Source organism: Diorhabda carinulata, chromosome X (assembly GCF_026250575.1).
Source record: "Diorhabda carinulata isolate Delta chromosome X, icDioCari1.1, whole genome shotgun sequence".
NCBI classification, from domain to species: Eukaryota; Metazoa; Arthropoda; class Insecta; order Coleoptera; family Chrysomelidae; genus Diorhabda; species Diorhabda carinulata.
This window is the reverse complement of record NC_079472.1, coordinates 1,954,349-2,185,488: the sequence shown is the minus strand read 5'-3', so window position 1 is coordinate 2,185,488 and position 231,140 is coordinate 1,954,349. Positions and strand designations below refer to the sequence as shown.

The window sequence follows — 231,140 nt, the reverse complement described above, 5'->3', positions numbered from 1 at the left end:
ATGTATAAACAAATTTTGAAAGTAAAAGAGCTTGTTTGGGTATTTATTATAGAGAAGCAAAAGGAATAATTCACCTTTTGAAGGAAATATGAGAAACTGAAACTTTATAACGGAAATAATGAGGTTTATTTCATATTTTTTATTCTCTTAAATCCAAGAGAGATGCATACCTCTTATTTAAAAAATTGAATTTCCCGAAAAAATCTTCTATTATATATATTTTTTTAATAAATTATGAAATGGGATTGAAAAATAAACAAACTTTTATTAAAAATTGTTTATTACACATTTTTTCAATATAAATATTTATAAAAGACATAAATACTTTTTGACATTTACATAAATTTGAGTCTAAAACAATTTTATTATAAAAAAAAACATAATTAAAAAAATACTTTCAAGGTAGCTAAATTTATCAGCGGAAATGTGGCAATACCGCTCAGAATGTACAATATCCGGCGTTCGGTCTACTATGAATCCATTTAATGAAAAGTTATAATAGGGTTAATTAACACTAATACATGTATAAAGTATTTAATGAAAAATGGATAAATAATGATACAAAAATAATAGAAATATAATTATCGTTGTGTATGTGAGTAATTATTTTATTAAAAAACGCTTCTTCTTTTTCAAACTTTTGTGCGCGTCTCTAACATAACCTAAGATTTATTCAAGATATTGTGGCAGTGGTGTAGTGATTTTTATTGATTATTATTAATTTATAAGGTGTAATACTAAAAAAACAAATTGCACGGATGAAAAATTTGGTTAGAAAACGGTAAAATATAAAAGTGAAACGTGTCATTTACGTACAAGGTGGAATAAAAGACATAAATCGAAGTTACGAAAGTTTGTGATGGGAAGTAAAAAAAGGAGATTGAATGAAATGTTCGTGAAAAAATAGGACAAGTACGAGTGAATAAGAAGTTACGATGGGTAAGTTTTGCTAATACACTTTTTTAAAAAATACTACTCCGTTAGGGCTAGTGTATGACTCACGAGTTGATTTATTTATTATAAAGTTGCAACTATTTTAAACTGTTAAAAGTTACATTTAAACATCTTTAATTCTCTTTCGGATGTGAACATATCCCTAGCTGATAGCTTAGCAAAAGAAAACTGATAAGATTGATAGATCAAAGTGCTGGCAGTGGGCGACCGGATATGATATAACTTCATAACTTTGCCCATAACTTTTGTACCATCAAACATAGAGTTTTCTACCAAAGTTCTATCCGATCATGAAGAATTGATTCACAAATCGTGATGATTTCAAAACTCTAGCTCTATTGGTTCCAAAAATAAAACCCTTCAAAGTTTATCTTATTTGCTGTTTCGGATATAACTTCATAACTTTGCCCATAACTTTTGTACCATCAAACATAGAGTTTTCTACCAAAGTTCTATCCGATCATGAAGAATTGATTCACAAATCGTGATAATTTCAAAACTCTAGCTCTATTGGTTCCAAAAATAAAACCCTTCAAAGTTTATCTTATTTGCTGTTTCGGATATAACCTCATAACTTTGCCCATAACTTTTGCACCATCAAACATAGAGCTTTCTACCAAAGTTCTATCCGATAATGAAGAATTGATTCACAAATCGTGAAAATTTCAAAACTCTAGCCCTATTGATTCCAAAAATATAAGCCTTCAAAGTTTGTTTATCTATTTGCTGTTTCAGATATGACATAGCCCCATAACTTTGCCCATAACTAATATCACTAGGTCGAAAAAGGCGTCATATTTGTCTGTGGTGCTCAAAAAATATGTCTTCACTTTGTGAAGACTGTAAAGCTTAATCTTTATTTTTTGATCCGAAATTTGAGGTTATGTCTTTTTATTTAAAATCATTATTTTTAATCTCCTGAAAAGAAGTAACTCAAATTGAATTTGAATATTAACAAATTTCAAATCAGTGCAAAACATATGTACATTTTTCAAAAAATTTTGAGTATTTCCATATAATTTAAAAAAATATTTAAAAACCATTAAAAAAAATTGATAAATTAAATCCATAAAGAAGTAGGCATCCAACCTTCTGCAGAGTTAACAGCAGGCATTAAGTACTCTTTAGATAAAAAGTTTAAGGGTAGTAAAACTAAATGTCCCTGTAAATAAAATCAAAATAAACACTAAAATACAGGTATAATCAAAAATATCAAACCTGTATACTATCCAACATTTTCTCCGCTCTAGAAAATTCATCCACCCACAACGGTTTCTCTTCGTGATTCCTTTTCAAATCCCCGAAAGTTTCCACTGTATTCGTCGGTATAACATGGAATATTTTATCATAAAATTCAGTATTTAAATCAGCAGTTTTGTACCACACTTCCCTATAAAACGATTCCGATACTGGATCTCTAACATCTACATCTTCAAATACTTCATTTTCTTCATCCAGAAGACCGAGATGTTCCTTGAACAGATGTTTTCTCAAACTTCCAGCGAATTTTCCGCATGGAAACGACGACCCGTTCATAATTCCATCTTCAAACGTTTCGTCCTTAAACAAATAAAAATGTCAAGCTGTAAATTAGGATCTCAAGTTGACGGTATGTCTGATTTACTCACTTCTATCAATACAGCTACTTCAGAATCTCTTTTACCAATAAGTGATCTATCGTTGATGTTAGCTGAACCGCATATCACCTTTTTATCATCAACTATCATGAGTTTAGAATGTACGTAGATGAGTTCAGTTATTGGTTCGGAATTTAAAGTCGAATGAGTTCGTAAACCGTAGAAGGTTATGTAATCTGACGGATCTTCTATACCGGCATCTTTTAATCTATTTAAAATGGCGTCTTTACCCCTGAAATTTGATTTTATTAAATTATATACTGAATGGCTTTACAGCAGCTATCCGTAGAAGATATTTTATACAAGACTCTACATCTTATTGCTTCCAAAATACATAGATGCCTCCCAAAAGAGAGGTTTTTTGTGTCCCTATGAGTTGGAACTACTCCTTCAAGGTACTTGAGCCTTTTAGCGAAATGGGCAAGACATTTGTAGAGTGGATGCTTTGCTGTTTCCTCTGTGCCATTCGATGGTATGACTTTTTTGGATTGTCTACCCCTTGGAGTGTTTCTCCATCTGAATCTCTAGCCATTCGTTCAGTTTGTTATTAATAAGGCATCTCCCCGCATATGAAGATATACGGGTGAAAAATATTCTATTCCAATATTCGATGGTCAAATTCAATGAGCTTAACCTCGACAACCACCATATTGTCCAGATATGACTCTAGTGACTATTGTTTGTATTCACACTTTCAGTTTGAGCCCAAAATTTGAATGTGTCACTTTAATTTAACGAATAAAATGAAATTTGGTTGAAAAAAATGATCTCTTGGTCACTAGATAAGACCCCTAGTGAATTAGTAGTAGACAAACGCTTCTTTAAAATTAATTTCTTTTCAATTTTCCAGATTTTTTGATATATATGATATAAAAAATCAAAATTACGATTCCATTATTCATTCAGATGAGGGTACCTGTCCCTCTTCTATCTTTATATTAACGTTAATTGAGAAATAATATTGTTTTTACTCACTTTGATATAGATAGATAATTCCAGTGGGTGATTGCGTGTAAGGAAGTACCAGAAGGACCTCCTACTTCTCCTTCGAATCCCGGCAGTAAAGGCATTACGATGTAAACTCTAAAAACTTCTTTAGCTCTGAAAATAAAAAAGATTATATTGACATTTAACTCTAATATTATTAGTAACGCACTTAGGTTCAGTTATTTATACAGGAAATCAATTTTTTTTATAATTTTAATGTTTTTCTTTCCTTTAAGTATCTACAGCCATTCCAGAACACTCCGTTATATTCATTAACTGCATAATCATAAAGGCAAAGGCCGAGTTACAAGGAAAAAAAGAATAATATATATTGTTACAACATACTTGATGAAGATTTCCATTTTTCTAAACAATTTTTTGATAATATTTACATAAAAAATATTAGATAGGGTTTCAATGGCATATTCTACTATTTTTTCCATACATTCACCAGAATTTTTACTTTATTTTGTTTATATTTTTGTATTCTTAGTTTTCCATTTTTGTTTTTCCTCATTTTACCTAATTGTACGAGGGGTAATTAGAAAATATGGTGATTTTTCTCATAGACGTTTATTTTGAAACAAGTTCGAGCTCGTTCTTGGTTTTTGATATACTATTGTAGTCGCTTTAGTGAAATATATTACTTTGACATGTTTTGTTTAAAATTAGAAAAATTGTAACGAAGAAGACTACAAAATGTTATATTCTGTCTATTGTGTAGTAACTATGAAGACAGTTTATGAACGATTTAATATTGAAAACGAATCTGTTAAGGATGAAGAAATGTCCTTCGTCTTCAAAATTTGATAAAAACGTGCAAAAAATGGAAAAATATGTTTGGAATTATTTATATCATAGCTTTATGAAAAAAAATTAGTTATTTTGGATAAATTCTTGTAATTTTGTTCAATGGAACTGTTTTGTTTTTAATTTTGATAACGAAAATGATCAATTTTTTTAATTTGGTGTTCTCAGAATGATAATTGAATCTTTTTTTCTCTTCTTTATGTTCGAGGATGGTCCCAAAGTACCTGTTAAGGACGAAGAAAGGTCCTTCGTCTTCAAAAACGGATAGAAATAAGTTCAAACAGACAAACATGTTTGGGATTATATATTTCTCAGCTTTTTGTGTTTTCAGAATGATAATTGTGTCTTTTTCTTCTTATTAATGTACGAGGACGGTCCCAAAAGTAATTGTTAAGGACGAGGAAAGGTCCTTCGTTTTCAAAAACGGATAGAAATGTGTTAAAACAGACAAACATGTTTGGGATTATATATTTCTCAGCTTTTTGTGTTTTCAGAATGATAAATGTGTCTTTTTCTTCTTATTAATGTACGAGGACGGTCCCAAAAGTACTTGTTAAGGACGAGGAAAGGTCCTTCGTTTTCAAAAACAGATAGAAATGTGTTAAAACAGACAAACATGTTTGGGATTATATATTTCTCAGCTTTTTGGTGTTCTCAGAATGATAAATGTGTCTTTTTCTTCTTATTAATGTACGAGGACGGTCCCAAAAGTACTTGTTAAGGACGAGGAAAGGTCCTTCGTTTTCAAAAACGGATAGAAATGTGTTAAAACAGACAAACATGTTTGGGATTATATATTTCTCAGCTTTTTGGTGTTCTCAGAATGATAAATGTGTCTTTTTCTTCTTATTAATGTACGAGGACGGTCCCAAAAGTACTTGTTAAGGACGAGGAAAGGTCCTTCGTCTTCAAAAACGGATAAAAATGTGTTAAAACAGACAAACATGTTTGGGATTATATATTTCTCAGCTTTTTGGTGTTCTCAGAATGATAAATGTGTCTTTTTCTTCTTATTAATGTACGAGGACGGTCCCAAAAGTACTTGTTAAGGACGAGGAAAGGTCCTTCGTCTTTAAAAACGGATAAAAATGTGTTAAAACAGACAAACATGTTTGGGATTATATATTTCTAAGCTTTTTGTGTTTTCAGAATGATAATTGTGTCTTTTTCTTCTTATTAATGTACGAAGACGGTCCCAAAAGTACTTGTTAAGGACGAGGAAAGGTCCTTTGTCTTCAAAAACGGATAGAAATGTGTTAAAACTGACAAACATGTTTGGGATTGTATATTTCACAGCTTTTTGGTGTTCTTAGAATGATAATTGTGTCTTTTTCTTCTTATTAATGTACGAGGATGGTCCCAAAAGTAATTGTTAAGGACGAGGAAAGGTCCTTCGTTTTCAAAAACGGATAAAAATGTGTTAAAACAGACAAACATGTTTGGGATTATATATTTCTCAGCTTTTTGTGTTTTCAGAATGATAATTGTGTCTTTTTCTTCTTATTAATGTACGAGGATGGTCCCAAAAGTAATTGTTAAGGACGAGGAAAGGTCCTTCGTTTTCAAAAACGGATAAAAATGTGTTAAAACAGACAAACATGTTTGGGATTATATATTTCTCAGCTTTTTGTGTTTTCAGAATGATAATTGTGTCTTTTTCTTCTTATTAATGTACGAGGATGGTCCCAAAAGTAATTGTTAAGGACGAGGAAAGGTCCTTCGTTTTCAAAAACGGATAAAAATGTGTTAAAACAGACAAACATGTTTGGGATTATATATTTCTCAGCTTTTTGTGTTTTCAGAATGATAATAGTGTCTTTTTCTTCTTATTAATGTACGAGGATGGTCCCAAAAGTAATTGTTAAGGACGAAGAAAGGTCCTTCGTCTTCAAAAACGGATAAAAATGTGTTAAAACAGACAAACATGTTTGGGATTATATATTTCTAAGCTTTTTGTGTTTTCAGAATGATAATTGTGTCTTTTTCTTCTTATTAATGTACGAAGACGGTCCCAAAAGTAATTGTTAAGGACGAGGAAAGGTCCTTCGTCTTCAAAAACGGATAAAAATGTGTCAAAATAGACAAACATGTTTGGGATTATATATTTCTCAGCTTTTTGTGTTTTCAGAATGATAATAGTGTCTTTTTCTTCTTATTAATGTACGAGGATGGTCCCAAAAGTAATTGTTAAGGACGAAGAAAGGTCCTTCGTCTTTAAAAACGGATAAAAATGTGTTAAAACAGACAAACATGTTTGGGATTATATATTTCTAAGCTTTTTGTGTTTTCAGAATGATAATTGTGTCTTTTTCTTCTTATTAATGTACGAAGACGGTCCCAAAAGTACTTGTTAAGGACGAGGAAAGGTCCTTTGTCTTCAAAAACGGATAGAAATGTGTTAAAACTGACAAACATGTTTGGGATTGTATATTTCACAGCTTTTTGGTGTTCTTAGAATGATAATTGTGTCTTTTTCTTCTTATTAATGTACGAGGATGGTCCCAAAAGTAATTGTTAAGGACGAGGAAAGGTCCTTCGTTTTCAAAAACGGATAAAAATGTGTTAAAACAGACAAACATGTTTGGGATTATATATTTCTCAGCTTTTTGTGTTTTCAGAATGATAATTGTGTCTTTTTCTTCTTATTAATGTACGAGGATGGTCCCAAAAGTAATTGTTAAGGACGAGGAAAGGTCCTTCGTTTTCAAAAACGGATAAAAATGTGTTAAAACAGACAAACATGTTTGGGATTATATATTTCTCAGCTTTTTGTGTTTTCAGAATGATAATTGTGTCTTTTTCTTCTTATTAATGTACGAGGATGGTCCCAAAAGTAATTGTTAAGGACGAGGAAAGGTCCTTCGTTTTCAAAAACGGATAAAAATGTGTTAAAACAGACAAACATGTTTGGGATTATATATTTCTCAGCTTTTTGTGTTTTCAGAATGATAATAGTGTCTTTTTCTTCTTATTAATGTACGAGGATGGTCCCAAAAGTAATTGTTAAGGACGAAGAAAGGTCCTTCGTCTTCAAAAACGGATAAAAATGTGTTAAAACAGACAAACATGTTTGGGATTATATATTTCTAAGCTTTTTGTGTTTTCAGAATGATAATTGTGTCTTTTTCTTCTTATTAATGTACGAAGACGGTCCCAAAAGTACTTGTTAAGGACGAGGAAAGGTCCTTTGTCTTCAAAAACGGATAGAAATGTGTTAAAACAGACAAACATGTTTGGGATTATATATTTCTAAGCTTTTTGTGTTTTCAGAATGATAATTGTGTCTTTTTCTTCTTATTAATGTACGAAGACGGTCCCAAAAGTAATTGTTAAGGACGAGGAAAGGTCCTTCGTCTTCAAAAACGGATAAAAATGTGTCAAAATAGACAAACATGTTTGGGATTATATATTTCTCAGCTTTTTGTGTTTTCAGAATGATAATAGTGTCTTTTTCTTCTTATTAATGTACGAGGATGGTCCCAAAAGTAATTGTTAAGGACGAAGAAAGGTCCTTCGTCTTCAAAAACAGATAAAAATGTGTTAAAACAGACAAACATGTTTGGGATTATATATTTCTCAGCTTTTTGGTATTTTCAGAATGATAATTGTGTCTTTTTCTTCTTATTAATGTACGAAGACGGTCCCAAAAGTACTTGTTAAGGACGAGGAAAGGTCCTTTGTCTTCAAAAACGGATAGAAATGTGTTAAAACAGACAAACATGTTTGGGATTGTATATTTCACAGCTTTTTGGTGTTCTTAGAATGATAATTGTGTCTTTTTCTTCTTATTAATGTACGAGGAAGATCCCAAAAGTACTTGTTAAGGACGAGGAAAGATTTTTTGATCCTTTCCTCTATGCGAAAGTTATCTCATAGTTTGTTTACTACGTTCTCATCCTGTATATCAGTTAAACTCTTTTTTATCTCATATTGATTGTTATTCTTCAATTTTTTCTTCTATATCACTAAAAATAATCAATAATTTTATAAATATCTTACTTGTAAGCCCTAATTATTCGTTTATACAATGCTTCTCCGATTTGATTTTTAGTGAAAGGATTATCACAGGATAACGATATGAAAAATTGGTTTTCTATGTATATATAATGTTGAGCTTTAGTTATAGTATCGATGTAAGCTTCGTGTATACTTTGTTCGATAGTATCAGCTTCTAAAAATCCCGCAGACCAACAACTAACACTTCTCAACAACTAAAAATAAAAAAAAATCGCATTTAGACAAAAAACAACCGCCATGTAGATGACCTATTGCTTACCTGACAAGATACTTTGTGAGTTTTGTTAGGAAACTCCACCGGTAAAGTTTTGTAGTTATCGTAACTCTTCGGCAATAAATAATTGTACATATCGTTATTTTTAGCTTTTTCCAATTTCGCCGAGTTCCATCTCTGAATGAAATGCCTAAAATTCCGTACACCAATTATTCGTTTTCCCGGTGTCTTCTTCTCTCTTACCTAGCTGCGTCTCTGGCGGCATCACCCTGTACACACATTCCTATATCGTGCCAAGGCATCCTCGGCGTAGTGCTCCTATCTATGAAATCATCGAACGGCGAATCTAAATTCGTGAAATCTTTCACAATAAAATTGACGTAATCTTTTCCTATCCATAATTTTGCCGAACCGTCCAAAGTATCGATTATTTCTTCGGGAGTTCGAGCGTCGGTTTCGTCTAACTAAAAGTTGAAATCTTCGACGTTTATAACCGTAGCTGTACAGTGGTTTTAAATCGTTTCTATTTGGGGACTTTTGAGTCTTGGAATGGTATCCACAGTTTGAAAACGTCGTTAGAGAAGGGCGGGGGTCTTCAACTGAGTCGGTAATTCATTTATTGTGAGCGTTTGACACGATATGTTTGGGGTGACAAACGTGAGAAACAGTTCGGTTTGTTTGACGGACACCAAATGCAAATATTTCAACTGTTTAAAATGGGTAAAGGCAAATGGAATGTGTGGTACAAAATTTATAAGATTAGAGCATTCATTTTAATTATACGTTACTTTACGAAACTGTATGAAATATATTATAATCAACGTTCCGCCATTTTTTTTCAATTTTGACGACGGATTGAAAATCTCCGCACACGAAATTTTAGTAAAAATGGAGATTTTCTAACATTGTTGGCCGCCATTATCCTTTTTTAGAAAACTATTTAGGGATTCGTAATCAGCGTTCTCGAAAACCCCGGTATATCGAATTTCATTAGAAAATAATGATTTTTTAACAATCCTGGTCTCCATTTTGAATCCGCCATTTTATTTCTTGAAAAACTGTTGATATATTCGTAATCAGCATCTTTAAAAACTCCCGCATACCAAATTTTAGTAGAAAATAATGATTTTTTAACATTCCTGGACTCCATTTTAAATCCGTCATTTTATTTCTTGAAAAACTGTTGATGGATTCGTAATCAGCATCCTTAAAAACTCCCGCATACCAAATTTTAGTAGAAAATAATGATTTTTTAACATTCCTGGACTCCATTTTAAATCCGCCATTTTATTTCTTGAAAAACTGTTGATGGATTCGTAATCAGCATCCTTAAAAACTCCCGCATACCAAATTTTAGTAGAAAATAATGTTTTTTAATATTCCTGGACTCCATTTTAAATCCGCCATTTTATTTCTTGAAAAACTGTTGATGGATTCGTAATCAGCATCCTTAAAAACTCCCGCATACCAAATTTTAGTAGAAAATAATGATTTTTTAACATTCCTGGACGCCATTTTAAATCCGCCATTTTATTTCTTGAAAAACTGTTGATGGATTCGTAATCAGCATCCTTAAAAACTCCCGCATACCAAATTTTGGTAGAAAATAATGTTTTTTAATATTCCTGGACTCCATTTTAAATCCGCCATTTTATTTCTTGAAAAATTGTTGATGGATTCGTAATGAGCATCCTTAAAAACTCCCGCTTACCAAGTTTTCGTAGAAAATAATGATTTTCTAACATTCCTGGACTCCATTTTGAATCCGCCATTTTATTTCTTGAAAAACTGTTGATATATTCGTAATCAGCATCTTTAAAAACTCCCGCATACCAAATTTTAGTAGAAAATAATGATTTTTTAACATTCCTGGACTCCATTTTAAATCCGCCATTTTATTTCTTGAAAAACTGTTGATGGATTCGTAATCAGCATCCTTAAAAACTCCCGCATACCAAATTTTAGTAGAAAATAATGATTTTTTAACATTCCTGGACTCCATTTTAAATCCGCCATTTTATTTCTTGAAAAACTGTTGATGGATTCGTAATCAGCATCCTTAAAAACTCCCGCATACCAAATTTTAGTAGAAAATAATGTTTTTTAATATTCCTGGACTCCATTTTAAATCCGCCATTTTATTTCTTGAAAAACTGTTGATGGATTCGTAATCAGCATCCTTAAAAACTCCCGCATACCAAATTTTAGTAGAAAATAATGATTTTTTAACATTCCTGGACGCCATTTTAAATCCGCCATTTTATTTCTTGAAAAACTGTTGATGGATTCGTAATCAGCATCCTTAAAAACTCCCGCATACCAAATTTTGGTAGAAAATAATGTTTTTTAATATTCCTGGACTCCATTTTAAATCCGCCATTTTATTTCTTGAAAAATTGTTGATGGATTCGTAATGAGCATCCTTAAAAACTCCCGCTTACCAAGTTTTCGTAGAAAATAATGATTTTCTAACATTCCTGGACTCCATTTTGAATCCGCCATTTTATTTCTTGAAAAACTGTTGATGGATTCGTAATCAGCATGCTTAAAAACTCCCGCATACCAAGTTTTAGTAGAAAATAATGATTTTCTAACATTCCTGGACTCCATTTTAAATCGGCCATTTTATTTCTTTAAAAACTGTTGATGGATTCGTAATCAGCATCCTTAAAAACTCCCGCATACCAAATTCTAGTAGAAAATAATGATTTTTTAATAATCCTGGCTTCCATTTTAAATCCGCCATTTAATTTCTTGAAAAACTGTCGATAGATTCGTAATCAGCATCCTTAAAAACTCCCGCATACCAAGTTTTAGTAGAAAATAATGATTTTCTAACATTCCTGGACTCCATTTTAAATCGGCCATTTTATTTCTTTAAAAACTGTTGATGGATTCGTAATCAGCATCCTTAAAAACTCCCGCATACCAAATTCTAGTAGAAAATAATGATTTTTTAATAATCCTGGCTTCCATTTTAAATCCGCCATTTAATTTCTTGAAAAACTGTCGATAGATTCGTAATCAGCATCCTTAAAAACTCCCGCATACCAAGTTTTAGTAGAAAATAATGATTTTCTAACATTCCTGGACTCCATTTTAAATCGGCCATTTTATTTCTTTAAAAACTGTTGATGGATTCGTAATCAGCATCCTTAAAAACTCCCGCATACCAAATTCTAGTAGAAAATAATGATTTTTTAATAATCCTGGCTTCCATTTTAAATCCGCCATTTAATTTCTTGAAAAACTGTCGATAGATTCGTAATCAGCATCCTTAAAAACTCCCGCATACCAAGTTTTAGTAGAAAATAATGATTTTCTAACATTCCTGGACTCCATTTTAAATCGGCCATTTTATTTCTTTAAAAACTGTTGATGGATTCGTAATCAGCATCCTTAAAAACTCCCGCATACCAAATTCTAGTAGAAAATAATGATTTTTTAATAATCCTGGCTTCCATTTTAAATCCGCCATTTAATTTCTTGAAAAACTGTCGATAGATTCGTAATCAGCATCCTTAAAAACTCCCGCATACCAAGTTTTAGTAGAAAATAATGATTTTCTAACATTCCTGGACTCCATTTTAAATCGGCCATTTTATTTCTTTAAAAACTGTTGATGGATTCGTAATCAGCATCCTTAAAACTCCCGCATACCAAATTTTAGTAGAAAATAATGTTTTTTAATATTCCTGGACTTCATTTTAAATCCGCCATTTTATTTCTTGAAAAACTGTTGATGGATTCGTAATCAGCATCCTTAAAAACTCCCGCTTACCAAGTTTTCGTAGAAAATAATGATTTTCTAACATTCCTGGACTCCATTTTGAATCCGCCATTTTATTTCTTGAAAAATTGTTGATGGATTCGTAATCAGCATCCTTAAAAACTCCCGCATACCAAATTCTAGTAGAAAATAATGATTTTTTAATAATCCTGGCTTCCATTTTAAATCCGCCATTTAATTTCTTGAAAAACTGTCGATAGATTCGTAATCAGCATCCTTAAAAACTCCCGCATACCAAATTTTAGTAGAAGATAATGATTTACTAACATTCCTGAACTCCATTTTGAATCCGCCATTTTATTTCTTGAAAAATTGTTGATGGATTCGTAATCAGCATCCTTAAAAACTCCTGTAGACCAAGTTTTAGTAGAAAATAATGATTTTCTAACATTCCTGGACTCCATTTTGAATCCGCCATTTTATTTCTTGAAAAACTGTCGATGGATTTGTAATCAGCAACTTTGAAAACCCCCGTACACCAAATTTTAGTAAAAAATAATGATTTTCTAACATTGTTGGTCGCTATTTTTTGGAAAACTATTGAGGGATTCGTAATCAGCAATCTCGAAAACCCCAGTATATGGAATTTCATTAGAAAATAATGATTGTTTAACAATCCTGATCACAATCTTGAATCCGCCATTTTGTTTTTAAGAAACACTATTAACGGATTCGTAATCAGCGAGCTCTAAAACTCCAGTATATCGAATTTCATTAGAAAATCATGATTTCTCTACGCGGGCTGTCATTTTGGAGGCGCCATTTTGTTTTTTAAAAAACCGTTGACAAATTGATAAACAGTAACCTCTAAAACCCCCCCGTATATCAAATCTCAATTTCTTCCACTTTGGGTTACGTTTGTAAAATTTGGAACAACTGTGCGCCGTGTGATACGGCCTTTACCTTGATGTAGGTCAAATGTTACTAAAGGAAACAAAAAAGAAGAAGAAAACAACCTATAAAACATTAATGATACTGTGAATTGATGAAAATTTGTGAATTATCTGAAAATAAATGTGTTTTAAATGTGATTTAAAAAACGATAGATTTAACAGGAAAAAAAGCCTGTTAATAATACTGTAAACAAGTTATTTCAAACTATATGAAAACCTTAAACGTAATTAATATTTTACCTTAGTTTCAGTTGAATCTCGTTCAGACAAAGTTTCGTGTTCATGAGGAGTGTAAACCAAATTCATCAGTTCTTTTCCTTTAATTTTCAAATTGTCAATAACGCTGTGCACATTTGCATGTTTCCTCTCCAACTGTGGAGTATTCATTTTAACTGGATGTCCGTGTGTTATGGGTATCAACAAATGATCACCTGGTTCTAATTCGGGTAAATCAGGTGTCACTTTAATAACTTCGTTGTCCGGTTCGTCTATATCCAAATTTCGAGTTTGTTTGTAATATGGTACAGGGATGGGGTAGATCGTATCTCCTGTCGGTACATTGGAGGATTTTTTCTTTAACGTCGATGTATTTATACTGGGCGTTACGCTACCTAAATCGGTTAATCTGGAAGCAATATAATGAAGTTTGTTTGAGTTAATTAATTTTTTTTTATTCTTGAAACAATTCGATTTTTTATATTTTAATAGGGTACTTGCATGGTTTAAGAAAAAATTGTTCATATACAACTTTTATTATCATTTTTTTCAATTCTTCGATCATTTATAGAGAAATTATTGAAAATTCAAACATTTTATAGGTAGTTTAAACATTTCAGTAAGGCCGCTTTATTACGAGACGTCATAGGTATAAAATAAACACTGAATACATGATACAAAGTAAATACGATAGTTATTATCTTGGTTATTCTAAAATAATCTTTTTGTGTGTGTTTTGTGTGAAAATACCACGACGAAAACACCTAATCAAGTTTTTTTTGATGAAATTCGAATATACAACGAAAATGGTCTATCATACTAGCGGATTGCGAGCGTCTTCGAAGCGAAGCGAGCGCGAAACGAGATCGCTGCGAATAGCAGTGTGGACGCCATTTTGTACAAACGCCAACCCGTACGAACCGCCTCACTCAAGTGATTTAATGGAAAGAGGATGAGTAAAAACAGAAAAAGTGATGAAAGTGAACCCGAATACAACTTTGCGTTGTTTCTGGTAGAACCAATTCATCCGGACTATAAAATGGATGCCAAAATGGTGCTAAACGAAACACAGTTTGCTCCAAACTATCCAGGATATTTCACAAGTCCGGAGACACCGCGGAATAATTGATTGTAGTCAATTAATTCTTTGAAGCGTGTTAAATATTTGTATCAAAACGTGATAAATCGAAAAAATCGGATTTGGGAGGTTTAAAGCAAGTACCCTTGATGTTTTTAATAGATTTAGAAACCTTGAAAACACACCTGTGTTTATTGTCATCCCATCTACCATAACACAGATCAATTCCTCCTATAAAAGCGTAGGTCTGATCCACAATAACCAATTTTTCGTGATGCGCCCATAAGAATATACCAGTTTTAGCATGATCAGGATGCCTAAGGACCTTAATATTAGACGACGATTCCGTTAATTTTTGTTTGCTATAGTAACTATTCAATCCGAGTGCCATTTCGACTTCTTTGTATAACAAAACGTATATTTTAACACCGCTATCCTATTAAAATAACATAAAGTGAATCAAAAAGGCCATTTGACAAAAAATCGTTCCGAAAATTTTACTTACCGCTTTTCTTTCTAATAATCTCTTGAGTTGCCAGTAATCTCCAAGTATGGCGGGTCTTTTTAAATTGATTTCGGGACTCAACCACCAGTCAGTAATAAAAACTTCTTCCTTGGCGTTTTCTATAGCATCCGCAACAGCGGACATGTAAGAACACCCATCAACAAACCAAGAAGCCGTTACGTTCACTCTTATAGGAGCATAAGATCTGTATCTATTGGGGTACACAAATTCTCGCGCTGAAATATTATCAAATTTTTATATTATATACAGTGAGTTTGTACATAACGCCTTAATTATCTCGGAAACGGCTTGTACGGTATTATGGTGTAATGAACTTTGTTATTTCAAATAGTTCACCCTGTATATTGTCCGCTTTTCGAATATCTCAAGAAATACTCAGAGAACGTGGCGTAGAAGTCGACAAGAAACGTGTAATAGCTTTAATAATGTATATCCTAACCGAAATCCCATAACGAGATTCACTGTCAGTAAATTAGTAAAAAAGTTTAACGAAACTTAGTTTAGTAAAAGATTTATCCAAATCAGGACTTAGAAAAACTGAAAACAAATCTTTAGAAGACGATTTAAGTACTAGACAAATATCCAGGGAGCTTGATATTTCGCAAATTCGTTCCATACAAAGTAACGTTGACGATTTTGATAGACGTGAAGCGTTTACAGACCTAATGATGGAAAAATGTCACAATCAAAACGTTCCAAATTTTTTAAGTAATGAAAACTTAAATCGGCATAATTGTAGATACTGGTCACGTAACAATCCTCGTTGGATGCGTGAATCCCACACCTAATATCCCGAAAAAGTGAATGTTCGGGCTGGAATAAAAGACGACAAAATAATTGGTCCCGTTTTTCACTGAGAGTAACTTAAATGGTCCGGCGTACGAGGACCATTTTTTTTTCAACCTCCGATAAGTTATAAATAAAAAACTATAATTTTATTATCAAAAGATTACGATTACTTTTGGACATAATCAATACCCTCTTCAAAGAAAGTCGCCGCCATTGAACAGACCTTGAAACTTCTGGAAATTCCGTAGACAAAACAGTAATGGTGAATCTGCGGTTTTCTTTAACCATTCTGACAACTCGTTGAACCAGGTCATCTCAAACGAAATCTCACTTCGCAATTCACAATTGGCGGGGGCATCAATAATGGCGTACATGTTTACGTAGCTGTAGCACAACGCCGACTGACTCTTGGTTTTATCGAACGGCCCGCGCGATCATCCGACATGATTCCTTTAGACTATTTCCTGTGGGGACACTTAAAAAACATCGTTTATAAAACAAAACCTGCCAATAATCAGGAATTAAAAGATAGGATTACCACAGAAATAAGAAGAATGATCAGGAATGTTGCAAAATGTATTGAAAACTAATTGGCACTAGATCTAGTTACGAAATTTGTATTATTACGTCATTTAGGACACATATATAGGGTGATCCATTTGAAATAACAAAGTTCATTATTTTTCCGGAAAAATTAAAGATCTGACAACAATGCCTGCCGTATCACCAAGACCCTTACGCATAAAAATTTTTAAAAATCGTATTTCCGAGATAATTTTCACTCTGTATAATAATTTTTCGTTTGTTTTACGAAAATATTTACCAGTAGTGGCAGCGACTTCTTTCAAATTTTCCGTCCATTCTTTACTTTTCCGTTTAGTCCAACATTTGAAAGTGATATTTCTGCATAAACTCTGTACCTGGAAACTATTTTGTACCCCCAAAGCGTATATACCGGATGCTACTTCGAAACCTTGATCGAAAAGTACGACCGCCTTTATACGACCGTTTTTTGGATTGATATAACCGAAATAAGTGTCTTTTACAAAAAACCACCTTTTCACGTATCTCGAACAAATCAAATCGTTACAGAAATATTTCATCCTGCAAATGATTTAATTTAACGATTTTGTTACCTGGGGGTATTCAAATTGTACTTGCCTTACGCAACACACGCAATGATATAAACCGAAACAATTGCAACCGGTTTGACCGGGATTCGTACTTCCCGTTCGTTTTTTTACGTAACCTTCTTTACCTTTTGAACCAAGACCTTCGACGAACGATAAATGAGACACTTCCAAAAATTCTATCTAAAAATACCATAAACTTATTCTATATACAATATTAATTTGTTCCAAGTAGATAGATGAAAATTCTTTGTTTTCAATTAGGATATTAATTGACCCACATCGTATATGTAATTCAAGATAAACAATCATTATAATATTACGAGGGGCGTTCCAAAAATAACTAACTTTATAATATTACGAGGAGCGTTCCAAAAATAACTAGCTGGTTACAATAACGAAAAAAATCTTACATTTTGCGATTGATTCATATTTCGAAATTAGTTAAAATGTTACAGGGACTATTTGAAATATAATTTCTTTCTTATTTCACTGCAATATACTGACATTACAAGTGAAAATTCTTCGTTTTCAATTAGATTTTGAATAATAATTTAATTATTGATTATTAGTTCAATTGGTCCACCCTGTAGATTTAAATATACATATATATATAGGTTGAAAAACTTTCTAGTACTTTCTTGGATATTAGAATTATCGTTTTAAAATTTATTATGGTACAGGGGGTGATTGAAAATTAATTTTAACTCAGTTTCGTAATTTATTCAAAAATGCAATGAAAAACAGGTGAAAACTCATCATTTTCATGTAGAATTTGATAAATCCATTCAATTATTTATTAATACTACTCTGTAACTTTAAATATATGTATATATACAGGGTGATTGATCGATAAAGTTATGTTATTATGTTTAATATTCAAATTATTCACCTTGGAACTTTAAATATGGATATACAAGGTGATTGATTAATCGAAAAAGTTCGTGTACGATGTTAAATGTTCGAATTATCGTGTTAAAATCAATTACTATGGTACAGGGGTTGTTTGAAAATTAATTTTACTTCAGTTTCGTAATTTATTCAAAAATGCAAAGAAAATCTGGTGAAAACTCATCATTTTCATGTAGAATTTGATAAATCCATTCAATTATTTATTAATACTACTCTGTAACTTTAAATATATGTATATATACAGGGTGATTGATCGATAAAGTTATGTTATTATGTTTAATATTCAAATTATTCACCTTGTAACTTTAAATATGGATATACAAGGTGATTGATTAGTCGAAAAAGTTCGTGTACGATGTTAAATGTTCGAATTATCGTGTTAAAATCAATTACTATGGTACAGGGGTTGTTTGAAAATTAATTTTACTTCAGTTTAGTATTTTATTCAAAAATGCAAAGAAAATCTGGTGAAAACTCATCATTTTCATGTAGAATTTGATAAATCCATTCAATTATTTATTAATACTACTCTGTAACTTTAAATATATGTATATATACAGGGTGATTGATCGATAAAGTTATGTTATTATGTTTAATATTCAAATTATTCACCTTGTAACTTTAAATATGGATATACAAGGTGATTGATTAGTCGAAAAAGTTCGTGTACGATGTTAAATGTTCGAATTATCGTGTTAAAATCAATTACTATGGTACAGGGGTTGTTTGAAAATTAATTTTACTTCAGTTTAGTATTTTATTCAAAAATGCAAAGAAAATCTGGTGAAAACTCATCATTTTCATGTAGAATTTGATAAATCCATTCAATTATTTATTAATACTACTCTGTAACTTTAAATATATGTATATATACAGGGTGATTGATCGATAAAGTTATGTTATTATGTTTAATATTCAAATTATTCACCTTGTAACTTTAAATATGGATATACAAGGTGATTGATTAGTCGAAAAAGTTCGTGTACGATGTTAAATGTTCGAATTATCGTGTTAAAATCAATTACTATGGTACAGGGGTTGTTTGAAAATTAATTTTACTTCAGTTTAGTATTTTATTCAAAAATGCAAAGAAAATCTGGTGAAAACTCATCATTTTCATGTAGAATTTGATAAATCCATTCAATTATTTATTAATACTACTCTGTAACTTTAAATATATGTATATATACAGGGTGATTGATCGATAAAGTTATGTTATTATGTTTAATATTCAAATTATTCACCTTGTAACTTTAAATATGGATATACAAGGTGATTGATTAGTCGAAAAAGTTCGTGTACGATGTTAAATGTTCGAATTATCGTGTTAAAATCAATTACTATGGTACAGGGGTTGTTTGAAAATTAATTTTACTTCAGTTTAGTATTTTATTCAAAAATGCAAAGAAAATCTGGTGAAAACTCATCATTTTCATGTAGAATTTGATAAATCCATTCAATTATTTATTAATACTACTCTGTAACTTTAAATATATGTATATATACAGGGTGATTGATCGATAAAGTTATGTTATTATGTTTAATATTCAAATTATTCACCTTGTAACTTTAAATATGGATATACAAGGTGATTGATTAGTCGAAAAAGTTCGTGTACGATGTTAAATGTTCGAATTATCGTGTTAAAATCAATTACTATGGTACAGGGGTTGTTTGAAAATTAATTTTACTTCAGTTTCGTAATTTATTCGAAAATGCAATGAAAATCTGGTGAAAACTCATCATTTTCATGTAGAATTTGATGAATTATTATTAATATTTCTTCATTCACCCTGTAATTTTAAATATATATAGGGTGATTGATCGATAACTTTCGTATCTTCTTTAATATTCCAATTATCCACTTTGTAATATCAAATATAGATATACGAGGTGATTTGTTACTTGACTAAGGCTCAAATACCTTTAAATTATTTAAAAATGTTACAAGGGGCGCTCGAAAATTACATTTTCCCTATCCAAATGTAAAATTGATATCAATTCAATTACTATTAAGTTTCGAATGATCCACTATGTATATTTTACATAATAATCCGTTAGTTGATAGTTTTTATAATATATTGGATGAATGAGTGTTACAGGGATTGATCTAAAATGACTTTTTTTTTTTGTAAAAAATACTTACAGTTGCTGAATGGTTCCTGTAGATCGGTATCGATAGCAAATTATTCAGGTAACTTTCGATTTGTTTCATTCTATTACCAATTCTTTCGTAAGATACTAAAACTTCCGGTTTTTTTGGAAATCTCGGTAACGCCATTTTCCGTTTACCGCTCGTAGTTTTTTTCACGTTCTGTTTGACGGATTTCCTTTTGTTTTTGTGAGTTTTAGTCGGAAAAGGTATATTCAAACCCGTTTTAAATAATACCAATTGTTGGTGGAGGGATTGTAAATGTTTGTACCTCTTTTTTATCTGCCAATTGAAATTTCCGTGTACGAGAGAAATTGTATACCTAGAAAGATATTTTTATTAAAATAAGAGGAAATCTTGGAAAAATTTATATTTTCTACGATTTCGAATTAATTTGGATAAAAATCTAATAAAAACTTTCATCAATTGAAGCAAATAAACGTGATAGGAATAGAATAATTTTCGACTTACAAATTTGGATTGAGCATGTGAGATGTTAAATTCCTTTCATAATCCACTATTATTGCAGATACATCTACGCCTGGTATGAATACGTCTCTATTCATAGACGAAAATTTCTTGTAGTTATGTACAGCGTTAAATCCGATATGTTCGATACCATCTTCTATAACAGTACGAAAACATTAAAAAACTCAACAAAATAAAGCTCTAACCCCAACACAAACGCGGGTACAGTTAAACAAGCCTCCCAGCTTTCCAAAAGGTTCGAGACAAAGCGCCTAAGGGGTTTTTAAGGACATGGACTGCGTCATCGGGTCTGCTCAGATTTCCTTGAAAGGTTAGAAAGGATCTGCTTCGAAAGGAACCTGATTTGAGTCGATGGAAGGCCCTCAACAAAGAAGACTTCCAGCACTGCTTAGATCAATGGAAAAAACTTATGGAAAAGTGTGTGGCGAGGGAAGGGGAGCCTTCAAATGTAGGATAATTTTTATAATGAAACCCTTTTTCGCAACCAGTCTCGTTATTTAATAGCCAGACCTCGTGTGCACGTATCTGTTTCATTTTTGTTAAAAATTCATATTCATTCGACGTATCGTGACCTTACTTGACATTCTTATCAATAACTAAACAATTATAAACAGTCATTAACACTTTAATTTCTTTTTAAATATTTCAAATCGTTTTATTTAATTTCACGATGATAAAGATGTAAATATCATAAAAAAAATATGTGTAAACATCTTTTTCAATCATTAGTCTCTTAATGTAAACAATATTCAAATTTATGTGTAAAATAATGCACTGGATAGTTAAAAGTAAAATTTATCACGAATCGTTATCTATATATTTAGCAAAAACCGTATTGTAAGAAGTTTGGAGCGCTATAATTAAAAACCTATGCGTTATACAAAAAAAAGTTTCGAATAAAAAAGATGGCAAAAATTATCATCTATAAAAATGATCTTAATTATTTTTGTTGTACGATGCGCGGTTTCAGAGATATTCGATAAAACGTGTTTTTCCAAGATGGCGACACCCCTGAACATAACTCAAAATAAAATCCGTTCTTCTCCTAATTGAAACCCAGAATTGTTTTTACTGCATTTTTTTTTTTCAATTTTTCAGCTTTAGAGACCTTCCTGATGCCGTAATTGTCCTTGTTTTGTTAATTTAATAAATATTTTGGTTTTTCAAAAGATTTTTTTTATTTGCCATTATTTAATCTCCATTTTTTTCCCATTTATTACTAATCAACCCTGTACTTTTCGAATTTACCCGTGTTATAAATCAATTTTGAATCAGCTGCCAAGAAACCTCCAGTGGGACAACCTTGATATGAACCATTCATATTTATTCAAGGCTATCTTACTGACTTATTAAAATATATTTTAAAAAAAGGGTTTCAGAAAAAATCTATATCATATCGACACATAATTACTTGTAAAATTAGCTTTACGTGCGTAATTAATATATACAGGGTGATCATATTAATTCGTCAATAGTAATAACCCTTACTTATAATAAACAAACTTAAAAATCATAATTTAGTAAAAAAATTATTTCAAATCACCTTTACAGTAACATTTAAACGTTTTCTAGTGTTATTTTTATCTTCTAAGCTACCAAAATGTGATCTACTAACCTTCAAGTTCTTCATCGGAATGTTCTATAGCCACTGGTCCATCTCCTATGTCTAATATTTTAATAGACCTTGGTACACCCAATATATCATCATAATCTCCGTCTGATCCTAAAGATCCTAAACTTGGTCTATTTATCGACGTTTCGTTGTAATCACCACTCTCTTCAGTTTCGTTTTCATCTTTGTTTTCCATTTTTGTACCGAATCTACGTAGACAATAAAAATTTTAAATATATTCCTCAATAATTCGTATATTGCTTGTTTCTTTTCATTTTTACATCTCCGAGAATTGTTTAGTAATAAAATCTCGGTTCAAACATAACCTCTAAAACACTTTGTTAAAAAACTAACTTCGAATTCCTACTTACTATTACATATAACTCTAGAAGTAAATATTTTCTGTAAGAAATATTCTTATCACTAACTGATAGATAACTAAATACTAGTTATCTCGAAACGAGTATTTACAATGTTATTAACTAATGATAGAAAAGACTATTAGCATCAAGAATGGTATAATTTCCTTTTTCTGCTTAGTAATAATAATTACCTTTGTTTATCGCACGATCACTGTTTAGAAACAATTACGAAATTTCGAATGAATAAACGGTTTTATGAAAAGAACTCGAATTTATTGCTTTCATTTGATTAACTTCCCATTCATTTAATTTCATGTGATTAATATTATATAGACGGCGGAAATACGAATTGATGTTAAACCGCGTAAACGAATGTGAATGACTCACTGGAGAACCACTACTGGAGAACGAGAACATTGTGCAGAAACAAAATTCGCTGGAAATCAACTTGTACAATTTTATCTACCACATCACCTCAATTACAATAAACTAACCTAAAAATAATTGATTCAAGGATATACATTTTAAAAGAGAAATATTCGGAGCTTGCAGTGACATCTACGGGCGATTGCGGTATTTAGAAAACTGACAACGTCGATTTCTAGTAAATATTTGTGTCAGATCCAATAGATGGCGCAAAATATGAAAATAACAGGATTTGTGGTAGTACGGTGTGAAATAATAAGATTTTTCATTATTATTACCAATAAAATTGAGAAAATATTTTCAGTATTTATATTTTTTGTTTGTGTGAAATGAAGATCTATACCTTAGAGCACAATGTATCTATGATCGTTCCTTTTAGAAAATTAGTAATAGGTAATAATATTCGTATTTGCAAAAAAAATAATAAAATTTCTTGCGTTTCAATTAATAATCATTATTTAAATAAATTTTGTGACTGATATTTTTTATTTAACTTAAATTAAGATTAACAATAAACAAAATACGAATCGGGTATTCCAGAGACATCTATGAGCACATTATAGAAACAGTAAAATATTTCTTGTATATCCTTTCGTAGTAGTACTCATCATTCTCGATAGATGGCTAAAATATGTTTATGAAGGATGAAATACAAAATAAAGCTGTTAATTGTTTATTATAATTATGATTGCTTGGAAAAATAATAAACTTTCTTCTCTCCAAGTGCCCATTTTATTAATTTGGTATTTGTGTATTTATTTTTGTAGTAATAATAAATAATGTTGAAACAAATGTTTATTTGTCTTCTTCTTCTTCTTTATCTTTGTGCCTTTTTCTTAATAAGCTTTTTCTTGCCGATAATAAACGCATACTTGCCACACCGAATTGATTTCCAACTGGCGGTTCTTCTTCTTCTTTCTCCATTTTTTTATTTTCTTCTTCGATTTCAACTGAAACATCTATAAATATCTCATGGTCTTTTTTTACGATGTTACTAGATATTTTTTATCGTACCTTTTTGTTCGGTGTCGATTTTTTCTATTTTAGAAATTCTTTCTAAGACTTGTACGAGATGTTTTTCCACTTTAGATATATCGGTAACTTTTTCTATATTCGTCTGGGACAATCTGAGCTTATCTTTTTCCGATTTAGCTAAATATGTTCGAAGTAAATAACCCAAGGTAGCGTCCATTACGTCTTCCCAATTCTATATGACATATATACACGTAAATTGAATTTTTTAAATTATACACGCAGAAAAAAAAAGCGAAATAAACTCACTTGACTTTCTAAATCATCTACAGTTGGACAAAAAACAGATACTAAATTTTCTTTCAAGTTCTCCTCGATATTCATGATTTTTATCAAGTTTCCTATTAAATTTAAAGCGCAAGATAATTTTATTTGACTTTTAACCAATTCCTTATTGGCCTCCGTCAATTTTTCTATAGTACTAATAATTTCTAAATACGTATCGTCCATTAATATTTCCAAATTTGTTAATGGAGTCGGATTTTTCACTTTAAATTTTGATATCAACCGTTTTTGTATTGTCCTGAACTGACCTCCTAATTGATCTAAGCAAAGCTGAAACCATAAATTACATAATAATTAAAATTTACATTAAAATGCAATAAAATAACTTCGAAGTAATATGTTTTCATAGTAAGATATTATGCGTTTATTAAATTGATTATGTACTTGATGTATGTGAAAATTAGTGGCTTAGGTGTCAAGCACAAACGCAAAAGGCGTAGCAACCGCCATCTATCAAACTTTCTGGAACATTGAAAAACTAGAACACACTAGACAACAAACGCTATCAATTTTGTTCATGTATATATGTCGTAAATTATAAAAGTAATAATAGTATTTTGGAAGGTTTAATAAAAAAAAATCAAAGTATTTTAATTTTCGCAACTAAAATGAACAAATTTCGATTTCGTTATGGAAAAAAATAAATATATAAATGACGAAAGGAATTAAAATCGTAACTTACAGAGACATCTATACACGGATGTCAGATTTATGAAGTTAAGAAACCGCTTTTACCGATGGTTTCGATGTAGCTTATTGTCTCCATTAGATGGCGCGTATTATAGTTATAATAAGATTTCTAAGAATTGGTTTATTATACAATTAAAACGAAAATTTACCTCCAATCTACTAGACTGTTCCCTTTTAGAAAAATGTTCTCTTATAATAAAAACAGTTTCCGTGGTAGGTAAAGCGGAGCTATACGTAATTCTGAAATCCTCCACGTTTGTATAATGTTTATGCAACCGTAGAATCATCTGTTCTATGACGTAACTAAGCGCTAAGAACGAATTAGATTGTATTCTATATCTATCAGAAGATTTAGCTACTAATATAGTAACTGGTTCACCAGAAGACGTATTTTTAAAAGCAATGGAACTGGTAACTTTAATATCTTCAACAAATTCTAAAAATCGTATGTTTCAAGATTTGAGTATGATTTAAGAAAATTTTTACCTGGGAATAACGTTAACAGAGGCACGATATTTTGATTGACGTTTAAAATGATTTTATGTTCACCTTCCTTCTGAACTGCACAAGATTCTGCTACCAACTTCAACGGTAGTACAGAATATTTGCAGAAACTTCTCGGAACTCCTAATGAACTTATCACAGTGACGATGACGTTAAAATTTAAACTAGGTACTTCCATATCTTCGTTGAGGTAGGCATGGCACTCGATAGACATTGTTTCTTCGGGATTTACAAAAAATTGATTGTTCGGGTGTATTTTTAACGGTTTTAATGTCGCTACGGTTACTTGGACTTCTTCAAAAGCCATTCGGGGAACGACGTCTATATGTAGAACGCACATTTTCGCATTAGTCGAATCTATTAAATTCGTTTCGTATTTACAACGTACTAAATCTTGATTTATTTGTATTTTTATAGTTATTTCTTTTTCGTTATTTTGATTTGCGAATTTTAAATCTGAAAGTTAAAAAAATCGAAAAAAAAACGTATATTCTTTAAAAGGAACATTACCGTTTCCGTAAGTTTGTTTTATTTGTTCAGTTAGTTTTCCCAACTCTTCTTCAATTTTTTCTATATCCGTTTCCCTTTCCGTTAACGGAGGTGCAACAAATAAACTCGGTTCAGTTCCTAAATAACAACAATCGAGAGCGCCATCTTCCGATAATAACACCAAGGCACCTTTGACTGTACGTAAAAACGCTCTTTTTATACAGACTGGCAAATATTGTAGTTTTGCGCACCATTTTAATGTTGTGTTTTCGTATATTAGCAAATTATTCGTTTCTGATACAATTAAGCAAAATATTTTTTCGTCTGAAAATTTATATAAGAAATATAGTTAGACGACTTAAAAGTAATCTGTAACGCCATCTCTACTTTCAGTTTCGAACACAAAAAATCAAATATTATATCTTATTGCAGGAAACTGTATTTATCCCAATATGAGTTAATTAAAAAATGTAGAGATGGGAACTTAAAAATAACAAATAGAAATTTAATAATTTCCTATGTTTTGTTTAATAGTGGAATCGGATTGTTTTGATTAGACGAAATTAAATTTACACATCGAAAAAAAAACTTACTTATAATATATACCTCAAAGCAAATTGGAGAATATTCCAACTTTTTCATAAAATTCAATCGTCCAGAATCGAACAAACAGAATAGATTACGTTCTCCCAACACGACAATAGAAGCAATTTTATTTACAGGGTCTTCCCTAACTGCTATATCTATAATTGGTTCCCCTAAGAAATAAGACCACGTCGGAAAAATTTTCGTCTTCGAATTTTTTCCAGATTCATTAACATCTCCTGTTTCTGATAAACTGTTGTATCTTAAAAATAATATGAAATTTGTACGTTTTAAAAAATATACCTATCTATATAGTACCTGTAAGAAACGAGTTGCCAATTATCTGTTCCCGTAACGAAACTGTCAGTTTTTTTGACGTACGCCACTGGACTCGGTAATAGGAAATCGGGTAAAAAACAACAAAATGTCGGATTTTCTTGTTCGAAAAAACTTAGCACACCATCTAGCGATTGCACACATATAAAATCGCGATTTTGTGATCCGCCAAATTGCCCCACAGTGAAATTTACCGCCGATCTAGGTAAGTGGTGTTCGTAAAGTAATTCGAATGTATTTTGTGTTCCTATAAAAATATATTCAAAAAATTAACTTTACGCATATCCTAACACCTAACCTATAATATTTATTATTGATAATAAGTTGAAGGGTTGTTACGTGAAGCTATTAAATTTGATAAAATCTAAATATGAAAACTGTAAGTGAAATCAGCACTCGTGTATCATTGTAAATAGATGTTGCAAGATTTATTATTGTCAAAGTTAAGCAGTCGTATGGAAATTCTATGTTGTTAATACAATTAATTATTGTTTAATGAATAATTTAATCTTTTAATAAATATTTGATATAATATACGCTTATACGTTAAAATATCTATGCATTTATCAATTGGTTGAAGCATAGTTTACGTTATTTTATGTCTGAAAAAACTTACAACGTGGCAACAGTGTAAAATATTTGCAATATAGATAGTTTCTGTAAACTTATGTTAAAAGTAGATGAGTTATTTTAAAGAAAGTTATTAGTAAGCTTTGGTAAGTCATAATTTATTTTTCATTAATATGAATACGTGATGAACTTGTACGTACCATGTTCGGTTTGACCTTCTTTAATCTTTAGTAAGTGTACAGATACTCTTCTAGGACTAAGTATAGCTGTTTGATAATTTAGCGATCCACTAAAAATCACTAATTAGTATCGTGATTAAAAGAAAAGTGTTGAAAAAAGTTATAAGTGTATAAATGCAATTAAAACTTACGAAACTAGCCTGCCATATCCCAATTGTAAAATAGGCTTATCAAATATTTTCTCTATAACCAAATCAGTGGGTAACAAACCGCTTATTTCATTATCTTCAATTGTGCATGAAGGTTTAAAAATTCTCAAAACGCCACTTTGACTACCCGTAATAATATAATCACTGTCGCCGTTAAGGCATGTTATTATCATGGAGTTTTGATCGAAATATTCTTCGTCATCGCTTCGGTAAGACCAAAATGATCTAGTTTTAAATAAGGACATCTTCAGACTTATTAATAATATGCTACAACGTAGTGGTTACAATTTTATTGATTCGGTTTTGAATGTAAACAAAGAAAAAATCAATAAGTGCTTTTAGCAAATGTACTAAACAGATAATTATTTTTAAATTGAGAATTGTTTACTTAAAAAGTATAGTAATATTTGGATATTTAGAAATTTACAAGTTCAGAGATATTTTACGTTAATATCTTAATTTATTTTTTCTTTGGGAAAACTTTTAGCAGAAACATAGTTCGAATGTTTTTTCCGTCTCTAATAAGGAAGTTTGTGGTTTAGATCTTTGAAATCTCTATATCTTTATGTAATAATTAAAAGTTCCAATACTCGATGGGTTATAAATGGCTTTATTTATTACCCAGTTTTCAGACATAATTGAATTTCCCGTAATTCACGAATTATCTCGACCATTCCCACAGAAACCGATGAGTTGCTGTTTCCACAGAATCACAGTGCGAGGACCTCATCAGCATTTTACATTAATATAAAAGTACTTTCTCACACATTTTTCAGTTAGTCAGTTGTGGCCATTTACAGTAAATTGTAATCATTTTATAATTAGTTTGTGAAAAATAAAGTTTTTAAAAAGTGTTTTCCAAGTTAATAATTTGAAAGTCACGATTAATGATTTCACTTATACTTTTGATATTAAGATTTTGTTTAGTAACAACAATGGATATTTAGATTTTCTTAAGTGGCTGCAATTGTCACGAACGGTGTCAAAATTGCAATAATTGAAAGAAACATTGAAATATATTTAAAAGTGATATTATAACGGTAAGCGAAAAAGATAATTGTGATCAATCCACTAACTATTCGTTCAAGTTTATTTTTAATGTTTTCTTCAGATTTGGATACGATTATTTAATTAGACACGTTCATCTTAGATGCCATCTACACACCATGGGTATCAAGAACGATCCAGAGTTGGTGTAGGAAGTGTACAGATGAAACTGCAGGTCACTTTATAAGTTCCCAATACGGGGGAGCCTCACAGTTTGTCTAATGACATTAAAAGTTTCAAGGCAAAGCACCTGATTGGGTTCTCCAAAGGATTTCGGGATTTGGTAATGTCAAGTGGGGCACGACAATCTTTTTGGAGGACCTCAACGACCTTTAGTCGCCCACTACGCTACCATGAGAACGTGGGTGTATTGAAATAAAACAAAATAATATTAAAAACAATTTTTAATAGATATTTCATTATTAGAACCATATATTTTAATTAGAATGTATTTCATAGATAATTTACGTTTTCTTAAAACAATTACTATTTACATATAATACAAAATAAAAACATAAAAATGAAGTAGTCGATTTCTATAATATATATATAATATAATCAACTAATATAGTTGAAAGTGACACTAGTAAAAAAATATAAAAAAAGGTGAAATCCGTTCTATGAAAGAAGGTTTTTTCTTTAAATAAAACTCAACAATAATTCTACCCAATCTCATAGAACTGATTTCAATATTAGAGTTGAGAATCTTTCTAAGACGGTACACAATGAATATTTTTTCCCAAACATACACCCAAAGATACCCTAATTTTCATTTAAATTTCTTCTTTTTTCATATAAAATATTAATTTCAAATCAAAACTATTCACTATAATCCTGTATTATGGAATCTCTTATTTTCAGAGGGATGGAAATTGAGAGTATTTTCTGTATTACTACTACAATTATACTTTCCCTTATAAATGATAATAACCTCCAAAAACGGGATAGTAGTTCAAATGTAACATTCCTAACTTTTGTATTTTCATAATATTAATATGTAATTCAAACCAGCAACCATACATCATTTTTTCAAATATCAATAAGGAATATTTTAATTGAAAATTTGTATATAATTATTGGTAGACAGTGATTTAAAAAAATGAAAGGCACACACAGAATAACAACATTATATAACCAGATATTTCAAGAATCTCAATATTATTATGCAAAAACCACAACAAATTATGAAGATAAGTTTTGAGCAATGAGGTGACTCGAATTTTTTTGCAAGTAAACTTTTGGACACATTTCTAGAGATAGAGAAGTTTGTAACAGCATCTTAACATTTTTTTCAACTGTCTTAAATCACTTTGGAGTCTCTCCAAACCTCTAAACAATCTAAAACTTTCCTGGATCATCCAAATCATCCTACAAAACATTCTAAAATTCTCTTATAATATTTTGAAGCTCTTTAGGGCATTATGAAAGTATTTGAGAGCTTGTAAGACTTCGTGACATTTTTCAACTGTCCTTTAAGACTTTGATACCCTTTGGAACAAATTAAAAGTCAATATTGGAGACCGAGAAGCTTTTAGAAGCATCTTGATATTGGTTTAAACTGTTGTAAATGACTTGGAAGCCCTTTGGAAGAAACAACTTTCCAATATCATCTGTAAACTTCTATAGATAAGGAAATTAAACTAGGTACATTGTTGAAAATTGAGAAGTTTTTAAAATCTTCTGTCACTGTCACTTCAAAATCTCTCTGAAGAAACTAAGACTTTCCAGCTTCATAAAGAAACTGATAAAAAAAAATTAACTTCTGGAAAAATGTTTAGAGACTTATAAAAGCACATTCACTTTATTTCAACTGTCTTGAATCACTTGGATGTCCTTTGAAAGCTTCCTGACATTTTTTAACAATCTTAAAACAATTTGAAGTGTCTTAGAACAAACGGAAACTTTTTAATTTATCTGGAAAGGTGAAAAGTAATTGAAAAAAATATTTGAATGTAGTGAAAAATCTATAACATTTTGGAACCTCTTGGAATAGAGAGCTTTTTTGTGACCTATAAATTCTTCAGAAAACTTTTGGCAAATAATCAAAAAATTGTTTTCAGCTGTTAAGAAATTCAATTTAGAAAAACATACAAATTTTGCAAATGAGTTAATATATAAAAAAAATTGTGAAAATGGTTGTAAAAATTATGAATTTCAAATTTGGTCTGTCACATTTTTCCAACAGGAAAAATCTCGATTTATATTTTCCTTTTAGTTATAAAAAATTTTCCTATACTTGGATAAATTACTAAACTTCAACACCCAATACTCTATCGACGACATAATTGTACCTTCCGTCTCCCGTACTATTTTCTTCATCCCCAACGTTTTTATTACAGTCATTTACTTCACCAACAACACTCTGTGACGATTCTTCGTTCATCGGTCTTTTCGTACTATCGACTATCGAATGATGGCACTCGTCTTGAGTTGGGAAAAAAGGTACTATAGAATCAGATCGGGTAAAGAACGCCATTTTTTCTCTGCAAAAAAAAAATATTCGAAATCATCTATTAAACGTTTAGAACATTATAAACTTACTGGAAAGAAATAACGTCTGGTTTTCCATTACCAGCCTTCGATTTTCTCAGTTTGTAAATTTCCTTCGAAACCTTCCTCAACATCTTCTCAATTTTCTTTTCTTCTGCCGTTTTCGCCGTCCTGCAGCTCTCCGCTTGAGCTATCAGATTTTGGAACTGTCGGTCCTCCAACAAATAAGCTGCCAATTCTGTATCACCTGCAACGATAGTTTATTATTGGTCATAAGTGAACTAAATTGCATGTAGAGACATTACTGTTAATACGAGGTTCGCTAATTATATTTTACAGTCTTATTTCCCTATTCTTGATCGACTGCAACAGTGACTGTGGTGGAAAAAGCCTTAGAAGACCTGCATAGGGACCACTAGAAATGAAATTAAACTCAAGAAGATATAGTGACGTTGATAGAACAGATGGTTAAGGCACATTTGGAAGAAAGAAATCAAAGCAAATATACATTTGGTAAGTGGTAAGTCCACCTTCTACTCGCCTCTATCTCCTTAATTTCGATATGGTTGTTCCTTATTCGGCGATTCAGCTCAATAAATAACATTCCTAAAATTAACACAGCGACCTCCTTCGAAATTGTACTTGGAGTGCTTTCGACTGGTATACTGATATCAGATCCTTGCGTGCCTCCTTGGATTTTAGGGCGTTGCCTCATAAAGGTCCAAAACATAGTTTTCCGTAGGTATGTTGGGACGTTCATTCTTCTAAGTACCCGACTTTGCCAGTGCCACTACCAGACAATACTTTCCACCTCTCAGCAGAGATAATTTAATTGGCAACAGCGTCGAGGTTTGAGCGACCCTCACGGAAGCCAATTGTCTATGGACAATTTTTTTTTTCTGAAATTGATTCTTCCATAGATTGTGTGCTCAGGTAACTTCCCTGCTGTGTCTAGCACGCAGTGAGGACGATATGACGAAGGTTTGTCACTTTTGGGCAAGAGAACCAATGTTTCTATGTATTGCGAAAGATATCTTTCCGTTTGGGGTGTACAACCACTATAATAAATTTATAAATGATTTAAATTGTACATACCTTGTTCTTTGGCAGTTTCCAGTCTTTGTTTAAGCTCTCTCAATCTACCCAACTCAGAGTTGAGTTTATCTAAACGTGTATGTTGGGCTTGAAGATCTAATTCCAAGTCTATGGAGGTTCTGGCTGTTGGGGTATGATGATTTTGCGTTTTGGTTGTTGATAAAGCGGCCATAGAACCGGACGGTCGTCTGAAACGTAATGATCGTCGTTCGACGGCGTGTCTTTCGAACGGTTTACTACCTCGACGGTATAAAGGCATAGCGCTGTCGCTATCGCTTCGGTTCAGTTTGCAAATGTATTGATTTTTGGAAACGTGGGCGCTAGGCGAGAAAGTTTGCGACCTAAAATTTAAACAAATCACCATAATCCCGATGCGATATGTTATTAATTATTATATTTACCTTTTTATAGCTCCTCTATCTTCAATTACAGTTCCGGGTTTAGCAGCTTGTAGTCGCATCTGTTTAGCTTGTTCTGGATGGAAAGCGCATTCGGTGTTAGTTTGTTTATCGTAATATTCGGGTTCAACATCTCCTTGTTCCAAAACAACGTCCAATTTTTCATTCGGCCTGAATTCTACAGTGATACCTTCTTCTTCGCATTCTTCATCGTCGTCTTCTAAATCTTCATCGGAATCTTGAGATTCGTACTCTTCGGAATTTTTGAAACAGTCGTAGAGTTCCTCGAAATTAAGATTTATAGTTGGAGGGAATACGGTTTCTTGATTTCGGGTTAAAGTCGATGTTTGGGAGGATATTATCGTGGAATCGTCTGAACTTTCTTCTTTTCCCGTATGTTTATCATCGGATCTTTCACGTAATGAAAGATCGGATTCTTGTTTTAGATGGGTTACCGATGAAGATACATCCTCTTGTAATGAAAGGATATTGTACCATTTTTGGGATACGTTGTGGATATTAAAGTCTGCTAAACTTACTTGGGCACAACCCTAAAATATTAAAAAATATAATTGAGATAAATAATCATCTGTCAGATGGACTTGAAACTTACCACGCACTTATCCTGTTGATCTACTATTCTAGTCCAGACGTTAATTTGTAAAGTTTTCGTAAAAAGTTTATTTGCAGGTACTGGTATACTGAAAGCGTCAGTGAACGTTGCCTTCCTCAAATCTTTCACATATTTTGTACAAAATACCGAAGGATGTGACGATACGGCTGGCAACAACGCAGCTTTGACACAACTGAAATTATAAATAAACTTTAATAAATAACTATTAATAAACTTTTTTGGAACAACAACTAGAACATTCCATAAACTTGCCTAGAACATTCTAAAAGCTCTAGAAACATTAGGAAACTGTTTTTATAATATTGGAACAACTATAAAATTCTCCAAGCTAGCCTTGAAAATTTTAAAAGCTCTAGAAATATTAGTAAACTTCTTTAAAACATTCGAGACGTTTTTGGAACTATTAAAATATTCCACGGACTCGACTACAAGATTCTAAAAGCTCTAGAAACATTATGAAACTTTTTTTATAAGATTGAGACATTTCTAGAACTAGAGCATTCCATAGACCCGCTTAAAACATTCTAAGAGCTGTAGAACATTCCACAAACGCCCCTAGAACATCCTAAAAGCTGTAGAAATATTAATGAACTTTTTTTATGATATTGAGACATTTGTGGAACAACTAACACATTCTACAGACCAGCCTAGAGTATTCTAAAAGCTCTAGAACATTCATAAAAGTCTTTTTTTAATAATAAGACATTTTAAGAACAACCAGAATATTCCACAGAAGCGTCTACAACATTCTAAAAGCTCTAGAAATTTGTTTAATAAAATTGAGACGTTTTTGGAATAACTATAGCATTCTATAGACTCGCTTAGGATATTCTGAAAGGCTCTAGAAAAATTAGAAACCCTATTTTATAATATTGAGACATTTTTGGAACAACTAGAACATTTTACAGAAACAGTGAAAAGCTGGAAATATCTAAGAGCAAATATTGGAGTCTAGATTTAAGGATGTAGGAAACTTTAAAAGGATTTTAGGACCTCCCTCAACATTTTCAATCATATTGAAACAATTTGGTACTTTACAAAGAACTTGAGAAAAAAATTTGTGTTCTAAAATAATTTAAAACAAAATTTTAGAATTTTCCAGTTCAGGTAAAACAAGTATAGACAGTTCCAAATGACCAACAAAAACTATAACTACATTTTCAACACTCTGGAACATTTTGATTGATTTTTTTAATCTGGAAGTGTTGGTGACTTTTTGAAAACATTTTTAAGTTCTATCTGAAACTCTTGAGACTTTTTTGGCCATTCTGCTACTTTCTATGAAATTTTGAAACTATTTAGAACATTTTTAGATTTAATTAAAATAGTTTCTAATACAAAAAAAAATAGAAGAGAGAAATGATGAACCTTCCACAAGATTTTGAGGAATTTCTAGAATAAATCTGGATAATTCCAGATAATCCAGAAAAATTACTAAACTTTTCAAACGTTTACTAGAAAACCTGAATATTTTGTAACATTCTAAAACCTATTTAAAGCGGACGGTCCATTTTGTAATTGCTATAAAAACCATTAAGTGAAAGTAAATAAATATTTTCAGGTTTTTTGTGAAAACTCTGAGACTTTTTGGCCAATCTGTAATATTTCGATCCTTCCTTGGAAATTATGATACCACATTTATGAAACTGTCTAGATATTTTGGGAAAAAAATCAACTAGTGAAACCGTTGAGAAAATTTTGAAACATTTCTGATAAAATAAGAGGAAAAAAAAACATTTTAATACTTTGTTTTATAAAGCTGATTTCACAATTACTTGAATCGTTTTCCGATTGCCAAAAAAAAAAAAAAAAAAAATAGTGGTACTTCAAAACTTCCTAAATATATTAGAAAAGAATGTACTCACACTTCTGAATTATTTGGAATTAACAAAGCACTCAAATTCCTCGCTTTCTCCACCACAATGTTGAGCATACTTTCAGTCGTACTATATTTAAGTTTAATTTGTACTTGGGCGGTTTCCATGTCCACATCCTGGACGAAACCCAACGAAACCCTCTTCCTATTCGACGCTTCGAACACACCCGAATCACCCGCGACCGATTCGTCACTAACCGCCGCCGAAACGGATCTAGTGTTTGTTCCCGAGGAAGATGTCCTTGACAACGCGGCACCTTGCAGCATCTCGTCGTGATCTATCGCCGGCGTCGATTCCGATATAGGAGATAGAGGCGGATCTCCCGAACTTTCGTAGGAATATCTACTCGGCCTACCGAGACCTGAACCTTGCGACATGTTAGTAGCCTCCAAAAGGTCCGTTAGAGGAGATAAACTGGGGAATGAGCTCCTTTGATGGTATTCGGTACTACTAGTAACTTGTGAATTGGGAAGCATCAGTTCCACCAATCGTTCGTGTATCTGTAATTTTTTGTCTCTTTTTACTTGATCGTACGCCGGGGGCGGTACGATATTCGGGAGATTCTCGTACATAGGAGACACGGGAGGTGACACCGAACTCAAAGAACTTCTCGGCGATAAAGACGGTTGAGATCTACTAGGCGACGGAATATGCGTCGTACTATCGCTATTTCTCAATAATCTCTCTACTCGTTTATGCAGATCTGCCATGTCGATTGGTTTGTCCGTGTTGTTGGTACCGGTGCACTGCGGACCGCCGTATATGTCGGTAAAACTCAAACCGGAACTCAAAGATCCTTTACTGCTCGTCGTCGATAACGAACCTAAACTGGAACTACTACTAACCGACAGAGTACTAGCCGATAGAGTTTTTAATTGGGATTCTAGTTGGGTCATTTGTTTTAAACCGTCTTTGAGTTGTTGTAGGAGTAGTTGTTTCTCTTCGTGTAACCTCAATCTGTCAGCTATCGCTCTATTCGATATTTCCAAAGCCCTATTTAAATCTTCTTCTAATTTTTTACATTCTAATTGTATGTCGCTCATTTCTTCTTTAGATCTCATCCTGGGCGTGATACTTCTCAATTCTCTCAATAATTGTTCTTTCTCTTGGAACAACAATAATCTGTCTTTATCAGATTCCACTTGTCCGGGTTGTACTTTTTCCTCCAAATCCGCTAGTTTTTGTTGAATGTGTTGTACCCTCTTCCTAGCTTCGTCGTATTCTAATCGCATTTTCGCCATCTCCGCTAATCTGGTACCTATCGGTACTAATTCGCAAGATAGATCCGTTTGGGAGGCTGTGCTTAATTTCTCTTGAGGTAAACTGAGGGTAGATATGTCAGGGGAACTTTCCGAAAGTTGTAATCTGGTTAAATCGTCTTTTAATTTGGCTAGTGATTGCATCAAATCAGCTTTTTCTTTTTCTCCTGATGACAGGGATTTTTGGATGTTTCTCAATTCCGCCATGATGGCTTGAGCTTCGGATATGTTGTAGCAGGTTCCCTGTTGCAAACTCAACTTCTGCTCCACGCTATAATAAAAATTTTTATTAAATTTATTGACAAAAATATATAATAAAATTCAAAATAAAGATAAATCAGCATATTTAAATGATTTTTTATTGAAAGTATTTGTTGGTTAATTTTTTTTATCCAGTCGATTCCTTAGGAATGGAATCGATGCTAAATTTATATAAAGGTACCAAACATTTTGCTAATTAATTGCCGAGAAATAATTTTGATGTTCAAAAGAATAAAATGTTGATCATAACAAAAAGCAAATTTTTATTCCCGTGAAATGTACTCAAAAAGGGAGATTTTTTTTTGTTTCTAGCTCTGTAAGCAATCACAGCAACTAACATTAGTAACAGATTCAAAATGTCCTTGAAAATATAAATTTTTTATTATTAAAAACCATTTGGGAGGCAGTAACTTTTTTATCTGGTGTATAGTTCTCAAAAAAGTGACAGGATATCTTCTTTTCGCTCTATCAGCAATTACAACAACTCGCATTAGCAACAGATTCTAAATTATTTAAATTTAGCCGTGAAGATGACAAATTTTCTTTCCGAAACATGTTTTTATAATAATTAACTCACAATTAATACTATTTTTTTTAATTTTCAATAAATTTTTGATTTATCACAAAAAAAATTCAACTTACTTTGTAAGGGTTTCTACACCTCTTTGTGTATAAGACATTTCGTTCCTAATTTGTTCTAATTCTGATTTCAGCCTGGAGACCCTATTTTTCGCCAAAGCCACATCAGATTTCAAGAGGTCAGGATCATATTTCGTACTTACGCTACTGCTGGAAGAGCACACTGAAACAATTCAAAATAATTAAAAATTAACAAAACCATAGAAAATAAATAAAAAGCTAAACTCTAATATTGTTCATAATTTTCCCATTTTTCAACAGATATTATTAGTTAATAAGCTAATTTTAGCTGTTCTTCAGTATCCCCTGGTGGTCGAACTTTAAACCCTTGTTTGCACACTTTTAGGCGTGACGGACAACTGCAGATTCTGCGGGTAACCCATAGTACATCAGAAAATATCCTGCCAACCTCAAAAGAATAGTGCTACTTTGCAAAACGGGCCATAAACCTTAAGAAAAACAGTATTCTTTTGGAGGAGTTTATGTATTTTGGAGACAAAACAATGAGATGCAGTCCAGCACAAAATATATTTTTATGTGTAGAAGCAGGACTCCAAAAATAATCTAGTAGACCCAGGAATTCAGTAACTGAACGTATGAAGCTAAATAATCTCCATAAGTTGAAGAAAATAGTTGAACATTATTGATAGTTGAAAAAAGTACTGAGTTCGTCTACTGCTTTCCCTAGTCTTCTCTGGAGTATATGATTTTCAAACTGCCTTCCACAATTTGTTTTTCTTATCTTTCCTTCTGTCTTTTTGCAAACATTGTCACATCTACCTCACTTTTTGTATTTTTATAAATCCTTTGGTGTTTCCTTATAATTATTTTTTTCCATGGCTTGTGTTTATTCCCTCAAATATTTTCTTTCAGTGTCTTCCTTTCCCAAATTTTCAACATGAATTTTTCTACAATTTTTGCTATCCCTGTTTCACTTCCATAAGTCAGATTATTGTTCAAAAACCAAAATTTTTAATTCTTTACATATCTCATTCGATTAACTTCGTCTTTCTACCGTTTTTGTAAAATTTAATTACATCTGGGGCTAGTTTAAATTGGTTTCACATCACATATAGTTTCAATAATTTTTTTGTTGATAATTGTCTTGATAATAAATAATTAATAACTTTTTATATGAAAATAGTGAAAATTTTTTACTTACGGCTAGTCCTGGACGTGGTTAAATTAGTTAAAGCATTGTTGAGATGGTTGTATTCATTCTGGGCTAACAGTAATCTCTGGGATTTAACTTGGTAAATATCTTTTTTGGCCTGAAACAAAAAAAAAATACGTTTAATTGAAGTTTGATTAATCGAAGACATCAAACAAGTGAAGCTAATTCATTATCTTTACAGAATACTGAATAATTACAAAAAAGTTTCCTGTACCGAAGTAAAAGAGTTATACTTGTACATGTTTCTCAGTGTAAAATGGAAAAACTCCGGAAGGTAAGTGATGTTTCATTTTATTGGTTTGGGTCAAGTAGAAATTGAGTTTTCACTTCCTGAACAGTTATTTTGTAAAAAAACGTTTTTTTTTTATTACATATCGTCGCAAACCTCCAAAGCCCAAAATTTGCAAGTAAGACAAATGTTTTTTTAAATAAAGTATAGAAATATTGGCCATATAAATACGTTCAGAAATTATGTATCTAATGGTATCAAAATATTAACAATTAACAATATTTCGTTTGTACACTTGAGTTATTTACTTACTTATTCGTTGTTGTTAACTCAAATTCAAAATTTTTAATTTTGATAATCGTTATTAAAATGATGAATAACAACATTCTTCATATAACTGTTTTACATTAACAACTTATTCTTAACCGCCACTCGCCACTAACCTAACATAACCTAACTTTATTGAATGATTAATACACAGTGAAGTCGATTTTGTATTTAAATATTCCAAAGTAAACTAAAACATTTTTTTACTAAATATCCAATTAGAGTTGCCGCGATCTATAAATTAATAACTTTTATTTGGCCAAATAAAATTAAAAACAATATATATTAAAATTTATTTATTTATATCGATTATAAAAACTACTTACAGGAACTCTAACTCTCGAATATCCGATATTAGTACTAACATCAAACATCACTTCATTACTTTGTCTCAAACTTGCGATATAAGGAGACGGTAAAGTTCTAAACATTCTCACTGGGGCGGCCGTTTGCGATCGTCTTCTCGCTACCGCCCCAGACAAATATTCCGGCGGTAACGTGTGTACGTGCAAAGGTAGAGCAGCCATTTGGCCGGTCGGTATATAGCACAAGGGCCACATCGCAACTGATGATGGCCCAAGTCTTTCTCCCTGTGGGTCTTCTCGGTCGAGTCTTTCGGCCTTGGGCCGTCCTTCGCACCCTACTACGCCCAACACCCGACCCGGGCCATCTCTCAGCACACTATAATTTCCGTGTGCATTCCACAGGTCACGAGCGGGATACATAGGCGGATCGCCAGAGGGTACACAAAAATATTAAACAATCTAGTTTTAAAACAACCAAAAATATTGTTTATATCAAAAATAAAATATATCAAACTATTATTTTTGTTTTCAAAACATTTTATATAAGAAATACATTCCAAGAATGGGAAAGTAAATCAATTATATCTATATAATAAAAATATATTTAGTAAGATTCTATTTGTTAATAATTTATATTTTAAATAAATAAAAAAAACTTCGTATTGAATTTTGTATATGTTCTCAAATATATAATATCACGTATAATTCAACAGAGCCCCTTTGAAATTTAATCTACGGTCGTCTATGCCGGATTCGATGAAACAGAAGAAAAGACGAAGATAGATAGAGACGGAACGTCGTAGAGAGACGAAGAAACAAATTAAAATCTGAAAGAGACAAAACGATATGAGACGATGGCGGCGGGTTCGTAGCCTCCAGCGATACAATACATTGTTTCAGAGCCAACTTGACGGTTCTTCGTTCGCTGGACACATGGCGAGGGTTATAGTTAATTCGACACAGTAAACCAAAATATTGACAATAAATTCATGTGACAAAAGATATTTGAAAAAAAAAAAACGGACTTTATCTGTAGTAAATATTGAAATTGTGAAAAGTAAACATATTTTTATCTATCAATAAATGCGATTAAAAGTGTGTTACGAAAACACATTCCTTAGATAACGATAGCAATGTTTCGGATGACTACATTCGATAGGCTTTGTACTAATTACGATGAGAGAGTATAGCGTGGATATATTTAGAAAGAGCACACGTAAATTCGTAGCACTATAATTATTTGTTTATAGTTTCCAAGAACTGCGAACGGTATTTTAAAAAATTAAGGAAGCTATGAAAGTAAATTGGTTGGATTTATAAGAAAAGGTTTTTTCAGAAGACTATTTTTTGTAACAATCTAAACATTTTTTCGGCGTACTTAAGATAAAAATGTGAATTAAATTTGGGAATTATTTAATTAACGTATAAAAATTTGTTTCTTGCTAATATTTTCATATTTTTTACGCAAAATGCTCAAAAAAAGTAAACAAAATAAAAAGAACATTGAAAAACATCAACTTTTCGATTTTTTCTAACCCTTTCCAAACATTCCCGAAACAAAACAATAATCGTGCGTTCCCCAAAAAGTTACAAATAATTTATATATTTTTTTTCAAATTAAATATCGATTTTGATACTAATCCTAATATTTTTGACGAGTAATTAAAATATGCTGGTAGCTCGACCTTTTTTTCATTTGGTTTTTATTTTGATTTAAATACCTGTCCAATTGACGATTGACGACATCTGAAACATTCTTGACATAACCACGCCGAAGGATTCAAGTATCTGGTCGTTTTGAACGATAGGAGATCTCGAAGCACATACCACAGTACGAAATAAATGGAATATAATACATGGTGTTTAAAATCTGATGTGTCACGTTGAAATTTCTTGCGAAATACACGTAAAAAAATTTTAATATCGGATTTCGTCATTCGCGCCGTTTTTTTAGTACGTTTACGAGTTTCATTATAGTGGCTAAGGTTACGTGGCCGGTAATTTTGAATAAAATTTTTCTATTACTTCATTATGTTTTTATTATATTTTTATTGGGAAAATGTAATAAAAATGAAATGTTAATTTTCACAGTTCAAACATTTTCATAAAGTTCCATTCATATTAATTTTTAATGGGGAAAATACACGTTGCAAAAAATTTAAGGTCATATTGTTTTATAACTGCGAAGCAGTGGCGGATCGATTATTTATAAATTTTTATACTATGAAATCTTCAAAATAAGATGATATTTCTTGAAAATTACTACGTCCAGTAAGAGAAAAAAAAAATAAAAAAACTCAAATTTTTTTGGTCATAAAATTTTGAATAAGTTTTTTCGATTTTGAGTTTGAATACTGAAATTTCATCACTTTTTTACGTAATAAAATCAAAAACTCCTCGATTTGTCTCCGAAAAGTGTACTTTTTTGAAAATTTCAAGAAAAAAAACCTCTCATAACCTAAAAAATATCAATTTTTCGATTTTTTATGACAAAAAATAGGGTGAAACTATTTCCGAGTAAGGTTAGGTTAGTTTTTTTTTTGAAATTGTTCCTTTTTGCATGTTTTTCTTGGACAAAACAGTATGTCATTCTCAAAAAAAAATTTAAGAACACTTTATTGGCCAAAAAAAAATTTTTATTTTCAAGCTGGGGTCTCCCTTAATAAACTGAAAAAATGAAAAAAAATATTGAAAATACCAAATTTTAGATTTTTTACTATATACTGAATAAAATGGACACGCCGTATAAAAATATTTGATTAATCTGTGTAGGGCAATCACACATATTCGACAAATTTTCTGTTCAGACCTAGGGCATTCGACCCTCTAACCCCCTTCCGTCTGCGACCTTGAAAAAAGAAGAAAAATAACCCGCTAGCTAAGCATACGAAATACCAATCTTGACATCCGTATCTCGGCATGCCGTTGCCGCGACGACCATCCGCGCTATCGTATACTACATATACAATGTTTTAGTTAGAGTGTGCTGGATAAGGACGCGAGAGAGGAGACAGAGAGGTAGAGGACGAAACGCAGACGACGAGAGCATTGGAAAGAGATGGATAGATGACGGCGGACGTAAAGCGTTAAGGTGGCGAAAAATTGCACCAAACTTTTCAATTTTCGATAAATATAAGGAAAAGTTATCAACTCAATGAATTAATTTCGTCGATCGGAGAAGGAATTTTATATATAAAAAAAAAATTTTGCCACTAACCAAGATGATTATTCAAGATTTTATATAATTTTTATCGTTTGTAGTAGATTAGTTATACCAAAGATTTTTTCTGGATTATCTATTTTTGGTCACAAAAAATTTATATTTGCGTGATTTCACAAATATGATATTTAATTGTTTTTATTAATTTGATCGTTTCACTTTTTGACCGAAAAAAAAAATGATATATTCTTCCAAAAAAAATGTTCAAGAATGGTTTTCGAGGATGGATCAGGAATTATGGATTTTATTATAGGGCAAAAAAGTGTTCAAATTTTGGTTTTAAAACTTTAAAAATTGAAAATATCAATTTTTCGTTTTATTACGACCAAAAATAGAGTGGATCCATTTTCCAAGCGTTTGCCCTCTTATATACCTCACAGGTGAGAAGTGACGTGCAGTAAAAGTGATAAAAGGCTAATTCTGTATAAAAAAACCGCATTTTCAATTTTGAAATATAAAAAAAATTGATTTCAATAAATTAACAATACATGAAATTTCAGTTAGTGCAATTGGTTCCGGCCCACAGCGTGCGTTGCAACGACTACCTGTGTTACGCCGCACGATCTCAGCAGGCCACCGCATTCCACCGATCGTAAACGATCTTTTACGAACGCGCATTCCTGACATGCCTTTCGCTATTCATTCAATTCATTATGTTGTACTCCATACATGAGCACTTCTTTATAGATATTATACAGTACGCGCCGAAAAACTATCTTTGAAATTTCAATCACAAAATCATTCGGTTCGGGAAGTAAAACATCTTGTTTTCGGATTGATTGTCGAATTTGAATTTATTTGAGTCTGGGTACCTGGGAATTTTTCAGATTCCAAAGTTGTAGGAATGTTAAAATTACGTATCGGGTCTGATTTAGTGCATTCTTTATTTTTTTATCTCGATCTAATATAATAATCTGGAGGTAGTTGTTGAATAATAGAGAAAATGATGGAATTTCATTGTGAATTTTGATTCTGACAAAAAAATATTATTAGGATGCCGGGAATGCCCCTCCATTTCGGAGCAATAAGCTAAGATTAACAACATCGCGGAAGAAAAAAACAATTTATCAAGCACACAAATTAATAAACGAAGTTAGTTTCAATAATCTGACAAACGTACTCGACGAATATCGAACTATTAAGTACCCAGTATCAGTGTACAAACTGCCTTAAATACTAAATCATATCATATACAATAATGACTATAAATAATCATTAAATCAGTAGAAAAAGATATTTGTGGTCATTTATAGGACACTTTGAATCACTTAACTATATGTTTAACCGGTCCTATCACGAGTGGTGAGACAATTCACGTGTGTTTTGCTCTCTTCCTAGTTGGGTATGTGAAAAGACGCAATTGGAAATATTATTCGGGGCTCTAACCGCTCTAAATGAATTAGACAATGAAAGAAATTTGCCCTAAGACGTAATAAGAGTCAACCAAATGATTCAAGAAGTCGTATCGCCAAGATTATATTGCAGAAGATGGTTTTCGAGTGGAGTGGCCTGCGTACAGACCTGACCTAAATCTAATAGAAAATTCATATATATAATTTTGATATACCCTGTATATTATTGTTCTTGGTTATAATTTTAATGGTGAAACCAAATTTCTTGTGCTAACAAAGTGTCTAGGAAATGGCCTGCATACAGACCTGACCTAAATCTAATAGAAAATTCATGGGATGAGCTAAAAGTCAAAAGTTCTATGCACGTAATTATATATTAAATGTTTAAATCGATTCCCCCCGATTTTTCTGAATATTCTGAACCAATTTCTTAACATCCTGTATAATTTTTTTTTTTGGAAAAAATTAAATGAGATACCGTACCTTATAAATTGAAATTCATCGTAAAATCTAAAAAATGTTATAACAAAAATATGTATCAACTTCCGGTCAAACCAGTAGTTTCCTATTCATTTTGATATACCCTGTATATTATTGTTCTTGGTTATAATTTTAATGGTGAAACCAAATTTCTTGCGCTATCAAAGTGTCTAGGAAATTTCCGACAGTAGAAACTCTAAACTGGCCTACGAATGCAATGGACGAAAATCATTTTGACACATAGACGCGTTTATAAATTCTATCTGTTATTTATTTCGTTAAATCTAAATAAAATTAAATCGAAATATCAACAAATAAGTTCGATTAAGAAAGGTATGCCAACAATTTCGACGAATTCCATATTGTTGTTTCGTCCGAAAATAATGGGGCTTCTCAATGCCAAATTGTATGGCTAGGCGCGCACTTAAAATGGTCATCTAATTATGTAAAAGGCCGGGCAAATACTTATCATGCACGGAATAAAAATGTATAAAAAAGAAGAAGAAAAAAAAGACCCGTTTCATTTCGCACCCAAGACAGGGACGGATCCAATCTGACAAGACGTTCGCGGCGAAATTTTCGACTATATCGACTTTTTTTTTAGTTTTTTCTTTTTTTCTTCACGTGATTATATTTTATTTGTTAATTTTTGTGATAAATCTGAACTTTTTCACCTCCAATTTCCATGAATTCGATTTTAATGAAATTTTGACGGCAAATAGGGAATACCTTAAAAAACAGAATTTACCCTACGCGGATGTGTGCTTTTGTCCTAGGGGTGAGTTTCACCCCAACTAGGAGGTGAAAATTTTTATGTTGAAAGTAACCGCGAAAATTGATGGAGGAGCAAATTTTAAGCAAAAAATACCACTTTCGAGCCCTTTAAACGTTGCCCTTTTAAAAAAAGAGTGCTAAAGAAATTTATAAACTTATAGGTTATGAAATTCCTTATAAATCTACGTTTTAATCGACTAATTTGCTTGAAAATTAACGAAAATTAGGCCAAAAAACTAAATATAATCCAAATTTCCTTTTTAATTTAACAAATTTCCAATGTAATTAAAAAAAATTTACCCCATAACACATAATATATAAGGGACGTTTAAGTATAACATTGTACAAATCTTGTAAATAATTTTTTTGTCATAAGGGATAATTTATAGGGGTTGAAAATTTTAAGTACATAATATTCAAGTTGAAAGAGATTGAAAAATGTCAATTTGTTTTGTAAATGTAAATTTAAGGTTGTGATGTGTTCTACGGGGTATTCAAAAAGTTCCATAAAAACTATAACAAATTCCACACCCCGTACAATATAAAAATAAATCAATAATAAAAAACTGTTACGGCCAAAACATTCGAATAGTAGTAAAAATTCTGTAAAATTATTTATTTCGTTAATATCCGTTGAATCTGATACAGGGTTAATCAAAATAGTAATACATTATTTTATCGGTTGTTTCAAATGAATCACCCTGTATTTTATATGTGTTAAGTACTACTTACATACTTTTTTTTATCAAGCATTTCCTATAACTATAAATAATAATTCTTGGAATATTTTTCCCTATAAGATTGTAAATAATTTTAAAATGGTGATTACAATCATTCAAAATTTCAAAGGACTATGGAGACACACTAATAAATCACCCTGTATATTATTTATTATTGTTTTTAAGACATATTAACATGATATTTGTAAATATGGACGCTTGGAACACGTCGATTTGAATCAGCATTTCAAATGCAACCCCCTGTATATTATTTATTTTTTAGAATTTTTGTTGTAAAAAAATTATTTATTAAATTATTTCAAAATTAAAATTTTTGATTGATAAATTTTCATAAAACGTCGAAATGGCATTGTTTTTATTGATATAAAACCGTCCCTGACAACAACCTCGACATTCCTGAGCCGTGGCTCGTGCCCGCATGTACGGACGTTCTCAACACTGACCTCACTTGCCTTTTATACGATGTTGCCAAATTGTTTTTTTTTTCGTAATCAAAATCGATATTAATACAAAAATATACAAATTACGAAATTATATATATAAAAAAAATAAAAGTCAAGAACTTTTATTTGGGTTAAAATTGAAAAAAAATTCGTGGTAATGTTAAACGGCGACGGTTGTACAAGTGGCCACATCTGTGTGTTACTCAGAAAAAAATATTTAATTTTACGACTCGGTAGAAAACACGTATTTTAAACAAAACGTAAAAAAATTGCAACTGGTTCAGTATATTATAATCGATGACTAATTCATTTGGTATTAAGTTTAGTTTATTACTAATTTTTTTCTTCTTCTGATATCACATTTCTGCCTACGCCATCACTTTGTATAACGAGTAGGTAACTGGATTTGTTTACAAACATTTTCGTATCGTGGCGAATACAGAGAAATTCGATTATAACTTGAAAAATAAATTTTGAATTGAATAATAAATTCGATGATTAGAAGATTCAAATTTTGACCCTACACTTTCGAACTGTTCGATGTGACATTAATAGATTACGACACAGTGAAAGCAAATTTATTTATGACGATTAGAAATAAATAAACATTTTACTAATATAATAAACTAATAGATGCTTAACCTATTTGACACAGGAAATTTTCATGTTAATACTGCCCAAAAAAATATTTCGTTAAGAATCAATTTAAAATTTAACATAACCCGGAATTTCCCTCCGATTAGGTACCACAAATGTACAGGGTGACTCATAGTTTCAATATGGTTATTTGCGGGTCAAATGGAAAGGGAAATCAAGTCATTGGCGTGCGGCAATAATATTTGCGAATTGAAAGTGAAGAAAAAAATCGATGATTCATTGGCGTGCGGCTATCTTTAAGGAGCCGAAGATGAAAAAAAAATCTACAAGTCATTGGCGTGCGCCAATATTTGGAGGGTCAAAGGTGGAAAAAAATCGACGAGTCATAGGCGTGCGTCAATGTTTAGATGGTCGAAGATGAAAAAAAATCAACAAGTCATTGGCGTGCAGCAATATTTGGAGGGTCAAAGGTGGAAGAAAATCGACGAGTCATAGGCGTGCGTCAATGTTTAGATGGTCGAAGATGAAAAAAAATCAACAAGTCATTGGCGTGCAGCAATATTTGGAGGGTCGAAGATGAAAAAAAATCGACGAGTCATAGGCGTGCGGCAATAATACTTGCAGATGGAAAGTGAAGAAAAAAATCGACGATTCATTGGCGTGCGGCAATATTTGGAGGGTCAAAGGTGGAAAAAAATCGACGAGTCATTGGCGTGCGCCAATATTTGAAGGGTCAAAGGTGGAAAAAAATCGACGAGTCATAGGCGCGCGTCAATGTTTAGAGGGTCGAAGATGAAAAAAAATCGAAGAGTCATTGGCGTGCAACAATATTTGAAGGGTCAAAGGTGGAAAAAAATCGACGAGTCATAGGCGCGCGTCAATGTTTAGAGGGTCGAAGATGAAAAAAAATCGATGAGTCATTGGCGTGCAGCAATATTTGGAGGGTCGAAGATGAAAAAAAATCGAGAGTCATTGGCGTGCAGCAATATTTGGAGGGTCAAAGGTGGAAAAAAATCAAAGAGTCATAGGCGTGCGGCAATAATACTTGCGGATTAAAAGTGAAGAAAAAAATCGACGATTCATTGGCGTTCTGCAATCTTTAAGGGGTCAAAAGTGAAAAAAAATTGACGAGTAATTGGCGTGCGCCAATGTTTGGAGGGTCAAAGGTGGAAAAAAAATCGACGAGTCATTGGCGTGCGGCAATATTTGGAGGGTCAAAGGTGGAAAAAAATCGACGAGTCATTGGCGTGCGCCAATATTTGGAGGGTCAAAGGTGGAAAAAATCGATGAGTCATAGGCGTGCGGCAATAATATTTGCGGATTAAAAATGAAGAAAAAAATCGACGATTCAATGGCGTGCGGTAATAATAATTGTGAATCGAATCGAAATAATTTTTAACGTTTGAAAGTAGATTTGTCTTGGAGTGGATTTTCGAATATTTTTTAAACATCGTTAACTATGGAAAACCAATAAATTGTAAAAGCGGAATGGCAACGCCGAGTATGTCAGGCGGGGCTAACAGAGAAACGAAAATTTTTGTTATATTTGTCTTTAAATGACGAAAAAAAATTGTTATTGTTACTAAAATAAGAGAAAAATTTTGTTAAAAATTAGAAAAAATATAATTTTTAAATTTTGACTTACTTCTAGAACATCTTGAGCGGTTATGAGGTAGTCTCTTAACATGGCTTCCTGTATGGCTCGCCATTCTTGTCTCGGGTCTTCCAATTGCGTTATTTCTGAAATAAAACATCAAAAATTGTACGCATAAACTAACTATAACCCCACCTGATTTTTCCCTATTATATTATTTGAATATATGCATGAAAAACTTCAACATTAATTACTTTTGTAAAAAATCAGGCGAAGCTATAAATAGAAGTACAACGACAGCAAATTATACCCTGAGAAATGTTCACATGCCGAACACGTATTTTACGAATGCCACTCTATGGATTATAAATCTTCCAGGGTATTAAAAACGACCGTTTTTAGAAACGAATTTCCCTCCTACATTGAATATGATATTAATTTTTTACATTTTATATACTTACGATTGACGTGATCGATATAGTAATGTCCGATATGACCGTCGAATGCTTCTTCCCATCCTAAAGGTAACTCGTTTCCTATACAATCGGCGAAAGTTTGGGGTTTGGTATATCTGGAAAACAAAATGTCGTATTGGCTATTTGAATCGTTAGAAATTGTTATTAAAAACCTTGATTGACGACCAAAACTGCAGCAACTAGCAATATGATCGACAAATTTCACCAAATGGCGAAAGACGACTCTCAGATTGAGGTTAAAACGATAAAAAGACAATTTTCTTTTTAGTTTAGGAACAGAAAATAATCTGAGGGTACTAGTTCTGGTAAATAGGGTGGTTTTTAAATGAAAACCGACACCATGTCTTTGGAACCGGTTCTTCCTTTTCAGTCCATTGTTTTTTCGTTTCGAGCGTGAAATGATGGATCCATAGTTATGAATCGGCTTTACTTTTGTTCCATTTCTGTCCTGTCAACATGTCAACTGTCATTTCAGCGACAGTTGACCGCCATATTTGTTTAGTGTCAACAAGTCTCCCCCAGATTCAGCATTTCGAAATGTAAATGATTGTTAAGTTGATAGAATCAAATTCTTTGAACAAATCTGTCAAATACGCGATGTCTGCTTTGAAATTAATCGAGTTTTCTTTTAAATCAGGATCTTTACTTTCCAGAAACTGTAAAATTCATTTTTCCGACACTGATGATCACTAATTTCGATCTATTTTTACTTTTATATTGGTGAGGAATCAAACAAGTTCGTGCAAGATTGCAAGTACGAGTCTGTACGTTTGAACAACGTTGCGGACGGGACGACGACCGGCGCGGCGTACTGAATATGAAATATTAAAATTTCAACAACAGTCACTTAATTTTTCACTAATTTTCCCCTGTATAATAAATAATTATTATCACATTTGAAATTCTACAATCGAAACCACAACATGACTAATCATTTCCAGATAGGTTAAGCGTATCATAACCTAGTGTAAATTCTTTAGCAATGACATATTTTTTACGCAGTAAATTCGTCCAAAAAAGAAGTGACTTAACACCAAATTGTAAAAAAAAAAACAAAACATAAATACCGCATCAATAAATCAATGTCTCATTTTATTTACGTTTCTTCAATTTACACTTATACAGGGTTTCCCAAAGAAAAATCGACCCCCAGAAACTAGTACTTCCTTTTTGGACATAAGACGTTTTTAAATATCACGTAGAAAGTTTTTGAGACACGCTGTAACACTAGAAACTCGACCAGTGTCGACTCGTTAATAACATATGCACACGCCCCGAGGCGGGAATCTTTTGGTCGTAATCAACGACGCATTCATAGCATCATCATCATCATCATCATCATCATCACCGGCATACAGAACACTCCTTTTCCTCCTTAGGGCCGACTTTCGATACAAATACACGCAAGCAATACCCAGAACCTGAACTGGTTAAATTGTGATAGAAGTAGATAAATGTACAGGTCCGTATTACGGATATTTTCAATTTAATCTAAAAGGATTCAGCGGGATAATTGAATTTTAAAAAAAAAGTATATATTTAAAAAGTTCTACGAAAATTTTTCAACCAATTGAAATTTTGACAAATGACATAAAAAATTAACAATATAGTCAACTCGTTGTCGTGTATCTCCTGTTATTTTGTCCGGATGCGCACTGTCATTTGTCATCGTCTATTTGTCAAGCTGGGTACACACGTTCCGGTATACCGAAAACCGTACAGGTAAACCGGAACGTGTGTATAGGGCCTTATGACTGGATTTATTTGTCTGCGGTTTTTTTTTATTTTAAATGATTCGATGGGCGAATTTTTCAAAATAAATTATATTGACGTGTGTTGAATTAGTTACATAACGAAGTGATATATTTCGATTGATTACTGGTTACAGACCTGAAAAGAGAATAAGTAGAATGAACTCGCATGTTGTTTGTAATTATCGATCGTACTTATTATTTTTAAGAGATAATGATGGCGAACCTCAATTTTTATTTCACATTTAGAATGTCTTGTAGTACCAAATTATAAGCGTATATAAATTTTATTGTTGTTCTGTCGATTATTAATTAATTGCAATTTTCTCTCTGGATTATCGGCGACCTTGACCTTCAGGATAGTTTTATTTTTTATTTTCCACGCGTAGAAAAACCAGTAAAGCTGGGTTGATATTTTTTATCCACCTTAAATGTGTATTTATGTCCTTAAAATGACAGATTGTCCTTCTAAATTGTGAAATTCAATTTATTACACCCTGTATTTTAAATAAAATCGATTGTTTTTGATAGATTTTTATTTTTAGCGTCTTCTTTTCAGTAATAAACGTCATTTTTTATGCAATTTTCAATTTATTGGCATTTTCCCCCATACTATGAAGTTTTATTTATTGTACCCTGTATGCTTAAGAAAATCGATTGTTTTAAACCGATTTTTATTATATGTCGTCTTCTATCCAGTAATAAACGCCATTTTGTTGATTCAATTATCAATTTCTCGTTATTTTCTCCCTTACTAGAAGGTTTTCTTTATTACACCCTGTATATTGAAGAAAATCGATTGTTTTAAACCGATTTTCATCATATAGCGTCTTCTTTTAAGTAATTAACGCCATTTTATTGATTCGATTATCAATTTCTTGTTATTTTCGCCCATATTAGAAGGTTTTCTTTAACACACCCTGTATATTGAAAAAAAAAAACGATTTTTAAACCGATTTTCATCATATAGCGTCTTCTATTAAGTAATTACCGCCATTTTGTTGATTCGATTATCAATTTCTTGTTTTTTTCTGCCCTACTAGGTTTTCTTTATTACACCCTGTATATTGAAAAAAATCGATTGTTTTGAACGGATTTTCATCATATAGCGTCTTTTATCCAGTAATAAACGCCATTTTGTTGATTCGATTATCAATTTCTTATTATTTTCGCCCATACTAGAAGGTTTTCTTTATTACACCCTGTATATTGAAGAAAATCGATTGTTTTAAACCGATTTTCATCATATAGCGTCTTCTTTTAAGTAATTAACGCCATTTTATTGATTCGATTATCAATTTCTTGTTATTTTCGCCCATATTAGAAGGTTTTCTTTAACACACCCTGTATATTAGAAAAAAAAAAACGATTTTTAAACCGATTTTCATCATATAGCGTCTTCTATTAAGTAATTACCGCCATTTTGTTGATTCGATTATCAATTTCTTGTTTTTTTCTGCCCTACTAGGTTTTCTTTATTACACCCTGTATATTGAAAAAAATCGATTGTTTTGAACGGATTTTCATCATATAGCGTCTTTTATCCAGTAATAAACGCCATTTTGTTGATTCGATTATCAATTTCTTATTATTTTCGCCCATACTAGAAGGTTTTCTTTATTACACCCTGTATATTGAAGAAAATCGATTGTTTTAAACCGATTTTCATCATATAGCGTCTTCTTTTAAGTAATTAACGCCATTTTATTGATTCGATTATCAATTTCTTGTTATTTTCGCCCATATTAGAAGGTTTTCTTTAACACACCCTGTATATTAGAAAAAAAAAAACGATTTTTAAACCGATTTTCATCATATAGCGTCTTCTATTAAGTAATTACCGCCATTTTGTTGATTCGATTATCAATTTCTTGTTTTTTTCTGCCCTACTAGGTTTTCTTTATTACACCCTGTATATTGAAAAAAATCGATTGTTTTGAACGGATTTTCATCATATAGCGTCTTTTATCCAGTAATAAACGCCATTTTGTTGATTCGATTATCAATTTCTTATTATTTTCGCCCATACTAGAAGGTTTTCTTTATTACACCCTGTATATTGAAGAAAATCGATTGTTTTAAACCGATTTTCATCATATAGCGTCTTCTTTTAAGTAATTAACGCCATTTTATTGATTCGATTATCAATTTCTTGTTATTTTCGCCCATATTAGAAGGTTTTCTTTAACACACCCTGTATATTAGAAAAAAAAAAACGATTTTTAAACCGATTTTCATCATATAGCGTCTTCTATTAAGTAATTACCGCCATTTTGTTGATTCGATTATCAATTTCTTGTTTTTTTCTGCCCTACTAGGTTTTCTTTATTACACCCTGTATATTGAAAAAAATCGATTGTTTTGAACGGATTTTCATCATATAGCGTCTTTTATCCAGTAATAAACGCCATTTTGTTGATTCGATTATCAATTTCTTATTATTTTCGCCCATACTAGAAGGTTTTCTTTATTACACCCTGTATATTGAAGAAAATCGATTGTTTTAAACCGATTTTCATCATATAGCGTCTTCTTTTAAGTAATTAACGCCATTTTATTGATTCGATTATCAATTTCTTGTTATTTTCGCCCATATTAGAAGGTTGTCTTTAACACACCCTGTATATTGAAAAAAAAAACGATTTTTAAACCGATTTTCATCATATAGCGTCTTCTATTAAGTAATTACCGCCATTTTGTTGATTCGATTATCAATTTCTTGTTTTTTTCTGCCCTACTAGGTTTTCTTTATTACACCCTGTATATTGAAAAAAATCGATTGTTTTGAACGGATTTTCATCATATAGCGTCTTTTATCCAGTAATAAACGCCATTTTGTTGATTCGATTATCAATTTCTTATTATTTTCGCCCATACTAGAAGGTTTTCTTTATCACACCCTGTATATTGAAAAAAAAACGATTTTTAAACCAATTTTCATCATATAGCGTCTTCTATTAAGTAATTAACGCCATTTTGTTGATTCGATTATCAATTTCTTATTATTTTCTCCCTTACTAGAAAGTTTTCTTTATTACACCCTGTATATTGAAGAAAATAGATTGTTTTAAACCGATTTTCATCATATAGCGTCTTCTTTTAAGTACTTAACGCCATTTTATTGATTCGATTATCAATTTCTTGTTAATTTCTCCCGTACTAGAAGGTTTTCTTTATTACACCCTGTATATTGAAGAAAATCGATTGTTTTAAACCGATTTTCATCATATAGCGTCTTCTTTTAATTGATAAACGCCATTTTATTGATTCGATTATCAATTTCTTGTTAATTTCTCCCGTACTAGAAGGTTTTCTTTATTACACCCTGTATATTGAAGAAAATCGATTGTTTTAAACCGATTTTCATCATATAGCGTCTTCTTTTAAGTAATTAACGCCATTTTATTGATTCAATTAACAATTTATTGTCATTTACTCATATACTACATTAATTACACCCTGTATATCGTAGAAAATCGATTGTTTCAAATCGATTCTTCTCACATAGCCTCTTCTATCTAGTGATAAAACGTCATTTTGTTGACTAAATGATCGATTTCTTGTTATTTTCTCCCACACTTTATCACACCCTGTATATTGAAGAAAATCGATTGTCTTAAACCGATTTTTATCATGTAACTTCTTATATTAAATAATTAACGACATTTTGTTGATTCAATTAACAATTAATTATCATTTACTCATATACTATAAGATTTTATAAATTACACCTTGTATAATGAAGAAAATCGATGGTTTTAAACCTATTTTTCTTATTTAGCTTCATCTGTCCAGTAATAATGACATTTGGTTGATTAAATTAGCATTTAATTACTTCCCCCATACTATGTAGTTTTATTTTCAATCTATTTTATTTTCCCTCAACCTTGTATACTAACAAAAAGTAACAACTCGTCTTTCAAATCGAAAACATTCGAAAGATTTCTTTACGTACCGAACGACATAAATTCCTAAATTAAAATATGTGTAACTGAGCAAAACATAGTTTTGTACGAGTTCCAGGAATAGATTTTTGGCACCATAATACGCTAATAAACTGTGGAAATTATACTGAAATACAATAGACGCCAAACAGTCTGGTCTGTTCGAATATCAGAAATATGCAAAATGTCTCGTCTAAATAATCGACAGTCACAACATTTTTTTTTGTTTGTATCGGTTGCAGATGTCGACATTTTCTATATTATTTGGATACTAAGGTTACTACGCCACTGGTATTACTGAAGATAAATTAAAATCAATTAAAAAGGTACTTTTCATGCGGAGTGGTCTGTTTCATTTGCTCGCGATCTAGTAAAGTATAAGCAATGAGATTCTACTTTTATAACATTTGCATGTGAACGGAAGAAATATGTAAATTAGTAAAGATGAGACTATAAAGTTTCTTGAATTAACGTTCAATGTCCGCGATGTAAAAAATTTGTAACAGTCATTAAATTTACGCGGCAATTATATTAGTGCCAAGTTAAAAGTTTTTAGGTTAGGTTTCGAAATATCTATCGATTTAATCATATAGTAACAAATTATCACGATTAGATTAATTAATAATTACAGTACGTTTTAAATTCCTCATTTGAAAAATATTTCTATGATGAACGCGTGGTTCTAAAAAGCCTGACTCATCTTTAATTGTCGTTGTGTTATTAAAGTGGCGATTTGCTTTAGAATTTATTGAGTTTTGTCAAATATGGCGGATCTTATGATTGTATTTACATTGTTGTCAAATTTCCCAATTTTCTGGAAAGCTAACGTGTATTTATATTACGTACTACTATTATTATTTCTATTTATATCATTATAATCATGTTGTGAACGTTATTTAAATAAATAAATAAAAGGAATTTATAATTAGAAAAAAAGTAATATAGAGAAAATATTTCAAACATTCACTTCATGACTCAATGTCTTTTATTATCATCTTGAACTATGGAGTGGGTTGTTAATTCTAAATAAGATTGAATTGAAGATATACATACACAAAGGTGTGACTAATAAATTGTGATTGTGAAATTCCTATCATAACTAATTCGTTTAAATGGAAAAAAAAAATGTATTGTACTTAATTTTCATTAGGATAATAACCTTAAACTATTTTTGAATTTGTAGAAAATTATAAATAGATTAGTCGGAGTTGATTTAATTATTTAAACGACCAGAAATGACTAGTTCATAAAACTAACGGCTTTAGTAGATCTGTAGGTTTAATTATTCGTATAATAATTATAAAAAAATCGCCTACGTTAACTAAATAATATTTTCTCACGTATTTATCAATTATTAAAAAAAAAAACTATTTTTACGAGAAGGTACACTGTGTAGTTGGGTACTATGGATGTGTGAGTAACATTCAATGACCTCACCTTTGGAATTTTGCCGCCGAATCGGTAGTAGGAGGTCTGGAATGTTAATTATCTTTTAAAAAAATCAACTGCTACTAAAATCATATATGCTTACTTTCTCTATTCGTAAACTAAAATATTTTTTAAAAACGTACCAACGTTCTAAAATGACGAAATGTGCAAAATGCAAATTCCACATAGTTCGAAAATTTCACAAGATCCTTAATTTGCATTTCATTTAGTGACGCAAAATATATTCACGGAAAGATTGTAAATATTTTTAGACACTACAATCTAATATTTATCTTTTCGTTTGCGCATATTTTCAACCAGGCGGCGACACAAGTACCACTGTTTTTGAATATTAAATATCCATGAATATCTAAGCAAACACATTCAAATACACCCCTTAACAACAATAATAATATTCACAAAGTTATATCACCGCCCCATTTACTTTTTAAATGTTATTTAAAACGAGGTGAAACCTCTGGTAAGTTTGGAATGTCATCAATTATATTTGTGTCATTTTTTTTAAACCAAAGAAAAAACTAACACATCTAAAAATTCACACAGCCTACTCGACGATAATATTGCTTAAATTGTCGGAAATTGAATTCTAAAAATGTCATTCAACTTTTTAATCCAGTAAAAGAGATAGTGCAATGGAATGCTACTATTCCTACCTGTCTCTGGGGTCAATCCACGTAGTTTTCTTCGAAATGTGATCGATAAAATAAATTTTTCCATCGTAATCTTGTCCAAAATCCCAACCGTCGGGCAATGGGATTTCACCATTTCGTTTTCTCGGCATAATTCACGACTTAATCCATTCAATACACTTTAACTATCACACACAACACTGACTACGCGGCCATGTTGAATACCACATTATCAACTTTACACTGTTGCCGTCTCGTTCTTAACTCGATTCTCCAGATAGACGAACGACACTATAAATGAGAAAAATGTTGTGGTGTGAGGAAGCAACTATTTGAGACGTCGCTTGTCTACGTCTATCATTTTAATTACAACTACTGAATAGCTTCAAGCACTTCTACTCCACGCCAGAATTAATTTATACTAAACTTAACGAACGTCATTTTATTACAAATATATTGTTTTTATTAGAACCAACTACTATAAATGAGATTTTTATTATCAATTTATTGTTAAGATTAAGAAACATCTCTTATAAATAATAAAAAAAGTTAGTTGCATTGTATCATTAGATTTTAATGTCCAAGTTTTTACTAAGATTCCTGAATATCGGCAACGCAGTAGCTATCTTGACGTAAAGACATTCCACCAATGGAGCGCGCTTAGCCTCGAGTAAGGAATGCGACTATTATATTGTACGGAGTTATAGGAATTCACAGTTAGGTATATCAAACGTCGAACCTCATCTAGAAACTTGGGTGCAACTGATAGGTATATAGGATGTCCTATTAACAATTTTTTTTCATCTGACTCAAATTAGTATCGAGAAATTTGTATAAACGTCCATTTTGTTATCTACCTTTTTTCGTTTATGTAATATGTTGAAAAAATTTATAAGGTGACGATAGTTGAAATATTCAATTGATAATAATTTGGTAAATAAATTCATTTCTAATTATTGGTCTGTGTTGTTATTGAATTTTTTTTGATAAGGAAAAAATATCAAACGAAAAGGGTTATAATTGACACATGTTTCCATCCTTGACCCTAATAACAGATTCCAATTACTTTTTTCGAGACTTGCGATTGCGGGGGTATCGTGTGATTCGATTTTTTTGCTTACGAGGGTAGTTTTCAATACACAAATTTTGTCTAATATTATATCTTTTGTAATATAACGTAGTTTTCAAAGTAAGTAAGTTATTTAACCAATTCTATGATTATTTTCTTATCAGACGACGTAAATTAGTTGTCTAAAATATTTTTATTACGATGTAACCCAAGTTGTATCTGCCTCGTCGATTTCTATACATTTCTTACCTGTTACTTTTAAATTTAGTTGTATTTAAACTTGTAGTTAATTTTTTTTTCATACAGTATATTATAAATCAAAATTTTTTATACATTTTTCTGATTAAGTATAATTTGAGAGGTAAATAAATTTCAAAATTTGAAGTAATCTTTCTCGGTTCGTAGAAACAAATATTTGTGACAATCTGTATATAGTGTATGTTCTGCGTGTGAAATAGTACAGGGCATTATTCACGATCCTACTACTAGCCAACAGCAAATTATACGAATTCCATGTGGTAATTTTTATACCAGTTCTGCAGAGGAATTTGAGAAATTCATGGGCAATTTTTAATAAATGCATTTTTTTGTTTCGTCCGTTTAAAAAAAAATAGACGTATCTTGAAGTACCGTTAAGTTTTTAACAAGGTGGGTGAAATAGCCGAACAGTTTGATTCAGTAATAAAAAAGATAAAACTACGAGGTACATTTAAAAAGAAGTAGACATAAATCTAATATTTATTTATTAAATATTTCTTTTTTTATAGTTTATCATTTTTGCTCATATCACTGGTCAGATCTGGGTTTTAAAATTCAATATTGACAACTAATGTACTATTTTAACTAAATAGGTTATTCTTCTTTCTCCTGTTACACTTGGCCTTCACCTATATGTTTGAATTTATCCAGGGAACTAACAAGAATATTTACAGATGAATATGAAAGAAATATATAACTCTAACTCAAAAATGTCCTCATTATTGACGGAGTTTATTCAATGGTAGTGTTATAAAAAGTGTATGAATCATCTTGTAATATTTACGAATCCTTACCTATCTAAAATAAGCTGAATAACCCTGACAGCAGAGACCTTTCTAATTTCAAAGAAGATAAACCTTGATTCCTGATATAACAGTTTAAATCCGTTTATTTATAATATTAATTCCAAATTTTCAATTTCATACATTTTATTTAGAAATACATAATAAAATATACATTTTTATGGTAAGCAATAAACTTTCTCATTATTTTTTACCAATAAAAAAATTTATTACATTTATAAATTAAATAACTGTGTTAATTTAATTTTAGTATCATTAGGACCTGAAACTTTATGCCCAATAACCCTTTTATCAGTGTATATTTCGTAATCGTTACCCCCTTTATCAGTTTTATCACCAAAGAAATGTATTTCATCGAAACCTTCATCTTGTAAGTGTTTTAAACAGTAAGTTTTGTCCCAACCATTAGGAAAAACATCAAAACTTATTTGGCCACCTATACTGTAAGTTAAATCTAAGTCTGGAAATTCCTTTTTCAAAGCTTCTATCATAGTTTTGCGAATACCATGTTCTTCATCATATGTATAAAAAGCTTCTCTTTCTTCTTGGGAACATGATCTCCCTATTGGTGAAATATTCAACATACCGTTTCTGAATTCGACGAATGTCCCTCTTTTAATAGGTAGAGTTATGCTTGAAAGATATTTTAATACGTAGTTTATGAAATTTTGTAACTTATCTTCACCTATAAACTTCTGGATACTTTGTTTTCCAGCTTCTTTACCATTTCTATAATAAACAAGTCCATTTTCGCTGAATACATATTTAAATTTATGTATAACGTCTTCTCCCTTCATTTGTTCAGCTATTTTTTTAAAATCTGATCCACCTACTAATCCTAAATGGCAATGCGGCTTTACCTTTTCTAATAAAAATGTGTATAAATCCGATTCTATAACATTTCTGGGTTTTGTTAAAGTACCATCCACGTCGAATAAACACAAAATTTTTCTTGGCATATTAAAACAAACTTAAAATACCACGTATGCAGAAGTAAATTAAAGATAAAAAATAAATGTACACAATATTTACTCAAGTCTAGATGCTTTATTGGCAAATTCAAATCCAAATATTAGTGAGTCATATTTCATAGTGGTCTGTTTCTTACTTGGTCAATAGTAACATTTTTTGATAATAAATCAAATTTAAGACATTTACACCACAAATAATATTATCTTTATATAAATACATAATTGAATAATGTTAATTTTAATTTAAAAAGTTATTTTTCCTACAAAATTTCCTTATAAATAAGAAATACTTATTAAACCGGCTTTTGGAATCTTACCCACTTACGTAAACGTCAGTGTGGTTGGCATATGACAGTGACACGTAATAAGGTGACAGTAACATGCAAACAATTTACAGCTGTTAAAAATAATAATTCTTTAATACATTATAAATATGGATACTTCTGATAGTGAATACTTCGAAAGTGCAGACGAAGAAATATATCCAGATGATGATCCATCCAAAATTCATGATACTAAAAACGATAAATTGCCAAGCGAGTTTCAACAAGATTTAATAAATTTAAAATTAAATGAAAGTACCAAAAATACAACCTCCAAACAAGATTTAGGTATAGACATTGATATCAATAAGGCTAAAAATAGTAGTGAAACCCCCTTGGAGTCTGAAAAAAATCAAGACAATAACTTTAATATAGAAAATAAGAAAAATAGTAAAGTGATGATTGAAAAATTAGAGTCAGATATTGAGAATAATACTAAATATGATACCCTAAGTGATAAACATGAAGATAATAGAAGTGGGAATGACGATACAGTAAGTAATGTAACTGACATGAAATTTAGTGAAACAAAGGCTTTGAGAAATAGAGATTCTAATTCAAATAGAAATAAAACAATTATAGAAAAAACTGATTCGAATGATGCACAGCAAGTCGTTGGAGAAGCATCTGATGATGAAGAAAATATGTGGGAAAATGACGATTGGGAACCTATCAATGATGATAAAGTGCCTAGTGTTTCTGATGTTGGAATTAAAAATTCAAAACCATTAGAAGAAAAGGACTTACATCTTGGATATAAAGAAGAATTAGCACAAAAAAATGATAATATGTGGGACAATGATGAATGGGAACCCTTGGAAGAAGTCCAGCCACAAAAACAGGATCAATATACAGAACCTTCATGGTCTAATTGGGGAAATTGGGGAGGAATGACTTCGATTATTACTACTGCTACTCAAGGTGTTTCTACATTGACTCAAAGTTTATCTACTGTCATTGAATCAAGTATGGGAATACCAGATCCAAAGGAATTAGCTAAAATAGATAAAGAAAAAGAGTGTATTGTACAGGAAGAAGAAGAAGAAGAAGTTAGTAACATATCTAATGTGGGTATGTAAAATATAATCCATATGTATTTGAACCTATTGAGTTTTAAGAATTGAATTTTATGTGATTGAAGGTTTTGGTTTTGGTAATCTATCGAATTTAGTATCTGGGGTGTCTCATATAACAAAATTTGTGGAAAACACTGGTAGTAAGGTAATAACAGGTGGATTAGATACTTTGGAAACCATAGGCAAAAAAACTATGGAAGTATTGCAAGAAGGCGATCCGGGTTTAAAGCACAAAAGGTCTCTATTAAAATTAGACAAAAAGAAACCCATTCTCTCTCAAGTTCTTCGGGAGGCCAAGGAAAAGGCCGAAGCGGAAAATAAAGTCTTACAACAAACACATTCCAAAAAAAAATTGAATTATGAAACTTTGTTCGATGATTACCATGGGCTTGTTCATTTAGAAGCTCTTGAAATGCTATCAAAGCAATGTGATATTACTTTAGAGGTAATATACTCAAAATTTACGGTTTACTTATGATTAAATCGGTTTTATTATGTTAGACTCTCCAAGAAAATTCGTCGGGTAGTGAACTGCAAGATTTGCAAGAAACTATGGACCAAATTAAAGAATTATGTGAACTACCTGATGAAGATGACGACGAAACTTCGAGTTTCGACGACATCAAAGAAAAACTTCAAACAGCCGTTCAAGAACTAAATGTTAGTATAACATACGGCAAGTTAATTTCTTTATGGGAAGAAACAGAAACTTGGTTGAATAATCTAAAGTTGGAGTTTTGCGGAGAAGAAGAAATATACCAAGAAGCACTTCAGGTAAGTTAGGAAAACTGTCATAAGTCAGTTTGACATAACATAACCTCTAGGAATTATGTTTTATAAAACTCCTCTTCTCTTTTATAAAGTTTTAATTTTGCTTGTACGAGGGCTGCCTACAAAGTAAAACGAAGATTTGACATATAAAAAATAAAGTATAATATACAAGGCCTTTTTATTAAGTAGAAGATATATTAAAACGATCAAAAATCCTCATCCATTCAGAAAGTAAAAGGTTGAAACAAAAAATAATCACTATTTAAATTGAAGTATTTATCATTTATAATACGAGGGCTATCCAGAATTTTTGTTGTTATTGTCAATAACAATTTCTCGATTGTCAATTTTCCTATAGAATTTTTACGGTTTGTAGTTCGAACAAACAACCACGATTATCACATTTACAGGTTCTGGCGCAACTGACGGCGATAGCCGTCGAACAATTCCATAAATGCGGCGAATTATTGATGATAAAAGACCATAGAAGTACGGTGGACGAAGCAGATAGTTTAGTACAGTACGTTCGTCATCTATATTTTTTTTTTTTTCATATTATATTTAACGAAAAATTCATTCGTATAGGTTAACTATGACATTGACGTCTCTTATTGGTTTAGCCGCCGGGAAATTTTCGGAAAAATTGAACGCCAAGTCTTCCCAAACGGGAAATAAGGAATCCATCAATTCTTTGATCACAAACGTTTTCTTTGAGGTAATTTGACTCTCGAACAATATTATTGGAGTAAATACTATCTTATATTGTTTGTTTTTACCCTTTCATGGGGTAAATATAAAATTATGGGCTTCTAAGATTGATTTTTTCGTATTATAGGCTGGAAATAGTAGTTCGTATATACAGGATGCTTTCCAGTTGTTAGTCCCGGTTCTACAAGCAGGTGCGATGCATAACAATTAAAATTAATTATTTAATTTCATATATTTTCATATTAATTTATTTCTTGAAGAAAATTTGTTGTTTTTAATATACTTTTTTGATAATATACAAAATTTTATTGTAAAATATATTAGATATTGTAAATTCTGTGTTTTATTTCATTTAATACCCTTATTTTTCATTTATCTTCGAGGTAAACTAACGAAATTGATCTCAAAATACAGGAGAATACAAAAAATTAAAATTCTAATAATTTTTCTTAATAATAAAAGCAGAAATTGCCCCAATAAACGCTGGTTAAATAATATAGATGTAGTGGATACAAAACATAAGTAAAGAAGAAGAGATTTAGACAAAACGCGATATGTATATACACAAATTTATAAACTTTAACGATCAAACGTGATCAAAGATTACACAAATTGTTAGTTTTTGCCCAACAGTCGACGAATAACGAAAAAATAAAACTTGAAATAATTGAATTCAGAACGGGAACTTAGTGAAATATGCATAACCAACGCCGCTTTTAGCATATTCAAAATCATGATTTCAAATGTTTCCGAATTCATTCGAAGATAATATCTGAATTGGTTTCCACTAAATTTTCGGACAGCCTGTACTCCCACTTCTTTATTTTCAAAAAATCTTCCACAAATTAAAGCTACTGCTTTTTCTGTTTTTCAAATTGAACTTTCATGAATACGAAAACGCACAACGCATAAGTATAAACAACTGTGGAATAAGATGGACAAACGTCGAAACGTCAAATGTCAAAATAAATTTAAGAACAAGATTTGGAACAAAAAAATCTTAGTCAGAGTGTTACACAACAGAACGCGAACCGAGCAGCAAAAATCGAAATAAAGTGGATTGCCGAACGATACCGAGCAGTCAGATGTATATAGCCGAACGCAGTAAATACATGTCAAAATAAAAACAATATGGCTGCTAGGAAGCATGATAATTTAAATTGTTTTTTAGATGGAATGAATAGTTTTATTAAAATTTATTTTACAACTAAATTATGCCTCATTGTCGTTTTATTTTCAAATGTGGAATGAGTAATAACCTAACAACGGAAACAGTTTTCTTTATACGAGTATTAAAACTAAGATTTATATAAAATATTGATGATGTCAGAAACATGTCAAAAACTAATAATACAATCCCCAAGAGTTACGTAAATCTTTGAAAAGTCACTTTTACTTCAAACCGCCTTCGTATTAACATGAAATCCATACAGATATCTATTTCAAACTTCACAAAAAATGAAGATTTGATAATTACTAATTGACGTAAATGCCCTATGGGTAACTTATTACATTTACTGTACTTATCTATTACGTCTAAAATAAACCATTTTGTCGATCTTCATTTAGCGATATTTACAATAAATTTTACAGCGTTTGGGTACAGTCTATTCAAAGGCAGTTCATATTTAACTAATTATTTGGATTGCATTTACCGGTAATGTTCAAAATGCTTTTACATAATCACAATAATGTCCACTTGAAATTCTTACCAGGTGAAAACAGTTATTATAGATGAACAATGTAGCCTAAAGTAAATAAAAACACTTACCAAGTAAAGTTAACATATACGAACTCTACTTTCACTGTAGCGACACAATTTTGATGTTTAAATACTTCTATAACCAAACTATCGACAAAAAAATCGGAAAATACAACTAAACCCGATTTAAGCAAAAAAACTATTAGGAAACACGAGAAACACAACTCAAACAATGCCAACCCAATTTTATACTTGCCACCCGGCGGCCATATTGGTATCATAAACGTCAAAGTTTTGGAGTAACAGGGAAAAAATTCACATTCAAATTACTTTTCAGAAACTATGATCGGATCAGCTTGACAGATTGTTTCATTTGTCTATGGTTTTTTGAACTTAAAAACTATTTATTCCCCTTTAACGAGTATTTACTATTAATTCTGTTGAGCAGCTTCATTATTGAGATTTGCGGTTTTTGTGTTTTAGGGCATATCAGCATAAAAATAAATTTGGAATTTCCATCGAAAATTGAACGCGAAGTTCGGAAATTGTGATTTCGTTCAAGGTTAGGATCGCAATCAGCTGATGAGTGACCTTTCTATTTTTATTGAACAATAAGGTTAGGGTAAGTTTGAGCCTTCTAAACCTCATTGTTTATTAAGAGAGTGTGCTAGCTTCACACGGTACTATAAGTACAATTATTTTTACAAAAAAAAAAATGAAGAAAAATCATCCAAAAAGCAACCACTCTAATCCAAAATGGAGTTAAGAGAATTTTAAAGAGGAAAAAATTACGAAAATAGTTAACTTATATACTTTTCTTATTAGATTGAGTTTACTTATATACTTTCAGTTTTGTTAATTCTCTTTCTAATCAACTAATTTAATACTCACATGAAATAGTACACTTAAATTCAAAAAAACACAATTTAGAACAGTTAAAAGCACTTAATTCTTATCATCCTCACATTTCACAAACCAAATATATCACAAAAAGTTTAAAATTAACCAATAAAAACCACTTATATTCATTTTTCTACAGAAAATTTTTCAAAACAATGTAAACAAACCATTTAGACACTTCCGAACATATTACAGGCAACTAGCAGTACAGTTTTGAAATGCTTTGTATAAAAATATGATATAGGCAACTTATATTACAAATTGTAATTTAAAAATATCAATTTTTGGATTAATAAACAATAAATTGGATCAAAATCACTTGGGATAGCTACAAAAGTAATTAATAAATACTAGATTGTGAAAATTTGAAAGATGCACGTCAATTTTATGTGCTTCTAACCGAATTACCGCCATCTTGACATACAACCAATTGGACATACCCAAGAAACAAACGGGAAATTCAAATATTATGAATGACTTGTAATTGAAAATGATCACTAACTATGAATAAAGAAGTAAATCCAGAATCACCAATTCACTAAAATATTTTATTGATGACTTTAATCTATCAACGTGAACCGTCTATAAAATAGACGGCACCTATTTTGAATATTAAACATACGTAGTATAGGCAACTAACATTACAGATTCAGCAAAGTACAGGCAATCAACGTTAAAAATACAAGGTCATGAACCTATTGAATTGAGTAAACGTAGTATTCTATTGAAAGCTACTTTGATACAATCACAACATAGGTTGTCATTAGTCGCAGGCTTGATACAAATACGAGGTAATTGAAATAATTCATAAGCAATACCTTTATAAATATCTAATGTAACATAAACAATATATATGTTACTGTATATTATCACCTACTTTTGAGTTCGTTAAAAAGCAAACAGAAAAGTTTTTGCAATTATCGTATTCTAATTTTGAAAAAAAAAACAGCGATAATTAGTAGACATATATATTCCATTAAAAGTAACATTCGAGCGATAAGTTCCATATTTAAGTGGTCCCTCATAAACAAAATTTAATTACTATTAGCAAACAATACGTTGAGTAGTTTAAAATGTTGGCTTTACGTTTAATGTTATTCCTAATATTTCAAAGCACGGTTTTATCCTCCCTACAATATAAAGCGGAAGATATACAGGCTGTATCAAAAGTTGTGTTCGATATTGTGAAATATAGGACTGACAAGATTTTAGAGGCCGCCGGAGTCAAAAATCAATGTGCAAAAGATTTGAAGAAGCTATTAAAAGACGCCATATTTTTGAAAAGATGGGCACTAGAAAGTAAGAATAAAAATCCTTCTAAATCATTTTATTTTCGAATATTAAGTCGTATTATGATGCAATAAAGCACTTGTGGATAGTTGCGAGACCTATTAGTTAGGCAATATACAATACTACCACGTATTGCTTTTTGTATACTTCGTTGGATTTACTTTGTATTTTTGAAGTGAAGTTAGCTACGAATTGGAGCAATTATATTGAAAGGACATTCTGAAAACATGATTTGTGTTTATCGCGTTGTTAAAACTTTGGCGCTGTTGCCACGTCAACTCCTCACAAATAAAAAATTTGAATCTTAATTTTAGAAACTTTCATTTGTATTTTCTTCTAGTGTTAGATGCTTCATCAAAAATACCTAGCGGTTTGTTAGCCGGTAATATTTATATGACAGGAAATTATGATCAATGTTTAAATATAAATCATTACTTGAATGAAACCAATATATACGGACAATACTGTACAGTATTTGTTACTCCAGATAGCGATAAGAACGATTTGGATTTTTTTAGTGTAGGAAACGTAAGTAGACGTATCAAATCTTCTTTTTTATATATAAAATCTGACGATTAACTTATTTGACATTTACATATTAACAAACGTCATCAAGCTTCAATGTGTGCAACCCAAATTACAATATAAGGTTTTAATGTATGGAAAATGAAAGTGAAATACACAGGGTATTTGATTTTTTCTGGCGGTACACGTAGACGACTGTTAAGTTTGGAAATTTTGACCAATAATAATTAAGTAATTTATCTGCGATTGCTTTTTAGTTAAAAGGTTACTTGGGATTAAACACAAGCAAACATACGACAGAATTACTCAAACTAATGAAAGTTAATTATGGTTTATGTATCCCGCATACTTGCTCCATAGAAAACTTACAAAATATTTGGGATTACATCGAAAATACTTTTCGTTTGCCTGTACACATGCATTTTACCGATATGATGTGCAGAAGTAGACTAAAAAGCGATTCTTCTTTCGAAATTGACAAATATATCAAGTAAGTTTATTAGAACAGTGAATTGAATTATTTAATTTACTTAATAATACATAAAGATCAACCCTCGTATAATTACACCTCGCTATTTACTGAATACAATAAAATACAATAGTACTACTTCACGTTAGTCTTTTTTTGTCGTGAATGTAGACAGGTACAGTATAGGCAACTAACATTACTAATATGAATAACTCAAATTTTTCTCTTGATATAAAAAGCAATTTAAGTATATTTATATTTTGTTTAAATTCATTTATTTTTTCTTAAATAAAGTCGATTATAATCGCAAATTTATATAGCTTACATTCTTAAATGACTAACAACCAACATTGTGCTTTGTTTATTTCTAGAGCTTTCTTCTTCTTTTACATAATATTACTGTTGATAAGTACGTTGTATGATGTGGTTATTCATCAACATATGAAAAGTAAGTTAACGTTTCAAAATTCAAACAATTTTAAATACATATTTAAATTTTAAGCTAACAAAAACAACTTATGGATATCATTTTCATTATATAGCAATTTTAAAAGACTAATATCAGTTCAAGATGCGTCTGTTGAGGTTAAATATTTAGAATGCATAAGTGGTATTAAAGTTTTGAGCATGGTTTGGATAATATGTGGACATAAAATTATGTTTAGCGTATTTTCTGGAGTTACAAATCTTTTGGATATCTATATGATGGTAGTATTGATGTTTAATTATTTGAAACCCAGTGGTTTTTCATAAAAAAAATGTATTTTAGTGGAGAAGCTCAATTTCACCAAGTTTTGTAGCCAGTGGTGTATACGCGGTGGATACGTTTTTATTTTTAAGTGGATTACTACTTTCGTATGGTATATTAAATTATTATAGTTCACCATATGGGAAGAAAAGAGCCGTGCCGTATCTGGTTATTTACGCTTATAGATTTTTAAGGTAAATTATATTGAAATATAAATTTTCTCGTCGTCGTTATCGCCTCACTTTTTTAACATGCATTTCGATGCTTCGATGTTTTTAAGCATACCCCTTATTTCAATATTTCGATGCTGCAGCCATACGAGAGATAACTCGTAAACGTCTTGGTACCACCCTAGAACATCTACATAGCATATCCTTTATAATTTAATAAATAGCTTTGCCCCCTATTTTTGTACATCTTTTTCAACTTTTTCTGTTAGTGTCATTTTAGTCATTTTCCAATTTTTTTATCAATATTTTTACTATAAAGATTTTTTTACGAGGGTTGCAACTTAAGTTTTGAGATATGGTAACACTGATATGAATATGTCAAATCTGTGTAATAACAATCGACAATGGATATTTCAAGAAGAGCCAAATCCAACAAGAGCTGTTCCCGTACGAAGTACTTTGAAGTAAATGGTCGCCTGTTACCCAGAATTACTGGACATGTCGCCACCATTCCATTTGTTTGCCAGAGGAGTTCGAAAAAATTGGGGAAACCAATCACAGACATGAGTCATTATCCACTGCAAAAATGTGAGCTATAATCTATCAGTTCAAACAAAAACTTTTCTGAACAGTCAAAACTACGAGGTCAGCATTTTTCTACACCTGAAGAAGCAGTTGACACGTAAAATTAAATGTTTTGGTGGTACCTCAATCTGAATGGAAAAGATCTTAATGGAGAATTTTTTGAAAAACAACAAAAAACATATATCCAATTATAAATATTTTTTGTTATTTATCCACCTCAAAACTTTAGTAGCAGCCCTCGTATTTAGGCTGTTTATTATAAAAACAAAGATTTTTAATTCAATTTCAATTATAGGTTGTGTCCAGCCCTTCTTGCCATTATATTATTTCATATAACTATTTTTAAAAATTTAGCAGAAGGACCGATGTGGCCTTTAATGGCTACTAGACTGGCTTACACTTGTTACAAAACCTGGTTCGTAACATTATCCTTCGCAAGTAATTTCTTACAGTTTAACCAACAAGTGAGAGATTTTTTTGTCAATTACTAATCTTTCAATTGAAATAAATGAATTTTTTTTCAGTGTATGCAACATTCTTGGTATTTAGCCGTTGATACGCAACTGTTTCTCATGTCTCCAATTTTGTTAAACATTTTAATCAAGAAACCAATAAAAACTTGTTTATTGTGTATTGTAATTTGTATAGTGACAGCAATTTATACTTTTTTAATAACAATTTATAATCAATATGGAGCAACAATGTTCGAGTAAGTTTTTTTCTATAATAAATGCTTTCATTGACCATGATAAAGAAATAAATATACCATAAAAACAGTATTTTAGAATTTGTAGGGCATCAAAGTTACATTTTTTATAAACACCCTCTATAAATTATATTATGTGTATGATATTGTCATTTTTAGTACTACCTCTCTTTGGGTGGATAATCGTACCCAAATATCCAATTTTTCACGTTTTTCGTCATACAAAACGTTAAACTAAACTTTAAAACGTATATTTTGTCAGCTTTTCTTTGTTTTCCTTCATGGACGGTTGACAAATGACATATGTGATAGATGGGATCATAAATAGAAGTGCAAATCTGTTAGATGATTGAAATGATCATAAATATAAATTCATAGAGCTCTGTAATATATCTATGGATTGTATCATAGGTAGATAGAATCTCAGAACATGGAGTTAATAGCATGGACATTCGCATAGAACATTTGAATTATTGAAGTTGATACATAATTAAGAATATGATAATATGATGTCATTTCTGTGATATATGCTTTTTTGATACTTTCCTATCATTTCCATATATTATTATTAGTATTTTTGGCATTCATTTCGATTTATTATTTGTTATGAAAAAAATATGATTTGTTTTAGGAGTGATTTATCTTATCAGTATAATATTTATCAAGCTACGTCAGTAAGATTGCCGGCTTGGTTAATTGGATTCATTTTTGGTTACTTGATATACAAATATAATGACGTCAATATATCTCCGGTTCGTACAGGCTTATTTTTACTCCATAAACTATTTTTGCAGATAATGTTTTGTTGAAAAAATAACTCTTGATGTCATTGACTAGACTCTTCCTTAATTTATTTTTGAACACACGAAGAAAGTTTGTAGAACGTGAAGTTTGTCTTAGTCATGACACGGAACGTTTTTCATTATATTTGTCATTTTTATACGATTCGTTCGAATCGTGTAGAGGTATTAGACCATAGAATTACTTGTACCAGTACGTTTTACGACTTCAAAAGAATAGAAAAGCGTTTTCAATGATTATATCACAAGTAAATGGTTTTCGATTCTTTACAATCGATTATTTCGAGATCGATTATTCCTTTTTATTTGAAAATCTTCAATATCCACTGGTTAACGTTAGTCATAATAGATGTTTGGATTTTATTGTGGTACGGGTAACTGTATGGTCCAAGTTATAGGTCCACACTTCTTCTTTTTTATAAACTCTATCGTTATATAATGTATGTGTTATAGATAGCCACATTTTTTGCTTGGTTGGTCATATTTACAACAATGATAGGTTTAATATTGGTACACCTTGTTTTTATTAGAGCTAATGAATATATTGGGCTGAATGCGGCACTGTATAATTCGTTAGCTAAACAACTCTGGGCTCTCGCTATGGGATCGACAATATTTCTTTGTACAATAAACAGAAATGGTAAGAAAAAAAAATTTACGAATACAAATTTTTACGATAGAGATGAAAATTTTATTTTACGTGTTCGATTTGTAAATTAAAATTATTTTTTATGTCATAAATATTACGATAAATACGAGTAGTTCACAGTTAATGAAACATGAACGATGTTAACATTGCGGCAGCATAACCCAGACTGACGCGTCCACCTCGATAATGGCGGAATGTGTAGTGGGAGAAATGCGCAGTTGCCTACAATTTATTCCCTTTTCCTGTCGTTTTCACCAAATGATCGGAAGTTAAAAATAAAAACGTACTGTATAATTAGGGAAATTAAACGAGAACAAAATATTTATATTCAATAATTATGAATACTTTGTTCAAATGATAACCCAATATTGTTCTTTCTAATACTAAACGCCGCCATCTTTCTTTTTGTTTATCTATTTTGTAGGTTTGATGAATAGATTTCTGTCGTGGTCGATTTTTAGAATTCTTGTTAAAATTACTTATAGCGCATATTTAACCCACGTGTCGATAATAATCTATTTTATTGGATCTAAACAGCATTCAACTTACTTCAGCATCATCAATAACGTAAGTATATCATACATCAATTTCAGACGAGCGTTTGTGCTCGACTGACGCTGTAAAACACTTGTCGTTACATTGTTGCCACGCGTGAAAAGAAAAACATTACACGGGACCTGTGACAACCATGGCATGATCGCTCGTATAAAAATTATTGACATAATTTATTCATCAGAAGTGTCTGTTAAGTAATCAGAATTTGATTAACTATTCCCATAGGTTTTATTCGTGTAAAATTCCACGTCTTATTCTTCTTTTTTTATATAATTCGGAAAACAGCCATCCCCACTTAATTTTGTGAAATTTGACTCTTATTTTTGATATTTAATGCTTACTTTATTCACTAGTTATTGTAAGAAAATTTAAATAGTACTCAAATGTTTGTATTTGACAATAATTTTTGAGACTTGACAATGATTTTTCACGTTAAATACAGATTTGGACATTTGCCACTTAAATTTTCTAGTTTCAGCATTTGACTATAAATTTTGACATTTGACACCGATTTTTTACTGACTTTATAAAGATTTGTCTTTTTTTGACATTTGCCATCATTAATGTTTTCATTTGACAATAATTTTTGACATTTGACACAGATTTTTCATGTTAAATACTCACTTTATAAAGATTTTTGTTATTTTTTAACATTTGTCACTAATATTTTCTAATTTCATAATTAACTTTTTTTATTCGACAATAATTCTTGACATTTGACAATAATTCTTGACATTTGACAATAATTCTTGACATTTGACAATAATTCTTGACATTTGACACAGATTTTTCATGTTAAATACTGACTTTATAACGATTTTTTTTATTTTTGACATTTATCACTAATATTTTCTAATTTTATCATTAATTTTTTTCATTTTACAATAAATCTTTACATTTGACACCGAATTTTCACGTTAAAATTGAATTGGTGACGATTTTTTTGTTTTTTGACATTTGACACTTATATTTTCTAGTTTCATTAAAAACTGAATTTCTAACGATTTGAACTCATTTTTGACATTGGACACTAATATCTTCTAATTTTCACATTCGACATATTTACTAATATTTACTAATTTTTGTATTTTACAATAATTTTGACACGGATATTATACACTTGATTCTGATTTTTATCAATTGACACACATTTTTGACGTGTATTTTACATGACAGTTTGACATTTGACACCAACGAATTGTTGCTTCTCTTAGGTTACTACCTCTCTACTATTAGTTCCATACCGGTTCCGAGTAAATGCTAAACGTTGCCAAATTTAAATAAAATACGACGAAATCACTTTATCCCATTAGTGTTTCTATATTTATTATATTTTATAGATTCATGGATTTATTGGTGATATAGTATTAACTATTGTAGTTTCTACCATTTGGTGTTTAGCATTTGAATCACCATTCGTAGCAATTGCTAGATATTTATATAAAAAAGGTAAAATATATATAGTTAAGTAACTGTTTCTATAAATTTTCATAAAAATCTTTTTAGAAATGGTAAAAGAAACATTCTATAACGGGGTGATTGAAAAAAAGAAGAAGAATAAAAACAAGAATATAACGTGTGTAAATACATGTAAGAATATACAAGGAAATTATAAAAAAATCGAATGAAGCATATCCTATTTATGAAAGCACAGTTATTTCCCTTTTTTAAATAAAGGCTTACAAATTAAATCTTAAAATATAATTACTTAACCTCAAAATTTTTTTTTGCGTAAAAAATCTTGTATCTAATCCATACACACATTTATATAATATAGGTCTACTTACTGATGAAATAAAATACCTTCAGGCCTAACCTTTCAATGATTAATCACTTTTTACCTGGCACAAATCGTTCACACCAAAAAAACAGAAAATGACAACTACAGTATTCACTAACTGACACTTATAAACTAAAACTGCGCCATGAATTCATGACAGACACTGTAACTCACGCAAAGATCAAAATGAAGGAGCCTCGGTGTTTTTCAAATTTTGGATACGAACTCATCTATGCTTATTCTCCCCTCCATATCTCTAATCTAATCACTGATCCTAACATAACATGCTGTTACGTGGCATTACAATCAACTAAGTAAAATTTCCCCAACTAAGGCGATAATCCGAAGAAATCACGAAGATTCACGAATATTCATTAACGTAATTTTGACATTACGTTTTATTTTTTACTACATATGTTATTCGTAATAATTATGTCCTTAGTTTGTCATTATTTATTCCTTTGATAAGTTTTTTTTTTGATTTTATGTATTGAAAAAAACTATTCGAAAGTATATACATTTTATAGATGTACAACAATAGATATAAAAAATTCTGACTATCTATGTTTAAGCAAAAGCAAAACATTGGTTGATCAGCGATGCCAACTATTTTTAATTGCAAAAAACTAGGTACTATTTTTGAAATGATTCAATTTTTTGAAAAAGTGAAAATAGAACTTATATTAAACATCCACTTCGATTCCTTTATAAAATGATATCTAACATAGACCAATGAATGATGATTCATGAAATATAAACAAAACAATAAGTCTTAATTTTCAAATTTAAAAGCACCCTACGTTCCAGTATAAAATAACTATTGGTGTTGCCTATAATTTCAATTTTTAATATATTATTAATAAAAATCTTTACATTTAATCAATCTCCTTATTATTATCAAAGTCTGGCAACGCAGTTAAAATTTAACTTTTCCTAAATACCTATAGTCACGATTTATAATGGCTGCTATAAATTACTTCTGTATATTTTTTGTTATTAATAAAACACTAATATTGCTTCATGAAAAATATATTTCTAATACTTTTTATAAAGGAAATATAGAAAACGATCGTATTTGACTTATACCATATATTTTTAATTGACAGCCTAAGTCGTTTCTTTGTATGAATCCAAATATTGATTTTATTTATCAAGCAACTGATGTTTTTTGGATAGTTTTGACTGAAGTTCCTAAAATTATTTGAATTTTGTCCACTATATTAATTTTTTCATGAACATATAACAATTTATTAAAACAATGTTTTTCGATGATCGAATATAGGCAACCCAACTTACAGTTACTTGTAAGACTGGTGGCCTAATAGTTTCATACATACTATTCATACTCACTTGAGTTTTGTTTTTTTGGATAACCTCTTCCGAAAATTAGTTTTTCTATTGTGATCATTGGAGATTCGAATGCTAATACCCAGATAAAAGATATGATTATACTAATTGTGAATAATGCGCACCAATTAAAAAACTAAAAGTATTATATACGAAATAGTAAATAAATGAAGTTTTTAGACAAATACCGTTGCACGTCATACAACATTCGCGATTTTGCCGTGTTGCCAAATCGTGAAAATAATCGAATAATTTAGGAAGTTTTATAAACGTGAAAATATTGATAACGTACAACTGGATTTGTATTTCAAATACTTTATTATAAAAACTTACACATATCCAGTCACTGAAATAAAGTTTAGTTTTATCGGATAATACTGAGTGAATAATTGGAAGGGCATGTACAATATACATGCAGTACGATAATTTACTAGTTTGTAGAATTGGTCTAGTTAGAATCCACGAAATTATACCTTGAACAAATATTTTTTCGTTTTATATTCAACTTTGATAAAAAAAACGTCGATTGATTCTTTATATAACGATTTTTTAGTTATTTCTCACCTCCATATCCGTAATAACAGGCATATACGATCCAACTCAATCCTATACACCATATCGGTCTATAAAAACTATAGAATAAGGATTGTATCGTATGGGAATATTTTCCAGTGTAAATAAATTCTTCATATAGGATAGTACAGCCCCCCATTAGGGGTAAAACGATCAACCATGCCATTATGTTAACCATCTGCAATAATTTGTAATGCATTTGAAACCTCCTATAATTTCATTCCATCGTTCAAAATGATTCGCATTGATTCAACATGGAGAATTAAATTCTTATTCAAGGTCAAGGTTTATTTTTCCCTTACAATCTGATTCTAGTGACTAATGATTCAAGTTTCAATGTTATTGTTGAAAAAATATTTTTCCCTTTGGAGCCGCCCCTGGTTTCAATAATTTGTTGCATTTTGCTGTTCACTGTCTGGTTCTATTTTACAGCGTTGCCTATTTGATCAGTTAATGTATCTGCATATTATTTCAAAATACTCTTTTAAATATATTGGTTGCTATATTACTGAAATTATCAAACAAAAAATAAAGCAGAATCATCTGAGGAAATGAATAACTACAGAATTTGTAATTAAAAGTGAAATTTTCAAATAAAAAATATTCTAAAAGACTATTATTTGTTATGGTCAGTTTAAAAAAATGGTTATAATAAATATACGAGTCTGATAGCTACAACACTTATTTTTGAATAAAATGTTATTCAATGTTTTTTCTACTGCTCTTCTTCATGAGATTTGATCGAATATTATAACCTCGTAATGCTACTAATAATCCCTGATGTATTAGTAATAAAGAAATTATTTACATTTGACAGCTTTAATACGTCGAATACCAAGCTATAGAAATCTATAGTCGTTCATAATGTCACCAACAGATGGCCGAAACTAAACCTAAAGAAGCGTTGTTTAAAATCCCATGGGCGTACCTAAGTGAAGTGAAACTTTTTATTGTATTTTTTTTAAATAAAATTAAGTTTTTGAAAATATACATGGTTTTATCTATTTGAGTGATTTATTGTATTATTTTTTATATAAGATTATTTTTTTATGTTCATAAGTATACTTATAAAATATTTTCAGCAAATTCAAATACCTGCGTTTTTGGAAATTTGTTGAAAAGAAATGGTTTATTCTTAGTTTCTCTCAAAAAAATCCCCATCATGATCCCCACTGTGTAGTCTATCGCTCTGGAATGCGTGTCGAAGAGACTAGAAATGAAAAAAATTTTTACCACGAACGTGGCATTTTGTACAAAAATAGAGGCTATTCTACAGGACATCCTGTAAATTAGACGAATAAGACAAATGTTTATAATGGCTGTCATTTTCTTAATAATTTAATTATATGAAGCAATTGCTATAAAAAAATCACTTCGGTGAATTATTGATTCCACGCCACTGGTCTATTAAAATTTGACAGTGTTGCAAGTTTTCCAAGCTTGTTTTCTTATTATTTGTTCAATATTAATAGTAATGATATCTTACTTGTCATAATTATTCCATATAAGTTTCGTTATCAAAGGTAAAAAAATGAAAAATACATTAATCGATAAACAAATCATCATGACCAAATGGAAATTTTTTGGATCCTTAGTTAATAACACCGATAACGATATTAGAAACATGGTACTAAAAACAAACAATTGCATATCAGCTGATAAGTACCAGGTGTGAATCAGACACTGTAAAAAAAATGTAATCGATAAATCCCAAGAAAACACAAAATAGAATTAACGGAAACATGTTATATGAACACTCTGAGGATGAGGAGAGGGCGTATAACAGTAGGGAAGGGTGGAGCACAAATGATTTATTTGTAAAATGTCAATTTTATATACTTTCAATTTAAAACACTAGATGGATCTGACAATATAAATCGAGTTGGGAAAAATAGTAGGTACTGTATTGGTAATTCTGATTGTTGACGTATGGAATGTCAGTAAATTTACTTACAATATCGTCATGATTCACGTAGTTTTGGGTGTAGGTAAAAAACGATAAATAATGTTTTTGACAGGTATCAGTGATAACCTTAATACCTTCAAGCCAAACAGGACCGTCGCCCATAAATTTAAAAATTGTTATCGAAAAGAAAAATAATACGGCGACAGCTGGAGTCAATCTAAAAACAAAAAACAATCACCTGCTTTTTTACTCAATAAACAAGCACTTTTCTTAATAATTAAAGAACTATACAATTTTTTATAATAAAAGCGTCATTTGTTGCTTAAATGAAATAGCAGTACGCCACTGTAGTTATAACATCAATGCATCAATCTACGCCTTACGTCTCAATCAAGAATGGCAGTAATAAGCAGCGATGCCAGGTCTATTTATTTTCCAGTGAACTTTTGTTATTAGAACAATATTTGAGATATTTAATATAATCTGTTAAGTATGTTATCCCAAAAATACAAGGAAATTAAGATAATTCCTAGAAGGATTTTAACCGATAAAGCCTCATTCACCCCCCAACCCCCTTCGAAGTTTTAACAATTTTACGAAATATCTACGAAAATATTGATTATAGTGAAAAAAGTTTCAAACAAAAAATAAAGCTCATAAAAAGCTATAGAAAAAAAGATAATTTGCATTTTTTACGTAAGCCTATCCTTTTAGCTGTTCGAGTCAAAATATATCGGCTTCTGTCGATACATTTTGGGTCATAACAGCCAAAATAATAGGTTTACGTAAAAAATGTATAAAGCCTTTTTTGTAGAACTTTCTATAAACTTTATTTATTATTTGAACCTTTTTTTCATAAAATCAACATTTTCGGAGATATTTAATATATTTGTATGACGTCATGAATTGAAAATCCTTTTAGGGATTATCTTGTCTAATAAAAGACAAGATATGGACGAGATGTGAATGCGTTTACTAATTTTCATTAATTAAATAACATTTTGCCAACTACTTAACTGGTTTACTATTTGACAGTCTACTGAACTTATATTATGAGAACTGGCAACATTGTTGCGGAATGTGCACAAGCGAGCGCCATGATACCTGCGTTCGTGTTTAAGATCGCAATTAATGGGGGCAACGCGCGTAACATGTAAAAAATATTTAATTTTTTTTGTTATATATATGCTCACCTTATATATCTATAAATAATCAATGTTGGAAACGATTTTATTTGTAAAAATAACGGTTTCGATTTTTGTTTCATATAAATGAAAGCTACTAAAAATCCACTCATATAAAAAAACGTGTCTACTGCCAACTGTGAGCCGGTTATATAAAAAATTTTTATATCCTCAATTTTCTGAAAAATTAATGATTATTATCAAGTTTTTAACCAGAAGTAGACAGTAGAAAGAAGCGGGATACTCACGCGAGAGATGACGTCATCATTAATAACGGGATATTTGTTCCAGGCGTTCATTGCATGGCCTGCTAAAATCCAAGCCATGCTGATAGTTTTAATTCCGTTAAACACCTGAATTTGTTCGGTGTGATTTTTTGATGTTTGTATAATTTTTCTGATATTAGAATAAACGGAAAATGCCAAATATATTGGTTGAGCGCATTCTACGAAAATGTTCACTCAAAATTAACGGAAATTGTAAAAAAGAGACTCGAAATTTTACTACCATAAAAAAAAAGAAGTTTCCGGTCACCCCCATGCATTTTTCGAGCACAGTATGAATGTGTATACTTACTTTTATTTCGTCTTTTAATATTCACATCGTACCAAGTGGAAATTACCATCATTGTTAAAATTACAACAAGAAATATACTAAAATTAGAAAAAAAAATGAGTTTTATATCGAAATTTACGAGAAAAGTATCACAATATGTTTTGTTTTCAATTATCTATGGATTGACTTACATCATGGCGATATCTCCAGTAGTAACTATATTTAAATCATCTTTAGTATGACAAGGTGTATTTTGAAATAAAGAAACTTTCAATATCGCGTTGTAATCTTCAGGAGTACAAGCATTTGGCATACAAACAGATAATTTATAAAAATTCTAGAAAAAAAAAACAATTTTTTCAATTACAAACCCTTTTTTAAAAATTTCACAACCACCCGTAGTTGGGTGGTTAATGCGCTGTCTGGTAACCAAAACGATCAGAGTTCAAAACCGTGTTTCGACAACGTAGAAAATGAAAACCTATACGTTAACAACGTTTGACATTTTATTCGACTTATATAATAATATTTTCAACAATATTTGACAATATAAAAGAAAACTAACAACAAATAAATAATTGAATCACTACTAAAACAATTACTAGATTGTCTAGAGAGTAACGTAAACTAAGATAAATAAAATTAAAAAAAGAAGAAGTGAAATCGTTCAGTTTACACCGAACATAGAATTAATGGTGTTATTTTATGACCTCGGTTTATTAATATAAGCACGTCCATGGGTGGATATTGAGGGTTTTATTCAATTACATCAATACTTACGTTACTGTCTGAAGGATCAAATTTCGTTAAATTCATTGGTATTAATAGACTAAGCAGACAATATTTTCCTTTTATATGCCCTCCTGAATATCCATGATTGATATTCAAACATTCGTCGTAATTTCCCCAATCAAAATTTGAAGATACAGACAAGCCGGTCCATGGGAATTTTGATGTCGCATCGAAAACTAAAAAAATTTTGTTTTTTTTTCGTCTCAACTGATATAAATTATTTAGATCCATTTTTTTTAATAAAACACCCTATATATTAATATGTATTTCCATAGAGCTACTCGATGTAGGAAGCTCACAACAAAAGTTTTTCAAAATATGAACAATTTTACTACGAAATAATACTAACACCCCGTATGCTTCTAAATATTGTTAAACTGTAAATATTATTAAGAATACTTTAGATGAAAATTTCCCTTGACAGATTCTAATTCGATACTTTAATTCCATAGATAAACAAAACAACGTAGAAAAAAAATTGTCTTTGGGAGAAAAATAGCCGTGCTTCATCCTCATAATTATATACTTTAGGTACGATGATATTAAAATTCATATTTAGAGAAACATTTTTTTTATAATAAAAACGCCAATTGATGATTTATTATGGAATAAAACTTTAACAGCAAACCGCCAAAACAATTAAAACGTCAATCATAGCACTAAGTACAACACGACTCAAGCAAATGTTTAACGCACTGAGACGTTGCCAGATCTTTTTATTTTTAAGTAAATATATTGATTTGGTATGTTTGCTGTGTACTTATTTTAATGTTATATATATGTTTTAATATTTAATTTGTTTATTACACGTTACTTTAATAATAAGAAAAATAATGAGTACTTATTACTCAGTTATATGCATGAATTACGTATACCACAATATGTTAGTCTTTCTTGGAAAATTATTGATATATTTTTTTTCGTTCAATATTTGGTACGTTATCTGTTTTTTGTTACAAATTTGAAAAAAATGCAATTTATTCACTAATTGTGGCGTATTATATAATCACAAATTTCTACACATTGTTTAACTGGTGAAATAAAAGTATGTGAGCTGGCAACAGTGTTGTGAGTTTCGTTTATGTTCCAAAAGGTCCAAAAAGTCAGAAACATAAATTCGAGATACTATAAATTTTTTATAAAAAAACTTTATTTCAAAACTACCTATTTACTATGAATCAGAGTGGATTAGCCACTTGATTCTTTTGTGATTGATTACTCAATTATAATTTTTAAGTATCAGAAAGTCACCTTCTGTTATTAAAAATTTTAAGGATTCATCCATTGTATCTCTTATCAGTTTTTGTTATCAAATTAGAGAAAAGTGGATACTGCCTTGACTTACTAAATAGTTTCAGATAAATCTATGCAGTATAAATACAAATAAGAGTTGTTTTAGGCTTCGGGATTTCAATAAACGAAAGTTTTTTTTAATTAATATAATTTATTATAGAATACCCGATACCTGATACGAGGTTTAATAAAAACGTATGTTGTACCACTTGTCGTTCTAATTTTCTGTTCTACGACGTAACCTATATGTGAATTTAAGTCCAAAAGGCATCATCATATTGATATTTAAAAAATTTCAAGTCAACTTAAGTTCATAACCTTAATATTACAACTTTTTTTACCATCACACAATTTGCTATATAATAAATTCAGCTAATGGATTTACCGGTATAAAAAATCTCGATAAACTTTTTTTATTTAATTATATCTTTAATGAGAATATTCTGAATACTTACATTTCCACAAGTTATCCTTACTATTGGTCACTAATTCCAACAATTGATCAGAACAAAGAGTATTAACACCAGTGCTGTTTAGATTTTTAAGCACATAATTCTCCCACGACTCATAGTCTTGTAACAATTTTAAATTTAATTGGGACCTCACTAAATTGAAAAAAAATAATAATACAACGAAACACCTCATATTTCACGTGCAATAGTAATAAATTTGTAACGAAGAGTAAGTTCTTTTCCACAATCGACTGGTTATCTATAATTCTCAAGTGGATATAACAACAGATGATCAAAAACAAAAAACATCATTCTACGTTTTCCGTTGGGATACACGAGATTTTTAAATATTTTAGTATTGTATAGGCTCTATCTAGAGATAAATTGGAAATAATATAATTTTTAGTACCTGTAGATAGTTATGAATACAAAATAATTGATATTATAACACTAATTAATTATTAAAACACATCAGATAATGAGAAACTGTTAATCGTGTGTCTAACAACAACGCGACCGGTTATACATCAGCTTTGATCGAATGTCACTTTTTTACCGCGAAAAATATCTAAGCTACAATCACGATTGTCTGTTAAATATTTAAGTTACTAGTGTATTAAATGTTATAATAAAAAGTTAATTATATTTATATTTACTATAACACTTATTGGTATTGAGTAACAGCAGATAAATCGAATTGTTCCTCTAATAAATATCAGGAGCATTACCAGAATCGATTTGACCGCGAACCTTGAATTGAAACAGTCATCAAACCTTGTTAATATGGCGGGTTACTTGAAATCGAACTAGAATTATTCATCTTAAAAAGAAAGTGAATTGAGGTGGTATTATATATTATTATATTATTCAGCATATATTATCCACACAACTCGTATAAACTAATAGTGCGATGTTGCCAGATCAAAAATGTTTACATAGTATACAAGTACATTTTTAAATAAATGGATCATATTTATGAGAAAGTTTTTACTAATTTTCGGCTGTGGGTACTCAAAAAAAATGCAGATTTGTTATAAATTATTTTATTATTAAATAAATTACAAAACATCGTTAACCAATAAAATAAAAATTTTTTTCACACCGTCGGTTGGTCGATAGCTTTCGTAGCACCTTGTTTGAATGAAGGTTTAGATGAAACACCTACAATGAAAAGAAAAGAAAATAAAACACCACTACTAATAATAATTTTAATGTAAATAACGTAATGTTCGTCCCTCAAGACAATATGGCGGTTGGTAGTGACGTCATCCCAAATTGACTTATGTATAGAATAGGTAAACAATAAAACGCGCAAGCGTAGTCTCTACTCCAACAAACTGTGATATGTAATTTGTTATTTAACGCTGCTATATAATTAAATTTGACAGTTGAGCAGAAATAAATGAGGTTAGGTTGAATTTTATACTGTATCAACAACTTTTTAAGGTTGTAGTATAGTTTTGACAGTTGAATATAAATTAATAAGGTTATGTATTACTTCATAAATTGATACTATATTGGCCGATTCTTACAAAAAAATAAAAATTCTTAGAATTAAGTATAAAATGAATACTTACTATGTTTTTTAGTCTTGTTTTGTTTTTTCGGGGCTCCCCCGCCAAAAACGAATTTTTCAATTGTGATCATCGGCGATTCAAACGCCAACGTCCATATGACAGCTACTATGAAAGTTATCATAAAGTATGAGCACCAATTCAAAAACTAAAAACAATTTATAATGAAATGTTAAATCTACACGGCATATTCCATATGTCGAATCACCCTGTATATATACTCACGTTGGTGTAATCGCTGAAGTAATTTCGCGATTTTGATGTAAATGTTCCATGTATAACTACGAGAACATGTAAAAGGTACATGCAATAAGAAAGTTTCGCCGTAATTTGTAACGTTGGTCTGTTAAGAATCCATGCAACTATTCCTAAAAGAATTAACGACAAAAAACGTCCAATCACAAGTTTCTGTTATATATGACCTACCCCCGTATCCGTAGTAACACGAATATACCATCCAGCTCAAACTAATACACCATATTGGTTTATAAAAAGTACTGAAATATGTTTGCGCCGTTTGTGTATGTTTTCCGGTAAAAATATATTCTTCGTAGAGGACAGCATTGGCGGCCATTACGGGCAATATAATACACCACATTAATAAATTAAATAACTACAAAAAATTGATTTCTATACGACGATGTTTTTAGAATAAATGTTAAAAAAGATTTTTCAGGAATGCACATTTTTTTATTTTGTATGAATTTGAATTAAATATTTTATTCTCGTATTTTGATTATAATAACAGTTCAAGGTTAGGTTTTGACGCGTCCTTTAATGCTCCGTTATGTATTGGATTACAAGCTACTACGAGCGATTAAGTGTACACTTTTTGTTTATGAAACTGATATATTATAAACTAATGACACTCTTGTAAATTTGTGAATTAGTTATAAAGTTTGATATTTAACAAATAAAAATATTAATAAAAAGTATGATAATAACAAATTAATCTTATAACACATGCGTCATAAACCGAACTGTAGAGGTCAACGAACCTCTACACTGTCACAATGTGATACAGGGGGAAATCGAAGAATAACCACGTTTTATGAAAGAACAAATGAGAATTGCGAGGATTATTTTTCATAATAAGCATTTCTGTACCTGAGGTTTTGAAATTTTTCCATAAAGAAATGGCTTATCTCTTCTCTCTCTCATAAAAATCCCCATAGTTATGCCCATTGTATAAGTAACTACTTGTGAATGAGTTTCGTAATCACTAAAATATTAATAATATATACAGTGTGTCCCATTATCGAATGAAATAACAATTTTCTTACTTTCTATAATTAGTCCAAATCAATTTCGTCGCTAAAGGTAATAAAGTCCAAAATAAATTGATCAAAAAACAAAGAATCATAACCAATTTGAAATTTTTTGCATTTTTAGCCAACAGAACTGATAGAGGTATTAAAAATAATATGCTAAGAATGTACAATTGCATATCGACAGATAGATACCAAGTATGGGCAATACACTAAAAAAAATAGAGAAGAGAATTAAAATTATTGGAGTAAAGAAATATACAAGTAGTAATAAAAAAGTGGATCATATATTAAACTATAAATAACTTCATAGAGCGAAATTAGAATTACTTTGATAGAGGTTAAAAATGTTAACACATAAGAAAAATGTTAAAAACAGTTTCACCTCAACGAATTCATTATTTTTATCAAAGAGACTTTTGAAAAATGTTAATATTGCAGCTATCCTGTTTAATTTATGATCTACCATTACATACGAGGGGTTTATGATATTTACCATTTCTTTATAATTGGCGTAATTCTGCGTATAAGTAAAGTATGTCCAATAATGATCTTGACAACGGCTCTTTAGAATATTTAAAACTGACGGCCAAATAGGACCTTCCCCCAAAAATTTAAACACTGTTATGGTAAAGAAAAACAGCATTGCGTAAGCTGGTGTCAATCTAAACAAAAACTATTTCTTAATAAATAAGATATTATTCATTTTTTCGCCCTATAAGTTCGATTTTCATCCATATTATTTTTAATACAGCCGAAAGTTCCTAGATTTCAGTATGAAATATTTATGTCAAATACAGGTCTAAAGTTTTTATTTCAGATGATATCATACCTTATAGAGCGGCAAACCACAATACAAAGTATTAATGCTGCAACCAACAATACAAAACATTCAACCGGAAACCAATAATAGAAAATAACAAAGCGGCAACCAACAATACAATACAATCGAACGGAAATGAACAATAGGAAATAATAAAGCGGCAACCAACAATACAATACAATCGAACGGAAATGAACAATAGGAAATAATAAAGCGGCAACCCGCAATACGAAACATTTGAGTAGCAATGATATGATAACTCACCGTAAATATCTATGTATTATCAAAAGCGGTATAGATTTTATTTGTACCGCCATTGGCTTCGTTTTTTGTTTCATATAAGCGAAAGCTATCAAAAATCCACTCATATAAAAAAACGCGTCTACTCCCAGATGAGCTGACGTTAAGTAAAAAGTACTCAATTGTTGATATTTCTAAAAATAGAATATAAGTATCACAGGAACAGAAGAAAACTTGGACTTCGATCACATATGCTCGCCAGCCAAATATTCTGTTAATATGGATGAAAGCTATATCTATTAGAGGCTGAATCATCACAGCAAAAAGATTTAAGTCAAGGTAATGTCGAATGTCATGAGTTTTTCTTCAAAGCTTGATAATCAAAACCAACAAAATAATGTTTCATTGAGATAATATGAAAATTATGATAAAATATTGTTCGAAAACTTCGAAACTTATGAATACCTACCTGATATACGGCTTTAGAGTTAAGAACACTTTCTCCCATACGTAATTGTGTAGTATGACCTGCTATAATCCAAGCCATACTGATAGTTTTAATTCCGTTAAATATTTGAATTTGTTCGGTGTGGTTTTTCGATGTTTGTATAAGTTTCCTCGTGTTAGTATACAGGGAAAATGCCAAAAATAGTGGGTGAGCACTTTCTGTAAATACTTTAATTATTAGCCAAGTATGGTATTTGAGAATATGTTTTCATTATCCGGGATGTTTAAATAGTTATGGTAAATATAAATGTGATATTTATACTCACTTATTTGCTTGTGTTTAATGTAAACATCATAACCAGTTGATGCAGCTATTATTATGAATATTACAGCAATAAAAACACTGTAATCCAATAAAAACAAATAACTATTCACGTTTATAACTAATTATGAACAATTTTTGTATAAAAATTAACGAGTAACTTACAGAAAAACAATATCTCCACCGGAAATTACATTCAAATCATCCCTGGTATGACATGGTGAATGAGTAAATAGAGGTAGCTTTATAGCAGCGTTATAATCACTATAAGTACAACCATTTGGCATACAAACAGATAATAAATAAACACCCTACAAATAAAAATGTTTATAACGTCTAGTTTAAAATTAATGTTTGTGACGACATCTATGTATTACATCAAGAACTAGTCAACGGATGTAGTAACGTTACCGTTAATTGTTGATACTCACATTAATAGGTAGGAGAAAACCGAAAGGGCAATATTTTCCTTTTATATCCCCTCCGGAATATTTATGATGAACGTTTAAGCATTGTTCGTAATTTCCCCAATCAACAATTGTACTAACGGACAAACCACTCCACGGAAATTTCGAAGTGGAGTCAATAACTAAAATTAAAGTAACGGTTGTCAAAAGCAGTGATCGAGTAACAGTAGCGACAAGATTCTTATACTCCTCTCGATATTTGTGTCAAACAATTTTATCATGATGTTATTATTTATATATCGCAGAACGTTTCATTTTGATCTCTATATTATCGATTTAATGAGCAAAGACAATTTTTTGTAATAAAAAAATTGATTATAAATAGAAAATTACATTTTTTGTAGATCTCTTAGTATGACTATTTTAGTAATAGTGACATCTATAGGATGAAGGTCAAAAGTGGAATCACTAAAATAGTAAAATCAGATCTATAATGTTTTAGGGTCGGCTTTGAATTCATTCTAGCAGATGGCATCCGCATCCTCAAATTATCACTATTAAAAAATCTGCGCCTCATTAATTAGAACAGAAATAATATATATTTTTGTTCTATTTCATTATTGTGATTATTATTGTGTTAATTACATAACATTTTCGCCTTTTTAGCACTAATATTGATTGGAAGTTGAACCTAAACAATATTTTTGACTTTGAAAATAATTTTTTATATTACTTACTTTGCCACATGTCATCAGTACCATTGGTGCGCAGTTCTTCCCATTGTTTTAAACAAATATCGGAAACATTAGAATTCTGCAAATTTTCATAAAGCAAATTCTTCAAAACATCGAAATTTTCCAAAATCTCTAAATTATATTGACCAGATACGGAAGAAAACACGTAAAAAAATGAAAAAAATAGAACGAGGTACCTCATGTTTCTTTTTCGCTTGGCCGAATCAAACAAAGATTGAATTCATCAATTATTTATAGATTTTATTCATTTCAAGTGTTTTTTTGATAAAATCTAATTGTATAATTTCATTTGTTAATAGCAATCTTCTATCTTATCTGTTTGATATCGAAATTTGCGATTTGATATTTAACAGATTCATTAGCAAAATAGTGATAATAAAAGTAATGTATGGATATGAATCTCATCGTTATATTATAAAAATCTAAAAGTTTTCTATTCCAATTCACTCTAATTTTTTCAAAAAACATAATGTATAATTTGAAATTTACCTCATTGAATACCACTTTTATTTCAAAATTATTAAAGCCGGACCTGTTGAAGTAATTATTAGAAACGGAAGTTGTCTTTCTAGGACTCACGTTAATCTAACGACATTTGTCACTTCACCGATAGATGGCGCGTAACGCTTTTAACTAAAAAATGATTGATTCTTATTGAGTATTACTTTTTGAGAATTTATTTGTAATCACTTCAAATGGTATTACAAAAGATGATTATTTATTAAACATCTTATATAGTTGTTGTGATTTGTGAAAAGAATTGGTTTATTCTCTAATTAATATGATTATATCAATGATATTCGAATTTTTATCTTTAGTAAACGTATAAAAAGCTAATAAGAAATTATTAAAAACTTTGAAATTTACTTAATAATTTTTTATCACCTTTTTTACGTTCAATTATGTTTCAAGCTTTAATTACATAATTTCATGCTACTGTAAAAAAACTCGTGTCCCAGTGCATATAAGAAGTTGGAAGCTTCAATTATTACCCAAAGATTATAAACACGTTACCTATGTTATCGTAATTATCATTATCATTGTGATTTCAACATGTTTGACCGCTTTGACCTTATTATATAGAGATGGGCAGTATCAGTTATTATAACATATAAAGTTACTACGATATTATGTAATTTATAGTGAGGTAGATAAAGCTTTTAATAATATTAAAACATATTATATAATCTGATTATTATAATTATGAATTATTTAATACAAACTTGCCCACGTAATTTCGTTCAATAACAGATCTAATAAATATTCTTCGGAACGGTACATAGATAAAGGATAGTGGGAACGGTAGTTGCTACCTCTAATGTTTATAATGCGATAGGACGACGAAAGTTTTTCAGGTTATTTAGTTTGTAAGTGTTATTATTCGATTAGTAATCACATTATGAATAAGAAATTGTTTAATCTATTTTTACCAACAACTAGATCATATTCTCACAGTTCCAAAGAACTAGTAGTAAAACATTTAACGGGAGAATATACTGGTATTGCCACAGTGGGGTTAAACAGGCCTCAAAGAAAAAACGCTCTAGGTGTCGATCTTGTTAACAATTTTCATCATGTTTTGGATCAACTGGCTATTAATAATACAACAAGAGTTGTTGTTCTGCATAGTTTGGTTCCAAAAGTGTTTTGTTCAGGTAAATACGTAACGATATTAAAAAATATGTAACGAAAATAACAATTTCAGGAGCCGATTTAAAAGAACGTATAGAAATGTCTTCAAATGAAGTGTACCAATTCGGTTTAAAATTGAGAAATATGGTATATAAAATAATAAACTTACCTATACCAGTCATCACAGCTATCGATGGAGCAGCTATGGGTAAATAATTAATTATCCAAATTTATTGTTTTTATTTATTTATTTTTTTAGGTGGTGGATTAGAAATAGCGTTAGCTTCAGATATTAGAGTAGCCGCAGATACAGCTAAAATGGGTCTTGTAGAAACGAGTTTAGCCATAATGCCCGGAGCGGGTGGTACCCAAACGCTTCCGAGGCTGATAAATCCCTCTCTGGCAAAGGAGTTGATTTACACAGCGGCTGTTTTTCATGGTAAAGAAGCCAAAGAATACGGAATTGTCAATCACGTTGTGGAACATAATGAAAACAATGACGCCGCTTTTGAAAAATCGTTAGCAATAGCTGAAAAAATTCTACCTAATGGACCAGTAGGTGTTAAAATGGCTAAAAAGGCTATTAATAAAGGATTAGAAGTTGATTTAGCGACTGGTTTGTCTATAGAAGAAGCTTGCTATTGTCAACTCCTGCCTACACAAGATAGAATCGAGGCCTTGGTGGCTTTTAAAGAAAAAAGAAGACCGAATTATATTGGATGTTAAAAATAATTATTCTTGCCTAGGTAAACAGTCGACGTGTTTGTTTTGTCCATCACAACCGAGAAGAAGAAGAGATTCATTTTGTCAATTAAAAAAACATTAACTTTTTTGTACATTTATATAAATAAATAAATATATAAAATACATAAATATTTTTGTTGTTTCCATTTCCTTGAAAATGTATACTAAATCCAAATAATATGGCTGATATCTTATAGAGTTTAAAAGTATTAAAGAAGATTTAATAACCTATTTTTATGTAAAAAATGTTCGTGAATTTGTTTAAACATTCAATAAAAACACAAGTAAAACAACAAACTACTAACTATAGTTATACTATACATAATATTTTAGAAAGTGTTGATATTGGACAAGAAATAAAAATAAAGGTTATTAATTTGATTAAGAGTAAATCTGTATTAGGTACAAATAAATGAGTTTTAGGGATGGATAAAATCATTAAGAAAACAAAAAGATAACGTCTTTTTAGATATATCCGACGGGTCTACGGCTAAAAAATTGCAAATTATCATTCCTAACAACATCGTTCCCAAAAATTTGACAACCGGAGCCTCGATAACAACCCAAGGAATATTACAAACATCACCAAAGGGTCAAAAAGAGATAAACGCTAATAAAATTAAAATATTTAATAATTGTATTGTTACGGACGGTTACCCGTTTGCTCCTAGGAAAAAATATCTACCGGATTACGTGCGACAATATTTACATTTTAGACCAAGAACTAATAAATTCTCTTCTGTATTAAGAACGAGAAGTACGGCGCAGTTATGTTTTCATGATTATTTAACCAATAAAGGTTATATTAATGTCCAAACCCCTGTTTTAACTTCGAATGACTGTGAAGGAGCCGGAGAAATATTCAGGGTTGTACCCGAAAGCCAAAATTTACTTAAATCAATGGTTAAACAAGGTAAGTTAATAATTAAACTCTTTGTTTTCAATCTCTCTTAACTTCTTCAAACGTTTAATTTCCTCCTAAACTGCTTTTCATGATTTTGAAATTATATAAAATTGATCAATAGGAGCGTCCTTAAGAGAGCTTCTCCCTTATTTATACAGAATGTCCTCAATTATAAGTTTACAGGTGAACCTATTGAAGAGGCATTTTTTAATAAAAAGTCGTATTTAACTGTATCCGGACAACTTCATTTAGAGGCTGCAGCACACGGTTTAAGCAAAGTTTACAATTTAGGACCTACTTTTAGAGCCGAAAACTCCAAAAGTAGATTACATTTAGCAGAATTTTATATGCTGGAAGCAGAAATAGCATTTATAGAGGAATTAGACGCTCTAACGACAGCTGTTGAAGAATTGGTTAAGGATGTAACGAAATTAGTTGTGGAAAAATGTCAAGACGACCTCGATGTTTGTAGAGAAAATACAATAGACTGTTATCATTGGTTGAATAAAAGTTTTGTAACTTTGGAATATGATGAAGCTGAGGATATTTTGAAAAAGAATAAGGATAAATTTGAAAGGAGTTTTAGAAGAGAAATTGGTATATCAAAAGAACAAGAATTATTTTTGGTGCAACACTGTGGAAACGTTCCTACTTTTATAATAAATTGGCCAAAAGACATCAAACCTTTCTATATGAAGGAATCCGAAGATGATCCATCGAAGGTAATTGACATAATAATAATTTTCAAAATATAATGACTGTTTGTAGGTTCTTGCTTTCGATTTATTGGTACCTGGTGTAGGAGAAATGGTTGGTGGTAGTTTACGCGAGGATAACATTGAAAAATTGAAAAGAAACTTATCAAATGATCAATTAGATTGGTATATCGATTTAAGAAGGTTTGGAGGAGTACCTAGTGCTGGGTACGGATTAGGATTCGAGCGATATTTATTATTTTTAACTGGTATTCAAAATATTAAGGATGTAATACCCTTTCCAAGGTGGCCACATAATTGTAGCATGTGAATAAATAATTTCGATTGATTATTTTATTTACTTATGTGATATTTGAACTACTCAGTATACAATAAATTCATTTTTAAACGTGATAATTTATAAAAATATGTTCTTGGAGAGAAAATGATGAAATATTTTGGAAAGCGAACAATAAAATAAAATTCTAGGAAAGTAGCTTTCTTCACTATAGGTAGATACAAGTTTGTCAGATCATTTGGGACATTTGAACTACTCTAATACAAAATTTTGATTCTAAATTTAAGAATCTGGCGGTTGTGACTATAAATGCCTGAAATGTGTTTATAGAAAGTTGATGAGACATTTGAACTACTCAGCAAACACTAAATTAGGTTATAATTAATTTTGAAGCATGTAGTTCCTAAAAATATGATAAAAAATTGTTTTTAGAGAAAAAATGATGAAATATTTTGAAAAATGGACTATAAAACAAAAATCTAGGAAAATAGTTTGGGATGGGGTAACAATTGAAAACAAAAATTGTCGATTTTGAGTTTTATTAAAAAAAGAATGTACATTTCAAGATAATGCCACTTGCGCGAACTTTTGAGTCTTACATTTTTAATCGTTATTAATTAAATCACCTCTTATAAGTACTTTTCAATTAACCCAAGGTTTTCCATGAAGTCATGTCAAAATATTAAATTCTGTGAAAAAAAAAACAAAATTCCATCCATTGGGCAAAATAAAACTGTTGAACTTAAGTAATGGGCACAACGGTTGGTTAATTAAACCTGGAAGATTGTTCTGAGACATTTGAACTACTTAGATTAATATTAAATCACTATTTCAACATGATTTGATACATTTACAAACTTATTATAAATACCGGATATATACAAGCACCGTAGGTGATAGAAACATGAGCTTGTGAGACGTTTGAACTACTTAGTGTATAAATTATCAGTTTTTATATCACCTGACTCGAAATTGATACTTTCCACTGTGGAAAGATACAAGGAATTGGTAAAGACATTTGAACTACTCAATAATAATTCATATTTTCACATTCTAGTAAGAAACTTTTGACCCATATTTTTATAAAAATATCAAACTACTGTAGATAGAAATTTGATTTATTCGGATTATTTGGTACATTTGACCTACTAAGAATAATGAATATAGAATACGGTTTTCAGTCTTCTTCATTAGAACAAGGATACAGAAGATATATTCGAATACTGATTAAAAATTAATGACATGACCTCTCAAATAAAATTCAATATTATATCAAGTACTTGAAAAGGGAATTCAATATTAGTGGCCGATGACTTGAAGCAAATTACAAACGATATAAAAAAAGTGTCACTTGCACATTAATCACCATGTAGATCGACACTAAAAGTTACTTTCTTTTTCTTTTTGTCCGAACAACCGGAATCCGATAAACTGTCTTCTTCTCTCTTACGTTTTTTAATAACTCCATTATCTTCTATTTCGCAACTGTCGATGACGTTTTCTTGATCTATATTATCGATATCGAGATTCCAATTTTCCATGCTATTCTCATCTTCATCTTTTGATTCTTCTTGGCTTAATGTTTTATCCTCTTGACTTGTTTCCACTCGACTTTCTTGACTGCTCACTTCTTGACTATTTTCTGTTGTTCTATCTTCCTCTTGACTATTTTCCTTTGTTCCATCTTCCTCTTGACTATTTTCCGTTGTTCTATCTTCCTCTTGACTATTATCTGTTTTATCTTCTTCTTGACTATTCTCTGTCTCTGCTTCGTCTTGACTGTTTACTACTTTATCAGTTTCTTCTTCTTGGCTTTCGTTTTCTAAAGATCCATTAAAATCCTCTTCAATCTGTTCTAGAAGTGAAAAATTTCATAAATTAACCAAAATCAAGTCCTAAATCCACCAAACTTACCAACAGCTACATCTTTCACTGTGGTCTCAATTTGAGAAGTATTAGTTTCCATAATTATTTCATCTTGTTTGTTGGAATTTTCCATTTCCTCATTATTTTCCAGGGGATCGTTTATTTTATAGAATTCTAAAAAGATTAATAGAAGAAAAAATAAATTTATCAACATCACCTTGGAATTATAAATAAATTTGATTTTACTGTAAATATAATTAGGACATTTGAACTACTTTATCATCAGTTAAAAACATTATTATAAATATGGCAAGACTATTTAGCATTTGTAGGTAATAGAAACATGAATTTGTGAGGCATTTGAACTACTCTGCACACAAAACCACCTTTTATGAAAATTTGGGCTATAAATACCCGATTTAATGTAAAAACTCATTACTGTACATGTAGATGGAAAGAAACATGATTTCGTGAGACTGTTTAGGACATTTGAACTACTTCATTTCAACTAGATTATTATTATTCACAATTATAAATATGGCAAGACTTATTTAGGACTATAGGTAGTAGAAACATGATTTTGCGAGACTCTGCATACAAAATCACCATTATTGAATATTTGAGCTACAAATTCCTGATTTACCATGAAAATTTCTTCCGGTACATAAAGAAAGAATGAAATATGATTTCTATTCATTTAGGACATTTGAACTACTCAGATTTCAACATTTTAAAAATATGATATTACCTTTTACTAATTGCGTCTCTCTTAATTTATCAATTTCACTTGTTTCCTTAGCATTACTCATAATAAACATTTTTATTTCATCAACAGTTTCTTCCACATTTTCAGTATCCTCGGTGTCTTTATTCTCTATGTAATACTCTGTTTTACTAACATCTTCAGAACTAATACTGATAATTTCTTTAGTATTCGTTATTTCGCAATCCGTATCTTCTTCTTCCTCTTCAATATGTCCGTTTGTATTTAAAATATTTTCAGGAATAACTGAAAATTTAAATAATATTCATCATCAAACAGCGTTTGATCAAAATTATAATAATCACCTTCTTGAGCTCTTCCAATTACTGTTTCGTCATCGTTCGTGATTAGATTAAAACAATTTTTTTCTTCAATCACATCCTCGTTGTCGAAATTATCTATCCTAAGCGGATCTAACGGATCCTCGGACTCAATAAGATCCTCGCCTTCGATATTAACTTCAATTTCTTCTTCTTCTATACCGTTCAATTCTGGAATTTTCATCCTTTCCACGTTTATCACTAAACTATTTGTAAAATTACTTTTCGCAGACCTAGTTTTTGGCGACATTATCGATTCTATAGTTGGAGTTACAACCGAATCTCTTCTTGACCTTGCCACTGGTCTTCTCTTCGCAGACTTAATTGCTCTCGACCTAAGAGCTGGTTTAGGGGTTGTTTTAACAACTGGTTTCATTGGAGGTAATTTGGAAACAAGAGCGGATTTAAGAGGTGGTTTTACCAGGGCAGGTTTTAGAGGAAACGCATTGGGCTTCTTTTTAGTTAGTTTTATTTTAAAATTCGATTTTTTTCTGCTGTCTAGGGAATCGGAACTGTTATCATCGCTGTAATCCCGATATCTGGATCTTCTAGGCGTTGTTTTGATTTCATATTCTACTAATTCATCTTCTTTTTCGCTGTTTTTGTCTGTATAGGGATTAAAAGTCAAATTATCATGGTATCTAGTTTCTTTATAATTTATTTTTTTAGGCATACTACAAATATCTTCCTCCAATTCGTGTATATCTTTAAACCGAACTCTTTTCTGTGGGTTTTTTTTCTCTATTGTCTCGTTCACGTTATTCAATGATGTTCCGAGTCTCTGCAGTCTGACAATGAGAATTTGGTTCATTAATTTCAGATCTTCAGAAACTAATTTTAATTTTCTCAATTGCGGGTCATTCCTTAGAGGTTCAAACCCATTTATATCTGTATTTGTTTGTGTCAAATCTACAAATTCCACAGGAACTTTCCTTTCTGCTTTAGTTCTTGTTCTTTTCAAAGGAGTAGAATGACTAGTAATATTAGACACAAAATCTGATAGTTGTTTTTTCAATTGTGGCTAGAAATTGTTAAAACAATCATTTAAAATGGCATAAAACTTTTTTTTACATAAATAATATTTTTATACTTACGATTGCTGCAATCAACTTATCTTTAACGGAATTCTTGGTTTCTAAATAATACAGGCAATCTGAACACGCGTTGGATATAGAATTTCCAACGATACCACGGTAATCTTTACCAATCGTTTCAAAATGATTCCATTTTAAAACTTTGATAACATCTTCTGAATTACCACATAAATGACAGTTTTCGTGTACTTTTTCCGCTGAACTCGAATGTAAAATATCGTCGTGAGTTCTTTTCATTAAAACGAAACTGTGATAACACAAATGACATACCCTGGGAGGTCTTAAAGTTAAAAGCTACAAATAAAATAGGAAAGCTGCTAATCTAATAATTAATAAATGATATATTAAACAATTTTATATAAATTAATATATACACAAATAAATATACCTTTTCTTCGTTGATATCAGATCCCGTAAATAAGGTTATTATAGTATTCTGAACATTCCGTGTATCCGAAACTACTTTTTTATTCGAACAAAAAAAGCAGTTACCTTTAACTAAGTCCATTTTATTATTATCCTTAAATAAACAATATTACAACTCAACTTAAACAATAAACTTAAATTTCAGATTTTTGTCATCTTGACAATTAGCTTCGAAACAGGTCGATACCGATTTTTTGACAGAATTGACATTTCATCGCCATTAATAGTCACTGATTTGTAAATTTTAAATATCCTCACATACCATTGGTTTCCATTTATCTGGATGTTCAAAAAGTAATTTCGCTCCAGATTTTATTTATCCTTGAATTTAAAGTATTTGAGGTTATTTGATTCGAAAACTTAGGTATAGTCAACAAAATCGGTAATCAAAAGAACGATTATTATTATGATTCCGATTATATAATTTAAGATAATGAATAAATTTAGACTTAAAATATCATTGAATATAAAAATTTGAGTCTTGTAGGTCATTAATTCGGAAAAATTGAACGTAATATATCAGTAGTATCGGTAGTTCAAAAGACCGTTTTCTGTATAATTATCCATAGACGTACCTAATTTATATAAAATGCAAAACAATCAGAAAATTTCGATCAAAATTTTTATTTAAATCTTTTAGGTTATTCGTTCAGAAACAATAAACATAAATTCAAAAACTCCTAAAATCCCCCACAATAACTAGGGATCTCCAGTAACAAATTTCATTATTTATAAACAAATAATTAAATATTTTCAAGTAAATAACAACAAAAATAATAAATTTTAAAATAAATAATTTCATTAGGTAATTCCTTTTTTTAATTCTTTATTTATAAAATATTAAAAACTGCAAGTAACAAATTATTTTCTTCGGATTCTGATTTTTTGAAATCATACATATTGGCATTGAATAATTTCAACATTTTTCTGAATGGTTGAAATGTGCATGATCCATCATGTTATATATCGATGTTTAAAGTTATAAGAATCCCTAAAAATATAATAAGCCAGCCCATTTTTTTCTTTCCTAAATTTGGGGTGAAAACCTCTAGGCTAGGAACCCTGAATAGATCATCTATCAGCTGATTGCGGATCCCAACATAATTATTGTTTCAAATATAACTTCTTGATTGAATTTCAATTTATTTTGTAAATCTTAGATATAAAATTTAAGGTAAAGAGGATTTTGAATGAAGTTTCTATTAATATAGTATTGATATTAAGTTTTTTAGGTTATAGGTTCGGAGAAATTAAATATAAGTCAGTAGTTCAAATAACCGATTCCTATAAGATCATCAATAGGCGTAACTAATTTGATAAAAGAGGTATGTATATAAAAATTTCTTTTTTTATAGAATATAGTTTTCTCCAGGAATTTTAGGCATAAAAGTCAAAAATATCAGTAGTTCAAATGACCGACTTATGTATGTTTAACCATAGGCGTACGTAACTAGTTTAATAAAAGGGGTATGTATGTGAAAGTTTCCCTTCGAATTACTTTTTTTATTATTGAATATTAAGTTTTTTTCCAGAAATTTTAGACTTAAAAGTTAACGGTATAAGTATTTCAAAATGACCGATTTATGTATATCCAGATTAGTTTATGTAAAATAGGGATTTACATACAATTTTGCTTCAAATATTATGTTTTTATTGAATTTTTTTCTATTTAAAAAAGGTGTTTAAATAAAATACAATATATCAAGTTATTTATTAAAAATTTCTCCCAAAATAGCTAATCTTTGTAAAAACGGTTGTGCTTTACAAGATAGTAATTTAAAATTATTTTCCCAAGTAATATTAGCCGGATATTTATTTTCTTTCCTAAACCTTTCTAACATTTCTTGCGGATCAAATTTCTTGGTCTCCTTAGACAATACTTGATCTATAATCTTCGAAAACGACATCTTTTCTTCGTTTTCCCCTGCGGTAGTATTTTCTTCGAAATCTTCTGACCCACCAGTAATTTTCCGACTAACATTATCGTTATCTTCCAATTTGACATAACCAGTAGTTGATTCTGTTGTAATTGTCACTTCTTCATCTAAAATTTCTTCACTTTTTTCTTTTTCTTCTTCAACGTCGGATTCAAGTCTCCTTTTTTGAACCGTTATTCCTTTAAAGAGATCCTTATCTTTCTCCAGATCTTTAAAATTAATCAATTCTCTATTGGATAAACTATGGCAACAATGTAGAGCTGCTGGATCTACGGGGTGAGCTTCTGTGTTAAATATGTAACCTCCTGCATCTATGACACATTCTCCATTCGGAGTTTGGATAATTGTACCAGATTCACCTTGGTTATGAATGAAATTGTCCGGATCAAAAAGAAGATATAGATATTTCGTTGTTTCCGATAGGAAAAAAGATTCCATTCTATCTTCTTTTTTGTGATCCCTAACGTCTTTAATCTGTAAAATTAGTAAGTGAAAATGAAATTTTAAATGGTGTTAAATAGGACTTACTGTGGCATAACCGCATGGAGTTTTTGCACTGTGTTGAATACTCCTCAGAATATCTTCTCCGGCTTGTAAAAGGAATGGATCCTCAGTTGATCTGTAGAGGTACATAATAGATTCAATCAATTCTGGTCTTAATGGGTAACTTTCTTTATTACTACCAGCTTCTGTTTGAGGAATGTAATAAAATTCTGGTGTGAAACCATATTGTTGCCAAACTTGATGGTAATTATGTAAAGTTTGCATTGCACTTGATGTTTCCCCTAAAATTTTCATTTTTTTTTTAAATCATAGATGAATTCTGAAAGAAATTTTATGATTATTACCTATTAGGCTCAAAACTCCTGGCCAATACGCCTCTAATGATTGAAAAACAGGTAAAGTAATCTGTCCTTTCGTCATGGAAACCCACATATACCAATCATCTTTTTTTAGATATTTATCAATAGATTTTTTAGCTTCATAGAACATTTCCATCAATTCGGGCCTCTGTAATAAAATCGATCCTTTAACTAAGTATTCAAAATAAGAATCAACGCCAGATCCTATACCAGCATCCTGCGCAGTCCACTTTCCAGTATCTGTATCTATATGATTACCGAAAAGTCCTAATTGGGATTTGTGGTTAAATAATGAATACAAAGCATTTAAAGCTACCTAAAATGATACATTTCAAAACATTTTTTATCATATTATCAGTGAATTTACCTCTTCATATAAAGGATCTCCTGTTAATCTACTTAGTGTACCAAATTCAACAATAAATGTACCAACTCCAGCAGTACAAGTTACAGTTGTTTCCCCTTTTGGAACTCCACTGTGTAAATTCACCGTACCATAAGGCATTCCGGTTTTAGTATTGAAAGCTACTATCAGTCTTTTAGCTACGTCTTCTGCTAATCTTAGTAAAGGACCATTACATGGCCAACCTGGTTCTAATTTCGCACCTGCTCTAAAAATAAGAGAAATAAACATAACTTGATGATGAAATTAATTCTAAACTTACTTGTGAGACATTAGATGAGCACTCAAAAGGCCTCCGATGATCCTTATATTGGTTTCAAATACAGAAACGTTAATGTTAGCATCAAAATCTTTTTTTGTAGAGAGAATATCGACGACTCTTTGAAATTCAGAATAATTCCCCATAATAGCTAGAGTATCTAAAGCATCTATTAAAGTAAGAGAGTAGCTGAAATGTTTAAATACATGATTAAGTGACAATAAAATCATTTTATCATTACCTTCCATATGTATCAACACCATCGCAACTAATTGGTCTTAATTCATCATAAGGATAAGCAAATTTTAAATAACTATCGTAAGCGTGATAAAACATTTCCCTTACTTCTTCCCTAAAAATTTTATAAAAAATTTTTCATAATTTAAATAGCATATACGTTTACCTTAGTTTAATAATATCATCTTTGGTGTATGTCCTTATTGCCGAAGACGAATTGGCAGTGAACATCAATAAAATAATAACATAATATAACATCTTCTAATATTCCAATAAAATTAAGAAAAAAATAATAAACTCATATCTAAATAGTTAAATAGTTCAAATGTCTCACAGTAGTTCTGTTAATTTCTTATGTGACATAGAACTACGTATAATATTGACAACGTCAAATTATGAACATAAAAAAGAAGAATATTGTCAAAATGAAAAATAATTTAATAGAAAACATGATAACAATATACTATTTTTGAATATTTGAATAAAATTGAAAAAAAAAATTATAACTATGGATTAAATAGGTCAAATATCTGACAGTAGTTTTGTTAATTTCTGATAAAACTACGTATACATATGATAATTTCAAATTGCGAATATAAAAAAGAAGAATTTGTCAAAATGAGTAGTGGATTAATATAAAACATAATAACATAATATAATATCTTTAAATATTTCGATAAAATAGAAAAAAATAATAAATTGATATCTACAGGTTAAAAACTTCGAATGTGAGCTACGTATACATTTGACGTTATATTATCGTTATATTACGAATAAAAAAAAGAAGAATTTGTTAAAATAGAAAATAAATTGATAGAAACCGTGATAACATAATTTCAAATCTTTAAATATTCTGATAAAATTGAGAAAAAAATAATGAATTTATATCTGCAGACTAAATAATTTGTATGACTGACAGTTTTGTGGCATCGAACTACGTTTATAATTGACAATTTTGAATTACGAATATAAAAAAGAAGAAGATTGTTAAAATGAAAAATAAATTATTAGAGAACGTTAAATTAATTTCATTTAAAAAGAAGCGTAATAAAAAATGTGCTAGTAAAATTAAAAACAAACAAATCGGGAATTCCAAAAGACATATACGAAGAAAGCAAACGAAAATAAAATATTACAAAAATTTGAAGAAAAAGAGATTAGAAAAAACCACTCACGATTTGTGTTCCCAAGTACAAGTGATTAATATGGATGATGTCGATTGGATATCTAATAATGGCTCAAAACCCATACCCGCAGAGCTTATCGAATGGCATAGACAAGATCAACTCGCTTATTGGAAAGCGAGAGCAATAACTTTAGAATTAGAAAACAACATGTTGAAAGAACACTTGCGAAATATGTATTCCCAAGTTATTAGAGATGGAGTGTATAACAAAGCAGAAGAAAAACCTGGCAATAATAAAAAGATAAACAAAGAAGATAAATCTCAAATAATGGATGTAACTGAAGCAAATTTACCGGATCCTGATATGAAAAATAGACTTGAAGAAATGAGGCGGATTTACGGCGATGCAGCTGAAAAAATTATGGCTATGGAAACGGCTGTACAACTGAATTATGAGAGACACTTTGAACAAAATAATCCAATTTTTTGGCCTGTACTTCCACTCAGGATGAAGTTTAAATAAGTTTTAGTGATAACTCTCAATTATTTTTTATATAATGTATTATATATAATAAAATTGATTCTGTACAAAGAATATAAAACAAACAAAAGTATATAAATATATAGAAAAAACAACTAATGGGTTATGCCTAATACTTTGAAGTGTTTTCAAACTATTCTTTGTTATTGGATCACTTTGATTGATTTATATTTTCTTTGTAAATACCAACTTGGGAAAAAATCGATTGTTTGGAAATCAATCTTTTAGAAATGAAAATACAATCATTTCTCTAACATTTTATTGAATAATTATGTAAAAATACTAAAATTATCTATTTAAATTTTAAAATAATTATAATTTGGGTATATTTTACTTAGGAAGTTAATTTATTTCTGTATTTATTAAGAGATCGTTAAACAACGAATCTAATGTCCATTCTTCAGCAAATTCTTGTACATCTTTTTCTGGGTACAATTTACTTGTTAAACAAGATAAATCGATGTCTCCCAACATCCATACTTTACTTTCATCAACCTTCAAGCTACTTACTTGACTGTTAATTTCTTTCACAGATTTATCGACGGAAATTCTATAAAAAAATTTAGTTAAAATCATTTTGTAAGTGAATTTTTGTTCTTACGTTGATGCTAGATCCTCAGAAGCATCGTCTATATCTGGAATTATTGGAATATCATCATTAACATCCGTTTTTTTATCGTTTTGAAACCTTTCCCTTGAAATATGAATATTGCACAAATTGAATGAATTAAGTTCACAAATACTTACAGTTCAATTATATTTCTCCCTGTATCTGATCTAAAATTGATTAAATAAGAAAAGAAAATTTATAAGTTGTACATACCTAGTTGTTTTTAAAGGTTCATCACTCCACACTCCCGTTTTTCTTGTTTTAGAACGCACGTCTTCTTTAGGAGAATCCTGTATAATTTCAGTATCTTCTAAATTTTTATTAGAACGTCTGCCTTGCTTGGGTGCAGGCTGAAATACAACTTCTTAATTCTAACTGAATAATAAATTTCTCTTAATACCTTTTTTACTACTAGAAGATCTATATCTTCGTCCCAGTGCATTTTTTATTTAATACAATATCTTTGTTTTTATTGATGTTACTATAACAACAGATATAACCTATCTTTCTTCTTTTACCAACTAATAGTTCGGTCTCTTTCTACTAAGTTCAATAAATATTAAAATTGAAAAAAAGTATATTTTAAATCGTTTGTAGTTTTGAGAGAAATATTTTCAATATAACATCAATTTCTGAGTTTAAAACAACTAGTTGTAACGTCCATAAAGAACGAAAACTTATGACTTTTAAATGTACTAAAAATTGCAACACTGTTCAACATGACAGCGAAAACCAGTCAATGTCTCTAAAATATGTGAACTTAAACATTTTTATAATAAATAATTATGGAACATACTGCAGTAAAAATATTTATTTATAATTAAATTATATTACAATTCATTGTGAACTGATAATTTCGGACCTTTTTTTATAACTCTCCTCAATTTCTTTTTTGGGGGTATTACTTCCACATTATCTCTTTTCAATGGTGCTTTTCTGTAAGGATTTACATAGTTTGGGTCCCTTTCTGTATGATTTAGTTCCTGACCGACTAATTTTAATAAGGTAATAGTATTTTCGTCGAGAAGATATTTCATTTGATAACTAAAAGCTATTCCCCATTGAAAAACCAAATTCCAGTTATTATTACTCTTTAATAGATTACTAGAAATTTCGGGGAATCTTAAAACAAGTTCCGAAAACAAAGCAGTATTTTCTAAGATGTTGGATAAAGCTTCTCTTATTTTTTCTTCTAAAGGAAAATTGGAAACGCCAGGAATAAATGAAGAGGATTCTAACAATACTCTACTGTTTATAATAGTTTCAAAAATTTTTTGAGACATTAAATTTATCGTAGAGTATTGTTTTTTATGATTTGATAACTTTTGGAACTTTTTAATAGCATCTAATTGTTCTCTTCGTTGTTGTTTATATAACTTTTTATCTGTAATTACAGTATTAAGAAAAATAATACAACTTTTGATATAATGTTGATACAAAAGAGGTTTTTAATAATAAAAAAAGGATACACAGTTCTTCCGCCAATAGGGATTCTTCATTTCCTTTTTCAGCTGATGAGACAATATAAAAACCAAAAAATAAAAATAATAAATACCGAAATTTAAGCATAACCTCGATTTAATTCTTCTTTTTTATTATATCATGAGCTATATTCTAAAAGACAGTTGGTCATTCTAAAATTTTACTACTATTAGAATATTTTATATTAAAATTTTAAAAAACTTGTTGAAATTACAAATTTAAGGTTTTAGTATTAATATAAGATTTAAGCTACATTCTTAACATCTACATATTTTTTCCTTTGCATCAAAACAAAGTTATAGTTGATATAGTTAAAGTCAAATAATGATATTTAAAGAAGAAATTGACAACTTCATAAGATCAACTTCAGTTTAGTTACAATAACAAATAAGTCAAAAATGGCTACTGGGCCAAAAATTGCGTTGACTCCTTTAGAGTTGTTAGAAGGTCAAAGAGAACCCCCTTTCCTAAGTAAAATATGGAATCCAGTAATTTGGGGTACCATGGGATTTGTTAGTGTAATTGTAGCTAATTATATGGCTAGGAAACCTGTTTTCAGCGGTAATTATAACCTATAAAATGCAAATAATTACGTAACTTTATTTAAAAATCCCTTTTAGGTGTACAAAAACACATCGGAGCAGTTGTTATTTGTAGTGGAATTGGTAAAGTTGTTGATGATTATCGAAATAAATATTTAGCGGATAAAGACGCCGTTCTTCGTCACTACATTCAATTACATCCCGAAGAATTCCCACCTTTCGGTACGTAATAAATATTCGATTATTTTATAATTTTGATGATTATTTTTCAGAACGCAAACAGTTTAAGGACGTTCTAGAACCATGGTACCCGATTCGTTAATTTTTAGGTTAATCTATAGTGTTTATCATAATTTTGATTAAATTATTTAAATTCTAATGTTTGTTTTTTTCAAATTTAGTGCACAATTTCCCATTTTTTTCCATTTACGGGTTTTAGTAGATCTGCTGCTTAGATATTTTCTATTTCTGATATAAAATATGAATATTAGCCATATTAATCAAAATTTACTTACTGTCGAGTCTCCTATGGACACCTGGGAGATCACCTCTGATATAGGGTTTAAATAAAAACAAAAAAAATTACGGATTATTTTATTATTGATAGTGGGCGAGAAAATACACATATTTATGTAAAGTTCTACCTGTATACACGCAATAAATGAATTAGAATTAATCTAAAAGTGTTGTACATATTCAAGAAAACCTACTAAATATTAACAATACTTATACAATCATTTTCCAAACTTCAAAGTTAAACTTCTCATAATAATTTAACATTAACAAATAAAATTTAGGCCAGTCAATGAACAAACATTAAAATTAAATTGTCTAAAATATAGACAGAGTTGAAAATTTTTTAAAACAAAATAATAGGATGAAACTCATTGGGAAAGGAAGAGAATTTAAGAAAAATAATTTACTGGCGTTTTGAAGATGGTAAATGGAATAGGGTGATTTTTTGAGGGTAAAAAACTGTTTAATTCAATTTGTGGTGAAACTACAAGTTTTATGGAAAAAAGCTGAAGAGAAAAGTTTTCACCAAATTTCGTACGATAAGAAAATTTCTAGGAAAATTACCTACAACTTTTTTCCATATGACTCATACTTTCAACATAAATCGTTTTTCACCCTTAAAACCTCACCCACTTTCATTTCCCGACCTCAGATCGACCGTAAATTATTATTCTCTTCATTTTTTTCATATTCTCCCCCTATTCCGATATGTATTATCCTACTACCATTTGTTTTTTCACTTTTTAATTTGAAAATTTGTTCTTTGGCTAGTCATTAAATGGAAGATTCTTATATTTTTTTTTTGTTAGAAAAATACGTGTGTCAATAATACTTAATATTTCTATTCTACAAGTATAATCAATAAATACGTTAGTCACCCTTATTTCATCACAGACTACAATAACATCTAAAATTTTGCTGCTTCATTTTTTTTTCAATGGTACAAAAATGAAAAAGGAACAAATATACTGACAATATATTAAAAAAACATATTCAATAATATAAATTACACACTCGTGGACCACTTTACCCTGTATATATATTCAGTCAAATCACTCTAAACACTTCATATATTAGAAATGTAGTATATAATGACGTAATACTGAAAAATAACGCTTTTAAACCAATCTACTTCGTTTTTAAACAACAAAATTATACCATCACACGAATGTCATCATTTTCTTTAAAAAATAACAGTAAAAAAGTTTTCACTACACTTAAAACGTGTATATATAACATCTATTGCACGAAATGGATGATTATTTTTTGCAGTGTATCAAAAGCTTAGTTCGCGAGAATTAGTTTGTAACGATATGGAAGATAGAGAGGCATATAAATGAAATTGTACTATTGGACGAGACAAAGCATCGATTTATCACTTTCTATCTCCCTCTACTAGTCAACGAATTCTCATCTTCTGTTTCGCTTTCTCTATGGAACTGCTAATGTTTATCCATAATCAATGATTAACTAAATCGCAATCAATAATTAACGAAATCGATGTGATCCGTGAACACAGAACGAAAATTTTAAAAGTGCGCATCGATTACTCCTTAACTGAATCGGAATTAGATCCAAGAGCATAACTAGAGTAGTTACGGTGTGAACGTCGATGGAAACGGACGTTATATATTTTTGCGTTTTGTGTTCTTAGTTAGGGATAAACAAAATGGTCGTAAAATTATTGATGCAAAGGAAATTACAAAAAAGGGTTATTAATATAATAAGAATATATGGAAATAATAATCGAGATGTGTGAAAATAAAAAATAAATAAAATTGTTTCAAACTACATTCCCTAAGTTGTTTTTCATGAAGAGCGAGTTGGATAAGAAGCCTTAAACTTTAAAATTTCAAAATACGATCAAGTATTTCAATTTTCATAATTTAAAAGATCTTTTTGCAAGGTAAATTCAAAACTTGATAATCACGTTCTTTTATAAATATTACAATTACTTACACTAAAAAAAAATCTATTCAATTGGAGAATTGTTCCTTTTCCATCATACCTAACAGAACGATTAAATTATTTTTAAAATTTGATAAATAAAAGATTTGTACATGAATAGTTGTTGTAACGTTATATTTTGACTTGAAAAAGGACATTAAAACACCTAGGGAATTTATAGATGAGTTGGTTGCAAAAATTCGAAATCCCTTGAAAGTTTTTTATGGATGATAACTGATTATAGTAATACAGTCAAATGATCATGATATGAACAATAGATTCTTCATAAAAGTGGAAAAAGTGAATCGAAATCACAAATACTACAGATGAAGTACTGAATGTAGTATTTTTAGAGTCATTTGAAGAGTTACAACTGGCAGACGTACAAGATTCTTTGTAAAAGTGAAAAAATTGTACCCAAATGATGAATAATGAAGAAAAAGTACTGATTGTAGTATTTTTAGACTCATTTGAGGAGTTACAACTTGTATAAATGAAAAATTCATCATAAAAATGAAAAAAGGGATCACATATTAACAAAAACAACTAATTAAGGTATTTTAGACTGGGTTTCTAAAGGACATCAGCCTTTGGTAATGTTAAACGGGGTACGGCTGGCCTATCATACGGGGCACCCACTATTCTGCTCACCAAGGGGACTGAATTCAAACTAAGAGTTGTTAAAATGGCCTAATAAGTCAAAATACACAGTACAAATACGGTAAAATGGATCAAATATACAGGTACTTCAATTAACAACGATCCTTGGTTTTCCCTTTCGCAAAAGGTGACTGTGTACTCGATCAAGATGTTTATATTATCAAGAGCCATCGTTAATTGAAAAAACTGTTTCAAATATAAAAAATTCCATTTGAATTTTACACCATTCTGTTCCGTCTAAAACGAAAATTTTACGATCGGTCATAACTAACAATTACAATATTGTCTAGTCTCCAAAATACAAAAATAAAATCGGATATTTGAAACATATTCACTAAATCGTTATTTTAACATTTATTTTTATAGTTTTATTTATGATTTTGAATGTATTACGTCAATTCAAGTCCAAAATAACACAACGATTAACCGAAACTTGTTTTTTCAGACTTGGTTACCCTATATTTTATGTAGAGCAGTATATTACTAATATTTACACTTCAACCCACAGTAAATTGTAAATAAGCGAAAAAATTAGGTATTTTTGATTAGAAATGCTGATTGAATTTAATAAAAAAAAATTATTATTCCATGATATATACGAGGATTGTCTTAAAAGTTTCCAAACTCGATATTAAGACTGAAAAAAAGCTGAGACTCTATTGTTATTTGACATTTACGGCTAAATTGTAAAAATTTCGTTCCCCTGTGCTCAACAGTCCCAATAAGATCAAAACCGGTCGATATTTTATTATTGTAAAGTAACGAGGTAGACTTCTATTGCATTCATACTCGTTAAATCAATTTGAGAGTGGAAACTTTAAAAATTGATTAACCACACACCGTATAAATCAGATCCGGTTCATAGTGACTTTTTACTGTATCCTAACCTAAAAATTTGTCCCACAGGACTGATATTTTCATCGAACGAGGTTATTAAACAGAGAAAAACGAAAATTGTTACTGTGAATCATAAAAATCGTTCAGAAACTTCAGAGACAACATTTTTCTGATTGAAAAATTTAATTTTCTTCGAAACATAATATAGTAATCGACCAGATATCACTGCAACATCAATTTTGGCTCGTATATAAAAGAAAAAACGACTAAATTATGAAAATTTCGTTACCCTATGCTGAAGAGTCCCAATAAAATCGAAACCGGTCGATATTTTATCATTGTGAGGAAAACCATCGACATTTTTTATATATTACATATTCAATCAGCATAAAATACGACTCTTATTTATGAGGTAACGGCAATTTATGTTAATTTATCTCGTTATAAAAAAATTATATATATACGAGGAAACTATTGTTGTATTCGACTAAAAATTTATTGAGAAATAATTTTTTTCCATGGAAAAAGTGAAAATATATCAATTATTTTTTCAATTTATCGGTTGTCAAAGTGGAAATTAAATGGCTAACGAGATCCAATTAACATATAATAATAAATAGCACGAAAAAACTATGCAAAGATCGACATATTTCAGATCAACTTCGCTAATGGACGTTACAAGAAACTCGCAAGTCTCTATAATATTTATTATAAAAGAAAATTGATTATTTGGAACGTTTCGGGCTATGCCGGATCTGTAATTTGACTATATTACAAATACTTAGAAAGAAATGAACGAAGACAACGTGAATAAAGTTGAATATTATACACCATGGAAAAAATTACTAGAAAGAAACTTTGATTAGTTCATATGAACCATGTAACTGGTTCAAGACACTCTTTGAGTAGTTCAAATGAACCCACAACTATCCTTATACAACTGAATCATTAGATCGATATTTAATTGGTTCTAATGAACAAAATTAATTGCAACTAACTCTCGAAATCGATCTGCAAATAATTCAAATGAACTACACCGTCTGCATCAAACTGATTCTTGATCTCGATATCTAATTAGTTCAAATGAACCAAACCGTCTGCATCAAACTAACTCAGAATATTCAAGTAGTTCAAATAAACCAAAACAGTCTGCATCAAACTGACTTTTAAAATGTATCGTCAAGTAGTTCAAATGAACCATCCCGTCTGCATCAAACTAACTCAGAATATTCAAGTAGTTCAAATAAACCAAAACAGTCTACATCAAACTGACTTTTAAAATGTATCTTCAAATAGTTCAAATGAACCAAACTCTCGAAATCGATCTATAATTAGTTCAAATGGACCAAACCGTCTGCAACAAATTTAGTTTTTACATTGATCTGCAAGTAGTTCAAATGATCTATACCCTTTGCATCAAACTAACTTAAAATCTTCAAATGAACGGACCTATCCCTATACAACTTACTCAAAAAAAAAAATCGGTCCTCGATTAGTTCAAATGAACCGTCTGAATCAACTGACTGTAAAAATAGATTTTCAAGTAGTTCAAATTAACCAATCGCGCTACATCGATTTGACTTTCAAAATGTATCATCAAGTAGTTCATATGAACCAAATTAACTCAAAATATTCAAGTAGTTCAAATGAACCGAACCGTCTACGTCCAAATACCTCTTGACATTTTGAATTAGTCCGAATGAACCAAATTAATAGCATCCAAACGAGTCAAGGATTTAATTTCCAATTAGTTCGAATGAACTAAATCAAGTTCCTGTCGATTTAACACTATTTAGTTTGGATACTTTTACCGCATTTTCTGCTTGTAGTTTCTTGTAAAGTCTCAAGATACAATAAAAGATTTATATGCATTCAACAACCTAAACATACACTACTACGTGATCTAATCACATCGGAATGTATAACAATTACCACTTAACGACTAAAAAAATAATAATAATAAAATAAGTGAAGAAACGTCATCCTTCTAACGAACGAGGTGCATAAAAAAATTGCTACAAGCACAAAGTGTATATGTATGTATATAAAGTGCTAGTCAAAACGGAATCGGTCGTTTATAAAATGATGTTACTATCACATTAGTTACATTGAAATTAACTATAATCGATTTTTGGTTATAATTATTAGTTATAAAATGAAGGAAACTGTCAAAATCTACTTAATCTCATGTTATAAGGTTAATTTCGAATCAAATAATTCCACAAATTAGTTTGTATAAAGCGTTTCATGATTGACAGCTGAAAGTTATCAAATGTTCCATGATTGACATTGATTGACAGCTGAAAGTTATAAAATGTTGCCATAACTGACACTGACAGAAAAAAATATAAAAAGGTCTATGACTGACATTGACTGACAGCTGAAAGTTATAAAATGTTGCCATAACTGACACTGACAGAAAAAAAATATAAAAAGTTCTATGACTGATTTAGATTGACAGCAAATAATTAAAAATGTTCCATAACCGACATTAAATGTTCCAAGACGGACAATGACTGACGGTTCCATGGCTGACATAAAAAAATTATAAAACGTTCCATAGCTGACATTTGATTGATATCAAAAAATCATAAGTGTCCTACGCCTGACGTTTTTCTTAGCCAACTTCAAGTTATACGCACGTGACATAATTAAAATCTCATAAAATTTAAATTGCAAATCGAAAATAAAAATATCGATCAATTATAAACGACCGACCATCACAAAATGAAAGTGACACTTAATATTATTGCGAAAAAATAAGTTACAACAGTATTATTTCAATATATATATAAATAATTATTGTTAGATTTATTGGTAAGATGTGCAACGGTTAGATGATAAAATCACTGGTATAACCTAACCTATATCATATAAAATAAAATTGTAACCACCACGTTGCAGTCATCGTAATGAGAATTGAATATCATTTTCGACGACATCCCGTATATAGATAGTACATAAACTGTACAAAGGGTGGGTACATCCATCATATTTAAAAAATATAAAAAAAAAAAAATTTGAATAAATGGTATCGATAAATGTACAACTGTCAAATATCTATGTGTGTATATGTGTCAATATATACCAAAGTTTTATATAAATGTACAATTGTCAAATGTCAATATGTACAAATGTTACATATAAATGTCAACTTGTCATATGTCTATATAAATATATGTCAATACATGCCAGGATTGAAGATAAACGCGCATTTGTCAAACGTTTCTGAGTGTATATATGTCAATATGTATTAGTATTGCAGAGAAATATATAACTGTCAACTGTCACTGTGTACATATGTCAATAAAGACGATTAATCATCAAAAACATACAAAAATGTCTAAATTTATTTGTCAATATGTACCAATGTTCCATAAAAATGTAGATTCGTCAATTGTCTCTGAATGTACATAAGTCAATGTGTAATAGTGTACATTTGTCAAATGTCAGTGTGTGTATATATGTCAATATGTGTTGGTATTGCAGATAATGTATAATTGTCAACTGTGACTGTGTATACGTGTCAATATGTATTGGTATTGTAAATAATCTTGTAATTGTCAAATGTCAATATGTATATATGTCTATTTGTATCAGTGTAGAAGGAGAACGATTAATACCGAACATATGAGGATGAGCTGGAGAGACAGAAGAAAGGGAAGGATTAAATGGAAAGGAATAAAATATAAGATACGGGATAGGAATTAATGGAAACATATATGGAAAAGGGATACCAACTATGATGGCACTTTACCCGTTGCACCCTTACCATCCATTCAATGGGTTTACGCAACTATAGCTTAAACTTAAATTAAATAACGAGAGTTAATCAGTTCTTAAAAATCATAATAATACTGTTCGCTATTATCAAAAAAAAATATATGAAATTGAGGTTATCGGCTAAAAATGGCAAGTTAAAAAATAATTATTTTATTAAAAAAAGTGCGATCACATCAAATATTTGATGAAAAATTTCACCTATTTATATATATAGAGCTAACTTCTATATTATTGTGATGTACAGGATGTCCATCCGATAAAGAACGTCTTTCGATAAACACCTTGTATATAACTGTAGGTAAAATATCCTTTTTGATTTTTTTTATTCTAATGCCCTGCATTATGTTTTTCTTTGTACCAATATATAAGAAAAACTGTTGATTTTTTTGTTATTAAATACATAATATAAATCAACAATTTTAATATGTCAAAAAATAGTTGTCTATTCTACAAGTTTTTTTTTTAATTAGATGTTCAAACAACGAATCATAGATACCGAAGAATTACCAATAATAATACTATATATACGAATATAGTACAAATTGGTCAATAATATCAATTGTAATACTGAAGATGATAATCCGAACAGTCGAAACGTTTTCTATGGTCAAATATGGGAAATAAAGTTATACAAATAGTTGAAAATTCAATTATTAGATGTACAAATTTATTAAAGAGAAAACCAGCATCTCTTTTATAATTAAATAAATAAAAATGTACAGTACGTCTCGTTGAATTGGAATTAAGTGGATAATTTTGTTACTATTAATTTTAACAAAAAAATTGATTCTTTATAAAACGTTATACGTGATCTAAAATATAAAATACAATCATCAGATTTGCAATTTTTTTAATAGTATACAAGTTATGTCAAAAAATATGAGTAATTTCGTAATATTATTAATAACAAAATTTTTTATAAAAAACATTATGTGAATACTTAATTTAATGTAGTTTTTTAGTTCTAATCAATTTATTAAAAAGAATTTTTTGATTTTAATGAATAAAAACATACTTTTCGATTTGATGTTCATATTTTTTGACATACCTCGTATACGATTCGAAAAATTTCTTTTCTGATTATTGTATTTTAATTTTTAGAATATTTAGAACGTTTTATAAAGAATTTTTTTTTCCTAAAATTAATAATAAAAAAGTTATCCGTATGGGGAGGGGGTATTTTGTAACATATATTCCATAATTAAATAAATAAAAATATAAAATATGTCCCCTTGAGTTGATACCACGCGAAAAACTTTTTATTAATGTGAAAACAAAAATTAATTTTGATAAAACGTTTTGTATGATAAAATCTTAAAACTGATCATCAGATTTTAAATTATTTTTAATTAATTCTGAGATTTTTGAAAAAAATATGAATTTTATATTTTTAATATAGAATTTTGTTGAAAAAAACAATGATCAGTACTAAAATTCACCTCAAAATATGTTTTTAAATTGAGAAAATAATTTTTTTACTATAATGACACATTTTAGTTCAAAATTAGACAGTTATCAAAAAATGACTAAAATTCTCAAAGTAAATCGATGTATTTAACGTAAATTTAGGTTTCAATTAACTCTTTTTAATAAAAATTTCGAATATTTTAACAAATAATAAAAGTATTTTATTTCTAAGTAAATTTCATGTTTTTTGACATACCTCGTATATGACTGAAAAAATTTGATATCTACCTATTGTGTTTTATATTTTAAAGCAAGCAGAACGTTTTATCAAGAATAACTTTTTTTCTTAAAATTAATAATAGAAAAGATAGATATTGTTTCAAAATTTGGGGACAAATATAAAGTAAATTTCATATTTTTTGACATACCTCGTATGCGACTGAAAAAATTTGATATTTACCTATTGTATATTATATTTTAAAGCAATCAGAACGTTTTATCAAGAATAACTTTTTTTCTTAAAATTAATAATAAAAAAGATAGACATTGTTTCAAAATTTGGGGACAGATATAAAGTAAATTTCATATTTTTTGACATACCTCGTATGCGACTGAAAAAATTTGATATCTACCTATTGTGTATTATATTTTAAAGCAAGCAGAACGTTTTATCAAGAATAATTTTTTCCCTAAACTTAATAATAAAAAAGTTTTCCACATTACATCAACTTCATGGTCACAAGTAAGTGAATCCCTCGATATCTACCATTCAACAAACAATAACAAAAAAAAAGACATTTTTCGCATAAAAAAATAAATTAACAAAAAAAATTCACTTTTACAATATATTAAGTACCTTGTTGCTCTCACCCTTTTCCTTACAACTTATTCCCTACGTGCTCGCTTAGGCCTGACATGATCACCTTCTCCTCTACCTTTCTTACCCACCTGCACCTGTGATTGTGCCGTCAGGTGAAGAGATATGGCTTGCGTATTTAGTTTTTCAGCCAACAACAAATCTTTCAGCTGCTTCATTTTTTGACTGTGAAGGACCACCGTAGGTCTTACATCCTGTGAATGTTCATCTATTGGTACTTCTTTCGAAGTACTAGGTCCTCCGTTGAGTTTTTCTGTGGATTCTTGCGGGGAATTTGAGGGTGAGACATCAGGGTAATCACCACCTGTGTATTTCCAAAAAATATCAATCGAAATATACTGAAAAGTACAATAGTGACCTTACCTACAAATGGTGAACCGTCACCTTGTAACAGATACTCAGGATTTAATATTTTCTCTGAACATGCAGCTGTTAATGCTTCTATACTAGGATGAAAAGGCGATTTATCCTTTTCTCCAGTTTGTTTTGTACTATTTACAACTAGATCGGTATTAGCAGATCCGTTCTCCTTCTCATAATTATTATTATTATTGTTATTAAAATATGAACCATTTTTTTTTAATTTGTCTTCTTCAGACTTATCACAGACAATATTCACCTTTAAAAACATAAAATTATTTCAAGTTAGGTTAAAATTCTATTGAATCTGGTAGTCCACTAGGTTTAGGTCCTTTTTCAATGGTGCTAATAATGATATTGAAAAAAAACTACATTTAGTACAATGAATTTAACATTAGATGCTGTTTCAAGTGTTATTATTTGAAGTAGTACCATGGAAAGGCCTTTGAGACCACCAGATTTATTTATAAATAATTTTTTTTGATATTTTTTTCTAAACAGCCTCAATATTTTTTTAATGTTGTAAAGTAAAGCCATCAATTAAATTTATTACAATTTACTAGCTAAATTGTTATTAATTTGAAATATTTTACCTTGATATTCCTATAATTCTTAAAAAAACTAATACAAAATTGTAATAAATGCTGACAAATATTATTACTTGAAGTAGTGCCATGAAATATCCTCCCAGATCACCAGAATTATTTACAAATCATTTTTTTCTTGATGATTTTTTTAAACGTAATATTTATGAACATTGTTTTAAAAATACCCCAAAAAGTTGATGAATCAAGGGGAAAATTATTCAATTACAGTTAAACAGGTGAAAGATATCGAAAATATACAGAAAGTAGATATTTATTTAAAGTTTAAATAGATTTACCTGAGCCCTAACATCAGCATCGAATTTTGATATTGTAAGGACCAAAGGTTTGGCCCATCCTATATGTAACACCGGGGTAGCACTTCCCTCTTCCCACTGACAAATTCCATCGTAAAATCGAAGCAAATCGGCGAAGCATTTCGACTTTTTCAAAATTGTGTTAGCACTAAAACCGGAACTTTCGGTTTTCATAATTTGAGGTATTAATTCATTCGCGATCTCAAGAAATTCTTTATAAATCTCCTCATCATCCCTCGAATAGTTATATCTAGAATATTTTTCATCATACACAAATGTACGGGGTAAATAGAAACAAAAAACAAATACTTACAATCTTATAACGTCACTAGCATTTGCCCAACTTTCAAATGCTTCCTCGTACATTTTGTTACGATAGAAGTAGCCTCCTTGATAAGTGTAAGGATACACATGTTGATTGTTATAATACGTCCTTGCAGAATAAATAGCTTCTTCAAATAAAGATTTACATGGTACTTTACCTTCAGTAGCAGAAATTTCTTCCAAATCACCCAAATTTCCAATAGCCATTGGATATTTTTTTAAATGTCCTAAAAAGTGATAAAAAATATATCTTCTTCGACGTAAATACATCAATAGTTTACCAAGACCATATAGTAACCACAATAGTTCTTGCTGAAGTAGAGCAACTTCATAAGCATCATGTGTTGAATTCAAAGATGGATCTATAGCTGAAACCAAAGCTGCAACTTCCATATGTCTAGTACAAATAACCGGTTTGTTATTTACATATAACCAAGATCTCGCAGATACACCTTTGCCTATTTCCTGTCCCCTTTTATCCTCGTTTCCTTTACCGTGCCATGTTACTTCTGCCGTTTCGGTACCATTTTCACCGAAAACAACCCAAGCGTGATCCTCGGAAAGCGCTAAATGTACGTCATTATAACCCAAACATTGACAACCAGCTACAACGGCGAAAGCTACCCCGAAACAATCCAATTTACTACCGCTTAAATAGCTGTACAAACTTTGTAAATGTGCTCTGTCTTTATAGTAACTCCTCGTTAACGAATTCCAGATAACATCTGATACTTTCTTGACGAGATCTCTGGTAGCAAACGATTTTGATTTATTTTGTTCTATAGCATTAAACATGATACTTCGAAATTTGTTGTATAAAATTTCGACTGTTTTCAATTCTAAAATCGGTAAATTATTTTGTTCTACTGGTTCGGATATTTGAAGCGCGGTATTAGACCGGCTTGTTAAACAATTTTCGATTACGCCCGCTACAATTGAAAGTAACGCCAGATCAGGCTCTGACGGACTTTCTAATTGATTTTTAAATAGTTGTACCACCGTGTTAATACTTTTTATTGGAAATAAAGCTTTGTCTATATCTCGAAAACCAGCCATGTCGTAATTTACATTTCTTTGTTTTTTTTGACGTTAAATGTATAATAGACGTTTGCGTAACTGTCAACACGTCAACGTCGTATTTGTTTACATAACCAGGATCCACAACTTACCTGAGAATATAATCTCACCCATAGACAAAATAATGCTTGTCAATTATCTCACCTTTTATTTAAATGAAACAATTTTGTTTGGAAAATAGATCGATACATTCCGAATTAGTTTGTGTCGAAATAGTTCTTTCGGCATATTGTTCTAATAATATCCAAATTCTAACAACAGGTAGCTTTGAATAATACAACTAAAAATTAGTTGTCAGAAATTATTAACCTTAAGCATTTTGTAACTCGACTACTTGATATATATATATGGAGTAACTCATTTATAGATTAAAATCGATCGATGTCAATTATCTGACATTTGGTTTAAAATATTTATAGAGAAGTAAGAAAAATCAAAACAAATTTTTAATATCGTTGTAAAAATGAATATATTATGTGGCAGTTTTTTAAAATTTATTTTATAAATAGTGAAGTAGAGTTTTTTGGTGACATAATCATTCGATTCCGTAAAAGATTTATCGATATATTATAGATTTGACGTTTGACTCATATTACTCAATAAAACAAATTTTCGCGGTAAATTCGATGGAAACGTGCTCGTACGAACGTTCTTTGAATAAATGATCACATTGACAATCGTAAAGTAGTCAAAATCTGTTGAATTGCGTGTTTATATTTTCCCTACACTGACACTAGAGAGTGATAACTTTGAATAAAAGATATGAATAAATATTAGGTTAAGTTTAGTAATTTTCCAAATTGTTTTGCGAAGATTGCAGTAAGGATTTTTAGTTGAAAAGGGAAAACAGGTTACAAAATAATAAATAATTTTATAAAAAAAAAACTTTATTTTAAATCTATAGATTATTTTTCCATTAACAAAATACATCAGTCTTAATATATAAATATGCAATAATACAACAATTATACGATATAATTCAAAAAGTTGTATCGACATTAAACAAAAAATATTTTGATACACTTTTTGAATTATACCATATCTATTTAAAAGGCACTTCAAGAATCAACACGATGATTAACAAATATAATTTTCAAAGTAGGAGGAAACTAATAATCAATATAAAATGGACGAAAAATTGGGATCGAAAATTATCAGTATCTGAATCTCCTGATTAATTTACACAATTCAAATAATAATTATATAAAAAAACGTTTACTAGCAGTGTATAAAGTCGAATTTAAATTATCTCATTCCGAAGACGTTAAATTAATTGTTTCAACAGCACCGCCTAAAGGATTATTAATCCTTTCGATAAAAGTCAAGATTTGTTTGATTTTGTCTTCGGTACCTCGTTGATTCATACACAATTGATCCTGTTGCTGTTTTTGATCCTTCAACGATATAGTCAATTGCGAATGCCTGTCTTGCAGCTGCGTTAATTCGGCAGTCAGAGATTTTTTCGTTTCTTCCAACTGCTTTTTTTGTTCCAATTTCTCTGCAATATACGAAGTTCATAAACTGACGTTACCTATAGATGCGAAAAGGGTTATAATCCCCAAATAACCTGAATATCGATAAATTTTTATGAAAACGTGTTTAAATATATAAAACGCTAACCTGCGACTTCTGCCGGTGTCACATAAGACACTGTCATACCAGAAGGCACGTTGAGCGAACCTACAGTCCTCGTTTCTTTCGATATACATTTAGGACATTGCCTTGGTGTATGAGTCAAAGGACGATTATGACAGCTAATGTGAAATACATTAGAACACACTTCACACAATGTAAGTGCTCCTGTAACAAATTATAGAGCACCTCAAATCAGATAAATCACATATTTCATTAGAAGATAATAAACAATTTGAATATACAGTCATTATGTAACATTTCTTCAATTTCAGTACTATTTATAACGTTTGGCAATGTTGTTTAAATACAAATTGATACTAAAGATGGGTGGGTATGCCAAAATCGATTTTTTTTCGGAACGAATATTAAGTAACCGGTTACTAAGTAACGTCGATGTATATTAGCGTTAGCCGCCGCCATCTTTTGTCACAGTTAAAATTTCGATCTAACATTAAGTGCCATATTACAAAAACGACGTTACTGAATCACATAACTGTTATTCCCATCTCTATATGATACGAGAGATAGATTTACTTTTATCTATTGATTTTTAGAAGTTTAAGGTATGCTAATATTATATTATGATGAAAAGTGGAAAAATTATCAATTAGAAGTATTTGTTTGGATAACACTATGATAAATTTCAATTTTTTAACAATTTGTTTCGGCCGATTTTCAACTGTCAAAGTTATCATTTCGATACAAGTTACAGATACTATTACTGAATCGCATAACTGTTATTTCAATCTCTACATCTTACAAGAGATAAAATTTCATTTAATTAATTTTTACAAATTTAAGGGCTAAAGTTTTGTCAGGATAAGAATGAAAAAAATTATAAATTAAAAATATTTTTTGGAAATACACTATATGTTAAATTTCAATTTTTTAACAATTTGCTTCAGCCGATTTTGAGCTGCCAAGGTGACATCGAATAAATCTGTGAATTGATATGAAAGTTAAATAGAGATGCAACGTCGTTCATAAAAAAATTTTTTATCGAACAGATTTGTTTTATACTTACAAAAATACAATAAATAAATAAAAACTGAATTAACTTTTACATAAGCTTAGAAATAATAATAAACAAGATGGCTAACTTTTATTTTTATCTGAAACCGGAAACGCGCTTTATTGAAATGTCAAAAACCGCCATAGATAACATTTATAAGTAGAGTAAAACAATCGTTAAATATATCGATATTTCGATATAATTATCGATATTATTTTTTTTATATTACGTACATATCGAATTGTCAAAGAAACAGTAATTAAATATAATGATATGAGTATCGATTTTTTATATCGATAAACATCATTCAATTCTAATATATTACTAATGAAATAACCATAAAAAAAGTGGAAAGAGAGGAATTTATCGAAACTATATAATACGAGGGTAATAATAATTGTAACGGTATATTGATACCTAAATAAAATTAATAAAAAAAATTAAATAGTGGATAAACAATGGAATAAATAATAAAATTGTATGATCAAATGAAATCTTACCTGGTTGTTTACAAGTAACGCAAGTTTTGTTATCAGGAGACAAACTACCAGAAGGACTGACCCTTTCTATGATAAGACCGCTGGGAAGATTTGGTATAACCGGAAATGGAGCGAATTGTGATTTTGCGGAAACGTTATTGACATTTCCGTTTTGTTCTAATTTGATTGGACTCTTTGGAAGCGTCGCGTAACTAGTCGACGGCGGTGACGTGCGTTCCTGTCTTTTTTTACACGATTGACGAGTTTGCGGCGGCGATAGGGGCGATATGAGAAAAGCGTTACGTTTACGTTTCTGAAAATAAACATTCAAACGTGGAATAATTGTTAATTCATTCGATTAATTCACTCGGAGTCGTAGATCCATAGATTTTGGGAAAAAATATTCATAAATCTTGTCGAAATGCACAACTAAATAAACGCATATAAAAAATAATGATAAAAATAAGCATATACATACGTTGTTGGTCAAAAAATCCCAACCTTTATTTCCATATAAAAATTGCGGATTTGCTGTACTGCGTCTCTTCCTTTCGGCCCTTTTGTTTTGCATTTCTTTCGACATTTCGTGGGTGGTTAAATAAAAGTAATTCAAGAATTTGACTTGAGTCATATCACTTGGTTCGATAGGGTTCTGAGGGTTGTGCTCTGGAGATAAATTCGGTGAAGGGTTTCCAATTGATTCATCCGAATGTGAAGTCGAAGCCGATTTATTATCACTGGAAAAAAACATTTCAACAATTTCCTATTCGGTTTAATGTATAATGAAGATACTAACACATTCTGTTTTCTAGCCCTATTCAATGCATTCGTGAGATTAAATCTTCTCTCTTCCAAACCATTTTTCATCAAATTATTGGTTTTTAAAGATTTTTGATACGCCTTGTATTCATCTCTTAATCGTTCCAATAAATTTTTCTATTAAAAAACGTTTTTTATCACCTTTACACATATTCTTATCAAAAAACAACATACCTGTTCAAGACCTATAGCAACTATATTTTCTTCCTCAATGCAGAGTTGTTTTTGCAGCTCTGCATTCTAGAATGAAAATTGTCGTTCAATAAACAAATTTCACAATTAAATAACAAAAATTTATATATCAAAATAATTAATTTCCAAGATATTGCAATTACTTACATAAGGATCTGATCCTAGTCGGAGCAAGCAATTCTGAGACAAAAGAAATTATATTTAACATTTATTTTACTAAGAAACTAACTAACTACTATCAATATTCTCAAATAAAACGATCAAAATCTTAAATTTATGGAAAAATAACGTAAATAATTATAATACAAAATATAGCATAAATATGGTTAGTTCAATTTTAAAGATTTGATATTTTTGTAGACAAACCGAATTAAAAGCAATTCAAAAAAGTCTCTTGATCGAAAAAAAAATGTATATAACTCTTAGAATAATAAATTTATTTTATAAAAAGTTTGACTTTTCAAAATTCATATACATCATTCATATTCATCACAATGTACAAACAACCGTCTAATTAAATAGTAACGCTATTAATATACATCTTCGATGAAAAAAAAACGGAAATTACAAAAATTTTTATTACATTATTTACCTGATGGTTGCAAATTGCTGTTTTCAGTTGGAGCTGATTATGTTCAATTTCGGATTTTAATTCTTTGGTAACTTCCATACCGTTCATTTCTAATTAAAGCACTTTTCACTTTATAACAAAGTTTTCCTTTCCCCCCGTTATTCTATTTCGCAACGTACTCTTACGCGTACAAATGTGATACTGGATGAACCACTGAATGAAGATTGAACCAGAGACATACGCCAGGTATTGAGCAGGTAGAATTTGCGTTAATTTCGGAACGGTTCTGAACCATAGATAAACTACATTACGTTATTAAGATGTAATTTCATGTTGACGCTCGACGCTGGCTTAGAGCGTCAAATCAAAACTAGAGCATCATATTAAATTAATGCAGTATCAAAACTAAACATTATTCAGATTTTGAAATCAGATATCTTACTTCAGTAACACGTTTATTGACATTTAATAATTAATAATTTATATTTAACACTCACTTTATAGTGTATAGGTTAACAGATTACATATTTTTAGTGTTTTGTGACTTGATTCTGCATTAATTTAAGGTATATATAGTCGAAATGATACCACGTGACCTTATTTAACGCTCTAAATCAGGGTCGAGTGTCAACATTAAATTGCACCTTTAGGATGTAACTTGTAACTTTTCATAGAACTACGTACATACTCAGTGCAAAAAATTACTAAATGTAAACAAACCTCATAAATAGAAAATGGTGAAGCGTCAAGGAAGACTTTAAAATTTAAATCTATATATAATTTTTATTAATCATCTTAATTTATAAATGACAGTAAGTTTTTTTGAATATATATGTCAAATTTTTGTTACAACATATTTAATTTTCATATTATATAAACTGAAATAAAATATATATAATTATAGACAACAAATGATATCCGTTTGAGTAAAACATTGTCCTGGTTACTTCGACATGGAGCTGTAAAAGAAGGTCTTAATATAAAATCAGATGGTTTTATTTCTGTTGTGCAATTGCTTGAGCACAAAAATTTAAATGGGAAATATAATTTAGTTGATATTGAAAGAGTGGTAGAGACTGATTCTAAAAAAAGGTTTAGTTTAAGAAATAATAAAGGTGTTTTAGAAATTTGTTCAAATCAAGGACATTCAATAAATGTAAGTATTAAATTTAGCATTTTTATGTTTTAATTAGAATGAACTAATCCAGGAATGCTCAATATATAGGGAAAAGTTTCGCGTTTAGAGGTTATGTTTTTGATGTCGTGATTTATTTACCTCACAGTTTCAATTAGCTTTTGTGTATTCTGATGATTTGCTTATAAATTTGAAAATATTTAACCACTAGTGGGTTTGTTGTATCTTTTTGTTTTTTTCTCAAGATTGTAGATGATTTGAATTTATCAATTATTGATTACAAAGAAGACGTTAATATAATCCATGGTACTTACTACAGATATTGGAAATTTATCAAAAAACAAGGTTTAAATCGAATGAAAAGAAATCATATACATTTCGCGTTAGATTTACCATATGATGTAACAGTTACCAGTGGTATACGAAAAGATACAGAAATTTTTATTTATATTAACTTGAAGCTCGCTATATCAGATAATTTGAAATTCTATAGATCTGTGAACAATGTTATTTTGAGCCCTGGAGATGAAAATGGTGTAATTTTACCAAAATATTTCCAAAAAGTCGTCGATAAACACTCAAGATTATTGCTATAAAAGCATTAAATCTAATGTAAGTTCTGAATAATACTTTGCATGCATTTATTACTTTTTATAAAAAAAAAACATTCAGATATTAAATTTAATTGAATTCCTTGTTTCGTACGATAATAATTTTTGACTGAGTAGAAGGAAATTACGAGTTTTTAAATAAAAAATGTATTTAACTGTTTTTTTTACTTTTACTTATTATAACAACACTTTTGACAGTTTTTTTCTTGGAAAAATTGCATTATTATAAGCTGACACAATACTACAGCACAAGCATAATGTAGTAACTGAACAGCATCTAAAAGGTTATAATTAGATTAGAAATTAATAAGTAATAATATGAAAAATCTTTTATATAGTAAGTGTAACAGTTGAGATGACTCTATTGACACCAAATTTTTCTAAATTAAGGTTATATTGTTACATTATTTTTTTCTTCGTCTAGCAGACAAAATGGACGATTTAAAAGATATCAAATCGTTGCAAGAACAAGTGATACGTTTCACAAAACATGTACAAGCCCCTTTGGCGCATATTAACAAGTGCAACAGGATTTGTATGGATCTTTTAAACACTTTCCGTAACGTTTATCCATATTGTCATATACATCAATTCGGTTCGTCCATAACAGGACTCTGTTTCTGTGGAAGTGACGTAGATATTTATATATCTGGAATAAGGAAACAGCATCAAGAAGATATCAGACATTTATACAGATTGAAGCACCTTTTAAATAATTCGAATATGTTTCACAATATATTAGTTATCGGTAAGGGTTGTTTTCAGGTTTTAAATCGATTTGTTTTGGTTTTAAAAATTGTTTTTAGGTCAAGCTAAGATCCCGATATTGAAATGTGTCCATACGGCAACGAACACCAATTGTGATATCAATATTAGAAATAAGCTGGGGCTTTGTAACAGTAGATTGATTTCTTATTATTTGAATATCGATGTGAAGTTGAAACAGATGATGTTGATTATAAAATATTGGGCCAAAGTGCATAGAATAACCGGACAGAATCACCTATTTACAAATTACTCGTTTTGTATGATGATTATATTTTATTTACAGGGGTAAGTGATAAATATGAAATTTTTAATATGGATAGAGTTAATCTTGGGTCATAAAGCTTAAAATTTATTATAAATCGAAATTTTATCTATAGGGGGTGTTAGAAAATTACTTTTTATATCTTATGCTGTATTTATTTCTGTTAGTAGTAGTGTTAAAAGTGCCATAAAAGGTCGGGAAATGTTGAGAAGTAAAACGGTGATGAAAATGTGCAAAAGTGGAGATCGAATTGTTTGTCAGATAGTCTGTTAGGACATTGGTATATTTGCAAAACGATATATGAAGAAAGAAACCTGACAATTGGACTATTTTCTTCATCTTGACAACATGTCATACTTCAAATCACTTTTGATTCGATTTTTTTTGGTTGCTAAAACTCTTTCTCTATCTTTACATCAGTTTTATAATAAAAAAAATTGATAATTCTAACCTATAATGGCCCTAGTGATTTAGTGCGTGTAATAAATCATTTAATCCTCAACTTTCATGGGGTTAAATCCGTAGTACTTGAATTATTTTGTGAAAAAAATCCAAATCAATGAAATTTTTTTGTTTTTACTCTATTTCCGAAGGTATTGAGGATCTATTCTTATTTTTTAAGTGAGTTTGGGTTCAAAATTGACAAGCAAACCGTTTGAGACCGTTTAAACGGTATTTATAGGAGAACTTAACCTCAAATCGATAAGAAAATTCGATCATTCTAACCCATAATTGACCTAGTGATTTAGTACGTATAATAAATCATTTAATCCTCAACTTTCATCGGGTTAAATCCGTAGTACTTGAATTATTTTGTGAAAAAAATCCAAATCAATGAAATTTTTTTGTTTTTACTCTATTTCCGAAGGTATTGAGGATCTATTCTTATTTTTTAAGTGAGTTTGGGTTCAAAATTGACAAGCAAACCGTTTGAGACCGTTTAAACGGTATTTATAGGAGAACTTAACCTCAAATCGATAAGAAAATTCGATCATTCTAACCCATAATTGACCTAGTGATTTAGTACGTATAATAAATCATTTAATCCTCAACTTTCATCGGGTTAAATCCGTAGTACTCGAATTATTTTGAGAAAAAAATCCAATTAAATTAAATTTATTTAACCTCAAATCGATAAGAATTGAACCGGTTAAAAACTGATAGTTCAAAGGGGGCTTTAATTTTTTTTATTTTTCCAGGAATCCATACAACTTACCGTCGGTGAAATATTTACAATCCGATCCGGCTTACACGAATCGACAGGATGATTGGAACGGAGGATTTCAGTGTGTAAAAGCGTTTTGCCCGCACGTCAGATCGTCCTCACTTTTAGATCTACTTTCGAATTTCTTTTCGTATTACGCCGAATTCGATTACGGCACTTACGTCATATGCCCTTTTCTGGGTAGACCCGTCAAAAAATCCGATTTCAAAGATCCCGACGGGTTACCTCAAGGTTACGATACCTACAAATCGGTTGTAAAATTAGAAGGAAATCGACCGTTGAAAGTGGACGCCACTATATGCGTTCAAGATCCATTCGAACACACCAGAAATATAACGCCGATTGTATCCGAATCGACGTTGGATATATTCGTGAAATTTTGCAAACACGCCAAAAAATTAACCGAACAAGGCGAAACCGGTTTCCTTTATAAACTGTTCACCCAAACGCCGCCCAACGCCAAAATCCAACTACTCGCCCAAACGAATTTCATACAATTCGGCGTCGAAATGGGCACTAGCATCGATTATATAAGGAGAAACGTCGACGTTAACGACGAATCGAAAGATCTGTGGTTCGATTCGGTGAAAAGATTCGCCCTGATTGCGTTACGCAACTTCTGTAATATGACCGTGACGGAGGAAGGCGTTTCCGGTAATAAGAGACAGAAGATGAACGAACACAGCGACGTGACGAGCGATTTCGGTAACGTGATCGGTTCGTTTAAATGTTCGGCGACGTTGAACGTATGGCATAACCGACCGAAATTGAAACAAGATCGAGGTATCGTCGAACAGGAAACGGAAATAACGAAAAAGATGTTGGAAATGTATAAAAATATCGATAAAGTGAAGATTATCGAATTTTCGATGGTGTTGGAGAGGAGGATCGAACCTGCTCAAGTGATTTTCAGTTTGACGAAAATTAATTGTTACAAGAAAGTTTTTAAGACGTTCGGAAAATTTTTTTCGACTAAGTTCGGTAAATGGTTCGCGATTTACGAAAAAGAATTGAATCGAAACGTCGAATCGAATTAATCGATCGGAAAAATCGATTGATGTACAATTTTCGAAAATAAATGTTTCTGAATTGTGCACGAAAACGTATCGAAAATAATTTCGTTCGATTGAAATTTTATATTTTCCTCGTAACTCGTCGATTTTTCGAGAAATTTGCGTTGGAAGTTTTCTCTTCTTTTTCTCGTCAAAAAACCATCGATTTTGATCATAACAGTCAATCTGTAACGAAAGTACGTGGGTGTCCGCCATCTTAAACTTCAATTGAAGTAACGTCATTTGTCGTGCCCGCCATCTTGGATATCGTCTGTCAATTATCGCGTGTTTTGTGTAAATACGTCATTAGGAGCGGGTTCTATCTGTCAATGATCGCGTGTTGCATCCGCCATCTTGATAATCACCTACAACTATCGTGTATTCTATAATTTCCGGCATTTGTCAACTGTCGTGTATTTTACGCCATAAAGAGCATGGGATGAGCATCTGCAGGAATTATTGTGTATTTTATATCATCTGTCGTTTGCGCCATTTATCAACTGTCATGTATTTTAAATCATAATGAGCGTGGGAAGTTCGCCATTTTGGATTTTAACGGAAATAACGTCGTCCGCCATCTTGAATATCATCTATCAACTATCGTGTGTTCTGTGTCATCTGGTTTCTGTGTCAACTGTCATATGTTCTGTGACATATATCGTTTGTGGACCGTTTTACTTTGAAACTTAGCCAATTTTGTAAATAATAAAAAAACTTTGTATAAAGATTAACATGAGTATCGTCAATTATAATAATAACAAAGATTAGCCATGCTAATAACCTTGAAAATTGGCCGTGATATTAACCTTGAAAATTGGCCATGCTAATATAACCTTGAGGATTGGCCGTGCTAATAACCTTGAAAATTGGCCGTGCTAATTACCTTGAAAATTGGCCGTGCTTATAACCTTGAAGATTTGCCGTGCTTATAACCTTGAAAATTGGCCCTTGTAATGACTGATAATTGAGATGAATCGGTTTATTGGCAAAGTGATAGGGAAATATTCACCCTTAAGATTAGCTAATTCGATAACTAGCGAGACAGGGTTGAAGATTGGCTCTTTTTATTGGATAATTAGCAAGACAAAGTTGATAATTGGCTAATTTTAGTGGATAACATACGGATTAATGTTGAATATTGGCTCATTCTGTACATATCAAGTCGTTCTATTTACAAATTTTATTATAAAGGCAAAATCATAACAATAACGTTGAACATTGGCCCAATTTATAAATAACTGGACAATTATTTGATCAAGATCAACAGGGGTGTCGTTAAAATTGAAGATTGGTTCGCTTTTGCAAAAAGTTCAGTCATTTTGTTAGCAGTAAGGGAAAATTTGTTATAAAGGCAGGCCTATTATCAAAATTCTAACAATAACCTTGAACATTGGCCCATTTAATAAACAGGTGTTTGTCGTTATACCCTCTTGAGGTCTCCTCATGCATATTCCAACGCAAATTCTCTCCCGATGACTTCAAAAGTACCAACATGACGAAAATTGGAATAATTACCAGGGACACGAATAAATTTTATTTGCCATAAATCAAATTAGGGTGGATTGTATTGAAATTTATATTAAGGTATAAGTGCCTCATTCTATTTTTAATAATAAATGTGACATACTGTATATATATATATATTTCTTTGTTTAGCTTTTTAAAACGAAAAATAAATTTATTTAGAGGATTGTTGGAATAAAAAAAATTGTACATATTTAAAAAAAAATGTTTTTCATTTTTTACATTTTGTACTTTTTCTTTCAATTACAATTATTTCCAGCGAATATTTTTCTCAGTCTACATAATATTTTTCGAAATTGTTGTTTTTAGATTATTTTGGTATCAAATATAACAAACATTAAAATTATTTTATCTACAGTGTGTTTCAGTAAGTTTTAACGTTATCCATAGACAAATATAAATAGACAGTTTTTAATTAATACAAATTTTTCAAAATTGAAATATACGTAATAAAAAAAAATTTCGCCTAAATATTACATTCGGGTTTGTCTTGGAGATTTTGGGAATTGAATCCGCACAAGCAACTCTTCCCTCCAATTCCGTTCGGGAGACAGATGTGATCTTTGGGACACTGATTTTTGAAGTACTCGCAAACGTTTGTTAGAGATGGGCAGGATTGAGGTACTGCTACCAATTCGAAAAGTCTATTTCCTGTTCCGCCTAGAGGCACTGGCAACGATGGAAGCCTTTTCAAACTGTATTTTTCCACTCTCTCGATCTTCTTCCTGTAAATTAATCATTTGGGATATTTGGAGGACGGGAGGAATTCGTTGTATAGAACAATCTGGGTGCTGTTGATACAAAAATGAATTCGCGATCCTATTAACTGCGCCAATTACATTTTCGTTATTGAAAATCAATTAGAAACGGAAACTAATAATTTGGTGCGTTATATTTTACTACTAAAGTGAAATTTGGAATTGAATCAGATGTATATTTGATGGAAATACGTTTAACTGAGTCCTATAAAGCCTGCTGTGCCCCCCTTATCTCCTATCGTCTTTGAAATTAGTAGTTCTTTCATTTCAGATTTTTAATTGATGTTAAATCATCCGGCCAGTTGGTAGATTTTTATTATATAATAGTTTTTCTCATCTTATAAGAAAGTTTTCGAAGAAAAGTGACACTTTATTGATGAAAAAGACAGTTAGACAGTTTTCTATGAAAAATTATAATTTGGTATTGAAAAGGATAGTTTTAAAAAAACATATGATAATTTTTCTATTAGTACATAACAATTTTCGAAGAAAAGTGACAGTTTGTTATCGGAAAAAACAATTTTAAAGACAAATGACAGTTTATCACTTCTAACAAGACAGTTTTCGAAGAAAAGTAATAAGTTTTTGATGGAAAAGGCAATTTTTACAGACGAGTGATGGTTTTTTCTTTTAAAAACAGTTTTCTAAGAAAAGTGACAGTGTCTTATCAGAAAAGACAGTTTCAAAAACAAATGACAGTTTAGCTCTTCGCACAATAAAATTTTCAAAGAAAAGTCACAGTTTATTGATGAAAAAGCCAATTTTTAAAGACAAGTGATGGTTTCTTTCACTAAAAATAAAGTTTTATAAGAAAAGTGACAGTTTGTTATTGAAAAAGACAGCTTAAAACACAAATAACAGTTTATCTCCACTAACAAGACAGTTTTCTGAAGAAAAATGACAGTTTATTGAAAAAAAAAATGATTTTTAAAGGCAAATAATAGTTTTTCTCTACTTATAAGAATTTATGACAAATTTAAAGATAAACGACAATTTTCAGAGACAAACAACCTATTGAAATCAGTTTTAGGAGATAAATGATAGTTTGTTGTTGAAAAAGACAGTTTATCTCTTCTCAAAATACAGTTTTAAAATATAAAAGGGAGTTTAATATTGAAAATGACAGATTTAGGAGAAAATTGACAGTTTATATCTTCTTAAAAGACAGTTTTAGAAGATAAACGAGAGTTTGTTATTAATAATGACAGATTTAGAAGAAAAGTGACAGTTTATATCTTCTTAAAAGACAGTTTTAGAAGATAAACGAGAGTTTGTTATTGAAAAGGGCAGATTAAGAAGAAAAGTTACAGTTTATATATTCTTAAAAGACAGTTTTAGAAGATAAAGAGAGTTTATTATTGAAAAGGGCAGATTTAGAAGAAAAGTGACCGTTTATATCTTCTTAAAAGACAGTTTTAGAAGATAAACGAGAGTTTGTTATTGAAAATGACAGATTTAGAAGAAAAGTGACAGTTTATATCTTCCTAAAAGACAGTTTTAGAAGATAAACGTGAGTTTGTTATTGAAAATGACAGATTTAGAAGAAAAATGACCGTTTATATCTTTCTTAAAAGACAGTTTTAGAAGATAAGAGAGTTTGTTATTGAAAAGGGCAGATTAAGAAGAAAAGTGACAGTTTATATATTCTTAATAGACAGTTTTAGAAGATAAAAGATGATTTGTTATTGAAAATGACAGATTTAGAAGAAAAGTGACAGTTTATGTCTTCTTAAAAGACAGTTTTAGAAGATAAACGTGAGTTTGTTATTGAAAATGACAGATTTAGAAGAAAAGTGACCGTTTATATCTTCTTAAAAGACAGTTTTAGAAGATAAACGAGAGTTTGTTATTGAAAATGACAGATTTAGAAGAAAAGTTACAGTTTATATATTCTTAAAAGACAGTTTTAGAAGATAAAGAGAGTTTATTATTGAAAAGGGCAGATTTAGAAGAAAAGTGACCGTTTATATCTTCTTAAAAGACAGTTTTAGAAGATAAACGAGAGTTTGTTATTGAAAATGACAGATTTAGAAGAAAAGTGACAGTTTATATCTTCCTAAAAGACAGTTTTAGAAGATAAACGTGAGTTTGTTATTGAAAATGACAGATTTAGAAGAAAAATGACCGTTTATATCTTTCTTAAAAGACAGTTTTAGAAGATAAGAGAGTTTGTTATTGAAAAGGGCAGATTAAGAAGAAAAGTGACAGTTTATATATTCTTAATAGACAGTTTTAGAAGATAAAAGATGATTTGTTATTGAAAATGACAGATTTAGAAGAAAAGTGACAGTTTATGTCTTCTTAAAAGACAGTTTTAGAAGATAAACGTGAGTTTGTTATTGAAAATGACAGATTTAGAAGAAAAATGACCGTTTATATCTTTCTTAAAAGACAGTTTTAGAAGATAAGAGAGTTTGTTATTGAAAAGGGCAGATTAAGAAGAAAAGTGACAGTTTATATATTCTTAAGACAGTTTTAGAATATAAAAGAGGATTTGTTATTAAAAATGACAGATTTAGAAGAAAAGTGACAGTTTATATCTTGTTAAAAGACAGTTTTAGAAGATAAAGAGTTTGATATTAAAAATGACAGATTTAGAAGAAAAGTGACAGTTAACGATTTGGTAATTTTCATAGGAAAACAATAATTTGTAATGAATGAATATAACAACGATATTCCGCTTATCTTTGGGTCTCTCATTGATTTCAAAAGAAGAAATAGATAACGAAACGTTTAAAAAGCCTCGCAATTACACCCATTTCGCTTTGGTGGTCCTTCGAGCCGTATAAACACCCATTATAGAGGACAAAATAAATATAAACTCACGTGATCCAATCCGACCAATAAATTTCTCTATCGGTAGTAGTAATACCGAACGGATATGTACAATTGACGGCAACGGTGTGCTTCGTCTTTGTATCGATATGGACGCATTCGATTTTTTTGGTACCGGCGTCGGCGTAACACAAATGCTCCGTTTCGAAATCGATCGTCAACGAATTTGGTAGTGAAACGTCGGATCCGCGCATAAATATTTGTCTGTTGGATCCGTCGGCGTTCGCCCATTCTATTTTCGGATCCTTCCTGTTCCAATCGGTCCAGAAGATTTTTCCTCTTTGCGGATGAACTGCTATGCCTCTCGGATTCACCAAATCCGAATCGAATAGCGTACGACGTAATTTCGATTCTATGTTGGCCACTTCGATTCTATCCAAAGTGGAATCGGTCCAGTAAACGTTCCTGGATACCCAATCTATGGATATACCTTCCGGTGAACCTATACCTGGATGGATGTAAAACGTTAATAATTGATTTTGGAGGGGTGTGGTAACTTACCCTCTGTGATGAAATCGTTTTTGTCGGTACCGTTTAACGCCGAACTTCTGATGACTCTTCCGTTTATGTCGCTCCAGTAGATTCTACCTTCGAGGCAATCGACGTCCAAACCGACTGCCGTTTGGTACGCTTTGACTTGTACGGGTTTTCTAAATGAGTTTTTGGACTGATCCAATGGAATTTTTAACGTGGCCATTCCTTGATTTAGGAGAAGGTAGTTACCTTCGTGTTTGGATATTTCTTTGCAGATTGTTCCGTTACCGACATAACCTCGTCTACATTGACAGATGAAGTTTCGTTTGGCGTCTGGAACGTTGGCGAATTGAAAGGAAAATCATTAAATTTGTTATCGGTTAAAAGAGGAAAACTCTCGAAACAAACGATAGTTTCTTTTGGAAAAAGACAGTTTCTATAGATAAATGACAGTATCTTTTATAAAAAGTTTTCGTACAAAAATGATAGTTTTGATATATAAACGACAGTATCTTTTATAGATTGACACAATCTTTTATAAAAAGAAAGTTTTCGTAGACAAACGATAGTTTCGATAGATAAATGACAGTATCTTTTATAGAATGACAGAATCTTTTATAGAATGACAGAATCTTTTATAGATTGACAGTATCTTTTATAGAATGACAGAATCTTTTATAGAATGACAGAATCTTTTATAGATTGACAGTATCTTTTATAGAATGACAGAATCTTTTATAGATTGACAGTATCTTTTATAAAAATACAGTTTTCGTTCAAAAATGATAGTTTTGATAGTTAAATGACAGTACCTTTTATAAAAAGAAAGTTTTCGTAGACAAACGATAGTTTCGATAGATAAATGACAGTATCTTTTATAGAATGACAGAATCTTTTATAGAATGACAGAATCTTTTATAGATTGACAGAATCTTTTATAGATTGACAGTATCTTTTATAGAATGACAGAATCTTTTATAGAATGACAGAATCTTTTATAGATTGACAGAATCTTTTATAGATTGACAGTATCTTTTATAGAATGACAGAATCTTTTATAGATTGACAGAATCTTTTATAGATTGACAGTATCTTTTATAGAATGACAGAATCTTTTATAGAATGACAGAATCTTTTATAGATTGACAGAATCTTTTATAGATTGACAGTATCTTTTATAGAATGACAGAATCTTTTATAGATTGACAGTATCTTTTATAGATTGACAGTATCTTTTATAAAAATACAGTTTTCGTTCAAAAATGATAGTTTTGATAGTTAAATGACAGTATCTTTTATAAAAAGAAAGTTTTGATAGATAAATGACAGTATCTTTTATAAAAAGTTTTCGTACAAAAATGATAGTTTTGATATATAAACGACAGTATCTTTTATAGATTGACACAATCTTTTATAAAAAGAAAGTTTTCGTAGACAAACGATAGTTTCGATAGATAAATGACAGTATCTTTTATAGAATGACAGAATCTTTTATAGAATGACAGAATCTTTTATAGATTGACAGTATCTTTTATAGAATGACAGAATCTTTTATAGAATGACAGAATCTTTTATAGATTGACAGTATCTTTTATAGAATGACAGAATCTTTTATAGATTGACAGTATCTTTTATAAAAATACAGTTTTCGTTCAAAAATGATAGTTTTGATAGTTAAATGACAGTACCTTTTATAAAAAGAAAGTTTTCGTAGACAAACGATAGTTTCGATAGATAAATGACAGTATCTTTTATAGAATGACAGAATCTTTTATAGAATGACAGAATCTTTTATAGATTGACAGAATCTTTTATAGATTGACAGTATCTTTTATAGAATGACAGAATCTTTTATAGAATGACAGAATCTTTTATAGATTGACAGAATCTTTTATAGATTGACAGTATCTTTTATAGAATGACAGAATCTTTTATAGATTGACAGTATCTTTTATAGAATGACAGAATCTTTTATAGATTGACAGAATCTTTTATAGATTGACAGTATCTTTTATAGAATGACAGAATCTTTTATAGATTGACAGAATCTTTTATAGATTGACAGTATCTTTTATAGAATGACAGAATCTTTTATAGATTGACAGAATCTTTTATAGATTGACAGTATCTTTTATAGAATGACAGAATCTTTTATAGAATGACAGAATCTTTTATAGATTGACAGAATCTTTTATAGATTGACAGTATCTTTTATAGAATGACAGAATCTTTTATAGATTGACAGAATCTTTTATAGATTGACAGTATCTTTTATAGAATGACAGAATCTTTTATAGAATGACAGAATCTTTTATAGATTGACAGAATCTTTTATAGATTGACAGTATCTTTTATAGAATGACAGAATCTTTTATAGATTGACAGTATCTTTTATAGATTGACAGTATCTTTTATAAAAATACAGTTTTCGTTCAAAAATGATAGTTTTGATAGTTAAATGACAGTATCTTTTATAAAAAGAAAGTTTTGATAGATAAATGACAGTATCTTTTATAAAAAGAAAGTTTTGATAGTTAAATGTCAGTATCTTTTATAAAAAAAAAGTTTTCATAGACAAATGGAAGTTTTGGTAGATAAATGACAGTATCTTTTATAGAGACACAGGTTTCGTAGAAAAATGACAGTTTTTATAGATAAATGACAATATCTTTTATAGAAAGACAGTTTTCGTAGAAAAATGACAGTTTTAGGGGATAAATGACAGTATTTGCTTGTAAAAAGCAATTTTTAATGACATGTTATCAATTTTTAGAGACAGTTTTTCAAGAAAAATAATAGTTTGTTATTTATAGTGACAGTTTTTAATCCCAAATGAAGGTTTTTATATCAAAAAAATGACAAATGATTATTTTGAAAAAACAATTTTATAGACAGAAGACAGTTTCTTGTTCATAGTGACAAGCGACAGTTTTCGATTGATAAAGACAGTTTTAAATGAAACGAAAGTTTCTTGAACAGTTTTTAAAAAATGAAGTTTACTTAAAAATATGACATTTTTTAATGACAAATGATGTCTTTTGGAAAATGACATCTGATGGTTTTTTTTTGAAGAAAGTTTTAAATCACGAATGAAAATTTTTAATTGCAAATGACAGATGGTTATTTTTTAGCGACAGTTCTCAAAGGAAAATGATTCTATTGAAAAGACAAGTTTGAATGACAAATGATTATTTTTGAGATACATATTTTATAGTTTATAATTTATTTATAGTTTATAATTGAAAATGACAATTCTCAAAGAATAACACCATTTTGTTATGATTAAAAACAGTTTTCATAGACAAATGACAGTTTTTTAAAATAAATGTTGGTTGGTCGTTGAAAAAAACATTTTTGCAAGAAAAATGACAGTTTGACATCGAAAAAGACAATTTTTATAGGAAAATGACAATTTTTCACAGACAAATAACAGTGTATTTAAAAAATGACGGTTTATTTTTGAAAAGTCATTTTTCATAGTCAAATGGTTGGTGGGTAAAAAACAGTTTTGGAGAAAAATTACGGAAAATAACAGATTTCATAGACAAATAACCATTTTCGAATATATTTACCATAGAAAAATGTTAATTGTACTTCAAAAAAGGCAGTTTTCGAAGAAAAGTGACAGTTTGTCATTGAAAAAAAAACGATTCTTATCAAATAATGATAATTTTTTATGGATAAAGACAGTTTTCATAAACAAATGACAGTTTTTCAATAAAAGTTTGGTTGGTGTTTGAAAAAAAAAAAAACATTTTTCGAAGAAAAATGACAGTTTGACATCGAAATAGACGATTTTCATAGAAAAATGAAAATTTTTCATAGACAAATAACAGTGTATTTCAAAAATGACGGTTTATTTTTGAAAAGTCATTTTTCATAGTCAAATGGTTGGTGGGTAAAAAACAGTTTTGGAGAAAAATTACGGAAAATAACAGATTTCATAGACAAATAACCATTTTCGAATATATTTACCATAGAAAAATGTTAATTGTACTTCAAAAAAGGCAGTTTTCGAAGAAAAGTGACAGTTTGTCATTGAAAAAAAAAACGATTCTTATCAAATAATGATAATTTTTTATGGATAAAGACAGTTTTCATAAACAAATGACAGTTTTTCAATAAAAGTTTGGTTGGTGTTTGAAAAAAAAAACATTTTTCGAAGAAAAATGACAGTTTGACATCGAAATAGACGATTTTCATAGAAAAATGAAAATTTTTCATAGACAAATAACAGTATTTTCCAAAAATGACGGTTTATTTTTGAAAAATCAGTTTTCATAGACAAATGGTTGGTAGGTAAAAAACATTTTTGGAGAAAAATGACGGTTTTTCATTGAAAAAGAATTCTCACGAAGTAATAACAGTTTGATATGGATAATGACAGATTTCATAGATAAATAACCATCTTCGAATATACTTACCATAGACAAATGTTAATTGTACTTTAAAAAAGACAGTTTTCGTAGAAAAGTGACAATTTGTCATTGAAAAAAAAAACGATTCTTATCAAATAATGATAATTTTTTATGGATAAAGACAGTTTTCATAAACAAATGACAGTTTTTCAATAAAAGTTTGGTTGGTGTTTGAAAAAAAAAAACATTTTTCGAAGAAAAATGACAGTTTGACATCGAAATAGACGATTTTCATAGAAAAATGAAAATTTTTCATAGACAAATAACAGTATTTTCCAAAAATGACGGTTTATTTTTGAAAAATCAGTTTTCATAGACAAATGGTTGGTAGGTAAAAAACATTTTTGGAGAAAAATGACGGTTTTTCATTGAAAAAGAATTCTCACGAAGTAATAACAGTTTGATATGGATAATGACAGATTTCATAGATAAATAACCATCTTCGAATATACTTACCATAGACAAATGTTAATTGTACTTTAAAAAAGACAGTTTTCGTAGAAAAGTGACAATTTGTCATTGAAGAAAAAAACGATTCTCATCAAATAATGATAATTTTTTACAGACAAAGACAGTTTTCATAAACAAATGACAGTTTTTGAAGTAAGAGTTGGTTGGTGTTTGAAAAAAAAACATTTTTCCAAGAAAAATGACAGTTTGACATCGAAATAGACGATTTTCATAGAAAAATGAAAATTTTTCATAGACAAATAACAGTATTTTCCAAAAATGACGGTTTATTTTTGAAAAATCAGTTTTCATAGACAAATGGTTGGTAGGTAAAAAACATTTTTGGAGAAAAATGACGGTTTTTCATTGAAAAAGAATTCTCACGAAGTAATAACAGTTTGATATGGATAATGACAGATTTCATAGATAAATAACCATCTTCGAATATACTTACCATAGACAAATGTTAATTGTACTTTAAAAAAGACAGTTTTCGTAGAAAAGTGACAATTTGTCATTGAAGAAAAAAACGATTCTCATCAAATAATGATAATTTTTTACAGACAAAGACAGTTTTCATAAACAAATGACAGTTTTTGAAGTAAGAGTTGGTTGGTGTTTGAAAAAAAAACATTTTTCCAAGAAAAATGACAGTTTGACATCGAAATAGACGATTTTCATAGAAAAATGAAAATTTTTCATAGACAAATAACAGTATTTTCCAAAAATGACGGTTTATTTTTGAAAAATCAGTTTTCATAGACAAATGGTTGGTGGGTAAAAAACATTTTTGGAGAAAAATGACGGTTTTTCATTGAAAAAGAATTCTCACGAAGTAATAACAGTTTGATATGGATAACGACAGATTTCATAGATAAATAACCATCTTTGAATATACTTACCATAGACAAATGTTAATTGTACTTTAAAAAAGACAGTTTTCGAAGAAAAGTGACAATTTGTCATTGAAAAAGATGATTCTAATAGAAAAATAATAACTTGTTATGGATAAAGACAGTTGTCATAGTCAAATAACAGTATTTTCCAAAAATGACGGTTTATTTTTGAAAAATCAGTTTTCATAGACAAATGGTTGGTAGGTAAAAAACATTTTTGGAGAAAAATGACGGTTTTTCATTGAAAAAGAATTCTCACGAAGTAATAACAGTTTGATATGGATAATGACAGATTTCATAGATAAATAACCATCTTCGAATATACTTACCATAGACAAATGTTAATTGTACTTTAAAAAAGACAGTTTTCGTAGAAAAGTGACAATTTGTCATTGAAAAAAAAAACGATTCTTATCAAATAATGATAATTTTTTATGGATAAAGACAGTTTTCATAAACAAATGACAGTTTTTCAATAAAAGTTTGGTTGGTGTTTGAAAAAAAAAACATTTTTCGAAGAAAAATGACAGTTTGACATCGAAATAGACGATTTTCATAGAAAAATGAAAATTTTTCATAGACAAATAACAGTATTTTCCAAAAATGACGGTTTATTTTTGAAAAATCAGTTTTCATAGACAAATGGTTGGTAGGTAAAAAACATTTTTGGAGAAAAATGACGGTTTTTCATTGAAAAAGAATTCTCACGAAGTAATAACAGTTTGATATGGATAATGACAGATTTCATAGATAAATAACCATCTTCGAATATACTTACCATAGACAAATGTTAATTGTACTTTAAAAAAGACAGTTTTCGTAGAAAAGTGACAATTTGTCATTGAAAAAAAAAACGATTCTTATCAAATAATGATAATTTTTTATGGATAAAGACAGTTTTCATAAACAAATGACAGTTTTTCAATAAAAGTTTGGTTGGTGTTTGAAAAAAAAAAACATTTTTCGAAGAAAAATGACAGTTTGACATCGAAATAGACGATTTTCATAGAAAAATGAAAATTTTTCATAGACAAATAACAGTATTTTCCAAAAATGACGGTTTATTTTTGAAAAATCAGTTTTCATAGACAAATGGTTGGTAGGTAAAAAACATTTTTGGAGAAAAATGACGGTTTTTCATTGAAAAAGAATTCTCACGAAGTAATAACAGTTTGATATGGATAATGACAGATTTCATAGATAAATAACCATCTTCGAATATACTTACCATAGACAAATGTTAATTGTACTTTAAAAAAGACAGTTTTCGTAGAAAAGTGACAATTTGTCATTGAAGAAAAAAACGATTCTCATCAAATAATGATAATTTTTTACAGACAAAGACAGTTTTCATAAACAAATGACAGTTTTTGAAGTAAGAGTTGGTTGGTGTTTGAAAAAAAAACATTTTTCCAAGAAAAATGACAGTTTGACATCGAAATAGACGATTTTCATAGAAAAATGAAAATTTTTCATAGACAAATAACAGTATTTTCCAAAAATGACGGTTTATTTTTGAAAAATCAGTTTTCATAGACAAATGGTTGGTAGGTAAAAAACATTTTTGGAGAAAAATGACGGTTTTTCATTGAAAAAGAATTCTCACGAAGTAATAACAGTTTGATATGGATAATGACAGATTTCATAGATAAATAACCATCTTCGAATATACTTACCATAGACAAATGTTAATTGTACTTTAAAAAAGACAGTTTTCGTAGAAAAGTGACAATTTGTCATTGAAGAAAAAAACGATTCTCATCAAATAATGATAATTTTTTACAGACAAAGACAGTTTTCATAAACAAATGACAGTTTTTGAAGTAAGAGTTGGTTGGTGTTTGAAAAAAAAACATTTTTCCAAGAAAAATGACAGTTTGACATCGAAATAGACGATTTTCATAGAAAAATGAAAATTTTTCATAGACAAATAACAGTATTTTCCAAAAATGACGGTTTATTTTTGAAAAATCAGTTTTCATAGACAAATGGTTGGTGGGTAAAAAACATTTTTGGAGAAAAATGACGGTTTTTCATTGAAAAAGAATTCTCACGAAGTAATAACAGTTTGATATGGATAACGACAGATTTCATAGATAAATAACCATCTTTGAATATACTTACCATAGACAAATGTTAATTGTACTTTAAAAAAGACAGTTTTCGAAGAAAAGTGACAATTTGTCATTGAAAAAGATGATTCTAATAGAAAAATAATAACTTGTTATGGATAAAGACAGTTGTCATAGTCAAATAACAGTATTTTCCAAAAATGACGGTTTATTTTTGAAAAATCAGTTTTCATAGACAAATGGTTGGTAGGTAAAAAACATTTTTGGAGAAAAATGACGGTTTTTCATTGAAAAAGAATTCTCACGAAGTAATAACAGTTTGATATGGATAATGACAGATTTCATAGATAAATAACCATCTTCGAATATACTTACCATAGACAAATGTTAATTGTACTTTAAAAAAGACAGTTTTCGTAGAAAAGTGACAATTTGTCATTGAAAAAAAAAACGATTCTTATCAAATAATGATAATTTTTTATGGATAAAGACAGTTTTCATAAACAAATGACAGTTTTTCAATAAAAGTTTGGTTGGTGTTTGAAAAAAAAAACATTTTTCGAAGAAAAATGACAGTTTGACATCGAAATAGACGATTTTCATAGAAAAATGAAAATTTTTCATAGACAAATAACAGTATTTTCCAAAAATGACGGTTTATTTTTGAAAAATCAGTTTTCATAGACAAATGGTTGGTAGGTAAAAAACATTTTTGGAGAAAAATGACGGTTTTTCATTGAAAAAGAATTCTCACGAAGTAATAACAGTTTGATATGGATAATGACAGATTTCATAGATAAATAACCATCTTCGAATATACTTACCATAGACAAATGTTAATTGTACTTTAAAAAAGACAGTTTTCGTAGAAAAGTGACAATTTGTCATTGAAGAAAAAAACGATTCTCATCAAATAATGATAATTTTTTACAGACAAAGACAGTTTTCATAAACAAATGACAGTTTTTGAAGTAAGAGTTGGTTGGTGTTTGAAAAAAAAACATTTTTCCAAGAAAAATGACAGTTTGACATCGAAATAGACGATTTTCATAGAAAAATGAAAATTTTTCATAGACAAATAACAGTATTTTCCAAAAATGACGGTTTATTTTTGAAAAATCAGTTTTCATAGACAAATGGTTGGTGGGTAAAAAACATTTTTGGAGAAAAATGACGGTTTTTCATTGAAAAAGAATTCTCACGAAGTAATAACAGTTTGATATGGATAACGACAGATTTCATAGATAAATAACCATCTTTGAATATACTTACCATAGACAAATGTTAATTGTACTTTAAAAAAGACAGTTTTCGAAGAAAAGTGACAATTTGTCATTGAAAAAGATGATTCTAATAGAAAAATAATAACTTGTTATGGATAAAGACAGTTGTCATAGTCAAATAACAGTATTTTCCAAAAATGACGGTTTATTGTTGAAAAATGAGTTTTCATAGATAAATGGTTGGTGGGTAAAAAACATTTTTGGAGAAAAATGACGGTTTTTCATTGAAAAAGAATTCCTTACCATAGACAAATGTTAATTGTACTTTAAAAAAGACAGTTTTCGTAGAAAAGTGACAATTTGTCATTGAAGAAAAAAACGATTCTCATCAAATAATGATAATTTTTTACAGACAAAGACAGTTTTCATAAACAAATGACAGTTTTTGAAGTAAGAGTTGGTTGGTGTTTGAAAAAAAAACATTTTTCCAAGCAAAATGACAGTTTGACATCGAAATAGACGATTTTCATAGAAAAATGAAAATTTTTCATAGACAAATAACAGTATTTTCCAAAAATGACGGTTTATTTTTGAAAAATCAGTTTTCATAGACAAATGGTTGGTGGGTAAAAAACATTTTTGGAGAAAAATGACGGTTTTTCATTGAAAAAGAATTCTCACGAAGTAATAACAGTTTGATATGGATAACGACAGATTTCATAGATAAATAACCATCTTTGAATATACTTACCATAGACAAATGTTAATTGTACTTTAAAAAAGACAGTTTTCGAAGAAAAGTGACAATTTGTCATTGAAAAAGATGATTCTAATAGAAAAATAATAACTTGTTATGGATAAAGACAGTTGTCATAGTCAAATAACAGTATTTTCCAAAAATGACGGTTTATTGTTGAAAAATGAGTTTTCATAGATAAATGGTTGGTGGGTAAAAAACATTTTTGGAGAAAAATGACGGTTTTTCATTGAAAAAGAATTCCTTACCATAGACAAATGTTAATTGTACTTTAAAAAAGACAGTTTTCAAAGAAAAGTGACAATTTGTCATTGAAGAAAAAAACGATTCTCATCAAATAATGATAATTTTTTACAGACAAAGACAGTTTTCATAAACAAATGACAGTTTTTGAAGTAAGAGTTGGTTGGTGTTTGAAAAAAAAACATTTTTCCAAGAAAAATGACAGTTTGACATCGAAATAGACGATTTTCATAGAAAAATGAAAATTTTTCATAGACAAATAACAGTATTTTCCAAAAATGACGGTTTATTTTTGAAAAATCAGTTTTCATAGACAAATGGTTGGTGGGTAAAAAACATTTTTGGAGAAAAATGACGGTTTTTCATTGAAAAAGAATTCTCACGAAGTAATAACAGTTTGATATGGATAACGACAGATTTCATAGATAAATAACCATCTTCGAATATACTTACCATAGACAAATGTTAATTGTACTTTAAAAAAGACAGTTTTCGAAGAAAAGTGACAATTTGTCATTGAAAAAGATGATTCTCATAGAAAAATAATAACTTGTTATGGATAAAGACAGTTGTCATAGTCAAATAACAGTATTTTCCAAAAATGACGGTTTATTGTTGAAAAATGAGTTTTCATAGACAAATGGTTGGTGGGTAAAAAACATTTTTGGAGAAAAATGACGGTTTTTCATTGAAAAAGAATTCTCACGAAGTAATAACAGTTTGTTATGGATAATGACAGATTTCATAGATAAATAACCATCTTCGAATATACTTACCATAGACAAATGTTAATTGTACTTTAAAAAAAGACAGTCTGCGAAGAAAAGTGACTTTTTTCAAAAAAAAACGGAGTAAATTTTCTTTATTCCTGAAAAAACACTTTTGAAAAGTAAAATACATTTTTCATAGACAAACCAAACTTTCTCATTAAAATAGCTCCCATAGAAAAATTACATAACCTCGTCCACATCGACAAATAAAGTTTCGTGTGGTTGACTGCAACGTTGCCAAATTGTATCGAAATAAAATAATATCTTACCAGTTAAACAGGAGGCTTGCGCATGGCACATAGTCGGATCGATATGACAATTCCTTTCGGCGTAACAAGAAAATCCATCTCCGAAGTATCCTTCCTTACAAAAACATTTGTAGGTTAGTTCTTCGTCGACGTATCTACAAGAAGCGTGTTCGCCGCAATTATTCAAAGTGTCGCACCCGATTATTTTTTCCCTACATTCCGTTATGCCGTCTCCGACGTAGCCGGGTTTGCAATGGCAATAATTGATTTGGTAGTCGTCGTCGTAGAGGCATTCGGCGTTTTGAACGCATTTACCACCACCGCAAGATCCGGCTATTTGAACGCACTGTTGCTGGGAATCGCGTTCATAACCTAAAATTTTTCTCGTTTAAGCGTTACATTAACCTCACTTTTTGCAACGCACCTTCCTTACAAATGCATTCATATTTCAACGAAGGCATTACAACGCATTCCTCATTCGGAGTACAATCCTTAGTCGAGGTACAACCTGTAAGGGAAAAATCGAAATTTTGCCGCCAAAATTACGTTATAATATGAAAACCCTCACCGATTATAGAGCAGAAGTATCCGTCGCCGATAAATCCCGGATTACATATACACTGCGATCTTCCCAAGGATTCTACGTACGTACACGTGGCTTGCGGATGGCAGTTGTCTTCTTCCACGCAAGATATTATTTCCGGTTCACAATTATATCCGGTACCTTCGAATTTTTCGTTACAAATACATTCGTATTCGTGTGTTAGATCCGAATAGGTACAAGATGCGTTCGGATGACAATTATTTAGTACGTCGCAAGATCCTGGTAGAAGAAGAACGTTTTAAAAAGTACTAGCTCAACGTATATTACAGTTTGTGTATAGTTTCGAGGGGCTACTATACCAAATATGTAGTGAAACGAACGGTTACAGAAAGACTACAGTGATACCAACTGAAATCAATGGAAAATCACCATAACGACAATGGTGCCAACTAAAATCAATGCCAAATCGCCATGACGACAGTGGTGCCAACTATATTTAATGTAATATCACGAAAACAGCGAGGCTAACTTAATTCAAAGTAAAATCTAGATGAAAACAATGATTTAGAAGAAAATTGGGACGAAAACAGTGATGCCAACAAAATTCAATGTAAAATCGCGATAAAAACAGTGCTACCGACTAAATTTCAACTAAAATCAATATTGCCAACTGAATTTAAGGTAAAATCTAGATGAAAACAATGATTCAGAAGAAAATTGGGACGAAAACAGTGATGCCAACAAAATTCAATGTAAAATCGCGATAAAAACAGTGCTACCGACTAAATTTCAACTAAAATCAATATTGCCAACTGAATTTAAGGTAAAATCTAGATGAAAACAATGATTCAGAAGAAAATTGGGACGAAAACAGTGATGCCAACAAAATTCAATGTAAAATCGCGATAAAAACAGTGCTACCGACTAAATTTCAACTAAAATCAATATTGCCAACTGAATTTAAGGTGAAATCTAGATGAAAACAATGATTCAGAAGAAAATTGGGACGAAAACAGTGATGCCAACAAAATTCAATGTAAAATCGCGATAAAAACAGTGCTACCGACTAAATTTCAACTAAAATCAATATTGCCAACTGAATTTAAGGTAAAATCTAGATGAAAACAATGATTCAGAAGAAAATTGGGACGAAAACAATGATGCCAACAAAATTAAATGTAAAATCGCGATAAAAACAGTGCTACCGACTAAATTTCAACTAAAATCAATATTGCCAACTGAATTTAAGGTAAAATCTAGATGAAAACAATGATTCAGAAGAAAATTGGGACGAAAACAATGATGCCAACAAAATTCAATGTAAAATCGCGATAAAAACAGTGCTACCGACTAAATTTCAACTAAAATCAATATTGCCAACTGAATTTAAGGTAAAATCTAGATGAAAACAATGATTCAGAAGAAAATTGGGACGAAAACAGTGATGTCAACAAAATTAAATGTAAAATCGCGATAAAAACAGTGCTACCGACTAAATTTCAACTAAAATCAATATTGCCAACTGAATTTAAGGTAAAATCTAGATGAAAACAATGATTCAGAAGAAAATTGGGACGAAAACAATGATGCCAACAAAATTAAATGTAAAATCGCGATAAAAACAGTGCTACCGACTAAATTTCAACTAAAATCAATATTGCCAACTGAATTTAAGGTAAAATCTAGATGAAAACAATGATTCAGAAGAAAATTGGGACGAAAACAATGATGCCAACAAAATTCAATGTAAAATCGCGATAAAAACAGTGCTACCGACTAAATTTCAACTAAAATCAATATTGCCAACTGAATTTAAGGTAAAATCTAGATGAAAACAATGATTCAGAAGAAAATTGGGACGAAAACAGTGATGTCAACAAAATTAAATGTAAAATCGCGATAAAAACAGTGCTACCGACTAAATTTCAACTAAAATCAATATTGCCAACTGAATTTAAGGTAAAATCTAGATGAAAACAATGATTCAGAAGAAAATTGGGACGAAAACAATGATGCCAACAAAATTAAATGTAAAATCGCGATAAAAACAGTGCTACCGACTAAATTTCAACTAAAATCAATATTGCCAACTGAATTTAAGGTAAAATCTAGATGAAAACAATGATTCAGAAGAAAATTGGGACGAAAACAGTGATGTCAACAAAATTAAATGTAAAATCGCGATAAAAACAGTGCTACCGACTAAATTTCAACTAAAATCAATATTGCCAACTGAATTTAAGGTAAAATCTAGATGAAAACAATGATTCAGAAGAAAATTGGGACGAAAACAATGATGCCAACAAAATTCAATGTAAAATCGCGATAAAAACAGTGCTACCGACTAAATTTCAACTAAAATCAATATTGCCAACTGAATTTAAGGTAAAATCTAGATGAAAACAATGATTCAGAAGAAAATTGGGACGAAAACAGTGATGTCAACAAAATTAAATGTAAAATCGCGATAAAAACAGTGCTACCGACTAAATTTCAACTAAAATCAATATTGCCAACTGAATTTAAGGTAAAATCTAGATGAAAACAATGATTCAGAAGAAAATTGGGACGAAAACAATGATGCCAACAAAATTAAATGTAAAATCGCGATAAAAACAGTGCTACCGACTAAATTTCAACTAAAATCAATATTGCCAACTGAATTTAAGGTAAAATCTAGATGAAAACAATGATTCAGAAGAAAATTGGGACGAAAACAGTGATGTCAACAAAATTAAATGTAAAATCGCGATAAAAACAGTGCTACCGACTAAATTTCAACTAAAATCAATATTGCCAACTGAATTTAAGGTAAAATCTAGATGAAAACAATGATTCAGAAGAAAATTGGGACGAAAACAGTGATGCCAACAAAATTCAATGTAAAATCTCGATAAAAACAGTGCTACCGACTAAATTTCAACTAAAATCAATATTGCCAACTGAATTTAAGGTAAAATCTAGATGAAAACAATGATTCAGAAGAAAATTGGGACGAAAACAGTGATGCCAACAAAATTCAATGTAAAATCTCGATAAAAACAGTGCTACCGACTAAATTTCAACTAAAATCAATATTGCCAACTGAATTTAAGGTAAAATCTAGATGAAAACAATGATTCAGAAGAAAATTGGGACGAAAACAGTGATGCCAACAAAATTCAATGTAAAATCGCGATAAAAACAGTGCTACCGACTAAATTTCAACTAAAATCAATATTGCCAACTGAATTTAAGGTAAAATCTAGATGAAAACAATGATTCAGAAGAAAATTGGGACGAAAACAATGATGCCAACAAAATTAAATGTAAAATCGCGATAAAAACAGTGCTACCGACTAAATTTCAACTAAAATCAATATTGCCAACTGAATTTAAGGTAAAATCTAGATGAAAACAATGATTCAGAAGAAAATTGGGACGAAAACAGTGATGCCAACAAAATTAAATGTAAAATCGCGATAAAAACAGTGCTACCGACTAAATTTCAACTAAAATCAATATTGCCAACTGAATTTAAGGTAAAATCTAGATGAAAACAATGATTCAGAAGAAAATTGGGACGAAAACAGTGATGCCAACAAAATTCAATGTAAAATCGCGATAAAAACAGTGCTACCGACTAAATTTCAACTAAAATCAATATTGCCAACTGAATTTAAGGTAAAATCTAGATGAAAACAATGATTCAGAAGAAAATTGGGACGAAAACAGTGATGCCAACAAAATTCAATGTAAAATCGCGATAAAAACAGTGCTACCGACTAAATTTCAACTAAAATCAATATTGCCAACTGAATTTAAGGTAAAATCTAGATGAAAACAATGATTCAGAAGAAAATTGGGACGAAAACAGTGATGCCAACAAAATTCAATGTAAAATCTCGATAAAAACAGTGCTACCGACTAAATTTGAACTAAAATCAATATTGCCAACTGAATTTAAGGTAAAATCTAGATGAAAACAATGATTCAGAAGAAAATTGGGACGAAAACAGTGATGCCAACAAAATTCAATGTAAAATCGCGATAAAAACAGTGCTACCGACTAAATTTCAACTAAAATCAATATTGCCAACTGAATTTAAGGTAAAATCTAGATGAAAACAATGATTCAGAAGAAAATTGGGACGAAAACAGTGATGCCAACAAAATTCAATGTAAAATCTCGATAAAAACAGTGCTACCGACTAAATTTCAACTAAAATCAATATTGCCAACTGAATTTAAAGTCACATTTTTTATCGCCCCTCGTAACTTATGAAGAATGAAATCTGTTCCCAATGAAAACATATAAAAAACGCTTCCATTTTGGTTTTTAATAAATCCTAGCATTTTCTGATCACCCTTCGTATATAATAAACGACAAATTTTGTTTTAAACAAAATCAAACGTCTCTCGTAATTAATAACCAATAAAGTTCGTATTTAACGAAATTAATCACTTTTTGATCAATCCTCGTAAATAATGACGGACAAAATGTAAAATAATTTACACTTTTTGATAACCCCTCGTAATTGTGGACATAAAAGAAACGTTTCAATTTCTTCCTAATTAAATCATTAATAATTTTTGATTGTCCCTCGTAATCAATAACCAATTAAGTTCATTTTTAATGAAACTATTCACTTTTTGATCAACTCTCGTAAATAATGAAGGACAGAATGTGTCTTTAATAAAATCATTCACACTTTTTGATCACTCCTCGTAATAAATATTAGACAAAATTTGGTGTCAATAGAATTCCTCACATTTTTTATCATCCCTCGTAGTTAATGAAGAATGAAATTTGAAATTTGTTTTTAATGAAGCTCGAGAAAAATGCGTCCATTTTGTTTTTAATAAATCCTAACATTTTCTGATCATCCCTCGTATATAACAAAGGACAAATTTTGTTTTCAACAAAATAAATCACACTTTTCTATCGTCCCTCGTAATTAATAACCAATAAAGTTCGTATTTAACGTGGACATAAAAGAAGCGCTTCAATTTTTTCCTAATTAAATCATTTATAATTTTTGATCGCCCCTCGTAATCAATAATAGACGGTTTCAATAGAATTCCTCACATTTTCTATCACCCCTCGTAGTTAATAAAAAATGAAACCACAGAAAAAATGCTTTCGTTTTGTTTTCAATGAATCCTAGCATTTCCTAATCGCCCCTCGTAATTAATGATGAACAAAAAAAGCCATAGAACAATATTAAATAAAAAATTATTACATATTATAACCTATAAATAAAATACCTTGAAATGCCTCTGTAGTAGGATAATCAACTTGCCCCGTTGTCACTTCCTGTCTACAATACATCGTCCCTGTTTCTACAACGTATCCTGAAGGACAGTAACAACCACCTTCGGTACATATTTGAAGAATTTCGTTGCTTACACCTTGTTCCGTAGACGTTACAAATTCGGTAGTACCCGATGTATAGGCCGTAGTCGTTTCAATTTCCCTACAAGTATATCCGTCCCCCTCGTATCTAGGATGGCACACGCAATAATACTGACGAGTCGTTTCATTAATGGTACAATAACCGTAGGGGGAACAATTATTTTCAGTACGACAACTACGTTCCGGAAGCGTAGTTGTTACTAGTACCGTACACGTATATCCATCCCCCTCGTAACCAGGTAAACACGAACAAGAATATTTGTTCGTTTCGGCGTCGATAGCGCAGTAACCAAACGGCGAACAGTTGTTTGCTATGTGGCAACTGTGGTCTGGAATCGGGGCACAATACTGACCGTCACCTAAATTTATTGAAAAAAATTCTGATTAGGTCTTAAAAAATATATTCTACTTACCTCTGAATCCCGCCATACACCTACACGTAGCTACACCGTTATTTTCGAAACATTCGGCGTTTTCTTTACAAGTGACGTTCAAACAGGACCTCGCGTTATCGCAAATATGTCCGTTGCCTTCGTATCCCGGATTACATTCACAAGAATAACTCCCAACTAAATTAAAACATTGCGCGTTATAATCGCATTCGTGTTGACCAGTTTGACATTCGTTTATATCCAAACATGTCGTTCTATTTCCGTCGAAAAAACTCTGGTAACCAGGGTTGCAAACACAACGGAAGGAATCGTTGTCTACTACGACGCACGCGCTGTTTTGAGTGCATTGACTACGTCCTTCCTCGCAAGGATCGAAATCTATAAAACAAAAACTAAATATAAATCTCGTACATTATAACACCCTGTATTTAAATAAAATGCACAGATAATCTACATACATACCTCCTAAAGGGATAATTTTATTACTCAAACCAAATCTAATGATCTGTTCTCTGCTTTCGTAATTAATAAAGTTTTTACCAACTTTAAGTTTCCAAGTTTCCCCAAGTGTAATGTTGCCATATTTACAATAATCAAACACGAACGATTGGTCGACTGTGTAAAAGTAAACCATTTCGTTTCCGTTTTTATTTAATACTCTGAAAGTTCTTTGCGATACCATCTGTATTAAACCCGGACCTGTACGAGTGTACTCTTCTTGATATTCATCTATATTAACCTATAAGAAGATTTATAAGTAAATGTAAAATTTTGTTAGAGGAAAATTATTTACCCTAGATTCGTCTGGTAATAAAGGAATTTCGCCCTGTATATCCGATTCTAGACGTAGTTGATCGAAGACATCGAGTCCTAAATATTTTTGCCTTATATTCACTACTTGACTCGTGTTTTGGAATGTAATTTTGGCTGTGTGGTTGAAAACGCCGCCGGTAATTTGGTATCTTTAAAATTAAATAAATCTTCATTATTTTTAAATCGTTTTGATTTTAGAACTATTTTAATAGAAAATCAATCTTTCCTGTTTTATGAAAGTAATTTTTCATCAAAAAAACACGCAAAATCTAGACGATATATAAAAAAAACATATAAAAACGACTAATAAGTAAACACACACTGACCTACACCAAGCTGCTAATCACAATAACGCGCCATTATTGACAGATGTTTTACATTGTTGTCACGTTGTGATTTTTCTCTGATTATAATTGTTACAAACAAAATAAATTAGGATATATAATATCCCTAATTTATTTTGTTTGTAACAATTGTAATAATATTTTAATACGTACATTTTTTTTAATAGTTGCAACGATAAATCTTACAATACCGAGGACGAAGTAGGGAGAAAATTTTAATCTGGCAACATTGCGAATGTTTTAATAAGGATATAAATAAATAGTTTCTTACCCGTTCGGCGCATTTCGAACTGGTTTAGCAAACAAATATCCAATAACCCCGCCTAAAATTTGTAAAGATTGTATATCGTATCCGATGGATTCCGGTATTCTTGAAATTGCCGTATAAGCACGTCCATCCGGCATTACTACGTATGATTGCAAATCCAATCCTTCCAATTTTTCTCCATTTATTTTACCATAAATTTTACCGTTAACTCTTAGCGGTACATCTAAATAGAAACAAATATGTCGTTTTAAAAAAAAGTTATTTTTTATATTTCATAATAATAACCTTTTTTTACACAATGTTTTCCGTTTCCGTAATAATTAGTGTTGCATTCACAACAAAACCCTTCATCGTAATCAATACATTTGCCCTGTATGTGACATAAAGTTTTGGCGCCGGAACACGAAGTTGGAGAATCTTCTTCTGGTCTGCTACCTGAAATATCGATTAAAAAAATCGATTAAAAAATCGATTCTTAATGTCAATTTATCACCTACCAAAGTGAACATCCGGTTCTACTATATCCAATTGATCGATTCTGTAGATAAATTGACCGTCCAGTTCCATATTCGACCATCTAAAAAAAGAAATATAATAATTAAACAAATTAGGAATTTGATGGATAAAAAAAATCATACTCTTTCAAATTTTTAACTTGTTCGGTACCAGATCCAGGTAACGCGAACACTTTTCCTTCCGGAGAGATGATGCCAGCTTGAGCTCTAGCATCTGGTAATCCAGATTCGTCTCCAGTGCCTTGAATCCACTGGATACCGTTCTCGGGGTACAAAAATTCCACGTAGGATTGTTCTCCGTCTGTCGATATCACGACTTGGTATGTGTTTACTTTGTCGGCACCGTTTTTATAGTATCCCACACCTAGAATTCGTATTTTTATATTCCCTTAATTTTTTAAAATTCAACTGACCTTCCCAAGTAACGATCAATAAGCTAGTAGCTTGAAAATCGGCGAAATTCAAAAAGGATTCGTGCACATTTTCCGTTGCTCTTTGTATTAATCCTGGATTTTCTGTTTCGTAATAGAATATTGTTCCTGCCGCGGTTGTATCAACGTTAGAATAAAAAGGGGCTATGATGGGATAATCTAAAGGGAACTCGATGTTTATAAATTGCGGTATTGCCGTTTGAAATGATAAAAATCCGTTTGAATTTACCTTAAAAATAAAATATTCGGTTATTCTGATTTATAATAATAATATCGGCAACATTGTTATTCTGCGAAATAATAGTTCATTCTAACGTGTTGTCAAGTTTACAACAAGTCATAACGAAATAATAATAATATATAATATAGTAAAAGAATAGAATTTATATTTCAAATTTTATACAGCTTATCATTCATATTTAAATATATATTCCTAGTATGCATATTTATATTTTATATAAAATCATTTATAGTTTATGGAATATGTTATCGCAATATGGCAACGTTGTGTCATTCAAATAACTTATTGTGCTAACTTCGGATGTTATAAAAAAATTGCGCCAAGTGATTTTAAGTACCTAAAAACCAAAAAGAAAAGTGTGTTTATTTAGATGTTTGTTAAATACTTCAAACAGAAGACAAAAGTAATAATTTTCGATCAGGTATTATTATATTTACTTACACTCTAACGATATTTCTTCTTTTTTTATTATTAACATCATATCATTTAGTTTTCCAACAATTCTCTTATAGTCTCATTAAAAATTGAGTCATATTGCTAACATTTGAGAAAAATATTAATTTCTCGTATCATTTATTTACAGTTTAATTGGATGGTTACCATCACAATTTATAATTTTAAGTCAACATCTTGCAAACGTTCGTTAAGATTTGTAGTTCAATAACCTTATTTACTGCCACATTCATTACCACTAGATATTATACAAAGCGATTCGTTTACAACAGCGACCAATTTGTAGTTGTTAATAATTTCAAAGTTAGTTATTTATATAATCTATACAAAAAAAAGTCTAACAGTGTAAGTTCTGGTGATTTATTCGTCTACTTATATAACTTTCTGATACTTACAAATATAGAATCGTAGCTATTTCCAAAGAACACAATGGGTTCCCTCAATTTGATTTCTGGACTTGAAACATCGTCTCCTCTGGGTAACTTTATAGCTTCGGGGACGTTGTATGAGTAAAGTAGTCCTTCAGGTAAAGCACTACCACCACCACACAATAGATATAGTATAGTTCCTAACACTAACCTCATTTTTTTTCAAAATTTATACAGCTCCAACATTAATTTTGTTTTAAATTAAAAATGAGTGAGAATCGTAAGAAACAAATTAAGAAACTGGCGTTTATCTTGAATTCGTGTAGTATCATCTATCTCTTGAAGGGTCATGGGTCAAATTAAGAAGTCAACATAGCCGTTTATCTGTGTTTGGGGGAATATAATGCCGCAGATGTACAGTTAGTTACGAAAAAAAATTGTTTCTAAAACGTACAGGGTTGCGACATGAAAAATTAATACGTTCATTGTTTAGTGATCCATTGGTATAATCAATAAAAGACTTGTATCATTTTAAATTATATTTGTAGTTTTAATTTTACAATTTCACTTTTATAATTGATATAATAATATGTACATTAAAATGAATATTCGCTCAACTTTCATACCTATAATTACTTATCAACTCCTTTCATTTTGACTAGCAATACTATATACAGGATGAATCAATCAAAAAATATATCGTCTTAACAAAAATGAGGTTATAAAAGGTTTAATGACAGTCTAGTTATAATACACCGACATATACGTAGCTGCATACGATATATAATAAAATTGCTCGATATAATTAATATGAGTATTAAAAAGCGGAATAAATGAAAAAATAAAATAAGATAATGACGTAACAATGTGAAAAATATGAAGAGTACATAGAAAATAAATAATAATATCAGAAGCAAATTAGTTAATTCAATATAAATATGTGAGAAAATTATCAGATTCAAAGAATAATAATTAAATTAGAATTGTTGTCTAGTTATAATACACCGACAGATGTGTAGCTGCACATTATATATAATAAAAATGCTTGACGTAATAAATGTCGGTATTGTTTCGAAACAAAGGAATAAAAATAGAAGAAGAAAATGACATGACTACTATAAACAATATAGAAATATGTCGAAGACAAGTATTAAAATAACACTAGATAGTAGTAGGTAAATAATAAAACCAAAAAATAGTAAATAAATGAGAAAAAGTAAATAAAGAAGTCAAAAAAAGGGAGAATAATAAATATAATAACGGTAGCTTAAAAACAAAGTTCACGTTATTAAAGACAAGTGTCTATAGCAATAGTTTTGTTTGAATAAATTTTACAGGGTGATTCAACAAACATCCATTATATTTATTTTGATTATTATCGATTCATCCTGGATAATTTCTAATTAAAACAATCTAACTTTAATATAATCACGTTTTTTCTAAATTTTTCAAATACTGGAGAGCCTTTTTCTTCAAATGCTCTGGTGGCCCTTGAGCAAAAGGCGGTTTTGGATTAGTTTTGACATAATAAATACCTCTAGTACTAGAAAACAAAAATAAAATCCTCAATAACCAGCAACAAGTCAAAATATATTTAAAACAAGTTTAAAGGTCAAATGGAGGTCAGAGAATATCTTACCTATGATCGATATCCTCCCCCATAAGAACGTACTCTCGATCTTCCGGCGCACACCAACCTAACATGTAACTAATAAGCGACGGACACGGATACGCCCAAAATCCTCTATCAGTAACAATGGATTCAATAAAATACGGCGTTACCCTCGTATGATCGCAAGCCAAAGTGTCTGAATAAAATTTACGATTAATAATCGTTAATTGTCTGTTTAATAATAAACTCACTAAAAATCGTCGAGCTACTGCAACCTGGTTGACTAGATCCACCATTTATATAAAAATCTACGTGCCCCGTTGGCCCCCATTGTCCTAATACTCCAGCTCCTGTATGTAGAATATCAACGAAATGGGCGTCGGTAGGATCTAAATCTCGCGACGAATTTGAACCCATATAAAGGAAAATAGTTGGATCCAAACCTGGATATATTTATATTTCACATTAAAAATCTAATTATTTGTCAGTACGACATAGTTTTAATGCAATTTTATTGATAATAACTTGTAAATGTTGTCACTTTCACCCATTTGTATAAAAGTACTGTGTTGTTGAGACAATATGTAATATTATTATCATTTAATCACCCGTGCTAAACACATTTTTATCTGTTTATATTCAAGCAAACTTTCTCACAACTATCTGTCATGAAATAAGTATAGGAAGTAGATGACGTAATTCACTTTTACTTTCTAGAACTCCTTTGAATACTCATAATACTACCAAATCATTTGATTACTACGAAATAATTTTTTTTTTCACCCTTACCTGTAATTCTTCCTAGTTTACCGTGTTTGACGGGATCCAAGTAATTCGCAACTACTCCTCCAATATGGGATCCCACGCTGTAACCAATCACGTGAATATCGTCTGCTCGTACTCCCCTCGGATGAGTTGCTAAGTAATCTATAAGCTGCGCCACGCATTTTGCACAAAAACGTGGCGCCCACGCCATTTGCTGGGAAATATAAGTATAACGATAAACACTGTATGTTTTCTAATTAAAAAATGTTTGGAATAAATTGTATGTATCACATTTTTTGGGACATCCTTTATAATGATTTCGTTTATAATGTAAAGTCTGTTATTTGTGAGGCATAACGATCTTTTTGAGATAATTATACGATTTGATTCATTCGAAAGTATAATTGCATAATTTTTTCTATTGAATTGTTTATAAGAACTTGTATATAAATCCTAGATTAGTGAAGGAAATTTTAAAAGCAATTTGCAGTACACAATTTTCTTATCAAGATGACAATCATGGCGATAAATTTACTAACTGTTAAAATTCTAACCTAAAAAGTTGTCTGCGTCTTGGAATGTTAAGAAACTGTTTCACTTGATTCGATACAGGACAGTCTGTAGGATTTTTTAAATGTAACTATAGTTTTAAATAGTTTTAATACATATTATGCAATAATAATGAATATTTATTGGAGTACATTATAAAAAAGCGGTCATTGAACTCTTTATCTCGTAAACCATATGAATTATAAATATATCAATCTAATATCAACAATTTCTATTCAATTTTGTTTATACTAATTATAAAAAAAATTACAGTTCAACTCATTGAGAACCTATTAAATTAGATAAAACACAATGTGATTAGAAATCATCAATAAACTATGATGAAATATATTTTTCATTTCCTGTATTACTAATAAATTTCAACGGATAGTACCTTAAGACATGGTTCTTTTACCAGGGTACCATAATCGACGATAATGATGTTATAATTTCCCCTATAGAAGTAAGCGTCTCTCATATCAGTACTTGGAGCATACATTCTTCCCCCTCCGAAACCATGTATTACAATTTTCGTAGGGTAAGCCCTATTAAATTGACTATTAAATAAAGATTCCACCCTGGTGGTATCTAGTAGTTCTGGGTTTTGTTGGGTTCGCCTAAAAAAGGCAAAAATGTCAATAGAATAAATTGTATCATTTCAAACATCGTGAAAGGCATTTATGAGGTAAAAAAGAAGATTTTAATATAGATGAAATATATGTGGAAAAATGTATGTTAGTATTGAAAACATATTAAGTCCTGTATATTTTTTCATTTTTGGGTACTTTATTAACTGTCAAATATAATTGCATCCCTATTTTTAATAGTTTCAAAACCTATTGGGGCTTCATCCCTATATCTGAAAAGATAAGAAAAGAAGAAGAAAGTTATGAGGATATAAAAAATAAAATAAGACTTGTATAATTTGTACATCAAAAAGATGCTTTGGAATAATATGAAAAAAAAACTTTCACCGAACTTTTTAATATAAAAATATTTAAAATGTTAATAAATTAATTTCTCTGTTGTATTGTTATTTACAACCTATTCAGAGTTTTGTAAACGAGACGAGAATATACAAAAAGGTTACTAAAGTATGTAATACAAGGCTGAAGAGTCAGTTGAATATTTTTGACGGTGTCTGATGAGGTTTTATTGACCAATGAAGCAAAACATTCCAAATAAACTTCGAATCATTCTTTAGAACGATTATTACAAAAAGTAAATTCAAGGTTAAGTTCAGGGTCAATGTAATCCTTTTAATACCTTCAACAAAAACAACTCCGTTTAGAATTTTGAATAGATTTTACAAAAAATACGTTTCTTTTAAAATTATTTTAATACGTTTTGCTAGAATTTTGAAATACGTTGCAGCTACATATTTGAATCAAGGTCAAGTTTAAAATTTCCTTTCAACTAACGAGATCGACGCTACAATCGGAAGACGAAAAAACCCGAATAAATTACATGTTAAATGTTGCCAAATTTATAAAAATGAAATTTAATATCATCATTTTAATTTAGATATTTGTCATGTTAATGATTTTAAGTAATGTTTCGATTATAATATAATATCGTAGCTCTGTGGGTTGCCTAATTTCCATTTTTGAGTCAAGGTAAACGTAAACACAATTTTTTTGTATCTATCTTTTATTGCGAAATATCTGTCGTCCAGGGAAAGTAATAAAAACATGCAACTACGATATTAAAACATGGCAGTAGCTTTTAATTTTAATTTAACATTCAAAACAAATTACTATGTATTTCCATTCTACATGAAAGCACAAGTATATTCCATACAACAGTTATTTTTCATTATAATCAGTGTCACTAAAATTGTATTATGTTTCTGCATCATAACGTTGTTTTATAAAATGGCTACATACTGAAGTGTATGATACAGGGAGGTTCAATAAGACGTTCTAAAGTTATTTTAATTAATTTAAATATGAAAAATTCACGTAAAAGGTTTTAAGATATGCTAAATCGATCTAAAATGTTTAAAAACTTGTTCCATTTCGAGTTATACTTGAAATTAAATTGAATATTATCGATAAACATAATTAGTAATTAATCTTCCTGGATTATAAATATTTTAACCTTGGAAAAAATATAGTTATTATTAAATATAATATTTACCTTGTGTATAAAAAAAATTGTATTTGTTTGTGCGGGCATCTGTATGGTTTTGGTATACAGGAACTGGTGTTGAACAGATCTGATATGGATTCTGGTTCTTTTTTTCTAGTTTTAGATTGTTGTGCATAGATACCTTCAACAAATTAACGCAAAAAAAAACTTTTCAATATTTTATTACACAATTTAAAAATTTGAATACATTTTCTACCGGACTTTTATTAAAATAAGGTCAACCACTATGTGTCGTAATTTCTTACTAATTTAAGATTAATTTCTCGATTAAATACTAGAAATAGAAGAAAAATTGTTTTATTAACATCTTTACTTTTGATTTTTTCAAAAAAATTGACACATTTCGTGACCCAATTCATAAGTAAGACATTTTATTTTTAAGCATTATTTATATTTTCTAAAATACCTCGTATATGAGTGGGGAATGTTAATATTTGACGGTTGCATTATAGATTTCATATTCTTTTCGTAAAATTAATTATAAAAAAGTTGCTACGTTACAAATTTAATAAAAGTGAATTTTAAAATATTTTTTTATTATAAATCTTACCGGTAAATATAATTAATAATAAATAAAGACACACAAACACAAAATTAAATATGCTCAAACATTTATACGACATAATTATTATTTATTTTTCATTTAATTTATGTTTTGAAGCCGTTTTGATCGTCGACGAAACTGATCAAGTCGCGTAAGTGAAAGTGGTGCACCTACAAAGATCTCGGAATTAATACTAACACAGTTTTTAAACTTTTTCTTCGATTGCCTTCACCTTTTCTTACCTGGTAAACCATGTGCATACGCACTCTCACTCTTCGTCGAATTGGATTTTGTAATATTAACGTCATTCAAATACGAGGGACAACCTTCATTTATTATTTAAATAACAATTCACAACAGTACCTCGTAATATATTTTGTATTTAATCAACGCTTCAATTTTTTGTTTGATCATTTCTTATTCCCCTCGTATAGTACCTTGATTATACCTTATAGCCAGTCAGTATCTTCATGCTTTCGAAACATATAATTATCCTGTCTGATTAAAAAGAAATATAATCACCAAAAATGCAACATCCTGTACAGCACACACAAAAATATTTTTAATCAATAAATCATTAGAAATAAGTTTCTTTTAAAAGATATTCTAATTTAAAAATATATAGCGTAAAACTAGAAACAGTTCTTCGAAGTAATAACGGTTGCAGACTTTTTATCTAACAGTGGTTTTTAAAAAGAAGAATCGTTGCTAACTTCTATGAAATTAATTATTCATTGTTGCCAGATTGAGCATTTTGATTGATGTGAATGATTTCGAATGAAATTTTTATTGAAAAAATAGAGTTTTTGTCGTATTTGAAGAATTCTGAGACTAAGTTGTATATTTATTCAATATTGCAATTCCATTTTCCAATAAATGTAGTTAAAAATTTTTCATTTGTTGGTAAAATATTATGGAAAGACGATGTATATCACTCACTTGAAGAAAAGTCGAATAACGATCTGGCAACATTGTCTCTATTATAATTTGACATCTTTCTAAGAATGTTTATAATAAATTTAGAGGTTTTTATATGTACATTGTATACGATATGCTATGCAATATCATTCAACTAGTTATATAAGAGATATTAACTTATTACCACATTTCCCCTGCTTTGACAAAATATATTTATAATGAACAAATTGTAGGTTAATTGGCTGGAATAAAAACTATAATTAATAATTAAGGCGGAGTTTGATAGAATGTTAAGAAAATGTAGATAATCATTTTATACGTTCAACGTACTTAATTTAAATGTTAAAAATGGTTTTCATAGATTTTATACAGTTTCTTAAACAGTGATCACACCTATTAAATTTTACTATTGTCAAAAAATTTAATTTTACTGAAAGTTTTAAGAAAAAAATCATTACAGTTTTGAAAATGCTTCTTAAAGATACCCCATTAATATATTAATACAAATTTTCAAAGAATATGACAACGAAACAAATCTACATATACAAAGTGTTAATTTTTGCATGGGAAAATTACATTTGGTTTTTGGTATTGTCAACAACGGACAGCTGCTTCATTATTTCTTTATATATTTGTGTTTTACATTATAATAGCGAACACTGCGTTAATAATTGAAATCAATATATCTTATAATACTATTACTTGAAATGTAACAAGTTAATATCTAGAAAACATACGACGTGGCAACCATGTAATACTTCTGTCATATTTATTCAATGGTTTAATGAGTACAATGTAATGTGTGTTGCCTATATTGATTCAATTAGCAATTTAATCTTTATTTTTAGAAGATATAACCATGAAACAGGATCTACATATGCATAATATAAATCATTGCTCGTGTGGAATTGATTTTCGGTATTGTCAATAAGGGATGATTGTATCTAAATTTTTTTTACATTTGTCGTTTTTGAATATAATTAGTTATTTTCTTTACATATAAAAGAAAGTATCAAACATAGCGATAAGAACTTTATTAAGGCATCTTTACACTATTTCATTAAATATGAACTTGGAATATATAATTTTATGCAAACGGCAACCATGTAAAACGTTTGTCATAATGTCTTCAAACTTTTATCATATTGACTCGTGATCTTAAAGGATTAATGTAATATGTGTTGCCTATATTGATTAAATAAGCGATAGTAATATAAATAAAAATATAGATGAATTTGTGTGGTTATTGTTAGTAAACATCTTGAAACAATCTTATGGAAATTGATATTTTCAAGTTTTTGTCTAAAAAAACAAGCGTCGGGCAATTTTATTACCATAATAATACATATATGTTATACGTTACTTACTGTTATTGTTCACAGTACAATATTTGACAGTTACCTTGTGTATTTAAGAGCCGTTAAAGAAACATTTTGAATACATAACCTCAATTATATAAAAATTATGGTGATTTAGGTTGAAATTACGAAAAATTATTGCACTAAAAATTTAGGATATTATTTTCAACTGTAATTTTGTATTTAGAACATTCCAAATGCAATTTCAAGCAGTAATATTTCCATTAAGGTTTAAATTTAATGACTGTGTATGAGTATATGACAATTTTTGATTAATTTTTTTAGATTTCTCAATTTTTTGTAGAAATAAAACAAATAAATATTTATTTTCATTTATTGTTCGAAAAAAACCATAAAAACAAAGACAAAATTTACATCCAAATAGTTTACAATATATTATTTTTAAGACGAGCTTAAAATTTATATTGCACATAATTATATACACGAAAAAGAGTATAAATATTGTCAAAAATATTTGTAGGGTGCTGATATACAAAAACAAGTGCAAAAACGATTATGTAAATATAAAAAGTTAGATTATAAAAACAAAACTTGTCGATCTTCATTTATAAATTTATTTCCGTCCATTTTTCGTATTTATAAATATATAAAGTTCATATTTTTATATATTTGAAAAATAAAATGTCATATTTTATAAATATCATTTCATTTTTTTGTAGAGGAGGAATAAATTGGGACAAAATAACTACCAAATTAGAACACACTACCGAAGTTGATTCCACCAAAATTTTTCAAAATCATAAAAATTATATTTATAATATACAAAAGCTTATTTCTCATAATATTTATGAAATTTAATAAAAACATTGAGAAGCAAATAGTTGATGGAAAAGAAATGGAAATTTAGGAAAGTTGAGAAGGCGTTTATAAATTGATAAAACCATAGCTGGAGAGGAAACAAAGCAATAGAGGGGAGCTAAGGGAGTTGTAATGAATCAAAATGTAAAAAAAATCGTTATTCAATTTTATTTTTTTAAAAACTTTCTATGTATTTTCATTTTAAAAAAATAAATAATGTATTTAATGATTAAAGAGAGAAAATACATTGTATTTACCTATACTGAATAGATTGAAAAATAAGCTTCAATTATAAATCAATCACACCCCGTATATATAATCAAACACATCCTGAATTATATGAAAACATAAATTTGAACTATTAAATTTTTGTAGTGGAGGAATAAATTGGGCCAAAATTGTTTCATTTATTAGAACACACTACCAAAGTTTATTCCACCAAAACTTAAAAGAATTATATTTATAATGTGGACAGGCCTATTTTTCAAATATTCTCATGAAATTTAACAAAAAAAATTAGGAAAAAAATAGTAAATCGGAAAATAAAGAAAATTTAGGAACGTTGGAAAATAAAAAAACAATCGATAAAATGATATAGAGACGGGTGGCAAGGGAGCGGTAGGGAATAAAAATTTCGAGAAATTCGTTATTCAAATTTAATTTTTGAAAACAATGGTGTGTATTTTCATTTTTGAGAAATAAATAATGCATATACTATAGTATATAGTATTACTAAAATCGCGATATAACTTTTTTTCATGATAATCAATTTTAATTAAAAATCAATCACTCCCTGTATACATAATAAAACATCCTATATAAAAATTGATATTTAAATTGAAAATGTTTGTAGTGGAGGAATAAATTGGGCCAAAATAATTCCTTTTATTAGAACGCACTACAAAAGTTTATTCCACCAAAACTTGGAAAAAATAATAAGAATTATATTCATAATATATCCAAGCCTATTTTCCAAATATTTTCATGAAATTCAACATAAAAATTTTTAAAACAAATAGTAAATGGAAAAGAAATGAAAAGTAGGAACGTTGAAAACTAATAAAGAATCATTATAATTATATATAAATAGGAAATAAAGGGGTGGTAAAGGTGCGGTAGGGAATCAAAATTTCGAAAAATTCTTCATTGAATTCAATTTTTCCAAAACTATGGTATGTATTTCCATTATTGAGGAATAAATGATGTATATAAAAATTATTTAAAAAATGAGCTTTTGTATTAATTAAATGCCGATATTACATTTTTTGGTATTTCAATCAATTTCAATTATAAATAAATCACACCCCGTATATATAATCGAACACACCCTGTATGTATAAAAACTGAAGTTTAAACTATGAAAATATTATTCAAATTTTCGTAGTGGAGGAATAAATAGGACCAAAATATTGACTCCCAACAGAAGTTCATTCCACCAAAAGTTGAAAAAAAAAATAAAATATACAAGTCTTGAATTACCTAGTTGTTATATAAAAAACATCATATTTTCGTATCAACTAATAATTTATCGTGGTTAAACTGATTCATACCGACTTCGATATGTTTCATATGCACTTCCACGTTCGTTTGAAACACCCTTTGATTAGCCGGACTCAGAGTTCTCTTTATCTGTTCCATTGTACCTTGCAGCACTTGTAATTCGTAAGCGTTACTTTCCACGTCCGACATATTCTTAACCTGCAACAACAAAGCCGTCAAGTCCGTAATTAAATCTAGCACCGACGGATTTTGACACGAATCTTTTTCCGAAGAAATAATCGAATGGTGTTTATGTACGATATCCTTAGCTTCCTCCCTGCATTTTTCTCTCAAATGCGAAGGGGTTAGCATAGCTGCCACGCTCGGTTCAGTCGCGATTTGTTGACAGTACACTTGCATTTCGTCGAGGTACTTCTGTAAATCAAAATTCAATTTTTCCAAATCGACCAAAACTCCCGCGTACCTCCTTTCGAAATCTTCTGTTATTTCTTCGTCGAATGATATCAAATGTTCTGCTTCGGTGTTTAACGATTTCAAAGTTTTTATCTTGGTTTGTTTGACATTTAAAATTTTAGTGACTAGTACCATTCTTTCTAATAATCTAGTGGGAAAACCTCCTATTTTTCCTTCTTCTTGGTGTTGAGAAAACGGGGGGGTGTTGAGCAACGAACCGGAAAGCAAGGGATCTTTTCGAAGTTTCAAATTATTCACTACAGGAGTTTTCACTGGTGAAAACACTACGTTATTCCTCGGTCTAAATTTAGCTTGAAAACTCATTATCGATATAGTTTCAGGTGGTTCGTTTGATAGTACTTCGTAATCAGGTACCGAATGAGTTCCTAAGCCTTGTCTCTCAAATGTTATCCTATAAGTGTTATTTGAAGTATCTACGGCGTCTATGCTTCCAGTAAAGAGACCGTCTTGTGGTTTTCTTAACCTAGCAGTCACTTTAGTACCTATAACTAATTGCATTGGTATTTCAGGGGGTAAATCTTTAAAACTCGTCATATCCGTAGCTTTCCTTTGTTGTAGAGCCCTGATTTTCTTTCTCTTCTTTTCTAATTCCAGTCTTTCTTCATTGAAAAACGCTTGTGAACATCTACGAGGTTTCCCCATCATCCTACGAATTTTCGTCCATTCTACTCTTGTTAATTCTCGTGTTTTCAACTCGGGAAATGATTCTTTTAAACATATGGTAAAATCGTTTTCTCCGTCAAACAAACATCTATCTATGTTACTGTAAAACCATTCGTAGCACACCCATTTATGAGCTTTCGGTAGTTTTAACAAATTCCTCAACCGCAATCCGATTTTTTGTCCTATTTTCCTATCCGGGGAATTTATTGGGGGAGGAGTAGGGTCTTTGTGATACTTGGAATCCTTCGAAGGAGTTTTTTTAGGAGTCACCTTATAATCTGTCTTTTCCACTTTCACTTTAACCGGAGTATTCTTCTTGGATGGAGTAGATTTTGCTTTTTTCGCACTTGGTACTCGATGATGCGGTGTATTTACTATATCATCGTCAAAAAATAAACGATTCTTCTTTCTTATTCTAGCTGGCATTCCTCTGGCGTTTAAAACTTGAGGCGGTTGAGTTGGAGTAGGTTTCGGAGGAGGTTGTGTACCTACTCGCTGTAATCCCAAAGCTGCAGGACCTAAAGTTGGTAGATCTTCATCTATTTCCATGTCGTCGTCTTCCATTACCTCTTGTTTTATTGCTACTTTCTCGTTCGTCATCTTAGATTATAATTTCCACCTGAAATTAATAAATAAACAGCTGGATATTTCTGTAATCAAATATAATTGTTTGTTTAATACTAATAACAACAGAAACACTTTAAAAAATTACTAATACAATGTATTTACAAATATTGATGTGTTACGTACATCAAATCTACTAGAAATATTGTAAGCAATGTAAATACAAATCAAAAACCTTTTAAATGTCTTTTACCATCTTTAAAGACCATTTTCACTTATATAACACTCAAATTTCACCAAATACTCCTATAAATACATTTATACTTACGAACAAGCTGTAAAGAATATTTATTTACGATATTATATTCATATTAACTTCCATATAAATGTAATTCTAATATTTGAAAATTTCAATCATATATAAATAAATATGAATTCATTTTAGCTAAAAAAACATTTATATTAATCCAACAATAAATATATGGCATATATTTCAACCAAAAAATCACCCTTCAATAAAAATTATGTATAATGAACTAACTTTTGTGATGAACTAACAGAAAAAATGTAAAAATATAGGTTATAATTTCAATTTATTTTAATTTCAAACAAACAACTATATCTTCGATATTTTTGTATCATGCTTAAATCAAAAGTTTATCGAATTGAATTAAAAACAGTATTTCATGATTATAAAATGCATAGGAAGATGCAGTAAGCGATGTCATCAAAACACATCTCAAGTTTACATATCAATTGAAACTCATTAAAAAAAGTACTTATAGTTTCCTTAAAGTAATTTAAACGAAATAATATCATCCCGTAACGCGAGTCAACGCCTGTCACACGTGAATTTCGACTGTGGAATCGATAGCAAAAAAATTCAATTTAAAAAATTTTGAATTCGTATCATCATTTTCAAATTCAAACCTACTATGAAACAGAAACAAATGAAATTAACAGATTTAAATGGGGTTTTACCTGTTGAATATAGTAGAAAAAGTTTTTCTGTAGTAGAGTGTTGTCTATAGTAGCACTAATTACTTAATAAACAATCATTTTAATACAAATAAATTATCTTAATTTTTGTAAATAACCATTTTCAGATACAGCAGCCATGTTGACGGTAAAACAAGGCGCGATGCGCATAACCGAACTTGGACATTACTTCAAATTTCTTACCACGAATTTTTCTGAAACATTTCTTCATTCACTCTTTTAAACAAATAGTATAATTAATTTAATATTGGTTTTATAAGTATACTATACAATGGTTATAACTATACACACAATTTAAATTTAAAGATTTTAAAGTAGTTGTTACGCATATTCAGTGTTGCCAGTTTGATGAAAAAAATGGCATTTATTAAAATTGACAGTAGATTGTTGGTTGTTTTTTTGCCACATTTACTTCTTTAATTCTGTTAAATATGTATTATAAGGATTAAAAATTATGTTGTAACTGTTTTTTATAGTTATAACAATTTTTCAAATAATTGAAATTTGAAATTATAATACAGTAACCAGATTAGATATGAAGGTAACGTTAAAAATCAATTATAAAACGTTACAACTGTAAACGAAAAATTTTGCTAAAATGTTAATTATTAAAAAATGTGAACGAACTAGTATAATTATGATAATAGATCATTTATACTTTGAGGATTTTATTGGTTGTATATAATTTTGACAATTAACGTTAAACGAGAAGAGCCTTACTACATGATTGATGACATCTGTCAACAAATGCCCTTATGAAGTGTATAATTTGACAGAGAAAATTTTTTTGGCGGATTTTATTAGTTTTATTGAATTTAATGTGAAATCCAACATTATAGGTGGATTTATTGTATATAAATCTGTTTTCTGAATAAAAAAATATTTCGTTGAATATTTTGATGGCTGGAAAACGATGCGCTACTAGTGAATTGAACCATGACAATTGGGACAGAGAAGAGGTCCCCGAGGAGGCAGGTACATTCCAAAAAGCATCAGACGACTCGTTGAAACAGAGAGTAATAAAAACAGCTCGAAGACGAAATCCTATTTCATCAGTGAGGGTCAACGATGATAATGAAAAGAAAAGTGCCTTCACATCTTTTACGGGTTTTGGAAAGTCGTCTACACCTACGTCTGCTGATTTTTCGTTTTTATCAAAAATAAATACTCCAAACACCCCGCCGAAACAAAATGGAATTGAAGAAAAAGTGGAAAACGATAAAAATGATATTTCTTCCTTGAAGTTTAATAATAATCATTCAATGGATAAATCGAATGATTATTTTTCAAAATTGAAAGGTTTAAATCAAAGTGTCTCTAATTGGATCAAAAAACACGTAGATACAAACCCACTTATAAATCTACAACCAATATTCCGTGATTATGAGAAATATTTCGAAGAACTAGAAAAAGAGAAAATTCTAAAGCCGCCGGATGTTAATAACGCGGATTCAATAGTTTTTAAACCGACAACTAGTGTTCCTGATAGTACTACAGAGAAAAAGCAATCAGATACTGCTGTAACAACTAAAGTTTCCAAGGAAAGTAGCAGTATTACAAGTAAACCTCCATCTACAGCTGGATCTTTTTCATTCGGTGAGTTTATTGTTTCTATCGAGAGCAAATTATTGAAATATGATTTGATTAGTAACAGAATTTGATTTTAATTTAAGTAAACTCCATCTTTTTGCATATTAGGTACAACAACTAAGGAATCCTTGAAAACAACACCGTCATTTTCATTTGGCACAAATACTTCCTCGTCTACAAAAATTTCTGAAACTTCAACCGTCGAAGCAACAAAATCTTCTAATACAACAATACCGTCTTTCATTTTTGGTGCTCAACCAGCTAAATCCACTCCATTTACATTCTCTTCTAACACTACTTCACCTTCAGCGAAAAATACTACAAATTCAACTGTGTCCCAAATTACTTTTGGTGTACCTACAAATAAAGATGCTCCCAAACCAACTTTTACATTCGGAAGTAAGTTTGAAAAAATTGAGGTACAGTACGTTTGAATTTTGCTTGTTACACTAGATAATATGCTGATTTTATTATTATACTGTTGATTTTTATGAAAATTAACGTTGAGTGTTAGTTTATAGACTTTTTTACTTATTATGCAGTATTGGAAAATATTTTATGTTATTAATATGTAGGGGTTAACTCCACAAAAATATTTTTTGTAATTTTATACCCAATTTAAAAAAAGTTGATTTTTTATGTTGTTATAGAATAAGCTCCATTATTAGTTAAATGGTTTGTTCTCTTTTTATGAATCCAACTATAGGTGCTAAAGGATATTTTTGTCGTCGCTCAACTCACAGGAGTTGATAATATGCCAAGTGCAACTTCTGAAATCTGCGTATTTCTTAGGATAACTGTCTATCGTAGTATTAGGGACACAGAAGGCGCAGAATCTCAAATTTTTTACCCCGTAACTTTTGCCAGATAACTTGATTAATAGTTCAGCTACTTTGTGGAAAAATTCCATAACATCCACATGCTCTTCCGCAGTTAATTGATGCTTTGACTTAAACGATCTCAAACATTTCATTGTTTGTAGGGCATTGTATTTTTTCAACAGTCTCAACAAGACCACAATGTATACGCTTAACCTCACTTTCTTACAGTGGTAAACATCAGCTGTTTTGGGGCATTCAAATCCTATGTCTGATGTGGTTAGGGCAACAAAGTAAAATTTCTAATGTTTTACTTCTATTATTTTGAAAAAAAAACCCATTTTTAGGGTGGAAAAACCGAGTTTTCATATATTTGGTCAAACCTGCGGTATATCACTATAAGTATAAAGATAAATATTTTAGTTTCAATTAGAATTTAGTTTGAGTATTGTGGAATTTTTGTAGATTGTGATTAAAATATGTCCCATTATTGTATACGGATTAAATTTTAGAGATGGTTATGTTTCTATTTTAGATGTCAGTAATAAAGAAACTACACAAGCTACAAGTACAACAACCCCTTCGTTTTCTTTTGGATCTTTACCTTCTAATTCGTCCATTTCACAATTTTCTACTTCTTCTCCATTTACGTTTGGAAATGTAGTTAAACCAGTTACAAGTGGAGGTGATAATAAAGAAGAAGTAGGAGGAGGAGAAGAAGAAGAAAGTGAAACACCACCTTCTAATGAATTCACCCCGGTCGTGGAAAAGGATCATGTTTATACCGTCAGGTACAATTATTTGTATCAAAATTGTTTTTTTTTCTTCAAAAAACCTCCGAAAGTCTCGTATTGTCTAGAATTTCATTTTTAGATGTAAAGTATTTGTGAAAAAAGATGACAAATTCGGTGACAGAGGTGTGGGGAGTCTTTATTTGAAACCTATAGCGGATACGGAAAAAATTCAACTTGTAGTTAGAGCCGATACAAACCTCGGTAACGTTCTTCTGAATTTTATATTATCAGAAAACATACCGATGAAGAGGTTAGGGAAAAAAGATGTAATGTTGGTATGTGTGCCGACTCCAGAAGTGAAACCACCACCAGTTCCTGTTTTAATACGAGTAAAATCATCAGAAGAAGCCGATAAACTATTAGAAACCCTGGAAAAATACAAGAAATAGATGATGGTTTCTTTTTAATTTTTTTATTATGTCATTATTAAGATCAATATACAACATTTTTTTGACGTGTTTTATTTATTACCAATCGAAATTTGAATGTTTTCCAAGCAAAATTATATATATATATATATATATATATATATATATATATATATATATATATTTCTATAAAATAACCCAAAAAGTATCGACAATCAATTATTTTTAGAGAAGTTACGGGAAACAAATCGTTTACCCCACGTAGCATAATTTAGAAATTTATCAAAATAAATACCTCATTCATTAATTTAACCAACGTCTTCACATTTTCATTAATTTTTGTGTTATTTGACTTATTTCTTTTTTTAATTTTGACCCAAATGTGTAAAGAATAATGAAGAAATAAAACATTTCAAATACCCCTGTAGATATGATCTTGTTTATATAAGTAAAATAATTACCTTCATAGAAAAGTACTACATATGTTCAGGCCATTATTAGCGTAATTCAGAAGAACAGGTTTACAACACGTTTGTTTAATTCTATGATCAGTTAATGAATTTTTAACGAGTCAACGAAAAATAATTGAAATACATTTTTAGTGTCCATAATAAAATTTTACTTTTAATAATCTGATATTTCGGCTGTTCGAAAAAATAATTAGTTTTAAAAGTTAGAAATTCTTAAGAAATGAGATGATGTAATATACGTGGAAAAAAAAGAAGAGAGAGTGAAGGAAAGTCATTCGTAAAAAAAGATAAGTAAACGTTGTAGAAAGTAATATTTTATTTAATATAAAGATCCATTGCAAGACTGTAAACCTAAAATAAAAATACAAAATAAAGTAATAACCCGAATAAACACTATTTGATGAAATTTGTTGCAATGAATCTTTATTTAACAAACATATTATATTCGAAATTTGCATTCGACTAAAATAAATTCCTAATGAATTTAATATCAACATTAAATGGCGCAGAAAATACCGATTCTTCTACACTATGGTTAATTAATAAATATTCATTAAGTTGAATTGATACTACTTAATACAATTTGATGATTGCTACACTCTGTGTACTCTCCACAGTATCATTACACTGGCAGAGAGGACTCCGAAGGTGTAGTGCATAGAACATACCCTATTTTGTGATATAATGCTCTCAGAAGTGTTTTGAAAAAATAAAATGAAACCAAATTGTCTCAATTCCAAAAAATAGAATTTATTTGAAAAATTCTTATACATTATTATATGTCATATTTACTCAGTGCGTTGGGAAAAACACCAAAACTTTCTGCTAACTTTTGTATTATTAAATAAAATTTCGTGGGAATTTCATAAGGGAAATCTCGAAGTAACTCGCTATTAGATATTTCCACTTGATAATTTTCACTTACTGATATATTTGCACAATTATTATTAGCATCTTCATTATCATTCTTTTCTTCAAGAAAAATCATTGAAAATTGTTTGCCTCTATTGTTCACTTTATAATTTGCTGCAGCATAATTTCTGGTAGTTTTGTTTCTATATTTTCGAGTTTTTGATTTCTTACCCATTTTTTAATTTTCGAATGACAAAACGCACATCTTATTTGAATAATTTCTATGTCTATACGTCATTTTTATACAAGATTTTTCATTTACTAAAATCGAGCTGTAGTTCAATTACTTCAATCTTTTAAAAAGAAGAAGAAACGCACCACATATTTTTTTGTATTGTTTACCATGTGTTATTTTTAAACTTTGTGGCTTAATAATAAGCAATGCCGAAAGTGAAAGTAGAAAAAAAGAAAAAATCACAAAATGGTGTGGTTAAACAAGGTATTCTTTTCAATAAAGACTTCGGTCAACATATTTTAAAGAATCCTATGGTGATAACATCGATGCTGGATAAATCTGGTCTAAGACCTACCGATGTAGTTCTAGAAATAGGTCCAGGAACGGGTAATATGACTGTTAAACTGTTAGAACAAGTTAAACGCGTGATAGCGTGCGAAATAGATACAAGGTTAGTTGCAGAATTACAAAAAAGAGTACAAGGTAATGCATTTAGTATTTAATAACTTATTTTACTATTATAGTCGAAATTCTAGGTACACATTTGCAATCCAAATTAGAAATTCAAGTAGGGGATGTTTTAAAAAGTGATTTACCGTTCTTTAATGTTTGTGTAGCTAACATACCTTATCAAATATCGTCACCATTAGTTTTCAAATTATTGCTGCACAGACCGTTTTTTCGATGTGCTGTACTAATGTTTCAACAAGAATTTGCTCAAAGATTAGTAGCCAAACCCGGCGATAAATTATATTGCCGTTTATCAGTTAATACACAATTATTAGCTAGGGTAGATATGTTGATGAAAGTTGGTAAAAATAACTTTAGGCCTCCGCCTAAAGTTGAGTCTTCAGTAGTTAGGATCGAACCTCGGAATCCGCCGCCTCCAATAAACTACACCGAATGGGATGGTTTAACAAGAATAGCTTTCAATAGGAAGAATAAGACGTTAGGAAGTGCTTTTCGGCAGACTGCAGTTTTGGTTGCTTTAGAAAAAAATTTTAAAGTACATTGCAGTTTAAATAATAAGGTAATAAACATGTTTACCATGTATTTTGATTTTATCACGTATTTGGAGTGATTTTTACAGGGATTACCTGAGGATTTTAATATTAAAGAGAAAGTTGAAGAGATTCTTGTGAAAGTTGAGGCTGATCAAAAACGGGCTAGAACGATGGATATTGATGACTTTATCAGGTATTTAGTTTTGTTATTTATTTGATTTTAGTAGATTTTTTGTTATTTAGGGCTTCAAAGTTGGTAATTTGGATTTATTTATATTAAAATTGTTTCTGGAAAAAATATATTTTCAAAATTCATATTGTTAGTGATAATATTCAGATTGAGCCTATTTTTAAATCAATTTATGCTTTTAATTTGAACAATTAGAGTCTATTTTTAACTAGGATTTTGTTAATTTTTAGTCGAAATGTTGAATATGAATACTCAGAGCCCGTTTTTAATAAGATTTTTTTTTAAATTTTCTTTAAATGGTAAATTTGCTTACTCAGAGCATATTGGAATTTTGTTAATTTTTTATTTAAATGAATTTAGTGAATCAGAGCCTATTTCTAATTAGAACTCTGTTACTTTTTGCTTTAAATGGTGAATTTGAACAGTCCGACCTATTTTTAATTGAAATTCTGCCAATTTGCTCCAGACCTCGAATTTGATCACTCAAAGCCTGTTTCTAACTAGTATTCAGTTAATTTCTGCATTTAGGGTCGAATTTGATGAATCACAGCCTGTTATTAACTGGTATTCTATTAATTTCTGCTTTTGATGTTGAATTTTCTCTCTCATAACCTGTTTTCAATCAGAATTCTGTTATTTTAAGCATCTAACCTTGAATTTGATCACGCAGAGCCTGATTTTAACTACAATTCTGTCAATTTCTGCTTCTAACCAACCTCAAATTTAATCACCCAAGACCTGTTTTTAACTACAATCCAGTTAATTCCGCCTTTAGGATCGAATTTAATCACTTTTTACTTTTTTGATCCATTCTATTTCATTTATTTGTTGAATACAAACATTTAAAATAACAACACATAAATAAATAATCTTTTATTAATAATTAACATTTTTTAATATAATTTCACAGGTTGTTACATGCGTTCAATGTAGAAGGCATACACTTCTCCTAACGGTAACACGAATAATTAATAAGTACAACAAAAAAAACAAAATTAACAATAAAATATTCAATACAAAACAATTTATATAAATATTTATGACAAATAAAATTATATAATATCTCTCAAGTCTTTTTTATTTGGTATTTGGACCTTTAGTTCAGTGGCACAGACGAATAGATCTATAACATTAAAGAAAATAAAAAAAACACTACTACACTTATAACTAAAATACAGTAAAAGTGTTTACTATTTAGTGAATCAATCGAAGCTGATTGGCGCACCGTCTATTTCCAATCACATGACAAAATGCTTATTATGTAGAATTTTCTAAATCTTTCAGCGATAAAATTAATCACAATACTAAGTTCTGGAGCTACCCTGTAAGGGTAGATAGAACAATGTCATCCTGGTATCAGATAAGATACAAGTTGGTTTGGGAATACCAAGACAAGTTAAATGGGCTACTTGTTTTGGTGGATTATTTGGGGCAAGTTTGAAACGATTTTCACCTATTTTTATTTTTGGTGGAATATATTGGACAAATTAACATCCAAGTTTTCGTCTTTTTCCTTTCTTTTTTAAAATATTTGGGACAAATTCATGATTAAATTTTCACCTTATTTATTTTTTGGTGGAATATTTGGCAAAAATTAAAATCCTAATTTTCACCTTTTTTTTTGTGGAATATTTGGGAGAAATTAATATTTAAAATTTGATCTGTTTTCTTTTGAGACAATTTTTACTTGTTTTCTTTTTTGGTGGAATATTTAAGACAAATTAATATCTTAAATTCCACCTTTTTTGGGTGGAATGTTTGGAACTAATTTGGAGACAATTAAACCAATTTTATATACAATTTAGTGTAGAGACGAAACTTACCTAATTTTTCAATCAATTTTTCAAATTTTCTCTCATTTGTTTTGACAAACTTCTAGCAGTCAAACTCGAAACTATTTTATTCTTTCCCTATAACAAGAGATATAACGAGATACACGTGAAATTCGAAAAGAACAATTGAATATACAGTTGACAAACAATTAAAAAATTAATCGTATTTTGTGAAAATTCTTAGAAAACTTTAAACAAAAGACGATAATTTCACGTATTTTTCACAAACTTAACACAAAATCTCGAATCATTTCGTAAAACTTGAAAAAACCACTGTAAACTTATTTTTTATTATAATTAAACATTTCATAATCTGTCAAAAGACTAACATGAACTTAGCTACATTATAAAATAGAAGTAGTGGAGAAGATATTCCTATCTCTTTTTAATATCCTATTGCTTCGAAGCAAGTAAAAAGTGAAGTAGTAGAAGCTTGGCCGTGATTGTGAAAAGACGTATGTAATAAAAAAATTTTATTGTTAGTGTACCAGTAATAACACTTAGAGTGATTATGCCCACAATTAGTGATATAATATGTTGATTTAATATACAAGTTTGTGTATTTTCGTGTTAAATTTGTGAGATCATATAAATCAGTTTATTATCGCTTCATATTAGTGTGTGAGGTTTTCATTGTAAAATTAGTTATGTTAGTGTTTGTGCTACCATCAACGGAAATTTTTCGAGAAGAATTTTAACTGTGAGTTTTTATTTTAATTTTTATTATCATGCACGCCATTGTCTTCCGCCATTATAGTTATAAAAGCGGGAAGGTAACAGCGTTGCCGAGATTCGAGGGTCTACGTCTTTTGATTATACAACCACCAATGAAGCAACTGAATATAGGCAACCCAATATACGTACGAAGTATATTTGGTTGCCGATGTTCATATATCTACTGCAATCAGCTGTTAGTTTTATTTTTGTGTTAGGACAGGGCTGGTCTGTACGTAAACTTAAATTCGTAGTGGCATTTGAAAAATTGTAAAATTTTTTGGATTTTCGTTTAATAAGTGAAATGTATTCTTTTTTATAATGGAATACTGAAAAATTCACTCTCTTCTTAAGCGAAAGAATACTAAAAAGAGATAGGCGTATCTTAACTCTACAAACGGTTATTTTTTTATTTCGCACTATATATAGTGTCGTATACTTACATCGAGTTTTTCGAATTTTTTTCTCAAATCTTTAACGGAAATTGTAATATCCTCTTCGGTATGTATTTCCTCTTTATTTTCCGATTTTCCTAAATTAGTTTGTGAAGCTGATATTTTACCAAGAATGTTGTGCACGATTTTTCTTTTCGCTACTTCTTCGACACCCGGATCGTTCTCTTCTACGAAAAAATATCAAGAAAAAATCTAAAATCGTCTATATAAATTTCTTTTTAAACTAAAATTTAGATTCTGACGTATAGATAACATTATAGTTCTTAAATCTTCAATTTTAAAGAAAAATTTAATGAAATATACAAAAGTTTACGTTTCCACACACAGATAGCGTCAAAGTCGATAAAAAAAATTTAATAAAGAATCTAATTTAGGTTCTGGCATGTAGTTATTAAAAAACTAAAACTTTAATTAATGAAAAATACCATAGATGACATTTCTTAACCTTGAAATTGTTTACCACAAATTTCGTATTTTAATTAAAATTATAGAGATGAGACAATATTAAACTAAAAGTTATTAAATAACTTACCTTCATTTTTTAGCGGAGATTTTTCTTTATCATCCCAACCGTTTTGGTTGCAATCATTTCCGTTCTCTTTGATGTTAATTTCATTCAATTTAATTTCCATTTCATCAACATCTTTGGTCGACGTAGTCTTCGGCATTCTAGAAACGTCCGTAAACACATTATCTTCTACATCGACGATTTTTTCTTGTAAATTCGACTGTTGTTGAGCGTGTTTCCTTTTTTCCAGGGCGTATTTCCTAACGGCAGGTTGCTGGTAAATTTTCGATATTATGGTGTTATCCCTTTTTTTGTGGGAATCCATTTCGTCGATCGATAAGAGATCGTCACTCGAACTGTATATCTTTTAAAAAATGTTTTTTTATATAAAAAATTCTTATCTTCTTATCTCTAAGATAATTTTCTTTTTTAATGATACATAGTCATTTTTTTGGTGAAATATTTGAGGCATTTTTCACCTGTACCCTTTTTTTGGTGGAATATTTAGAACTAGTTTGAGACAATTTTTACTTGTTTTGGTGGAATATTTTGGGACAAATTAAAATCCAAATATTAATTTTTTTTTATTAATAAAATGTTTGAGACAAATGCATGTTTAACCTGATTTTTTTTGGTGAAATATTTGGGACAAATTAATAATTGAAATTTCTGTTTTCTTTTTTGGATGGAGTATTTGGAACTAGTTTGAGCCTGTTTTCTTTGTTTTGATAGGACAATTTTAAGACAATTACCTTTTTGGAGAATTTGGGACAAATTAATAATCAAATTTTCACCTGTTTTCTTTGATCCGGACTATAAATCGAGCTCCTCTCCGAGTAACGATCGTCTTCGGAACTCAACGACATTTTCGCCGTATGAATCATGGTGCCGTTCTTCATTTCGATTGAACTCGAACTGAGTAGATCTTCTTCGGAACTATACACCGTGTATTTTTTGTTTCTATTCGTACTTATACCGTCATCAGAATGATAAGCCTTGTAATCTATAATGTATTCTTCGAAAAACAAAAAATGATAAGATTATTAAACATATCCTAAACGATAATCAATTTATATTAAAAAAATGCAATCTCTAAATTCGTTTAGAAATAACTGTTATTTCCAAATAGAAAATCCCATCTCAATTACTACATTTAATATTGTTTTACAGTTTCCTGTAGAATAAATGACCTAGATTAGTAGTTTAATGCACAGATGGCGTAACTATCACCTTTTTAATTCAATTTTAACAATAACTATCAGAACGGAACAATTTATTAAACACTATATATATATTAAGCGAAAGGTTTTATAAATACCTGGATTACTAAGTTGTGTTCTAAATGTAGGAACTAAATTATTAACTGGTAGATGTTGTCTGTTAGATAAAGCGAAGCTTCTAACTTGAGGGTCCAAATAAATCTTCGATATCAATGTATTATCCTTCTTTTTAGCCAAAACTTTGGGTGGAATATAAAAATTATCATCGAGTAGATCTGTTTCGCTTTTATGCCTTTTCAAATTAGTCTGATTACCAAAACGTTTGTTATTGTTATTTGTGGCTTTAACAAATTTCCCACTCGATTTTTCGACTTTTTCTTCGCCAAGTCCATTCACTTTCGATATTTCCGAATTTTCTACGTTGTATATATTAACGTAGCTCAAATCGCTGTCGCTGGTTAAACTTGTCATTTCTGTTGTTTCCGGTGGAGAAATCGGAGGTGTTCGATTGATTTCGGGTTCTACGATAATCGGTATGGCTTTAAAAATGTTTCCGGTTTCTTCCGTTTGTGATATATACGTTTTGGATATGTGTTTTTCAGGTGATTTATCTATGAAATCTTCTTTTTCTTGTTTCGAAGGTGGCCACGATAGAATGTTTCCCTAATAAATAGAATTTACATAAAAATATTGTTTTTTCAAATTAGATGCTAAAAATTTTGAAATTTCTTTATTGTTCTATTTATTTATACGAGGGCGATTCATTTAGTTTCTAATCTATAAATTATAGACTGTATCGTAGGTTTTGATATAAAGAAAAATAATCTTCGTAATTTATAATTTTTTTTTATGTTTTAGTCTTTAATTTTATTATTTTATTTAACAATAAAAATCGAAATATTGTGAATATTCTGTCAATAAAAGCTTGATAGAATTTTATTTTGATCTTATTATCTTATCTGGCATTGATTATACGACTAATATGTGTTGATTGATGATAAAAATCACTCAATAAAATTAAATAAAGAAATTACAAAATACTTTTGACGATATAAAGCCGCTTCTACCATGTGATTAATAAATATCAAACCCGTGAGAGTATCAGTGAGATTTCAAATAATTTTAAACGTCTATTATTGAAAAATTTCCGAATAAAACAACTAAATAAATAAAAACGTGCATATCGATGCACTTAATGTGAAAATTTTGATGAATAATGATGGAATTTATATGTAGTAAAGCTAAAATTCCCAGATTTAGGTACATCTTATTCATAAATGATAGAAATTATTTCGGTATTTGAAGAGCTTCAAGAATAGACAGGATAACATAAAAAAATTACAAAAGAAGTAACAAAAAACGCTAAGTACGACTCTGTAAATACAAGTCATTGATCTAATTCGAAGAATATAAGTTATATCAGTATTCTTGACCCACCCGGTATTTTAATGAGCAAGCAGACATAGAAAAAAATGAAAAAAAAAACGTTCCTCCGTGTCAATCACCTCTTTTACATACTTAACCTCAAATTCAATTCAACAGTTTCTATATTTTTTGTCTGAACTGATGTTTTTATGTCAATCCCTGTTTTTATTTTCCCTTTTATATCACAAAACAGTTTTTTTTCTAATAATTCACATATTGAAACCCCGTTTTTATAAAAATAAAATTATTTGAAACTCACTAATAAACACGTACCTATTCAATTAGCACAATTGATGATGTCAGATTATGTAGACAAAACACGAAAAAATTCACTCTATTCTTGATGTAATGACAAAATTGACTGAAATATATTAACAGGTACATAGGTGTTTTTGGAATTGTTAAAAAAACGTTATCTTTATTACAAACAGTGGCGTACCACAATTTAACGAAATATTTATATCTGGTACGTTATTTGAAAAAATCATTATTACATCATGGCTGCCGGTTAACGAAAATAATATTTTCCTGGTACTTTATTTCTTCAGGATATTGTTAAACATTCTTGTATTTAAAACACTCAAAAATTTTCCAAATAAATACTAATAATGAAAATAAGGAATAAATCTAAAAAGTAAATTTACCACGTAATACGAAAAAGTTTATAAAAGTGCTCTAATCAATCAGCTGATCGACCTGACATTTGGTTTGTTATTAAACCAAAAATAACTAGATTTCTCACTAGAATTATCACTTTCATGTGATGGAAATACGTAAAAGTGATAAAGATACTACAAGAATCGATCAGCCGAGTTCCCTCTGCGCATGTCATGTGTGTGTATTGTATAAACAGTCTCAATATTTACATTGTTGCCAGATTTACAATTTTTTATTATATTATTAGTAATTATTTGAATTGTTGTATATAGGAATTAAAAATAATTTTGGATTATATTAAAGTGATAATAATATAAAGTAAATTATTTCTGGCAAGACGATTATAATTTTACACTAAAAAAAAATTGATATAGAACAACGTTGCCATATTTGGAAAGTTGCATGAAAATCGATGAAATATTTATTTTTATTGAAATACCCTCGTTCCAGGCTTTAGTACCACCACTGATTGTAATACCAATATCGATCATCGGAATGATGTGATACAAATATTTATTTACGATAAATGAATTATATGAATCATTGTAGAAATTTAGCAAATGATAAGCCTTCATTAAATGATTAATAAGCTTCGAAACAAGTGTCTTGTTAGTATTTTTAAACTGTCAAATATCCCTTCAAACACCTCGTAATTAATTTACTCACGTCGTAGAAAAAATACAGTTATATCCATTGGGTCCTAAATAAATCGAAACTGACACTTGGATCACATGACAAACGATACAAATTTTATTCTTCGAGATTGGGATTAATATTTTGGATATTCTTCGATAGAAAAATGACTTTGTTTCGATTAGTTATCCTGTGTAATTCCAGAAGCGAATTCAGTGATTCTTATTGGTAGATTTTATTAAAATATTATTGTTAGTATTATCTTTTCGACAAACCCTCGTACAACAGAATTTAGTGATAAAAATATCTTCGTTCAATTCATAAATCTAGTTCGAAAATCCGGAAGTCCACCACTTCTTTTATTGATATAACCGGAAATACTAATTTTTGTTATTTTAGGCAATGAAATTCCATTTCTTTTTAAAAATGGGTTATCAGTGAAGTTGAAAGTTATAAATCAAATAGAAATGTTCAATATCTCGTATTTTCATCGCTTTGCTATCGATTCCCTGAAAGTTCCATCCACCCCTCGTATTATTTCGTATTAAACAGTTCATTTCACTCAAATCCATCTTCTAATTAACTTAATATCGAATTTGGTTATCCTAGGATTATAATTTTTGGTCTAAATATGGTTTATTGTTGAATTACCACTTTTAGCTTCAGTTAAAAGCTATGAGTCGTACTGAAATGTTGAAATTTTCATCTACCACTCGTATTTTTATCGTTTTCCAATGGATAAACTCGAAATTTAAGTAATTGACTTGAACCAACGACTGCTTTTGATTCTGGTAATAATTGCAGGTCTAACAAAACTCCTTTTTATGTTCCATACTACCCTCGTATTAGTAAACAGTTTTTTTTTACCTAGTTCCATCTTCTAATTAACGTAATATCGAATTTGGTTATCCTAGGATTATAATTTTTGGTCTAAATATGGTTTATTGTTGCATTACCACTTTTAGCTTCAATTAAAAGCTATGAGCCGAAGTGAAATGTTGAAATTTTCCTCTACCACTCGTATTTCTATCGTTTTCCAATGGATAAACTAGAAATTTAAGTATATGACTTGAACCAACGACTGCTTTTGATTCTGGTAATAATTGCAAGTCGAACAAAATTCCTTTTTATGTTCCATACTACCCTCGTATTAGTAAACAGTTTTTTTCACTTAGTTCCATCTTCTAATTAACTTGATATCGAATTTGGTTATTCCATGGGTATAATTTTTGGTCTAAATATGGTTTATTGTTGAATTACTGCTGTTAGCTTCAATTAAAAGCTACGAGTCGAACTGAAATGTTGAAATTTTCATCTACCACTCGTATTTTTATCGTTTTCCAATGGATACATAAAAATTTCCGAGTATATGGCTTGAATAAAGTAATAACGACCACTTTTGATTTAGTTAACAATAATTTTATGTCTCTTTTATTTACCATCCACCCCTCGTATTAATTATTTCCTTTTAAACGGTTTTTATCACTCACGTCCATCTTGGAGTTACTATTTTTCGCATACACCTCGTATTTATAATTTTTTAATGTTATTCAATGAGTAAATTAATTTTTTTTAATTGATAATTTTTTGTAGTTTTCTTTTGATAATTAATTTTTATATAATTACGTTCATAACCTTTATTTATTTTATATAACAATAAACATTCTAAAACAACTAAAATCAATTAAAAGAATCCAAAATCCGAGTTTATAAGATACTAAAACCGAAATTGTACCCATAGTGAAACCGAAAGATTGAAATTCAACACCCCATATACAAATTATTCTTAATTTGAGGTTATGTACTACTACATCATTAATTATTTAATTCGGGAAAATTTAATAACGGATTTTTCACGAAATGTCTGCTGGAGGTTTTCGGCGTGTATAAACTTCTAGGTAGTCTAGAATATGTCGTAACTTCTTCAATTTCGTTCAGTTTCCCGTCAAGACTTACCTCTGGTGATCTAGATTTCGTTCCTGATGGAGACGAGGCCATTTTGGCGTAGTAATCAGATCCAAATCTGTAAAAAAATAATGACCCACAGTTAAATTGTGCTCGGTTTATAGATATACTACAACTTTTTCTTATTTTTAAAAAATACTTGCCGATGTTCTTTTGATTTTTGTTTTTCTTCAAACAAAACATCCAATATCGATTTCGCCATATTTTAGTATCAATTTTGCACTAAATCTCTCGCAAACCAGCAAAATACAGTTAAAACATTAAATTGATGTCTATTCTGGTGCCTTATCTTATCAAATATGCTAATTATATGCTAATTAATTTATTGCCAAATCTAATTGTATAAATGATTGTCAAGATAACAAAAATATCAAAGCGACTACTTTATTATTCTTATATACAAGATAAGCGTAATTAGATATCGACGTAATTATTATTGTAAAAATTTGATTTTTTTATTAGTATACGTAATAATATGAACAATCGATTTATAACATAACCTAGTAAAATTAGAATCAAATTTTGGCATGGTATCCATAATAGTTTTCATTATCTAAACTACACTTTCTATAAAATGTCATAATTAGTGCATAACACGATAAAAAATAACATAATCCGGCCCTTATAAATGATTAATGGCATGTAAGACAATATGGAAGCTATTGCGATTAAGTGAAACAAACAGTGTATCGTTCTCTCTCTCCCTCCTTCAATTAGTTATTATTTTCCCACTACTGATATTTTAGAGAATTTTCAAGCATGCGCAGTATAGATAAATTGTCCCGAACGAAAGAGGAAATGAATACTGTTGGTACCGATTAATGGCAACATTGGACACGCCATACATGACATAATACAAAATGGCTTCTTAAACCAGATTTGGAAGAGGAAAATCCTGTTTATTTATTGTGTTCCTAAAGTGTTTTTTATATTCTGAGTATTATTGTGACAAAAATAATGTGCGAAGATGACGAAAAATTGTTTTATGAAAGCATCAGACAATCTATCGAAAAGTAAATGTGTTCATGTGACTGCATATTTTGCATCTAATCAACATCGGTTGAGGTTAAAGGAGTTAAAGCCGCAAGGTAATCATCATTATGCATCATATATTATAATATATTTCATAGTTTTTTATGCATAAATACCTAGTTGCTAAAACATAACCTATAAATAATTTTGAGATATTAAATTCGCTGTTATCTAAATTATAATGTCTTGTTAGTAATAATTGCCATTTTCATTATGTCTAAATTCATTTTTAAGAAGTATTTTTTTATAATGAAGTAGACATTTTTATTGTAAACCATTGCGGAGTTCAAAACAAGCTAAATTTAACCGAGTTTTTAAAACTTTTTTTATCGAGTTATAACTATAAAAAAAGTGAATTAAAAATATCCCTATCTACTTACAGAGAGGATATACCACTGTTAGATCTTTGTATTCTCTTTTCGATGTTTTCCTTCGAATAAGGATTGTTTTTCATGTCTATGGCATTTTTCCATTTTTCTTTTTCTCTTCTACTATAACTACCTGAAAATACGAAGCAGAAATATCAACTCTTCTCACGTCCATCCTATTAATTCTAGGTCTAATTTATAATTAATTGTTGACATGATTATATGGATAAAACACAAGATTATTCGGTTAAAGTAGAAACGGTGAAGGTCATCTATCACGTGACTAATACGTCAGCACAATCTTCATATCCAATCGAATCAACATTTTGTTATGACTAATATTCCAAGGGTCGGCTTTTTTACGAATCTTTGATTGAAGAACAAATTAAACTATTTCAATATATGGTTAAGATCGACGTACTTGGCAAAACTCTTTTGATAAAAATATCGATATACTGGGTGTATAATTAATATAAACCGTGCTGGTCGAATTGGTTTACTCGGTGGTGTCATTTTCTGTTTAAATATGATTTATAAACTAGAACACTATTGTGTTACGGCCCTCTAGTGTTTATTTAATTCACAAGTTGTATTACGGGGGGATATCGAAAAGTTTTCGTATCAATTATATATTTATTTACCTGAGAAATGCATTTGAACCATTTGAATTTCTTCGTCTTGTTTTTCTTCTGATTCTTGTTGTCTATTTAACCGCATTTCATTATCAATTGATTCGTTTAGATTGTTTTGTATAGAAAGACTAAAAAATACAAAATGTATTATAATTTATAATAATTTATTGATTAATAACTTACCGTGCTGGTGGATCCGGTTTCTTTTCGATTGTCCTAGGTAATGAGGCATATTTTTCTGTGTATTCTGCTACTTGTTCCGTGTTACTGTACGTAGATATTAGAGATGCATCTTCAACATCTGAAAAAATAATAAAAAAATGAAATATAATGAAAAAAATATTTTTTTTGTTTAATAAAACGAACTTACTATCATCGTCTAGAGAAATATCTGCTCTAGATGTATAAATTGTTGTATTTTCCGATTCGTCATATACAGATTGTCCCCTATCGACTTCTTTCACACCCGAATCAGCGGATGACTCACTTTCCGATCCCTCCCCGTCCGCTGGGGCGTTTTCGAGGGAATTTTTACCGCCGATAATTTTTTTGGAATTTACCAATAGGTTTTGTCTAGTCGGCACAATTTTCGTATCGCCGTATTCGGATTCGACGTCTGACAGATCCGAAGTTTCTTCTACTTCTTTATCTCCTATTAATACCTATTAAAAAAATTTTAATAAATAATAATTACTATAAATAAATGAGTAGTATTAGGCAACGATTTTACCATTTACCTTGGCGTCGGTGGTGGGTTTAGGTACTAACATAGGAACCGGTACCGGAGAATGGGTTCCTCGAAACGCGCGTTTCTGTAGGAACCAATTGGGTTCGTCGTCACTCCAAATGCCAGATCGCGTACGAAAATATTCGCTATCGTCCTCGACGTCGTTATCGGAATCGCTAGCTTGGGAAACTTCTTCGATGTCTTGTTTTATCTAATAAATAAAAACGTTATAGTCGTTAAATTTGTCACACTCGATCAAAAACTTACGGTTAGTGTTAGTTTATCGACATATTTTCTGGATCCGAAGCTCGAATCGCTCTGTAGCCAATCTTCTAAGCTGGATATCGAGGTAGTTTCCAGATCTGGGTTTCTCCATTTGCTATTCAACGTTTCTTCACCGAAAAAATATTCTTTTTCCTCTTTCTGGTTTGAAGAATTCGATATTCTGCTAGACACGCTGGCAGCCGAGGAAGAAGGTCGACCATTTTGCGAATTTGAGATTACCTTAAATAAATAAATAAATAAATCATTCGATATTTGAATAAATGAATAAATAAATAAGTGAACCAATGAAGAAATGAAAAATTAATTAAATAAATAGATGTACAGATGAATAAAGAAATAATTGGTTAAATAAATAAATAAATAAATTCGTGATGGAACCGATAAATAAATGGATAAATGAATCCAAGAGTCATTGAATGAATCATTAGATAGTTGAATAAATGAATAAATAAATAAGTGAACCAATGAAGAAATGAAAAATTAATTAAATAAACAGATATACAGATAAATAAAGAAATAATTGGTTAAATAAATAAATTCGTGATGGAACCGATGAATAAATGGATAGATGAATCCAAGAGTCATTGAATGAATCATTAGATAGTTGAATAAATGAATAAGTAAATAAGTGAACCAATGAAGAAATGAAAAATTTATTGGATAAACAGATGTACAGATAAATAAAGAAATAATTGTTAAAATAAATAAATAAATTCGTGATGGAACCGATGAATAAATGGATAGATGAATCCAAGAGTCATTGAATGAATCATTAGATAGTTGAATAAATGAATAAATAAATAAGTGAACCAATGAAGAAATGAAAAAATTATTGGATAAATAGATGTACAGATGAATAAAGAAATAATTGGTTAAATAAATAAATAAATAAATAAATTCGTGATGAAACTGATGAATAAATGGATAGATGAATCCAAGAGTCATTGAATGAATCATTAGATATTTGAATAAATGAATAAATAAATGATAAAATAACTTGATAAATAATTAAATAAATAAACTAATAAGTGAATCCTTGTATAGCGAAGTAATAATAAATGAATAAATAAATAGAATGATAGAAAATTGATTAAATGAAAACATTCATGAATGAATAAATAATTAAATAAATATTAGATTAAGTATATGGACGTATAAGAATAAATAAATAAACGAATAAATATGAAAATGTGTATAAAGAATTGAATAAATGAATAAACAAATGAAAATAAAAAAAAAACTAATGTAGAAAAGAAAAAAATGGAAATAAAGCGTCAAATAGATAATAGAATAGAGAGAAAAAATAACTAATAAAAAATAAATAAATAAAGAAATTGGGAATAACTAAAATATTTACACTGTGTGTTTAAGAAAAATTGAATTTAAGTGATTTAAGTGATAACGTGAATATAAATGTACTGAATAAAACGGTGAATCGATAAACGAAAATTTATAAAAATTAGACAAAAAAAACATACACAAAACCCCCTAGAAATAACTCACTTTATTATAATTATGTTTCTTCTTAGTTTTATTTTGTATAAGAGACACGATAGCCATAATTCGCACTGCATAATATCTTATTGATTACACTTGTTGAAAAACGAGAAGCCTTAAAAAACAACCTCACGTTCCTAATATACAAGGACGCATCAATAAATTAATAAAAACTCAAACTATTCGACTTACTTTATTTAATATGGCCGTGGCGAGAAGATCTTCGTAAGTTTTATTATTCAAATCAGCCGCTCCTTGTTGCCGATTTCGAAGGTGCGGCATGCTGAGCACTTCCTGCAGAAGTTTTTCTATGAGTTGCTTGAGAGCGGCGTGAGCGGTGCATGGCGATTGCTGACCGGTTAAAGGAAGATCTAAAACGAGCACATCGATTATAAATTTCAAGTTCTAGATATATTTTTTCATTTCCCTTGTAAGTTAATTTGGTATCTCACCTAACACAACTTCGATTATGTAATGGTATAAATATAATCCAGCTGCAAATAAGGTCCATAACGTCACTACGATACTCGACAAAACTGCTAAGAACATGTTAAAACGATATTTTTGGTATTTATTATATATCACAGATAATCACTAACGGTTGACACCTTTAAGAAAATACGGTAAATTGGGATCGTTTTAACCTTTTAAAAGACGCAGCTCAATCAAATAACGGATACCTATTGACCTTTTCAGTTACGACACGAATTTCAGAAACTAATTAAATTATCCATCTTCCCTCGTATAAATAATAATTTATTTGACCCTGTACAATATTTTTATTGTGTTTTTTTTTTCACCTTATTATAAATATTAATGTATGGTGAATAATTTAATCGTTGAATTTCAAAATTTTCTTTGTATATTTTTTTTTATTTAATATATATGGCGATTTGGATCTAAAAGTGAAATTATTTTAATTCAAAATGTCCTAAAAACACTATTAAAACTCATTTGAAAATTGAATATTTTATAACGTCTTTAGCCCACCTCTATTTGAAGCAAGATGGCGGTTATCTTGTGGAAGGTTGTAACCTTAAAGACATTTGCTCTGTTTATTATTTCTAAATGTTATTAAAGATAATTTTGTAATGAAAAACTATATTTTTTGCGTTTCAATAAATATAATATGCAATTTTTGAAGCTGGCAACGCTGTGTGATTTGAGAGCCACAGTTAGTTCACAGAAAGGTTATAATGAACGTATTGTTTCCTGTTTGTTTTTTTTTTTCGGTTCAACACGTTGATAACCAAAATTTTTAAAACAGATCAAGTTGTTGAATCCAAATGAACATTCTAAAAGTACTAAGAAATTGTTTTAAAAAAATTAGATTGTCAGAATTTTTATGTCAAAAGTATTGAATTTTCGCATACTACGCCATCTCTACTTCTAAGTTCAAAGTAGAAGTCATTTTGTTTTTCGTGATGGTTTATCTTGATTTTAGGATTTTGATACAAAATCAGTTGATTTATACTCAAAAAAGACCTAAAATCAAGATAAATCATCACGAAAAACCAAATAAAAAGGTCCATAATGTAAAAAATATAAATATGTCGGTACGAGTTTTGTTTACAACTATTACCACTCGACAATCTTAATTAAATTATTTTTTTATACATATAATTAATATGTGAATTAATGAGACTGTAAAGCAGGTAAAAATTATTTACTTGAAAAAAAAACGATTGGATTTATCACTTGATGACCTTGAAAGTAAAACGATACATCTTGGTTCATATGCCACCGCTTACCGCGCCATCTCTACTTTTAACACAAAAACTATTTTATCCTAATACAGGAAACTATAAAAAAAATTCAAAGTAGAAGACAATTTGTTTTTCGTGATAATTTTAGGGCTCTTTTGATACAAAATCGGTTGATTTAAACTAAAAAGAGACCTAAAATCAAGATAATTAATCAGGAAAACCATATAAGAATGTCCATGAAAATAGAAATATGTAGATACGAGTTTTGTTTACAATTATTACCACTCGACAATCTTAATTAAGTTATTTACACGAATTGTTTTATAGATATAATTAATGATGATAAGTGAATTAGTAGACTATAAAGCAGGTAAATATTATTTACTTGGAAAAAAAACAATTGGATTTATCACTTAATGACCTTGAAAGTAAAACGGTTGCATCTTCGTTCACGACGTGCCACCGCTTACCGCGCCATCTCTACTTTCAACACAAAAGCTGTTGCTTCATTTATTATAAATCGATAAATTCAATTCAATTGTTTACAAGATATTTGTAATAAATGATAATTATGAAAGAATTAATAGAAAAAATTTTACATTCGATCCACTCGTGTTAAAAGGCGTAACGATAATAAATTTTAATAAAATTGTTATTCATTATAAAGTTTCATAATAAAAAATAAATAATTTTTTGTGATACTGTTTTATAGATGTTTTTATGAGGTGTTTGTTTATTTTAATTAATATTTTTAACCTTGAATCATATTTTTAATCAAAAGTTGCTGAACAACGACCACATTGAAACGATACAAAGTTTTCATCAACGATAACGATAAACGATTGGGATAAAAATGGAGGTCAAAAAGGTTTTAAAATATTTCAAATGATCTTTATTAGATATTTGAGAAGTTTTATTTTCCCCAAGGGATTAGAATATTTCCACACGTGTTTAAAAACAAACAATAATCACAGGGATCTAAATCTGGCGAACTTTGTGGATGGAATGTTCATTTGAATAATGATTTTTTGTATTTTGAGTGATCTAATATGAATTTTACACTCAATTTGAGATTTGTTGATTTCAAACACGCGATGTTGCGCAAAATGACGTCGATAGACGGTTACTGACAACATTGTACCACTTAATAATTATGTATTAAATTTACAAAGTGACTCTAATAATTCAAAAAACAGTAAATCTCGAAATAAAAGAGATAGAGCGACGTATGTATACTAGATCTGGAGATAAATACAAAAATATACTTTTGAAAATATCTTATATACGAGGGATGACTTAAATTTAAGTAGGACATTAATTTGATATTATTTTCCTGTATTGTGTCGATCAAAACGATCCGTTTAGGTATTCTGAGTACAAAATCTACCCCTCCGAGTTCTAGAAACAATAATTTGATATATACAAATGAAGAATCACTTAATTTCAACTTGAGATAAATTTGGCATCCATCATATAATCCAGATTTGACCCCTAGCTATTACTGATTGTTTTAGGACAGGAAAAAAAGATTCGAGAGCGTGAAACTGATGGTATTACCACTAAATTATGGGGAAATTTGTGAAAAAAGATGTTTTTTGTGTCCAGATTTTCTGATAAATATTCCATATTCCATCAGTTACCTCGTAGAATTTATTTTACAGTTTATTATGATGAATCTATTAGTTAATGTTAACGAGAACATGTGCAATTACACCATAGAGATAAGATAAGATTAAAATAAATTTCTAGTAAAATAATATTCGAAATACGTGCGATGGAAAATATTTTTCAAAAAGGTGCCCACCATATCACGAACAAGTTCACTTAAAACCACACTTGGAACAATGTAGAAAAAACAAACGACATTTTGTATTATCAATTTCACGTTACACTATAACACACAAATACTAGAAATACATTTAGACATTGCGCAGGCTTTGCTTATATGTGGATATCGGTAGTCCAAAGCATTTTAAATTTTCACAAACAGCTTCGAACGAGAAACTCGAACTGAGTTACCTTTATTAGATAAGATGGTCAAGGTGATACCACACGTGGGGGTGAGCGGGAAATTTTTTAAATACTTATATAAAATATGATAAATTAAATGTATAATACTTTTCAATAACATATTTAATGTGTCTCAAATACTGAGGAACAGGATAAACGACACAATAAATCAAGATTTAGAAGAAAAAAATACTACACATCAGTGTTTTTAGACGTTAGCAAAGCATTTGACAAGGTTGGGCACAAAGGACTATTATATGAAATAAAAAAAATTATCTTGAAATCACATACTTCAAACTATTAAACTTCCACCTAATCCGTTTTCTTTGCATGTACAACGATCTAAAAATCTTCATATCTCCCAAACCATTGGGCATGAGCCGCTCCTGGCCTTCCGATTTTTTTTTTTCGGAACACCCTGATCCTCCCCCCCAATTCAACATACATAACAAACCACATCCACTTCCGTCGCCGGAAGTCTTACCATTAAGTAATAATGTTATTCATTATTTTTACTACACCCTGTATATAAGACATTAATATTTGTACAATTGTAAATGATATAAAATCTGTTGAAAATATTGAATGGAAACCTCGAAACTTTTTAAAATAAACATTTTAATTTATTTTTAATAGAATGTTCCCGATCTCCCCTACGTTGAATGTAATATGATGAGTTTCTTTAGAAAATTGAAGGTTGCGCAAAATAGCTATTATTTATGATAGCAATTAGGTGGTTTTCCTTGTCGAGTTAGTTGCTAGATCTTCCAGTTTGACGTAAAAGTACAATCGAATACCTACCTCATATAAAAAGTGAAACCAATTTTTTTTATAAATATAAAATATGAGTAAAAACATGTTTTTCGGTATTTGTTGTGACAAAAATCGAATTGTTTAGTCGAAAGCTTCATAAAACAGTAATTTTTTTCACAATATATTTTTGAATGCACCCTGTAATTCGAGGTTATAACTTTTAATCTCAATTAATCATTTAATATTCGTTTAAATTATTTTTCATATAATTTCATTGCCTCTCGTATAACTATGTTATATTTATATGGTGTTTTGTTTTTGTGTCAATGTTGTTTTGTATTTTTTTCAAGATTTCTATTTGGTATAGTGGTCATTAGAGTTCAATAATGGAAATAAATACTTCTCATTACCATTGAACCCATTATAGGTATGCAAATACATGACCACAATGATATTTACAAATAAAAAAAATTTTTCGAAGAAACCAAATCGTCCCAAACAAAAATCTATAACTTTAATGATGCTACCGTTTAATAGATGGCGTTTACATCTCGAGCAACTTTTCGGGAAATTACTACACTAAGAAGTTTCTTTTATAAGTATACTGTAATAAATTGTGTATATAGGGTGCAAAATAAGTGCGTGTTTTTACAAATATTTTGAAATATACAGGGTAAGTTTTTTTAATAGCACAATTATATATCTTCAAATTTCTAGATTTTTAACGCTAAATTCGTTTTCGTGATTTGCACAAAATTTTCTAAGTAGTAATAATTCAAAAATATACACTAAGAAAAATGTTCGATACTAAAATAAAACGTGAATCTATATAGGGTGGGGAATTTGTGCGGCAAAGTCAACTGTCATACGAAAAAGAATTGAAAAAGTTATAAAAACATATTTTTTCAAAAATTTTGAATATACAGGGTGAGTTTTCTAATAGCACAGTTATATATCTTCAAATTTTTATATTCTCATCGTTATTTTCGTTTCCGTGGTTTGGACAAAATTTTCTAAGTAGTAATAATTCAAAAATATACACTAAGAAAAAGTTTCGATACTAAAATAAAACGTGAATCTATATAGGGTGCGGAATTTGTGCGGCAAAGTCAATGTCATACGAAAAAGAATTAAAAAAGTTATAAAAACATATTTTTTAAAAATTTTGAAATATACAGGGTGTTTTTTATATAGCACAGTTATATATCTTCAAATTTTTATATTCTCATCGTTATTTTCGTTTCCGTGGTTTGGACAAAATTTTCTAAGTAGTAATAATTCAAAAATATACACTAAGAAAAAGTTTCAATACTAAAATAAAACGTGAATCTATATAGGGTGCGGAATTTGTGCGGCAAAGTCAACTGTCATACGAGAAAGAATTAAAAAAGTTACAAAAACATATTTTTTCAAAAATTTTTAAATATACAGGGTGAGTTTTCTAATAGCACAGGTATATATCTTCAAATTTTTATATTCTCATCGTTATTTTCGTTTCCGTGGTTTGGACAAATACTTGGAAATATTTATTTTTCTTAGTGTATTTGACCTTGATCTCTGCGAGTAGTTTAGCGATGACGTCACGATTTGGAAAACCGATGTTTTTTAAGAAACGTGGTTTTGCGTGTTTTTTTGTCAAATAATTACGAGAATGTGTAAAGCAATAGTTATTGTGCTGAAATAAACGTGCTTTTTTGGTTTTAAAAATCTACTTACTAATGATAGAGCTATGTAACGCAGCTCCTAATTCTCTTAGAGCGATACTAAGATCCCGATGATATTTATCGAACAAATTATTGTCTGTAAATGTATTAAAAGTGAAAAATTTATGGGAAAAAGCAATATAATACCAATTTACTACATTTAGACAGACATTTTCAAAAAAAGTAAACAAATAACACAGATATAATGGGCTAGTTGTCTTTCAAGAAATGTTTCACTTTAGTTAAAAATAAATGTAGACTATTCTAAATGGTCTAGACTATTCTAGATTCTTCTAAAAATGTCTGGATCCGTCTAAAAACCTTCAAAATTTAATTAGAATATTGTTTTTGTAGTGAAAAAAGTTCATATAGTATTTGAAGATTGTTTATCAGATCAAAATGATTCTAAATGGTCTAGACTATTATAGAATCTTCTAAAAATGTCTGGAACCTTCTAAAAAACCTTCAAAATTTAATTAGAATATTGTTTTTGTGACGAAAAAAGTTCATATAGTATTTGAAGATTGTTTATCAGATCAAAATGATTCTAAATGGTCTAGACTATTCTAGAATCTTCTAAAAATGTCTGGAACCGTCTAAAAACCTTCAAAATTTAATTAGAATGTTGTTTTTGTAGTGAAAAAAGTTCATATAGTATTTGAAGATTGTTTATCAGATCAAAATGATTCTAAATGGTCTAGACTATTATAGAATCTTCTAAAAATGTCTGGAACCCTCTAAAAAACCTTCAAAATTTAATTAGAATATTGTTTTTGTGACGAAAAAAGTTCATATAGTATTTGAAGATTGTTTATCAGATCAAAATGATTCTAAATGGTCTAGACTATTCTAGAATCTTCTAAAAATGTCTGGAACCGTCTAAAAACCTTCAAAATTTAATTAGAATGTTGTTTTTGTAGTGAAAAAAGTTCATATAGTATTTGAAGATTGTTTATCAGATCAAAATGATTCTAAATGGTCTAGACTATTATAGAATCTTCTAAAAATGTCTGGAACCCTCTAAAAAACCTTCAAAATGTAATTGGAATATTGTTTTTGTGACGAAAAAAGTTCATATAGTATTTGAAGATTGTTTATCAGATCAAAATGATTCTAAATGGTCTAGACTATTCTAGAATCTTCTAAAAATGTCTGGAACCGTCTAAAAACCTTCAAAATTTAATTAGAATGTTGTTTTTGTAGTGAAAAAAGTTCATATAGTATTTGAAGATTGTTTATCAGATCAAAATGATTCTAAATGGTCTAGACTATTATAGAATCTTCTAAAAATGTCTGGAACCCTCTAAAAAACCTTCAAAATGTAATTGGAATATTGTTTTTGTGACGAAAAAAGTTCATATAGTATTTGAAGATTGTTTATCAGATCAAAATGATTCTAAATGGTCTAGACTATTCTAGAATCTTCTAAAAATGTCTGGAACCGTCTAAAAACCTTCAAAATTTAATTAGAATGTTGTTTTTGTAGTGAAAAAAGTTCATATAGTATTTGAAGATTGTTTATCAGATCAAAATGATTCTAAATGGTCTAGACTATTATAGAATCTTCTAAAAATGTCTGGAACCCTCTAAAAAACCTTCAAAATGTAATTGGAATATTGTTTTTGTGACGAAAAAAGTTCATATAGTATTTGAAGATTGTTTATCAGATCAAAATGATTCTAAATGGTCTAGACTATTCTAGAATCTTCTAAAAATGTCTGGAACCGTCTAAAAACCTTCAAAATTTAATTAGAATGTTGTTTTTGTAGTGAAAAAAGTTCATATAGTATTTGAAGATTGTTTATCAGATCAAAATGATTCTAAATGGTCTAGACTATTATAGAATCTTCTAAAAATGTCTGGAACCCTCTAAAAAACCTTCAAAATGTAATTGGAATATTGTTTTTGTGACGAAAAAAGTTCATATAGTATTTGAAGATTGTTTATCAGATCAAAATGATTCTAAATGGTCTAGACTATTCTAGAATCTTCTAAAAATGTCTGGAACCGTCTAAAAACCTTCAAAATTTAATTAGAATGTTGTTTTTGTAGTGAAAAAAGTTCATATAGTATTTGAAGATTGTTTATCAGATCAAAATGATTCTAAATGGTCTAGACTATTATAGAATCTTCTAAAAATGTCTGGAACCCTCTAAAAAACCTTCAAAATGTAATTGGAATATTGTTTTTGTGACGAAAAAAGTTCATATAGTATTTGAAGATTGTTTATCAGATCAAAATGATTCTAAATGGTCTAGACTATTCTAGAATCTTCTAAAAATGTCTGGAACCGTCTAAAAACCTTCAAAATTTAATTAGAATGTTGTTTTTGTAGTGAAAAAAGTTCATATAGTATTTGAAGATTGTTTATCAGATCAAAATGATTCTAAATGGTCTAGACTATTATAGAATCTTCTAAAAATGTCTGGAACCCTCTAAAAAACCTTCAAAATGTAATTGGAATATTGTTTTTGTGACGAAAAAAGTTCATATAGTATTTGAAGATTGTTTATCAGATCAAAATGATTCTAAATGGTCTAGACTATTCTAGAATCTTCTAAAAATGTCTGGAACCGTCTAAAAACCTTCAAAATTTAATTAGAATGTTGTTTTTGTAGTGAAAAAAGTTCATATAGTATTTGAAGATTGTTTATCAGATCAAAATGATTCTAAATGGTCTAGACTATTATAGAATCTTCTAAAAATGTCTGGAACCCTCTAAAAAACCTTCAAAATGTAATTGGAATATTGTTTTTGTGACGAAAAAAGTTCATATAGTATTTGAAGATTGTTTATCAGATCAAAATGATTCTAAATGGTCTAGACTATTCTAGAATCTTCTAAAAATGTCTGGAACCGTCTAAAAACCTTCAAAATTTAATTAGAATGTTGTTTTTGTAGTGAAAAAAGTTCATATAGTATTTGAAGATTGTTTATCAGATCAAAATGATTCTAAATGGTCTAGACTATTATAGAATCTTCTAAAAATGTCTGGAACCCTCTAAAAAACCTTCAAAATGTAATTGGAATATTGTTTTTGTGACGAAAAAAGTTCATATAGTATTTGAAGATTGTTTATCAGATCAAAATGATTCTAAATGGTCTAGACTATTATAGAATCTTCTAAAAATGTCTGGAACCCTCTAAAAAACCTTCAAAATGTAATTGGAATATTGTTTTTGTGACGAAAAAAGTTCATATAGTATTTGAAGATTGTTTATCAGATCAAAATGATTCTAAATGGTCTAGACTATTATAGAATCTTCTAAAAATGTCTGGAACCCTCTAAAAAACCTTCAAAATGTAATTGGAATATTGTTTTTGTGACGAAAAAAGTTCATATAGTATTTGAAGATTGTTTATCAGATCAAAATGATTCTAAATGGTCTAGACTATTATAGAATCTTCTAAAAATGTCTGGAACCCTCTAAAAAACCTTCAAAATGTAATTGGAATATTGTTTTTGTGACGAAAAAAGTTCATATAGTATTTGAAGATTGTTTATCAGATCAAAATGATTCTAAATGGTCTAGACTATTATAGAATCTTCTAAAAATGTCTGGAACCCTCTAAAAAACCTTCAAAATGTAATTGGAATATTGTTTTTGTGACGAAAAAAGTTCATATAGTATTTGAAGATTGTTTATCAGATCAAAATGATTCTAAATGGTCTAGACTATTATAGAATCTTCTAAAAATGTCTGGAACCCTCTAAAAAACCTTCAAAATGTAATTGGAATATTGTTTTTGTGACGAAAAAAGTTCATATAGTATTTGAAGATTGTTTATCAGATCAAAATGATTCTAAATGGTCTAGACTATTATAGAATCTTCTAAAAATGTCTGGAACCCTCTAAAAAACCTTCAAAATGTAATTGGAATATTGTTTTTGTGACGAAAAAAGTTCATATAGTATTTGAAGATTGTTTATCAGATCAAAATGATTCTAAATGGTCTAGACTATTATAGAATCTTCTAAAAATGTCTGGAACCCTCTAAAAAACCTTCAAAATGTAATTGGAATATTGTTTTTGTGACGAAAAAAGTTCATATAGTATTTGAAGATTGTTTATCAGATCAAAATGATTCTAAATGGTCTAGACTATTATAGAATCTTCTAAAAATGTCTGGAACCCTCTAAAAAACCTTCAAAATGTAATTGGAATATTGTTTTTGTGACGAAAAAAGTTCATATAGTATTTGAAGATTGTTTATCAGATCAAAATGATTCTAAATGGTCTAGACTATTATAGAATCTTCTAAAAATGTCTGGAACCCTCTAAAAAACCTTCAAAATGTAATTGGAATATTGTTTTTGTGACGAAAAAAGTTCATATAGTATTTGAAGATTGTTTATCAGATCAAAATGATTCTAAATGGTCTAGACTATTATAGAATCTTCTAAAAATGTCTGGAACCCTCTAAAAAACCTTCAAAATGTAATTGGAATATTGTTTTTGTGACGAAAAAAGTTCATATAGTATTTGAAGATTGTTTATCAGATCAAAATGATTCTAAATGGTCTAGACTATTATAGAATCTTCTAAAAATGTCTGGAACCCTCTAAAAAACCTTCAAAATGTAATTGGAATGTTGTTTTTGTGACGAAAATGACTGATATCTAAATAGAATACTCCAGATAGGTCTAAAATGAATGAGAGTTATTTAGAAAGTTTTAAGTAGAGTTTAAATATTTCGAATCAGTTAAAACATGAATCTAGGCTGTTCTAGACGTTTTTTAATTTTGAAGAATGATCTAAAAAGGTTCAAAACGATTCTAGAGAATATGAATTTTTGAAAAAACTTCGAAACCGACTTAATAAGCTTCGGAATGTTATGTTTTCAACAAAAATGATATTCCCCAACAGAAAATAAAGTTATTTTAAATTGGATTAGATTAGGGGAGGTTAGGTAAGCTTAAGTTAAGTTACTTACAATGTTCGTCGTTGTATAATCTAGTGACATTGGCATCGTCGACGTTTTGGCCCAGCATGGAGTTTACTAATTTTTCAATAAATTCCCGAACTTCCTCTCTGCTTTTCTGAACATCTATTTCGCCTTTTTCGTCCATTTTTTCGCAAATCTTTTCTAAAATAAGATTTTTCTAAAGGCATCAACCAAATATATTCGTAATAGGAAATGTAGACAGGGTTGTACTAAGTAGATATGTCAAATAGAAGTGGAAATATCATTTTTTTTTATTATTCACCTTTTTTGTTTGGCTGAATGGCGTACAGAACACCTTGGAACCAAGATTCTGGTGGCCTTGAACAATTTTTACACGTCCATCTGTTTTGTTGTACGTCTAGACTGGCGCATCTTTTCTGACATACTTTTTTGTCGCATTTCCAACAAATCACGCTATTATCGCCGCTAAGTATGTGGTCGATTGATCTGAAATATTCGCCGCATACATCGCAATGGACGTTGCTTTTTGATCTACGATTACTGAAAACAAAAACAATACATAAATAACGAACTATAGTCTTTTCTTGTTCCACTGACAGTTTCATCATAATTTTCATAACCTATGACCATCATTGTGACCCTATAATTGAACTAATCTGTGATATAGAACGCGACAACTAAGAAGAAGACGACAGATGTTTCTTTGTTCTTATGGGAAAACGTCGATTTTTTTGGCCTATGTAGGTACAGATGCAATCCAAGATTTCTCGATGGGATTCCGATTCATTCCATTTAATATTAACGTTTTCGTAATTGATTCATGTTAAAAATAATACGATATCGCAAATGTCTTCGGAAATATAGAATTTTTTGAAAAAGCATGTCAATTTTTTTCCGATTCCTGGATTTTTTGATATATTAGATGAAGATACATCTCTTTGGTATAAATATGCAGAAATCCTTGGACTATTACGAATTTTCGTTAAAAAAATGCAAAAATTATGTTAGTTTCCTACCAAATTTTCGTGAATTTTCCTCAATTTTCCACCTATAATATTTTTTCCCCATCAACTGATATATTTTTGAACTCCTCGTATCAAAAAAATGACTCCAGACAAAAGTGGTTGTATGAAATTAAATATCCACCTTAATCTCCAGATCTCAATCATCCAGATTTTCTCCTATCCCCAAGATTATATAAGCATGTCAATTTTTTTACAATTCCTGGATTTTTTGACATATTAGTAAAAAAAAAAACACCTCTGTGGTATAAATATGCAAAAATCCTTAGACTATTACGAATTTTCGTTAAAAAAATGAAAAAATCATGTTAGTTTCCTACCCAAGTTTCGTGAATTTTCCTCAATTTTCCGCCTATAATATTTTTTCCCCATCAACTGATATATTTTTGAACTTCTCGTATAAAAAAAATAGCTCCTAACAAAAGTGGTTGTATGAAATTAAATATCCACCTTAATCTCCAGATCTCAATCATCCAGATTTCTTCCTATCCCCAAAATTATATAATCATGTCAATTTTTTTACAATTCCTGAATTTTTTGACATTTTAGTCAAAAAAAAACACTTCTGTGGTATAAATATGCAAAAATTCTTGGACTATTATGAATTTTCGTTAAAAAAATCCAAAAATCATGTGAGTTTCCTACCCAATTTTCCTCAATTTTCCACCTATAATATTTTTCCCCGATCGACTGATATCTTTTTTGAACTCCTCGTATCAAAAAAATGACTCCAGACAAAAGTGGTTGTATGAAATATCAAATTAAATATCCACCTTATTCGCCAGATCTCAATCAATCAGATTTCCTCCTATTCCCATGATTCAAAATCGCTTTGAAAGAGATTTGAACGTATTCCTATAATGATTTTGAATTCCATATTAAAAAAAAAACTTTTAAGGAGACTATACCTATTTCCAAAGGATTTTTTAATCACATAAAAATTTCACAAAATGTTTGTATAAATATTTATTAATTATGGACAACACTGTATATATATTATAAATAAAACAGAACAAATATTATATAACAAAATTTATTTATAATGACCTAGGCTTGACCTACTTTTCGCGAAAGTAACTTGTATAATCTGAAGAGACTACAAGTACTTACTGTACCACTTTTACTTTCTGTGGTAGTACCAGTGTTTATTATCAACGGTACCACACTCATAAGGTTCTTGATTTTTTAATTGATTTCGTTAGTACCATTAAATATTGGTATAATATTTTGTGTATGGTGTATTAAAAAGTTCTCAATATGGATATTTTAATAGGTAAAACCAGTTAAATTTATTATAAATAGTACAATTAATACACATACTTATTACTATTAATACTTTGAATAAATAACTAAACTAAATTTGAAAAAATAATATTTTAACATTAAATATTTCGTCAACCCTCGTAGATATAGATAACACGACGTTTACGAACCGGTGAGATGTTGCCACGTGTTTTCTAATAAAATCATTTCGTTTTATGTCATCTGAATAGTACAATTTATTTTTCAGTATGATTCAATTCAATTACCAATATTTTTGACAAAAGACTATGTTTCCAAAAAGAAATGATCATATATCTATTTTTTTATATTATAATATGAAATACTTATCATTTAATTGAGAAAATAAACTTGACATGTATTTAAATTTGATTTTTATAAAACTTCAAATGAATCAAGCTAGAAAACTATCTTAAAGTATTATGTATTATCTATTCTATGATAGATGTCGACACGGCGTTTTTACGAATACTAATTTATGCGTGTACAGTTGTTACAAAAGTTTTTCGAACATATAGAGCCAAATGATTATTTATATCTTATAAATGTGGTATTTTTTAACATACGGTATATTGAATAGTTTTTTTTATTACAGATTTCACTGCCATCCAGTTAATTCGTATTTAGAAACAAAGTTTACGATAAATACATCGAATATGTTGTATGTTTTAACAAATAAGACAAAACATGTTTTTATTTCCATGTCTATTGGGTAGTGTGGAAAGTTTGGCAACCTTTTATGATAATCCACCTGAAAGCACTTACAAACCTAGCGCTACACCTATGGACGTTTTTATGGCTTTATTTATGGTTTGTACTCTTGAAGTTGTTGTGATGAAAATTATGGTATTCGATAATACTCCGAATTTAGATGAAAATAGTTCTAGGAGGTTTATTAACGAATTTTTTGATCGAGAATAAACATTTACACTATACATATTTAATTATTTTACCGTGAGGCAAATATATAAATGCATAATTCTGTAATATACCACCAATTCATTATATATTTTTGGTTTAAACTCTTTTTGAATTGAAAAATATGAAGTTTATTGGAAAAAGGTATTTGAAACAAATTTATTAAAAGCATGGTGTCAAAGTTTATATACCAAAAGTAGGTGTGGGAATTGATTCGAAAAATCGGTACGACTAAAATAATGAAGATATCGATTTAAAATTACGAAATAATCAATTTATAAGGAAAAAAATCATAACTCGGTTAAACACACAAATATACGAGATACAGTGTGTCAAAGTTGATATACCAAAAATAGGTGTGTGAATTGATTCGAAAAATCGGTACTGCCAAAATAATGAAGATATCGATTTCAAATTCAAGGAGAGCATTACGAAATAATCAATTTATAAGGAAAAAAATCATAACTCGGTTAAACGTACAAATATACGAGATACAGTGTGTCAAAGTTGATATACCAAAAGTAGGTGTGGGAATTGATTCGAAAAATGTGTACGACCGAAATAATGAAGATATCGATTTCAAATTCAAGGAGAGCATTACGAAATAATCAATTTATAAGGAAAAAAATCATAACTCGGTTAAACACACAAATATACGAGATACAGTGTGTCAAAGTTGATATACCAAAAGTAGGTGTGGGAATTGATTCAAAAAATGTGTACTACCAAAATAATGAAGATATCGATTTCAAATTCAAGGAGAGTATTACGAAATAATTAATTTATAAGGAAAAAAATCATAACTCGGTTAAACGTACAAATATACGAGATACGGGGCGTCAAAGTTGATATACCAAAAGTAGGTGTGTGAATTGATTCGAAAAATCGGTACTGCCAAAATAATGAAGATATCGATTTCAAATTCAAGGAGAGCATTACGAAATAATCAATTTATAAGGAAAAAAATCATAACTCGGTTAAACGTACAAATATACGAGATACAGTGTGTCAAAGTTGATATACCAAAAGTAGGTGTGGGAATTGATTCGAAAAATGTGTACTACCAAAATAATGAAGATATCGATTTCAAATTCAAGGAGAGTATTACGAAATAATCAATTTATAAGGAAAAAAATCATAACTCGGTTAAACGTACAAATATACGAGATACAGTGTGTCAAAGTTGATATACCAAAAGTAGGTGTGGGAATTGATTCGAAAAATCGGTACTACCAAAATAATGAAGATATCGATTTCAAATTCGAGGAGAGTATTACGAAATAATCAATTTATAAGGAAAAAAATCATAACTCGGTTAAACGTACAAATATACGAGATACAGTGTGTCAAAGTTGATATACGAAAAGTAGGTGTGGGAATTGATTCGAAAAATCGGTACTACCAAAATAATGAAGATATCGATTTCAAATTCAAGGAGAGCATTACGAAATAATCAATTTATAAGGAAAAAAATCATAACTCGGTTAAACGTACAAATATACGAGATACAGTGTGTCAAAGTTGATATACCAAAAGTAGGTGTCGGAATTGATTCGAAAAATCGGTACTGCCAAAATAATGAAGATATCGATTTCAAATTCAAAGAAAGCACTAAGAAATAATCAATTTATAAGGAAAAAAATCATAACTCGGTTAAACATACAAATATACGAGATACAGTGTGTCAAAGTTGATATACCAAAAGTAGGTGTGGGAATTGATTCGAAAAATCGGTACAACTAAAATAATGAAGATATCGATTTCAAATTCAAGGAGAGCATTACGAAATAATCAATTTATAAGGAAAAAAATCATAACTCGGTTAAACGTACAAATATACGAGATACAGTGTGTCAAAGTTGATATACCAAAAGTAGGTGTGGGAATTGATTCGAAAAATGTGTACTACCAAAATAATGAAGATATCGATTTCAAATTCAAGGAGAGTATTACGAAATAATCAATTTATAAGGAAAAAAATCATAACTCGGTTAAACGTACAAATATACGAGATGCGGGGCGTCAAAGTTGATATACCAAAAGTAGGTGTGTGAATTGATTCGAAAAATCGGTACTGCCGAAATAATGAAGATATCGATTTCAAATTCAAGGAGAGCATTACGAAATAATCAATTTATAAGGAAAAAAATCATAACTCGGTTAAACGTACAAATATACGAGATACGGGGCGTCAAAGTTGATATACCAAAAGTAGGTGTGGGAATTGATTCAAAAAATCGGTACTACCAAAATAATGAAGATATCGATTTCAAATTCAAGGAGAGTATTACGAAATAATCAATTTATAAGGAAAAAAATCATAACTCGGTTAAACGTACAAATATACGAGATGCGGGGCGTCAAAGTTGATATACCAAAAGTAGGTGTGTGAATTGATTCGAAAAATCGGTACTGCCAAAATAATGAAGATATCGATTTCAAATTCAAGGAGAGCATTACGAAATAATCAGTTTATAAGGAAAAAAATCATAACTCGGTTAAACGTACAAATATACGAGATACAGTGTGTCAAAGTTGGTATACCAAAAGTAGGTGTGGGAATTGATTCGAAAAATGTGTACTACCAAAATAATGAAGATATCGATTTCAAATTCAAGGAGAGTATTACGAAATAATCAATTTATAAGGAAAAAAATCATAACTCGGTTAAACGTACAAATATACGAGATACAGTGTGTCAAAGTTGATATACGAAAAGTAGGTGTGGGAATTGATTCGAAAAATCGGTACTACCAAAATAATGAAGATATCGATTTCAAATTCAAGGAGAGCATTACGAAATAATCAATTTATAAGGAAAAAAATCATAACTCGGTTAAACGTACAAATATACGAGATACAGTGTGTCAAAGTTGATATACCAAAAGTAGGTGTCGGAATTGATTCGAAAAATCGGTACTGCCAAAATAATGAAGATATCGATTTCAAATTCAAAGAAAGCACTAAGAAATAATCAATTTATAAGGAAAAAAATCATAACTCGGTTAAACATACAAATATACGAGATACAGTGTGTCAAAGTTGATATACCAAAAGTAGGTGTGGGAATTGATTCGAAAAATCGGTACAACTAAAATAATGAAGATATCGATTTAAAATTCAAGGAGAGCATTACGAAATAATCAATTTATAAGGAAAAAAATCATAACTCGGTTAAACGTACAAATATACGAGATACAGTGTGTCAAAGTTGATATACCAAAAGTAGGTGTGGGAATTGATTCGAAAAATGTGTACTACCAAAATAATGAAGATATCGATTTCAAATTCAAGGAGAGTATTACGAAATAATCAATTTATAAGGAAAAAAATCATAACTCGGTTAAACACACAAATATACGAGATACAGTGTGTCAAAGTTGATATACCAAAAATAGGTGTGTGAATTGATTCGAAAAATCGGTACTGCCAAAATAATGAAGATATCGATTTCAAATTCAAGGAGAGCATTACGAAATAATCAATTTATAAGGAAAAAAATCATAACTCGGTTAAACGTACAAATATACGAGATACAGTGTGTCAAAGTTGATATACCAAAAGTAGGTGTGGGAATTGATTCGAAAAATGTGTACGACCGAAATAATGAAGATATCGATTTCAAATTCAAGGAGAGCATTACGAAATAATCAATTTATAAGGAAAAAAATCATAACTCGGTTAAACACACAAATATACGAGATACAGTGTGTCAAAGTTGATATACCAAAAGTAGGTGTGTGAATTGATTCGAAAAATCGGTACTGCCAAAATAATGAAGATATCGATTTCAAATTCAAGGAGAGCATTACGAAATAATCAATTTATAAGGAAAAAAATCATAACTCGGTTAAACGTACAAATATACGAGATACAGTGTGTCAAAGTTGATATACCAAAAGTAGGTGTGGGAATTGATTCGAAAAATGTGTACTACCAAAATAATGAAGATATCGATTTCAAATTCAAGGAGAGTATTACGAAATAATCAATTTATAAGGAAAAAAATCATAACTCGGTTAAACGTACAAATATACGAGATACAGTGTGTCAAAGTTGATATACCAAAAGTAGGTGTGGCAATTGATTCGAAAAATCGGTACTACCAAAATAATGAAGATATCGATTTCAAATTCAAGGAGAGCATTACGAAATAATCAATTTATAAGGAAAAAAATCATAACTCGGTTAAACGTACAAATATACGAGATACAGTGTGTCAAAGTTGATATACCAAAAGTAGGTGTGGGAATTGATTCGAAAAATGTGTACTACCAAAATAATGAAGATATCGATTTCAAATTCAAGGAGAGTATTACGAAATAATCAGTTTATAAGGAAAAAAATCATAACTCGGTTAAACGTACAAATATACGAGATACAGTGTGTCAAAGTTGATAGACCAAAAGTAGGTGTGGGAATTGATTCGAAAAATCGGTACTACCAAAATAATGAAGATATCGATTTCAAATTCAAGGAGAGCATTACGAAATAATCAATTTATAAGGAAAAAAATCATAACTCGGTTAAACGTACAAATATACGAGATACAGTGTGTCAAAGTTGATATACCAAAAGTAGGTGTCGGAATTGATTCGAAAAATCGGTACTGCCAAAATAATGAAGATATCGATTTCAAATTCAAAGAAAGCACTAAGAAATAATCAATTTATAAGGAAAAAAATCATAACTCGGTTAAACATACAAATATACGAGATACAGTGTGTCAAAGTTGATATACCAAAAGTAGGTGTGGGAATTGATTCGAAAAATCGGTACAACTAAAATAATGAAGATATCGATTTAAAATTCAAGGAGAGCATTACGAAATAATCAATTTATAAGGAAAAAAATCATAACTCGGTTAAACGTACAAATATACGAGATACAGTGTGTCAAAGTTGATATACCAAAAGTAGGTGTGGGAATTGATTCGAAAAATGTGTACTACCAAAATAATGAAGATATCGATTTCAAATTCAAGGAGAGTATTACGAAATAATAAATTTATAAGGAAAAAAATAATAACTCGGTTAAACGTACAAATATACGAGATACGGGGCGTCAAAGTTGATATACCAAAAGTAGGTGTGTGAATTGATTCGAAAAATCGGTACTGCCGAAATAATGAAGATATCGATTTCAAATTCAAGGAGAGTATTACAAAATAATCAATTTATAAGGAAAAAAATCATAACTCGGTTAAACGTACAAATATACGAGATGCGGGGCGTCAAAGTTGATATACCAAAAGTAGGTGTGTGAATTGATTCGAAAAATCGGTACTGCCAAAATAATGAAGATATCGATTTCAAATTCAAGGAGAGCATTACGAAATAATCAATTTATAAGGAAAAAAATCATAACTCGGTTAAACGTACAAATATACGAGATACAGTGTGTCAAAGTTGATATACCAAAAGTAGGTGTGGGAATTGATTCGAAAAATGTGTACTACCAAAATAATGAAGATATCGATTTCAAATTCAAGGAGAGTATTACGAAATAATCAATTTATAAGGAAAAAAATCATAACTCGGTTAAACGTACAAATATACGAGATACGGGGCGTCAAAGTTGATATACCAAAAGTAGGTGTGGGAATTGATTCAAAAAATCGGTACTACCAAAATAATGAAGATATCGATTTCAAATTCAAGGAGAGTATTACGAAATAATCAATTTATAAGGAAAAAAATCATAACTCGGTTAAACGTACAAATATACGAGATGCGGGGCGTCAAAGTTGATATACCAAAAGTAGGTGTGTGAATTGATTCGAAAAATCGGTACTGCCAAAATAATGAAGATATCGATTTCAAATTCAAGGAGAGCATTACGAAATAATCAATTTATAAGGAAAAAAATCATAACTCGGTTAAACGTACAAATATACGAGATACAGTGTGTCAAAGTTGATATACCAAAAGTAGGTGTGGGAATTGATTCGAAAAATGTGTACTACCAAAATAATGAAGATATCGATTTCAAATTCAAGGAGAGTATTACGAAATAATCAATTTATAAGGAAAAAAATCATAACTCGGTTAAACGTATAAATATACGAGATACAGTGTGTCAAAGTTGATATACCAAAAGTAGGTGTGGCAATTGATTCGAAAAATCGGTACTACCAAAATAATGAAGATATCGATTTCAAATTCAAGGAGAGCATTACGAAATAATCAATTTATAAGGAAAAAAATCATAACTCGGTTAAACGTACAAATATACGAGATACGGGGCGTCAAAGTTGATATACGAAAAGTAGGTGTGTGAATTGATTCGAAAAATCGGTACTGCCAAAATAATGAAGATATCGATTTCAAATTCAAGGAGAGCATTACGAAATAATCAATTTATAAGGAAAAAAATCATAACTCGGTTAAACACACAAATATACGAGATACAGTGTGTCAAAGTTGATATACCAAAAGTAGGTGTGGGAATTGATTCGAAAAATCGGTACTACCAAAATAATGAAGATATCGATTTCAAATTCAAGGAGAGTATTACGAAATAATCAATTTATAAGGAAAAAAATCATAACTCGGTTAAACGTACAAATATACGAGATACAGTGTGTCAAAGTTGATATACGAAAAGTAGGTGTGGGAATTGATTCGAAAAATCGGTACTACCAAAATAATGAAGATATCGATTTCAAATTCAAGGAGAGCATTACGAAATAATCAATTTATAAGGAAAAAAATCATAACTCGGTTAAACGTACAAATATACGAGATACGGGGCGTCAAAGTTGATATACGAAAAGTAGGTGTGGGAATTGATTCGAAAAATCGGTACGACTAAAATAATGAAGATATCGATTTAAAATTCAAGGAAAGCACTAAGAAATAATCAATTTATAAGGAAAAAAATCATAACTCGGTTAAACGTACAAATACACGAGATACGGGGCGTCAAATTTGAAGTACGTAAAGAAGGAGGTGAAAAACCTGGTTCGATTTGGATGTCACGCATGCATTATGCTTATTATTATATATATCCGTGCAGAAATTGTATTTTACATACAAGTGATATAAATTCGTATTAAAGTGGAACGTTACCTATTCTGATTCTTCTTACTCGTAATAATTGACAATAAAAATACAAATAGTAACAAATGTGTTTATTTTAAACCGACACATACACAGACACAATTAAATGTTGACGCTAACTAGATTATGGGACATACCATGGTTGTATACAGGACCGTACTACAACAAAATCGATGTAATCAAAAATTTTGTAATGAAATTTTAATTAAGATCGTTATATAAATTCATTCTATAGGTCAATGACTTTTATATTGTCAATATTCCTTGATTTTGGTTTAATTCACTTTTAATTCTTCTTTTAAACAATTTTTTTCGGCTATTTTTTATTATTTTATGTAGAAAATCTCTATGTATTATTTCCTATCGCCCAAGATTATCTTTTTTTTCATTTATATGTTTTTTTTTTTGGAAAAATTATTGATATACCTATAGATTTTCGTTAAGATATATTTATTTAAATAATTTGTATAGCCACTCATACCAGGTTCGGTTCTTCAGTCAAATACAATAATTATATAATCGAAATTTTTATAGTAAATAATTTTTTATTTGAATTTATATATTTTAAAGCCGGCTCTGTGCTGCGACCGGATCTTCGACTAAAATGGTCACCCAGCCATCCGGAACCTAACCAAATACATTCCTAACTGTTTTGCAATCGCTACTATAATGAAACTTGTCGTATATTTTCGTAAAATTACCATGGAAAAATGTTTTTTTTTCTCTTAAAATTGTGTTTCATTGTATAAACAAAACTGTAGCGAAAAATTGAATTAAATTCTTCTTCAAGGATCGTTTTTCAGAACAATGGTATACAACATATTTCCTTCTGTTTTAAAACAATTTTACGGTTTATAAATCTTTCCCATCAATTTATAAACAATTGTTTATTTGTTATTGTTTAAAACTCCCTACATGAAAATATTCAAGGCTCTAAAAACTTTCTACATTTTTTTCTATAATTAGGTACTTTGGGAATGCCGGGAATATAGAATTTTTTCCCTAATGACACAAAATCATGATTTCGTTTAATATAAATTTCATAATATTACTTCTAAAATGGAAATCTGACATTTCTGCAACTTCACATTCACACAACCATTGTGGTTAAATAAGAAAACTTCGTTAAATCAAATTGTGTATGTTCTATTCGACAGCAGGTGTCGATAGCGTCGCTAGAACGACTTCATTTTTTTCGTTTTAAAATTGAAAAAAAAAGCATCCAGAAGATATTTTACATTAGATCGAATATATTTTATTATATCTAACAATTTGAATTTGATTCTAATATAATATATCGTTCAAATTTATTCAAATGATGCTTGTATGTATAAGTCAACTGTCAAGATTTATTTCTATTCGTTTTAAGGAGTAAATTATCCAATAACTCGTAATTAAAATAAAAAAAGAAGAATTTAGAGGTTAGTTCTTGGATATAATAAATTTCACTTAACTGCAAATTAAAATAATTTAAAATATAAAAGTATTTGTATTATTCTTTTATGTAAATTAAAACTTTTTCATTACACTGTATGTTTATATATCAAATAATTATTAATGCAAATGTTTTTCCAATTTATTAGATATCATTGCATTTCCATATGAGTCGATTTATATCTACAGATTTTAATAACGTAGATGACGCATGTGGTAAACAAAATGTAATTCACAAAATAAACAAGCTTATTTGCAAACAATAAAAATTTTCTTACGTCTTATCAGCAAAAACAAACTAACAGTGTTGACATACTAACGATAATTAAAAAATTTTAATGATATATTTGTTATAATGATGCTATTTTTAATTATGTAGTGTTGGTTGCCTATAGTAACCAACAAGACTTTAAATAAGACGTTGTCAAGTTTATGTGTTATGTAGAGAAGATTCCTATTTTATCAATGAATTTAGATTGAAATAAACTTATAGACGTTAATGTAAGGAAGGTACAATGTAAATTTTGGCAACTATGGAGAGTTGTCGCTTCTTCTTTTTATATTTATATGGAATAAGGACGGTATTTTATTATACAGTGCGTATCAATTAATTGGAATAAATTTAATTGATTATTTTTGAAAATATGTTTAATATTAAAAGTAGTATTGTTATGTAATTGAATATACACGCGATTTATGTGAAATAAGTGAATATTCATAAAATATTTACCTTTTTTTTGGGGATCCGTAGGCTAAAATATAACAAACTCCCGAAATAATTCCCGCAACAACACTAACCCCTAAACCAGTGGAAACTACGAACGAAACCATATCCAAAGGCATTTCCCTCACCAAAAACACATTGTCTTTACATAACCATTCAATAAACGATTTTCTCATGAACAAAAATTACCCGGTGATTTTTAACAACACCTCGTAGACGACGTCCGTGATATAAAATTACGCATCTTTTCAAGAAACTAAAAAGATACTGAAATCTCAGTAGAAAGGAAACAGATAATAAAGTTTCGTGCACTAGGAGTCGGTGGAAGTCACGAGATTGTTGTACCGACCTTGTGAAGGTAACTACATTACCGATTCATTCGGCGAGAAAGTTTTCTAAAATCTTACCTGTGTCAAGATGGAGTGTAAATATTTATTTATATGTTATAAAATAATTTAGAGTTTCAGGGGAAAGGTAAGAATGAATTTGAACAAAAAGAAAAATAATTTTTTAACTATTATATTCAAAATATCGTATATATATAGAGGGTGTTGAAAAAAAAATTAGCGATATTGAACAGTCACTTATGGTGGATGTAAATAATGACAGATCGTTTAGAATTTTAATAATATACAGGGTGTTCCGGGACTTGATACGTAAAATTCGTGATTGAATTGACGCCGGGACGAAAGTATTTTCTCAAACGACACCTCGTTTCCGAGTTATAGGCTTTCAAAGTTCGAAATCTGAATTTATATTGTAAATATATTTTCTAAATTATATATTCGATCATTTTTGATTTTTAATGAATGATTACGTTTCTAGGTTAAGTAAAACATTGAAAAATCCTTATTCAGGACGAAGGGTTTTGGAAAAAAAAACTAGAGATGTTGAACTTTCGGAAAATGTAAATAATAAAAGATCCTTTCGAATTTTGATAATATACAGGGTGTTTCGGGACTCGATACGTAAAATTCGTGATTGAATTGATGCCGGAACAAAAGTATTTTCTCAAACGACACCTCGTTACCGAGTTATAGGCTTTTAAAGTTCAAAATCTGAATTTATATTGTAAATATATGATTTGAGATCAGTCCACTTTATTTAACGTAAATTCTGTGAGAGGTAAATCGTGAATGTACGTCCTAAGGCTATTAGAGAAATTTGACAAACAAATGTATGTTTAAAATACGTTCTTTTACTATATTTGTAATAGTAAGAGTAAATATTTTACCAACTGCTTTCTTTATCGATAGATTTGAAAGTGTATTTCATTTAAAACATTGATTGAAAAGTAAATATATTATTTCTTGATACGTTGGGAAGTGATTAGCGTCGATCATATGAAACGATAAAAAAAAACGATAAATTTTGTTATTTTAGTCGATTTTTAAGCAAAATATTGGATCTGGGAGCACGAGTACGATTTCCGTGGCGCCAATCTGTAAATCGATCCAAAATAAGTCGAAAATGAGGAATAAAAATTTTCGATATCTCGCTTCGTTTTCGAGATATCGATACTTGAAGTTGGAAAAATTTATTTTTATTCAATATTTGTATATAACCTAACCTAACTTTCTCGTGGTGCACTTTGAATGTAAAAAGTTCAAAAATCGCGAATTTTTTGCAGCAAAAATTGTCTAAAAAAATTTTCTTTACGTGAGGTTTATTCTAGTTTTATTTTATTATTATTTTTTTTTCTTATGGGGGGGCTTTGACCCCTCGCCGCCACGGGGGATTTGCCACAAGCCGCGAGGAACGGGTTAGTCTGGATAGGGGAGATTTGGGGTAGATAAATTTGGAGCGGGTAGATTTGAAACGATTTTTTTAAAGTAATTTTCCTTATTCGGTCGATTTTCTCGTTAAAAATAGGATAAATGATGCAAAAACAATTGCTAGATAACTTTTCCACGATAATTTTGAAATACTACAGTAGTCTGGCTCTTCAATTATAAATAAATAACTTTGGAAAACATTCAGAACGTACTTTTCCCTTACTTACTAATTAAATTTTCAAATTATCATTAAATATTTTTATTTATTTTATGAATAATGAAAAATAACCGACAATTCTTCATAAAAAACATCAAATTATTCATGTATTTATCGTATATTAAATTATATTAATCACAGAGTGATGAAAGTTATAAAAATCTATTTTTTTCAATATACTTTTGGAGTATTAGGGTAAATAATATAAAAATTGAATAAAAAATCTTTTGTTCATCGAATATTCATTTGAAACGAAGTATTTAACGCCATCTGTTCACTACTTTTTGAACTAACTTTTAATTATAACTTTTAAGTATCGATATCTCGAAAACGAAGCGAAATATCGAAAAATTTCATTCCTCATTTTCGATTTATTTTAGCCTAATTAAGCCAAAATCGATCTAGGGGGTATCGATTAATTACTTAGAAAGAGGGGAATTTGGTTACCAGCCAATCCGCTGAATTTCCCACTGTGGAAAGGAAATTTGAATACCAAGTTGTTCAAATTCGTTATTTAACAGGCTATTCGCAGAAAATGATGAAGTTATTGATAATAGATCAGCTCTAAATCCATTTCGACGACAATCTGTTGTCGGGATTCAGCCAATGCGTCTTGCTGAAGATCTGCCGTGCGTTGTGGATGAAAGTTTGGAATGTTTCCACTACCAGAAATCCCAGTTGACATGGCTCCCATTATTTCGATCGAAAAAGTACGCGAATCTCCATGGATTGAGCGAAAAGTTTTGTTTTTGTCCAGTTTTACTTTGAATTTTACAACGGGATTCTAGACTGATCGAAAAATGGTTCACGTAATTTATGGTTGCCCCCTTATTCATTTTAATTTATAATTCCTGGCTGTTAAACAAATACATTACATACATACAACAAAACAAGCATTTTTGAAGCAACTACTGCCATCTCTAGGTCATCAAGACGAAATTTATTGGTTACTTACATAAAAAACTTCCTCATTGGTTAGAAACGTTCTTCGTTTTTACCTATTCTGAAACAATATGTTTTTTTTTCTATATATTATGTATAAAAATAAATTTTCGCATACTAGGTATGGGACAAACATTAAAAAAGTAAACATAATGACAGAAAAAATATGTTTGGTTAGAGTTAATTCTTTCACACACGTTTATTTGTAAAATCTTCGTACCACACCTGTATATATATCATTGTTGGATCTTTTTTCTAATTCTTAATGAAAAGTCTGACCCAAAGAAGTGAAATTTCAATTTCGAAATGATCTAATTATTTTTTGGTTTATTACAACCTCGCCGAATTTCTATTTTTCGACTTTGGATGCTTGTCCTTTTTGTCCACGTCCTTTTTGGATACTTTTTTTTAATAATAAAAAGGAATTTTGAAGCCCAACTGATTATTAAATATAAATAGCATTGTATAAACTATTTTCATCACAAAATCCAAACTCAAAAATAAAAAACCCCTGTATAATATATAACAAGTAACTAAGTACTGAAATAATTAGTTTCCGTTAAACATATAAAATCTCAGTGTTCATTATAACGTATTGAAATATTTCCTTTCCATAGTAATTTGTGATCACCACTCGTATCTATAGAAACAATTATTTACTACGCCTCGAAAATCACTGATATTTGTAAAGCATTATAACCGTCAAAAAAAGTATAAACAATTAACGACAAATATTTTATTTTCAAAAAACTATTTTTATTTTGAATTCATCCAAGAATTTATTTATTTATTTTTTTAAATAACGTAATAATTTAAATACTAACCTTATATTTAGAACAATAACATTAACATTTAAAGTCTCGTAAATATCACAGAAAACGTCAAACTACCTAATGCATAAAAACGTTAAAAAATTCACTGGTAAATGGGTATCATTGTAATAGGATATGCTAGACCATATGGTGATCCCCTAAAACGTGACGTCCGGTAGATTCATTAAGTTTATTGATCTCGAATATACAGGGTATATACAAAAATATAATTCGTAACCTGTGATGTGATTTATAACTAATCTTATTTATATATAACGTTATAAGTCTGTCAACACAACAAACTTCTGGATATTATTATTATTATATTTTGTTTTAATCATATATTTATTTGGTTCGTGTTATAACGCTATCTATTGTTTAATCCATGTACTAACTTTTATTCATGACTGAAGTTACCATCAAAATAATTTTGTTTGTCCTTTGGAATTTAAAACACAGATGGCGACACTAATGAAAATTATAATTCCAAATTTTACAAGGTTTAATATTTATTAGATCATTTTAATAATCACTTTATTAAACAGAAATAATTAACTCAAAGTGTTAATAAAAATTTTCAAGTTTTCTGTTAATATATTTATTGCTTTCAACTCTAGCGCCCTCTCTTAAATGTTCGTTGTAATAATTAACATAAACAACTCAATTAAACGGAAATTTCATTATTGCTTCAAGATTAGAATGTAGATGGCGGTTGTAATTTATCCCTTCAATATTTTAAATTTTATAGCGTTAAATTTATCTTAAACCTAATTTATTGTATTGAAATAATTAGTTTATAGTATATAGCATCATATATTTCACGACAAATTTCACTATTACAGTTTTCTTTAACCTTTCGCAGTTATCTTTATATTTAATTCAAATAAAAAACATGTTGCTTTATACAAAAAAATACAAAACGTACTCGCGTTTTATCCATGATTGTAAATATAATTAAAAAGAAATTACTTTTTATCAATCAACACTTATATTTAAACTAGTTTCACTTAATGACGCCATCTTTAATACTAGTTGTTAACTAACTGTTTGTAAATGAAATAGATGACGAATCACGAAATTATATCAAGAAGAGAGAATATATTAAAATATATGTGCTAGAGTGAGAGAAAATTTTTAGCGGAACATATACTATATACACACAACTTTATGTGAATTCATTTGATATTGAGAATAGGGGCGTAAATAAAACACGAAGTTGATTCGAATAAGTATTATGTCTACAATTAAAAAAATCACTTTACAATATACAGTAATAATTCATAATAAAAAAGTAGAACGAGTTTAAGATAGCAACGCCTTTCATATCAACGTATGAATATCGTACAGAAATTGTATCAATTTAATAAAGAAAGAAGATAACACAATGTATGAGTTAGAATGAGATGGAAACAAATTCAATATGCCAGTCTGAATCACGTACCAAATCTACGTGTTGAAAAAAAGAGCGTAAGAGTGAGATAGAATGCTGCAAGTTCATTTAGGTTTTGTTTGTGATAAAGATAGAACATAATAAACTGTATGGGTTGAAATAAAACAGAAGCAAGTTTAATATACCATATTGAATCAGTGTGTGAAACTATATAATCAAATCAATATGATAAAGAGAGGAAATATCAAAGTAAATGCGCTAGAGTGAGATAAGCAAGTTCGATATACCGCGTATATCGAAATTAAATCAGTAAAGCAATTATATTTAAGTTTAGTATACCATGTAAATCAAAAATAAGTTGCAATAACGCGTGATATCACAAAAAATTGTTTCGATATCGAATTTTAACTTATTTTAACTAATATTAACTATATTTTATTACGTTCGGGAAAGAACCGAGCAGATCTTCGTTGTTATAAGTGAATATCCGTTATAGATGCACTTCAAGGAATTGGAGTATTCGTTATAGATCTAAGAGAAAACGTCCTGGTGCCTATTTCTAAACTCATTCGTTGCGTTGGAGTGAATATATCCATATTATTCAACGCCATATTTTTCTTTGCATCTAGATCTTCTTCTTTCGTCGGTGGTTCGTAATGAGCGTAATTAACATTCATCATATATCTAAAAACGACAAATTAATGATCGTATAATCGCGAAAATTGAAAAAAAAACCATAAAAACATCATTTGTTGTACAAAAATGTGGATAATCTGAAGTTCGACCTACATTATCAGAATACTGCCAACCGCCATCATTCCCAAAGACATATAATTGAAAATACCGCTGTTGGTGTGTAGAGTTGCGTTGTAGACCATCGGATATATTATATTAGCTGTCAATTCATCGAGACTTGTCAAAATACTGATTACCGCGAACACTTTTCCCATTTCCTGCGAGGATATTATAAATGACGTAACGGTTCTGAGCATTATACCTCCCATGCCTCTAAATGCGAATGCGCAGTACGCTAAAAAACGGAAAACTTCATAAAAAATATAATTATGGCAAGTTTAATATGAAATAGATCTTCCAAATTTGTTCATTTGTACATCCACGCCTCCCTATCAAACGTGGTTATAAAAAAAAAACACACGGAGCCAAGTCAGGCGATTAATATGCGTGAAATAGCTCAACTTGAGCCAAAAACTGTTGAAGTGACACGGTTTTGAGTGCAGGTGTTTATTTGAATCGATTTAACATCATTTTTTCGAACGTGGTGATGATTTTATTACCGGGACATAACAGACAGAAAATCTGGATCAGATTCAAGCTGTTCTTTCTCCTGATTGTCAGTCCAAACCAGGACCAAACTTCGCATCGTACCTTCAACAATTTGCGTCGATTCTGAAGGTGGCTGGACGTCTGCAGACAAGAAATAAACTTCCAAGAGATAGCGGAGGCTCTCGACGAAAAGACCTGAATCTTTTGGATAATAGATGTCGTAGTAATAGTAATATTTTGTCCAAACACGTAACGAAAATCATCGCTGATCCGACGTTTTCGCAGGATTTAGCTCCCGATGACTTTTTTCTATGTTCGTAACTTGAAAATATTTTGGGAAACGCGCCATGAGTCCATTGGAGACCATCCTCGTATGGAAAAGAGAAGGAAATGTAACCAGAGAAGATCTGCTCTAACGGGAGTCCTGTCTGGACACCTGAAGACATCGGACTTAGCAGATTCTGTTGCCCAGAACCTCCATCCACGTTCTCTCGAAGTGTGAGACATTAGGGGTCTCCAGATTACTACACCTGGAAAGGTTTAAAATTGAAAACGAAGATCTGTGGCAGCTGGATCAGCTGCAAACGATGAGGATCCCCAGTATCACGGCAAGAAAGGGCGCGTTGTACGTAGTACCTCAATATATACATAATCAACGTCTGTTACATATATTTTTGAGGTTAATTGAGAAAAAAAAATAATAAATCTACTTACATATGTATAAATATATGTCATTAGTGGCATTGGCTCTAAGTATATTGGATATAATGTGCGAAATGGATGCTAGAAGTACTAGGGGAAATTCTTCTATTTTGAGCAACTTATGAAGAACCACAGTACTGAATACAGTACCGATTATATTCAAAATACTGGCAATACTGTTGACCAACGTTATTTTCGATAATGTCCAGTAGAATTTGGCTCTCAAAAATAGAGTCAGTACTGTCATTTCTCCAATGGTGAAATTCTGTAATAAAATAATACCAAGAATTGATAATAGATGGATTCTACCATTGTTCGGTCTCTTTTTGAAAATGTTTTTCACTAAATCCTTCACGTTCGTCAATTTGATTTTTTCTTTTGAATTTTGTACCTAAAAGTGCAACAAAAATGAAAACTAAACAATCGACGCCTTCACATTGACTTAAATTTCAGAGAATTAATGACAATTTTTCACTAGTGCTAAGGCCGAAACCAAAAGCAGCACGCCACGCCACGCCACGCCACGCCACCCCACGCCACGCCACCCCACACCAAGTGTCGAAAATGTGATCTGATTGTGTACGCAGGAAATTGATTTAAATGGAAAATCATATTCGACACTTGGCGTGGGGTGGCGTGGCGTGGCGTGGTGCTAATGGGTTTCGGCCTTTAATATTAAGCGAACAGTCAGATGGTTAGACAGACAGAACCAATGAGGGGTAAAAATGGTTTGAGACCAGATTTACCGCATGTGTTGATGATTAAAATGATGAAAATGAGGAAAAGCGTGTGTTAATTCATGAGATTTCCCATAAAAGCGGCGAGAACGTGAAATAATTCGAATTTATCTACGAAAAACAAATGGCCCTACCTCTTTATTTCCTTTCAAGGATTCCGGTAAAACAAATATCGTATATAAAAGGCTAAATCCCAACAAACTCATAGTGATTAAATAAACAGTTGCGTAATTTGTGGCGTAAAATAAATAGGAAGCGCTAAAATTTCCAAAAACTGAAGACAAACCAAAAATCACTTCAAACAGAGCTAACCTAAAAATTAGAACGACCTATTTTATTGAAAATATTTTTTTATTTTCAAAAATCTTTACTTTAATATCCTGATTATGGTTATAAATGTTTACAAAAACTTTCTTAAACAGAACAAACTTGGCAACAACGGTACATCGACGAGAATACGGGGTGTGGCTCGAAAATAATGCGTCACATTTTTTTCCGAAGCGATTATACGGCAGTAAAAAAAAACAGTGGATACTTTCGTAGTGCTTCAAAAAACTTTTGTACATTTTTATTTCGAAATCAAAACTCTTTGAAACTTCGCTACGACAAAGCGCCGGTTCAATCGGTCACTCGGACGACGTACAGCTTCGACAGATTTCTTTGTGTTACTTCAGTCCAAAAAATCGCCGAAAAGACAAATATGTAGAGACTCAAGGTCAAATTAGTGCCGTTTCGACGAGCTTGATCAAGAACTTTGAGTTTCTGGTACCTAAACTGCCGAATTTAACGAAAATTTAAACATAAGGAAAGGTCGTAGAGCAAGCTTCACATCCACAATGTCCCCACTCACTTGGCTTTCGCCAGGATCGACTTCCTGGTGAAAAACGAGGTCAGTTTCATACATCAGACGGCGTACAGCTTCGACAGACTTCTTTGTGTTACTGCAGTTCAAGAAATCGCCGAAAAAACAATATGTAGAGACTTTAGGTCACATCAGTGCCGTTTCGACGAGCTTGATCAAGAACTCTGAGTTTCTGGAGCCTACACAAACCTAAACTGCTGAATTTAACTATAATATAATAGTTTTATTATAAAATTATCGACGCAGAAATTATTTTTTCTCTACTTATTTTGCTCCTTTAAGTAAAAATACAACTACTATACCTCAATGCTCTTTGTTCGGAGGTGGTGATGTCTGCGATGTATGTAGTGACCAAAAGCATAAAAGCCCCAGTTTCACCTGTCAATACATACGGCATCATACTAGCAATAAACCACCAGGTGGTTAGATCCTCAAAATAAACTATCAGTACATTTGCTGCTGCCGAAACCAATGCCCCTAAAACATTGTTTATTATGTCATCTGGGTCTTCTGCTTGTCTGTTATGAGTTGTGTGGTATAATAAGACCAATATGGGCGCGTAGCACATTAAACAAAGTTCATAACTCGGCGTTCGAGGTCTGATCGCTTCACGGTCTCGAGATTTGCGCTTGGAAATAAAGCAGGGAGAAGGTTTTGGTTTTCCCAAAGTCAGGTATATCGGAGAGGTTGAATTCTTCAATATCGTCAGTAAAATTGACTAAAATCAATTCAAGATGCAATTCATTTAGAGTTTATTTATAGTTTGGAAGTAAAACCAACGATAATAATGTCATTTAAGTAACATAACATTATAATAATGTTTTGATTGAAAAATCTTGATTTATTAGCACTGTAAACGGTTGGAGAAGCATTTTTATATTTTAAATACATCTTATTTCGTCAAAAACATTTTTTATTCTACTTTTAGGAAACTTATAAACAGACTCCTCCTCTCAATTAACCAAAAATATCATATTTCGATTTGTTTTGAAATAAACTCGCAGAAATCGTGTTTTAGAATCTTTACCGAGACTCACCCTCGTATATTCGTACATACCTGCGAGCGAGGCTATCAAAAATGGCATTATAATAATGTTTTGATCGAAACGTTTCGATTTATTAGCACTGTAAACGATTGGAGAAGCATTTTTATATTTTAAATACATCTTATTTCGTCAAAAACATTTTTTTTCCTACTTTTAGGAAGCTTATAAACAGACCACTCCTCTCAATTAACCAAAAATATCATATTTCGATTTGTTTTGAAATAAACTCGCAGAAATCGTGTTTTAGAATCTTTACCGAGACTCACCCTCGTATATTCGTACATACCTGCGAGCGAGGCTATCAAAAATGGCATTATAATAATGTTTTGATCGAAACGTTTCGATTTATTAGCACTGTAAACGATTGGAGAAGCATTTTTATATTTTAAATACATCTTATTTCGTCAAAAACATTTTTTATTCTACTTTTATGAAGCTTATAAACAGACCACTCCTCTCAATTAACCAAAAATATCATATTTCGATTTGTTTTGAAATAAACTCGCAGAAATCGTGTTTTAGAATCTTTACCGAGACTCACCCTCGTATATTCGTACATACCTGCGAGCGAGGCTATCAAAAATGGCATTATAATAATGTTTTGATCGAAACGTTTCGATTTATTAGCACTGTAAACGATTGGAGAAGCATTTTTATATTTTAAATACATCTTATTTCGTCAAAAACATTTTTTTTCCTACTTTTAGGAAGCTTATAAACAGACCACTCCTCTCAATTAACCAAAAATATCATATTTCGATTTGTTTTGAAATAAACTCGCAGAAATCGTGTTTTAGAATCTTTACCGAGACTCACCCTCGTATATTCGTACATACCTGCGAGCGAGGCTATCAAAAATGGCATTATAATAATGTTTTGATCGAAACGTTTCGATTTATTAGCACTGTAAACGATTGGAGAAGCATTTTTATATTTTAAATACATCTTATTTCGTCAAAAACATTTTTTTTCCTACTTTTAGGAAGCTTATAAACAGACCACTCCTCTCAATTAACCAAAAATATCATATTTCGATTTGTTTTGAAATAAACTCGCAGAAATCGTGTTTTAGAATCTTTACCGAGACTCACCCTCGTATATTCGTACATACCTGCGAGCGAGGCTATCAAAAATGGCATTATAATAATGTTTTGATCGAAACGTTTCGATTTATTAGCACTGTAAACGATTGGAGAAGCATTTTTATATTTTAAATACATCTTATTTCGTCAAAAACATTTTTTTTCCTACTTTTAGGAAGCTTATAAACAGACCACTCCTCTCAATTAACCAAAAATATCATATTTCGATTTGTTTTGAAATAAACTCGCAGAAATCGTGTTTTAGAATCTTTACCGAGACTCACCCTCGTATATTCGTACATACCTGCGAGCGAGGCTATCAAAAATGGCATTATAATAATGTTTTGATCGAAACGTTTCGATTTATTAGCACTGTAAACGATTGGAGAAGCATTTTTATATTTTAAATACATCTTATTTCGTCAAAAACATTTTTTTTCCTACTTTTAGGAAGCTTATAAACAGACCACTCCTCTCAATTAACCAAAAATATCATATTTCGTTTTGTTTTGAAATAAACTCGCAGAAATCGTGTTTTAGAATCTTTACCGAGACTCACCCTCGTATATTCGTACATACCTGCGAGCGAGGCTATCAAAAATGGCATTATAATAATGTTTTGATCGAAACGTTTCGATTTATTAGCACTGTAAACGATTGGAGAAGCATTTTTATATTTTAAATACATCTTATTTCGTCAAAAACATTTTTTTTCCTACTTTTAGGAAGCTTATAAACAGACCACTCCTCTCAATTAACCAAAAATATCATATTTCGATTTGTTTTGAAATAAACTCGCAGAAATCGTGTTTTAGAATCTTTACCGAGACTCACCCTCGTATATTCGTACATACCTGCGAGCGAGGCTATCAAAAATGGCATTATAATAATGTTTTGATCGAAACGTTTCGATTTATTAGCACTGTAAACGATTGGAGAAGCATTTTTATATTTTAAATACATCTTATTTCGTCAAAAACATTTTTTTTCCTACTTTTAGGAAGCTTATAAACAGACCACTCCTCTCAATTAACCAAAAATATCATATTTCGTTTTGTTTTGAAATAAACTCGCAGAAATCGTGTTTTAGAATCTTTACCGAGACTCACCCTCGTATATTCGTACATACCTGCGAGCGAGGCTATCAAAAATGGCATTATAATAATGTTTTGATCGAAACGTTTCGATTTATTAGCACTGTAAACGATTGGAGAAGCATTTTTATATTTTAAATACATCTTATTTCGTCAAAAACATTTTTTTTCCTACTTTTAGGAAGCTTATAAACAGACCACTCCTCTCAATTAACCAAAAATATCATATTTCGTTTTGTTTTGAAATAAACTCGCAGAAATCGTGTTTTAGAAACTTTGCCGAGACTCACCTTCGTATATTCATACATACCTGTGAGGGAGGCTATCAAAAATGGCTTCCTTCCGAATCTGTCGGACCATAATCCGACGTATATACAAATAAATAAAGGAATTGTTGATTGTATCGTACTTTGGACCATATTTATGTGATTTACGGTCGGTTGAACTTTCGGTTCTAACAATTCTGTCATATTGTTGTCTTCGTTTCCTAGTTGGGAACAATTTTCCTTGGGATAGTCTAGTATCGTGTAACAAGTTCGGTATATGCTGAGATTCGTATATAGGGCCTCTAAAAAAACGGTTAATTTTAATATCATAATATCCCCTATAACTTATATGGTTTCTGTAAGTTTGGCAACGCCGTCGAAAAAGATTTAATGACGAATGCTGAAACGCATGCACTACCGAGTTGACCATCCGTGTCCTTTGCATGAACACTTAAATTCACAAATACTTAATTCGTATTTGCTAGTTTCAGTAAATTTATATAAAATAGGACATTAGGCAAAAAAAGTAATTTTCCTTACTTTACCCAATATTAAAATTGATAGGCCAACGGTTGTTTGACAAAAAAAAAACAAAAGTAATAAATAGAAATAAAGGAAACTCTAAATACGTAACGATTGACGTCATAAGAAAATAAAAAAAATAAAAGTAACGATTAAAAACAAAGAAAATACGTAATAATTAACATATTTTAAATTTAAATTTAAATTTTAAATCACGATGATTATCCCTATGTAACCTATGTAAAAAATTATTCTTAATTCTAGAATATTATATACGCTCTGTTTACAAAGCAGATTTTACATTATAGTGCATGATTGTGATGTTGCCAGATTTACTTAAACAGTACACGGCTCGAGATAAATTAGCTATCTAAATATTTCTAATATTCCTTAGCGATCTGATTACGTTGAATTGATTAAAATTATGAATTAAATCTTGTTATTAAAGTACTATCAAACAATAGATATAATCAGATTAATTGGTAATTTATTATCAATATTTCAAACAAATATTTTATTGTGACGTATAACTACTGTAAAATATCGTAAATAAAAAGATTTTATAAAAAACTACGTTTTGAAACAATTACACACATCTTTGAAATAATATTTGGTGGTATAGCCGAAGATAGACATATACAGGGTGTCCCATGATTAATTAAAACTATCTGTATATGGCAAAATACTTATAGTAGAATCATGAAAATTTCTACGTTTGGGTTTTCGGATACAATCTTTTTAACTAAAATATTTTAAAAGATGGCCTACTTCCGATTCTACAGGAAGTCGACTGTAACTTTGTTATTTTGAATAGGATACCCTGTATATTAATACATTTTTGAAATTTACGTAAAATTTTAGTATACTTTTGTCTAAAAACTTTTTTCGAAAAATGCGTATGTTTTGAGTTATTAATTTTTTTCTAAAAAATTTGACCCTTATAAATTATTTTTTTACGAGGATACCCTTAAAGATATGAGAATGGTTTCTGTTCGTTTGCTTTTAGCAAGACCAGACGTATTTGAATCTATGTTGAAAAATTTGTCATTTTGTACAGGGTGTGTGAAAAAAGTGTTCAAAATTTGAGTTGATAAATATCAAGTTTTTTTATTTTTTTAAACAGAACTACCCAGTTTTTTCTATTTTAATGCATTCAGGGGTAAAAAATGAGGCAAACTCATGTATACTTTCCTATATTTAAATCTTACCATCACCCAGGTATTAAATGTTTTCTGTAAATTGGATATTTATGAAGCACTTTGAGCACTTTTTATACAAACCCTGTATAAAATAAAAAGTTTTTCAACATACGTTCAAATACGTCTGACCTTGCTAAAAGCAACCGAACAGAAACCATTTTCATATTTTTAAAGTTATCTGCGTAAAAAAATAATTTATAAGGGTAAAATTTTTTACAAAAAAATTAATAACTCAAAAAGTATGAATTTTTCGAAAAAAGTTTTTAGACAAAAGTATACTAAAATTTTACGTAGATTTCAAATATGTATTAATATACAATGTGTTTCATTTAAAATAACAAAGTTTCAGGTGATATCCGGTAGAACCGGAAGTCGGCCATCTTTGAAAATATTTTAGTTAAAAAAATCGTATCGGAAAACCCAAACTTAGAAATTTTCGTGATTTTACTATAAATATTTTGCCATATATACAGATAGTTTTAACTCGTCGTGGGACACCCTGTATAGTATTTCGAGTAACGTCTTTTGAAACATCGATTATAATAAAATAATTCTACTAATGATAATTTTAATGTAAATAACATCGTGTCCATTTTCCAAATTAATATGGCGACTGGTTGTGACGTCATCCATATACGATTTACTTCTACGAGGTATTAAATTCAATATCCTGCGTTTATGATGATTATTTTTAATGAAACAACCATTTTTCTGTATACTTTAAAAACTAATAGCATCAATAATGTTTTAGCTATATTCTATTGAACATTAAATTGAAATCAGAACTTCTAGAAAACTCGAACTGCACCCGGAGGTCTTCTTCTTCTTTTTCGTACGTTTGGACTTGTCCTGTGTTTGTATCAATGATTGCCTAGCTGCAACTGGACGTGGAAGAACTTTTTTTTCAATTTTTTTGTTGGTATTCAATTACAAAGATCAACTTTTTAGTATAGATAAACGTTTGATTTGATATGGGCTATAAAATTAATCAACATTATCACTCTTTATTATTGTGGTATACAAATGAAAATTGTGTAAGCAAAATCTTTTATAAATCTTTCAGACCCTCATAAACTACATCTTTAAAACTTTATGACGACACCCTGTACAAGATTTCTTTAGTTAAATAAAAAAATATACTTACTTTGTACCATAATAGAATATGTCAAAAGCAGAAGAGGAATTTCTACGGTAATACGAAACGATTGGAATCCTGAAATCGCCATTTCAGCAACCACACAAATTAACTGGTTATTAAAATATTTTCGGTTTGATAATTAATAATCTGATCTGTTTATATATATGACAATGAGTTTTGAATAAGATAAAATCTTTTGTTATAAGTATGCCTACATTAAAATTATCAAACAAATCAGTATTTTTGACCGTTTTTGAGTTAATTATAATGTATATACTTGAAGACATATATCTGCTTTATCATCCAAAAGCTGTAGTCAGTTTTTACTTATTTTCTTGCTATTCAAGTTTTGAAATGTTCTCAGATATGACTTTCGAAATGAATTAAACCAACAGCAGTGTGCCTTTCAAACAAAATAAGCGTCCATAAACCACGTGGTCATATTACAGCCCTTTTTGTACCCCTCCCGCCCTATACGTAACCTTTTCCATGACCCCCTTCCCTGTCCGTTATATTTTACGCTTTTTATCCCATATTTATTAAGAAAATATTCATAATATGAATAATTTCTTTTTAATTGTCTATCTTGAAACTTTTGTAGTAACCCCCGTATTTGCTCTACGTATACTAAACTTTAATTATTACTGCAATAGATTCAAAGAAATATACGCATAATTAACTGTTTGTGAATACAGTTTAGTTAGTGATAAGTGCATAAAATGTGAATTAAATTGTTGTCCGAGGGTCAATACTTTCTAATTACGAAATATATATTATGGTTGATGTTCATCTTGTTATTATTGCCATAAACTTCATTTTAAGAAATATAACAACGGAAGCAACCCGTACAGCGTTTCGTATAGCCGGTTGTCTACATTGCAGGGGCAAATTCCGAAAAACGCTTATGGTTAGTTACTCTATCAATATTAGCGTTGTTTTTTTTAGTATGTGATTGAAAAATTCACTTTTGAATTAATAATTTGAACAATTATGAAAAATGTCTATCCTCTAAGGGTTAAATACGTTAATTTCATCAATACGCGATAATTTATCTGTTTATAACTGTTATATATGAGATTCTCGCTACTGGTTGCGACGTTGCCGTATTGTTTTATAATTCCTTAAAATTAATATTAACAATGGGAAGGAAATTAAATGTCATGAAATCAAGTTTACATGCGCACTATCGTTGATTTGGTAACTGTTAGTGGTTATTTGCAGATTTTCTATCATCGGGTCGCCTTGAGACGAAAAAAAAATCAGATCAGTAGATTACAACGTCAATAAACATACTTATCAGCACTCGAATGCATATGTTTTTACATAAAATACCAACTAATTTTCTTAATTGTTATCTGAAGTATGTTGGGTATATTTACATTTTTTTTACCTATCAAACGTAGAGCATACTTTGACTAATTGCTCTTCCATTTTGTATATAGTCCTTTATAGTTTGTATCTTTCCAAAAAATTTACCATTGTACCTCAAAACAATGACGAAGCTATGAGTTTTCTAAGAAAAATACGGAATTTTCTAGTTTTTTTTTATTTTCTCATGACGTGATAATCCGATAAAGACGTTCGACATCTCATTTGTTAGATTTTTTAATTTTCTACCAATCCTTTTTCGAAACATCACCATTGTTTCATTATTTCTAAAGTTATAAGCAAAAATAATACAAAAAACGAGTTTTTTATAATGAATTATTATTAATCAGCAGTAGAAACTTAAAATTGGAATTTAAAACACATAATTTTTATTCAATAACTCATTATTTTTCATATAACCACATAATTTATCAACATTTGATCTTTGAAACACAGTTTTAAGTATCTATATTAAATTATTCAATAGTTTAAATGGCGCGCCATTTGTGTGTACTCCTCCAATCAGTAGCGACAATCACCAACCAATCAGGATCGTCCGTACAACTTCAACCTGATTAAGCGGGGTGTCATGGCTGCCTGTATGTAATATAAACGAACGTCTTTAGATGATATTCACTTTAATAATTATCTATTATATCTAAATGGGAGTGTAAACATCAAATTATCGTTTTTGATAAAAACAAATTCAATTATGAAAATAGTTTTAATGTGAAACACAATGTGACTATAGAAAATATTCAATAATGAGAATACGTGAAGCAACAACTAATTGTATACAGTGTGGGTAAATTCATTATTTTGAAAATTACTAAAATTGAATATTTTTTTTAATAAAATGTGAATCTTGTAATACATTATTCGAAAGGTTAGTAGTTGTTCAATTATACGATGTGTTTAAAAAATAATTTTATTTTTCAGTTTTGAAAATTTTTGTTGTAGCACAATGTTTTAGGTGATTCACCCTGTATATATTGAAATTTTAGTAAAAAAACAATAGAAATAAGCAACACTAGCATGAATTGATCGACAAAAATCAGTTTATTATTATTTGTGTGTATAAAATAAATTTTTAAATACACTTATTTAAAAGAACCAGAAACAATGAATTTTTTTACAAGTTTTGTCTTGTTTATTTTAAAATAAATAATCTTTGATTCTCGGTAATATTTAATTGGTCTATTTTCATCGTGTGTATAATACGTGAAACGTAATACGAGGATGGTTCAAGAAGTACTTGATATGACCTTGAGACAAAGTCATGGCGTCGGTTTTTAGGGATACGCGTGGGATAATTTCTATTGACTATCTTGTAAAAGGGAAAACTATCAACGTTTGAGCGAAGAAATCAAGCAAAAACGGCTAAAAAGAAAATGTTTCCTAAAATATAATGCACTGTTATTGCAAAAATTAATAAACTAAAGTTTAAATTGCTTTCTCATGCCGTATATTCGCCAGATTTAGCCCCCATGGATTATATAAGTTATTGAACATCGGTGGAAAGAATATACGGAGCTAAAAGGAAATTATGCTGAAAAATGTTTGTGTTTTCTTTATTGGGCCAAGTACTTCTGGGACGGTCCTCGTATACACTACGTTTAAACATTTATTCACTGTTGGGATCAAAATTTGATATGATTGAGTTTTGTTTTCTTGTTTTTATAGTTAGAAATTTATGTTGTTCGTCGTTTAAAAATAAATTCTACGTCAATGTGAACCTGATTGATTTAATCACCTTTCGATGTCATAATACGTATTAAGATTATCATTCAGTTCTCCGCATCTGCCACTAATATTATACGTTGAAGTTTTGACACGTTTACATCAGAATTTACGCTCTAAATGGGATCGTTCCAAGTGATTAAATTCAATTTGAATATTTTATTGAATCAACACAAATCTTGTTTTTGTTATTATTAACCTTCGTGATATTTTTTTTCTCGATAAACAAGGTTAGGTTAGGATTATCTGTCATCGTCCTACGGCTTTCATTTTACTAATTATAATTAGTAAAGTTTTAACAGTTATTTGATTTGTTTATCTTTTTTTTTATCAATTTCATTGAGGAATATCTTTTACGTACGAACGGATCAAATTACAGTTTCAGGGATCGAAAAGTTATAACAAAATGGCTCCGACAAGCACGTGGATTATATTTTGCGTCCGCCACTAGAGGGCGTATTCGAAACTATAAAATTGAAAACGAAATTGCAAGAAATATTTGTGACGCATCCTTTCGATGAGTTTAATAATATTTTGTGGTATATTTTAATACATTCTACTGTTCAAGTATCCCCATAAAAATAAATCTAGATAAGTCAAATCAGGTGACTTAATCGGCCATTCCTTTTCGATCTATCCACCATCTTGCTGCAGTTATTTCAGTTTGGATACAATTCGATTAGCGAAAAGTTTTGGAGAAATCATAAATATCGAGGTTTCTTCGAAAAAGTATGATCCAATAATACTTTCGCAGTGCCCTCGTTTTATTGCCTGTAGGAAATCGAAAAATCGTCCGATTTCGATGAATTTTTTTTTGGAATGGAGATTTCATATAGTTCTATGATTTTAAACGTATTTCTCCACATATAATCGATCATAACTTTTTTACAAAGCATCAAACGCAGTTCATATATTTTTTTGTTAATCTACAAAAAAACGAACATTTTGAAAACAGAAAAAATTGAAAAATGTTTATTTATTCATTTTTTATCTCACTTAAAGATTTTATATGGTTTTCTACCTTTAGATGTCATTTTAAACGCTCTAGAAAATCGAAAACTTAATCGATTTCGAGAAAATCGAAAAATCATTCGATTTTGATGAATTTTTTTTGAAAATCTCCGTTTTTACGACGAGTTTATGTGGAAAAATATTGGAAATATCTCACTCGAAGATTTTATATGGTTTTCTGAATTTAGATGTTATTTTAAACGCTCTAGAAAATCGAAAACTCAATCGATTTCGAGATAATCGAAAAATCATTCGATTTTGATGAATTTTTTTTTTAAATCTTTTTTTTTACGACGAGTTTATGTGGAAAAATATTGGAAATATCTCACTCGAATATTTTATATGGTTTTCGACCTTTAGATGTTATCATAAACGTTCTAGAAAATCGAAAACTTAATCGATTTCGAGAAAATCGAGAAATCATTCGATTTTGATGAATTTTTTTTGAAAATCTCCGTTTTTACGACGAGTTTATGTGGAAAAATATTGGAAATATCTCACTCGAAGATTTTATATGGTTTTCGACCTTTAGATGTTATCATAAACGTTCTAGAAAATCGAAAACTTAATCGATTTCGAGAAAATCGAGAAATCATTCGATTTCGATGAATTTTTTTTGAAAATCTTCGTTTTTACGACGAGTTTATGTGGAAAAATATTGGAAATATCTCACTCGAAGATTTTATATGGTTTTCGACCTTTAGATGTTATCATAAACGTTCTAGAAAATCGAAAACTTAATCGATTTCGAGAAAATCGAGAAATCATTCGATTTCGATGAATTTTTTTTGAAAATCTTCGTTTTTACGACGAGTTTATGTGGAAAAATATTGGAAATATCTCACTCGAATATTTTATATGGTTTTCGACCTTTAGATGTTATCATAAACGTTCTAGAAAATCGAAAACTTAATCGATTTCGAGAAAATCGAGAAATCATTCGATTTTGATGAATTTTTTTTGAAAATCTCCGTTTTTACGACGAGTTTATGTGGAAAAATATTGGAAATATCTCACTCGAAGATTTTATATGGTTTTCGACCTTTAGATGTTATCATAAACGTTCTAGAAAATCGAAAACTTAATCGATTTCGAGAAAATCGAGAAATCATTCGATTTCGATGAATTTTTTTTGAAAATCTTCGTTTTTACGACGAGTTTATGTGGAAAAATATTGGAAATATCTCACTCGAAGATTTTATATGGTTTTCGACCTTTAGATGTTATCATAAACGTTCTAGAAAATCGAAAACTTAATCGATTTCGAGAAAATCGAGAAATCATTCGATTTCGATGAATTTTTTTTGAAAATCTTCGTTTTTACGACGAGTTTATGTGGAAAAATATTGGAAATATCTCACTCGAAGATTTTATATGGTTTTCGACCTTTAGATGTTATCATAAACGTTCTAGAAAATCGAAAACTTAATCGATTTCGAGAAAATCGAGAAATCATTCGATTTCGATGAATTTTTTTTGAAAATCTTCGTTTTTACGACGAGTTTATGTGGAAAAATATTGGAAATATCTCACTCGAATATTTTATATGGTTTTCTACCTTTAGATGTTATCATAAACGTTCTAGAAAATCGAAAACATAATCGATTTCGAGAAAATCGAGAAATCATTCGATTTTGATGAATTTTTTTTGAAAATCTCCGTTTTTACGACGAGTTTATGTGGAAAAATATTGGAAATATCTCACTCGAAGATTTTATATGGTTTTCGACCTTTAGATGTTATCATAAACGTTCTAGAAAATCGAAAAC

The 231,140-nt window shown here is 29.8% G+C and overlaps 26 protein-coding genes and 2 long non-coding RNA genes across 43 annotated transcripts; 11 read left to right on the top strand and 17 right to left on the bottom strand.

The window, feature by feature from the left end:
- Window positions 1-262: 262 nt before the first annotated feature.
- Window positions 263-23,047, bottom strand: LOC130902483 (phospholipase D2). Its single transcript, XM_057814663.1, has 16 exons — window positions 22,760-23,047; window positions 22,210-22,415; window positions 20,577-20,730; window positions 20,100-20,427; window positions 17,073-17,224; window positions 16,735-17,015; window positions 15,102-15,337; window positions 14,782-15,032; window positions 13,543-13,927; window positions 8,863-9,083; window positions 8,665-8,809; window positions 8,388-8,599; window positions 3,567-3,692; window positions 2,583-2,823; window positions 2,173-2,514; window positions 263-2,116 (listed from the first exon to the last, which is right to left on the bottom strand). Exons 2-16 carry the CDS (start codon window positions 22,400-22,402, stop codon window positions 2,015-2,017), a joined length of 3,369 nt encoding a protein of 1,122 aa, XP_057670646.1. The 5' UTR covers window positions 22,403-22,415; window positions 22,760-23,047; the 3' UTR covers window positions 263-2,014.
- Window positions 23,048-23,480: 433 nt separating this feature from the next.
- On the bottom strand, window positions 23,481-29,108 carry LOC130902479 (protein PTHB1). Of its 2 annotated transcripts, none has more exons than XM_057814657.1 (10): window positions 27,856-29,108; window positions 27,686-27,774; window positions 26,898-27,162; window positions 26,588-26,841; window positions 26,016-26,318; window positions 25,488-25,961; window positions 25,151-25,437; window positions 24,276-24,581; window positions 24,009-24,201; window positions 23,481-23,953 (listed from the first exon to the last, which is right to left on the bottom strand). In XM_057814657.1, exons 1-10 carry the CDS (start codon window positions 28,116-28,118, stop codon window positions 23,790-23,792), a joined length of 2,598 nt encoding a protein of 865 aa, XP_057670640.1. In that variant the 5' UTR covers window positions 28,119-29,108; the 3' UTR covers window positions 23,481-23,789. The 2 variants fall into 2 exon arrangements, with proteins under 2 accessions (XP_057670640.1, XP_057670642.1); XM_057814659.1 differs by having other exon boundaries at window positions 23,481-23,944.
- LOC130902484 (uncharacterized) lies at window positions 27,522-37,762 on the top strand. The gene is made up of 3 exons (XR_009060401.1): window positions 27,522-27,631; window positions 28,985-31,923; window positions 37,648-37,762. It is a non-coding gene; the product is annotated as an uncharacterized LOC130902484 (long non-coding RNA).
- Window positions 29,310-74,160, bottom strand: LOC130902478 (protein kibra). Of its 3 annotated transcripts, none has more exons than XM_057814655.1 (11): window positions 74,090-74,160; window positions 49,270-49,379; window positions 48,860-48,954; window positions 38,736-38,844; window positions 37,577-37,736; window positions 35,403-36,944; window positions 33,517-33,709; window positions 32,907-33,454; window positions 32,506-32,846; window positions 31,462-31,657; window positions 29,310-31,403 (listed from the first exon to the last, which is right to left on the bottom strand). In XM_057814655.1, exons 1-11 carry the CDS (start codon window positions 74,143-74,145, stop codon window positions 31,169-31,171), a joined length of 3,585 nt encoding a protein of 1,194 aa, XP_057670638.1. In that variant the 5' UTR covers window positions 74,146-74,160; the 3' UTR covers window positions 29,310-31,168. The 3 variants fall into 3 exon arrangements, with proteins under 3 accessions (XP_057670638.1, XP_057670637.1, XP_057670639.1); XM_057814654.1 differs by lacking the exon at window positions 74,090-74,160 and adding an exon at window positions 57,082-57,345; XM_057814656.1 differs by lacking the exons at window positions 48,860-48,954; window positions 49,270-49,379; window positions 74,090-74,160 and adding an exon at window positions 39,630-39,897.
- Window positions 59,256-60,261, bottom strand: LOC130902482 (phosphomannomutase). Its single transcript, XM_057814662.1, has one exon. It carries the CDS (start codon window positions 60,144-60,146, stop codon window positions 59,403-59,405), a length of 744 nt encoding a protein of 247 aa, XP_057670645.1. The 5' UTR covers window positions 60,147-60,261; the 3' UTR covers window positions 59,256-59,402.
- LOC130902481 (protein FAM114A2) lies at window positions 60,502-63,370 on the top strand. The gene is made up of 6 exons (XM_057814661.1): window positions 60,502-61,552; window positions 61,623-62,002; window positions 62,059-62,331; window positions 62,739-62,848; window positions 62,914-63,043; window positions 63,164-63,370. Exons 1-6 carry the CDS (start codon window positions 60,592-60,594, stop codon window positions 63,245-63,247), a joined length of 1,938 nt encoding a protein of 645 aa, XP_057670644.1. The 5' UTR covers window positions 60,502-60,591; the 3' UTR covers window positions 63,248-63,370.
- LOC130902480 (nose resistant to fluoxetine protein 6-like) lies at window positions 66,401-73,826 on the top strand. Its single transcript, XM_057814660.1, has 13 exons — window positions 66,401-66,937; window positions 67,269-67,456; window positions 67,711-67,943; window positions 68,294-68,370; window positions 68,425-68,630; window positions 68,692-68,864; window positions 69,721-69,889; window positions 69,950-70,134; window positions 70,763-70,883; window positions 71,385-71,571; window positions 72,005-72,147; window positions 73,476-73,584; window positions 73,642-73,826. The coding sequence occupies exons 1-13, from the start codon at window positions 66,712-66,714 to the stop codon at window positions 73,761-73,763; spliced, it is 2,139 nt and encodes a 712-aa protein (XP_057670643.1). The 5' UTR covers window positions 66,401-66,711; the 3' UTR covers window positions 73,764-73,826.
- Window positions 74,161-74,928: 768 nt separating the features above from the next.
- LOC130901015 (nose resistant to fluoxetine protein 6-like) lies at window positions 74,929-82,506 on the bottom strand. 2 transcript variants are annotated; one of them, XM_057812061.1, is made up of 14 exons: window positions 82,427-82,506; window positions 82,021-82,170; window positions 80,261-80,448; window positions 79,672-79,817; window positions 79,502-79,578; window positions 79,174-79,370; window positions 78,935-79,104; window positions 77,790-77,958; window positions 77,322-77,518; window positions 76,931-77,045; window positions 75,827-76,013; window positions 75,596-75,735; window positions 75,266-75,398; window positions 74,929-75,106 (listed from the first exon to the last, which is right to left on the bottom strand). In XM_057812061.1, the coding sequence occupies exons 3-14, from the start codon at window positions 80,294-80,296 to the stop codon at window positions 75,066-75,068; spliced, it is 1,608 nt and encodes a 535-aa protein (XP_057668044.1). In that variant the 5' UTR covers window positions 80,297-80,448; window positions 82,021-82,170; window positions 82,427-82,506; the 3' UTR covers window positions 74,929-75,065. The 2 variants fall into 2 exon arrangements, with proteins under 2 accessions (XP_057668044.1, XP_057668043.1); XM_057812060.1 differs by lacking the exon at window positions 82,427-82,506 and having other exon boundaries at window positions 82,021-82,287.
- A 538-nt stretch (window positions 82,507-83,044) lies between these two features.
- Window positions 83,045-88,063, bottom strand: LOC130902746 (nose resistant to fluoxetine protein 6-like). Its single transcript, XM_057815011.1, has 13 exons — window positions 87,836-88,063; window positions 87,123-87,280; window positions 86,857-87,002; window positions 86,696-86,772; window positions 86,392-86,588; window positions 85,947-86,116; window positions 85,356-85,524; window positions 84,875-85,071; window positions 84,699-84,813; window positions 84,018-84,204; window positions 83,817-83,959; window positions 83,595-83,739; window positions 83,045-83,178 (listed from the first exon to the last, which is right to left on the bottom strand). The coding sequence occupies exons 1-13, from the start codon at window positions 88,032-88,034 to the stop codon at window positions 83,114-83,116; spliced, it is 1,968 nt and encodes a 655-aa protein (XP_057670994.1). The 5' UTR covers window positions 88,035-88,063; the 3' UTR covers window positions 83,045-83,113.
- A 1,134-nt stretch (window positions 88,064-89,197) lies between these two features.
- On the top strand, window positions 89,198-90,358 carry LOC130900979 (methylglutaconyl-CoA hydratase, mitochondrial). Its single transcript, XM_057812011.1, has 3 exons — window positions 89,198-89,508; window positions 89,559-89,693; window positions 89,745-90,358. The coding sequence occupies exons 1-3, from the start codon at window positions 89,253-89,255 to the stop codon at window positions 90,209-90,211; spliced, it is 858 nt and encodes a 285-aa protein (XP_057667994.1). The 5' UTR covers window positions 89,198-89,252; the 3' UTR covers window positions 90,212-90,358.
- LOC130900978 (probable asparagine--tRNA ligase, mitochondrial) lies at window positions 90,348-92,245 on the top strand. The gene is made up of 4 exons (XM_057812010.1): window positions 90,348-90,597; window positions 90,653-91,142; window positions 91,317-91,855; window positions 91,902-92,245. Exons 1-4 carry the CDS (start codon window positions 90,475-90,477, stop codon window positions 92,157-92,159), a joined length of 1,410 nt encoding a protein of 469 aa, XP_057667993.1. The 5' UTR covers window positions 90,348-90,474; the 3' UTR covers window positions 92,160-92,245.
- A 403-nt stretch (window positions 92,246-92,648) lies between these two features.
- Window positions 92,649-97,113, bottom strand: LOC130900972 (glutamic acid-rich protein-like). Its single transcript, XM_057812005.1, has 6 exons — window positions 96,558-97,113; window positions 96,170-96,463; window positions 95,061-96,096; window positions 94,741-95,001; window positions 94,041-94,166; window positions 92,649-93,981 (listed from the first exon to the last, which is right to left on the bottom strand). Exons 1-6 carry the CDS (start codon window positions 96,675-96,677, stop codon window positions 93,485-93,487), a joined length of 2,334 nt encoding a protein of 777 aa, XP_057667988.1. The 5' UTR covers window positions 96,678-97,113; the 3' UTR covers window positions 92,649-93,484.
- Window positions 97,114-98,287: 1,174 nt separating this feature from the next.
- On the bottom strand, window positions 98,288-100,663 carry LOC130900973 (ER degradation-enhancing alpha-mannosidase-like protein 2). The gene is made up of 7 exons (XM_057812006.1): window positions 100,461-100,663; window positions 100,299-100,409; window positions 100,061-100,246; window positions 99,763-100,006; window positions 99,381-99,711; window positions 99,061-99,317; window positions 98,288-99,006 (listed from the first exon to the last, which is right to left on the bottom strand). The coding sequence occupies exons 1-7, from the start codon at window positions 100,550-100,552 to the stop codon at window positions 98,302-98,304; spliced, it is 1,926 nt and encodes a 641-aa protein (XP_057667989.1). The 5' UTR covers window positions 100,553-100,663; the 3' UTR covers window positions 98,288-98,301.
- Window positions 100,664-101,276: 613 nt separating this feature from the next.
- On the top strand, window positions 101,277-102,176 carry LOC130900974 (uncharacterized). Its single transcript, XM_057812007.1, has one exon. It carries the CDS (start codon window positions 101,287-101,289, stop codon window positions 101,941-101,943), a length of 657 nt encoding a protein of 218 aa, XP_057667990.1. The 5' UTR covers window positions 101,277-101,286; the 3' UTR covers window positions 101,944-102,176.
- A 30-nt stretch (window positions 102,177-102,206) lies between these two features.
- On the bottom strand, window positions 102,207-103,272 carry LOC130900976 (intraflagellar transport protein 43 homolog). The gene is made up of 5 exons (XM_057812009.1): window positions 102,972-103,272; window positions 102,785-102,921; window positions 102,709-102,738; window positions 102,563-102,655; window positions 102,207-102,511 (listed from the first exon to the last, which is right to left on the bottom strand). The coding sequence occupies exons 1-5, from the start codon at window positions 103,011-103,013 to the stop codon at window positions 102,304-102,306; spliced, it is 510 nt and encodes a 169-aa protein (XP_057667992.1). The 5' UTR covers window positions 103,014-103,272; the 3' UTR covers window positions 102,207-102,303.
- Window positions 103,273-103,367: 95 nt separating this feature from the next.
- Window positions 103,368-104,148, bottom strand: LOC130900975 (coiled-coil domain-containing protein 134-like). The gene is made up of 2 exons (XM_057812008.1): window positions 104,041-104,148; window positions 103,368-103,955 (listed from the first exon to the last, which is right to left on the bottom strand). Exons 1-2 carry the CDS (start codon window positions 104,138-104,140, stop codon window positions 103,402-103,404), a joined length of 654 nt encoding a protein of 217 aa, XP_057667991.1. The 5' UTR covers window positions 104,141-104,148; the 3' UTR covers window positions 103,368-103,401.
- A 279-nt stretch (window positions 104,149-104,427) lies between these two features.
- On the top strand, window positions 104,428-104,974 carry LOC130901519 (NADH dehydrogenase [ubiquinone] 1 subunit C2). Its single transcript, XM_057812964.1, has 3 exons — window positions 104,428-104,614; window positions 104,674-104,817; window positions 104,868-104,974. The coding sequence occupies exons 1-3, from the start codon at window positions 104,452-104,454 to the stop codon at window positions 104,915-104,917; spliced, it is 357 nt and encodes a 118-aa protein (XP_057668947.1). The 5' UTR covers window positions 104,428-104,451; the 3' UTR covers window positions 104,918-104,974.
- Window positions 104,975-105,175: 201 nt separating this feature from the next.
- LOC130901517 (menin) lies at window positions 105,176-117,356 on the bottom strand. The gene is made up of 5 exons (XM_057812963.1): window positions 116,489-117,356; window positions 116,197-116,434; window positions 115,866-116,133; window positions 114,986-115,241; window positions 105,176-114,926 (listed from the first exon to the last, which is right to left on the bottom strand). Exons 1-5 carry the CDS (start codon window positions 117,261-117,263, stop codon window positions 114,631-114,633), a joined length of 1,833 nt encoding a protein of 610 aa, XP_057668946.1. The 5' UTR covers window positions 117,264-117,356; the 3' UTR covers window positions 105,176-114,630.
- A 797-nt stretch (window positions 117,357-118,153) lies between these two features.
- LOC130902414 (PHD finger protein 21A) lies at window positions 118,154-122,438 on the bottom strand. Of its 2 annotated transcripts, none has more exons than XM_057814553.1 (8): window positions 122,014-122,438; window positions 121,569-121,601; window positions 121,404-121,469; window positions 121,207-121,346; window positions 120,889-121,147; window positions 120,432-120,723; window positions 118,905-119,084; window positions 118,154-118,782 (listed from the first exon to the last, which is right to left on the bottom strand). In XM_057814553.1, the coding sequence occupies exons 1-8, from the start codon at window positions 122,098-122,100 to the stop codon at window positions 118,535-118,537; spliced, it is 1,305 nt and encodes a 434-aa protein (XP_057670536.1). In that variant the 5' UTR covers window positions 122,101-122,438; the 3' UTR covers window positions 118,154-118,534. The 2 variants fall into 2 exon arrangements, with proteins under 2 accessions (XP_057670536.1, XP_057670537.1); XM_057814554.1 differs by having other exon boundaries at window positions 118,154-118,815; window positions 122,014-122,257.
- A 463-nt stretch (window positions 122,439-122,901) lies between these two features.
- Window positions 122,902-128,926, top strand: LOC130902413 (terminal uridylyltransferase Tailor-like). Of its 5 annotated transcripts, XM_057814550.1 has the most exons (5): window positions 123,132-123,148; window positions 123,621-123,739; window positions 124,163-124,486; window positions 124,545-124,791; window positions 125,968-128,926. In XM_057814550.1, exons 3-5 carry the CDS (start codon window positions 124,171-124,173, stop codon window positions 127,028-127,030), a joined length of 1,626 nt encoding a protein of 541 aa, XP_057670533.1. In that variant the 5' UTR covers window positions 123,132-123,148; window positions 123,621-123,739; window positions 124,163-124,170; the 3' UTR covers window positions 127,031-128,926. The 5 variants fall into 5 exon arrangements, with proteins under 5 accessions (XP_057670534.1, XP_057670535.1, XP_057670533.1 ...); XM_057814551.1 differs by lacking the exon at window positions 123,621-123,739 and having other exon boundaries at window positions 122,902-123,148; XM_057814552.1 differs by lacking the exon at window positions 123,621-123,739 and having other exon boundaries at window positions 123,030-123,148; window positions 124,166-124,486.
- Window positions 128,777-153,814, bottom strand: LOC130902411 (nidogen). Its single transcript, XM_057814546.1, has 16 exons — window positions 153,505-153,814; window positions 152,398-152,644; window positions 152,108-152,348; window positions 151,967-152,046; window positions 151,755-151,904; window positions 151,473-151,692; window positions 150,838-151,006; window positions 150,507-150,783; window positions 150,066-150,422; window positions 149,505-150,011; window positions 144,282-144,536; window positions 144,138-144,221; window positions 143,735-144,085; window positions 132,664-132,969; window positions 132,154-132,610; window positions 128,777-129,294 (listed from the first exon to the last, which is right to left on the bottom strand). The coding sequence occupies exons 1-16, from the start codon at window positions 153,691-153,693 to the stop codon at window positions 129,036-129,038; spliced, it is 4,149 nt and encodes a 1,382-aa protein (XP_057670529.1). The 5' UTR covers window positions 153,694-153,814; the 3' UTR covers window positions 128,777-129,035.
- Window positions 153,815-154,001: 187 nt separating this feature from the next.
- Window positions 154,002-159,391, bottom strand: LOC130902415 (phospholipase A1 member A). The gene is made up of 8 exons (XM_057814555.1): window positions 159,341-159,391; window positions 159,105-159,268; window positions 158,543-158,675; window positions 156,798-157,020; window positions 155,879-156,068; window positions 155,341-155,532; window positions 155,117-155,285; window positions 154,002-155,020 (listed from the first exon to the last, which is right to left on the bottom strand). Exons 2-8 carry the CDS (start codon window positions 159,175-159,177, stop codon window positions 154,906-154,908), a joined length of 1,095 nt encoding a protein of 364 aa, XP_057670538.1. The 5' UTR covers window positions 159,178-159,268; window positions 159,341-159,391; the 3' UTR covers window positions 154,002-154,905.
- Window positions 159,392-161,694: 2,303 nt separating this feature from the next.
- LOC130902412 (protein lin-9 homolog) lies at window positions 161,695-166,732 on the bottom strand. Its single transcript, XM_057814547.1, has 2 exons — window positions 166,376-166,732; window positions 161,695-165,449 (listed from the first exon to the last, which is right to left on the bottom strand). Exon 2 carries the CDS (start codon window positions 165,428-165,430, stop codon window positions 163,694-163,696), a length of 1,737 nt encoding a protein of 578 aa, XP_057670530.1. The 5' UTR covers window positions 165,431-165,449; window positions 166,376-166,732; the 3' UTR covers window positions 161,695-163,693.
- A 27-nt stretch (window positions 166,733-166,759) lies between these two features.
- LOC130901680 (nuclear pore complex protein Nup50) lies at window positions 166,760-170,049 on the top strand. Of its 2 annotated transcripts, XM_057813214.1 has the most exons (4): window positions 166,760-167,989; window positions 168,092-168,382; window positions 169,337-169,592; window positions 169,675-170,049. In XM_057813214.1, the coding sequence occupies exons 1-4, from the start codon at window positions 167,293-167,295 to the stop codon at window positions 169,982-169,984; spliced, it is 1,554 nt and encodes a 517-aa protein (XP_057669197.1). In that variant the 5' UTR covers window positions 166,760-167,292; the 3' UTR covers window positions 169,985-170,049. The 2 variants fall into 2 exon arrangements, with proteins under 2 accessions (XP_057669197.1, XP_057669198.1); XM_057813215.1 differs by lacking the exon at window positions 168,092-168,382 and having other exon boundaries at window positions 167,120-167,989.
- Window positions 170,050-171,632: 1,583 nt separating this feature from the next.
- Window positions 171,633-173,753, top strand: LOC130902456 (probable dimethyladenosine transferase). Its single transcript, XM_057814618.1, has 4 exons — window positions 171,633-172,003; window positions 172,057-172,550; window positions 172,611-172,717; window positions 173,625-173,753. Exons 1-4 carry the CDS (start codon window positions 171,727-171,729, stop codon window positions 173,665-173,667), a joined length of 921 nt encoding a protein of 306 aa, XP_057670601.1. The 5' UTR covers window positions 171,633-171,726; the 3' UTR covers window positions 173,668-173,753.
- On the bottom strand, window positions 173,575-210,543 carry LOC130902455 (uncharacterized). 6 transcript variants are annotated; one of them, XM_057814613.1, is made up of 17 exons: window positions 210,191-210,543; window positions 198,046-198,284; window positions 197,772-197,924; window positions 186,857-187,035; window positions 185,150-185,386; window positions 184,893-185,093; window positions 184,526-184,817; window positions 184,339-184,456; window positions 184,165-184,283; window positions 183,536-183,656; window positions 182,115-182,181; window positions 177,542-178,106; window positions 177,018-177,238; window positions 176,248-176,587; window positions 175,704-175,882; window positions 174,538-174,624; window positions 173,575-173,837 (listed from the first exon to the last, which is right to left on the bottom strand). In XM_057814613.1, the coding sequence occupies exons 1-16, from the start codon at window positions 210,358-210,360 to the stop codon at window positions 174,550-174,552; spliced, it is 3,276 nt and encodes a 1,091-aa protein (XP_057670596.1). In that variant the 5' UTR covers window positions 210,361-210,543; the 3' UTR covers window positions 173,575-173,837; window positions 174,538-174,549. The 6 variants fall into 6 exon arrangements, with proteins under 6 accessions (XP_057670596.1, XP_057670597.1, XP_057670598.1 ...); XM_057814614.1 differs by lacking the exons at window positions 197,772-197,924; window positions 198,046-198,284; window positions 210,191-210,543 and adding exons at window positions 187,117-187,272; window positions 190,175-190,412; XM_057814615.1 differs by lacking the exons at window positions 197,772-197,924; window positions 198,046-198,284; window positions 210,191-210,543 and adding exons at window positions 187,117-187,272; window positions 190,140-190,382.
- LOC130902458 (uncharacterized) lies at window positions 199,844-200,982 on the top strand. The gene is made up of 2 exons (XR_009060396.1): window positions 199,844-200,039; window positions 200,643-200,982. It is a non-coding gene; the product is annotated as an uncharacterized LOC130902458 (long non-coding RNA).
- Window positions 210,544-215,146: 4,603 nt separating the features above from the next.
- Window positions 215,147-225,387, bottom strand: LOC130901841 (proton-coupled folate transporter-like). The gene is made up of 7 exons (XM_057813469.1): window positions 225,259-225,387; window positions 222,438-222,695; window positions 219,208-219,382; window positions 218,178-218,355; window positions 217,319-217,697; window positions 216,110-216,350; window positions 215,147-216,004 (listed from the first exon to the last, which is right to left on the bottom strand). The coding sequence occupies exons 1-7, from the start codon at window positions 225,338-225,340 to the stop codon at window positions 215,824-215,826; spliced, it is 1,494 nt and encodes a 497-aa protein (XP_057669452.1). The 5' UTR covers window positions 225,341-225,387; the 3' UTR covers window positions 215,147-215,823.
- Between the last annotated feature and the right edge of the window lie 5,753 nt (window positions 225,388-231,140).

Excerpts from the sequence above, each read along its gene's own strand:
- LOC130902481 (XM_057814661.1), top strand. The coding sequence starts at position 60,592 with ATGGATACTTCTGATAGTGAATACTTCGAAAGTGCAGACGAAGAAATA. Across the intron at positions 61,553-61,622 it reads TAGTAACATATCTAATGTGG|GTTTTGGTTTTGGTAATCTA; the intron begins GTATGTAAAATA and ends ATGTGATTGAAG. Across the intron at positions 62,849-62,913 it reads GAAGCAGATAGTTTAGTACA|GTTAACTATGACATTGACGT; the intron begins GTACGTTCGTCA and ends TCATTCGTATAG.
- LOC130902480 (XM_057814660.1), top strand. The coding sequence starts at position 66,712 with ATGTTGGCTTTACGTTTAATGTTATTCCTAATATTTCAAAGCACGGTT. Across the intron at positions 67,457-67,710 it reads ATTTTTTTAGTGTAGGAAAC|TTAAAAGGTTACTTGGGATT; the intron begins GTAAGTAGACGT and ends ATTGCTTTTTAG. Across the intron at positions 73,585-73,641 it reads TAGATATTTATATAAAAAAG|AAATGGTAAAAGAAACATTC; the intron begins GTAAAATATATA and ends AAATCTTTTTAG.
- LOC130902482 (XM_057814662.1), bottom strand. The coding sequence starts at position 60,146 with ATGCCAAGAAAAATTTTGTGTTTATTCGACGTGGATGGTACTTTAACA.
- LOC130901517 (XM_057812963.1), bottom strand. The coding sequence starts at position 117,263 with ATGGCTGGTTTTCGAGATATAGACAAAGCTTTATTTCCAATAAAAAGT. Across the intron at positions 115,242-115,865 it reads ATGCTGATGTTAGGGCTCAG|GTGAATATTGTCTGTGATAA; the intron begins GTAAATCTATTT and ends ATGTTTTTAAAG. Across the intron at positions 114,927-114,985 it reads TGACGGTTCACCATTTGTAG|GTGGTGATTACCCTGATGTC; the intron begins GTAAGGTCACTA and ends GGAAATACACAG.
- LOC130901841 (XM_057813469.1), bottom strand. The coding sequence starts at position 225,340 with ATGGCGATTTCAGGATTCCAATCGTTTCGTATTACCGTAGAAATTCCT. Across the intron at positions 217,698-218,177 it reads CCTTGAAAGGAAATAAAGAG|GTACAAAATTCAAAAGAAAA; the intron begins GTAGGGCCATTT and ends TTGCACTTTTAG. Across the intron at positions 216,005-216,109 it reads GTTGGCAGTATTCTGATAAT|ATATATGATGAATGTTAATT; the intron begins GTAGGTCGAACT and ends TGTCGTTTTTAG.
- LOC130902413 (XM_057814551.1), top strand. The coding sequence starts at position 124,171 with ATGGACGATTTAAAAGATATCAAATCGTTGCAAGAACAAGTGATACGT. Across the intron at positions 124,487-124,544 it reads TCACAATATATTAGTTATCG|GTCAAGCTAAGATCCCGATA; the intron begins GTAAGGGTTGTT and ends AATTGTTTTTAG. Across the intron at positions 124,792-125,967 it reads ATTATATTTTATTTACAGGG|GAATCCATACAACTTACCGT; the intron begins GTAAGTGATAAA and ends TTATTTTTCCAG.
- LOC130901680 (XM_057813214.1), top strand. The coding sequence starts at position 167,293 with ATGGCTGGAAAACGATGCGCTACTAGTGAATTGAACCATGACAATTGG. Across the intron at positions 168,383-169,336 it reads ACCAACTTTTACATTCGGAA|ATGTCAGTAATAAAGAAACT; the intron begins GTAAGTTTGAAA and ends TTTCTATTTTAG. Across the intron at positions 169,593-169,674 it reads GATCATGTTTATACCGTCAG|ATGTAAAGTATTTGTGAAAA; the intron begins GTACAATTATTT and ends TTTCATTTTTAG.
- LOC130902456 (XM_057814618.1), top strand. The coding sequence starts at position 171,727 with ATGCCGAAAGTGAAAGTAGAAAAAAAGAAAAAATCACAAAATGGTGTG. Across the intron at positions 172,004-172,056 it reads ATTACAAAAAAGAGTACAAG|GTACACATTTGCAATCCAAA; the intron begins GTAATGCATTTA and ends TCGAAATTCTAG. Across the intron at positions 172,718-173,624 it reads GATATTGATGACTTTATCAG|GTTGTTACATGCGTTCAATG; the intron begins GTATTTAGTTTT and ends ATAATTTCACAG.
- LOC130900973 (XM_057812006.1), bottom strand. The coding sequence starts at position 100,552 with ATGTTATATTATGTTATTATTTTATTGATGTTCACTGCCAATTCGTCT. Across the intron at positions 100,410-100,460 it reads GATGATATTATTAAACTAAG|GGAAGAAGTAAGGGAAATGT; the intron begins GTAAACGTATAT and ends TAAAATTTTTAG. Across the intron at positions 100,247-100,298 it reads GGTGTTGATACATATGGAAG|CTACTCTCTTACTTTAATAG; the intron begins GTAATGATAAAA and ends TAAACATTTCAG.
- LOC130902478 (XM_057814654.1), bottom strand. The coding sequence starts at position 57,209 with ATGCCGAGAAAACGAAATGGTGAAATCCCATTGCCCGACGGTTGGGAT. Across the intron at positions 38,845-48,859 it reads CCGCTCAAGATGTTCTAGAA|GCCAAAAAAGATATTTACCA; the intron begins GTAAGTCAAAAT and ends TTTTTGTTTCAG. Across the intron at positions 31,404-31,461 it reads CCAGACGTTATTTCTTTCCA|AGAAAAAATGGCGTTCTTTA; the intron begins GTAAGTTTATAA and ends TTTTTTTTGCAG.
- LOC130901015 (XM_057812060.1), bottom strand. The coding sequence starts at position 82,210 with ATGAGGTGTTTCGTTGTATTATTATTTTTTTTCAATTTAGTGAGGTCC. Across the intron at positions 75,736-75,826 it reads CTGTTATTACGGATATGGAG|GTATAATTTCGTGGATTCTA; the intron begins GTGAGAAATAAC and ends TATTTGTTCAAG. Across the intron at positions 75,399-75,595 it reads ATTTCAGTGACTGGATATGT|TTTTTTAATTGGTGCGCATT; the intron begins GTAAGTTTTTAT and ends TAATACTTTTAG.
- LOC130900974 (XM_057812007.1), top strand. The coding sequence starts at position 101,287 with ATGAAAAATAAATTATTAGAGAACGTTAAATTAATTTCATTTAAAAAG.
- LOC130902412 (XM_057814547.1), bottom strand. The coding sequence starts at position 165,430 with ATGACGAACGAGAAAGTAGCAATAAAACAAGAGGTAATGGAAGACGAC.
- LOC130902746 (XM_057815011.1), bottom strand. The coding sequence starts at position 88,034 with ATGAGGTACCTCGTTCTATTTTTTTCATTTTTTTACGTGTTTTCTTCC. Across the intron at positions 86,773-86,856 it reads GGTGGAGATATTGTTTTTCT|TGTTTTTATTGCTGTAATAT; the intron begins GTAAGTTACTCG and ends ATTGGATTACAG. Across the intron at positions 86,117-86,391 it reads ACTCTAAAGCCGTATATCAG|AAATATCAACAATTGAGTAC; the intron begins GTAGGTATTCAT and ends TTCTATTTTTAG.
- LOC130900978 (XM_057812010.1), top strand. The coding sequence starts at position 90,475 with ATGTTCGTGAATTTGTTTAAACATTCAATAAAAACACAAGTAAAACAA. Across the intron at positions 90,598-90,652 it reads GACAAGAAATAAAAATAAAG|GGATGGATAAAATCATTAAG; the intron begins GTTATTAATTTG and ends AATGAGTTTTAG. Across the intron at positions 91,856-91,901 it reads CCGAAGATGATCCATCGAAG|GTTCTTGCTTTCGATTTATT; the intron begins GTAATTGACATA and ends GACTGTTTGTAG.
- LOC130901519 (XM_057812964.1), top strand. The coding sequence starts at position 104,452 with ATGGCTACTGGGCCAAAAATTGCGTTGACTCCTTTAGAGTTGTTAGAA. Across the intron at positions 104,615-104,673 it reads TAGGAAACCTGTTTTCAGCG|GTGTACAAAAACACATCGGA; the intron begins GTAATTATAACC and ends AATCCCTTTTAG. Across the intron at positions 104,818-104,867 it reads CGAAGAATTCCCACCTTTCG|AACGCAAACAGTTTAAGGAC; the intron begins GTACGTAATAAA and ends ATTATTTTTCAG.
- LOC130900972 (XM_057812005.1), bottom strand. The coding sequence starts at position 96,677 with ATGGACTTAGTTAAAGGTAACTGCTTTTTTTGTTCGAATAAAAAAGTA. Across the intron at positions 96,097-96,169 it reads ATAAGTTGATTGCAGCAATC|CCACAATTGAAAAAACAACT; the intron begins GTAAGTATAAAA and ends AACAATTTCTAG. Across the intron at positions 95,002-95,060 it reads AATTGGAAGAGCTCAAGAAG|TTATTCCTGAAAATATTTTA; the intron begins GTGATTATTATA and ends TTAAATTTTCAG.
- LOC130902414 (XM_057814553.1), bottom strand. The coding sequence starts at position 122,100 with ATGAACGGTATGGAAGTTACCAAAGAATTAAAATCCGAAATTGAACAT. Across the intron at positions 121,148-121,206 it reads AGGGCTAGAAAACAGAATGT|TGATAATAAATCGGCTTCGA; the intron begins GTTAGTATCTTC and ends GTTTTTTTCCAG. Across the intron at positions 118,783-118,904 it reads GACACCGGCAGAAGTCGCAG|AGAAATTGGAACAAAAAAAG; the intron begins GTTAGCGTTTTA and ends CGTATATTGCAG.
- LOC130902415 (XM_057814555.1), bottom strand. The coding sequence starts at position 159,177 with ATGTCGTATAAATGTTTGAGCATATTTAATTTTGTGTTTGTGTGTCTT. Across the intron at positions 158,676-159,104 it reads ATTATTAATTATATTTACCG|GTATCTATGCACAACAATCT; the intron begins GTAAGATTTATA and ends AATTTGTTGAAG. Across the intron at positions 157,021-158,542 it reads CAATTTTTTTTATACACAAG|GCGAACCCAACAAAACCCAG; the intron begins GTAAATATTATA and ends TGCCTTTTTTAG.
- LOC130900975 (XM_057812008.1), bottom strand. The coding sequence starts at position 104,140 with ATGCTTAAATTTCGGTATTTATTATTTTTATTTTTTGGTTTTTATATT. Across the intron at positions 103,956-104,040 it reads CCTATTGGCGGAAGAACTGT|ATAAAAAGTTATATAAACAA; the intron begins GTATCCTTTTTT and ends CTGTAATTACAG.
- LOC130902479 (XM_057814657.1), bottom strand. The coding sequence starts at position 28,118 with ATGTCCTTATTTAAAACTAGATCATTTTGGTCTTACCGAAGCGATGAC. Across the intron at positions 27,775-27,855 it reads GGATATGGCAGGCTAGTTTC|TGGATCGCTAAATTATCAAA; the intron begins GTAAGTTTTAAT and ends AGTGATTTTTAG. Across the intron at positions 25,438-25,487 it reads TCTGTTAACGTTATTCCCAG|AATTTGTTGAAGATATTAAA; the intron begins GTAAAAATTTTC and ends TACGATTTTTAG.
- LOC130902411 (XM_057814546.1), bottom strand. The coding sequence starts at position 153,693 with ATGAGGTTAGTGTTAGGAACTATACTATATCTATTGTGTGGTGGTGGT. Across the intron at positions 151,693-151,754 it reads AAAACATTGTGTAAAAAAAG|ATGTACCGCTAAGAGTTAAC; the intron begins GTTATTATTATG and ends GTTTCTATTTAG. Across the intron at positions 132,970-143,734 it reads GCAAGCCTCCTGTTTAACTG|ACGCCAAACGAAACTTCATC; the intron begins GTAAGATATTAT and ends CCAACGTTCCAG.
- LOC130902455 (XM_057814613.1), bottom strand. The coding sequence starts at position 210,360 with ATGAGAAAATCGTTTATTGAATGGTTATGTAAAGACAATGTGTTTTTG. Across the intron at positions 184,818-184,892 it reads AACCCACCACCGACGCCAAG|GTATTAATAGGAGATAAAGA; the intron begins GTAAATGGTAAA and ends TTTTTTTAATAG. Across the intron at positions 175,883-176,247 it reads ATCTCCGCTAAAAAATGAAG|AAGAGAACGATCCGGGTGTC; the intron begins GTAAGTTATTTA and ends ATTTTTTCGTAG.
- LOC130902483 (XM_057814663.1), bottom strand. The coding sequence starts at position 22,402 with ATGGAAAACAAAGATGAAAACGAAACTGAAGAGAGTGGTGATTACAAC. Across the intron at positions 20,731-22,209 it reads TTCCGATGAAGAACTTGAAG|AAGATGGTATCGAACATATC; the intron begins GTTAGTAGATCA and ends GTACTGTTATAG. Across the intron at positions 2,824-3,566 it reads AATTATCTATCTATATCAAA|GGGTAAAGACGCCATTTTAA; the intron begins GTGAGTAAAAAC and ends ATCAAATTTCAG.
- LOC130900976 (XM_057812009.1), bottom strand. The coding sequence starts at position 103,013 with ATGCACTGGGACGAAGATATAGATCTTCTAGTAGTAAAAAAG. Across the intron at positions 102,922-102,971 it reads ATCTTCTAGTAGTAAAAAAG|CCTGCACCCAAGCAAGGCAG; the intron begins GTATTAAGAGAA and ends GTTGTATTTCAG. Across the intron at positions 102,739-102,784 it reads GAACCTTTAAAAACAACTAG|ATCAGATACAGGGAGAAATA; the intron begins GTATGTACAACT and ends AATCAATTTTAG.
- LOC130900979 (XM_057812011.1), top strand. The coding sequence starts at position 89,253 with ATGAATAAGAAATTGTTTAATCTATTTTTACCAACAACTAGATCATAT. Across the intron at positions 89,509-89,558 it reads TCCAAAAGTGTTTTGTTCAG|GAGCCGATTTAAAAGAACGT; the intron begins GTAAATACGTAA and ends TAACAATTTCAG. Across the intron at positions 89,694-89,744 it reads TATCGATGGAGCAGCTATGG|GTGGTGGATTAGAAATAGCG; the intron begins GTAAATAATTAA and ends TTATTTTTTTAG.